Source organism: Antechinus flavipes, chromosome 3 (assembly GCF_016432865.1).
Source record: "Antechinus flavipes isolate AdamAnt ecotype Samford, QLD, Australia chromosome 3, AdamAnt_v2, whole genome shotgun sequence".
Taxonomy (NCBI): Eukaryota; Metazoa; Chordata; class Mammalia; order Dasyuromorphia; family Dasyuridae; genus Antechinus; species Antechinus flavipes.
Window position 1 is genome coordinate 494,639,185 of NC_067400.1, and position 270,569 is coordinate 494,909,753.

Consider the following 270,569-nt stretch of genomic DNA (forward strand, 5'->3'; position numbering starts at 1 on the left):
TATATGAGGAGCAGTAACAGGACCACATATTTTCATTAGAGATGAATCAGGGAAACAATTGGAGGGCCAGACTATAGTAAAAACAAAAACTTTGTTTTGTGGGCCTTTAAATAAAGAAACTTCATAGCTCTGGGGTGAGGGGGATAAACGTCCTCAGCTGCCGAATCTGGTCTGGTCTGCTGGCCATAGTTTGAGGACCCTTGCAAGTTAGAGAGGGTAAGTTTAAATTTAATTCCTTAAATATTAAATGGATTTCTCTAAGTTTTCCTGATTGCTCTCTAATGAAAATTCTTAAACTAATAGAATCTTAGAGTCAGTATGTAAGACGTAATTATATAAATATATTTCTATAAAACATATATATATATATATATATATATAGAGAGAGAGAGAGAGAGAGAGAGAGAGAGATTGAAAGAATAAAGATAGGGGGGCAAAGCCAAGATGGCAGAGAAAAAGAGGGACTCACCAAGCTTGTTCCCCAAGCCATTCCAAATTCCTTTAATGACTCTAAACAAATTTTAAAGCATAAGAACACAAAAAGGAGTGGAACAATTTCCCCACCAAGGACAACTTAGAAGGTCAGCAGGAAAGGTCTGTGGCAGCAGGATGGGAGTCCAGTGTGCAGTTCCTATCCTGAGAAGACCAAACCAATGCAGCCCCTGCCCCAGCCCCAGCTTTCAGCCCCAGTGTCAGCAAAGCAGGAACAGGTTTTGAGGCCTCTGAGTCAGCAGCAGTACTGGCAGTTTCTTAATCTCTCAGTTCAGAGACTCCAAATACAACTTGGAAGACGAACAGGAAAGGCCTATCCGTTGAGTGAGAGGACCTCAGAAGACCAGCAAGCCAAGAATGGGCATGGGTGGCAGTGGTGGCAGTGACTACATATTCCAGAGACTTCAGCTCCCAGGAGTTCTCTTTACTAGCACTGAGAAAGGGCTCTGTAGCTTTAGCACATTAGAACTTATAGCCACAGTGGGTCAGGGATACTCTTCACAATTTGTGGTGAGGTCTCTAGAAGGATTTCTAAAAACAGCTTGGGTCAGTGCATCTTCCATCCTGGAAAATGAGTCTTACTTCAACAGAGTTAAAAGTGAAGTAATAGGTTGGGAAAATGGGCAAATAGCAGAAAAAAAAATCTCACCATAGAAAGTTACTATGATAGATCAAACCACATGCTCTGATAACAAAGTCAAAGAAATTGGTCTCTGGCCATGGAAGAGCTCAAAAGAGATTTTGAAAATCAAGTAAGAAAGATAGAGAAAAAATTCGGAAGAGAATTGAGAGCGGTACAAAAGGAAATAGAAAAAGCTAATGAAGAGAATAGTGCTGTAAAAAGCAAAAGTGACCAAATGGGAATGTTTCAATACTTAGCCCTTTTAAGTCACCTTGTCTAAAAGTTAAATGACTTCCTTATAAATAAATATTTCTCTGTCTTGAAAAAATTTCATTATCGTATCATATGACTGTAATAGAGTAGTAAGGATATAAAGAATTCAGAGAAATATGAGATTTGCATGAACTAACATAGCATAAAATAAGAATAACCAAGGAAACAATATACAAAATTACTGCAATAGAACAAGTGACAAGATCATCAAAACAAAGTTAAAATCTTATAAATAAAGATATGATAAAGAAATATATTTCATCATCTTGGTAGAGGTAAGAAACTAATTAGACTATTTTTATATTTATATGTGTGTGTATCTCTTTATAAGATCATATATATATTCACTCTATCATCTTTTTGTCACAATGGAGGGTTCTTTATAGATGGGGAGGGAAGTGACTTATTTTTTAAAAAACATATAAATAAAATGTATTTTTAAAAAGCATCATCTGTCCCTGAAATGTTGAGAACCACTTGTCAGGACTGTTTCAAGTAATAAGCAGGAGTAAATGATGATCTAAAGAGAAACTTTGTAATTGAAACTATCCCAAATCACCATCAATTTTGACTATGCTAAGATATATCTATATCTTTCTATCTACATACACATATGGAGTTCATCACTGAGTTCATTACTCAAAGCTCTTATAACTTTGTATCACTTGTTAAAGTATATATTCCAGTGACATAATCTTTGAGTAGTCAAAGTATTCTCTATATCACAATGAGAAATCAAGAGTCAATTTTCACATATCTTTATTCTTTTAAAAATATACTTAATCTTTTTATTTTTCCCAATTAAATAATTTTCTAATTTGTTTTTAAAGCTTTAAGTTTCAAATTTTCTTCCTTCCTCCCAGCCTTGTTTTAGAACACATTTGTGAAGTTATGCAAAACATTTTCTTAAAAATCATATTATAAAAGAAAACATATTCCTCCTCTAATGCCCCCCCAAGAAAAGCCTTCAAGAAAAAAAAAATTTTATAAAAAAGTATGCTTCAATCTATATTCAGCCACAATTAATTCTTTCTCTGGGTACAGATAGCATTTTTTATCATAAATCCTTCAGAGTAGTTGTGAACTCTACAATATTCAGTTAGGGTCTTACATTTAGGTTGACATTGATCCATGAATTATTAGTTATCATGTACTGTTCTTCTCTAAAACAGGGGGCTTCTGGAAGCAGCCATAGTTTCAGTTCAGTGTTATAATCACCTCAAATGCAGCCAGGAGTTAAAGTCCAAATCCTTTATTGTTTCCTTTTAAGTACTGTCTCCTTCCTTTGGGCCTGGTTAGTTTTCTTAGAGGCCTATCTCTCTCTTTGGTTTCTGCTGCTAGTTCTTTTCCTCTGCCAGCTTCAGCCCCTAGCTCCCTCTGAATCTCCAGCTATCACAAAGGTGGAAGATGGAATAAATCTGTCTCCGCCTCCAAGTGTGGGCTTGTGTGTCTGTCCCTGAGAGCTTCTTGCTTATATGCTTTACACTGAGTACATACCAATCATTATATCACTGGGAAACCATTATTTGTTGTAGGATTAAATCAATGCTAAACTAGATTTAACCATTGTCTCCTCAATTCCACTTGTTTCAAGTTCTGGCCCATAACATCTTGTAGGATCAGATCAATTGTACCGAACCATGCTAAATTAGATAATTATTGTCTCTATCAATTCCACTGTCTTATTACCTTGTAAGAATCTTAACATTGTCAGGTCCAAATTCACTTTATTGGTTCAACCATACTGCCCAAATTTTCTATTTTGTGCACAATTATAACATTCTCAGTTCTGCTAAATATTTTGTAGCTATCTAAATATACATCACACACATATGTTTATATCACACTCCTGAACTATCTAGTTGATAAACTGTGAAAAAATAGATCAATTTTGCTTGATTTATCCTTAATGAACTCATAGCAGTCATAGACTTCATAATTGTAACCAATCAATCTCCAAATTTTTATTAAGCACCTATTATAGACCAGGTTACTAAATGCTTATATATTATCAATATTAATTCATTCAAGAAAATTTTGTTGCATAAAAATGAACTATTAGGTAATGAGTAAGCTATAATGATAAATAAAACATGTTTCTTTCCCTTAAGAAACATACACTATAGAATAGGGAAATGTTTCACTAATTATAAAATGAGGATGGTTGGACTAAATAGCCTGTGAGATTTCTTACAGCTTTGGATCTAGGATCTTATAATTCTATGACATGCACACACAAAAATATACTATACATTTGAATATAAGTAATATAATAGGAATATAATATACTATGAGGAAGACTTCCTCATGGAAATTCAAAGAAAGTGTCACAGAGGAGAAAGAAAAGGCATTGGAGATGGTCCTATAACGATGAGAATATTGATTGCATTCAAATATCTTAATGCATAGTATTGTACCAGTCATTGTAAATTATTTCCTTTTGTACTAACTATTCTACCTTCTTAGATAAGTGATGTTGAAATTCCATAGCAAGAACTGTATTGATAACCAGTGACCATACAAGATGTTGTGATGCACAATCTGAAATTAAGTAGCACATCACTATGTAACTCATTAACATTTCAACATAAAAGATCTCTATTTTTTTTTATTTTTTCAATTGAGAATCAATGAGATCAACAATGTTGAAATCAAGGAGCTATGTCCCATTCTTAGTTCTATAATATTCAGAGAGTGACCTTTGCCTTGGAGGTCTGAGATTTATTTTAAAAATTATTGTTAACAAACACTTATTAGGCTTCTAACTGTACCTGATGCCACATAAAGAGAATTATGTTAGATATTGTCCTTGACCTCAGGAGCTTAGAACCTTAAAAGAAAACTTTGATTTGGGCAAAAATGTTCAGGGTCTATATACACAATAGGTAAAAATACAAAAATAATACAATGAGAGGCTGTTGAAGGGTCTGTAACATATATAGTAAAAAAATAATAATAATAAGGAAGTGCATTTTGGATATGGAGAAGGTAGGATATCTAAGTATTTCTTTTTAATGTGGGAGAGAGATGAATAGCCACTGGAGTTTTTATCTAGATGTGAAGGATGAGTTTCTTGACTTCTCTGCTCTCTCCTCATACCTTCTTTTCTCAGGCCATTATTCCCCTTTCCCTTCCACCTGAAATTTGGACTTTATTCCTATTTCCTTCAACTCTCATAGATAAGAATTCATTACATCTTGCCAAGGTTTAGATTTCCATGCCTTTTCCAAGTTTTCTCCTTTTGCTTTCTAGCTATCTTTTTCATCTTTTGATTGTGTCTTCCTTCCTTAGCTTCTTCTGGCTCTCAGATTCGAGCTTTAGCCTTATTTTTCCAAAGTCTTGACCTTCATACCACTTCTTGTTAAATAGCTTTATATGGAGGACTCTCCTGGTTGTCTTTTTATTATTAGCCCGTAGATAGTGCATGGCATACAGTAAGCAAGAGAGAGACAGAGACAGATATCAGTCAAGGGAAATATTAGTTTTAAATATAAATTTTTATAGTAAAAACTTTATGGGAATGAATACTGCCTCGGATACATATTAGTCACGTAACCTAGCAAAGTCTAATAGCTTTGATTTGCCTCAGTTTTCTCATCTGTAAAGGGAGGTGATAGCAGTTACCTTACAGTTACCTATCCCAGGTCTAAAAGTGTCATGTGACATTATCACATGATATAATTAATATATGTGAACTTTAAAGTGCTACAAAGAGGTCTTATTACTTTTGTAGATCCATTTCATTGATTTGGATTGGAGACTTGCCTTCAGATTCTGCCTCTGATGCTTACTGGATATGTAACTTTAATATCTTGTTGAGGACAGGGGCTCTTTCCTTTTTGTCTTTTCCCCAAGGCCTAGCACAGTGCTTCACACATAGTAAGTGCTTTAAAACGTATACTGGATGGATAAACATTATTGTTCTTTAAAATTGTAATAAATATACATTATCCAATATAGTCCAAAATATAATCCAAAATAAGCCACTAATGCTGCTGTTTTGGTTTTTAGAACAGAAAAGGGAGAAGAAAAAGATGGGATTCTGAAATTATTTTTAAAAATTTTATGTTAGAAATCAAACAAAGCTATAGAATTAAAATAAGATACTTGGAAAATTGATAATCATTAAATGAAATGAAAATATTCTACAATTAAACAGTTCACTGATTTTAAGATTAAATTATCAAATTGAAATAGACTATTAGATAGGAAGCACCAAAATTCTGAGATACATTTTTATAAACCTATTTCAAGAAACCAATCTGACTCTATTCTCAGTTTTTGTTTTCTCCCTTTATTTTTCTATTCTGAATAAAATAAAATTTCATTTTATTCTTTATCATTTTTCTCTTAATTCTGGTTTTTGAATTTACAGAAAGTTCATACTGCTCTTCTAGACTCATCCCAAGGGGCTGTCAGTAATCAGTTCCTCCCCCAATTCCTGGAGTAAGTAGTTTTAGGTTCCTCAGCAGATGGGGAATGAAAAATGGAGCTTCTCTTTTGATTTCTACACTCCTGCCTCTGTAGTCTCAAGGGCTATAAAAGGTAATTTTCCATCCAGGGAGAATGATTTGCTTCAGATAAGCCTCTAGATAGAAGCCAAATGCAGCCATTGCATCATAAGATTATAGATTTAGAACCAGGAGGGACTTTAGAGGTTGGTTAAACCAAGTTTCTCATTTTCCACATGAAGAAGTTGGGATCCCCAAGATGTCAATTGACAAGGTCTCATAGGTAATAAATAGATTTATAGTCAGAACTACTAACTCCAAATCCAGAGCTCTTGTCACCATGATCCCAGACAAACAAATAGTTTTAATCCCTGGATAACAGTCATATTTATTTGGCTGTGAAGCTCAAAGCAAGTCAGACTCTATCTTACTTTCCTCTGGAATAAGACTATTGTAATATTTCAGACACATAATTTACAGAATTTTGGGAGCCAGATAATTCAAAGGAAAAAGGATATGATATCTAAAGAAGTTAAAAACATTCATACCTGGAAGCAACCTCAGAGACCATAAGGATTGGGCCACTGCCCAATCTCCCATTTAATTTTATTTTTTGCTGAGCAAATTGGGGTTAAGTGACTTGCCCAGGGTCACACAGCTAGGAAGTATTAAGTGTCTGAGGTCCTCCTGATGTCCACTGCATCATCTAGTTATCTCTTCCCCCCATTTTATAAAGACAAAACTGAGCCAGGAGTCAGGCTGGTATTAGTATTAGAGGCAAGATTTGAATACAGGTTCTCTGATTCCTTAGGCATGGTTCTTTCAAGTTATAATGTTATCCATAATGCTATAAGTCATTTTGAAGCATGTAAGTTGTACTTTTGCTGGGTGAATGGATGGGATTGGGAAGGGGACCAGTAAGGAAAAAAGCAATTTACTATGAAGTAATTCTCTATTCACTGGATGCTAGAACATGAATTGTCATTCTATGCAAAGCTCTTGACATCCAAACCAAGCCCACACTCTAATGCAGAGTTTTAATAGCATCAACTCCACAGGGCTCTGATAATATTGTTGACTCACTGTGCACACCTATAATCACTTTGTGATTTACTAGATTGCTGGGAAAATCTACTGGCATATTGCTAGCAATATGCCACATCTGTTTCGTTTATTGGCAAATTGTTTTCTTCAGTTTCTTGTAAACAGTATTTGGAGGTTTAGGGATGCTAGAATGGTTCAAATTAGTAGCAAATGTTATTGGTTGCTGAAGTCACATTCTGTTCTGTTCCTGTATTTTGCCATCTAGAAACTGACAGACTAGAAGCCCGAAAAAATGTGTGAGGCAGAAATACTGGAGAGGTGTAAACGGTTTCAAAATGTGAAAGGTCCCCACTGTTGTGAAGGAAATTCATCATTTCTTATCTTTTTCATGTTCTCTATCATAAAATAGCCAGGACAGATTTCAAACCCATAATTCCTTTCAATGAATTGATTTAGTTGTAAGTGCTAATTATAAAGGAACCAGACCCTCAAAAAGGGTGAGATTTTGAGTCTTTTTTCTTTGTTTCCTTATTTAAACAATCCCTGGTTTAATAATACCCACTGTGAAGAATCCTTGCAAGTGTTTATAATGAGCAAAACGATCTTCCCCTGAAAAAGTGCCATATTGTTTTATATATTATCTAGGAATGTCATTTTGTAATTTAAAGAAAAAAAAGTACTAGATTGGGTTTTCTGGGTTTAAATCCTAGGTCATTGAATTACTAATTTTATAATGCTGATGTTAGTTGACTAACTTCTCCAGGCTTGTTTTCCTATATATAAAATGAAAGGTTTGGAAAATATGATTCTTAAAGTCCCTTCAAGATCTCAATGTCAAGTCCAGTCTTGAAATAATTATAGCTCTTATATGTAGAGTATGGTTTCCAGAATGTTTTCCTTACAATAACCTTGAAATCTTTTCCTTTCTTTAAACTCAGGTGTCATTCCTCAATAAAGTCTTCCCTGGCCCATTCAGTGAAAAGTTTTTTTTCCCCAAAAAATTTTTTAAAAATGTTTTTATTTTCTTCTTTTTACATCACCATAGAATCCCATTTATTCCTCCCTTCCTCCTAATAGAGAGCCATCTCATATGACAAATAGATATTTTTAAAGAGAAAAAGAACTACTAATCACTAAACTGAAAAGTATGAAAACATGTAATTTTGTAACACTTTCATAAAGAGGAAGGTTGGAGGTATTTTGAATCCCAACATTTAACATGCAAACAATTATATACAAACACAATATATCTAGGATAAGTGGAGCTAATCTCAGATAGAATACACTTGCAAATAAGTGGATCAAAAACAGCTTCTTAGGGACAGGTTGGTGGTGCAGCAGATAGAGCACCGAAGTCAGGAGGACCTGAATTCAAATCTAGTCTCAGACACTTATAATCCTGAGCAAGTCACTTAACCTTGCTCTCAGCAATTGTCTGAGCACAATTGATTTGTTCTCAGCACAACAGACAAACAAACAACAAAAACAACAACAATAACAACAACAACAACAACAACAACAAAACTCAGCTTCTTAAAAAGGTGAAATTTTAATTAAGACTTAAAAGAATCTATGGAAGCTTGGAGGAACAGACAAAGAAAGAAAGAATTTCAGGCATAGAGAATGATGACAAAAATTCAAAACTCCTGGCACAGCAAGAGGGCCAGAGTCACTAAATCATGGAGTATGCTGAGGGAATTAAAGTGTAACAAATTGGAATGTGAGGAAGGGACTACATTATGAAGGCCTTTAAAAACCAACCAAAGATTTTATATTTGATTATGGAGTTTTTAATAGGAAACCAATGTATTTTATTAAGTGGTTTCTATGATCAGGTACAAAGATTAAAAGAAAACAGTTTTTGTTTTGAAAGATCTTCCTTATCTTGGGAGAAAACAGCATGTACTTTGAAAAGTAAATACAAAACAAAGCAATTTCAAAGGGAGAGCAATAACACTGGAGGGGCTTCAGAACTGATTCCTGTTGAAGGTGAGTCCCTAAGGAAGCCAGAGAAGGATTCTAAGAGCAATTAAGGAAGATTCTAGGCATGGGAAAATGGACAGTTTTAAAATCTCAAAGAAGTCAGATGGAATGACATGCATAGAGAATAGTATTTAAGTTAGTTTGGTTGAGATATAGAGGATGTGAAAGAGAATAATACATGATAGGTTTGAAAGGTAGACTTGAAACAAAAAAGGGCTTTTGAATTCACACTCAAAAGTTTATATGTGGAAGTAAGATAGCTCCACCTTACTTTTTCTTCTGAATCTATCTTATATTTGTGTGCTTATTTTTCTGTATATGTCATGATATGGCCCATTTGCACTCTTGGAATATATATATACCTTACTGGTACACTGCCTGACACATATTAGAGGCTTAATAAAGGCTTTAATGAATGAATAATGAATCTGCAGATAATTGGACCAATGGAAGCTGATGAGGTCACTAAGAGTGAAAATATAGAGATAAATAAGAAGAGGGTCAAGGATTTATTCACAGACCCTGGGACATAAATAATGAGGCAGCATTCTAAATGAGCATGAATAATGAATCAGGAATCTGGTGAGTAGTGAAGAAGATCCAGGAAGACATAAGTGTCCAGAGGAGTATAAGATCAACGATGTCAAGAGAAGTCAGGAAGGATGAAGACAGATTTCAAGGAACTGAAAAGAGAATGAGGTGAAGAAGTAGCGACAATTGAGTATAGTTTCCTTTTTGTGGTAATCCTGTAAAAGGAAGAGCGATATGGGACAATAGCTTAAGAAGATGATATGATCTAGTGAAGTATTTTTTGAAGGACAGAAATACCTAGGCATATCTATAATAGGTAGGATCCTGATGAATATGGATACTGATTGAAGAGACAAGGTCCAAAAGGAGTGGAGGGAAGGGATTATTGTAGGAACATCTTCCAGATGGGATGGGAATGAATGAGATAAAAAGGTAGAGAGGTTGACCTTGACAGAAAGCAAGTTCACCTCTTCTTCTGAGAGTGAAGAGAATGAAGAGAGTGGACGTAGTGATATTGAGATTAGTTGAAATGCAGAATTTTGGGGAAGAAAGATCTTGGAACAAATAACCTTGATTTTTCTCAGTAAAGTGTATTTTGAGATCCTCAGAGAAGTCAGATGCAAGAAGGATGGTATAAAAGAGAAAGTTCTGAGTACAAGCAATAGGGAGTAGGACAGAGAGTCAATCTGGAAAGAGTAGGATGTAGTAATATTGGCTTGGATATTACATTACATAAATTTAGAGGGCATATAGTCAAAACAGTTGTTTGAGCTTTCTCCATGGTGATTCAGCAACATAAGTATGAGTGGAGAATGTGAATGATAAGAATGATCCAGAAGTTTGGGGGAAAAATAACTGTTGAAATTTCAAAGGGAAGAAAGTGAAACTATGAAAAGAATGATGGTTGGAAAAGGCAACAGCTAAAGTAACTAAAGGTTACAATGGGGATGAAGAATAAGTCTATAAAGGCACAGGAAGAGATGGTCAGAGGAATTTCTGAATTATGAATTGCAGTGGTAGAACAAAGATATGGTCAATCACTATATGTGACGATTAAAGAGAAGATTATAAGAGTTGTAAAATTAGAAGTTGAAATGTAAATTGAAGTTCCAAAATATATGAACAAAAATTGACAGATTTCTACGGACCAGATACTGAATTGCTTAAGTAAGGAACATTCTCTAGTGATCTTCCTGTCTTTGTTTGAAAATCACATTAGAGTCTGCCAAATTCTATTTGTTGTTGTTGTTGTTTTCTTCCAACAATATTCCATAACCTAGAAATAAGAGCAAAGAAGAGAGATGGCAGGGATTACCTACAGTTTAGGATTGGCAGGTCAGGAATAATGGAAGTATAAATAAATGAATATCAAAGTATTTAAGAATAAAGTTTAATGACTATTAAAATGATTAACTATGGTTTGTCAAGCCTCTGATAGGAAAAAAATGAAGCCAGAATAATATTTATGAATTGAGAAGATGAGAGGGAAAGACAGAGACAGAGACACAGAGACATAGAGAGATAAAGACAATGACACAGACAGACACATAGGGAAAAAAAAAAGAAAAATACAGAGAGACAGACAGAAGTTTTTAATGAGGATTAAGGTGCTGAAGAAAGAACAGAGCTGAAAATCTTCTTGAAATAGAAAAACTGAGAGACCATCATTTTTGCAAGATCATTGATACTAAAATTATAGTCTCAAAGGATTATGGAAAAGTTTGGAATGGACAGGTTACAATTAAGTTATTCATTAAGACAATAATAAGTATCTAGAAAAGGTGATATAATTAGATGATGTTAACTTTAAAGAAAAAAAAAGGTCATTGATTGTCAAATCTAAAGTTATGAAAGTAGCAGTGGAAAAGACCTTTATATCTATGAATTGATTACAAGAAGGAGCACCCAGAATTGGATGTGCAAGAATTAGATGGCAAGAGGATTTGGATGGCAAGAATTAGAAAGCATGAGAAATATGGTAGCACTGCGTACTCTATTCAGTATGTCTCTAGCAATCATGGATTTGAAGGCAGCACTCAGCAGTGCAGAATACAGAATTTCAAGAGCTTAACTTAGAATGAACAGATCTGAGTTCAAATACTGAATTCAAATTTTGTTGTTTTTTTAATTCTTTAGGAATTTTAAATTTTTTGTACTTAATAGTATTTTATTTTCCCCAATTACAACCTTTCCCCAGCTTTAGCATTCATTTGTGTAAGATGTTGAATTACAAATTTTCTCTCTCCCTTCCTATCCTCTACCTGCTCAAGATAGCAAGCAACCTATTATAGGTTAAACATGTTAAACATATTTCCATATATGTCATGTTGTGAAAGAAGGATCAGAACAAAAGAGAAAAATCACTGAAACAAACAAAAATGAAAAATAAATTTAAAAAGTGAAAATAGTATGGTTTGATCTGCATTCAGAATCCATAGTTCTTTCTCTGGATATGGATGGCATTTTCTATCACAAGTCTTTTGGAATTGTCTTGGATCACCATATTGCTAAGAAGAGTTCAGTTTATCATAGTTGATCATCATACAATTTTGCTGTTACTGTATATGATGTTCTGCTCACTTCACTCAACATCAGTTTATATAACTTGTCTTAGATTTTTCTGAAATCTACTTGCTCATCATTTGTTATGGAAAAATAGTATTTCATTACATTCATATACTATAACTTGTTTAATCATTGATCAATTGATAAGTATCCTTTCAATTTCCAGGTCTTTGCTACCACAAAAGAGTTGTTATAAAAATTTTTGTCCCTCTGGGTCCTTTTCCCTTTTTTATGATCTTTTTGGTCTACAAATTTAGTTATGTTACTGTTGCATCAAAGGGTATGCACTGTTTTATAGCTCTTTGGGCATAGTTCCAAATTCTTCTCCAGAATGATTGGATCAGTTCAGAATTCCACCAACAATCTGGCTGTGCTGTTTACTAAGTGAATTTGGACAAGTCAATTAATCTTTCTTGGCCTTCATTTCCTTATTTGCAAAATGAGGAGTTTGGACCAGATTAACCCTGAACTCTGAATCATGTTCTTATGATTAATTGAAACTAGGAAATGGCAGGTGCATAAAAGAAAGAATTCATTTAGCAAACAATTACTATGTGCAAATGTAATGAAATAGTGGGTAACCACCTTGATGTGACTACAACCACAGTGTCATACTATATGTATGCATCATCTCTCCCATGGTTCTCTCATTGTCTTTTCTCATTTTCTGGATTGGATCCTGCTCTCTTACCCACCTTTAAATAGCAGGGCTTGATTCCCTAAGATAGATACTAGTGCATGGTTCCAGTCAAACTCTCTCTGGGTCCTAGGAGTAAACATATTGAGGGGAAAGATAATTCTCCCCCTCATTACTCCAGTCCTTGAATTGTCCCCACATTCCAATCTGATGCATTTTCTAACTATAAAACCAGCTACTCCTAAAGTAATGTACCCATATATTATACGATATTTATTCAAACACCTACTCACAATAATAACATTTCAAAATATTAAACAGAGCCATTTACTTAACAAAAGGCATAAGAAATAGCATATAAACTCATATTAAAGTTAAGTGATAACAATAAATACATCATTTATAATCCTGGATCATTTCCTCCCCACAGATGCCTTCAGTGAAGGCATAGATCTGCCAGGAAAGCATATAAGTATGAAAAATCAATGTTTTTAGGATAATTCACAACTCAGGACTGTAGACTTTGATACTATTAGTCTATTCAGAAACATTGTACCACATTAAACTGCTTCAGTTCATTACTTGACTTTTTGTCCTCTTTACTTAGCTGGGCAAATCTTTTCCTGTAATCAAATATTGCATATATATATTTCAATTTGGAATCTTACTTCTTTCTTTAAGCCAAAGAACTCTGCTCATCAAGCCTATATCTAAACAAGTTCAGCCAGTTTATTCACTCATTCAGGTTCGGTATCCTTCTGAGTAGACATCATATTTAAATCTTTAAGCCAAATCAAGTTCACTAGGTTACAAAAAACACTCTGTCTTTTCCTTCTTATGCCAAAGGTAGAATCAAAGAGCAACAGGACATTACCAGGAGATTAGTTGAAGCTGATGGGTAACTTGTGATTGAAATTCTTGCTGATGAAATTAATTCTTTCTCTCTCTCTCTCTCTCTCTCTCTCTCTCTCTCTCTCTCTCTCTCTCTCTCTCTCTCTCTCTCTATCACACACACACACACACACACACACAAATAGCTTAATCCTTTTTTTTTTTTAATAACTTTTTATTGACAGAACTCATGCCAGGGTAATTTTTACAACATTATCCCTTGCACTCACTTCTGTTCTGATTTTTCCCCTCCCTCCCTCCATCCCTTCCCCCAAATGGCAAGCAATCCTATACATGTTAAATAGGTTACAGTATATCCTAGATACAATATATGTGTGCAGAACCGAACAGTTCTCTTGTTGCACAGGGAGAATTGGATTCAGAAGGTATAAATAACCCGGGAAGAAAAACAAAAATGCAAGCACTTTATATTCATTTCTCAGTGTCCTTTCTTTGGGTATAGCTGCTTCTGTCCATCCTTGATCAATTGAAACTGAGTTAGATCTCTTTGTTGAAGAAATCCACTTCCATCAGAATACATCCTTATACAGTATCATTGTTGAGGTTTAAAATGATTTCCTGATTCTGCTCATTTCACTTAGCATCAGTTCATGTAAGTCTCTCCAAGCCTCTCTGTATTCATCCTGCTGGTCATTCCTTACAGAACAATAATTTTCCATAACATTCATATACCACAATTTACTCAACCATTTTCCAATTGATGGGCATCCATTCATTTTCCAGTTTCTAGCCACTACAAACAGGGCTGCCACAAACATTTTGGCACATACAGGTCCCTTTCCCTTCTTTAGTATCTCTTTGGGATATAAGCCCAGTAAATAGCTTAATCTTGAAGTCAACTGACTGCTGTTAATTGTTACAAATTTCCCTCCCTTCTTTCACTCTTTCATTGGATCCTCCTTACCTCATTTTTCTGCACTTCAATTATTTAAATGAGTCTCCTGAATCTCAGTGAGACCTCTTTCTAATAAAATAGTCAGGACTCTTCAAACTTCCTCTATGAAACTAATTATTCTTATAAAATTTTATAGGATTCTCCACGTTTAAAAATTTTTCTAATTAAAAAAATACTCTTGTTAGTCATAAGATATTAATATTCAAATGAGCTGAGCTACCATAATACCTTGAAGTTGTAAGCTATTAATCTACCAGTTGCTTTGGTGCCCTGGAAACTTCTTTACATTTGTATTTCTCCAGTTTTCAATAAATAAAATATCCTTCTTCACTTTTAATAACAAAAAATCATTTCCATACAAATTAGACATTATTCTCCATTGTACTCAAGAATATTTCCACCTATATTACTTACAAGATTTTTAAAACCATAGGTAATTTTCTGTCCCAAAATGCTTGAATTCCATTTTAAGGCCATGTTTCTTAATACACACACACACACACACACACACACACACACACACACACACACATATATATATATATATATATATATATATATATATATATATATATATATATATATTTTAAATAACTTTTTATTGACAGAACCCATGCCAGGGTAATTTTTTACAACATTATCCCTTGCACTCACTTCTGTTCCGATTTTTCTCCTCCCTCCCTCCACCCCCTCCCCCAAATGGCAAGCAGTCCTATACATGTTAAATAGGTTACAGTATATCCTAGATACAATATATGTGTGCAGAACCAAACAGTTCTCTTGTTGCACAGGGAGAATTGGATTCAGAAGGTATAAATAACCCGGGAAGAAAAACAAAAATGCAAGCAGTTTACATTCATTTCCCCGTGTTCTTTCTTTGGGTGTAGCTGCTTCTGTCCATCCTTGATTAATTGAAACTGAGTTAGATCTCTTTATTGAAGAAACCCACTTCCATCAGAATACATCCTCATACAGTATCGTTGTTGAGGTATATAATGATCTCCTGGTTCTGCTCATTTCACTTAGCATCAGTTCATGTAAATCTCACCAGTCCTCTCTGTATTCATCCTGCTGGTCATTCCTTACAGAACAATAATATTCCATAACATTCATATACCACAATTTACTCACCCATTCTCCAATTGATGGACATCCTTTTATTTTCCAGTTTCTAGCCACTACAAACAGGGTACCACAAACATTTTGGCACATACAGGTCCCTTTCCCTTCTTTAGTATCTCTTTGGGGTATAAGCCCAGTAGAAACACTTCTGGATCAAAGGGTATGCCCAGTTTGATAATTTTTTGAGCATAGTTCCAAATTGCTCTCCAGAATGGCTGGATGTGTTCACAATTCTACCAACAATGTATCAGTGTCCCTGTTTTCTCACATCCCATCCAACATTCTGCATTATCTTTCCCGGTCATTCTAGCCAATCTGACAGGTATGTAGTGGTATCTCAGAGTTATCTTAATTTGCATTTTTCTGATTAATAATGATTTGGCGCATATTTTCATATGGCTAGAAATAGTTTTAATTTCTTCATCTGAGAATTGTCTGTTCATATCCTTTGACCATTTATCAATTGGAGAATGGCTTGATTTCTTATAAATTAGAGTCAATTCTCTATATATTTTGGAAACGAGGCCTTTAATCAGAACCTTTAACTGTGAAAATGTTTTTCCAGTTTATTGTTTCCCTTCTAATCTTTTCTGCATTAGTTTTGTTTGTACAAAAACTTTTCAATTTGATATAATCAAAATTTTCTATTTTGTAATCAATAGTGATCTCTAGTTCTTCTTTGGTCATAAATTCCTTCCTCTTCCACAGGTCTGAGAGGTAAACTATCCTATTTTCTTCCAATTTATTTATAATCTCATTCTTTATGCCTAGGTCATGAACCCATTTTGACCTTATCTTGGTCATGGTGTTAAGTGTAGGTCAATGCCTAGTTTCTGCCATACTAATTTCTAACTTACCCAGCAATTTTTGTCAAATACTGCATTCTTATCCCCAAAACTGGGGTCTTTGGGTTTGTCAAACACTAAATTATTAAGGTTATTGGCTGTTTTGTTCTTTGAACCTAACCTATTCTATTGATCATCTAGTCTATTTCTTAGCCAATACCAGATGGTTTTAGTAACCTCTTCTTTATAATATAATTTTAGATTTGGTACAGCTAGGCCACCTTCATTTGATTTTTTTTTCAATAATTCCCTTGAAATTCTTGACCTTTTGTTTTTCCATATGAACTTTGTAATTATTTTTTCTAGGTCATCAAAATATTTTGGGGGGAGTCTGATTGGTATAGTGCTAAATAAATAGATTAGTTTAGGTAGTATTGTCATTTTTATTATATTTGCTCGCCCAATCCAAGAGCATTTAATATTTTTCCAGTTGGTTAGATCAGACTTAATTTGTGTGGAAAGTGTTTTGTAGTATTGCTCATAAAGTTTTTGATTTTCCCTTGGCAGATAGATTCCTAAATATTTTATACAACCAATAGTTACTTTACATGGAATTTCTCTTCATAACTCTAACTGTTGGGTTTTGTTAGTGCTATATAAGAATGCTGATGACTTATATGGGTTTATTTTGTATCCTGCAACTTTGCTAAAGGTGTGGATTGTTTCTAATAACTTTTTAGTAGAATCTCTGGGGTTCTCTGAGTATACCATCATATCATCAGCAAAGAGTGATAATTTGGTTTTCCTCATTGCCTAATATACATATATTGGTGATTTTTATCAAAGAAAAGTTTTTTTTCACTTTATTTTAGGTATCAAATTTTTTAACTTCAGCAATATCTTACACACTTCAAATTTTATGAGAGCAAAGAATCAGAAACAAAGTAAATGCCCATTGATTGGGAAATGGCTAAACAAATTGTGATATATGAATATAATAGAATATTATTATGATGTAAAATACAGGTAATATGGGATGAATACAGAGATGCTTGGAAAGGTCAACATGAACTGATGTAAAGTGAAGTAAGCAAAGAAAACAGCATGCACAGTAGCTATAACAATGTAAATGGGAAGAATAAGCAAGCATCAAAAAATTAAAAGTAAATGTAACAAGTTTATAAAGATTAATTGGGATTCAAGTGAAACAATATGAATAGATACCTCAAATTTTTGTATAAATGGGTGCTCTAAATATTAAACTTGTTTTCAGATCATCTCAATATATATAAATAAGTTGTGTTGAATTTTTTCTGCTCTGAATAATATGTTTTGTTATATGGGATGGCTCCTTGTGAGGGAGAAGAAGATATGCTATGGTGGTGTGAGAAATAGAAAACTTCAGTAAAAGTTATTTTTTTTAATATTTTTAAATCCAAGTTATTTTTTAAAAGATATATTCAGGATCATGGAACAAGATTCATTAATATCACACGGATTTTTATTTATTTATTTGTTTGTTTGTTTATTTATTTATTTATTTATTTTTGCTGAGATAACCCCTCAGGGTCACCCAGCCAGGAAGTGTTAAGTATCTGAGACCGAATTTGAATTCAGTTTCTCCTGACTTCAGGGCTGGTGCCCTATCCACTGCACCATCTCACTGCCCCATATGGATTTTCTTTAAGAGGGCCATCTTTTGTATTTGACTGGTTCAGAAAATTATGGTTTGGCCCATTTGTATGTTTTCTTCTTCTGAAGAGTCTGGCCAGTAGGAATTTGGTGTTACTGAAACTTAACAGAATTCCCACTGTACCAGTGGACATCTTTCTGACTCAGTGTTGTTTCTGCAAGATTGTATTCAATCTCCATCCTAAACTTGACTGGCCTAGAACACTTGGCAATTATTTATTTCTCAAATGTCCTTTTTTCCCCTACTCCCATCATAATAGCACTAATTCAGTTCCTCATTCCTTCTCACTCAGCTTAATATCTTAAAGGACATTCTTACTTTCTCTCCAAATTTGTTTCTTCCCCTGCCCCAATTACTATTACCACCAAGTCCGTTCTTTAAACTACTAGCCCAGCAGTATTCCTAATACATTACTATGAATCATGTGACTCAAAAAAATCTTCAGTGTCTTCCATGTTGCTTCAGTTGCTTATTTACTGAATTGTTTAAAATTTTTATTCTGAAATTGAAGACTCTTCAGAAATAGAATTTTTTTTTCTGGCGAGGTAATTTCCCAGAGTCATGTAACTGGTAAGTATTAAGTATTTGAGCCTGAGTATGAACTCCAGGGCTAGTGCTCTGTCCATGGAGCCATTTACCTGCTCCAACTCAAATCTTTGCTGAACATATTTGAATTGAATTGGACTTGAAAAATGTTTTTGAAATTATTTTGCTATATAAATTTATCTAATAGGAAATTAGAACTGGACGGAATCTCTAACATCATCCAAATGACTCATCTCATAAATGAAGAAATAGATGATGTATCCTCATCTGTAGGAGGAGGTAATGATATACTACAGCCTGTTGGGAGGAAAGTGCTATGTCAGTGAAGTTCACCTGTAAGTCACTTGACAAAATCACATAAGTAACATAAGAACTCAGTTCTCATTTAGTTCTCCTGGGTGTTCGTGTCAGTAATGAAGACAAGGACAAGCAACAGGAATCCAAGTAGATTTACATTTTCAGCTTGAGTGAGAAGGACAATAAGGATGTAAATGAAAGAAATAAATCAGAAAAGGCAATTTTGTGGAAAACAAGCTGTTTGTTAATGTGTTGGCTTTAAGATATAGATAATCCAGGTGGAACTATCTGGTAGAATGTTGGAAATATGGTTGCATAGTTCTTTTCCAAGCATATCACTTTGGGCCATTTATACTGGTTTTCTTTTAGAAACTCTCAGTCCCCGCTAAGTTGGAAAGGAAAGGTGTGAAAAATCTGTTCAGTTCCCTCTCTACTATTAGTACTTACGTGAATCTATGGAAATCTTCTATAGCTTGTCATTTAAAAATCAGATTTTTTTACTTGTTAAAAATCTATTTTTCTAGTCAGAGTGTAAGAGGCTGCTTTCTTCCTACATTAGTTCAATGCAAATCCTCTGTCAGATTTTTAAATTTAAACAGAAGTTGGACTCTGAATACCCAGGAAATGATACACATTTGCCAAATTGATTTTCTGCTTAATTTTCTTAGATGTGGAGTAAACTTTTAAAGTTAAATCAATTTCAGTTATTATTCTTTTATTGGTACTATTGTTCCTGATAATAGCTAATATTTTTATAGTGCTTTAATAATTTCACAATATACAAATACTATTACATTTGATTCCCACATCAATCCTAGGAAATATGTGCTATTGCTATCCTTATTTTGCAGATGAGGATAGTGAACCATGGCAAAGTTAAATGACTTATCCTGCATCACTGGATCAGTATCTGAAGATGATTTTAACTCAGATGTTCCTGGTTCTATCCACTCTACCATCTAGCTGCTTAATTATTATTTAATATTATTGAAAATAGTTACTGAAAATTCTCCTAGAAAAGCTTGAGTAATCAAGGAAAGAAATCATTAGATCATCTTAAGATGGAGTGTAAAATAGAAGTCACTTCCTTAACTTTAGGGTAAAGGAAATTGCTGGAAAGGAAACATTTTGAAACTAGAGCTAAAATAATCAGAGGAAGTGGTATTAAATAGATTTTTTCCCCTAAAGTTAATAAGTGAGCCTTAACCATTTGTGTAATTAGGTACATAGAGTGGAAAATTTCTACCTTTCTAAGAATGATTCTAAGAATTATGATACAACAAAGAAAAAAAAATGTTACCAAAGTCAACAGTCACTTGATACAGTTAGACAATTCCATTTCAGTTTCAGCGTTTGGCTAAAGGAAACCTTTAGGAAAGGTTTCATTGAGGAGGTGATACCAGATCTTAAAATATGAAGTGGAATAAGAGTGAGAGAATTCACTCCAAACTTGGGGAAACACCTGTGGCTAAACTGGTGAAGAGCCTTATGAACTTAGCCAGGTTGGGTCTCAGACATGAAGTCTACCACTAGGTCTGTTGTCAAAACCTTGCAGGAACTTCCAGAGATTGTGTAACACTGACATGATCTTTAAGAATCCAGAGTGGCCTCCTTCCCATGACACAGGATTGGATAAGAACTTTGGCAGAGGCTCCTGTTAAATTTCATTAAAAAAGAAATGTTACACTTTTTTACTATGAAATATTGAGTATGGAGTGGAAGAACCAGAAATGTATCATCAGCATAGGGAAACATCCTCCACTAATGCAAACGAGCAACTGTTCTGTGATTTATGATCTTAGGAAGGTTCCTAACAGCTGTGACGTATTACTTGCCTTGCTCATAGTCATATAGTATTTGTCAGAGATTAAGATTTAATCCAAGTCTTTCTGACTGCAAAGCCATCTCTCCACTGACATACTATATGGCTTTTCTCCATGAAATTTAGAGAGCTCTTAATGATTATAATTGTGCATTATAGAGTTGTTAATTGCTGAAGTCTAGATATATGATGACTCAATCATCTAAAGCTTAGGAAAAATAAATTATTCAGATTCACCATGTGACTTTAAGCTCTAAAGAGGTGGAATAACTTGTTCCCACTATGTCTGTAAATTAGTGATCTTATTTTTTCATCCATATATTTCATAGCACAATGGTCAAGATTAAAAATAACAAAGAGATCTTATGATGTACAATTTAATTTTTCAAACTGAAATCTATAATTACTGCCTTGGAAGTTAACTTTTCAGGTTTATTCACTACCATTTTATCCAAAAGGAAAAAATTATCTAAAATCAAGGCAGTATAATAAGATGAATAGGAGATAAATACATGATAAAGAAGCATTTGATGAAAATTCTTTTAGTACTCTTAATTTCTTCAGGTGTACACAAGTCTAGTTTTATTAATAACCATCTATGTAGTATAACATGAGTGTGTAAGGAAAGTACATCTGGAAAATTTCTCATCTGTGTCTACTTGTCTGCCTGAAATAAGCAGAGTTTTGATCAACCCCATGGTATGGGGAATGAGAGAGGGTTAATTTTAAATGTCCTGGAAGACAGCATGCTGTCAGACTCTTTGAAGATGCATCAGGCACGACAAGGCTGAAGCGCTCAGGGCTGCTCTTGACTAGACTCAGCTTCCATGCCAGCATGCAGGTAGGAGGAGTTCTCTGATGAATATGATTTGACCACAGTTATTAGAAAACTGTTTGCTCTAATCTTCTGCTCCTAAAGAAGCAGCAGTGGGATACCACGAGATAACAGGAGGGAAAATATCATGTCTAAAAGCCATGAACATGATATTTTTACTCTTCCCACAGGATTCTCCAGAACCTTAAGGGGGATTAGGCTCTCTGTTAATGACTCCAGTCCCCACTGATTGTGTTCCCTTAATTGTAGGGAGTTATTCCCTGAACTCTAGTCCTATTTAGCTGCCATTAGAATAGCTATTACACAGAAATAGTTACTTCAGAAAGTACACTCTCAGACATATGAATTTACTCTCCTTCCAACATGTAGAAGACCTACATATCTCCTACTCTCTTATACCACAGTTCGTGGGGAGAAGAATGGAATTGTATTGATAGCTTAGATCAGAAAAGTCCCAATTCCAAGAATAAAAACTCCATTGTGCTTGAGTACCTATGCTGGGCTGGCTGCACTCAATCCTGGCTTTAAATGTCATCATGGCTCAAACTTCCTGGTGCATGGGTATTGCTCCTTGCACCTAAAACCAAGGATAGACAACACAGAACAGAAACAAATATCCCCAGGTCCATTTCTTGATGTCAGAGTAAAAGAAGGAAAGCAAGAGAAGTCCAATCCTTCTCTCAACAGTTCAGTTCCCGACATCCATGCTGAGCACAGTAGGAATCCTACCCCCCCAAAGAAGAAAGCCAAAAAGATGGAAGAAAAAAAAATGGTTCAATCGCATCACTTTCAAAGATGTAGGCAGTCAATCAAAGTAAACTATTCCCAAACACATTGTGGGGGATGCATCGAGCTCCATGTTAGAAAAACAAAAGCCTGCTCAAAAGGCAGACACTGTGTTGGAGCTGTGCATGCCCAAAAGAAGCCTGAGGTTACATTCATAGAGAAAAAAAGAGAATAGAGTAAATTACAGACCTACCAATTTAACGTGGTACCTTTTTAATTTTAATATAAATCACAGGCCCTGCAGGTAAAAATGTAGGTCTAAATAATAAATAAAATCATATCTGCCCTTCTACCTCCCAGAATGCTTTTTTTGTAATTTTTGTAGCTGTTTTATTTTGTTTGTAGTTTGTTGATTTGTTTTTACCAGATTTGTGATTAGTTCTTTAGTACAGAAAGCTTCAGCTAGCAGTGTATATCAGCAGACACCTGCTCTGCAGCACATCGTCTTAGAAAGTTGTCTGGGACGCTGAGAGGAGGAGTGACTCATCCTATGTCACATAGCCCATCTGTATCAGATATGGGACCTGAATCAAGGTTTTCCAATCTCTTGCACAAAGTGGAAGCTCAAAGAACCTTTGTTGAGTTGAACAGAATTATATACATTCTCTTTCAGCTGACATGACCAAAAATACTAAAGACATCTTCCTTTAGTCATATATAACTGGCAAGCATAGCCAGGAATTTCTATGGAATTCCTAATGCACAGTATTGTTCACCTTAAAAGTGAGAAGGGAAACAATCTTCAAAAACCCTTTCTACCTCCCAGTTGCCTTTGCATAGTGGTTGGCAAACTACAGAAGGAGAGCCAAATGCTGCTGTCTGGTTTAAGATGGTCATAATCTAAGAATAGTTTTCGCATTTTTAAAACAAAATTTTATTTTAAAATGTAAGAAAATATTCATGGGCAATACGAAATTGTTTTGCTGATGCCTCACCTATGGAATAAAATGAAAACTCCTGTTAAGGACTTCCATGATTTGGCGCCAAACTACTTTTTAGTTTTCATACAGTTCTTCTCCAAACATTTACTCATTTATCCACACTGGACCACAAGTAAGAATTATTGTTTCTTATGAACTTTGAATCTCTCCCTGGGTCTAGCACAGGATTTTATAGAACCAAAGGAAAGTACAATGGAAAAACCCTTTCCTTTAGAGTAGAGGATCTTATGTGATCTCTAGGCCTTTCAAGTCCTACTTATTTGATACTGGGCAAGTAATGTCACTTTTTAAAGATTCAGTTTCCTCATCTGTGAATGAGGGCTTTTCACTTCTGTGATCTCTTTCAGATCTATAACTATGATGACGTGAATGTTTAATTCCCTCCCGGATTTTAATACATTTTAATAGTAAACTACAGGAAAATGCTCATTCTGAACACAAGGTATTTAATTTCCAATGACAGAATTTTAAGTATTAATCATCAGGGTTGGGGTGGGAATTCCTTGTGCCCCATAAAACCATACTACATAAATTATCTTGGTACAAAACCAATTCTTAGATTTGTTCTTTCCTCCTTCCTTCTCTTCTTCATCTTCTTATTTTCCCATATATTCACTTCAAGGAAGAATGTTACAGGATTTGGCATTGATTTTTTGTAATTTACTGAAGATTATATAAATCCACATCTATATAGAGATAATTACAGGTATAATAGTCAGCATTATAGCGTTCCTATTTATACCTGTAAAAGCAGACCTTAAAAAAAGCTTCAGATTTGTTTTTTCATCCAAGATAAACCAGGCAGATGTTGTACTGTCCCAGGCCTACTAGAATTTATGTACCATTTTATCATTGTGATCTTTAGAGGGCAAAACATAAAAATCAGTGTCAAGGTGTTCTGCTTCAATTCCAAAAACAGTCATAAATAATATGTAATCTTAATCTAGCTTCTAGAAAAAAAAACACCACAGATAGGTGACATTCTTATTGCTCAAATGCATTAATCTCTATAAAGTTTAATCATAGTAAAAAAAAAAAAAAGCCTCATTTATTTAAGGTTTACTGCACAGTATTTTCTCATTTCAATGACATATTCGTATGTGATTATGGAAAGTGAATATTTTTTCAAAATAATGAGAGTAGATCATTCAGAGTTAACTTAGAAAGAATATACTCTTCTTCTTCCATGGAATCACATGCATTCTTAATAGAGAGACAAGATCTATAGGAGCAGATCTCATTATCCAAAGTCGTCTTTTTTAATTTTTGAAGTATTATTGTACATGGGCCTCTCTCTTCACTAAAATTATATTTGGAAAAATACAGAAATGATTTTCATTATAGTAAAAAAATAAAAGTTCATATACTTCTCCTTTTCTGATAAGGAATATGTTTCTCCTCCATACCACAAGAGAGAGTTTTGTGGTAGGAAGTCAAGGAGCATTTCTTATTGGAAATTTACCAAATTCTGAATGTATAAATTATAGTGATATAAGAGACTGACATTTATGATATTTATAAATAATCAGAGGAGATAATTTTTTCTCTTCATTTATAAAATGCATATAGCTATAAAAACACATATACAATATCCACCCAAAAATCAAGAGCAAAAAACCACAGAGGTCATTATTTCAGAGGTTTCTAGCAGGCCTCCAGTACAAGGATGAATGAATCAAGTCGAATCTCCCCTTCCAGATGGATGTTATTATTTTGGAAAATTGCTGTCAGGATCTCAGATTACTAAAACATTCTGTTGTTTTTGGTTTTGAAAATTATTTGAGGGGTGGAGCCAAAATGTTAGAAATCAGATAGTTCTTCCTGGCTTGCCTCAGATCTGCAGCAGATGAAGCTTCTAAATAGGTTTTGGAGTGGATCAGCATCCTATCAATGAGACACCCAACACAATTATAAAAGGTCAATTGTGAACTCAAATGCATAAATCTCTTTAAAGTTTAATCATAGTTAAACAAACAAACAAAAAAAACTCAAAATAACATGGAACTTGGCCACACCTACCCAGCACAAGAAGAAAGCCAGCACCACCAGCTCCAGGACAGCATGAAATCACTGTTACCTATAGAGGACTCTTGAGACGATCTTCCCCTTTGCCCTAAGAGCAGACCTCAACCTTTAAAAATGAGCAAAAAAGCAAAAAGAACTCTGTTCACAGCTAGCTATGATGAATACAGGGAAGAACAGACCTCAAACCCTGAGGAGACTAAAGGTAAAACTTTTCCAGATGAAACCCCAAAGGATTATGAGTTGTTCTCCATTTCACAAGGCTCCCTTGAAAGAATTCAAAAGGATCTTAAAAGAGAGTTGGAGGAAAAATGAGGAAAGGAAAGGAAAATTTTGTAGAAGAGTTTGGAAAAGTAAACACAGAAATTGTTTGAAGAAAACTCCTTAAAAATAGATTTTGTGAAATGAAAAAAGAAAACAAATATCTGAAAAACAGATTTTGTGAAATGGAAAAAAAAATCCAATGAACAAAAAATTTCATTAGTTCAATTGGCCTAATGTAAAAGGAGATTTAAAAAAAGCTAACTGAAGAAAATAATTCATTAAAAATTAGAATTGAACAAATGTAAGTGAATGACTGAATGATACAAATGTAAGTGAATGAGGATGAATCAAGTAAACACAAATAGAAAAACAAAAAATAATAGAAGAAAAAGTAAAATATCTGATCAGAAAAACAACATACCTGGAAAATAGATCCAGGAGAGATAATCTAAGAATTATTGGGCTATCTGAAAATCATGGTAAAAAAAAAAAAAGTACCTACACAACATCTTTCAAGAAATTATCAAAGAAAACCACTCTGATGTACTAAAACCAGAGGGTAAAATACCCATTGAAAGAATTCATCAATCACCTCCTAAAAAAAAACCCAAAATGAAAGCTCCAAGGAATAGTATAGTTAAATTTCAGAATTTTCAAATCAAAGAGAAAATATTGCAAGAAGCCAGAAAGAAGCAATTCAAATATTAAGGAGCCACAATTAGTATTACCCAGGACATAGAAGCTTCCATTTTAAAGGATTGAAGAACCTGGAATATGATATCCCTAAAGGCAAAGTAGCTTGGACTGCAGCCAAGAATTAACTATCCAGCAAAATTAAGCATTAATTGAGAGGAAATATAGACAATCAGTGAAATAGATGAATTTCATTTATTTTTGATGAAAAGACCAGAGCTGAACAGAAAATTTGATCTTCAGATACAGGATTCAAGAGAAACATAAAAAGGCAAAAAAGAAAAAAAAACTTTTTAAAAGTGAAAAAGTTTACATTTTTATGTGGGAAGATTTTATGTTTAACTCTTAAGAATTTTATCTTTGTTAGGGGTATACTTGGAGGATGCAGGTAAAATTTTACCTTAGTGTAATGAAATAAAAAAGAAACTGGGGTGGAAAAGAGGGGATGTTAATGGAAGAAGAGGAAGGGGAGCGCAAAATGGGATAAATTACATCACATAAAAAGGCAAAAAAGACCTATTACAATTGAGGGAAAGAAGGGAAGAGGATGAGCATTGTGTGAATCTTGATCTCATTGAATTTGGCTCAAAGAGAGAATATCAGACATATTTAATTTGATAGAGAAACTTGCCTCAACACATAAGGAAGTAGGAGGGAAAAGGAGAAAGGAAAAGGGAAGGCTAATAGAGGGAAGGGCAGAAGTAGAAGGGAAAAGGGACAAGAAAGAGGGAAGGAGTTATAAAAGAGGAGGGATGTTTGTGAGAGGTGGTGGTTAGAAACAAAAGACTGGGGAAGAAAGAAAGGGGGGGAAGGAAACAAAAAAAAAGTATAACTTTGAGAAAATAAGATGGTGGGAAACACAGAATTAATAATTTTAACTGAATGTGAATGGGATAAACTCTCCCATAAAATGGAAGCAAATAGCAGAGTGGATTAAAAGCTAGAGTCCTACAATGTGATGACCACATTATCACCCTGGATACCTTAGAATCAGCCAGAGTCAGGATAAACAAAAGTCCTTGGTCTTTATTCTTGGTCTTTAGAGGTAGGAGTGAATTGGATGGACTCAAAATCTCCACAATCATCCTTCTTCATCTCTCGCCCAGAAATGACTCTGGCTAGTCTTAATCCATCCCTTAGTCCCTCCTACAATTCTCTGTATATACCAATTATCGAGCCAGCACAGGATAGTGGGAAGGGCCATTTTCCAAGCATATGCTAATAGAGTATTGTCCAATCGGTAGTTAGCCTTTAGTGCTCGGTTGTCCAACCTCAGTGCATTAACTCAAGAGTTTCAGCCCTTTACACTACAATATGACAAGAAACACTTTTGAAGCATATACATATACAAAGTAAAGCTAAAGGGCTGTAACAGAATCTATTATGCTTCAGCTGAAGTAAAAAAGAAAAGCAGGAGTAATGATTTTGATCTCAACATCTCTCTATCAGAACTAGATAAATCAACCACAAAAGAAATAAGAAAGAACTTAAGGAAGTAAATAGAATTTTAGAAAAGTTAGGTATGATAAACCTTTGAAGAAAATTAAATGGGCCCCAAAAGGAATATTTTTTCCTGAGGTACATGTAACCTACACAAAAAGTGACCATGTATTAGGATATAAAAATTTCAAAATCAAATGCAGAAAGACACAAATAGTAAATACATCTTTTTCATATCATGATGCAATAAAAATTACAAGTAATAAAGGGCAAGGAGAAAATAGCCTCAAAATTAATTGGAAACTAAATTATCTAATCCTAAAGAATGAGTGGGTAAAACAACAAATCATAGACACAATTTATAATTTCATCCAAATAGAATGACAATAATGAGACAACATACCAAAATATATGGGATGGAAACAAACTGTTCTTAGGGGAAATTTTATATCTCTAGATATTTATTTCCATAAAGTAGAAAAAGAGAAGATCAATGAATTGGGCATGCAACTGAAAAACCTAGAAAAAGAATAATTTTTTTTAATTCAATTAAATACAAAATTTGAAATTCTGAATATAAAAGATTAATAAAATTGAAAGTAACTATTTGTAATGGGCTGAGGCTTGAGTTGATGCACTGAGGTCCCAAGCACATTAGGCTAAATAGTAATTGGACCATACTCTATTAATATATAAGCTTGGAGAAAGAATGGCCCCCGCCCACTCTTTGTGCAAGTCCTGATGTGTTGTATAGGAAATGACGATTTTGGTGGGTGCAGGCAGGGGAGTGGAAAAGGAAGGGGAGGGAGAGACTGCTTGTTTTTGCCATTGTGATGACCCTTCAGCTCAGATCTCCTCTGTTAGCTGGCTTCCTGTTGCAGCTGCCCATATTGCTATCGCAATCTTTCTTGCCCATATTGCTATTGCAATTCTTATTCACCTCTTCACTTCAATAAAGGTTGAAGATTCTTCCCTTAACCTGAATTCCTGACTCTGGCTGATTTTAAATACGCAGTCATTACAACTATTGAACTAATAAACAAAGTTTATGAAAAAAACAACAAAATAAATAAAACTTTAGTTAATTTGATTAGAAAAAGGAAAGAAGAAAATCATATTACTAGTATCAAAAATAAAAATGGCAAATGTTCCACCAATGAAGAGAAACTTAGAGCAATAATTAGGAATTATTTTGCCCAACTGTGTGCAAAGAAATCTGATAATCTAAATGAAATGGATGAATAGTCCCATTTTAGAAAAAAAAAAATCGAACAATTAATGAACTGTATAAGAAAAAAATTTCCAGGGCAGATGGATTTACAAGTGAATTCTACCTAACATTTAAAGAAAAATTAATTGCAGTACTATGCAAACTATTTGGAGAAATATGGAAAGGAGTCCTACCAAATTCCTTTTATGACAGATATGGTGCTGATACCTAAACCACATAGGGTCAAAACAAGAGAAAGAAAATTATAAATCAATTTCCCTAATGAATATTAATTTACTAATTAATCTTAAATAAAATAATCTTATCTTAAATCTTATTTAAATATTTTTAAAAAATAATAACAAAAGAGATTATAGACAGTCATCCCCAGGATAATACACCATGACCAAGTAGGATTTGTACCAGGAATGCAGGGCTGTTCAATATTAGGAAAACTATTAGTATAATTGACTATATTAATAACCAAACTAAGAAAAATCATGATTATTTCAATAAATCTGAAAAAAGCATTTGATGAAATGCAGTACCCATTCCTATTAAAAACACTAGAGAGTATAGCAATGAGTAGTTATCCTTAAAATGATCAACAGCATCTATTTAAAACCATCAACAAGCATCATAGGTCATGGGTATAAACTATAATTATTCCCAGTAAGATCAGGAGTGAAACAAGGCTCCCCACTGTCACCATCACTATTCAGTATTGTATTAGAAACGTTAGCTTTGGCAAAAGAAAAAGAGATCAAAGAAATTAAGAGTAGATAATGAGGAAACCAAATTATCACTCTTTGTAAATGATAATCAACTGAAAAACTACTAGAAACAATTCATAAGTTTATCAAAGTTGCAGGATACAAAATGAATCCACAGAAATTATCAGCAATATGTTACCAACAAAGTCCAGCAGCAAAAGATTCAAAGAGAAATTCCATTTAAAATAACTGTAGATAATATAAAATATTTGGGAGTCTAACTTCCAGGCAAAGTCAGGAACTACATCAACACAACTACAAAATGCTTTCCACCCAAATAAAGTCAGATTTAATTTCTTGGGAAAATAGCAAATGCTTGTGAGTAGGCCAAGCTAATATAATAAAAATGACAATTCTACACAAATTAATCTACTTATTCAGTACTATGCCAATCAAACTGCCAAGAAATTGTTTTACAGAGATAGAAAAAATAATAACAAAGTTCATCTGGAAGAACAAAAGGTCAAGAATTTCAAAGGAATTAATGAACAAAAATGCAAATGAAGGTGGCCTAGCTGTACCATATTAAAACTATATTATAAAGCAATGGCCATCAAAACCATTTCATAATGACTAAAAAATAAAATATAGTTGATCAGTGGAAGAGATTAGGTTCAAAAGACACAGTAGTCAATGACTACAGTAATCTAATGTTTGATAAACTGAAGACCCCAGCTTCTGGGATAAGAACTCACTATCTGTCAAAAATTATTGGGAAAATTGGTAATTAGTATGGGAGAAACTAGGCATTGACCCACACCTAACACTATATTCTAAGATAAGGTCAAAATGGGTTCATGATTTAGACATAGTAATACTATAAGCACAGGAGAACAAAGGATAATTTACCACTCAGCTGTGGAGAAGGAAGAAATTTGTGGCCAAAGAAGTAACTAGAGTACATTATGGAATGCAAAATGGGTAATTTTGATTATAGTAAGTTGAAAAGTTTTGTATAAACAAAATCAATGCAGACAAAATAAGATAAGCTTCTGGGGAAGTAATTTGGAGAAACTGGGGGAAATTTTACATTCAAGGGTTCTAATAAAGCCCTCATTTCTAATATTATAGAGAATTGACTCAAATTTATAAAAATTCAAGACATTCTCCAATTGATATATGGTCAAAGGATATGAACTATTTTCAGATGAAGAAATTAAAATCTATTCCAGTCATATGAAAAATCTCTAAATCATTATTGATCCAAGAAACTCAATTCAAGACAACTCCCAATTACTACTACACACCTGTCAGATGGACTAAGAGGACAGTAAAAGATAATAAATACTAGAAAGGATATGGGAAAATGGCACACTAATATATTATTGGTGGAGTTATGACCTGATTCAATCATTCTGGAGAGCAATTTGGAGCTATGTCCAAAGGACTGTCAAACTATGCATACCCTTTGATCCAGCAGAGTTTCTTCTGAGCTTATATCCCAAAGAGATCATAAAAAAGGAAAAAGTATACACTTGTGCAAGAATGTTTGCAGTGGGAAGGAACTGGAAACAGCTATCAGTTGGGAAATGGCTCAATGTTATGGTATATCAATGTAATGGAATATTATTGTTCTATAAAAAAAAAATCAGCAGGAACATTTCAGAGAGCCCTGGAGAGACTTACACAAACTGATAAGTGAAATGAGTAAAACCAAAAGAACATTGTACACAGCAATGAGATGACATAATGGACTTGGACCCTTTTAACAATGAGATGATTTAGGGCAATTTCAATGGTCTTGTGATGGAGAGAGCCATCTGCACCTAGAGAGCAGACTGTGGGGACTGAGTGTGGATCACAACATAGTATTTTCACTTTTTTGTTATTTGCTTGTTTTTTTCTTTCTCATTTTTTTCCTTTTTGATTCAATTTTTCTTGTGCAGCATGATAGTTGTGGAAATATGAAAGAATTGCCTGTTTTAACATAAAAAAATGATTTGAGATTCTACGTATTTGAGCTGAGTAGTTAGGGGTCTTTTCCTTTCTACCAGTACAAAGATCTGAAGAAAAGGGTAGGTGTGAATTTTGAAAACAAGTTTTTATTGTTTTTTTTTCTGTTTTGTGCCTTTTCCCATGAACTCCTAAACATTTGAGGGATTAGACTTAATTCTGTCATTTTTAATTTGGGTCAAAACTGAAATTTCTGGCAGAACATATATGGCAAGCATTAAAGGAAATCTATCTTTTAGAAGATTTCAGTCTGGGAAGTGGGCAGTTCAGTGACACAGTGGATAGAGTACTGGGCCTAAAATTAGTAAAAACATCTTTGTGTGTTTAAATCTGTTCTCAAACACTTAATATATGTTTGCCTCATTTCCTCCTCTGTAAAATGAACTGGACAAGAGAATGGCGAATCATTCAGGTATCTTTGGTAAAAAAAAAGTCCAAATGAAGCCATGAAGAGTTGGATACAGCTAAAACAAATGAACAACAGCAACAACAAAAGGCTAGGAGCATGATCTTGACTATTTCTGGTAAATTCAGATTTGATGAAATTTCATTTACATAGAGCAAATTAAAGTTTCATAAAAACTTTATGTCAATCTGATAGAATGAATGCTGGCAAATTGGAACTATTAAAAAAAATGTAATTTGGAATATATTTCAAGACACAAATAAGGGATAGGTTCCCACATGCTTAAAGCATTTTATTGCAGCTTTTCTTTCACTACTGATTGTCAAAAATGCCACATAAGGGTAAAAATAGCACAAGATTTTGCTTTGAAATTATTATATTGATTTAAAAAATCAAAAAGTAAACATTTAACACTTCAAAAAATGTTATTTTATTAATTGAACTTGTCCCCCCTTCAACAGAAATCACAGATTTTATATAATTTATTATATTGTTCACTGAAGTTTCTGGGTTTGGAAAAAGTCTCACCTTGTGGACCATTTAATGATGGGCTCTTTCTTCTACCTACCTGGTCTTTTTTTTTCTCTTAAATACATTTTTAAATAACTTTTTATTGATAGAACACATGCCAGGGTAACTACCTGGTCTTTATTCAGCAGCCCATTACCATGTCTACTCTAGATGTTTCTATCGCTTGATAGAACTTGTGTTCTGCTGGCATACTCTTCAAAAACTCTAGATCACCTTAACATTATTCTCCAATTTTATGATAAAGACTGTTTTGTAATTATAATTATATAAAACTTGCATATGTCTTGTAACTTCCAGATAATTAGTGCACAGTAGTATGTAATGTGGTTATGGGGTGGGGGATGATTTCTCTTGTTTCTTTCTTCCTGATTTCTTTTAGCATAGAAAAGAAATGTTGGCTATTTTGGATTTATTCTGTAACCTGATACTTTACTGATGCTATTTTTTCAATTAATTCCCTGTGTTTCTGGATAGCTTTTTCTGCAGTTCTGAGGTAGAAGAAATTACTTTGAATTTCTTGATCATTAGTCAATCTGGTGTAAATTTCAGGTCTTTGCAGGAATAGTTATATTAAGAGTCACATAGTTAATCTTTGTTTAGAAAGCCATCATGCCTGAAAGTCTTTATCTCATAATTTCACAAATTATGCCTTAGACCTTAATGTTTCTTATATGTGATAACTTTTTATATCTTCCTTTTTCATCTGTTCCTCTACATTCTCTCTTTTTATTGAGATATGTTTATCCATTCATATTTAGAGCTATATTAATTTTGTATTTTTCTCAATATTTTTACATATGCAATTCATATAATGCCTTCTTGATCTTTGAGAATAATTTTTATTCTTAAGTGATTATATGTTAGTAAATTCTATCCAATATTTAACTCACTATTATTTGATAGAATTCACTTATAAGTCCAAGACCTATGTGCCTACACACATATACAGTCTATGTATATGTATATACATATATATACAGACAGACAGAAGGAAACACCATAAATATATTCTTTGTTTAAGTCAATATTTTGCCTCTGGTTAATTTTGTTTATGCTCATCTGATCTCAATACTCACTCCGATTATCTCTTCCTTCTAATCAACCATTTTAAATCATCTTCATTTTCTTTTCTGTTTTAGAACCTAGATACCATATTAAATCTGGCTATAAAAATTGTATATGCATATGCCTGTATGCACATCCATTATTCAGACTAAATGGATTCATGAAGCAAATGTTTTATAAGTGAATTTTCCAGAGAATTGAAGCTTACTTCAATCACTACCTACATATCTTTATAAGAACCATTCCTGTTCTATCACACACACATATATCATATGCTTCTTTACCTTCTTAAACAGAGTAAATGGAAAATACTTTTATAAAAAGTGAGGATCTTCATCCCATTGTCATGAACATCAATACTATAATGAACATTAATTATTGTAGACTGTTATCATACATTGTTTTTATAATCTATTTCACCATACATTAAATGTCACCAAGCTGCTATTTGTTTAACTCTGATCTTTGTGAGTATTGTCCATGAAACCACATAATTAGACCTGCTAGAATTATTTTGTGATAACTTGTTTGCTTAGCCTAGTACATTAAACATAGTAAGCATGTGATAAATGTCTCCTTGTCTGTCTGCCTACCTTTGTTTTGTCTTTCTGTCTCTCTGTCTCCATTTCTGTTTCTCTGCTTTTTTGTCTCTTGTCTTTTTGTCGCACACAAACACACACACCTACACCCACACACTCATCCTATCATCCCTACCTATAAGACTCATAGGTCATGCTTTTTTATGGATCTCTTCTTATTATGCAATTATAAATTGTGCTTTATTTTTGAGACTTTTTTTCAGTGAAAACATAAGTTTGTGTGTTTTGGTCAATAAAAACACTATACATATAGAGAACATTCTAAATGAAATACAAATTGTGAACTATAATGGCTCTCATTTGTTTAAAATAATAAAATACTGACAAATTCTCAACTGAACCTTCTAAGTGAAATTTTTTAGCCTTGACATTCATTTCTTGAGAGGAAAAGTCCTATATAAATTTGAATTATGTTTTTTAATAGTATTTTTTCACAATAACATGTGACAACTTTTACATTTATTTTTTTTTACAAAATTTTGAGTTCCAAATTTTTATCTCTTCCCTTCCCTCTTCCTAAAATGATAAGCAATTTGATATGGGTTATACATATGCTATCAAGTAAAACATATTTCTATATTAGTCACAGATTAAGAGGTGAAAAGCATGAAAAAGAATAAAGTACATGCAAAAGGTATTCTTTGGTCTGCATTCACAGTTCATCAATTTGTACAAATATTTCCAGATGTTTCTAAGTTATACCAGCACATCATTTCTTATTGCACAATAGTATTCCATTATATTTATATATCACAGCTTATTTAGCCATTCCCCAATTGATGAGCATTCCTTCAATTTCTAATAGTTTGCTGGGACAAAAAGGACTGCTACATTTTTATACATGTAAATCCTTTCTCTTTTATGATTTCTTTGGGATACACACTTAGAAGTGGTATTGCTGGAACAAAAGCAGGTAAGCATAGTTTGGTTGTCCTTTGGCAATAATTCCAAAGTGCTCTTCAGAATTGTTGAATTAGTTTACAATTTCATCAACAGTGCATTAGTGTCCCAATTTTTTCATATCCTCTCCAATTTTATTTATAATTTTCTTTTGCTGTCATATTAGTCTATTGGGTGTGAAGCGGCACCTCAGAGTTGTTTTCATTTGCATTTCTTTAATGAAATGTTAGAGCACTTTTTTTTCATCTGAAAACTGTCTGTTCCTATCCTTTGACCATTTATCAATTGGGAAATGGTTTGTATTCTTAAAATTTTGATTTTATATTTACATTTTTAAGAAATGAGGCCTTTATCGGAGATACTTGCTGTAAAGATGTTACTCAGCTTTCTGCTTTCCTTCTAATCTTGGTTGCATTGTTTCTGTTTGTGCAAAGATTTTTAGTTTAATCAAAATTATTTTACATTTCATAATGTTTTTCTCTCTCTTGTTTGGTCATGAACCTATAACTCATTTAACTTCTTTAAGAAGTTGGATGCTATACCTACTTGGTGTATGTATTGATATTACTTCATTGTCTGCAATTATCTTAGCAAAATATCATTTCTTTCCTTATGTCTTTTAATTAAGTCTATTTCTGCTTATTCTTTGTCTGAGATAAGTATTTCTCTCCCTACTTATTTTTACTTTACCTAAAGTATATAACAGATTCTACTCCAGCCCCTTACCTTGTCTCTCTCTGTTTCTAGTGTTACTTGTAAACAAACTATTGTAGGATTCTGGTTTTGGATCCATTCTGAGGTCTACTTCCATTTTATGAGAGACTTCATTCTATTCACATTCCCAGCTATGATTACTGTGTATTTCCCTCCATCCTTTTTTCTTCCTGTTTGTCCTCTTTCCTCTTTCACATTTTCCTTCCTCAACAGTGTTTTGTTCTATCACCTCCTCTAATATGCTCTCCCTTCTGTCAGTTTATCCCCCCATTCCCCATCTTAATTTCCTTCTCTCCTCCCTCCATGTCAGGTAATATAACAATAATAAAATTAATTATGTATATTATTCCCTCTTTGAGCCAATCTTAATAAGTTTCAAGTGATTCCTATTGTCCACTCTTCCATCTTGTCCTCCATTGTAATAAGCTTTTTGAAGTTCTTCATGGGAAATACTTTACCACATTCTACCTCTTCCTTCCTTCTGAAACATTGTACTCCTCTTTCTCACCCCTTAAGGTTTTTTAATTATCGTTTTTCAAACTCATCTTTTATTCATATTGTCTACGTATATTCTGGTCAACATTCTGGTTATTCCTCTATGCTTTGTAGCATCTCAAAATTTGATTATCGTGCTATAAACAGTATCATCTAAATAGTGTTATCAAAGTTAAATAGGACACCTGAGGGCCACAAATTTAGAAAACCCATATATGTTTATATATTCCCTTTTTATCAATATATAAACATATAAAATCAGTTAGGAACTACATTTTAATCTGGTTTGGGCCACACTTAACTTTTCTTAGGCTATTTTAAAGAAGAGACCCACTTGAGGGATGAAAGAGACCTAGATACAGGATATGTGTGATGTCTAGTGACATATTTGCAACATGAATATAAATATCGGAAGTATTCAAGGAGAGACTAGAGGATGACTTGAGGAAAGAAACTTAAAGTAACAGAAAGAACATAAGACTTGGGAATCAGGAGAGATATCATTCTAGTTCTGATACAATTTGTGTGATGCTGAACAGTTCATTTACTTTCTCTGGGGCTCATATTCTTCATCTGTGAAATGGATATAATAATACCTGTACTATCTTATAGGATTATTTTCAAGAAAGCACTTTGAAGCCTTAAAGTGCCTTAAAAATTTGAGTTGCCATTAGTGTTGAAAGGTATGGAACCATAACAGCAGAATGAAAGGGAATTAACATTTCAGATAAGAATCCCCGGTTTTAGTCCTTACTCAATAGATAGGACTTATGAAAAGTTACTGTGTGTAATTTTTAAGCCTCAGGAAAAAATGGCATAATACTACTACTAGAGGATAATAACCCTTTAGTAGTTTAAATGAGATGACATATCTTGTGTAAGGATGAAATTTAAGGATTTGGGTCTCCCATTGGCATCCTGGTTCTAGCATTTTGCCTGTGATAGTAGTAGCAGCTGTGAGCAATGACTGTTTTAGGAACCAAGAACAAACTGGAAATACCGAGGAAAGGTAGCTTCTTGACTCTACAAGGAACTTTATAAGGAAGTTACACCATGCCTAAAAGTAACTGCATGAACATACAAAGAAGAATAATAAAGGATTTCCAATAGCCACAAGTGAGTTAACAACCTGTTGTCATGCATCATCTCCAAACTTGAGCCCATTTTCTCCTCAGCTATGTACAGGATGTGTGCATGTCAAATTTTTGTTTAATTTAGGAAAAAATTATTTACAAAAGTAAAATGATTCAGAGGACACTGAAACCATAGATAACTGTAGAATTTACCAATTATTTCTGCTATATGACCTTAGTGATACCATTTTCAAAAAGCTTATTAAGTTTGACAGAGTAATGGACATTTTTCTCATATTTATCTCTTTTCAAATATTTATTGTTTTGTGTGCCAATGCTATTCAATAAATGTTGACTAACTGACTATAAAGTATCGCTGCATTTCAATTGGAATTAGAGACTAATTCTATACGGCCTCTGGAATTTCACACACATACACACACACACACACACACACACACACACACACATCTTGATGACTACTTTCCCGGTGAGCAGATTGTTTAGACCATTGGTACAATTTGATAGTTAATATGACTCCAAGTACCAAACTGATCTTTTGTGGTACTGTTGTCAATTGATGCATATAGCCAAAAAGTATGTTGTTTTTTTTTCTTCTCAGTTCTGGCTTTTTACTGCATGGATACTACTAAATCTCCTCTGGCTGAGAATGGCAAGGACACTCTGAACTTTTCACAGATACTACCAAACCCTCATAGGTCAGCTGTTCACTAGCAGGAAATTCAAGGTTTGGGGGATAACAAGAATGTAAGAGGCTATTCCTAAGCTCTGTTTCCACTCTGGTACAAAACAGACAGTGCCCACAACTAAAGTCCCAAAGTTGCTTGATGCTGCCAAGTGAGTGGAAAGCTGGGATCAATGCCATTTTAAACTCCTGCATGTTTTATACAGGCTGGCATTGTCAAAACACAAACCTTTCAAATGAGTCTCCAGCTTCCTCTTCAACTACCACTAGATCAAGACTGAGTAGCATCAGATTAATTGTTCCAATTTATCATTTTCCAACCTTCAACTGGGGCTCATCAAACACTGCACTTATAGTGGCATAGAGAGTTATATCACTGTTCCAATTCATTCAGCAGTGTTGGGACTTGGATTATATCCATATACCATCTCTTAGTACCACTAACATTTCCAAGCTGTTTTCTAAATAAATCTTTCTTGTTTACATAACCTGAAGTCATAGACATTTTTCCAGATTATCTTCCACTTTTATGGTCTCCTGGGTTGAGATTTACATTCTTGTCTGTTGATCATAATCACCAAGAATTCAGAGAGCCCCCATGATGTGTATAATATTTGACGAAATCCTTCCCCCCATATCCCTGGACAGCCTAAAGTAATTCAGAGGATTTGGAGTCAGTCTTTACAATTTCATTCCAGAATTAGGAGACACGTTCAGGTGAAAGAGTATATTACATTCCTAGGTAAAAAAAGGAGCCTATAGCAAAGGATTTTAGTGAGAGGCTGATATTCATAGTAAGGAATAACCATTGGAGAGAAGCATGTCATAGAAGGGTAAATGGTTTTCTGACACTTTTGAGCCTCCTTTCTGCCCTGAAGTTTTATCATAGTTCCATAGATTACATGTTTGGTTTAGAGACAAAGGCTTCAGGAGGAAGTAAACTAAACAAAACACAGAGAGAGAGAGAGAGAGAGAGAGAGAGAGAGAGAGAGAGAGAGAGAGAGAGAGAGAAAGAGAGAGAGAGAGAGAGAGAGAGAGAGAGAGAAAGAGAAAGAAAGAGAGAGGAGAGAGAGAGATAGTCAAGACTTGGAATGTATATGGAATTGCTGCCCCACTGTGGAATAGTTAGTTTTTGCATGCCATTTTCTTAGAATGTAGATTTGAACCAAGTTGTTTCAGACATTTGAGATTAATGTGTAAATAGAGAGCATGAGTTGAGTCTACCTTGTTGTTACCCACTCAGAGAGTTCAAAATCTGGCATTTGTGAATTTGGGGTTTCCTTTGCCAGTTCTGGGCAGGAAGAAGGAGACAGAGGTAGTGGTAATTGATGGACTTTTGTATATCTTATCTTTGGGTGAGGATATGAAAAGTTTCTATTCTTCAAGTCTCACTTTCTTTTCTTTTTAATATAATTTAATGTAAGTAGTTTTAGCCAGATAAAACTGAATTTATTTCAAAGAAAATTTGAATTGCTCTCTTGTTGGAGTTTTTAAGATGTTTGGGGTTAGGATGCCTTTCTACTTTAGAAATATGTTATTAGAAAAAGTACTAGAAATGGTTGAACAAATTGTGTTGTATAAATATTCTGGGGTATTGTGTTGTGAGAAATATAAATATGAAAAATTTAGGGTAACATAGGAAGACTTGTATGAGCTATTGCAGCATAAAGTATAGAGGACCAAAAAATGATTATCAAAATGTAAATTAAAATAGTAGTAAAAGGCAATTAATTTCTAATTAATTACAACAAACAATTTTGGTCCCAAAGAACAGATGATAAAACACACACCCACCTCAGTTAGAAATATGGGAGACTATGAATGTTGAATTTTAAATATACTGTCAGAGACTTGTCAGTTTTATTAAATTGTTTTATCTGTAATAAGAGGGTATTCAATGGTAAGGATATTGGGAAATTACCATTACCATCTACCATGGTAGCTCTTACCTCATACAAAGGAACTTCAACATACATATTAATATTCCCTCAAATATCCTAGCTTCCCATTTCCAAAAATACTCATTTATAATTACTCATCTCATATACACCCAGAAATGGTCAAACCTTTAATCTCGCCATCACTGTGCTGTGAATACAGCTTCCATGTTCATGACTTCTGAAATCTCCTTCTCTGGTCATAAGCTGTTGTCATTTTAGCTCTTCCTCTGCCTTATAAAGCCAAACCCTGATCCTTGTCTTCACCTCCAGTCCCTCAATTCATTAATTCTTTCCTGAGCCATTATACTTGCACTGGCTATATTTTCCTTCCTTCCCTATTTTGACTTTGTGGTGAATGAGTTCAACACTACACCATCTTCTCCCTTAAATTTTTTGTCCTCTTTTCTTATTTTTAATCTTGCCCTATAAGCCATAGTCCTGTCTGCTTCTGCTCATGATCTACTGAGCAAAGATGGAAAAAAAATAATGAAATTTTGCCCACTGGGTCCACTACAAATTTGTATATATAACATCAATTGAGTTCTCAATGAGGTAAGACAATCCTTTTATGTTTCTCTTTTTATCCCTGATTGCTCTTCATTTGATGTATTTATATTCTCAATGAATTATCTTCATTTTGGATTTTTTGATGAAAACTTGCTACTGTGGATTTGGATTTAAGTTATTGTAATAATTATTTCTGCCATGCAGACCATAAACTCTGCTTTTATAATTTTTATTTCTCTTTTAAACAATTCAGGAACATACTACTATGGTTTCATACTTTTGTAGGAATCCTCATCAGATACTGAATACTTGAACTCTTATTCTATCTGAAGGGTATATTATCTTCTACAATTATTATCTTCCCACTTGGTTTATCTCTTGTGTGTGATCAAGGTCTTTAACTGAGTTTCTTTCTCCTGAGATCTTGGGTAATTTTAGTCTTTTCCCCTTTTTGCTCACTTTCTGACTCTTTCTTTTGATGGCAGTTTCCCTGGAGTGTGAACTTAAGATTCTCAATTTCTTCCCAGTCTGAGCAATCTGAGATCTACACCAAGCTTATCCTGATCTCGGCCACAAGTGACTTCTGGGTGGAGGTCAGAACTGCTTCCAATTTAATATTGGACATTTGGGGCAGTTCAGAATTGGCCCTAGTTTAATATTGGACACTTTTAATTGGTGAGGTTGTAATTTGGTACTGAAATAGGGGGTAAGGGAGGTTAGAATGTTATAATTCTGTTATAAACCTATGGCTTTGCTTGTATAGTATTATGTCTGGTAGTGGTTGCTGATGGGGAATAAGTATTGAGCAAGCTTATTATTAAAGGTAATGGATTAGCCATGTACTTATACTTCATCAAATTTTTACTTCACTTTGGCTCTTTGGTGTACTATGTTATGGACAGAGCTGAAATTGTTTTATCTCTGGCACATAATTTGTTTTTGTTTTTGTTTTGTTTTTGTTTTATTTATTTATTTTAATTTTTATTTAATAAATACTTTATATTGACACTCGTTTCTGTTCCGATTTTTTTTCCTCCCTCCACCCCCTCCCCTAGATGGCAAGCAGTCCTTTATATGTTGGATATGTTGCAGTATATCCTAGATACAATATATGTTTGCAAAACCGAACAGTTCTCTTGTTGCATAGGGAGAATTGGATTCAGAAGGTATAAATAACCCGGGAAGAAAAACAAAAATGCAGATAGTTCACATTCGTTTCCCAGTGTAATTTCTTTGGGTGTAGCTGCTTTTGTCCGTCATTTATCAATTGAAACTCAGGTCTCTTTGTCAAAGAAATCCACTTCCATCAAAATATGTCCTCATACAATATCGTTGTCGAAGTGTATAATGATCTCCTGGTTCTGCTCATTTCACTTAGCATCAGTTCATGTAAGTCTCGCCAGTCCTCTCTGTATTCATCCTGCTGGTCATTTCTTACAGAACAATAATATTCCATAACATTCATATACCACAATTTACCCAGCCATTCTCCAATTGATGGGCATCCATTCATTTCCAGTTTCTAGCCACTACAAAGAGGGCTTCCACAAACATTTTGGCACATACAGGTCCCTTTCCCTTCTTTAGTATTTCTTTGGGATATAAGCCCAATAGAAACACTGCTGGATCAAAGGGTATGCACATTTTGATAATTTTTTGGGCATAATTCCAGATTGGCACATAATTTGTATCTTGGAAAAGTTTTATGAAATCTTAAGGACTGGAGAAGATTTCTTATCCTCCATCTTGTTGGTCATGTGATTCAGAAGTCTATTCCTCCCAATTTGACTTACTGTCTATTCAGAACTTTTCTATTCTCCTTTGAATCATCCTTGATTCCCTTTCCCCATACCCTCTCAACTGAGAACCTCCTTTTATATTTCACTTAAAAATTAAGACCATAAGAAACTGGAAACTGAGTGTGCCCATCAGTTGGAGAATGGCTGAATAAATTATGGTATATGAATATTATGGAATATTATTGTTCTATATATTGTTACATAATTATTGTTATATTGTTCAATATTATTGTTCTATTGATAATCAGGATGATATTTCAGAGAGGCCTGGAGAGACTTACATGAACTAATGCTAAGTGAAGTGAGCAGAACCAAGAGATCATTGTACACAGCAATAGCAAGATTATGTGATGATCAATTCTGATGGATGTGGCTCTTTTCAACAATGAGATGATTCAGTCCAGTTTCATTGGTCTTGTGATGAAGAGAGCCATCTATCTCCAGAGAGAGGACTGTTGGAACTGAGTGTATATCACAATATATCACTCTTTTTGTTGTTTCCATTTTGTTTTCTCTCTCAATTTTTTCCTTTTTGATCTGACTTTTCTTATGCAGCATGATAATTATAGAACTATGTATAGAGGAATTGCACATGTTTAACATATATTGGATTACTTGTTGTCTATGGGAGAAGATGGTGGAAAGGGAGGGAAAAATTTGGAACACAAAGTTTTGCAAGAATAAATGCTGAAAATTATCTATGTATTGTTTTGAAAATAAAAAGTTTTAATAAAAAAATTAAGTTAATCAGCATAAAAAAAATTAAGGCAATTAACTGAGTACTTCCTATTCTGTACTCTTTCTTATCTAACATTGGGAAAATCATCTAAAAGCATAAATGGTTCCATTCTATCCCATATTCTTCAACAGATTACTTTCTATCATTCTCATTCTCTCACATCTTCAATCTCTCCCTGTCTACTACTTTACTCTGTACTGCCTACAAACATATCTATTATCTCTATCATATTAAAAAATCACTCTCTTCAACCATCCATTAGAGCTAGTTATTATCCTATATATTTCTGCTTTTTGTTGATAAACTTCTTGGTGCTATCTACATTTGATGCTTTCACTTTTTTATCTCTCATTCTTTTAACTGTCTTTAAGCTACTTTCCATTTTCATCATTTAATTTTTCTCTCCAAAATTATCAATTAATTTAATGAACTTTTATGAGTTCTCATTTTTCTTGTCTTTCTGCACCACTGATACTGTCAATCTCTCAATTATTCTTGAAAAGTTCTTCTTTCTAGGTTTTTTGGTGACAAAAATTTGGTTCTCCATCAACATGGCTGACTAGGAACAGGAATGACAACACTGAACACCTTTCCTGCAATAGCACTAATTATTATTGCTATTTTCCAGAAAACATGTAGGAACAGGGTGTCGGTGAACAGTTATGTAATTGCAGAGAATAGAATAAAACCCAAAGCTGTTTTTAATAGCATTCATTTATATAAGACAAATGTATATAACAGCATAAAAACTTCTTTTTTCTTCTTTTTCCTTTTAAAATTTTTTATTATAGCTTTTTATTGACAGAACAAATGCATAGGTAATTTTTCAACATTGACCCTTGCAATCACTTCTGTTCCAACTTTTCCCTTCCTTCCCTCTCCAGCCCTTCCCCTAGATGGCAGGCAGAAAGGCCTACTTCTTATTTCAAAATTAAAATGATGAATTTTATCTTACAAGTTTATAGCATGAAAAAGAAAATCTAGTTTTTCCAAGTGTGGTTTTAGTTAGATGGGAAAATAGATGCATGACTTATAGATGTCACAAATGACTAAATAGCAGTACTCAAAATATCAAGAATGAACTGTTCTTTCTGTTCTCAACAATCAGTCTAGACATGGAAAGCCCATTAAGGAATTTCTTTCAGGTTTTCCTCTGATGCCTTCATACTCACTGCAAATTGAATGTAGATTTGTTTCCTATAGGATAAATTCCAGGATTAACTCTTTATTTTTTAAATGCTATTAGGTCATGAAACTTACTAAATATATTGAGGGTGACTATTAGTAACTTCGTAAAATGAGTAGATTTTATCTTTATTATTTTATCCCCAAGTTTCATTTGAAAATTGCCATTTTGCATATTACTCTCTATTAAAATTGTAACATAATTTGGCAATATCTAGCCTTTTTTTCCAGAAAAAGAAGTAGGGATAGGAAAACAGAAGTAGCCAGAATGAATGAAGATGACATAGTATAGCCCTTAGTGCCAAAGAGTTTCTACAAAACCCTTCATTTATCTTTTATTACTTATGATTAGTCTACTCTAAAGCTGACTGAGATCTGCTTCTTCTAAACTGGTTCATTTGTAAAAGAATCCATTTTCATTTTCTTTTTTCCCCTTTTTTATGAATAAATTTTGGTTTCTTATCATCCACATTTCCCTACATATGCCTGCTCACTTACTTCTGAGAAAGGCATCTCTTAATGACAAGAGAAAAAAGGATTTAGAAAACTAATCAATACATCAACCAAATTTGACATTTTATGCAGAATACTGCATTCATAGCCTTCCCTCCCCCTCCCCTAACACCTTTGAAATAATGAAAGATGTGCATTCTCATATTTTTTAGGAGGACATTGGACATTATAATATCACATCATTTGGCTATAATCATTTGGTTGTTGTCATTCCATTTTTTATTGTAGTTACTTGGTATCTGTTATTTTCCTGGTTCTTCATTTCGTATTAGTTCATATAAATCCCCTCATTATCCTATGCATTAACAGTGATTGTTGTTTTCTATAGTAATTGCTAATACACAAATCAATGAATCAATCAATAAATATTTAAGTGCTTAATACCTTCAAGGTTTTATTTAATACAGCCAATTGACTTATTTTATATAATTCTAACTTCTGAGTAGTGTTAATTTGAATGGACACAATCACATTTAAGATTCATTATTTAAAATTATTGGAATCTAGTTGTATTCTAGACACAATATGTCTATAAATAAACATATTCACATCTCGCAAGTTATCAATTCCCTAGTTTACTGTCTTCATTCTATGTTATTGCAAAAGGTAATATGCTACATATTTTGATGTATATGGAATCCGATTCCATTTTCCTTCCTGAATTTAATTCTTTTGAGTTACTAGGTTCTAATAATTTAGTTCTACCAAAGTTATGTTGCTTCATTCATCTCTCAGATACCAGGGCAGATTGAGATTTGGAGGAGTAGGAAAATAGAATAGAAAATGTGTTCTTTAAAATGTCTTCTTTTTTTGTGCTACACCAGGAATGCTTTCAATAACTCAACTCAGCCACAAGGGAATACATGAAAGTATGTTTCTGTTCCTTGAGATCACATATTGGGTTAATTTATCTGGTTTTAAGCATGAAATCTTATCTTATTCACCTAGAATGTGGTAGATTGGAAACTGTGAATTCCTTTAAGAGTCTTGGGACTAAGGTGGGCTAGGACAATAAGAATACTGATTTAGCATTTGAGAGATCCTATGGTCTATTCCTCTAATTTTACAAATTATGAACCTGAAACCCAGAGAGGTTAATTGCTCTGCCCAAGACCACACTAGTAGAAGAGTTATATAAATGAATGTCATTCTCTGATTTTGAATCCAGTTCTTTTTCTATTGTATAAGGTAGAATCAGACATGGAGAAGTCTACTTTCAGCATAATTTAACAGAGCTGGTGGGAATTACACAACTTTATAAAACTAATAGTATCTTCCTCTAAGAGGCACTAACAAAAAGCCTATTTAGAGTTCATAAAGGTGAGTAAAATGTCCAAACCCTTCATCTTGTGATCCCAAAGTGATTCAAACATGCAAATAAACAGAGCATGATGATGAATAATGAAAAAAACAATTTTATCTCATCTCCCTGAGTTCAGAAGTGGAATAGACTTCCTTGGCCAGGAGGAACAAACCCCATGCAAAGTGGGAAAACATGGCATGTGTCTAGGACAGTTGCTAAGTTACAACTCGGATCAATGTCTGAAGTCTCTTTCTAAAAGCAAATATCTTGCTCAGTCTGATGTCTTCCATCAAACAATGGAACTAAAATTGAGATTTTATATGATTTTTGGGACTATGGGAGCTCATCAATTTGTCTACTTCCTGGAAAAGGACAGGCACAATCACTTTTGCTCATCTGATAGGATTTAAGTCCAGTTAATGCTATAAATCCTCTGAATTAATTAAACTCTTTGCTGCACTCATAGTACTTTCACTTGATTCATTAGTTAAGGTGAGAGATTTGGAATACTCTTTGCTTTCCATTTGCTACTTTCAAATTTACCATCTACCACCATTACTGAGGAACTTCTCTTTTAAGGTTAACAAAATTCAAATCTGTCATCTCAATACTGCTGATTCTCAAGTCTCTTACTCCATATATAAAATCTCTTTGCTGACTTCCCTTATCATATATCTAAACATATATTCTAAACATATATTTGCTGACTTCCCTTATCATATATCTAAACATATATAGATTTTGAACTGAAACTACCATAGATCTATTAAGTTCAATATGTCCAAAATTCAATTCATTAACTTTTCTCTACTATCTTTGAAACTTCCCAGTTATTACCATTTTCCTAGTCATATAGGCTCATAACATGAACATCATTCTTAATTACCATTTTCTCTCACCTCCCCATATCCAATTTATTGCCAACTTCTGTTGATTTGCCCTTTCTAACATTAATCATATACACCTTATTCTTTCCTTTAACATATCCATCAGCCTTGTTCAAGCACTCATCTCACCTGGAGTATTGCTAAAGCCTGATAGTTAAGTCTCTTTCCCAAGTCTCTCATCTCTCAGTTGTCAAAGTGATCTTCCTAAAGCAGAAATCTGTATTACCTATCCCTCCCCATTGAATTCTAGAGATTCTCTGTCACTTTCATGATCAAACATGAAATCCGCTTGTCTTTTAAATCATTTTATAAACTTAATCCTTTTTTTTTCAGTCTTCATATAATTTATTATCCCCCTATGTGTTCTATGCTCTAGTGATCACTGTCCTTCAAATAAGACACTCATTCTTCTGACTCAAGGGATTTTTATTGGCCCTTCCCCATGCCTTTAATCCTCTCTCTAGCTTCCTTCAAGTCCCAGCTAAAATTCTACTCTCTACAAAAACACTTTTTTGATCTTTCTAAATATTGCAAATGTTTTCCTTTTATTCTTCCTCTTCAAATTATCTTTCTATATATTTTGCTTGTACATGGTCCTTTATAGCTTGTCTTCTCATTAGACATGGACTTCTTGAGAGTAGGTTTTGTCTTTCACTTTGTTTATGTACTCAGCATATACCACAATACCTGGACATAGTATATGCTTAATAAAAATGCTTGTTGATTGAGATTTCTTTGATGATCTTTTTTTTTTAACACTTTTGATATATGATTCTCTGTTAATAAGATGCTACAATCTTTATTTATGTCCCAGTTGTCTTTCATATAAACTAAAGCTGTAGTTTTTTTTTTCTAAGATGTCAGGTGTATATCAGTATTGGAAAAACACTTGTTAAAAGTTAATGTTCAAATGTTCAAAATGGACTTTGACTTTAGACCTATTTTGAAAGGTTAATTGTAGATTTACCCCAATTTATCAATGGCACTTTAGGATGTCATTAATGGGAGAAAGCCCCAACTATGCATATTAAATTAAATATTTCTTTGATGACTTCTTTATATAGAAAACACAAACTATTAAATTGGGGAATAAGGATAACCCTTGATGCCAATTTGTACATCTTTATTGGTTTTTGTGTTGGAAAGATTTGTAGACATATTGAAATTTTGAGAAGTCCAGAGAATGATTTATGCCCTGATTGCTGCATCCAATGGGGTGGTTGCAAACTACACACTTGCAAGTTTAGTGTGAGGAAGAATATAGTTAATAATTGAAGAATATATATTCAAATAGTTTGAAACCTCTTGGAATGATTATACATTACAAAATCACAGAATTTCAGAGTTCAAATAGTCCTGCAAGAACACTTAGCCTGACCTTCACATGAGAAAGACACAACTCTTAAAACAAACTGTGTCTTTGATTGCTGGCATACAGTGAAGGAGTTGAGAATTGTTCTACCATCACCTGAGGCTGCAGCCCATTCAATTTGGATAGGTCTAATTGCCAAGAGATTTTCCTTACATTAAGCTTAAATTTTCCAGGTTATAACTTCTGCCAATAGTTACATCTAGTTTAAATAAAATAAACTTAATCATTTTTTTGCACAAGACAACCAACCCAATACTTGAAAATAGCTGTCTCCCCATAAACATCTTTTTATTTTAGGATAAACATTCCCATTCCTTCAAATGATCCCAAGACCTGTCATCATTTTCATTCACTTTATCAATGTCCATTCTAAAATGCAACACCCGGATTTGGACACAGTACTCTAGATGTGAACTAATTGGGTTCTTAGCAAGATTACAGGTGTTTTCAGAAGAATTAGAAGAATTTCCATCTAGCCATATTCTCCATCTTTATAGTTATTAAAATTGATATTTTGAACCTAATTATAATACTTTAAATGATTAGACATATGGTGTGTAGGTGAGGACTTTAGAGTTATGTAAAATACTTCCTATAATGCTATGTAAAATATTAGCTGTTGTTATCAGTATAGGTATTTCTTACTATCTTCATGTGATGCTAATTTAATCCTACTGCCTTATCTTGGATTAGATACTTCTGATTTTAGCAAAGTGACTTTTTTTTTTAAGACCAGATTAGTACTATAAATTTTTTATTGATATGATAAGCATGTTGATAAAACAGAAATCTACAGACAAGAGACATTGACTTCTGGAATAATAATGAATGACATACTAAAGCTATAATCATCCATCTGTGTGTCCCTTATCTGACGAAGGAATCAGTTCTAGGTGTCTAGGCCAGTTTGATAGATTAAAAAAAGTATATTATTAAAGTAATACCAAATCAGTCTGGACAAAGTGAGTTGAGGCTAGGTCATGAAGGACTTTAAATTCCAAACAGAAAGGTTTCTATTTTATCTTAAGAGGAAATTGCCTCTTGAGTTTATTGAACAAGGAAAAGGACATGATCAGAAATATTAATTTGGAAGCTCTCTAATATAAAAAGAGATGAGACTTTGGACAGGGAGACTAATCAGGAAGTTATTATAATGCTTTAGATGAGAGGTAATGAGTTTGTATAGCAATATGACTTGGCCTCTAAGTTAAGAAAACAAGATTAGCATATGGGAAAAGGGATGTTTTTAAATAGATGTTAAATAATGACTTGCCCAGCTAAACACTGTTTACATATTATGAGTAGGCCTGTCCTAAATATCACTGAATCACTGCTTTGGGAGAAATCTATGCCTTTGATGTCAAAAGAAAGATTATGTTGATTTTACAATTTCTAGGAGATACCTAATTTGAATTCTATTAGGAATCCTCCCAAATGTTCCCCTTAGATAGGAGTTTACTTCAGTGCTTTTTAATTTGATTTAGACAGCTAATAAGGCATCTGGGTAAGACCTCTGAATAACTTTTTCCTGAACTTTTCCTTTTTCCAGCAGTGCTTCTATATCTGGGCCTATAGATAAGTCATAGTTTGGTATGAAATGTGGAGAAGAATTTTTTGACATCTAATATGAAGAATGTATATTTGTAGGATCCTTACTAAGAAGACTGGAGTTGAACATGGAATGTTGGCAAACATCGGTCAGTTAGTCAGTTGGCAAAAGATTCTGGCTGTCTTGCTCAGCTGATTCCTTCATGGCAGTCTTAACCTGGCTAAATTAAGTGTTGTGTGCAGAGCAAGCTATGTAAAGAAAAATAGACAATTGAAAGGCTATTAGGACTGGTGGGAATGTACTTTCTCACATCTAATGGGACAAGACTAGGACTACTCTGTTCATATACTATAGGTAGATCACTATATATAAAGTGAGGAAAAATCCTGACTTAGGAGAAGCAGAACAAGAAGCAGTGGGATGGGATACCCTGAGGAAAGGAAAGAATCATCTAAGATATTGGAGCTAAGGATCTGATAAAGTGTATTAACACAAGAGGATGAGACCCATGGTACCAAACTACCTATGTCTGCCTCCTAGAGTTTCCCCATTTACCACAGAATGACAACATGAATCCAATGTTTCTCTACGTCCTTGGGAATCTGGAAGAAGCTTAGTTATTTGACTTAGTTATGTCTATCTCTGGATGTGCTTAAGAGGGCATATTTTTTCCATTTTAAGTGCTGAGATGAACAGCCACCATAAATGTGCACTGTTCAAGGGGACAATTGTCACAGTAGCATGATGACTTTGGGTATAGTAACTATGAAAGCCAAAGATTAGTGAGTCCCCATCTAATATGGAGAGGGGAGGAAGTTTGGGAATTAAATATTAACATTGCTTATTGCTGTCTCTTCTACAGTTAAAATTCATATAATTTATTGTTGATGTCTTTGGGTTGGACCACCTGGGCATTTCAAAAAGGTTTCTTTTTTCTTTTAAATATAAAACAATTCTGACATTAGCATTTGGACTCCCTTAGAAAAAGCTCATAGTTTTATGCAGAAACTATCAGAGATTATTATAGATAGTTAAGCTTTTAAGTTGGTGGTTCAATACTAATTAAAATGTGTAGTTTTGTATATATGAGCCAGCAAGGATGGAGCTATAATTTTTTTAGTTCCCAAAGGTAACTGAAGTCAGTACTTCTATGTATTACTTTTAATTTCCCAAGTATTGATCATGTATTCACTCAATAGGACAGAAAAATTATAAAACAAAATAATACTTTAATTGAATGACAACATGGCATATGACATTATGGCTGTTGAACTCAGAGGAAAGAAAACTTAAGCTCTACCTCTTACATAGAATTGGAACAAGAAAGGACTTCAGTGGCAATCTAATTTAAACTCCCATCTCCTCAAAACATACACACACACACACACACAACACACACACAGAGAGAGAGAGAGAGAGAGAGAGAGAGAGAGAGAGAGAGAGAGAGAGAGAATGAATCTGAGGTTAATTATATGATCTGTATAATATCACTAACGCACTTGCCTTTAGAAAAAAAAAATCAAAACTATATTTTCTTGTCTCCAGATCCAGTGCTTTTTCTACTGTACCCAGAAACATAAATAATTGTATTAACTTGGTAAGTCATTTAAATTTTCACTGTCCCAAACAACTATAGGATACTTTACATTGTAGAACATTTGCCCATCCATATTAGTAGAGAGTTTCCTCACTAGGAATTGCCCATACTAACAAAAATTACAGGTCTGGACAAAGGAGAAAAACCCTCATTTCCATTTGAAATTGTAAGAAATCACAGATAAATCTAGCCATGTGTTCTGACAATCATTCTCATCTCCCTGACTTTTCTGTCAACTTTCTAACAAAGATATCTAATCACATCAATGGAAGAAGTGAATGTGAGAAGCAGTGAGTAAGCTCTCATTTACCAAAAATATTTAGTGGCTGAATGATTATCCATCAGGGATACTGTAGAAAAGAGTCCTCAGAAATAAATTACTAAAAATAGTCCTATTTTTAAAAAAAAGAAATTGAAGAAATCATTAATTAACTCTCTAAGAAAAAATCTCCAGAGTTAGATGGATTTATGAGTGGAATCTACCAAATATTTAAAGTACAATTAATTCCAATATTATATAAATACCATTTGGAAAAATAGGGAAAGAAGGAAGTCTACCAAATTCCTTTTACGAAACAGATACGGTGCTAATACCTAAACCAAGAAGGACCAAAAAAGAGAAAGGAAATTATAGACCAATTTCTCTAATGAATATTGTTGCAAAAATCTTAAAAGAAAATATTATCAAAAAGATGACAATAGTTTATCACTACACTACAACTAAGTAGGATTTATACCAGGAGTGTGGGGCTGGTTCAATATCAGGAAAACTATCAATATAGTCAATCATAGTGATAAACAAACAAATAGAAATCATATTATTGCATCAATAGATGCAAAAAAGCATTTGACAAGATACAGTATCCATTCCTATTAACACTAGAGAATATAATAAAAAATGGAATTTTCCTTAAATGATAACATCTATTAGATAGATAGCATCTATCTAAAACCATCAGCAAGCATTATATGTAATGGGATAAACTAGAAAGATCAGGGTGAAACAAGGTTACCCATTATTACTACTAATTTTCAATATTGTACTAGAAATAATAGTTGTAGCAATAAGAAAAGAAAAAATTGAAGTAATTAGACTAGGTAATGAGAAAACAAAACTATCACTCTTTACAGATGACATGATGGTATGCTTAGTGAATCCTAGAGAAGCAATTAAACTACTAGAAACAACTTTAGCAAAGTTGTTTTAGATGAAATAAATCCACACAGGTTATTGGTATTTCTATATGTTATCAATATACTTTAGCAGCAAGAGACAGAAAAAGAAATCCCATTTAAAATAACTGTAGATACTATAAAGTATTTTGGAATCTTATCTGTAAGGAAAAAAACCAGGAACTATATGAACACAATTACAAAACACTTTTCACACAAAGTTAGATCTCAAACAATTGGAAGAATATTAAATGATTATGGGTAGACTTCACTAATACAATAAAAATGACAATTCTATCTAAATCAGTATAATTAGTCAGTGCTATCTGTACTGATCAAACTGCCAAGAAATTATAGAGCTAGAAAAAAATAGTAAAATTCATCTGAAAAAATAATCAAGAATTTCAAGGGAATTAATGAGAAAAAAAAAAAAAAAACATGAAAGGAAGGTGGCCTAGCTAGCTGTACTGGACCTAATTGCAGTGTTCAGCAAAACTATTTGGTACTGGTTAAGAAAAAGAGTAGTGGATCAGCAGAATAGGTTTGGTGTACAAGACACAATAATGATTATGGTAACCTATTATTTGATAAATCCAAAAAGACTCCAGTTTCTGGGATAAGAACTATATGACAAAAATTTCTGGGAAAACTAGAAAATAATATGGCAGAAACTAGACACTGACAAATATCTTGACATATTAGATAAGGTCCAAATGGGTTCTTGATTTGGACAAAAAGAGTGAAAACTATAAGCAAACTAGGAGAACAAAGGATAATCTGCCTCTCTAAGTAGTAGAGAAGAGAGTAATTTATGGCCAAAGAAGAACTAGAAAAGACAATGAAATGCAAAATGGATAGTTTTGATTATATTAAATTTAAAAGATTTTGCACAAACTGTATCAGTGCAGCCAAGATTAGAAGGGAAGTAGAAATCTGGAGAAACTATTTTATATTCAGTGTTTCTGATAAAGACCTCATTTCTAAAATATTATAGAGAATTGACTCAAATTTATAAGAATACAAGCCAGTCCTCCACTGACAAATGGTCAAAGATCTAACATTCAATTTTCAGATGAAGAAATTAACTTCATTTCTAGTCATAAGAAAAATGCTCTAAATCACTATTAGATTAGATTAATTAGATTAGAGAAATGCAAATGAAGACAGCTCTGAGATACCACTGCACACCTCTCAGATTGGCTAGAATGACAGGAAAAGAATGATGAATGTCGAGATGTGGGAAAACTGGTGGAGTTGAGAACTGCTGATTGGACCATTCTGGAGAGCCATTTTGACCTATGCCTAAAGGAATATCAAACTGTGCATACTCTTTGATCTAGCAGTGTCTCTTGTGTGTCTTCTATCCCAAAGAAATCCTAAAAGAAGGAAAAGGACCCATATGTGCAAAAATGATTATAGTAGCCCATTTTGTATTGGCAAGGAACTGGACACTGAGTAGTTGGAGAGTGATTGAATAAGTTATGTTATATGAATATTATGGAATACTGTTTTGTAAGAAATATTATTAAAGGAAATACTCCTATGTAAGAAAATAACATAGGCCCCTTGTAATTTAAAAAATCTATAATTTTGAAGATTTCCTAACTTTAAATTCCATTAACCTATTTCTTCATAGACTTATTCCACAAAATAAAATTGAAAGTCTTCAAATTATTGTTCGTTGTGTTTTTATATATTACATTTCTTTAACTTTTCATGACATGAGAAGTACATGAGTTACCCTTTTAAAAGGATGACAGACATCTTTTGCTTTGTCGAGTTTTCAATTTACAAAACCATAGAAATATTCCATTAAACTTCTGAAATCCAGGAAAAGCACAGAAAAGATCTTCAAGCCCTAGACATTTGGTGACTTGTTTCCCATCATATTTTAAATTATTGCCATAGCCTGTAAAGTTTGATTGGTCTTCCAATCTATTCTCAGCTCAGTTCTCAGATTAATCTTAAGTGCTAATTTGATTATGCCATGTATCTATTCAGTAAATTCCAGTGGTTTCCTATCACTCCCAAAATCAAATATCAAATCCTTGTTTGGCATTTAAAGCCCTTCACAACTCTTTGTTTTGTCTATACCTACCTAGTAATCTGCAGTACAGTAATACTCTCAATATCTAGAATTCTAACCCATTTTCACTGGCTGTTCCCCATGCCTAAAATGATCTCCTCTTTATCTCTGTCATCTAGCGTCTCTTGTTTTTTTTTTTTTCCCTAAACCCAGGTTTATAAACTCTGCTTCCTCTTAATGCTAGTGTGTGTTATTCATTATCTAAGTTGTTTTATATATATATATATATATATATATATATATATATATATATATACATATATATATATATATATATATATATATATATATATATATATATAATATATCTTGTTTGCATGTTATTTACATCTGGCACTGTGCCTAGCATATAGAACTTAATAAGTGATTATTGACTGACTGACCGATAGATGGGTGTACTAGGAATGCCATTACAAGATCCACTGTGTTAAAGCCTTAGCACCTTCCAGTGGTTGTTGCATACCTGAAACTGCATGCAATTTAGCCCCACTACTGAAATCGTGAATTTCATCCCATATGCAAGCCGTGGCTTCCTGGTGTTCACAATAGCATTTATTCCTCAGGCAGCCTTCACTGTCCCCTTTTTGCAGGTCTCATTATGACCATGATAATCAAAGTTTGCAAATGGCCTCATAAAGTCATTCTATTTGGCATCACTAACCTGACTTATGTTGCTGTACTCTGTATTACTTGGCAAACTTCCCAGAGAAAGATGAATCACAGACTGTTCCTCTGACTGCAATTTACTCAAGTCTAGGGACTGCAGTGCCATCCCAGCATTGCACACTCATTCCGGGTCACAGAGATGCCTCAGGGAAATGGGAGACAAAAACAAGTGTGGCTTGCATTCCAGCTAATTTGTCACAAAGATACATGCAACAGTGTAGTTTCTTCAGAGGATAATGGAAAGGATTGCCAGTGAACCGGACTGAAGTAGGAGTTAATAGTATGATACAGTTGCCAAATAAGCTAATGCAATCTCAGGCAGCATAAAAGCAACACAAAACCACAATTCATAGGAATAAGGTCAATGGTTATCTCCCCAGCCAGGGAACCTGGGGCTACATTTTGGGAAGGCCTCTCATAAAATGGAGAGATTCTAGAAGGGGACAAGTAGGAAGATGAAGGTCCTCAAGAGGGATTTGAAGGTTTGCCTTGTGAAAGATAGATATGTTTTCTCTGTTCCCAAAAGGCAGACTTAGGAGAAATGTATGGAAGGTACAAAGAGGAGAATTTAGGCTTGACACTCAGAAAACTTTATACCAACTAAAGCTTTATAAAAGGGCTACCCTATAAGGAAGTGGACTGATTACTTGATGTCCTTAAATAAAAGCTAGATGTTGGGGATAATGCGTGAAGAGATTCTTCCTGAGAGGTCACAATGGCACAATGACCATTTAGTAGGTGTGTGGTGAAGGACATTATTTTTGGAAAAGGTTCAATCAATTAATCAAGGAGCATTTATTAAATGCCTACTTTGTTAGGTCTCGTGTTGGACCTGGGATATAAAGACAAAAGTAAAACAATTCCCTGTCCTCAATGACTGTTTTCAGGAAAGATAAATATCTAAGTATATACATGAAGAGAGAAAAATAAAAATGAGTCCCAATGTACAATATAATTAAGGTGTGAAAGGGGTAATTTATTGCTAGGAACAAGAAAGAATTGCAAAGCATGATAAATCATAACATGAATTAACTGAGCAATTATAAAGGAATTCAGTACCTTAACTTATAATGCTGAATTTCCTGGTAGCTGCTAATTAAGAGCTGCTGCGCATAAAATAAGTTTTTGATGACTGCTAGTTATACATTTTTTATTTATACATCTCTTTGGCCTTATTCAATCAAATGGCCAAAAGCTTGATGTTTCTAGTGGTTTCTTTCTCTGATACTTATGTTATGCTTGCTACCTGCCCATTCTTGTTTATTATGTTGCAATTTCAATCACTCCAGCAGACATTCTTACTGTTCACAGATCCCTAGATCTTTTAAATCCACAAAGTCACCTACTAAAGGAAAAGAAACCCAAAAAGAGAAGCAAAATAATTCAAGAACCCTGCTAAAGGCTCAGTTGGATATAGATATGACCCCCTGAGGGTAGGTTTCAGTTAATCAGGAAAAGCAAAATACCAACATAGGGAGAACTCTGTTCTCCTTATTCTATAACATAATCACATTTTATATTTGGAGTACTTACTCCATTACATTTCTGTGGTAAATTAAAAGAAAATGTCAGTTGCTCATGAATAGTCTGAGCCAGTATACAAAAACAGTTCCTCTTAAACTAATTTACTTATTCAGTTAAATACTAATCAAACTACTAAAAACTATCTGATAGAGCTAGAAAAATAACAAAAAAGTTCATCTGGAAGAACAAAAGATCAAGAATGTCAAAGGAGTTAGTGGGGAAAATGACCTAGCAATACCAGATCTCAAATTATATTATAAAGCGGTAATCATAAAAATTATCAGGCTAAGAAATCATAGTGGATCAGTGGAGTAGAAGTGTCTTTGATGACAAAAGTAACCTATTGTTTAATAAACCCAAATAACCTAGCTTTTGAGATAAAAACTCACTATTTGACAAAAACTACTTGGATAATTAGAAAACTATAGGACATAAATTAGTTATAGATAAACATCTCATACCATAAATAAAGATAAGTTCAAAGTGGTATATGATTTTAGATAAAAAGGGTGATATCATAAACACATTAAAAGAATAGTCTATCTCTCAGACCTATAGGAAGGAGAAAAGTTCATGATCAATCAAGACATTACAAAAATGCAAAAAATAGATAATTTTGATTATATTTAAAAGTTTTTCTACAAACAAAATTTATATAATGAAGATTAGAAAGCAAAAGGCAGGAAAAAAAATCTTTACCACAAGAGTCTCAGATAAAGGTTCATTTCTCAAATATGGAGCAAAATGAATCAAATTTAAGACAATATAAGTCATTCCCCAGTGATAAATGGTCAAAGGATATGAAATAGGTAGTTTTCAGATGAAAAAATCAAAACTTATCTGTAGACATATAAAGAAATGTTCTAAATCACTTTTGATCAGAAAAATGCAAATTAAAACAGTCCTTAAAGATAACCATCTCACACCTATCAGATTAGCCAATATAATAGAAAAGGAAAGAGATAAATTTTGGAGAGCATGTGGGAAAATCAGGGCACTGATACCCTATTGGTGGAGTTGTGAACTGATTTAGACTTACTGAAGAATCTAATATTCCAGAATTACTGGGAGCAATTCCAAGATTCAATAATATCAGAACCCTCCCTTCTCTGTTACTCTTCTATTTTCTTTTCTTTTTTTAGGCCAAGTTTGCCAGTCTAATAGGTATGAGAGAGAACATCAGAATTACTGTACTTGACATTTCTCTAATTAACAATGATTGGGAGATTTAAAAAAATATGACTACTAATAAGTTTGGATTTCTTCCTTCCTTTGATCTTTTATCAACTAAAGAATGGCTTGTTCTTATAATTGCTTCAGAGTTTGTCTTGGATCATTGTTATTTGATGAAAATTGCTATTACTTTGTTGTATATAATTCATTTCACTTTGCTTGAGTTCATAGATGAGTTTCCAGATTGTTGTTGTTTTTGAGCATCCTGCTCATCATTTCCCAAAATACATTAATATTTCATCACAAACACATACCACAATTTATTGAGCAATTCCCCAATTAATGGACATCTCCTAAATTTCCTTTTTTTAAACCAATAATTGCTATGAATATTTTTGTACATATAGGTCATTTTCTTTGTTTTAATTTCTTTTAGTACTCATGTCTAGTGGTGGTATTATTAAGTAAAAGGTTATGCATGAATTTATAGTCCTTTGGACACAGATCATATTTTTTGATCATTTATAATTTGGGGCATGGTTTTATATTTTATAAATTTTATTCAGTTCCCTCTATATCTGAAAAATAAGACCTTATCAGAGAAACTTGATTCAAAATTCTTTTTACTATTACTATTACCAATAGTACCAACTTTATTTTCCCCCTTTATTTTCTCTCTCCCTTTCACCTTGTCCCTCAAAAGTGCTTTGGTACTGATCACTCCCTACCCCAATATGGTTCCTCTTTTATCACCTTCCCTCCTTTCCCTTATCTTATTCCCCTCCTATTTTTCTTCAGACTAAGATAGATTTCTATACCCATATTGAGTATGTAAGTTATTCTGTCTTTGAGCCAATTCTAATGAGAGTAAGGTTCACTCACTTATCCTTTTTCCCCTTCCCTTTTACTATAAAAACTTTTACTTCCCTCTTTTTTATGGCATATAGCTTATATAATTCCACTTCTCCCTGTCCCTTGTCCCAGTACATTCTTCTTTCAGTCCTTAATTTCATAATTTAAAAAAATGTATTATCCCTCCATATTCAACTCACACCTGTGCCCTCTGTGTAAATATATATTCCTTCTAACTACCATATTAATGAGAAAGTTCTAATGAGTTGTCATTCTCCCATGCAGGAATGGAAACAGAAAAACCTTATTAAGTTCCTTGTGATGATACTTTTCCAATTACCTCATTATGCTTCTCCAGCATTCTGTATTTGAAAATCAAATTTTCTGTTCAGCTCTGGTCTTTTAATACAAATGCTTAAAAATCCTCTATTTTAATTGAATGACCACCTTTTATTTTGAAGAATTATACTCAGTTTTACTGAGTAGGTGATTCTTGGTTGTAATGCTAGCTCCATTGCTCTCCAGAATATTGTATTCCAAACCTTCCAGTGCTTTAATGTAGAAACTGCTAAATTTTGTATTAGTCTAACTGTGGCTGCACTGTGATTGAATTGTTTCTTTTTGGCTGCTTGCAATGTTTTCTTCTTGGCCTGGAAATTCTGTAATTGGGTTGTAATATCCCTTGAAAGTTTTCATTTTGGAATCTTTTGGGAGGTGATTGGTGGATTCTTTCAATTTCTATCTGGCTCTAGACTCTGTTTTCCCATATAATTTCTTGAAAGATGAACTGCCCCACTGTAGTTGTGCTAAAGCAACAGAATCTACTGTGGTAAAGCAAGGGAATCTGTTTTGTTGATTCATGGGTTGGGGCTGGGGCCTGGGCTGCTCAGGCACAATTTTTGATGGGAGAGCAGATTTTTTCTAATGGGTATATAGAGATAGTTCTGAAACATATGAAAACTGTTCTTATTGTTTGATTATTTGTCAATTAGGGAATGCTCTGATTTTTATAAAATTGACTGTTTTCTGTTTGAGAAATGAGGCCTTTATCAGAAAAACTTTATTTCCTTCCACAATTATTCTTGCTAAACTGTTTTCCCCTATTTTTTCTATTATTTCTCTCCTTTCATACTGATCTTCCTCGAAAGTGTTTTTCTGACTCCCCTCCCATAATTTGCCCTCCTTTTTATTTTACTCTCCCTCTCCCTTTCTCCTTCCCCTTCAACTAATTTTAAGGTAAAACAGATTATTATAATCAATTGAGTATGTATGTTCTCTCTTTGAGTAAATTCTGATGAAAATAAGATTCACTAACTCCCTCTTATGGAAGCTCCCTCTTCCCCTCCACTGTAAAAGCTTTTATTTTGCTCTTTTATGTGTGATATTTTACCCATTATATACCTTTCCCTTTCCCCCTTTCCCCTGCACATTCCTTTCTCAGCCCTTAATTTTATTTTTTAGATATCATCCTTTCACATTCAACTAATATCTTTGTTCTCTGTTTTTATTCTTTTTCTACCTTCTCTAATAATAAGAAAGTTCTTTTGCATTACAAGTATCATCTTCCTAAGTAGGAATGGAAATAGTTTTACTTTATTAAGATCCTTATAATTTCCCTTTCTTGTTTACCTTTCTATGCTTCTCTAAAACCTAGTATTTGAAAGTCAAATTTTCTACTCAGCTCTGATCTTTCATTAAGAATGCTTGAAAATTCTTTATTTCATTAAATATCTATTTTTCTCTCTGAAGGATTAAACTCAGTTTTACTGGATAGGTGATTCTTGCTTACAATCCCAGTTCCTTTGCTCTCCAGAATATCATATTTCAGGTTAGGTTCAAAGACAAAACAGCCAATAACTTTAATAATCTAGTGTTTGACAAACCCAAAGACCCCAGTTTTTGGGATAAGAATGCATTATTTGACAAAAATTGCTGGGAAAATTGGAAATTAGTGTGGCAGAACCTAGGTATTGACCCACACTTAACACCATACACCAAGATAAGGTCAAAATGGGTTCATGACCTAGGCATAAAGAATGAGATTATAAATAAATTGGAAGAGCATAGGATAGTTTACCTCTCAGGCCTGTGGAAGAGGAAGGAATTTATGACCAAAGAAGAACTAGAGATCACTATTGATTACAAAATAGAAAATTTTGATTATATCAAATTGAAAAGTTTTTGTACAAACAAAACTCTTATGCAGACAAGATTAGAAGGGAAACAATAAACTGGGAAAACATTTTCACAGTCAAAGGTTCTGATAAAGGCCTCATTTCCAAAATATATAGAGAATTGGCTCCAATTTATAAGAAATCAAGCCATTCTCCAATTGACAAATGGTCAAAGGATATGAACAGACAATTCTCAGATGAAGAAATTAAAACTATTTCTAGTCATATGAAAATATGCTCCAAATCATTATTAATCAGAGAAATGCAAATTAAGACAACTCTGAGATACCACTACACACCTGTCAGATTGGCTAAAATGACAGGGAAAGATAATGCAGAATGTTGGAGGGGATGTGGGAAAACAGGGACACTGATACATTATTGGTGGAATTGTGAACACATCCAGCCATTCTGGAGAGCAATTTGGAACTATGCTCAGAAAATTATCAAACTGTGTATACCCTTTGATCCAGCAGTGTTTCTACTGGGCTTATACTCCAAAGAGATATTGAAGAAGGGAAAGGGACCTGTATGTGCCAAAATGTTTGTGGCAGCCCTGTTTGTAGAGGCTAGAAGCTGGAAAATGAATGGATGCCCATCAATTGGAGAATGGCTGAGTAAATTGTGATATATGAACATTATGAAATATTATTGTTCTGTAAGAAATGACCAGCAGGATGAATACAGAGATAACTGGCAAGACTTACATGAACTGATACTGAGTGAAATGAGCAGAACCAGGAGATCATTATATACCTCAACAACGATACTATTTGAGGATGTATTCTGATGGAAGTGGATCTCTTCGATAAAGAGATCTAATTCAGTTTCAATTGATCAAGGATGGACAGAAGCAGCTGCACCCAAAGAAAGAACACTGAAAATGAATATAAACTGCTTGCATTTTTGTTTTTCTTCCCAGGTTATTTATACCTTCTGAATCCAATTCTCCCTGTGCAACAAGAGAACTGTTTGGTTTCTAGGATATACTGTAACCTATTCAACATGTAAAGGACTGCTTGCCATCTGGGGGAGGGGATGGAGGGAGGGAGGGGAAAAATCGGAACAGAAGTGAATGCAAGGAATAATGTTGTAAAAAATTACCCTGCATGGGTTCTGTCAATAAAAAGTTATTTAAAAAAAACCAGAATATCATATTCCAAACTCTCTGATTCTTTGTGTAAAAACTGCTAAATCTTGTGTTATTATGACTATGGTTTCTCTACACTGGAATTGCTTCTTTTTGGCTGCTTTGCATTATTTTCTCCTTAACTTGAGAGCTCTAAAACTTGGCTATAAAGTTCCTGGGAGTTTTCATTTGGGGATCTCTTTCAGGAATCGATCACTGAATTATTTCAATTTCTGTTTTACCCTCTAATTCTAGAATATTGGCTTTTTATTTTTCAATTTCTTGAAAGATATCTAGGCTCTTTTTTTCACATGGCTTTGAAGTAGTGCAATAATCTTTTATTTTCCTGCATCTATTTTTTAGGTCAGTTGTTTTTCTAACAACATATTTAACATTGTCCTATTTTTGCCTTCTTTTGGTTTTGTTTTATTACTTATTGATTTCTCAAAGTCATTAGCTTGCATTTGTCCAATTCCAATTTTTAAGGAATCATTTTCTTCAGCTGAACTTTTGTACCTCTTTTTCCATTTATCCAATTCTACTTGTAAAGGAGTTTTTGGGGTTTTTTTTTTTTTTTTTTGGTGTTTCCCCCCCCCCCCACATGTGTCCAGTTCTCCTTTTTAAGGCATTCTTCTCCTCACTAGCTTTTTATACTTCTTTTAACCTTGGCCCAATCTGTGATTAGTGGATTCTTTTAATTTCTATTTTCTAGAATATCAAGATAGTTTTCCTTGATACTTTTTCCCAAAATTTATTTTAAGAAAGAAAATAAGAAAAAAAAAACAGAAAAGGAATCAAAACAAAGTGAAACAAAAGAGAACATTGGCATGTGCCCAGAAGAACATCAGGAAGAATTCAAAATATATAACAACAAACACTAGTTCAAAAAAAGTATATATATATATATATTATATATATATATATATGTAGAAGAAATTATATTCATGAGTATCCATCTTTTCTTTACTTCCTTGTAAATTGTTCTTTTGTTCTCTGCTGCTTACCTTTTTTACTTTATTCTTTTTTCACCTTTTCATCCCCACCACCACCTCCAAGCAGGCTATAGTTAAGAAAGGATATATTTATATATACATATGTAGATACATACATACAACATACACACACACACACACACACACACACACACACACACACACACACACATCTTTTTCTGATTCCTGCTGACCCTTTGCTTTAATTCTGCTGCTAATTCACCTTGCTATTACTTAATCTCTCCCACCCATATATCCCTGCCTTCTCTTCTTTCTTCACCCTTTGCTACTCTGTCCACCCATCCCTCCCTCCTTATTTATGGATTTTGGAGGATGCAATACCCATCATAGTTTATATTTAAAGTTATCTATTTAATGCATTCCTGATGTGAGTAGTTTTCAGAACTATGAGTCCTCTACCTTCTTCTAATGTCTGTGTCTTATTCTTCCTCTGCACCTCATTTGTATGACATAATTACTATTTTTATCTTAACTCTGCCCCCTGTTATATTGTTGATGTAAGTCTTAAACATATTCTATAAATTTCCTATGAAAAAAAATTAAAAATTTATATTGAATTCCTTGATATTGATCTTTGATATTGGCTCTTATATGTTTAATTTTCTCTTTAAGTTTGGGTTTGGATGATAAAAAGCCCTGAAAATCTGCAAGTTCATTGAATGTCCATTTTTTCTAGTTCAATATTAATGATCATTTTGCTGGATATATCTTTGGCCACAAGTCTAGTTCTTTTTATTGTTGGTAGATATCCTAGGATGTCTGGTCTTTTATTGGGACTGCTAAGTCCTGTACAATTCTAATTGTAGCTCCTGTGTATTTGATTTGTTTTTTTCTTGTTTCTTGTGAAATGTTCTTTTTGATCTGGGGATTTGAAATTTGGCAATAATATTCCTATGAATATTCCACAAAGGATCTTGTTGAGGTGGTGGTAAGTGGATTTTTTTCTATTTCTACTTTCCCCTCATTCTACTTCCCCCTCTACTTTCTCCTCTATCTATCATTTCAGGACAATTTTTTTGGCCTCTTCCTTGAATTATTGTGCCAAGATTCTTTTTATTGGACCTTTGAGGCAGTGCAATTATTTTTATATTTTCTTTTTTTGATCTGTTCTCCAGATCTTTCATTTTTTAAATGTTTCACATTCTGTTCTAATTTTTCATTCTTTAGAATCTGTTCTGTTATTTCTTGATCTCTCATAGCTTCACTGGCTTCCTGTTGTCCAATTTTAATTTTCAAAGAATTATTTTCATCTTTGAGACTCTTTTTTCTCCTTTTCTACTTGGTTAAGTTTTTCATAATTTCCTTGTTTTTCTTGGGTGGTTTTTATTTTTAGTTCTAGTTTTTCTTCAAAGTCTTTCATTTGATTTTTAAATTCTTTTTTGAGTTCTATAAATTCTCTCTGTTACTGTTTAAGGTAGAAGCTTTTCTGTTTACTTTAATGTCCTTCTCTGAAGATGAATCATGGTCTTCCCTGTTCCCATAGTATATTTCTATGTTCTTATTTACTGATTCTTTTTTTTTTTAATAAGAGATGTTAGTGTAAGCACTTCTATTCCTGGGATGGGCTGAAAATTACCATGACCCTAAAATAGGCCCTCATTACTTCACTCTCAGAAATATCTTAAACTTATTGGTCACTCTGCCTGAAGTGTCACCCTATTCTAGTTTATCCCCCACCTAACTGTTAAATTGATCTTCCTAAAATAATAATCTGCCCATACAAATTATAAATATCCCCAATATCTGCTATTCACTATACTTAAATAGCTCCTGAGGACATTCTAAACCAAATGTGAAATCTTCTAATTCTTGTACCTCTAGAACTTTACTCTTTCCTACCTCTTCAGTCTTCTTTCATCTTATGCCTCATTACAGAATTTGAAATTTCATGAGACTGAATTTTGCTTCTCACATAAGAGCTCCCTGAATTTTCACTAGTTGTCCCCCCTGTAAATATCCTATATGTTTTACTCCTAATTGTTTTATTGATTATCTGTTAATACCAAATCACTTTATAATAACTGTTTTGTAAAGTATTTTGAGATCTGGTATTGTTAGTTATCCTCCTTTTGTCATTTTTCCCCCTTGAGATTCTTGATCTTTCATTTCAACCTATATTTTATAATGAATTATTGTCTAATTATTTAGATGTCTTAATTTTTATAATGTGTGTTTTGTAACTGTGTTCATACAGTTTCTGGAGAGGAGGGTGGGAAGACTATCAAATAGTTTATAAATGTTGTAGTTATTTTAAAATGAATTTCTTTATCACTTCATGGTGGATTTTGTTGGAAATATAAAGAAATGCTGAAGATTAATGTGGATTTATTTCATAATTTAAAATATTGACTAAATCATTATTTTACTTGATTTTTATTAGTGACTTCAAGATTCTCTAAGAAAATTTTATATCTTCTGAAACAAAGTTATAATTTTGTTTCCTCTATATTTCTTCTTTCAATTTCTTTTTCTTTTCTTATTACTATATCCAGGATTTCTAGCATTTTCTAAACATTTGTGATGACAACAGACAGCTGTGCTTTATTTCTGGTCTTAATAGAAAAGTACTTTATGTCCATTTTATGTACATTATTTAAAATGTTAGCTCTTGGTTTTAGATAGAAACATTTTAAGGAAAGATCCATTCTTAATAGCAATGATGATGTTGGTGATAATAATAACAGATTATTGTATATTGTTTTAGCTCTTTCAGATATATAAACCCAATAATAGCATAATTGGGTCTAAAACTATGTCTAGTGTAGTGGATGTAGGAGCATAGTTCCAAATTGCTTTCCAAAATCACTCTGTCCTCTTGTTTTTATTAGGTTGTCATAAATATTTCTAAAGATTGCTATTCTTTTCAAAGGACCAACTTTTAATTTTATGAGTTCTAGAGTTTTTTTGGTTTCCAATTTATCTCTTTTAATATTTAATATTTTTTCTTTTGTTTTGATTTTGAATTTGCCTCCTTTTGGACTATAAGGTTCATCAAAATAGGATATATTTTATATCCAGCTTTGTATCCATAGTACATACCATCCATTACATAGGGTAACTACATAATAAATGCATGTTGACTGTTTTGAAGTTAATTAATACACAAGCAAATTTTAACTCAATTCAATTGAATACCAAAAATATTTATTAATGACATTCTATGTTCGTCTTTTTGATAAATATTAAGTAATATAAAAATGAGTATTTGATTAAAGTGTTTGATAATGTAGAAAATATAAATTTCTTAGGAAAAATCAAAAAATGCTAGAAAAACTGGAAAGCAATTTTAGTAGAATTTAGACTTAGGTCAATATCTAGGGCAATATTTTCCAGTATATATGTATTCTAAATGGATACCTGATTTTAGTATTAAAAATCATACTTTAAAATTTTAGAAGAAAACAGATCATATATCTTTTATTTCTATGGGCATAGATGTGCTCTTAAATAAACAAGAGATAAAGGTGATTCCACAAGATAAAAATGAAAACTTTGGTTACATGAAACTAAAAAACTGCATCTAAGATAAGAAAGGAAGTGGTTGAATGAGGGAAAAAATGTCTTTATTTTATATTTTCCTGATAATGGTTTGTTATCCAAGATATATAAACAATGAATGATAACAATAACAACAATAAAATAGCTATTTCCCAATAGATATGTAATCAGAACATATAAACAATTCTCCAAAAAGAATTGCAAAATAATCACAACTAAATGAAATAATGCTCCAACTCACTAAGAAGAAATCAATTCAAAGCAACCCTGAAGTTTTACCTTCTACTCTGCAAATTATAAAAGTGACCAAAAAATATCAATAACTAACATTGGATGAGTTGTGGAATGGTAGACACACTTTGCTTTGTTGGTGGATCTGTGAATTAGTATTACCATTTTGGAAAGCAATTTGGAATTATGTAAATAAACTTAAGATTCCAATAATTTTTTAATCAAAGGCTCCATTACTGGGCTTATATTCCAAGAAAGCTATTAATAAGAAATTAATAGCAGCACTTTTTGTGATAAAGAATTGGAAAGAAAATACTCATTGATTGGAGAATGGCTAAACAAACTGTGATACATGAGTACTGTGTTGCAAGGAATATGAAAGGTGATAAAATCAGAATAAAACAAGCAAAACCAAAGAAAACTGTATTAGTGCTGTTGTCCTTTACATTTATCTTGTTGTTATTCTGTATAGTTTTCTTTATATATCTTATATGGCATAGTATGTGACTTGAAATATTAAGATAATGATCCCTTAAAGGCTGATTGAAACATGATCCTCAAAGAAAAATATTTCTTTTTTCTTTATTGAATGGAGAAGTACTTTTCTAGATCTGTGTATCCATACAATTCTCTGTAATTTCTGTGATTAATATACATCCAAAAAGTTTAATGTATATTTCTCCTATAATTCAGAGATCCATGATTTCACCTTACCCCATCTAACTTGTGAACACTTAGAGTCCTCTAAGAAAATGTATTTATTTGCTGAAATTGTTTTTGTTCTGAACATTTAGGATAAAGGAATTTAAAAGTTCATGGAGAAAAGAGAAAATGTATAAATAGAGGAAATAGTTTTAAAAGATAAAAAAGGCAGATTTAAAAAGTAAAACAAAAGATGTTGTGAGGGAAAGAATAGGACAAGATGAAGAGAAATGAAGGAAACAAAGACCGCATATCCATGATCATAACTTTCTGTGATTCCTTCTTTAAATCCGTTTTTTAAAAAAGAATTTTAAAATACTCAAAAATAATTTTAGGTGCCAATTTAATCAGAGTAGACTTTTCATCCATTTTTTCTAAAAATATAGCAGCAACAATATGACATTTTATTATTCAGTGAAAGAATATTATATCATGAAAACCTGACCTTTTCTAATTGTTTTAATGAATGACCCATTTTTTGAAAAGTAAAGTATAAATGTTCACTGGTTGAATCATAGAAATTTGAAAAGGTTAAGACAGAAACAGGACATCGCTTAATTTCTTTCACACAAGACATTACAACCAATATACTTTGTTCTGAGGGAAAAGGTTTTTGAGGTGAAATAAGAAATGCTTTGCGTTAACAATGTTTTGAGATGATGTCAAATGATGAAGTTCAAGGTACACTTACTGAATGTCACTATCAGTCTGTTCTAATGTACCCTGAACAAACCACTTTGTCATATTAGCATAATTTCCCAGAGGCTGCCCACTTCCATATGTGAATGCCTACTTTGGGTCCTATTTGTAAGTGATAAGAAATAGACTAAAAACTAATAATGCATATTAGAAAAGGACAATATTTTTTGGAAAAATAAAGAAAAGGAACAATCTTTGAATCTTACTAGAATTTAAGTGCTGCCTTTTGGAATCAGAAGATCTGAGTTGTTAGCATTCCACCTCTGCCCCTTACTGCCTGTGTGACCTTGACCAAGCGTCTTCAGCTCTCTTTGAACCCATATTTTCTGCCTTAAAATGAAGAATTGAGACTAGATGGTCTCTAAGGTCGCTTCCAGTTTTAGATTTATGAGGCTACCAATGAGATTGGCTTTCTTTTTTTTCCAAGAAGTAGGTGATCCTATATTGTGAATTGGAAATCTGAAAACCTCACCCTGAGCTTTAGGCACCTCTCTAAAAAGTCACAAGATAGCTGCCAGTTGAAACTGTATTGAGCCTGAAGGGAGTACTGGAAATGGGATCAGGTATGAATGTATGGTACAATGAAGTTTTTTTGAGATAAGACTACAGAATAATACTAGAGAAATATTGCTGTAAAAATGACTTTTGCAGGTTTTGTAAATGATTTTAGAACCCAAACTGATATTGCCTTTGCCTGGCTTATGATAGAATCACATAGAAATTCAGAATGGGTTAGTCCAATATATCTGAAAAAGAAACCTTCTTGACATCTTCAAAATTCATCAAGCCATTGCTTAAAGATCTTCAACAATGGGGAACTTAAACTATTTCCTAAGACAATTCATTCTGTTGGTTATAATTGTTAAGAAGAATTTTTAGGATATAAATCCTAAATTTGCTACTTTGTAACTTTTCAATCATTGCTCTTAAGTCTGCTTTCTGAAGTCAAAGAGAAAAAGTCTAAAATTCCTCTCCTATCTAACAGGCTTTTAAGTACTTGAATGAAGTTATCATGGTTCCCCTTGAGACTTCTTTTCTTCAAACTAAATATCTCGTCTGTCTTCTAACAATCTTCATACAGCATGAACTCGGAGTCCTTGTTATTCTCCTTTTGATCAGTGTCAGCTTATTAATGTAATTCCTTAAAAGTGGTGTCTAGAACACTGTTATGTATGATCTGACCAGGACATAGTAATGATTATTTTTTTTTAAACCAGACATGTGATTTCATCAGGTTAAGAAGTTTCTATTGAGGAGTTTCTGCTACCAAGGCGAATTAATACCTTACTACAATTTATAGTTTAGAAATTTGCCCAGGACACTAATAAGTTAATTGATTTGCCCTGGATCATATAGTCAGTATGTGTTAGAAGCAAGATTTGAACTAGATCTACCTAATTCCAAGGACTACTCTAATGCAGCTATTCTATACTGCCACTCACATTTGCATCATCACCTCCTTATTCTTGGAAGCTATATCTCTTAAAGGAGTCTAAAAAAATACTATATTACAATGTTGATTCACTCTGAGCTTGAAGGCCATTAAAATTCCTGTATCTTTTTCAGATACACTTCTGTCGAGCCATATTTCTCACATTTATGCTTGTGAAATTAATTTTATTTCTGTTCCATTGTCAATTTTACTTTACATTAGTAGAAATAAGTAAAGAAATAGTGTATTATTCTTTGGTCAGACCTCATGGCCCAATCTCCTATTCTTAAATTCTATGATTTATTTAGTGGAATTTTCCCTTGCCTAGAAAAAAGTAAAATTGGGCAATACAAGGAAGAAATAAAGAAAAAATATGCTGATTAAATGTCTGTAGTATAATTAATTAAATTTATGCTTATCAGGAAAAGTTTTGACAATCAGCTTTTTCAGGGTAAGGTATACAAGAAAGAGAATTTTGACGAGTTGACTTGTCCATATAGTATCATTGATAAGATACACTTAATCAATCAATAAGCATTTATTAAGTACTAACATTCTAGGCATTGTGCTATCTTATGAGAAAGGAATAAAATCACCCCTACATTCAGGAAACTAACATTCTATTGTGGAGACAAAATATCTAGACAAAAAGTTGCAGCATCCAAGATACAACATAGTAAATGAAAGGTTTTATTAGAGAATTGACATTGTGAGTAGAAGGAAAAAGATGCAGAAGAAAGATGTTATGAAGACAAAAATGATAAGATTCAGCAACTGGCAAAATTGTGAATATTTTGGCATATGTGGAGTGAATGAGCATAGAGTTAAATATGACACTAGGATTACAAATTTAGGGGCCTGGGAAAAGAGTGGAAATAAGAATCTTTGATAGTATTGATGAAGAGGGGAGGGTTTTGGTGGAAAGAGAATGTATCCTGTTTTAGACATGTTCATTTGTGAGATGTCTACAGGACAATTCAAAATGTCTCATAACTGGGGATGTGTGACTGGTGCTCAAAAAAAGAAACAAGGCTAGATAAATATTTAGGGTATCACATAAATTGACTATAAATTGAGCGTTCAATTAAGAGTTATCAAAAGTTTTTTGAAACAAATTTTTCCTGTGATAGTCTGGGCTTTATTAGCTAATTTTATACCAGTGCCTAATTAAACTGGATAATCTTAATTCTTGGGAACTCCATTAAAGTGGATTAAACTACAAAATCTGCTTTAAATGATACATAAATGGCTAGGGATAGTGATGAGGACTGGACTTGTGATTTCATTAACATGAGAAATTCCTAGTTGCACCTCTGTGAATTCTGGTCTTAGCAAGTTGCTTAGAGAATGAGAGAATATTGCTCAGATTTTGCCAAACTAATATATGTGTCAAAGGCAAAACCTGAACTCTGATCTTCCTACCTTCGAAGTTTGTTCTCTATATCCACTATGATGTGGAATCTGTGAACTTAAACTTTTTTTGACAAGTATATTTTAGTTTCCTTTGGCTTCCTTTACATTTTGTACATTTAGAAACATTTTAATATTAAATAATAATAGTATTTTTTAAATTGAGTATATGGCATTCACTTCAAAAAAGAAAGTCTGCTATTTACAGCTCTCAAAATACAAAATATACATTTGTGTTAGGATTTGATTATAGGGATTACCCTAAACATTTTGCTGAGCTTGCAGGGCTATGAGTGTTGGCCTGGGACTAAAGCATCCTGAGAAAGGACCCATAGGCTTTACTAGCCCACCAAATAAACCCATAACTTACTCCCTCCCCCCTAATAAAAAGGTTTAAAGATATATGCTCTACAACTCTTTTTGTAGTGGCAAAGAATTGGAAATTGTGTAGATGTCCCACAGTTGGAGAATGTCTTAGTAAGTCATGGTATAAGAAATGTAATGGAATATTAGTATTCTATAGGAACAATAATATATAAATATATATAATATATATATGTACACACACACACACACTCACACACACACACACACACACACACACACACACACATTTCAGAAAAACTTCAAAAGATTTACATGAATTGATGCTAAGTAAAGTAAATGGAACCAAAAGAACATTGTACACAATAACAAGAAGATTATGTGCTGATCAACTGTGATAGACTTGGCTCTTTTCAACAATAAGATGATTCAAGGTAATCCTAAGAGACTTGTAATAGAAAGTGCTATCTATATCTGGAGAGAGAATTATGGAGACTTAATGTGGATCAAAGTATAGTAGTTTCACTTTTTTGTTCTTATTGTTTGTTTTGAGGTTTTTTTTCCTTTTTTGCATTTTTTCCCTTTTGATCTGATTTTTTTGGGGGGTCAGCATGATGAATATGGGAATATGTTTAGAATTGTGCACATTTAACCTATATCGGATTGCTTGCTCTTTTGGGGAGGGAACAGGGGAGAAGAGAAAGAAATCTGGAACACAAAGTTTTGTGAATGTAAATGTTATAAACTATCTTTACATGTATTTTGGAAAATAAAATTTATTAAAAAAAGATTTACTCTTAATTTAACTGTATATAAATGATATTAAGGTTAATTTCTGCAACTTCCATGATATAGGCTCTCTATTCCAATGTGACATGGAGAAGTAGACCATTGGAAATTATCTGAGTAGTGTTAGAAACCTCATACTATCTTGAAATAATTGAAATGTCTGAGCGAAATATAAAAGAAATAGTATAGTAGTCACTTTTTTTCTTTTTCTTTTTTTGGTCTAAGGGGTAGAATAAACTCAAATTCAATTCTTCCATTGTTGTCTTTTTCTCACAATTTGCAGAAACTATTTCAAACCCTTTCTCACCTCAAATCTCTCACACCTCCACAGCCTACTTATTCAGCAATTACTTGAATAATCAATTATTGTGTATGTTATAATGAGTATTCTTTTTATATACATATTGTACTAGTGAGATCATTTCCAACTTTCAAATTATATGAACTTACCTCATACTTTTCTGGAAAAAAAAAGAGGCTCTTTGTCCTGAATTTCCTCTTTACTATTCATCAGACAAATCTCTTGACATAGTCCCCCTTTATCTTCTTTATTTTATTCTCTAAGCAAGAAGTGGTTCACTTTCTTTATAGATCTTATTTTTTACCTTGATTCTATCTCTTATCTCCTCTTATCAAAATTATCTATGAATCATAAATAAATGAAAGAATGAAATGAATTTTATTCATTACTTTCTATATGTTGGACAGTGTTTAAGAGTTGGAATTATACGACAATTAGGGGCAGTTTTCACCCTCAAAAAACCACATTGCTAAGGATAGGTATTTTGATTTGAAAATCACAGGAATGGTGAATGGAATTATACAATGACTTCCCTTTCCAGCAGTGGCAGTATCTATTTGATTATTTGCCCCTAAAATAAAGAAAGAAAAGTTGATGGTAAATATGTGAGGAAGTAATACATCCTCTATGTCAGGAAGTTCAACATGGTCTGAGTTTTAGTAGTATGGTGAACTCATCAATTAGAAGAACACTATTCCAAGTCAAGAACCCAAGGACCAGGTTGAAAGTGGAGGGTAGAGTGGGACAATTACATGACAGGAATGTGACCAATGAATCCCCAACTCTAACATTATTTCCTATCTACTGATTCTTTTCCTGTAAACATGCCCAGTTCTCCCTTATTCTCACAAAACAAGCAAGGAAACAAATTAAAAAAAAAAAAAACCTTAAGCAACCCACTATTCCCTCAAGTTATTGTTCTCTTTATTTTTCCTTCCTTTCACAATTGAAATTCCTACTGCTGGGAAAAAACTTTCAATGCACTAGTTATCCCCATTTAATCTCTTCTCATTGAGTCTTTGCAGTCTGATTTACAATCTGGAGTATTTTTCTGCTCCTAAGATTACATGATGTTTTTTTTTTCCTCTTGGTGATTTGATATTTGGTCACTCTATCAAACCTTTGCTAGATCATCATACATATTCTGTGCATGGTTTTGTATTGGGCCCTCTTCTCTTTCATCTCTGCTCTCTTTTTCTGGGATTTAATAATTTCTACATCATTTTTATATGTCATTTCTAGGTCTTCCAGACTTTAATGGTCCTCTTCCTCTCCTAAGAGTCAATATTATATTAGCATCCCTCTTTTTGTAAATGTCTAATTCACCAGATTCAAAGATTATATTTTCTTTTAAAGTGCCATTGACCCATTAAGTTTATAGGTTACTTAAATGTTTAACCTCAATTCTTTTTTGGGACAAATTGCTATCCAATAATGTTTTATAAATGTTACATTTATCTTATATTTCTGCTCTTGGGAATTTTAGGTTGAGTAATTAGAAGAATGCAAGGTCTAAAATAAATAAAGCCAGGGGTGTGCTGTCAGTATTTCAAAATCAACATGTCCCTCTAAGAGATCTTTCCCACAAAAACCATCTTTCTTTACTTTTTTTCTGTCAAGTCCATAACCATCTTTCTTTCTACCCAAGTTTACAATCTCATCATCCTCTACTTTTTACTCTCACTTTCCACATCCATTCTATTGCCAAATTCAGTCAATTCTCTCTCCACAACATCTCTTGCATCTATCCTTTTCTCCACCCAATGTCTACCACTTTTTATGTGAATCATGGCAATAGACTAATACTTATTTTCTTGCCCTCTTTTCTCTACACTCAGTTTCTATATAGGACATAGTGTCCATGGGGATTTTCCTAAAACACAGATTGTTCTCCTGCTCAACTCTAAAATTATTATATCTAAAGTAAAATAAAATTATAATTTCTTGGTTTGATATTTAAAATGCTTCACAATCTGTTCCATCCTATGTTTCTATATCAACTTTGATTTATCACCCTTTCCATATTTTATTGTCTAATCAAACTGACCTAGTTGCTGATCCTGATATGAAATTCCATTTTCCTTTATGCTTGTGCCTCCAAGCCTTACCTTAGAATCCCAAACTTTTTTCAAAGCTCAGTTCAAGTATAACCTCTTCATGTGACATTTCTTGATTTTCTGGCTGCAGGTGCTTCTCCAGATTATCTAATATTTACTTTGCATATATTTTGTACCTACATATATGTGTATCTATGTAATATATATATTTTTAACATACATATCTAGTCATATAACCAAACAAATAATAATTTTCTCAAATAGAATACAAGCTTCCTGATGGCTTGGATTGTTTCATTTTTATCTTTGTATTCTAAATGTGGGACCTAGTGCCTAGCATATAATAGGCACCAAATAAAATTTTGTTGATTATAATTTTAAGAGTTGCTTGGGGGACCCTGGGTGAGCAATCGAGTTGTTCATGGCCCCACAGCTGGGATATGTTAGAAGACTTTACTTCTGTTCTATGTAACTCTTAAGGCTAACTCCCCACCACTACCTTACAGAATGTTTCAATGTTTTATGCCATGCAAATGCAATACTAGATGTTAAACTGTATTCACTTTTTATCTGAATATTTTGACTTGGTGCCAAAATAGCTTTATGCTAAGAACCTGACTGAATAAACTAGTTTGGGTGAATATTACATAGTTATTACTAGAATAGTTATGATTTCCTATTTTGTTCAAAATTAGTTGCAAATATTCCAATAAGGCTTAAAATCTAGTCACTCAACAGTTTTGTCATGTGGGACTTGTCCATAAGAAGTCCAGCACAACTGAACAATAATGGAAGGAATATAATCAATAAATTCTACATGATGGTATAATCTGTAGCACTTTTAGCTGTTACAAAAGAAGTGACAGGATTGAAAAAATTGTTTTTGTACTGTAAATTCCTCACTCAACTTAAAATTGGCTGTTCATTGTCCTTACTATATGTCTATACTAGGCAACCATTCCATCTTGCCAAATGGAAACTTTCAGCTGTCTTGTCAGAATTCAGACTTGGTAGTTAAGACGGGTACAGTTGCTGAATTATACTGGCTAGACTGAGCTTTTGGATTGAATTCCATTGGCTATAAAAAAAATAACTTATCATTTACATAGCTCTCACTAGGAAAAAATCCCTTTGCTGTTATATTTCCTGCCATCAGTATAATTGGACCACTTAAACTTTTTACATGGATGGGGAAAAGAATAATGTGTTCTGAGAGGCAATGGAACTCCAAGATAGAGCCTGCAAATAATGAGCTTAATTATAAATGAAAGGGAAAAAAGATGGTTGTTCAATATATTCTTAGAACATAAACATTTTCTGAAACATACTTAGAAAATGCCTGAAGTTGGGGATGGAGTATTGTATGTAATGAACTGCAGGAAAGGCAGTATAACTACATTTAAGGGTATATTTTGGGAAAAGTAAGATTTAGAAAGACTAGAAAGATAGAGAATGTTAGAGGAAGACATTTTGCTAAGTTCTAAGTAGGAGATAGAAATAAATGATATGATTCCTACCTTCAAAAACAGTTCATTATTTCAGAAATCATCCCTTATTAGTTTTTAAAACATCCCTTAAAATATGTGCCTGATTCTAGTGGAATATAAACTTATTGAGGATCAGGACAATTTTCATTTTTGCCTGTGTAGCTTAAGGCTTACGATGATTTTGAAACATTGTAGGTGTTTTAAAAGCCTTGTTGAATAGTATCTTAGTGAGCTGTGTTATCTGGTTATATACCCCAGGAGCTAAATATGGTTCCTTTGAGAAATAGATCTTGACTTGTAGGCCATAATTCAAGCTTATAGCATGTGAAATTCACACAAGAATGAAAGACTCAATTTGAATTACATATAGTTCCCTCTCTCTATCATCTTAGCAAGTCTTTGGAAGACTCTATCTTTTTGTGCTGGATAAAGCTGAGGTATGTAGCTCTAGGCAAAATTATTTTCATTTTATTTTCTATAAGCTTGATGTTCATCCTTCCAAACCAAGAGCCATAGAAGCTGTGTTAATAATCATGCTCATGAATCTGATGCAGATAACAGCTTTTGATTACTTCTGCATATATGTTGACTTCTCTTAATGCATAAGCTATTTTGAAAGATTTTCACATTCTTCGTTGAGTTGATTTTTTCAAAATAATAATTTAGCTAGGTGAATCTATTTTATAAACATATTACTTACAATTTCTATCCCAATTTCAAGATCTTATTGTGGTGGGAAGACCACTATAAAAATATCTTGATTTCCATCAATGAGATTCTGGGTTATACAGAAAGGGTGATCTGAAATACAATTTTATTTATGAATTGGGTTGGTACCCATGGCAGAACACAGAATAGTCTGTAGTGTGACTGAAAGTGCCTCAATCCGAAACAGTGTTTTACAGAGTGAAATCTAGATTCTATTTTGAAAAACTCATGGCCATCGGCATTAATCCATTTTTTTCCTCCTCAACTATTTGTCACCATGGAAGAAAATAAAGACTGCAGCTGCAAAGATTGCAGCTGCAATTCATCCAACTGACCTTCCTGTTGCCCTGAGAAGCCAAACACATTAATCAACTTCTAAGTAGCCACTGGAATGAAGACAACAAAAGAATCCATTCCTGTAACACAACATAACAAATGTTTGCAGCATTATTAGCTTATTTAATTTCTTTTGAAATTGAACTTGCTATAATATGGAGCTTTTTGATAAGTAGCTCAAAAAATAACACATTTGAAAATTTGTCAGCATTTGAAAATAGGCCTTCTATACTGTAAACTTCTCGATGATAGTCACATATAAAATGCCATGAAATAAGAAATTTAGATTTACTTGAGCTAGCTGCATTGGGTTACTTCAGATTTATGCTGTCATAGAAGGGCTTAAACAGATTTTCATTGTTCATTTATCTTTTAAAGAAAAAACTAAAAAAAAATGCTTCAAAATCTGCTTCTTTGCTGTTGGTTTTTATTCATTTGTATCTAATTCTTTTGATCCCATTTGAGGTTTTCTTAATAAAGATACCAGAGTACCTTGCTTGCCATTTCCTTCTCTAGCTCATTTTACAGAAGAGGAAATAGAGGCAAACAGATAGTTTGTAAGTGTCTGAAGCGAGATTTGATTCCTTATTCCAGGTCTGGATCTTTATGCACTGTGCTACCTACTTGCCAATTTGGATATATATATTTTTTCTAGTTATAAACTCCAGAATAGTCCAATTCTGACAATATTTAATAATGTCTGACATATGGAGAAACCAAATATTCTGTTATCCTTCCTGTATAATTACCCATAAATAATAATACCTGTAAATAATTACCTGTCTATGTCGAGTCACAATAGCCTCTTTTTAAAGCAAGCATTGAGGTGTGGAAATTCTGATTTTATGTATTTTGATAGGAGGTTGGAAGAAAACTGACACTCCAAAATGAATATATGGCCATTCTCAAATCATTATTAGTGTGTTTTTGACATTCAGTTGCTCACGTTTAATGACCATCTTAAGAAGTGAATAATTTTATAGGACAATTTGATCAAATTCTCATTAAAAGTATTCACTTATTGTTTGGGTATTTGGTTATTCAACAGTTTGGAATGTTAACTTACCAGAAAACTTTAATTTACTATTATTGATTGTGTCACAAAAAACAATATCATTTCATCATTAATATTTGCTTAGCTGCAAAAAGAACAAAAGTAAATGTTTAAGACCAAATTAACTGCACTATAAGACTGAAGAGAAGTAGCAATTTTTCATCCTTGATTGGTGAGTGGGAAAATGTAAAGGTGACTAGGTCATTTCTGAAGCTTTGTCAATCATGCTATTTCATCTAAGTGGGTAGGCTCCCTGCAAAGACATGGCATTTGTACCAAATCAACTGCTGCAAGTCATATCTATGATGTAGCAAAAAAAAAATGCTTTAGAATTTACCAGGATAGGAAGGCCATTCTGTCCCTTACAATCCCTCTATTAGCAACAGAAAAAGCTATTGACATTGAATTACACTGCTGCTGCTGACATAATTATATCTATCTATCTATCTATCTATCTATATGTATATACAGATATATATATAGATATATCTAGATAATTTTAAAATAATTAAATTATCTTAATAGTGAGCACAATCTTCTACCTTTGGCCATCTTTATAGAATAGTACAATGAAGACTGCCATTGCAGATAACACAAAATATTAGGATTCCCTACAATATGATATGGTGGTCCAAGTTTTAATATAACTTTTTACTATTCAAGAAATGGAAGAAAGTTATTATTGTATCATTTTATTTGGTAAAGAATATGGCTTCAGGTGGACAATTTAATTTCATCATTTAAAAGCTGTTATCTATTGCTTTCTTCTTGATTTGGTTCAATTGATAATTTCTCCCCAAGTTTTCTAATAAGTTCTGCTAGATCTTCTGTATTCTGGGATTTTTCCTCAAGAAGTTCATAGCGGAGACTTGAGATGTCCTGTTTTATTTCCTTCAGTTCACCTATAAGAAATAACATTAGGAGGATTTTAAGGCCACTTATATAAACAATATCCACAATCAATTCCTATAAATAATGTGTTTTAACAGTTCAACACTATACCCTTTAAGAATAGTGTTAAACCATTCAAGTTTATGTGTTCAATGCTAAGGGGACTATTTTGATTCCTTTTCATAGGGTGGAGGTAAGTCCGCCTCCTAAAAGGCTATGAGTTGTTGAGTTGCTTTAGTCATGTCTTAACTCTTTATGACCCCATTTGAGGCTTTCTTAGGAAAGATACTGAACTATGCCATTTCTTTCTCCAGCTCATTTTACAAATGAACTGAAGCAAACAGGATTAAGCCCAGGGTCACACAGCTAAGTATATTAATAAATATTTTAGGCAGATTTAATCTCAGGTCTTCTTAACTCCAACCTGATACTCTTATCTACTGTATCACCTTGCTATCCATGAAAAGTCTATGAAAATAGAGCACAAATCCTGGGAGTTTCAAACAAAGTGAAAAAAAAAACTTTAATTAGGGATGATCTAAATGCCATCTAAGAATCAGCATAGCTGAATTCTAAGAAAATCATCACCATATTGAAAGATAAATTTTTCCATCCATAAGGTTGATCTTACAAGTTCCATCCAGGTTAGAGAGAGGTACCATTATCTTCCTTCAGAGACAGTTCTAACAATTGAAGTACTGACATTTGAATGTGTAAAAATTACTACAGAAAATATGAATAATTAAATAAACTGATGTTGTTCCCTATAATGATTGAAGGAGATATAGGCCAGATTCCTTTCAATATCAATTATAAGAATATGTGGTAGTTTCAGTGATTATTATGATTATTACTAATAATCATAATGATATGATACCAATGCTACTACAAATAATAGCATTTGTATAGTGCCTTTGAAAATATTTCATTTTATCTTCACAACAACCCTACAAAGTAGTTGGATATTATTACCCCCAGTGAAAAGTGAGGAAACTCAAAGAGTTTCTTTTAGTGAGAAAGGGATTTGCCCAGAGTGCCACAACTAAGATAAGTCAGGGTTTGAATTTTAGTTTTCCTGTCTTCATTCCCAGGTTTAGATAGCATACTTCCCTTCCCTCATCCCCATTCCATCCCCTTTGCCTAAACCCTCCCTTTTTTCCTCTGTTCAGTTCTAAAGCATATATTTGGTTGACTGTATCATGTTGATCCTCTCCCCTTAAAGCTTCACCCATTCTAAGCCCACTTCTCAGAAGCCTGTCTGCTGACAATCCTGTCCCTGACTTTATCTCTGCTAGCTCTGAGAAAGTGCTTTAGTATCACATTGAACTCACCTTCATTGACTTCATCACTTTCTTTATCTATTTGAGCTTTCAGAACATATCTTTTGATGAGCCGCTTCATTATTTTCTAGGTAAAGAAAAGAGAGTTCATGTCACTAAACTTTCTTCTTGATTTTTATAATTTTCAATTTGTCATCATTTATAAATTGACTCTTTTACACTTTTTGGCATTCACTCCCTATTGAAATTTATAATGGATTTATAGAATCAGAACTAGCACAAGATCAGTGAGGTTTTGGCCCAACGTGCTGATATTTAAGGTGAAAGTAGGGGGAATATGCTTCCTCCCCAGAAAGGCACTTTCCCTACTATAAAAGCAATACAACCTTCCCCAGGCTATCATCATCTAGGATCCTATTGATTTGGCATTTATCTTTTGGGACCCAGCTTTTTGTCCCTCCCCAACTTCTGCTGTTATGTCAGATAAACTCTGGGGAATTAGCGGCCTCCTCTCCTGATATTATTGTACCTGTATCCTTCCTGTCTTCTGTGTTTCTACTACTGCTACTGTCACAAAACTTTCTATCCCTGCCATAAGCATAAAAATCCTTAATTATGTCTCTTGAGGATTTAACAGGGAATTTCCAACCTCAAAAACTGATTTTGTGTTTCAAAAAGATTCTGGTTTATCTAGACCAATTTATTTAAAAGTTAATATTGAATTTAAAACCATTTCATTAAATTCATAGCCCACCTAGTGAATGTTATATTTATTTGGAAATAGACTGTAGATTCAAAGAGTAGGTAATACGTGTTTATTTTATTTTTAGAAAATTGAGTGATAAGGTTCATTTTGTTTTGTTTTGTTTTAAACACTCAAATGTTTCTTCCAACATGGTCTACACCTGTCTAGATCTGATTACTCACAATAATGAAAAGAGTTGTCATTCATATAGTGCTTTTAAGTGTTATAAAATGTTTTCTCTGTGTTTCTCATTTGAGACTCACCATAACTTTATAAGGAATTCATGGTATAATCATATTTTACTAATGAAGAAATTATGACCTTAAAACTTTTAAATTACTTTCTCATTGAAGTGGAGTTTGATTCTAGTTATTCTTGACTCCAAGGCCAATGTTGTATCCACAATGTTGAATAAGGCTCATTCCAGCACTACATGCCTGCAATAACTGACTAAATACTTTTCATGATGGTGACAATAAGCAGGAAGTGCACCTGACGGTCAGTCAAAGCATTAAGATTGTCATTTAAATATCTCCTACTTTGGAACTAAAGAGTTGTCTTTCTATGTTTCCCTGTTACTATGAAACAAAATATAAATAGTAACAATGACCACATTCATTCTTTCAGAGCTATTGGCCAGCAAACACTCATGTTTACCTGATATTGTCTGGGAGGATTATTAAAACTATTTAGGTGCAAATCTTCTGAGCTCCTTATGCTTGATTGCTTACTGTGACCAAGCTGTAATGAAAAAGTTGGAAAAAATTATAAGAGCTTTATCTTAAACTTTGAATTCTAAATAATGTCCCATGGCATATTCATAATGATTACACTGATTTTTTTAGAGGCAAAAAGTAAAATTTTAGACTAATCACCATACACTAGATAAAAGAAATATCAAGCATTAAACAAGATTTCAGAAATTATTTCAATCATAACATATAGAGATGCTGGACAAAACTTGACCAAATCACATGAGAGTTGTCATACACAAGAAAGTCTCCAAAGAGCTTCAATGACTGTTTTGTTCTGCTGGCTTTGTCAACAGGCTTTGTTCCAGGTGGGGACCACTGGTCAACAGAAGCTGAATAGCTATGGATAAGAATCATGAAAGATCAGGGAAAAGCAATGGAATCCCAAAGAAGTACCAGTAAGTTTTTGGCAGTGCTCATATTGAAGAGCATGTTTGAGTTGCAAGGACCAATGTTCCAGAATCACCCTTAAGGTGTCCTCGAGAGAGGGGTGAGCTAAGTTGGTATAGACAAGACATTATCTGAGTTTTCCCCAGATTTCCCCAGAATCAACATTAGATCAAGCCTCAGAAAAGATTTTGGAGTGACAGAACCCATAAACATTCAAGATCATTATTTTCCAGCTTAAGAAGGACTTCAGGAAAGGTTTGTCTCAATTGTGTCAGAAAGACCTGGCACAGGGAGGGCCCAAATGAGCAATCAACAGGAGTCTCTGAAACAAACTACAGCAGTATTGATTATTCTGTTGTGGTTCAGGAAATCAGTGGATCAGAAGACTAGCTGTGAAACTTCAAACACAGCTACAAAAAGCAAATTATGAGCTCCTGAACTCCAGCATAACAGGTGGATCTTGGCCAGGCTCATCCAGCACACTGGGAAAGCCTCAGCACCACCAGCCTCAGTGCAGTGAGAAGCCCCTGTCAACCTGCAATGGAAGCTCACAACAATCTCCCCTGTGCCCTAGGAGCAGGCCTTAACCTTTAAAAATGAGCAAAAGAGCAAAAACAGCTCTAAATGAAGTGAATGACTCATTGAGACTTAAGAATCAAACAATATTTTTAAACATGAGAAGAAAATGTAAATTAACTCATTGGAAAAATAAATAACCTGAAAATTAGATCCAAATGAGACTATCTAAGAATTAGTGGACTACCTGAAAATCATTATAAAAAAAAAAAAGAATCTGGACTACATCTTTCAAGAACTAAAGAAAGATTGTCTTGATATCCTAGAACCAAAGGATAAAATAGTCATTTAAAGAATCCACCAATTGCCTCCTGAAAGAGACCCCAAAATGAAAATTCCAAGTAACATAGTAGCTAAATTCTAGTATTATCAGATGGAAAACATAGTGCAAGCAGCCAGAAATAAATAATTTAAATAACGATGAGCCATAAGAAGGATTACCCAAAACCTAGAAGATTCCACATTAAAGGATAGAAGAGCCTGGAATATATTTCAGAAGGCAAAGGAACTTGAACTACAACCAAGTATCAACTACCTAGCAAAATTAAGCATATTTCAGGTAAAAAAGATAGATATTTAATGTAATGGAGGGGGGTTCAATTATTTCTGATGAAAATACCAGAACTGAAAAGAAGATCTGATTTTCAAAGACTTTAAAGCAAAGCATAAAAAGACAAATGAGAGAAAAAATATCTGGTTTTTTTTTTTTTAAGTTAAAATGTTTATATCCCTACATGGGAAGAATATGACATATAACTTTTGAAAACTGTATCTTTTTTCAAGGCAGTTATAAGAATTATATTTAGAATGTGTAGATATAAATTTGCTTTCAGTGACATATAAAGAAGAAATATAAAGAAGTGCAGAACAGATTGTCCTGAGCGAAGAGGAAAGGGGGGCTAAAATGAAGCTAAAATTACATCACACAAAGAGGCACAAAAGATCTATTACAATTGAGGAAAAGAAGGTTGGGGATGAACATTGTTTGAAGTTTAATCTTATTGTCTTTGAACCAAAGAGGGAATAATAAACATAATTTGTTATAGGAATTTGTATCATCCTATAGGGAAGTAGATAGGTAAAAGGAAAAGAAAAAGGGGAAGTTAATAGGAGTAAGGGCAGAAGTAGAAGGGGGAAAGATATAAGAAACAGGTGGCTAAAAAAGGGAGGACAGATTAACGGAGGCAGTGGTTAAAAGCAAAATACTAGTGAGGAGGGAAAGTCTAAAAGGAGAGAGAAAAGTATAACTTGGGGAAAATAAGTTAGTAATCTTAATTATGAATGTGAATGGGATGAACTTTTCCCTAAAAAAAAAAAAGTAGGTAGCAGACTGGATTAAAAGTCAGAATCCTAAAATATGTTGTTTACAAGAAACACATCTGAAGAGAGATGCATACACAGTAAAGTTAAAAGGCTGGAGCAGAATTTATTATGCTTCAGCTGAAGTTTAAAAAGGCAGGGATACTAATCCTGATCTCAGATCAAGAAAAAGCAAAAAATAGATCTAATTAAAAGAGACGTTTATCATTATCTTTTTCTGTCCTGTTAGACAATCTGAGAGGTTAGCAATGAAGTGTCCTAATTTGCATATCTCTAATCGATAATGATTTAGAGCATTTTTCATATGACTATAGATGGCTTTAATTTATCTGAAAATTGTTCATATCCTTTGATCATTTATCAATTGGGGAGTGACTTGGATTCTTATAAATTTAACTGTTTTTTATATATTTAGACTTATAGTCTTTATCAGAAACACTTAGCTATAAAAAATTTTGCTCAGCTTTCTGCTTCCTTTCAAATGTGGCTGCATTGATTTTGTTTGCGCAAAACCTTTTTAATTAAATGTAATCAAAGTTGTCCATTTTGCATTTCATTAGTTCTTCTTTGGCCATAGAATTATCAGACATTAGATTACTATGGTCATTGAATATTGCGTCATGTGTATCACATCCATTCAACTGACTAACCCCTCTATTTCTTAGCCAGTAGCATATGGTTTTGATGACTGCTGCTTTGTAATAGAGTTTTAGATCTATGACTACTATAGTCCAATTTTAGAAAAAGAAATTTAACAAGTCATTAGTGAGCTCCTTAAGAAAAAATCTGCAGAACCAGATGAATTTATAAGTCAATTATATCAAACATTAAAAGAACAATTTATTCTTAATATTTTATAAATTATTTGGAATAATAGGCAAAGAAAGAATCCTACCAAATTCCTTTTGTGACACAGATATGGTGCTGATATCTAAACCAAGAAAGATCAAAACAGAAAAAGAAAATTCTAGATCAATTTCCTTAATGAAATTTGATGCAAAAAGTCTTGAAGAAAATATTAACAAAGAGATCACATAAACTTATTGCCAGGAAAATACATTATAGCCAAATGGGATTTATACTAGGAATTCAGGGCTGTTTCAAAATCAGGAAAACTATTAGCACAGTTGACCATAACAATAGCCAGACTAAAAGAAATCATGTAAATATCTCAATAGATGCAGATAAATCATTTGACAAAATGCAACACCCTTTCCTATTAAAAATTATTAGAGATCATAGGAATAATGGATTTTCCTTAAAATGCTAAGTGACATCCATCTAAAACCAGCAGCAAGCATTAAATATAATGAGGATAAGCTAGAAGCATTCTCAGTAAGATTAGGGCTAAAACATGGTTGCCCATTATCACCACTATCATTCAGTGTTGTACTGGAAATGTTAGCTTCAGCAATTAGAGAAGAAAGAAAAAATTTAAAAATAGAGTAGCTAATGAAGAAACAAGATCACTATTCTTTGCAGATGATATAATAGCATACTTTAAAATCCTATAAAACAGCTAGAAAACTACTAAAAATAACTTTAGCAAAGTTGCAGAATGAGATAAAAACACACAATTCATTGGCATTTGTATATGTTACCAACAAGAAATAGAAAGGGAAATCCCATTTAAAATAACTGTAGGTAATACATAAACAAAAGAAGTGCAGCCAAGATTATGAGGAAGGCAGAAAGCTAAGGAAAATATTTTACCTTCAATGGATTCAGTCTGACTGAATTTAAATTGACTGAAATTTATAAGAACACAAGCCATTCCCTAATTGATAAATAGTCAAAGGATATAAAGAAACAATTTTCAGATAAAAGAAAATAAAGCTATTTCTAATTGTATGAAAAAAATGCTCTAAATCATTATTGATTAGAGAAATGAAAAGACAATTCTGAGATTCACATCTCTTTGATTGGCTAAGATGACAGGAAAAGATAATGACGAATTTTGAAGGGGATGTGGGAAAACTACGACACTAATGCATTGCTAGTGGGGTTGCAAAAGGATCCAAATGGAAAGCAATTTGGAGCTATGTCCAAAAGATTATAAAACTCTTTGATACAGCAGTGCCTCTTCGGAGTCTTCTTATCCAAAGAGATGGCAAAGGAGAGGAAATGACCCACTTTTGCAAAAAATGTTTGTAGCAGCCCTTTTTGTAGTGGCAAAGAAGTAGAAATTGTGTGGATGCTTCTCAATTAGGGAATGGCTGAATAAGTTATAGTATATGAATGTAATGGAATATTATTGTTCTGTAAGAAATAATGACCAGGTTGATTTCAGAAAGACCTGGAAAGACCTACATGAACTGATGCTGAATGAAGTCAGAAGAACCAAGAAACATTATACACAGCAACAAGATTATATGAAGATCAACTGTGATGAATTTAGCTCTTTTCAACAATGAAGTGAATTGACACAATTCCAATAGACTTGTGATGGAAAAGTGCCATCCATATCCAGAGATAAAATTATGGAAACAATGTGGATCAAAGCATAATACTTTCACATTCTTGTTGTTATTATTTGTTTGGTCAAATGTGTTTCCTTTTCCTTTCATGTTTTTTTTTCCCTTTTGATCTTTACTTTTGGTTCATCATGATGAATATGGAAAAATGTTTAGAAGGATTGCATATGTTTAACCCATATTGGATTGCTTGTTGTCTTGGGGATGGTGAATGGGGAGAAGGGGAGAAATTTGGAACAAAAGTTTTGCAAAGGTGAGTGTTGAAAACTATCCTTGCATGAATTTGGAAAAAGAAAATACTATTTTAAAAAAAGACAACCACAGCAAATGGTGATCCAACCCCTATTTGATGACCACCAAACATGGCAACCTCACTGCCTCTGAAGCACTTCACTCCATTTGTGGGTAACTATAATGATTAGAAAATTATTCCTTATATATTTACTTGTCCTTCAATTCTTCAGTCATGTCCTATTCTTAATAAGTTTATGGATCATGCATTGATAGTACTATCATGTAGTTTTCTTGGCAAAGATTGTGTAGTGGTTAATTAGACTGAGAATCAGGAACTTGGATTCTTTTTCTGACTCTTCCACTAACCATTTGAATTTGTGATCTTAAATAATTAAATTTTGGGAGGCTTTAATACTTTCATAAGTGTTTGGGTTCAATGGTCATTGAGGTCTCCATGTTTGAATTCCTTATCTTTAACTTCAGTAACTATTAAGATCTCAATCAAATAAATAAAAATTTAAGCCTATAATAGACATCTCTTGAAACAACAATCTTAGATTTTGGAAAGAGCCATGGCACCTTCATGTAATATCCACTATGAGCAGATAAAATTAAACCTAGGTTTAAAATTACAACTCTTATCTTTGCTGTATGTATATTAACAAATTAAATAATCTCTCTGAGCTTCAAATTATTAATTTATAAAATTTGGATATTTGCATTATTTATGTCACCTTTTAGGAATAATAGGTCAAGGTGCTGAAGAGCAGATTTAAGCTTAAGAGAAGTGGGTCACTATGAAAGATTTTCTCTCACTAGAGGTTTTCAAGAAACGGCTGGTTGTATTAATGAAGAGATAGTTGTTTAATTGCAAGGTAGATTAGATGGCTTCTGAGTTATGTTCTAATTCTGGTATTCCGGTATTTTATCCATTCATTCTACTTTAGTCCTCTGCAGCTATTTATATAAGGAATTCTTAACATTTTGAGAAGTCACTGATACCTCAAATAATCTGCTGAAACTTACAGACCTTTCTCAAAATGTCTTTTCAATGTATAAAGTCAAATATATAAGATTACAAAAGAAAGCAATTACACTAAAACAGTTTTCAAAATGTAAAAAAACGGACAAAATTCACTAACCACAGATTTAAGAATTTAATCCATATACCTTAACAGTCTAATACTTAAAGATAACAATATTTCATAAAAGTCATCTTTTCTCCAGGCTTGCCTTGGTTAGTTTAATTGAATCTCATATGTCATAATTTTTAGAACTCTCAGCCTCCTATTTGCCCTGCTTAAGGTGTTCTGCTATTGTCCCTTTAAAAACATCTTATCCAATCATAACCTAATTTCAAAACCCACAAGTTATAGAAAAACTATTTAAAAGCAACAAGAAAAATTTCAAATATGGCAGAGCCATAATTAAAATCACACAAGATCTAACAGCAACTACATTAAAAAAAAGTACAGATTCCGGAACTCCTTATATATTGAAAAGCAAAAGAACAGGGATTGCAACCAAAAATATCATACCCAGAAAAATTAATCATAATCCTAAATGAAAAGCAAAAGGATACTCAATAAATTACAAGACTTTCAGGATTCTGTTATCAAAAGACATGAACTTAATAGAAAATCTGACATACAAAGTCCAAGAGAAATATAAGGTAAAACATCAAAGACTATAAGGGACTCATTAAGGCAAACTACTTGTTTTATACCTGGAAAAGCAAACCATATATCTAATGTCATTAGTAATTAGGTAGTTCAAATGAAAGATTGAGGTAAAGCTTCGTATGATATTATTCTAAAAAGCAAACTGGGTGGGAAAAGGTAAAAAGTGTATCTTATACAAATGAGGTGCAAAAGGAAAAAACTGACACAGGAATTAAGGGGGAAAGAGAGTTGGTAGTTCTAGTATCCTACTCTCATCAGGTATAGGTTAAAGAGGGAACAATAGAAATGTCTCCAAAAGGGTATAAAAGTCTTATAAATTCATACAGAAACAAGATAGCAAAGAAAAAGGATGCAGGAAGAGAATAAAAGGATTCTTGGAGATTGGGGGTAGGTTAAGCAATAGGAAGGGAAGGTAATGGGTAAACAGACGAGTCAGGGGGGATAGGAAGTAAAATACAAACTAAAAAATCAAGAGTAGAATTTGAAAAAAAACAGGGATAGCAATCATGAGCTCAGACGTTAAATGGGGGGGGGGTTAATATATATATATGTCCTTCTTGGGAGATGGGGAGAGGAAAGAAAAAAAAGTAAAACTACACAGCAGAGAACAAAAGAAAAGCAGCAAGAAAGCAAAGATGGACAGTTCTCCACATACTATGTAGTATTTATTTTATAGATTTCTTGAAATGGAAATTTATTGCTTTATACTTTAAATCTTATCTTATGTTCTACTATGCACATGGCAATTTTTTTCTTTTCTTTGTATTTAATTTTAAAATGAAAATAATACCAAAAAATGTAATGCCAAAAAAAAAAAAAAAATCTTGTGCAGAACTGAACATAAGAATGTATTTAAATTAGTCTATAATGGTCAATTTTAGGTGGCTCATATTGTCTTAGATTTGAAATAACTACTTCTGCATATATAGTAGAAAAAGAACAAACTTGATAAATGTTCAAAGTCAAGGGGGAAAAAAAGATTCAATGGCTGCATAAAAACATTGTAGCCACCTGGGGGCAGAAAATTCAAAGACATACTCACTGAGAGATCAACATGCACATAAAAAAACCTAGTACTTTCATTGTAAATATCACATCTGCTTTTAATCTGCTCATTCTAAATGACTCAAATTTGATATGCTCATTACATTTAAGTCTTTAAATCTGGAGGCTTCAGATTTGGGCTTTTTGGTGTGTGATTTTGTGAGTCTTAATGATGAATATAACAAAATTCTGCTGAGTAAAACAGAAAGGGCTAAGGTAAAATATCTTTGAACTTGTAGCTGAGTGAAAAATTGTAGTCTTTTTCTTATTCTGCATGACATATTAAAAGAACCCTGTACTATTGGGAGTGAATAATATTTTATCCAAAGAGTCCATCAATGAGGTTATTAAGTAGTTTTCTATTTTAAGAGCTACATTTCAATATTTAGTAGAGAGAAGCTCCCCCTTTCCTCATTCTAATAATTAGTCTGAATACCTTTCTGGGTAATCCCTTCACCTTTGATGCTCTCTTAAGTGAGATACATTTAAGGATAGATAATATCCTGTTGTTTTAATAAGTATTTCTTAAAGATTCAATTTCCTTTGATTTTATACCCTAAATGATAACTACAAAATATATAGTGATAGGTATCAATTAGACACCTTGCCCCACTCAAATTCTTCATGGAGACACATTTTAGGACAATAACAAGTTTTAGAATTCAGTCTCTGTAAAAACAGAGTTAAATCTATAAACAGGATAAGAAATATCTGATTTTCTGTAGGGATTTAAGTCTGTCTCCCAGAAAAAAAAAGTTTTTAAAAATAGTGCAATATGATACACTCAACTAGAAAAAGGCAGTGAATATGATGGAATAAAGAGGTTAATTAGTAAGGTTGCTTTAAGAACCTGAGGGGGGAAAATAGTTTTCAAATATTCTATTTAGCCCTGTAGAAACTTAAACATCATATTGTATGGCAGTTTAAGATGGGAGTTTTAAAAGACATATAATTTCAAAATTGATTCACTTTGGTTTTTTTATCTCTGTAGGAAGCTATGTGGTACAATAGATAGGACATTATATTTGGAGTCAGGAAAACCTGAGTTCAAATCCATCCTCAGAACTTTGATAAGCTGTGTGACCATCATCACTTAATTTCTGTCTACCTTAGTTTCCTCAACTAAAAATTGGAGTCAACAACCTTTCATGGTTGTTATAATGACCAAATAGATAAATATCATATAAAGCACTTAGTATAGGGCCTATCTATGCTCTAAAAATACTGTTCCTCTCTCCATTTTTTCTCTATGTGTGTGTTTTTGTATACAAGGTAACAAAAAAAAATGAGCCTAACAAGTATGATTAGTCAACACTGGAATGAGTTGCTTCATGAGGTGGTGAATTTACTGTCTCAAGACATTCTCAAATGGAAGCTGAATAAGCATTTGATGGGATTTAGGCTTCCCATAAGATTGAGATGCCATCCATCTGGGGGGGGGGAGAAGGAGGGGAAATTTGGAACAAAAGGTTTTTCAATTGTCAATGCTAAAAAATTACCCATGCTTATATCTTGTAAATAAAAAGATATAGATAGATAGATAGATAGATAGATAGATAGATAGATAGATAGATAGATAGAGATACCACTTCCAATGTAATGTGATACAGGTTTTTATTCAAGAGTAACACAGGACAAGGAGCAGAGACAAGATGGCAGAAAGTAGAGAGGCATTGCCTGAGCTCTCCCCAACTTCCCTCAAATCGAAGCTAGATCAAGCCTCTGAACAGATTTTGGAGCAACACAACAAACAATCATTTAGAACATAATAATACTTTATACCCACTGCACCTCAGAACTTCCAAGGAAAATGATCCATCAGTCTCAATTACCTCAGTAACAGGATTTATAAGCATATACCACCATGCTTTGCTCTGTGTCCTTTTCTCCAGGGTAGACCCTTCCATTGATCTTCATACAGAATATCTTATGAACCCTACAATATCCAACATCCTGTTTACCCTCCAATTGATATGCTGTATTTTTGTCAATGTCATAACTAAACTATGAAATAAATAACTAAATACTATATTTAAAAAAAAAAAAGTTCTTGTCACCAAAATCTTTGCCATTGTTGAATAGTTTAAGATCAGAAAAGGATATAATCATATCAGTAAAAAATGAAATTAATTAATCTGCTTTGACAATGCATCCTAAGGACCATAGAACCTTTCCATCTGATTTGAAACTAACTTGCAAGTGTTATCTCCATAATTAGAATGTGAGTTTCTGAAGAGCAGAGCCTGGCTTATTTGTCTATTTTTAACCCCAATGCTTTGCACTTAATTGACTAAATACTTGTTATATTAATTCATTTTTTTTTCTGCAGGAGCTTTTTTTGATACTAATTTCCTTGTCTGAAGTGTCTTCCCTTCTTTATTTCTACTTATCCATTCCTTTCAAAGTCCATCTTATCATGATCTCCTCAGCTGGAAATAATTTCTCTTTTTTGCAATCCATACTACTATTTTGTGAGAAAGTGAAACATAGTGAATAAAAACAATAAATAGAAGTCAAGAAGATCTGGGTTCAAATTCTGTCCCTGACATTTGTTACCCTCTCTCTGCCTGAGTTTCCCTTTTTATAAAAAGGGATACTCTTAAATAGCTATTATCATTATTTTCTTTTTTATCATACTTGCTCATCCTGCTTTCTTTAATGTCATTTGTATACTTTTCTCCTAGCTGCAAGTCCCTTGTGAACAATGACTGTTTTTCATTCTTCATATCCTATGAAGTATTATATCCTATAGAGAGACACACAGCATAGGGTGCTCATCAAATATTGTGCCAAAGTGACAGGTGAATATGGAGAAATTTAAGGAATTGAAGTTTGACTATTGACTTCTTATTGGCCATATATTAAGTTCCACCTTATCAGGATGACAAGATTTTTATCTAGGATTTTAACGGATATGGAATAAATGCTTTCTTCACAGATATTTACCTCCTTGGGAATAATAATTCAATATTATTGATTTAAAATGAAATTTAATTTTGCTTATCATTCTTAGTTGTTTGTTCCTTCATTGAAGAAATTTTTATGCATTTCCTGCACTGTGGTAGGCACTAAAGTGATGTAAGAAGTAGAAGAGGCATCTACAACTTCAAAGTGCTTAGAATTTTGTCATGGAGAAAAAAGGATGGATATATTAAGTTTAGCAAAGTAATGCTAGGATTTCATATTCATGGTTGATGATTGTATTGGTTTACTTAAACTTTTCCAAGACAATATTATAGTCTTCCTCTAACCAGATGAATATGCAAACAAACTAGCAATTCTTTGTGAAGAAAAAAAAAGATTTTCATATTAAGAGAATCATCTAAAGAAATCATGAAATTTTACTTTAAAACTATTGATATTATCCAAAAGACATTTCTATGCCATGATGCTCAATGTCTTGTTCAACGTTTATCAGAGCAGCATGCTCTAGGAAGTTCTGGAATGCTGTGGGGGAATCTTACTTTCTACACTCCTCCACAACTATTTGCTCCAATTGTTTGTCTTCCACCAACCAGAGGATGGTTACTACTTACTTAATAATAATTGTTTTTTACATAGTATGGTCCACAGCTATTAGTGTAATAAAGCTTAAAACTGAACTAAGATTTGTAGGATACCCTGGATAACTTTAAAGTTTACAAAGTGCTTTATATGCCTTATCTTATTTGGGCTACACAACAATCCCATAAAGGTGTGTGTGTATGTGATATTTACTCCCATTTTAAAGATAAGAAAACTGAAACTTAGAGATTAATATCATACTAACCATCACACATATAATGAACATCTTGGACAGGAATGAAATCCTTATCTTCCTAATTCTGAGTCCCAGCCTTATCTATCTACTCTTTCCCACTGCCTCCAATGTGATTATTACTTGTATTCTCTAATACCTCCTTAAAACTGACACAAAAAAAAGTTTCAGACCATGAGAAACTATAGTTCTGCACCCAGTTACAAAGAAAATAAGTGCCCAGAAATATTAGAAAGCAGTGTCCCATGGATCACATTACCAAGTTAAATTGCATGGTTTAGCTCAGTTATAAACAGAAAGGTGTCAGGTAGTACCTCTCAATTCACACTTGGGAAAATCAGGCATCATTTCCTGAGGGGATAAACTTCAAAGAATGTTTCTATTTAACTCCAATCTTTTCAAAATTATTTTTATTTTATCAAATATTTCCTAATTACCTAAATAAAATTTAACAGTCTTTTAGACTTTTTAGAAAATTTTTGAATTCCAAATTCTCTCCTTTCTGCCTTTCCCCTCTCCTTGAGAAGGCAAGCACTTTGATTTCAATGATACATGTGAGATCATACCAAACACATTTCCACATTAGCCACATTGAAAATCAAAACCAAAACAAAATAATAAAAACAGCATTTAAAAAAGAAAGTTATAATATTTATTCAGAGTCCATCAGTTAGTTCATCCACTATCTCTGGAAGTTGATAGGACATTCATTATCATCCTGGATCATTGTCTTGATAAGAGTAGCAGTCTTTCACATTTTGTCATCCTTATAATATTTCTATAATTGAATACAGTTTTCTCCCGCTTCTGATCACTATATGAGTTCATACAAGTCTTCCCAAGTTTTTGTGAAACCATTCTCTTTGTCATTTCTTATAGCACTAAAGTATTACAGCACAATCATATACCACAATTTGCTCAGCCATTTCCCTATTGACAGATATTCCTCAATTCCAATTTCTTTGCCACCACAAAAAAAAAGAGCCACTTTTCTTTGATCTCTTGGTTGGATTAGTCCATAACTCTACCATAACTCAATTTGTCCATATCCCCTCCAGCATTTGTCATTTACATTTCTATCAGGTCACCAATCTGATAAATGTGAGGGGGCATCTCAGAGTTTTTTCGATTTACATTTCTCTAGTAGTGATTTAAAGTACTTTTCATGTGATTGTCATTAATTTTCATTTCTTCTGAAAATTTCCTGTTCAAATACTTTCATCATTTATCAGTTGGGGAATCACTTATATTTTTATACATTTGTCTCAATTCCATGTATATTTGAAAAATAAAGTCTTTATCAAAGAAATTTATTGCAAAAGATTTCACCAAGTTTATTGTGCAAAACCCTTTTAATTTCATGTAATCAAAACTATCTGTTACCAAAATCTCCTCCATCTGTTGTTTTTTCATAAACTCTTCTCTTTTTCATTGCTCTGGCAAGTACCTTTCTTCATGCTTCTCTAATTTACTTATGATATTAAACTTTAAATCTCAATAATTTAGCCATTTTGACCTTGATATTTTGTATCAGATTTTAGTTTGTGCTTGACTGTGGTCAAACTATTTTCAAATTTTCCCAGCAATTTTTGGTAAATGGTGAGCTCTTAGTGTAAAGGTTTTGATTTTTGAGTTCATCAAACACTAAATTACTATGGTCATTTATTTATATTTATTGTATACCCAATCTATTCACTAATCTAGCATCCTATTTTTTAGCCAGTATCAGATTGTTTTGAGGATTATCACTTTGTCATATACTTTGAAATTTTCAACTGCTAGACCACCTTCCTTATCATTTCCCCACACTGATTCCCTTGATATTTGACTTTTTGTTTTTTCAGAGTAATTATATTCTATGAAATAATTCTTTAGTAATTTGGCATGGCATTCAAGAAGTTAACTTAGGTAGAATCATCATTTTCGTATATTGGCTCAGCCTACCTGTGAAGAATTAATATTTCTCTCATTGCTTAGACCTGTCTTTCTTTGTGTGAAAAATGGTCCATGACTATATTTATATGATTCCTGGGTTTGTATTGGTAGATAGACTCCCAAATATTTTATTTTGACTGCAGTTATTTTAAATGGAATTTCTCTTCTTTCTTTTCCTGCTGTTTTGTTGGTAGTATATAAAAATGCTGATGATTTGTGTGATTTTATAGGCATAAAGCCTTGAGAATGAAATGTCAAATTACTCCAATATCTTTGCCAAGACAACCCTATGAATAGAATGATCCATAAGATCATGAAGAGTTAAATATAGATGAATGACTGAGCTCCTGTCCAAGAATAAAAATTTTATATTCTACAACTTTGCTAAATTTGATTGTTTCATCTTTTTTACAGTTGATTCTCGAGAGTTTTCTAAGCATATTAATATATCATCAGCAAAGAGTGATACTTTTTTTCTTCATTGCTTATTTTTATTTAATTTATTTATTTAATTGACCAATTTCCCTAATGAATATTGATGCAAAAATCTTAAATAAAATATTATCAAAGAGATTACAGAAAATCATGCCCAGGATAATAGACCAAGACCAAGTAGGATTTATACAAGAAATGCAGAGCTGGTTTAATATTAGGAAAACTATTAGCATAATTGCTATATCAATAACCAGATTAACAAAAATCATATGATTATCTCAATAGATGCAGAAAAAGCATTTGATAAAATCCAAAATCCATTCCTATTAAAAACAATTGAGAATATAGGAATAAATGGACTTATCCTTAAAATAGTCGGTAGTGTCCATTTAAAACCATCAGCAAGCATTATATATAATGGGGATAAACTAGAACTATTCCCAGTAAGATGAGGGTTGAAATAAGGTTGCCCACTATCACCATTACTATTCAATATTGTATTAGAAATGCTAGCTTTGGCAATGAGAAGAAAAAATAATTAAGGAATTAAAGTAGATAATGAGGAAACCAAATTATCACTCTTTGCAGATGATATGATGCTATACTTAGAGAATCCTAGAGGATCAATTAAAACATTATTAGAAGCAATCCAGAACTTTAGCAAAGTTGCAGGATACAAAATAAATCCACATAAATCATCAGCATTTTTATACATCATTAACAAAACCCAACAGCAACAGATATAAAGACAAATTCTATTTAAAATAATTGTCTTTAGGATAAAATATTTGGGGATCCATCTGCCAAGGGGGAATCAGGAATTACATGAGCAAAACTACAAAACAGTTTTCACACAAATAAAGTCAGATCTAAGCAATTGGAAAAATATCAAGTGCTCTTGGATAGGCCGAGCAAACATAATAAAGAAGGCAATACTACCTAAACTAATCTATTTAGTGCTATACCAATCAAACTCCGAAGATATTATTTTACTGTCCTAAAAAAAAATTCATCTGGAAGAACAAAAGGTCAAGAATTTCAAAGGAATTAACAAAAAGAAAAGCAAATGAAGGTGGCCTAGCTGTACCAGATCTAAAACTATATTACAAAGCAGGAGTCATCAAAATCACTTGGTACTGGCTAAGAAAAAGAGCCAGTTGATCAATGGAATAGGTTAAGTTCACAGTACAAAATAGTCAATGACTATAGCAATCTAGTATTTGACAAACCCAAAGACCCCAGCTTTGGGATAAGAATTCACTATTTGACAAAAACTTCTAGAAAAATTGGAAACTAGTATGGCAGAAACTAGACATTGATCCACACTTAACACCGTGTACCAAGATAAGGTCAAAATGGGTTCATGATCTGGACATAAAGGATGATATTGTAAACAAATTAAAAGAACATAGAATAGTTTACCTCTCAGATCTGTGGAGGAGGAAGGAATTTGCAATCAAAGAAGAACTAGGGATCATTATTGATCACAAAATAGATAATTTTGATTATATTAAGTTAAAAAGTTTTTGTACTAACAAAACTAATGTAGACCAGATTAGAAGGGAAGCAATAATCTGGGAAAATATTTTTACATCCAAAGGATCTTTTAAATGTTTCATTTCTAAAATAGAGAATTCACTCAAATTTATAATAGTTCAAGCCATTCTCCAATTGATAAATGGTCAAAGGATATGAATAGACAATTTTCAAATGAAGAAATTGAAACTATTTGTAGTCATATGAAAAGATGCTCTAAGTCATTATTTATCAGAGAAATGCAAATTAAGACAACTCTGAGATACCACTACCCACCTGTCAGATTGGCTAGAATGACAGGGAAAGATAATGCAGAATGTTGGAGGGGATGTGGGAAAACTGGGACACTGACACATTGTTGGTGGAACTGTGAATGGATCCAACCATTGTAGAGAGCAATCTGGAACTATGCTCAAAAAGTTATCAAACTGTGCATACCCTTTGATCCAGCAGTGTTTCTACTGGGATTATATCCCAAAGAAATCTTAAAGGAGGGAAAGAGACCCATATGTGCAAATATGTTTGCAGCAGCTTTTTTGTAGTGGCAAGAAACTGGAAACTGAGTGAATGCCCATCAACTGCAGAATGGCTGAATAAATTATGGTATATCAATGTTATGGAATATTATTGTTCTGTAAGAAATGACCAGCAGGGTGATTTCAGAGAGGACTGAAGAGACTTACATGAACTGATGTGAAGTGAAATGAGCAGAACCAGGAGATACATAGCAACACATACATCGACCAATTTTGATGGCCATGGCCCTCTTCAACAATGAGATGATTCAAACCAGTGCCACTTATTCAGTGATGAAGAGAGCCATCTATACCCAGAGGACTGTGGGAACTGAGTGTGGACCACACCATAGCATTCTCACTCTCTCTTTTGTTGTTTGCTTTCACTTTGTTTTCTTTCTCAGTTTTTTTCTTCCTTCTTAATCTGATTTTTCTTGTGCAGCAAGATAACTGTATAAATATGTATACATATATTGCATTTAACATATATTTTAACATATTTAATATGTATTGGACTACCTGCCAGCTAAGGGAAAAGATGGAGGGAAAGAGGGGACATTTTGGAACAAAAGGTTTTGCAAAAGTCAGTGTTAAATATTTACCCATGCAAATGTTTTGTAAATAAAAAGTTTTAATTAAAAAAAGATAATCAGTCAAACAAAACTTTAAAAAAAGAAAATGTAAAATGCCTCACTGACCTGCAAAATAGATCTAGGAGAGACAAAGAATTATTGGACTACCACAGAGCCCAGACAAGAAATCACCAAGGAAACCTGTCCTGCTATCCTAGAACCAAAGAGTAAAATAGCCATTAAAAGAATTCACTGTTCATCTTTTGAAAGAGATCCAAGGAATATTGTAGCTAAATTTCAGAATTATCAGTTCAAGGAGATAAAAGTGCAAGCAGCCAGAAAGAATTCAGATATCAAAGAGCCACAAGCAGGATTACCCAGGACCTCACAGCTTCCACTTTAAAGGACTGAAGGGCCTAGAATATAATATTCCTAATGCCAAAGGAGCTTGGACAGCAGCCAAAAAATCAACTACCCAGAAAATTTAAATATTATTTTACAGGGCGCAATGGATGTTTAATGAAATGAGGGATTTTCTCTTATTTTTGATGAAAAAGATCAGAGTTGAACATAAAATTTGATCTTCAAGTATAGAATTTAAAAGAAGCAAAAAAGGCAAAAGGGAGAAAAAAAAAGCTATGTTTCCTAAAGATTAAAATATTTGCATTCCTATATGGGAAGATATGTGTAACTCTTGAAAAGTGTATCTTTGTTAGGGTTTATACTTAAAGCATGTAGGTATAATTTGACTGTATTGTGAAGTTATTTTAAAAAAACAAATGGAAAAGGTATTATACAGGAAGAATGGAAAGGATAGGTAAAATGGACTAACTTACATCACATGAAGAGGCAAAAAAGACTTATTACCGTTGAGGTAAAGAAGGGAGAGGAATAAGCATTATTTGAACTTTAATCTCATTGGATTTGGCTCAAAGAGGGAATAACATATACATACATATATATATATATAGAAAATTTTCTCACCGAGACTTACATTTACATGGCTGAATAATTACTGATGCTGAGTAAAAATGAGCAGGACCAGGAGATCATTATATATTTCAACAACAATACTATATGATGATCAATTCTGATGGATGTGGCCATCTTCAACAGTGAGATGAACCAAATCACTTCCAATAGAGCAGTAATGAACTGAACCAGCTACACCCAGTAAAAGAACTCTGGGAGATGACTATGAACCACTACATAGAATTCCCAATCCCTCTATTTTTGTCCGCCTGCATTTTTGATTTCCTTCATAGGCTAACTGTACATTATTTCAAAGTCTGATTCTTTTTGTACATCAAAATAACTGTTTGGACATGTATACATATATTGTATTTAACTTATACTTCAACATATTTAACATGTATTGGTCAACCTGCCATCTGGGGGAAGAGGTGGGGGAAAGAAAGGGAAAAGTTGGAACAAAAGGTCTTGCAATTGTCAATGATGAAAAATTACCCATGTATATATCTTGTAAATAAAAAGCTATAATAAAAAAAAAGAAAATTTTGTCACTCTACAGAGAAGTTGGAGGAGAAAGGCTAATTGAGGAGAGGGCAGAAGTAGAAGAGGAAAGATATAAGAAAGGGAGCAGGGGCTGTAAAAGGGGAGGGCTATTTAAAAGAGGGGATGATCAGAAGCAAAACACTGATGAGGAGAGAAAGGGGGGAAAGAAAAAGAAAAGTATAACTTGGGAAAAAAAAGGATGGTGGGAAATAACAAAGTTAATAATTTTAATTGTGAATATAAATGGGTTGAACTCTCCTATAAAATGGAAGGGGATAGCAGACTGGATTAAAAACCAGAATCCTCTAATGTGTTGTTTACAAGAAACATGTGTGAAGAAGAGAAATACATGCAGAGTAAAGTTAAAAGGCTGGAACAGACTCTATTATGACAGCAGCTGAAGTAAAAAAAAAAAAAAAAAAAAAAAAAGCTGAGGTAGCAATCCTGATTTCAGATCAAGCAAAAGCAAAAACAAATCAATTAAAAGACACAAAGAAGGAAATTACATCTCTCTAAAGGGTACCAAAAATAATGAAACAATATCAATACTAAGCATATACTAAATGATATAGTATTCAAGTGCCTAGAGGATTACTTAAGAGAGTTGTAAGAAGAAATAAGACAAAATTATTCTAGTGGGGCATCTCAACTTCCCTCTATCAGAATTAGATAAATCAAATAACAAAATAAATAAGAAAGAAATTAAGGAAGTAGATAGGATTTTAGAAAAGTTAGGCATGATAGTTCTTTGGAGAAAACTAAATGGGGCCAGAGAGGAATATACTTTTTTCTTGCCAGCATATGGAACCTACACAAAAATTGAGCATGTATTAAGGCATAAAACTCTCAAAATCAAATGCAGAAAGGCGGAAATAATGTATCTTTTTCAGATCATGTTGCAATAAAAATTACCTGTAATAAAGGGCTGAGAAAAACATACCAAAAATTAATTGGAAACTAAATAATTTAATCCTACAGAATGAATAGGTGAAACAACAAACCATACAAACAATTGATAATTTCATCCAAGAGAATGACAAGAATGAGGTAATATACCAAAATTTATGGAATGCATCCACAGCAGGTTTTAAGGGAAATATATTTCTAGATGCATGTTTGAATAAAAAGAATATCAATAAATTGGGCATGCAAATACAAAAGTTAGAAACAAACATTAAAAACCCAATTAAATATCAAATTTGAAATTCTGATAATAAAAAAGATTAATAAAACTGAAAATAATAAAACTATTAAACTAATAAATAAAACTGAGTTGGTTTTATGAAAAAAATTAACAAAAAGACAAATTTTTAATTTAATTGGAAAAGGAAAGAAGAAAATCAAATTGTCAGTATCAAAAATGAAAAGGGTAAACCTACCACCGAGGAAATTAAAACAATAATTAGGAGATATTTTGCTCAACTGTATTTCAATAAATCTGGTAATCTAAGTGAAATGGATGAATACTTACAAAACTATAGATAGCCCCAATTCATAGAGGAGGAAATAAATTACTTAAATAGTTTCATCTGAGAAAAAGGAATTGAAGAAGCTATTAATGAACTCTCTAAGAAAAAGTCTCCAGGGACAAGTGAATTCTACTAAACATTTAAAGGAAAATTAATTTCAATACTGTGCAGACTATTTGGAAAAAGTGAAGTCCTACCAAATTCGTTTTATGACATATAGTGCTGATGCCTAAACCAGGTAAGGTCAAAATAGAACAAGAAAATTACAGATCAATTTCCCTAATGAATATTGATGGAAAAATCTTAAATAGAATATTAGCAAAGCGATTACAGCAAGTCATCCCCAGGATAATACACCACTATCAAGTAGGATTATACCATGAATGCAAGACTGGTTCAATATTAGGAAAACTGTGTAATTGACTATATCCAAAACACAAAACATATAGTTTAGATGCAGGAATATGCATGTAGATGCAGAAAAAGCACAAAAATCCAACACCCATTGCCATTAAAAAAACTAGAGAGCATAGAAATAAATGGACTTTTTTCTTAAAATGATGCATCTAAAACCCATCAGCAAGCATTATATGTAATAGGGGAAAAGATAGAAGCATTCTCAATAAGATCAGGGCTGAAATAAGGTTGCCTACCATTACTATTACTATTCAGTATTATATTAGAAATGCCAATTCTTGCAATAAAATAAGAAAAATAAGTTAAATGAATTAAAGTAATGAGGAAACAAAATTATTACTCTTTGCAGATATGATGGTATACTTGGAAAATCCTATAGAATCAACTAAAAATCTACTAGAAATGATAACAACTTTAGCAAAGTTTCAGGATATTGTTGGCCTTGTATATGTTACCAACAAAGTCCAGCAACAAGAGATAGAAAGAGAAATTCCATTTAAAATAACTATAGATAATATAAAATATTTGGGAGTCTATCTGTCAAGAAAAGGGCAATAACTATATAAGCACAATTAGAAAATACTTTTCACACAAAGTTAGAACTAAACAATTGGAGGAATATCAAATACTCATGGATAGGCTGAGCTAATATAATAACAATGACAATTTGGCCTAAATTGTTCTACTTATTTAGTGCCAAACTAGTCAAACTACCAAGAAATTACTTTATAGAAATAGAAAAAATAATAACAAAATTCATCTGGAAGAACAAAAGGTCAAGAATTTCAAAGGATTACTAGAAAAAAATTTAAGCGAAAGTGGTCTAGTTGTACCAGGCCAAAAACTATATTATAAAGCAATAGTCATCAAAAACATTTGGCTAAGAAATAGAGTAGCTGATCAATGGAATAGGTTAGGTTCATAAGACACAATAGTCATTAATTATAATAACCTCATACTTGATAAACCGCAAAACCCCAGCTTCTGAGATAAGAACTCTATTTGACAAAAATTGCTGGGAAAATTGAAAAACAGTGTGGCAGAACTAGGCATTGATCGACATCTAACACCCTATAACAAGATAAGCTCCAAATGAGTTCATAAAGAGGGATACTAGAAGTACATTAGAATTACAAAAGATAGTCTACCTCCCAGACCTATGAAGAAGGAAGGAATTTATGGCCAAAGAAGAATTAGAGTACATTATGAAATGAAAAATGGATGATTTTGATTCCACTAAATTAAAAAAGTTTTTATACATACAAAACCAATGCAGCCAAGATTAAAAAGGAAGCAGAAAACTGAAAAAAATTTTATATCCAAGGGTTCTGATAAAGACCTTATTTCTAATACATAGAGAGAAATTATTCTAATCTATAAGAATATAAGCCATTCTCCAATTGGCAAGTGGTAAAATGAGATAGACAGACAATTTTCAGAGGAATAAATTACAACCATTTCTTGTCATATGAAAAAATGCTCTAAAATCACTTTTAATTAGAGAAATGCAAATTAAGACAACTCTGAGGTATTACTACACACCTTTCAGGTTGACTAAGATGACAGGAAAAGATAATGGTGAATGTTGAAGGGGATGTGAGAAAACTGAAACACTAATACATTGCTGATGGAACTGTGAACAGATCCAACCATTCTGAAGAGCAATTACTCTGGGTACTGTGCCCAAAGGGCTATAAAATATGCATACCCTTTGATCCATCAGTGACTCCACTGTGTCTGTATCCCAAAGAGATTGTAAAAAAAAAAAAAAAAAAAAAAAAAAAAAAAAAAAGGAAAAAGCACCTGCATTTGCAAAAATGTTTGTAGCTGCTATTTTTGTAGTGATAAGAAACTGAAAAACAAATGGATGCCCATCAGTTAGGGAATGGCTGAATGATGTTATGGAATCTTATTATTTTTCAAGAAATGATCAGCAGGCTCATTAAAGAAAGGAGAAACTTACATGAGATGTTATGTGAAGTGCATAAAATCAAGAGAACATCATACAGATCAACAAGATCATGTGATGATCAGTTCTGCTGGATGTGGCTCTTTTCAACAATGAAGTGATGCAGGCTACTTCCAATGAATGGTTTTGTGATGGAAAAAGTCATCCAGAGAGAGAACTGTGGAAACTGAATGTGCAACACAACAGTTTTTTCACCATTTTTGTTGTTTGATTTTTTTTTCTTTCTCATTTTTTTCCTTTTTGATGTGATTTTTCTTGTGCATCATGGTTGTTGCAGCCATCTTGGGAGCTCAAAGCATATGAGCCCTTTGATTGTCATAGCCTAGCACATGATAAATGTGGAAATATGTATAGAAAAATTGTACACGTTTAACATAGATTGGATTACTTCTATTATGGTAAAGGGGTAGAAGGAAGGAGGGAGAAAACTTTGGAACACAAGGTTTTGCAAGGGTGAATGTTGAATACTATCTTTGCAAGTGTTTTGAAAATAAAGAGCTATTATTTTTAAAAGATTATTATCAAAGAGGGAACAGTCTAATTATATTTTGCCAGTCAGAATGATTGCTGATAAATAAGCAAAAGAAAAAATCTGGGTGTTTTGTTGGTTTTTTTAAAGTTAAAATTAGAGGAGAAAAGGAAGATTGAAGACAATGTAGGACCACTGCTTGATGACATAAAAAGAATGATCCACAGAAAGCAAAGCTACTGATGGCTTATTTCCTTGTGTTTTTTATTTCCCTCTAAAGAAAATAATTGAATGGAAAAATATCCAAAAAAATGGGTCAGCAAGAGACTGAATCTCAGGATAAGTAAGAAATCAATTACTTACATATAATCCCAGACTATTAGAAAAATTGCCTGATGGGATTAATGAGTGTCTTTTAATGATCTCTCAGAAAAAAAAAAAAAAAAAAAGGAAGCAATCCGGAAGAATTAGGAATTGTCAATGTCATAATGATTGTTTTAAAAGAGAATAGAGTTGACTATTTGAAGTATTGGCCAAATGAGTTAGACTTGAATTCCTGGCAAAAATCTAGAATATATGATTATAGGAATTGTTGGTATATACTTTAAAAGTAAATGCTAATCATTAAAAACTAAAATGGCTTGATCAAGAATAAGCCATGCAAATAACCCCATTTTCTTTCTTGATAGTTACTTGCTCATGTTAATGCTATGAAAATAGTATATCCATATTTCAGCTGAAACTTTTGAAAATCACTCAGGATACCTTTGTGACAAGATGGTGATATCAATGGAAAGACTATAGAGGCAGTTGATTTTTCTGCTGCAGTAGGTAGTAACATTATATAACTTAGTACTGTATGTCTTTAAGGGAACTAGATGACTATTTTGGTATATTCTTATAGAATTGATTCTTATCCAATAATGCATCAGAATAGATAATTTCTGGATCTCTTTTCTACTCTGAAGTTCTATGATCATGCTTTAATTCTTCTTCATTTACTTTGACCATGAGAAAATAAATTTGTATGGGTTCTGGTTTCTATTTTAGATAACATCCAGGTGATATAGGGGATAGGATGCTGTACTTGTATTTGATAAAACCTTAGTTCAAATTCTGCCTCAGACATTTATTCATTATATCTGTGTATGTGGGCAAGTCAATTAAATTCTGTTTCTTGCATTTTTCTAATCCTAATCTAATCTTTTGCATTTCCTAATAAAATAGGGGAAATAATAGCATTCACCTCCCAGAATTGTTGTAAGAATAAAATTCGATAATATTTGTAAAAGATTATGTAAATACTAGATATTATTACTGTGTGTAATATGGGGCAAATTTACCCAATAAACATCACAAGTTTAATGTTGTAAAGAATGTTATGGGGTTTTTTTGAATAGCCATTAATAGAGTATTTACATTTTTAATTTTAATTTTTCAATTAATTAACTTCATTTATCAGTATATTTTTTCCTTGCATGAAGAAGCCTATCTGTTTTTCACAAAGGAGATTATTCCAAATGTGTTATTACTGAGGAGAAAAATGGTCATTTAATTATTATTTTCACAACTCATTCAATGTCCAACATAATCTGTTCTTTGAAGAAATTTTTTTTGCATTTTTAACTTTCATCTGGAAGAATGAAATTTAGATTTCTTCCATGCACTAATTGATTTATTTTAAATTAACTTTTCCCCCAGATACCTTAATTGTATGTTAATTTGTCTCATTCCTTAATTTTCTGATTGCATTTCTATATTCCAATCTAATCCATTTAGAGTTGATTAGATTATTTTTCTCCTTTTCACTGATATTGTTAACACTATCCAGTTTTGCATGGCTATATTTGTTCTTCCAGCTCATTAATAAAAAGTCTAGCTAGGATTTTACTGGACATTTATTCACAGATGTTCAGAGTTTGTATGTTGCCTTCCCATAATTTCCTTTCTTCCCTCTCTTTCTATAAATTGCTCATAATATCCAAAACTTTTTGAAATATCTTCTATATTTATTAACTTTTAAGATTAAAGGAATTCAAGCCTCAAAAGCACATCTGTCTTATCCCTCTAAAAAGGCTTAATCTAATTCCTATTAAGCAATACTGCTGCAGAAGAGACTCATATCCATCCTTGAATGAAGCTGAATATACTTTTAAAAAAAGTTTTCAGGGATTGAGCTCATATACTCACTCTTTCAATAGCCTGTTCAATTCTTTATTGACATATAGCTACCTTAAATCTTTATTTCTAGGTTCCTACTACTAATCTTTCTATTTTTAATCAAAATGGAGGCCATTTGGAGACTATCCTCCACTTAACTCTTTTTTGATTGGGAGTGTGTGTGTGTGTGTGTGTGTGTATGTGTGTGTGTGTGTGTGTGTGTGTTCTATTTTAAAATATTTATTTAAAAAAATAAACAATAAAAAAACAGAAAAGGAATGCAAAACAAAACGAAACCAAAGAGAACATTGTCACATGCCAACTGAACATCAGGGAGGATTTAAAATATATAACAAATTACCAGATCAAGAAAGTTCCCCTCCCCCAAGCAAGCTATAGTTAAGAAAAATTAAAGGAAAATGTATTTACATATACATATGTACATCTATAAATACACACATGCACATATACACACATGTACCCCCCACATATATATCTTTCCTATCCATGTTGACTTTGCTTTAATTCTTCTTCACTTGTCTTGTTTTACTTAACCTCCCCCGCATCCAGAGAGCCTTCTTATATTTTCTTTCCCCACCCTTTGCTTCCCTTCTACCTATCCTCCCTGCCTTATTTCTTTATAGATTTTGAAAGGTACTAAATCAGGGATCTATGTAGTGTTGCCCATAGGAATTCAGAACTATCAGCCCTCCTCCCCCGGTAATGTCTTTGTGTCTATTCTTCTTCTGAACCTTATTTGCATAATTACTATTTTTACCTTAATTCTGCCAATCTTTGTTTTGAACTACCCTATTGTTAATATGAATTTTAAACATATAGAGTACATTTCCCAAGTTTAAAAAAACCATAAACCATTTGTCCATGTTGAATTCCTTGAAATTATTCTTTGATATTAATTCTTATACGTTAAATTTTCTATTAAGTTCAGGTTTGCTTTAATAGAAAGTCCTGAAAATCTGCAAGTTCATTGAATGTCCATTTTTCCTTGTTCAACATTATAAATATTTTTCCTGTATGTCATATTTTTGGTTGCACACCTAGTTCTTTTGATTGTTGGTAAATATAATTTCAGGACCTGTGGTCTTTTATTGTAGCTATGGATAACTCTTGTATTGCTATAATTGTAAATCCAGCATAAAATTGCTTTTTTTTGTTTGTTTCTTACAAATTTTTTTCTTTGATCTGGGGGTTTCAAAAATTTGGCAATAATATTCCTGCACGTTTTTCACAAAGTATCTAATTGAAGTAGCAAGTGGTGATTTTTTTCTATTTCTACTTTCCCCTCATGTTCTATCACTCCAGGTTAATTTTCTTAGATTATTTCCTGCATTATTTTGTCAAGGTTCTCTTTTTGGTCAAAACTTTCAGGCATTTTTATTATTCTTATCTTTTTTTCTTCTTGATCTGTTCTCAAGATGTGTCATTTTTCTTAAAAAATGTTTCACATTCTGCTCTGCTTTCTCATTCCTTATAATCTGTTTTGTTATTTCTTGGTCTTTCATAGCTTTTGCCTTACCCCTTACCCAATTTTAAATTGTTTTCATCTTTGAGACTCTATCACCTTTTGTAATTGATTACTTTTTTTTCATAATCTTCTTGTTTTTCTTAGATGGTTTTTATTTATCTATTTTAAGTTTTTCCTCAGTGTTTCTCATTTGATTTTTTAAAATTCTTCTTCGAGTTCTATAAATTCTCTCTGAACAGGGAGCCATTTCACATTACTCTTTGGAGTAGAAGCTTTTTTTTCCTTCTGATTCTTCCTCTAAAGATGAACCCTACTCTTCCTGTTTCCGTAGTAGATTTCTATGGTGTGGTTCTTTCTTCTTAGCCATTTCATTTTTTAAAAAACGAAGAGGTGTCAGTGTAAGCCCCTCTGATTGTGGGGTGGGGGGGAATGATGTCTCTAGCTTCCCTTCAGCTCTCCACTCTGACCAGGAACGCCACATCAAGAGCTCCACCCTCTTGCAAAGTGCCCACTGCCAGCAGGTCCTTGCTCTGTTGCTTTTATACTTATCAGATACTGGTTCCTTCTTGTCCAGAGCTGTGTTTCTGCAGCTGGGCCTAGCATTCCCAAACAGCTGATATTCACCTCAGTCGTCTTGGCCTCAGACCTGGACTCTACAAATAGTTTGGGAGGCCAAAAACTCTGTGGTTCTTGCTGAGACTCCAGACACACCCAACTTGCCTCAGAGCTCCCCACTTGGTGTTTCTGTGGAGCTATCCCAGAGGTGTTTGTACTTCATACAGGTTAATTGGGGCCTAGGATCTTTCTTCAGATTTTGTTGGGTATTACCTGGAAGACCCTTTGTTCTGCCCCAAATCATCTTGATTTTTCATTAGTCTGTTTGCCCTGAAGCACAAATGTGTTCTATTTGTGGGGGAAATCTGAAGAGCTTGAAATTTACCAACCTAATCTGCATCTTTCCAGAATACTCCCAATTAACTCTTTACCTCCTTCATTTATATGCTCTCGTTCATTTGTCCAAATAATAAGCATCTGTTTTGCCCATGTTCTTTATCTAAAATTTTGTAAAATTCTCAGGGAATATAAAAGAAATGGAAGTAACTTTAAAGCTTAGAATTAAAATAGAGAGATCAGGTTTATTTATCAAATCACTGAACACTTGTCATTCTGAAATTCTCTCTTCTAAGGAACTAAGACATGTTAAACAACTTTAATTTCATGAACCATGTAAAAAATGCTGTACTCTCTGTATTATAATGTTTTTGGTTTCTATCTTGAGAGATGTTGGGTTTTTTTTTCCGGTTCTCTAAATCTTTCATGATTAAGAAACTTCGAGTGAATTAAGTATGTAAGTGTTCTAATCGGTATCTTAGGTAGTAGAGTCTGTAGTTGGTAGTTTGGTCCAAGAAATCACATCCCATTACTGCTTTCCCACTGACAAAGTTTAGTCAATTGTTTGGAAAAAATTATTTCAGCCTAGTCTTTAAGCATATAACTAATGATTCATGATTCATTTATCACATCTTGCACATATATAACCCACAACAAATGTTTATTGAATTAATGACTGGGGATGAATTTGCCCCATTATTTTTTTCAGTTGTATAGCTTAAATAATTCATTTTATTTTATTTTTAATTTTCAAACACCTCTATATCTTTCTTATAAAAATTTAGGGACACTATTTTTCCTTTATATTGCGACAATGTCTTGTCTTCAGAATCCTGAATGCTATTATTTCAGGAGGTGTCATCTCAAACTTCACTCAACTGTTACCTCAACCAGGCCTTGGTTAAATTCTAAATTAGGTCTCAAGTACACATCTGTTCTTAGATTCTTCATTAAATTAGCTGAAAATATAAATGTTAGCAATATGCTGCCAATAGACTCTAAGCAACCTGAATATTTCTATCAAAACTAAGTCAGAATGGAGACAGCTAAGACCTAGAAATTAGACTAACCCTTCAGGGCAAAACATTAGGACAGAATAGCATTAGCCAAGTGTAGCAGAAAAGTAGCAGAATTAAGCCATAATAACCTCAAGATAAAAAGGAAGGAAGGAAAAGAAAACATTATATTCCAGACACTATGCTAAGTCCTTTATGATATATTTGATCCTTACTACAATAAATCTCATTTTGAGCATAATAATTTAAATTGATGAAACAAATCAAGCAAATAAAGGTTAATTGACTTCTTCAGAGTTACCCAACTAGTAAATTTCTGAGGCCAGATTTGAAATCAGATCTTACTGCTGTCAGGACCAGGACTAACCACTGTGTCCTTTGGTTCTGTGCCATGTTCTTAGCTCTGTTTGGCAAGCCTATGTCTATTAAAGCTAACCAGAAAGGCCAAGATGAAATGACCAAGCCAAGGAAATTGATGCCAGATTTATGACCAAAACCTCCAAGAATAACTGGACTACATACAAGTGAGAGAACCAAAGAAAGAACTTGAGCATGGTGATGAGAAGAAAAAAAGGAAAGAAAGGAGAATAAAAGGAAGACCCAGGTTTGTTTTCATAAATAACAAGAGAAGAGTCCAGGAACCAGGGCACAAGGTCATCACAAGCCCTGCAATGTGTGACTGAATGCTAAAGAACTCAGCTATAGAACTGGCTGCATACTTTGCTTGCCAAGGGGCTAGACTGGAAGCAGCAGCTGGGGGCTAACTGGGTCTGGCAATGAGAGCTGGACAATGTAGAAGCAGAATGCTGGCCACGTCTTAGAGGCTTCATCCAAAATGTATATGGTCCAGATGCCCGAGATGAACATTGTTCCTAATGTTCATGATTACAACCACCTTCACAGATGCTCTCTTTTTTGTTTGTTTATTCACCGCTAAACAATTTGAGCTAGGCAATAATAACATGTTCTGATGGGGCTTTTTGTGCAATTTAAAGTGCTTGCCTTGCTACATGTTTGTGGAGCAGGTAGTACAAGATTTTATTCTGGAGAGATGGCTTAATGAAGTGAAAATAGAGCTAGATCTAGAGGTAAGAAAAAGTTGGGCTCAAATACTGCTTCTGACACATCCTAGTCATGGAATCATCTGCCTCTCTAAGCCTCAGTAAAAAAGTAATAGAACTTTCCTCACAAGATTGTTGGAAGACAACAAACTCTTAAACATTACAGAAATGGTAATGACTATTATTTCCATTTTCTATATGAGGAAATTTAGACTTGTGCATGATCTCATAGCCAGTAAAAGTGATAGTTGGAACTTAAACATGGAGCTCAGCATTGGTTCTCCTATATAAGATTGCTTTTAAAGGCAAATCACATGAAAATTTCTTTAATTTTCAGTTTAATTTGTGACCTCATTTGCGTTTTTCTTGTTGTTTCTTGGTAAAGATACTGAAGTGATTTGCCATTTCCTTCTCTAGTTTATTTTAGGGATGAGGGAACTAAGGCAAGCAGGGTTAAGTGACTTGCCCAGGGTTACACAGCTAGTATCTGAAGCCAGATGTGATTTTAGGAACATGAGTCTTCTTGACTCTTAACCTGTCATCTATTCATTGTATCACCTAGTTGTCCTGGTAATTTCTAGATTTCTTTAATTTTAATATTGGATGCTGATCAATTCAACACATGTTTATCTCACTCTCTTATAACTACTTTCCCATAATATGCCTCCTGAAATGGTTTCATATCATAAGGAATTATCTTTAATTAGGAAGGTCTGCTGATTTGTATGTTTTCACATTGAAAACAAAAAGGCTCTTGCCTGGTTTTTGACAAGTGATGATTTTTTAAAGTCTTTCTAATTTGATGAATTAACTCGTTCATCTTTTAAAGATCAATTTTTGTATGAGTTCAATTTCTTGGCCATTTGCAATTATTATGAAATTAATTTACCTCTAGGCTTTCATGATGCATTTTAAAAGGATTTTTTATCTAATTCTCCAGCAAGTTATAATGAAGCTAGAACATTTCTATTGGGTTTTTCCTTTTGCATTGCCTTGACCACTTGATTCATTTTCTTTTTTTCAGAGTGAAACTAAAACTGAAATAGAAAACAGCAAGCTTCCATTATGTGAGGCGACAGCAGGTAACTTCATGCCATTTGGCTCATTAAGTTTTGTTAAGTGATAGATCTAGGAGAACTCTCAAAGGCAGTAAATACATGCTGTCCCAAAAGTCTTAAGCTTTGATAACATAAAACTGTGGTAAGACTTTGGAATAATTTGTACTAGCAAAATTATTGTCTTAAAGTAAATACAGAACTGTTTTGAAAGCTAAGAACACTTGGGTTTAAGCCCTACAACATACTATGTGACCTTGGACCCATTGTGGAAGCTCTCTTCATTCACTCTAGGCAACTATCTAAGACTGAGTTTCAGAGAAGGTGCCAACCAAAATTAGTAGAATTCACTTGGCAATTCCCTATATAAATGAAATCACAGGTCAATTTCCTAGCTCTTTTTAGTTTTCAACATGCTTTCATCACAATTTCATTTAAATCCCACTCTCAACATTTCTGTAAGGTAATATGTATACACACACACACACACACACACACACACACACACACACACACACATTTTCTAGATGAGAAACCTGAGGTATAAAGTTAGATATTTTGTCCAGTTACATAGTAAATGGCAGTGATGGGATTGTTACATACAGTCTGTTGCCAACCTCTCTTTTATTCACTCAACACATAGAGACGTAACCAAATTACAACCTAAAACAAAATTGTCTGTTTGATTGTCAGGGATTACAAAGAGATGAACCGCCTAGAAACGGGAAGATACAATTAAGCACCTTTTATTGTCAGGCCCTTTAAAAAGTATGGTAGCAGCATAGTTAAGAGAGGTTCTCTCTGTTAACCTTAAAACAGGAACAGAATATCATCACGTCCTAGGAAGGATATGTTTATTGTCTTTCTAATATCCATTTTATCTGATAAAAGGAACTGATCATCATGAAATAAATTTGATCCTGCAGCTATACTTTGTCCTCTTTTGCTCTATAACCTATTTTTCAGGAGAAAAAGGGAATCTTAGCCTTTGAGTTGGAAGGAATCTTAGAATTCATCTTAACTAAATACCCACTTGTAGTTGGAATATTTTCAACAATACTTCAATCAAAGATCAACCAGCCTTGCGTTGTCTTTTATGGTGATCTGAACACTATCCTTTCCTTACAATAATTTAAGAACATATTAGCCTTTTAATAGCCACATGAGATTTGTATTTGGCGTCATAGTTCTGGAACTGGAATGTGCAAAGAATTTATTTGGTCTAACCTTTTTGTTGCACTTGTGGCTGTTACTGCTGCTGTTGCTGTTTACACCTGAGGAGACTGAAACTAAGAAGGATTAAATGACTTACCCAGGAACAAAGTTATTTAGTGTATGAGACTAGAATTAAGACCACATTTTCCTGATTCTTAAGTCAGATGCTTTACACATAATGCAATGTCCCCTCTCAAGATTTCCTGTTTTGCCAATGTCACTGAAGTGGGATTTTATCTTAAATTCTCTGATTCCAGAGCAAGTGCTTTCTCCAAATCACTTTTCTAGCATATGGGCATTTAAAGCAGGGCTAGACTATTGGACTTAAAGGTAGAAAGACTGGGGACGAATTTTGATTCAGTCAATTACTAGCTATAAGATCTAACAGTAGCATACTTAAGGAGAGTTCTTTCACTTGCAAAATTAAAATGAAAAAGGGCTGAATGTGATGACCCTTCCAGACCTAAATTTGTCATACCATGAAAGCTTTCAGCTCATTTCCACACTTCTTACTGCCAAACCAGGCCTTTCACACTTAGGGTTTATGGCATTTTTTTAAACCTTTTATTATAAAAGCAAATCAACTAAGAGTCTTACTATATAGTAGAAGAGACTGCCTCCATGATATAGAAATGATACAGAAAGAGTGTCCTGTTTATCACAGTATAGTAATAATTGATCTTGTTACCTCTTTTACCTGATGAATATACAATGTAACATCTTACTTTTCTATGACTCCTTGACCATTTCTTTCTTTTAAACTAAAAATTTTGTCTATTTTTCTCAGTTTACGTATACTTCCCTTGACAAAACAACTACATATATTTGGAGTACAGACAATAAGTTGGTCATATAACAGTTCTTTTCATGGACAATAGTAATGAAAGCTAAATGCCTTTGAAGAATATAAAAATGTTCTTCAGTAGAATCAGTTTGAATTACCTTGTTCATCTCTGCATCTTCCTCAAACCCTTTTTTATGACCCCAAAACAGCTGAGAAATCCATTTTTTAAGTTTGAGTAAGAGATAGAACAGGGACTTTGGACTTGGTACCAGGTTGAAGGGAACAGGAAGTGTTCGTCCCTCTTCAAAGTAGGAAAACCAAAGTTTAGCCCTTGCAAACTTCCATTCCACATCAGCATCATCCTGTAAAACACAATGTAGTTTTGCAAGGGAATTTACTCACACAATCATTAAGATACTTCTACCAATAATTTACATATGGACTATCACTTGCAACCACTTGCAAAATAAACAAAATGGGAGAAGTCATTTCTTGCTTTCTTAAAATACATAAGAAAAATCATTTTATATTTCTAAAGCATTTGTATGATTACATATTAGTTTTTAGCCTTTCATTTTTGTAAACACAAAAAGAGCATTTTTTACTGGAACACATGAACAATATTGGAAAAATACTACGTCATCTTTAAGATGTTAAGTGTTAGAGGGAAGACCTTTAGTTTCTACCTGTTAATCATGGTATCTTACATAAAATATATGGCCTACCATCATGACATATCATTTTAAAAGAATTAAAGAATTCCAAAATTAGACTTCCAGTACAAAAATAAACACTATAATGTTTTGTGGTAACAAAATAGCTATGCAATCATAGGCAGTTACAGTATTTAAATAATATATCCTCCCTTTTTTTTGCCTCCATATTCAAACTTTTGCTAACTCCTGTACAGTCTGACTGTAATATTTCTTTCATCCATCATATCCTGAATAGACTATTGAAGTAACCTTTTCAGAAAATTTGGTTCCTTTACTCAAATATATCTAATATAGCACTGTCACGTTATTTTACTAAATACACATCTCTGATCATATTATTCCACTACTGAAAAACCTTAATGGCTCCATTATTCCTATTGAATAATGACTAAACTCATTATCTTAACATTCAAAGCCATCTACAATTTGCCTCCAAACTACCTTTGAAGCACTGCCTCCCATTATTTCCTTTCTCACATTCTCTAATTTTGCTAAATGGAACTCTTTGCTATTGCCTGAATTTCCCCATCTTTCATGACTCCCCTTTGTATGTGAGATGCAATAACCACCATCTACCTGTTGGGATACTAATTACTCTTTAAGACCCAATGAAACTGCCACCTTCATAATTTTTCTTCATTCTGCAACTCTTGATAATATTTTATTTTTATTTATATTATAAAAATTTGAGTTAATGTCTTCTCCCACTAGATTGTTAGTTCCTTGAGAACTGGAACTATTTGTCATACTTATCTTTGTATCGCTCTCCACAAGAAAACCCAGTGCTCTGCTGATAGGTGCTTATTAAATGTTTGTTGAACCAAATTTAATTAAACAACAGAAATGAGGCAAAGCATATCTATCTTCTTTAACTCTTCCTTCCCCACTCTCTTATTTTGCATAGCTGTTAATCAAATAGGGTTCATGGTTCTAATCAGTCAAAAGTATCAAATAATTAAATAAACCCAAAGGAGAAATTATATTATTTTTACCTTTTTTTGATTGATGATTCAGTAAAGATTTTTTTTAAATCAAAGTGATTAGTATATTTAAACACCAGTTTAATTAAAAGGAAATAGGGTCTTCTAGTGATGATTTTACCTCAATTTCCTGGAATGAGTTATTGATCATTGCTATGAGCATATTTAGCAAAACAATGACCATGGTCACATTATAGACTCCATAAAGAACATAACCAGTATTCTCAATGAATTTGTGGTTAGAGTTTATGACAACGGATTTCACTTCAGAGAGTCCAAATATAGCCCAGAACAATGTCTTAAAGCTTTCTTCAACTCTGAAAAAGAAGTAAAAATAAAAATCACTATAGACAATAATGACATTCAAGATATCAAATCATATAGACAATAATGACATTCAAGCTATCACAAGCAGTTACTAACAGTTGTCCATTGATAACAGTTGAATGATATGAGTGCATGCCTTTAATTCTATACAACAAACATTGAAGTCCTTTTTATTGCCAGACCCTATTATAGGTCTTGAGCAAATGCAATCTACTATGACATCAAGGAGCTTACATTCCACTGGAGAAATACAGCATGTACATGGAGAAATAAATATAAATTCTATTTGAAATAATGTCAAAGAGAGAGCACTCTCAACTGGGGATGGGAATTACGGGGAAAAAAAGACAACTTATTGTGGGAGGCAGTACCTGAGCTGTGCTTTGAACAATTTAGAAATTTGATTTGGCAGAGTTACAGAGTGAGTGCAATTCAGACATGGAGAAATCATCTATGCAAAGTTGGGACAGAATGAGATGTTAATAATCAATTCAATTGAAAAAGAGAGTGTATAAAACACAGAGTAATATGGAATAAGATTGGAAAAGTAAGTGGAAGCCATAATGTGGATGGCTTTAAATGCCAGTTTGAGGGTTTTGTATTTTGTATTGTAAACAGGAAGGCAGTGGAGATTCATTGGCTTTGTGGAACCATGTTTTCATCTTTGTACCCATTGGATAATTTTGTACATAGTGGGTACTTGAAAACATATTGTTGAAATAGTTATAATATCTGCACTTGAATCCTGGCTTCCTTAACTTATTAGCAGAGTGATCTTGGGCAAGTCACTTTCTGGGCTTTAAATTTTGCATAAATGATCTCCAAAGTCTCTTCAAATTTTAAATCCCAGGATCTCATCTTTTTCCAGAAATGCATTGCTCCTTGGCAGTGTCCTTAGGAGAGATTTAACTTAAAAAAAATTTGGTACTATTTCATAATCACAAATATTAACATTTTGATAATATCTGTTCAATAAAGTTATACTAGAATAAGAATTCTTAATTTTGTGTCTTCAATACACTTACCAATCTAGTGAAGCCTATGAACCTTTCTCAGTTATTGTTAAATTAACAAAGTAATACTAAATTTTAGTTAGAGATTTGTGAAAATAAAAGAATAATTTCTTTCCACAAGTTTATAGCTCCCCTGAAATCTACCCAAAGAACTCTTAGGGGTCCTATGAAATCCAAGTAAAGAATGCTGCACTGAACAATGACATTTCTAAAAGTTTGGGGTACTCACATACAATCACCTCAAGCAGAATTGATGATAAGAAAAATATCAGAGAAGATTAATGAAGTCCCTGAGCTGTGTTTGAGGATTGCAATGCTTTGGCTATAATTAATAATTAAAGTTAATTTTATCTATATTAATTCATCTAGTTACCATAGGAAATTTTTTCCTAACAACGAAATATTTAGTTTTTACTTTTTGGTTTTCATTGTTAAATCTGACATGAAATTTAAATAATTCATTAAAATAATTTATTTTAACCATTACTACAATTATTTTATTCTTTCATTAAAGTTTTTCCAATGTTTCATTATGGTATGAATGCTCTTAGAAGCAATGCCAAATGCCTACTAACCAGGAAGGATTTTGAATTTAAGTCTCCTGTTGGACTGTATGCCTCTCACCAAAAACCAGGTTTTCTATTCTGAATTGGGCTCAGATTTAAATTTATTTATTTGTTTTTGATATAACAACCATGAATATCATTTACTATAGCAAGGGAGGACTATTGCCCACATCAATAGAGAAGTCATCAACTATAATAGAATCATCAATATTTAAGTGTGTTACTTTTATGAGGTACAAATACTCTTTTACTCCCTACATACTAGTGGATTATCTCAGTGAGGAACAGAATTATTAACTCTACAAACTCCCAAATGAGAAGATCATTTGCTTTTATTCTATGTATCAATTTAAAATTAGAGTATGTGAGAGATGGAAGAGACTTCAAAGATTATCTTATCCAAACCTCTCTTTCCACAGCTGAAGAAACAGGAAAGTAGAGAAGTTGGTTTTGTCAATCTTTTTATCACTATATATTTCACTGGCTAATTGTACAAATAATTATTAAAATATATCTTTAAATTAGGATCACAGGATCAAAGACTTAAAGATTGAAAGAATCTTAGAAATCTTTAAGAACAAATCATTCATTTTAGAGATGAAGAAACTAATACCAGAGAATTGTGCAGGATCACATATAACTATTAAGTATCTGAGGTAGATCCTTCTAAGTTTAATTCTCTATTACACCATACAATGAAACAAACAGACCAAAAAAACAAAAAACAAGCAAAAAAATCCCACAGTCCTGTAGTACTTACGTTGTGAAAGCTTCATTTTGCTTTGCTCCATAGTAATAGGAGTAGAGGTTAAACATCCCTATCATGAAAGCCACAAATACCATGATGAATATAACCATGAATTTGAAGATGTCTTTTACGGTTCTTCCCAAGGATATTTGTAGAGGCCCAAAGCTTTCATTAGCTGGTAAGATGTAGGCAATTCTAGAGAAACTTAAAACTACAGCAATGGCATATAGGCCTTCAGATATGATTTGAGGATCAGATGGGTCCCATTTTATCCTGGCTAGGAAAAGAACAATAGATTTGATGAATGTATTGAAGTTGTTTAAATGAGCCTAGACCGTCTCTTTTCCTCTTTGAGATGTTGGGGGGGCGGGGAAGGGAGGGAGAAAGAGGGAGAAAGAGAGAGAGAGAAAGAGGGGGGAGAGGGAGGGAGGGAGGTTACAGACACATGTAGCAGAATCCTACCTCATTTTAATTTTGGATCAAGGTCCAACCTCCAAGGGAAGAAATGAGGGAGGAGTGATATCTAATGGTTCAAATGGATAATGTTTTACACAGTGAATTTATTGCCTCATGCTACCCAATTTCTTATCTCCTCTGCTGTGAATAATAATAATAGTATAATTTCTATATTGCTATATTCTTTGCAAAATATTTTCTTCACAATAAATTTGTGATTTAGGTAGTTCAAGTGTCATTATCATCATTTCACAGATGGGAAAACTTGGGCCACATGTGGTTAAGTGACTTGGTGAAGGCTACAGTTAGTAAATGTCAGAGCCAGTAATCCTAGAACTGGAAGTTACATTAAAATTCATTTAATTCAACTTCTATCAGAAACATGTACTCCCTCTACAATATCCCCAATGAGAAGTCATTCAGCATTCACTGGAAGACAAGCATCAAGGCATTCATCTGTATATGAAACAATTCATTCTATTATGTGTCAGCTCTAATTAGTAGGAAACTCTCTTCATTTGAGGCACAATTCTATTTCCTTTGACTTATGACCATTAATTCTAATTTTACATTCTGGGGCCAAATAGAATATAAATATTATTTTTTTCATATAACAATACTTCAAATACTTGAAGATCACAATCAAGTGTTCCTTTCATCAAAGTAAACATCCCTAGTTCCTTCAATATAATCTCATGTATTGTGATTTTTAGTTTCCTCTTTATTATCATTATCATCGTGAATGAAGAGGTTGTAATAGATGGCCCAATCACAGAGAGTCCAATTCCAGCTTTAAATCTATGAGCCTGTGTTCCCATCATTCTGGCCACCCTTCTTCACACCATTCATTTTTCATTGTTTTTCTCCAAAAAATTTGATGCTCTGAACTAAACATGTCATTCCCTATGGTCTGATTAGAGCAGATTATATAAGGGCCATGCACATGTGAGGCACCATACTTTTAATCAGGAAGACTAAGATCATATTAACTTTTTGATTGTCATCTCACATCTTTGCATCATATTAATGTTGCAGTCCATGAAAAGTGATAACTTTTTTGAAAAATTAATGGATATTTAGCCTTTTCTTTTTCTTTTACCTTGACAATATATTTTTGGGAGGAGTCAGTTTAGGACTTTACATGTGTTTCTATTAAACTTTATTTTATTAGTTTTACTCCATCATTCCAACCTTGTGAGATATTTGGATCTTGATTGTGTCATCTACTTTATTGACTTTTCTCATCTTTTTGTCAGCTTGATAAGCATTCTCGCAACATGTTTTTTTTTTTTGTTTGTTTTTTTTGTTTTTTTTTGTTTGTTTGTTTATTTTTTTAGCTAAGTAATGGATAAAAAGTCTCTGTAGCTTACTTTATAAATATGTCTGTCTAGGTTGACAATAATCTAGGTGTCTGGCCTTGTTAAGAGCAATACATCTTGCTACATTCTGTTTTAGTTCTTTTTGATTTCTCAGCATTTTCTTTTCAATCAAGAGCCCAATTCACTTCCTACTTAGTTCTTCCTGACTTAAAGCCTGTCTTGACTGTCTACACCCTATTGTGTCCAGATTTAATAATGACATGGAAAGGATGAACAATATGTTAGGACAACCTATCCTTGAATTCCAGAAAGGTTTTTCTTTATAGTACCTATAAAGCTATTCTATAACAATTAACACCTCTTTTAATAGGCACAATATAACTGTAATAATTATTGACTTTATATCACATACTAAACATAAGAATTCTAGATTTAGAGTTGAAAGAGACAAAAGTTTCTTCAATGGTATCCACTGTGATTAAAAATTATGTTCATCTGAATCCAAAAGACATCAACCTGATCTTTCAACTTAAGAAGATCAAGTAAGTCTGCCAAAAGACTTTTGCATTATCCTCAAAACAAAACCAAAAAGTCCTCAAAATTACTAAGTATGGCTCCTATTTCACAGAGAAAAATTTATCTAAAAATCCTGATTATAGCTCTTTTCTCATTATCTCTAGCATTACTCAGATTGCTTAAATGCTTGGACTTTGTTATATCAACTGAACATAACTTCACACTTTACTAGCAAAGACCTTCTTTGACCAAGTTTCTGTTCCTCTTTCTCCAAGGTATTAACAAGTCAAACCAGAGTATAATATCTGACCACTCTTTAAATTTAAGGCCAGAAAACCAATCTTGACAATTATGCCCTCTCTGTGGGGTCCCCAAAAACATCCCACTAAAAGCTCTATTGTTATAACCCTACCAGCACATACAAAAGATGGAAGTGGTTTCAGAAGGCAATAATTTTTTATGTCATTTTTTTTTCTGTATTTGAAAGCATCTTTCAATGCAAGAGCCCCATTTACTTCATTTTTGCCTCTACAGTTTGCCTATCCTGACTTCCCTTCTGTGTAAAACTTTTTGCTCTACCACTAGGAATGTGTGTGTGTGTGTGTGTGTGTGTGTGTGTGTGTGTGTGTGTATTATCACTTTCCTGTATGTGTGATAGGAAATCAGTGCTCCTACGAACTAGTGATCCCTCCATTTGATCTGAAGATATATTTTTTGCTTCCAACTTTTTGGAAAGGATAAGAGATAAGGGAATTGAAGAAACCACATAATGGAACTCTTCTGTACCTTTTATGACATTCTTATACACTCTTGGCTACCTAGACTTGTGTCATCTATCATATATTTCTTTTCTATTAGATTCAATGCCCTTCATCCTACTAGCTGCCAAATGATATCCTTCTTTTTAACAAGGGTATATAAAGCCTTAACACTCAATCCAGTCATTTCTCACTCTAACACTCACAGTAACAGTAAATAACAGACAAGTGGCCAAGAATGGAGAAGATTATAGGGAGTTGAAGCCTTAGAAAAAAATTTGGACAAGACATTTGATCAAGTAAGAGTAAGAGATGAGGGAAATATAACAAAAAGTTTTGCATGTGTGTGTGTGTATGTGTATGTTTTGTTTGCAAAGAAAAGCTTCCTAATCAATAGTATCTAAAAGGGGCATAGGTAGGCTAATTTGAGAGATCAGCTACTCTTCATCAGGAATCTTCACGCAAACTCTTGGTGACCATTTAGTCAAAAATGTTATAGAGAGAATTATTGATCAAGTTTGAATGAGGACAGCTGGGGACATAGTAGATAGAGTGATAGACCTGGAATCAAGAAGTCTTCTCTTCCTGAGTTCAAATCCAATCTTAGACGCTAACTGTGTGACATTGGTAAGTCACTTAACTCTGTTTATCTCAATTTTTTCATCTATAAAATGTACTGGAGAAGGAAATGGCAAACCACACAAGTATCTTTGTGAAGTAAACCCTGACCAAGGTCATGAAAAGTCAGACACAACTGAAAAATGACTGAACAACAAAACTAATTGTATTGGGTTGGCTTTTAGGTTCATTTGAACTCTGTCAACATGTGATTCTGTTTTGTAGGGTACTGGCCCTACTTAGGTGATACTTGGGCCAAAGAGACTGAAAACCCTTGATTTTAGAAGTGTTTCTAAATGTTACATAAAGTAAATAATTATAGGAACTAGCACAGAGTCAGGGCAGAAGGCAAGACCTTAATTAAAGTTCTTTTTTCTCATACATAATTGTTGTGTCCTTCTGGCTGTCCTTGGTGAGGCACCATATGTTGTGATACAGGAGTTACCTGTCAGTGACTGCTGGAGGTCTAACTCAGACTTATAGAATGGATCTCTTACTATAAGAGGATGATGATGACACAAGGAGACTGAGAAGTCAGAGAACAGCAACTGCCTCTCAGTCTCCTTGTATCATCATCATCATCCTCTCACATGAAGAGATCCATTCTACAGGTCTGAGTTAGACCTCCAGCAGCCATGGCAGGTGGCTCCCGTATCACAACACATAATAGATGTGTCTTCTTGAACAAATCACTTAACATCTCAGTACACTCAGAACTAACTAAAACTATTAATTTACAGAAGAATTGCCAGTCTTCTTTAGTGGAGAAAGTTTCCACACTGGAATTTTCTAACTGATAAAACCATCGGTACTCTAATCGTCACCCCTAAATCAAGAAGAAAAATAGTACTAGAATGAATGAATGGATTTAATGAATCGAATTTAATAATACTTAAAAGGAGCAAGCTACATCAATCAAATCAGTGGCTTTTCTTATCAATTTGGCAAAGAAAATAGAGAAAGCAGGATAAAAGTTTTTATTTCAAAGTAAAATTTATATCATTTGCATTTATTGATATGCTTAATGATTGAAAGTCTAATTAACAAATGTGCTATTACCAGCTAAACTTAAATATTTAACGCTACCAATTTGGAATATGTGTATATTAGAGAAGCCAAGCCCAATGAAATTCACAACAGAAAAAGATAGACAAACATTATGTGAATTCATTAGCATTTGAAAAGGCAAATTTTAGAGAAGAATATTTTACATTTATCTGGACTAATATTAATTTTGTATCATAAACTCACCCAAAGTGTAGTACTTCACATTGTCTCCCACAGAAGTCAGGTCTTTCAAAGTATCATTTGCATCTATGATGCTCTGGGCTTTGGAAGCATGCCAAAATGCCATGAACCTAGCAATGAATGATGCTGCAAAAATGGCTAACATACCAAAATCCAGCATGTTCCATAACTCAAACAAATATTCCTTAGGTCCTTGGGACCAAATTTCTTTACATTCAGCCCATATCATTCCTGTGAATGAAAAGAGAAAAAATCACGTTTACATTTTTAAAAAGTAAACACTGACTCTTTAATGCTGCTAGTAGGGTGAAGCTCTTTTGATTATCAGTAGAACACTTCAGTGAATATTTTATTTTCTCAAATCATCTTCTGAGGAAAGTAAAAAATTATTTTTGAACTTTAATTCATATAAGCTTGGAAGCAAAAATAAAATAAAAATTGTTTATTTTCTTCCAGTATAGACAGAAGAAGGAGGTAAAAGTTCAAGTGTTCAAGTCCAAGACTCTCCTTTTATATAGTTAAAAATAAATTCCTCAACTTAGAGAAATGGCTCTAAACCAGGATAGTCATAAAAAGAGACAGCTTTTGAAACTAGATCTCTGACGTCAGCTAGGTGAGGCAATGAATAGAGTTCCAAACCTGGAGCCATAAAGACTCATCTTCCTGAGCTCAAATCTGGTCTCAATCACTTACTTCTTGTGTGACCCTAGGCAAGTCACTTAACCCTGTTTACCTCAATTTCTTCTGCTATAAAATGAGCTGGAGTAGAAAATGGCAACGTACTCCAGTATCTTTACCAAGAAAATCCCAAATAGGGTCATAAAGAGTCATAAATGTCTGAAAATGACTGAATAACAACAATCTCCAACTACAAATCCAGTGCTTAGTAATACAACATTATATGTTCAGGACTTGAAGAATGGAAGGCAGAATCCCCAACTGATAGATCAAAAGAGTGCCAAACCAGAAGCCATAAAGACTCATCTTTCTGTGTTCAAATCTGGTCTCCATAACTTAATTGCTGTGTGACCCTAGGCAAGTCACTTAGTCCTGTTTATCCCAGTTTCTTCTGCTATAAAATGAGTTGGAGGAGAAAATGGCAAAGTACTCCAGTATCTTTGCCAAGAAAATCCCAAATAGGATCATAAAGAGTCAGAAATGTCTGAAAATGACTGAACAACAACCATCTCCAACTATAAATCCAGTGTTTGATAATACAATGTTTAGGACTTGAAGAATAGAATATCAAAAGATATGAGCTATCCCCAAAGGGCTATAAAATCATACATATCTTTTGAACTAACAATATAACTAGTAGGCATAAATCCCAAAAGAGATTTTTTAAAAATAGGAAAAGAACTGACACCTACAAAACTATTTAAAACATCTTTTTCCCCTTCAAGCCATAGAATTAGAAGTTGAGGGGATGCCTATCAATTGGAAAATGGCTGAATAAATGGTGGGAGATAATTATGATGGAATATTATTGTTCCATGGGAAATGATGGGCAGGATTCTCTCAGAAAAACATGAAAAAATTTCTATGAACTGAGAAAAGTGAAATGTGTACAAAGTAATAGCAATGTTGCGAATGACTTGGCTCTTTTCAGCAATACAATGATCCAAGACTACTCTGAAGGACTTATGATGAAAAATGCTACCCATATCCAAAGAAAAAACTTATGTGTCTTAATACAGATTGAAGCATAGTTTTTTTTTTATTTTTCTTGAGGGTTTTTTTGGTGGGGAGGGAAGATTGATGTTTCTTTCACAATATGACTTTTATGGAAATGTTTTGTATGACTTCACATGTCAGTAGGGAGAGAGAATCTAGAACTCAAAATTAAAAAAAAAAAACAAATGTAACTGTGGGAAATAAAAACTTTAAAAAATATTAAAGGAAAAATAAACAAATTAATCACAAGAAAGAAAAGAAAATATACTCACTTTCTGTTAAAAAAAAAAAAGACAGCTTTCCTTTACCTGGGTTTTGAAAGTTACCCTCAAAGGTGTGCTAGAGTGTATGTATGTGTGTATATGTTCTTGTGTGACCCTAGGCAAGTCACTTAACCCTGTTTACCTCAATTTCTTCTGCTATAAAATGAGCTGGAGTAGAAAATGGCAACGTACTCCAGTATCTTTACCAAGAAAATCCCAAATAGGGTCATAAAGAGTCATAAATGTCTGAAAATGACTGAACTCAAATTAATCACAAGAAAGAAAAGAAAATATACTCACTTTCTGTTAAAAAAAAAAAAAGACAGCTTTCCTTTACATGGGTTTTGAAAGTTACCCTCAAAGGTGTGCTAGAGTGTATGTACACACACACATACACACACACATATATATATATATATATATATATATTATATATATATATATATATTCTCTTTGCCAAAGAGAATCTTAGTTGTGAGGAACCCTACATATTATCTAGTCCAATCTCCCATCAAATACAGGAATGATTCACACAGTTCTCTGAAAATGTGTTCATTGTTCCGCAGTTTGAATCTTCTAGGGGTGGGGAGATTACTATTTCACATCACAATCTCCTTTACTGCTAGAACTTTATAACCCTATTTGCTTTAGAAAAAAATTCTCCTCTATATGACAGACTTTTGATTATTTTAAAACAGAGATCTAGATCTCTAAGTTTCTCTTCAGTCTAATATCCTCTTAATTTATGTTCTTTAGTTAAGCTTTTAAAGAGCAGTTCCCTATAATTGAACCAGCATTTTAAATATGTTTTGGCCTTTGCTAAGTTCAGAAGTATTGTTATTCATCTAGTTCTGGACATTGCTTTCTAATACAACTTAGTAATGTATTCATTTTATTAAAATTTACATCACGATGTTGGCTATTATGGAGCATGATTCATATTTTCAAAAACAATATTTCCCTCTTTATTTATAATATTGATTTCACATCATTGTTGGGCCTTCACATTTATATTTGTTAAAGTTTGTCTTCATAATTTTGGATATTTTAGTCTATTGAATTCCAGTTGAATTCTTCTATATCTTCTACATGGACAATAAATTCTCTTTTTTGACATTTTTACACACAGATTTAATTTATCTTCTATATTCAAATGTTCAATTCAAGTCAACAAAAAATTAATTCTGTCCCTAACATTTAAAATGTACTGTTGCACACACTATGGGTAAAAATTAGGTTATCAATCTGGCAAAGCATATAGATGATAAATGAATTCATGACAACTATTGAAATCACCATCTGAAAGAGCATACAGAGAAAATACCGTATCTATAACAGTGTCCAAGTAGAGAGCTCATAGTTAATGTGAATGTCATGGATTATGATCTTGTAAAAGAGATTGAAGAATTGTTCAGAATATAGGAAAAGAACCAGAATGAGACTCATGTCATTAAAAAAAATAGAAAGAGGATAGTATCAAATAGGAGAGGGTCATAAATATGTTAAAATGATGCACATAGGTCAAAAAAAGATAAGTATTAAGAAGTCATTGGATTTGGCCTTCAAGAATCATTGATAACTTTCTGTTAAGTGATTCCATTAGAAGTCAGGTTACAGAAGGTTTAGGTGTTTAGACAAAAAGTTTACCATTAGCTTCTTTTTTTTCCATGTAATTTTACTGGGAAAGGGAGAAGAGCTACAGGAGAGAAGTTAGCCAAGATGATGGGTTCTAGTGAGGGTGTTGTATTAGAAAAGGAATCAATAAATAGTTACTAAAGAGTAAAGAGAAAAAATTAAATTCTGTTATATTAAGATCTTAATACTGATGAAAACATATCTTTGTACTTGACTTGAGCACTAATTTTGACCAAGGGGAGAATACCTACAAGTCTATTTAGATTGGCTGAGGAACATGTTCACACTTTCTAGATCCCATATAAAACTAGTGAAGATTTTAAAGAGATAGCAGACAAAGTTCTTTTTGGACTCCTGAATGACTAATGTGAGCCCTCAAAGCTGTAGACATATAGACCAATCCCAATACTTTCTTTGACTTTCAGTGCTTACTACTCTGGAAACTGTTAATAGTGAATGCTCCATCCAAATCCTAATCCAATAGTGATACTGTTATCTTTTTTTGCTTGAGTGTAGGTGTTTGTTTATTTTATGCTCAAGCCAAAAAGTTCCTTTACTTTTATGGGTTCTTTGATCTGTTCTATTCTATAAAATTTCCTAGATTTCCAAGATTCTAGACTCTAGGTTTCTATTACTTTAAAAAAAAGAGATGAAATATCTATTTATGATAGTCTTTTGTGTTTGGAGAGAGAGAGCTAGAAATGACAAGTTAAGTGCTACCTTAACTTAAAGGTTATTAAGTAATACTCCCTAACTTAGGTAACTCCCCTAAACTTCCCCCTTGTGATAAAGAAATGAAGGCACAAACACCCTTTTATAGTTTTTTGTTCCCCACAAAGGTTAGAAATCCATAATATCTCTTGAAGAGGACAGATCCTTTATTATATATCCACCTATACCATGAGAAATCTAGCCATGGATATGTATGTTAAACAAGTTTAGATATTATCCACATTATCTACATTTATTTTCCCCCATATATCTTACATTGAGAGTTTTTTTACAGAAATATTTTTGTACAAATATTCTTAGTTATTTCTCTTGCAAGAAATTTTCTTTTGTTTTTCTATTTTCTTTTTAAAAACACACTAACAAATTAGAGATATGTTCAAGCTGACTTCCCTAACTTCTGCTTTGAGGGCTCCCAATAGCTATTTAAATGTCTATTCTTGCCTCTCTTAAACCCATTATTCCAATTTGCTTCGTGGTTTTATATAGTTCCCCAAAGGATACGATCAACTACTTCAACCAATCTGAAGAGACTTCTCATTATTAGTGAACAATATAAAGATATGTTCTTACATGATAAATAAATCAGAGCTAGTTGGGGTTGCGTGATTTTGAACTTACCCTTACAATTAAGACAATATGTTGAAGAAAATGGAAGGGGGTGGAATCAAAATGAAAGGTAGAAGATTGGAATTGATGTCAATAAAGGTGCACCTCTCCATCAGATCAATAGTAAGAAAGTAAATGAGAAATATGAGAAAATAAGTGCCTTTTTTTCTCTAAAATTTAGTAGAAATATTTGTAGGTTTATATCAGCCTGTTATCCATTGATCTTTATTGAAAGAAGCAATCTTTCACTATTCCTGCAGGGAGATATAACAGTATTTTTGCAAGAATAAACATTAATGAGTAAAACAAATATAGGTTTCAGCAATTGATCTTAGAGTTTTACTGAACTATGGTGGAAAAATATTAATAGTAAATACTTAGTTAACAGTACTTCCTATATACCATTATTTAAAATGATTTGAGAAAATTCTCACTGAAATCAAATACAAAGGTCAGTGAACTGATATTTTCCTAGTAAAATCTTTTTATTCCTCCACAAATAAAAAAGACTAAATAAATATTCATTGACCAGAAACATCCAGTGTAGCAAAATGCTACACAGTTCAAATTCCACTAACACATCTAATTTACGGAAAAGGTATTATTTATGATGGGATAGCTGTACAAGAGTGAAAAAAGACAAACCTATAGACAGTGTTTGAATTTTTGGTGAAGTAACTCTATGAAATATTAAAGAACCAGATAAGGTCATTTTCCTGATGGATATGACCTTGATGGAAGTTTTATTTTTTAAAAGCACATATGAAATATTTTTTTATTTTATAATTGTAAAAAAGATTTATTTTTAAAATGTGAGTTTATGGTGCAATGGAACATTACTGTGTTGTAGGAAACAAAAAACATGATGAATATACTACACAGAAATACAATATACACAAGGATATACAATGATATAAATAGAAATAACAAAAACAAAACAAAATAAAATTCTGCAAAATTAAAGTGACTAAGTTTCATCTCAAATAAAAGATATGAGAAGACAATTACCCCCTGTTACAGTGAAGAAATGGAGTGTGATGGAGGCAAGATACTGCATGTAGCATCAGACATTTTTTAACATAAACTTTATTTTCATGTAAGGTTTTTTTTTCATTTTTTCCCACATTTTATTGCAAGGAATGATTTTCTGAGGAGAGAGTTGAGAAAGAATACAAAATTTACTTTTAAAAATAAATGGGTGGCCAAGATAAAGTCAAAATGAGTACATGATTTAGACACAAACCAAATTAGTAAATTAGGCAAATTAGGAGAATAAAGGATAGTTAACCTGTTAGATCTTTGGGGAAAGGACACATTTATGACCAAAGAAGAAATAAAGAAAATTATAAAATGTAAAATGGATAATTTTGAATATATTAAATTAAAAAGGGTTTGCAAAAACAAAATCAATACAGCCAAGATTAAAAGGGAAGCAGAAAGCTGAGAAATAGCAAGTGCTTTTGATAAAGTTGTCATTACTAAAATATATGGAGAATTAAGTCAAATTTATGAGAATCCAAGTCATTTCTCAATTGATAAGTGGTCATAGGATATGAGCAGATAATTTTTAAATGAAGAAATCAAAATCATCTATAGACACATGAAAAAATGCTCTAAATCAGTATTATTAGTGAAATGCAAATTAACTCAACTCTGAGGTATCACCTCATACCTATCATATTGGCTAAGATGACAGGAAAAGATAAAAAGAATAATGATAAATTTTGGAGGGCATGTGGGGCACTAATGTATTGTTGGTAGAGTTGTGAACTTATCCAGTCATTCTGGAAAGCAATTTGGAATTATGCCTAAAGGGCTATAAAACGTTGCTCATCCGTTGATCCAATAGTGTCATTACTGGGTCTATATCTCAATGAGATCATAAAAAGAAGAAAAAGGACCCATATGTGCAAAAATGTTTATAGTAGCTCTTTTTGTGGTGGCAAGGAATTGGAAAGTGAATAGATGCCCATCAAACGTGAAATGACTGAATAACTTAAGACATTTGAATATAATGGAATACTATTGTTCTATATGAAATGATGAGCAGGATGATTCCGGAAAAGCCTAGAGAGACTTACATCAACTGATGCTAAGTTAAGCAAATATAATCAGGAAAACATTGTACATAGTAACAGCAAGATTGTATGATTTTTAATTTTGATGACTTAGCTCTTCTCAATAATACAGTGATCCAAGACTATTCCAGTAGTATAGAAAATGCTATCTACATCCAGAGAAAGAACTATGAACACTGAATGCAGATCAAAGCATACTATTTTCGTCTTTTTTTAATTGTTTGGTTTTGTTTTCCTTTTTATGTTTTTTTCCTTTTTGTTCTGATTTTTTCCCAACATGACTCATATTGAAATATATTTAAAATGATTGCACATAATATAATCTATATCAGATTGTTGTCTTGGGAAGAAGGAGGTAAAGGAAGTAGGAGAAAGAAAAATTGAAACTCAAAATCTTACAAAAATGTATGTTGAAAACCATCTTTACAAGTAATTGGAAAATTAATGTGTTATTAAAAATTTTTTAAAGTGGGTGAGGATCCCTCTGAAAACAATGGTTAGATTGTGAAGTACAGTAGTGAACAAAACATTCTTATACATAAAATAATTTATCTATTAAGTCACTGAAAACATTACTTCTTTTCTATCTACAAATCATATTTATTTCTATAGCTAATCTTAATGTTAGCCTTAAAAAAGACCTACTTTCTGTTTCTTTATCTATAAAATGAATGATTCTTAAGGTAGCTTCTAGCTCTGTGATGGAAGATCACAGGGATTAGATCAACTCTTCTCAGCTAATTGGTTACATTGTAAAGAACAACTTTAGGATTATAACTGCACATAATAAAAACAATGTGACTTGGGAAAAAGTATAAAGATTGAAGATAATTTGCCATAAAACATGTAGCTATAATATAACAAAAAAATTGTGAAAAGTCATGATAACTTCATGAAATCATCTAGATTATTCCCTGAATTACAGAAGTTTCCTGTTTAAAACCATCTAGTGTTTTCCATTGTTGTCCTATATAAGATCACCACATCCTTAAATTGGTCAAGAAAATTCAAGGTTTCTGATTCCTATAGCACATGTTAATGAGCCTATAGGAGATTTTAGGTTGCTCTGGGACTGAAGTCCTGACTCTTCTGAATGTTAATAGCAGCTTTGTGAAATTATGATCAGCAGGATTTGGCTCATAATTTCCTATTGAATTCCCTTTTTATACATTCTTTAAATATATGAAAAACATAACTCATGTGAGGAGAATATGAAGCTGGTAATGAACACAAAACAACAGATCCTTAAAGACACAAAAGAAATCATAGCATTTGGTGCATTTTTCCCCTTCATATGGCATACATTTGTATGCGTTTAGTCTGAAGGAATCAGTGTCATTCAGTCCAACTGCTAGGGCTGCAAAACTAAATTATAATGGAAAATTAGACTTTACCTATTACCCAGGATATAATGAGCATCTCCATCCATGAGAAGCAGGATGTTTTCATCCTGAACAGCTGTTTTGCATTATCTGTGCTAGTTTCATTAGGGAGGAGTTTGGTGCCTTCAAATCTGTCAGCTGCATTCATGACTAGAAGTCCCAGGAAAATGGTGAAAGAGGCAGCATGTGCTACAAACTTCATGAATGGTCCACGCATTATCCTCCCCATCTGTAGCATATCACAGAACACACACCAAGACAGAGTCAACTAAATTTTATATACTTAAGGGAAAAAAGTGAAGATGTTACACTTACATGCAATAGTGTTTACAAAATTCATCTGTATGGTGCTTAAATTAAACGCAGAAATATAAAGGATTATTTTTCTGGAACTTCTTTCTTTACTTACATATAATTTTCTGTGTTTGAAATATTGAGAATTTTTTTTGTTAAGGCAAATCTTGATACTATTACTATGTATTTCAAAAGCATTCTTTATATAGTAGCTTTATTTTAAAAATGAACACATATAATTGGATGCAGGCATGAAAATAAGCCCACAAATATTGATCTAGTTATATGAAAATGTATAATTGATTGATCATTATTTGATTTATTTGTACCATTTCATTTATTTAATTTTCATATATGGAATTCAGGCCACAGATGAAGAAGATATTTTGTTCATATTTCAATCATTTTTCCAAAAATAATTGTGATTGATACCATCCTATCTCTTTGGCAGAGCACCAAAACATATAAAAGCAAAATACTCTTGTTTGTGGCAAAACATTAATCTTATCTTGTCAGACAATTGATACAGAAGTGAGATGTTTTAATGATATGCATAGTTATTTTTCCTCCTCCATCTCATTTGGCAATAGAACTGACTACATCATAGTAAATTAGAGCTAGAAAAGGCAATTCAGTACAACTTCCTCTTTTGATAGGTGAAACAGATACAAATTCCCAGGCTTCTCTATATGCTATAAAATACTCAATTGAAAATAATGTCTACCATTTTTTATTCCATTTAACAATATCAATAGCATGAGAAATTTGCTGCCTGTTAGTTTAAGTAAAAGATATGGTGGGAGGAGAAACTGGCTGAAATGAAGTCTTTTGATATGTAGAAATACTATTAATTCACAAACATTTGCTCCTTATTACAAATAATCAGGAACTATGTATTTTAAAAGATATTCTTGCTTTTCTGACTTTCAGTGATCTTGGATAACATATTCTAGGTCTTTATTTGCATGTCTTTGGCCTCCTACTTCTGTCTATTATAGAGCATAAACATCATGATCAAGTAAATTAATATGGAGAGTTTATCTAATAAACTGGGGAAGATTTCTTTTTAAATATTACTCATGCCTATACATATGTATATAACACTCACTTATATGGAATATTTATAGCACAAAATGCTTATATTAAAATAATGCATTAAAAATGTGACCTAAAGCAAATATGTAGCCCACCATACTCGCTTCCTGAACCAGATTAAAATTTAATTGGGAAATTTTTAACAACACAAATTAAAACATGATAGAGTATAAATAATGTCAATATGTGAGTTTTTAAGTCAATATGCAGTCCATAGTGTTCCCTATTATGGATTAGTGACATTATTTCTATTTGAGCTTGACACTACTGTAAATACAACTATGGTATGATCATAAATATATTCATAAGTTTCAGGGAAGAATGATGGAGGAAATTCCTCACTGGGAATTTCTTACATCACTAAAAACACAGTTCATCCTCCACTCCCCAAACACACACACACACACACACACACACACACACACACACACACACAGCCAAAGTCTTACTCAAATGAAGATTGCCATTACAAGGCAAGATCTGGGAAAACCAAGTAAGCCAAAAAATTTTTAGGTAAGAGCCTATTAATGGATTAAATATGACCCAACAACCACCTGACTAAATTCAGAAAGATTTTAACAGCAAAAACTTTAGGTGCAAGTTAATGAATTTTTTTTAGCCATTGTAACTCTCTATGGCCTAATAATAAGGCACAGAGTAATTCTGATATATAAGTTCAAGGAATTTCTATATTAATGCAATCAAAGGTCATTAATGTACTCTAACATATAATGTAATGTGTATTATTTAATAAAATAATATTTTATTAGGTGCTCATTCATAAGTTAATCAGGATTTGTTAATACAGGTAATTCTTAGCACCAGACCTTTCACATGGATGGAATGGAAGGAAATCACTTTTTTCTAAAATAATTAGAGAACAAAAAGCAATAAATTTTGTTGGAGAGTGACAGATTGTTTTTATTAGGTATTCAGGGAAAAAAGAAAATAAAGAAACAAGATTGATTTTTAAAAGTTAAGAATAACACTTTGGAAGAAAATAAAGTGTTATTTAAATAAGAAAAGAGAAACTGTCAAGACGAACAGGGATATAGTTGACCTGACATAATTTTCATAGTTATTATGGTTAATGCTATAATTTATTAATAATTCATTTATTATAAAAATATGAAAATATTATTCTTCAATCTACATTCCATCTCCATAGTTCTCTCTCTGTAGGTTGATGGCATTTCCCATACCAAGTGTGTTGGAAATGTTTTGGATCAGCAATTTGCTGAGAAGAGCTAAGTCTATCATAGTTGGTCAACACATAATTGTACAGTGTTTTCTCTGAACTGAAATGTTTAAGTTTACCAACTTACCCTACTGCATGGAGCAAACCAGTAAATCAGTGCCAGGAAGGGCAAGCCAACTGCCACAGCAATGACCACTAGAAATTTGACAGCAATTGTCTGCTGCCTTAAACCTGAGAGATTCTCATACCAAATGGAGAGAAGCTGTTGCTGGCAGTTTGGATGGGCTACGAACTGGAACAGAGATAAAATGAAAGGAAATGATTAATAGAAAATGATTTTAGAAAATAATAATAGAAAATAAACATATCCTACATTTTTATTTAAATATATCATTTTGAACTCTCTAAGGAGAATTATACTATGTCATATACAAAATGTGAAAAGTGACCACATGAGAACTATCATATAATAGTGATTCAAAAAGTCACAGTTTTTCAGAGTTGAAAGGCTTAGGGTAGATTGAATGAATGAACCAATCAATCATTCCAATTCATTTAAAATAACTCCCTTAATCAGATGAGAATACCTAAATGCTGGGGATACAAATGAAAGAAAATGATCCCTGCTTTGTAGGAGCTCACACTATAATTATAAGAGATAACATATCCAGGAGAGTTAAGGTGCAATGCATATAAAAAGGCCCAGAAATCCTTAGGCTCTATTGAGTTTTTATAATGATACTGACAATGGGAAGAGGGAGAATGAGTTCTGAGGACATCTGTAAACTTCAAGGTTTACAGAGGCCTTTATAATCATAACTCATTTGATCATTACAACAATCCTGATGCTGGTACAAATATCCCTGTTTTCAGAGGAAGAAACTCATGATCAAATAATGTAAGTAACTTGTCTATGATTTTAAAGTTAATTAATGTCAAAAACAGGATTTCAATTCAGATCTCTCCTGACTCCAAGTCTAGCATTCTAACTACTATCATATGCTGTCTTTCACTGGCTTTCTCTGTTGATTAAATGCTGCCCATTTAATCATTGAGGTTAGAATTCTACCTGTTAAACATAGTTGCATGGAAGTGTGGGCTTTGACTTTTTTAGAGGGGATAATGTTTAAGCTATCAGTGCATCATCTCTAATCAGCATCAAAACAAACAAATAAACAAGCAAAGGAAACTGGGCTAAATGCCAGAGCTTACTTTTTTGACTTCATATTTAATAGCGAGTTTTAAACGACTAAGGCTTGGACGCCCATGATCACCATTATTAGGGCTCGCTTCAACATCTCCATTCAGAATGGCCTCCACTTCTTCTGTATTTCTGCAAAGATCAAGAAGTCCGACAACAAAATCTTTGCACTGCATTGACAATCTTTTGTAGTCATTCTAGGAAAAGGAAACATAATAACAGAGCTGATTTTACAACTTCAGACTCAAGGAGAAAATTTTCTTGGACCAGAAAATCAGTGAACAATTTCAAAGAAAAAAAAATTAATTCTTTTAATTGCTTTAATATTTCTTACTGAACTGCTACATTAGAATGGCAAAGCATAAAACTTTACTATTATTCTATAATAAAAAATGAATTTTTACCAGCATCTATGTAGAATTGGGGTATATTCTAGCAAAAGTAAACTTTATCAAAATCACAGGATGAGTCAATAACAGGAAAAAAAAGAATAATCTGTGTTCAGACTTTCTCTGGCATTATAAAAATGATTTTATATGAATTATCTCATTTCTTTTCAAATCTCTGTTAGAAAAGACACACATTTGATAAATTCTCACAATATCAACATTTCCAATCTACTACTATTATTAATATTACCACTACAATATCCACTCACTTTTTTTTAGTTTTCTAGTTACAAAGAACGTAATATTTTTTCATTAGCTTCTCACAATCAAACTGAAAGATAAACAATTCGAGTATTTTAATTATTACTCCCATTTGACAGATGAGAGTGCTAAAGCACAAAAAGGCTAAATAATTTAAAACTACATGGATAAAGCACAAAATAAATAAGAAAGAAATTAAGGGGGTAAATAGAATTCTAGACAAGTTAAGTATGATAAACCTTTGGAGAAAATTGAATGGAAACAGAACAGAATATACTTTTTTTTTCAGCAGTACATGGAACCTATACAAAAATTGACCATATATTAGGGCATAAAAACTGCAAAATAAAATGGAGAAATAGTAAATGCATTTTTTTCAGATCATGATGCAATAAAAATTACATGTAATAAAAGGCCAAGGGAAAATAGACCAAAAATTAATTGGAAACTAAATAATCTAATCCTAAAAAATGAGTGGGTGAAACAAAAAATCACAGACACAATCGGTAATTTCATCCAAGAGAATGACAATAATGAGACAACATGCCAAAATTTGTGGGATGCAGCCAAAGAAGTTATGAGGGAAAATTTTATATCTCCAGATGCTTACTTGCATAAACTAGAGAAAGAGCAGATCAATGAATTGAGCTTGCTATTTAAAAAGCAAGAAAAAGAACAAATTAAAAACCCTCAATTAAATACCAAATTTGAAATTCTGAAAATAAAAGGGGAAACTAATGAAATCAGTAATAAAACTATTGACTTAATAAACAAAACTAAGAGTTGGTTTTATGAAACAAATATTTAGTTAATTTGATTAGAAAATGGAAAGAAGAAAATCAAATTTTTAGTATCAAAAATGAAAAGGAAAAACTTTCCACTAATAAAGAAGAAATTGAAGCAATAATTAGGAGTTATTTTCCTTAACTATATGTAATAAATTTGATAATTTAAGTGAAATGAAGGAGTACTTACAAAAATATAGATTACCCAGATTAACAGAAGAGGAATAAATTACTTAAATAGTCCTATTTTAGAAAAAAGAAATAGAACAAGTTATTAATCATCTTCCTAAGAAAAAATTTCCAAGACCAGATGGATTTACATGTGAATTTTACCAAACATTTAAATAACAATTAATTCCAAAATTATGCAAACTATTTGAAAAAATAGGGAAAGGAGTGTGGAGTTCTTGTTTTTCTTTATAATATAATATAATATGATGGTTCTCTCTAGGAGAAAGCAGGTTTTTCAGGGGAGGTTTTCTGGAGGCAGCCTTAGTTGCAGTTGAAAGTAATAATCACCTCAAAATGCAGCCAGGTGATAAAGGTTCAGATCTTTTATTGCCTCCAATATAGCCCAGTTAGCTTAGAGACCTATCTCTCTGCTTGGTTCCAAGAGCTCCCTCTGAATGTCTTCAAATCCAAAGATTTGTCCTTCAGCCCAGCCAGCACAAAGGTGAATCTGTCTTGCCTCTGAGAGGGAGCTTCTGGCTCTTAATCTCCCAGAGTGCTCCTCTTCGATCCCAGTCAATGTTCCGAAGTAAAATTCCTCACTCAGAGAGAGCTTCTGGCTGAACTCACTTGACGTTCCCCTCTCAATCTAAATTCAGCTGAACTCTCTCTCTCTTTGGTTCCAAGAGCTCTTGAAGCTTTGTCCTTTGCTTCTGCCTCTGCCTCCAGCCAGCACCAAGGTAAAAGTTGTAATGAATCTTTCTTGCCTCTGAGAGAGAGTTTCTGACTCTTCCAGAGTGCTCTGTGTCTGGCCCAGAGTGCTCCTCTCCAATCTAATTCAGCTGAACTCTCTTGAGTGGGCTTATATATGACTCTTCTGAGAGAATGGGATTATGGGTTTTCTCCCAAAGTGCTCTCTGGCCCTAAGACCTTCAAGGGAGGTGTGAATTCACAAAGTTACAAAGTTTACTTTGTGAATCTCCCATACTTGTGAACTCCAATGAGTAAAGGTGTGAACACAAGTATTATATCAATTAGTTCTACTTAGTACCTTGTTTCAGGTTCTGGCCCCAAACATCTCCTTGTAAGATCACATACTGAATCATGCTAAATTAGATAATTATTGTCTCTATCAACTCTAATGACTTAACAGTTTGTAAAGATTCCAAAAAAGGAGTCCTACCAAATTCCTTTTACGACACAGATTTGGTGTATTAATAGCATTTTACTTTTCAAAATACATGTATTTCAATATTCATACTTGCAAAATCTTATGTCTCAAATTGTTCTCCCTCCCTCCGTCCTATAGGAAGCAAGTAATCCAATATAGGCTAAACAAGCAATTCTTTTAAACATATTTCCACATGTATCATTCTGCACAAGAAAAATCAGATTAAAGGGGGGAAATGAGAAAGAAAAAACAAGGAATCAAACAACAACAAAAAAGTGAAAATATTATATTGTGATTCACATTTCATCCCCACAGCCCTCTCTTTGGATACAGATGGCTCTCTCCATTACAAGTCTATTGGAATTGGCCTGAATCACCTCATTGTTGGAAAGGCCCAAATCCATCACAGATAATCATCACACAATCTCATTGCTGTGTACCATGTTCTCTTGGTTTTCTTCACTTAGCATCACTTCATGTAGGTCTCTCCAGCCCTCTCTGAAATCATCCTGCTGATCATTTCTTATAGAAAAACAATATTCCATAACCTTTATATACCATAATTTATTCAGCCATTCTCCAACTGATGAGCATCCACTCAGTTCCCAGTTCCTTGCCACTACAAAAAGGGCTGCCACAAACATTTTTGCACATGTGGGTCCTTTTCCCTTTTTTATGATCTTTTATCCTTTGTTTTCAAAGACAACCAAAATGACATCACTATATTAGAATTGAGTAACAGTATGTCTGACTGTGGTCGATCAGACCAGTGTGAGCTTAGAATGCTCTGCCACAGATCAAGAACAAATAATCCATATGAACATCTGAGATGGCTTTTCTAATTTAGTATATTTTGTGTTTCCTTTGAGATAATCCAATTCTGCTTTGCTCATAGCACATAGCACCTTCTCTGATGAGATTACACCATGTCAGTCAGTCCTGGTCAGTGTACTCCATGTCATATAATCAATTCTAAAGTTCTTCAGCGATACCTTGAACGTGTGTCCTTGTATCACTTTTTCCGACCACCTTGAGAGTGCTTGCCCTGTGTGAGTTCTCCATAAAAATAGTCTCTTTGGCAAGCATATATTTGACATTCAAACAATGTGGGCAGCCCAACAGAACTGCACTCTCTGCAGTAGAGTTTGAATGCTCTGCAGTTTATTTTGAGAATGGACCTCAGAATGTATTTATCTTATCATGCCAAGTGAACTTCAGCATCCTACTAAGACAATTCCAATGGAAAGGATTCAGTTTCCTGGCATGGTGCTGGTATATTGTCTAGGTTTCACAGATATTAAACAATAAAGTCAGCACAACAGCTTTGCAGATCTTCAGTTTGGTAGTCAGTCTAACGCTTCTCCTCTCCCACACTTTCCTTTGGAGTCTCCCAAACACTGAGGTACCTCTGGCAATGCATAAGCCAACTTCATTATCAATGTGTACATCCCTGGAAAGTATATTGCCAAATAGCAATTCAGAACTTCTCCACTTGCTGGCACTGATGATTCCACATATGAAAGACAGGATGCTAACTGACATCATATATCTGTTTTCTTAATGCTAATTGTCAGGCCAAAATTAGCACAAGCAGTAGAAAATCTTCATCAGATCTTGATCAGATCTTGGTCAGATCTACAGATGTTGTATACAGAATTCTGTTCTGCATTTCTCCTGGAGTTGCTGAGCAGTAAATACTATATAGACTCTTCCTTGGCCCTTCTGAAACCAAAATGGCTTTCAGGTAGATGACCTTCTTCCCACTGTATTAAGGAGGATTCTAGGAAAAAAATTTTGCCAGCAGTGGCTTTTGGAGAGCACCCAATCTATGATTGTCACAGGACAATCTTTTCCCTTTTCCTTTATAGAAATAGACAACAGAGGTATCGTTGAACTCCTGAAGTATAATCGCCTCTTGCCATATAATCTAGAAATTTTCAATCAATTTTGGAGCAATGAACCCTTCTTCTCTCCCCCACCAATCTTGTAAATTTCAGCTGGAATAGAATTAGTGCCAGGTGCTTTGCCACAGAAAAATAACCTAATGGCATTCAAATCCTTTTTTTTCCAGTTGGAATGTTTGTATAACATGAGACTCACTGACCCAGGATTACTCAGCATGGCGTGCTTTCATCATAGAAGGTGCTGTGTTCTATGAGCAAAGCAGAATTAATTTAACTCAGGAAAATAAAACAACAAAAAAAAGATGCACAAAGAGAATCAACCTTAAATGTTCATAAGGACTATTTATGTCTGATCTGTGGCAGAGTATTCTGAGCTTCTATTGGTCTGATCAAACACACTAACTTGACTTTAACACAATTAGGTCATTTTGGTCCTCTTGAAAAAGAAGGACAATAATCAACTAATCAAATGGTTGTCTTCTAGGGTTGTTCTGAGGATAAAATGAGATAATATTTCAAAAGTACTTCAGCCACTTTCTCCTTGGAGCATATGTGTACTTGGACTATGTGTGCATTATATACTCTATGTATAGTATGTACCCTTAGTAAATGCTTGTTCGTAAAAGCTAATTAAGTCACACTGCCTAGTTGCTACATAATTATGATAAATCTATTATCCAATGACTTGATAGTTAATGGGAGGGAGGAAAGAGAAGCACACTGGTAGGGATTTATGATGTAGTATTAGAACTTTACCCCTGTAGCACAGCTTCCTGGTCACACTTATTTCTATGAAATTATTACTTCCTTATACTTGAAAGCTATGTCTTACTTTTTTTAAAAAAAAAAATTTCCCCCAATTTCATTAAAACTATTTTTACATTTGTTTTTAATGTTTTGAGTTCCATACTCTTTCCCTTCCTTCCCATGCCCCCCCCCCATTGAGAAGGCCCATATAAAGTTGTGCAAAAATTTCTGTAAAAGTCATGTTGCAAAAGAAAACAGATTTCTCCCCAATAAAACCCTCAAGAAAAAAAGTTTAAAAAATACACTTCAGTCTATATTTAGACAATCAGTTCTTTTTCTGGGTATGGATACCATGCTTTTTAAATCATAAATCCTTCAAAGTAGTCTTAGATAATTGTATTGTTGAGAATAAATGAATCATTCACAGCTGATTATTCCACAACTTTTCTATTACCATATACACAATACATTTGACTTTGCTTGAGCTCATGGAAGATGTTCCAGATTCTTCTGATAGCATCCTGCTCATCATTTCTTATAGAACAATAATATTTCTTCATAATCCCATACTACAATTTATTCATTCAATCCCCAATTGATGGGCATCCCTTCAATTTCCATTTTTTTCCCTGAGAAAAGAATTCATGCTTCACTTTTGAAGAGATTACAGGCTAACTCAAAGTGCAACCACTGATGATTAGAAATTTTCTCTCAGGAGTAGGGAAACCTGGGGGAATTATTATCAACTACTAATTTGTTCATACAAGGATAGTCTACCTCTCAGATCTGTGGAAAAAAGAGGACATTATAGCCAAAGAAGAACTAGAGAACATTATAAAATGCAAAATGATTAATTTTGATTATGTCACACAAACAAAACCAATACAGTCAAGATTAAAAGGGAAGCAGAAAGCTAGGGAAAATGTTTATATCCAGTGTTTCTAATAAAGGCCTCATTTCTAAAATATAAAGAAAATTGACTCAAATTTATGAGAATGCAAGCCAATCTCCAATTGATAAATGGTCAAATGATATGAACAGACAATTTTCAGATGAAATTAAAGCCATTTCTACTCATATGAAAAAATGATCTAAATTACTATTGATCAGAGAATTGCAAATAAAGACAACTTCACACCTCTTAGATTGGTAAGATGATAGGAAAAAATAATGATAAATATTGGAGTGGATATGGGAAAACTGAGACACATACATTGTTGGTGGAATTGTGAAGTGATCCAACCATTCTGGAAAACAATTTGGAACTATGCTCAAAGTGCTATCAAACTGCATATCCTTTGATCCAATGGTCTCTTCTGGATCTGTATCCCAAAGAGATCATCAAAAAAGAAAAAAAGATCCACATGTGCAAAAATGTTTGTGGCAGCCCTTTTTATAGTGGCAAGGACCTGGAAACTGAGTGGATGCTCTCATTTGAGGAATGGCTAAATAAATTATGGTATATGAATGTTATGTGAATGTAATGGAATATTATTGTTCTATAGGAAATGATGAGCAGGGTGATTTCAGAAAAGCCTTGAAAAATTTACATGAACTAATGCTGAATGGAGTGAGTAGAAACAAGAGAACATTATACACAACCTCAAGATTGAGTGGTCAATTGTGATGGATTTAGCACTTTTCAACAATGAGGTGATTCAAATTACTTCCAATAGGCTTGTGATGGAAAGATGGAAATCTGCAGCCAGATAGAGAACTATGACTACTGACTATGGATCAAAACATAGTATCTAGCACCTTTTTTGGAGGTGGTGTTGTTTGTTTGCTTATTGTGTTTTCTCCTTTTCATGTTTTTTTCTCCCTTTTAACCTGATTTTTCTTGCACAACATGACGAATATGGAAGTATATTTAGAACTGCACATGTTTAATCTACAATATATTGTTTGCTTTTTAGGGTAGAGGGAAGGAAAGAAAGGAGGGAGAAAAAATTGGAACACAGGGTTTTGCAGAGGAGAATGTTGAAAACTCTGCCTGTGTTTGAAAAAATAAAAACTTAATAAAATTATTAAATTGTTATCTACATTGGTAAAGGGGGTTTCTTCAATTGGTAGCTCTTAACTTGATCAAAATAACTATAATAAAAAACCCTTGGTACAAAAGAAAAAGCAAACTCCACTTCATAAATCTTGACAGAAATAAAATGATTACTCTTGAGAATAGATTTTTTTTCCCCCAATTCATTTCCTGGGATCTGACCTTGTTCAACTCTGCAGTGTTACTGCCAGGACCTTTCTCTCATAGTTACAGAAGACATCAAGAAAATAATACTTGAGTGGATGAAAGGCCAATTTGTTATTCCCAAGGACATTGCTTTTAAAATAAATCACAGCTGGAATGTCTATGTGTTCTCATGATAGATAGAGGCTAAGTTATGACAGACTGCATGTAGAGATACAGACACAATGGGAGATCCACCTTTACCTCCACAGTGATGAATCTTTATGAGGGTGATTACTTTTGGACACAGGATAAAAATAATAGGTAAGATTTATATGATACTTTAAAGTTTGCAAAATATTTTATATGTTGAATTTACGATCATAAGTCTAGAGCTAAAAGTGATCTTAGATTCTTTTCCTTGTTAATATTCTTTCTTGTAAAACTGAAATAGGATATTATGGGCTTTGAGGACCAAGTGAGATGACATATCTTACCATTTTGCAAACCTTAAAATTCTGTTATTTTGAGAACCCAACTGCCTAATTTAATTTAACCATGCTGATCATCATATCCATATAGCAGAAGTCCCTAGCACCTCATGTGTCCTTCTTCAAAATGTTTCCTAGTTTACTGAAATAGGGAGAACACATTTTGATCTCCTAAATCAGTATCTACCTTCTGATCATTAACTCCTTTCTCTCTCCATTTCCCCCTATATTTTTCCTTCTCTGTGTTCTTTTTGCCTTCTTGACACTTTTAAAGCATTATAAAGACCTGGTCTTAAATGACTTTGGGTCAAAGTATTAATGAAGACAAGAGAAGGAGAAAGGAGAAACAATGCAGAAGAGAAGTAGAAGACAATTGGTACTACATTAAGTTGTCTGAAGAGAGTTTTAATTTAGGCCCTCAGACATAGATTTAATCCAAACTTTCACTTTATATTTAATGAGACGTGGCTATGTCCATTAAGAGCTTCCAACAGATTATCAGGGAAATGATATGTATATATATAAAACTCTCTCAGCCCCCTTTCCCAGAGAGCCATCTATATGTGATAACAAAATAGTTCAGCAAAATTAACCCAAATATCTATCAGGTTTGTCATTCAGATAGTGCTACAAATCTATTTCCCTATCTCTGCAAAGAAGAGAAAGTTTAGGTCATATGGTTTCAGGGAAACACAAATTTCATGGAAGTACAAGAAATCTCCAAGTCCTTTAAGTTTAATTCCATCAAATGGTCATGTGATCTTTGCTTAAAGATCTCTAGAAATTACAGGATAGTTGAGGTTTGTGGTCTTCAAGGTAGAAATTTCCTTACTGGTGATTTTAAATTGTAGGCCTAGTATTTAAATTCTCACTTCATAGACTAAATTTTTTTTCTTTTCTTCTTCCCTGTCAGTATCATTATGTCAGTCAAAGATTATTTAAATAGATTTTAGGATAGTTTTTTTAGTTCCATATCTTAACCCTAACTTTTTGACAGCATCAGCAGCCACCAGAACCACTAAACTAGAGGCACTAGACCCTTGAAATATAGATGGTGGGGAGAAACACAGAAAAACTCTTGGTCCCAAAATGTGCTTCTTATATCTACAGATCACAGAATAGTCTTTGTGGTTTTATTTTCTGTGAGGGGAAAGCTAGTCAAATACTAGCTAACTAGTTAGTTACTACTAGATCGCGTTCAATCATAGAATTTCAAAACTGGAAAGAAGGTTAGTGGTGATATAGCCTAATCTCTCTAAATTTATGCTATGTGGATTCCTGGTTTCTCAGAAAACTATACAAGAGATTCTGATAAATCAGACTGTGATGACAAACTCACAATAAATCCAGTTACTTTTCTGTCTGTAAATTAGGTTCATTGTGTATGTTCCCATGACATGGAGAACCAGAATCACATTATCACATAATTTGAGTTAGAAAACTTGGCAGCCACCTAGCTCAATCTGAAAATTAAGAAATCCAAGGAATCCACAGACTGATTGAAATATGACTTCTTATTTGTCCCGGAATCCATTACTGAATACATTATAATATATATTACACTTCTATTTGGTCTATCTCAATAGAGAGTATATAAAATAACCAGTGATTAATTATTTTTATAGGATTCTACATTTACAATGTGAAAGGTTTGGAGGTTTTCTGGTTCAACTCCTTCACTTTAAAGCTGAGGAAATTGAAGCCCAGAAAAAATACATGACTTGACCAATGGCATATAAGTATTAAGTAATAGAGCTAAGGAAATTCAGTCAGGTCCCATCTGTAGTTCCAAGTTCAGTATCATTTTCACTGTGCCAAGCTGCTTTAGGTGACTTATGCATAGCACACAACAAACACAAAAGAGTATTGAAACCAGTCTTCCTGATTTGCAAATCAACTTTTTATGCCACATTATTTCTCATTATGTCATTCTCATTCATAATGATTGAGCACTTCTCACAAAATTAATTATTGGTAACATTGCTAGATTTCAAACAGATTTAACAGATCTATTTTTAAATATTTTAAATTACTTTTTTGTTCTTTAGTATCACTTAGGAATTCCTCTAATTAATTAGCTATTACTATTGATTGTTGTTAGTGAGTTTGATTTTTGTTTTTTTCTACAAGGCTTCTAATGAAGTTTGGTTTAAATTGAAGGGTTCCACCACTGAGGGGAAAAGTTTGAGACCCATAGTTTTAGTTCAACTTCACCTTTTTACATATGGAGAAACCAAAACAAAGAAAGGTTTGTCCAACATTCATTTGCTAATTTTAAAAAATATTTGTAGCAAAAGATTTCATCTGAAACAATCAAGATGCAGATAGAAACCATTCGTGAAATTCAAGTATTTCTTATTAAACTTTTTGATTCATTTACAATCCATTAAAAATGTCATATTACAATTGCAGAATATTGAGAAAACAATTACAATAGGCAAATATTTATAGATTTAAAATTTTGTAATAAATGAATTAAAACAGATAGCTGTCTTTATATATATTTAGATATAAATTATATATATATATGTATGTATACATATACACATGATACATGTATTCCTACACATACATATGTATACTTATACATGTATGTATATCATGATCAAAATGCAAGTGAGAACCCTGGAATATCTGAATTTTCAATTTATTGGTTTTCCAGTTACGTGACTACATTTCAATTCAGCCCACTTATAGTGTGTCTTTGCTTGATAGGTACTACTTCACCAAAGGTTAGACAAAAATCTTTAGGTATGCTTAAAATTTATGTTCAGCTATTTCTTCCAGATGAAGATCTGTATTAGTAGTAAGGAAGGCTTCCCATGTGGCAAGGCATTATTCATAGTAATTGATATTTTTCTTAGACATATCTGTAAATACCAACTTGATATCATTTTGCATGTTTTGTTTCCATATTGCAGTCAGATTTCTGAGCATTATTAACACATTCCATCTTATCTTTTAGTTTTCAGATTTTTTTCTTTAAATAACTCCTTTTTAGCATTTTTGGAGGAAAATCTCCAACTGGAATCTAGTTCTGTTTGAATTTGGTCTCTTCATAACTTCCATTAATATTTTGCCATAAAAAATGCATTTATATATACCTGGAGGATCAAATATTCATCTTTCAATGGCCTTACAACTCTTGTCAATGCAGCTGACCATACCTTTAAAGTAAAACATTCTCTGAATGCTGATCTCCAGGTATAGATTGTTCTATATTCCTTTATTTCCTCAAAATATATCTTTTCTTGCTTGTAAATCCTTTGAGATAATTTGTCGATTAAGTTTTTTCCTGGCTAAATTTTCCTATATGATTATTCATTTCAGTGATTTTTCTCTGGGCAGTTTTTAAACTCCTCTTGCTAAGTATGCTATAGCTTTCTCTGTCTGCCCAATCCTGCTAAGCAATCCAGGACATTGTTTCTTATACAAAGAGAATTGTCAGGCTTGTGTAGTAAGAAAAACTTTGAGATCTTCATTAAAAGTCAAAGTTGGATGATCAGCAATTTGGTTTAAGAATTTATTCAGAAACTTTTTTTCAATTATCATCATTAAAATGTTCCACCATATCTTTCATTATGATTTTTTCTGGCAAAGGAAGAATAATGTGGCTGGGATATGCTTCTTCAAGTTTTTCCCTTTAACCAAAGGAAATATTGATGATATCTTCAAACTTCAAATTCATTAAAATCAAATTTATCCTGAGATATGTTAACTGTAACTCTGCAGGTAATGAAAGTTTCAGTTGTAATAATGCAGCTTTGGGGAACAACAACTGTAATAAAAAAGGTCCTTCAAGTCTGGATCACCTTTAAACTTGTATTGGTTTATCATGGATAAAGGAGACATTGGCATCAAAGGACTAAAGTGGTTCATATCCATCAGGGAGGAATCCTCGCTGATGGTCATTTTTGTCATATAGTTCCAGGTCATTCTTGTCTTCGTCTAAGTCCAGCACTTTGGGCTGCAACAGGACTGAAGCACAGCCACCATAAGGGATCTTACTACTGCTGCTGCTCCTGCCCCAGCAGGAATTTAGGGGAAAAGGTTGCATTACCCAGTTCTTACCATCCCTCCCACCTCTATGTGTAATAACATTTGTTTTTATGAGACGTAATAATAGATGCTTTTAATGTCTTTTTTCTCCATTAATTTTGAAATTTCCCAAGAGCAGGAAATTTACCTATTTGTCATTAATGACAAAATGGAATAATATAATTAGAATAGAGAATTGGTCTTAGCCAAGAAGACCTAGGGTCTGAGTAAATCATATAGTCTCTCAATGATTTGGTAACTAACACCAGCAAACAGGTTATATATCTGCAGAGGTGGAAGATGTTCCCATGACAACAAAAATCACAGGTCTATACAACAACAGTAACAAAATAGCAACAATATATCACACAAATTGCAATGCTATAATGATGTCAACAATACCAGAAATAACAATGATTCTTTACATTTTACAGTGATTTCCTTTATTACTCTTTCAAAGTAGACTTCTGATAAATGTTAGTGGACCCAAAAGCTACTTTGCCCAGGAGTAAAGCCTACAGAAATAAATTGGTAAATCAAAGTGTGGCCCAGCTTGCTGAGTGGAGTTCAATTATGCAGCTGCTAATCAGGCAGCTGCTCCAAAAGTGTAAACAGGGCCACCAAGAAACAGCCATGTCTGCATAACCCCATCTGTCTGTTTTTAACAATATGAGCAAAGTCAGCTAACTTTCAGGCATGTCACAACCTCAAGAGCCATCTGAGGCTAGTTTCCTAAAAGGAGATGCTGAAAGGTCCATTCCCTATGAGCAATTTCATGATATGCATACAAAATACTATGGAACTCTGAAGGGACTTAATGTATTTGGCTTCTCATGGAGAATGCCAATTGTTTGGTGGAGAATATAAATTCCAGAATGGAAGTCCTCAAATCTACTCTTTCTTAAAAAAAAGTAATACAGTTATAAGAGTGATCTCTGATATCTGGAATTTCACTACCAGAAATATAGGACCATACAAATTTACCTTATTCTTCAAGTTTAACATAATCCCAAAAGGGCATAAGAACATTTTTAGCAACTCTTTTTGTGGTAGCTCCAAAAGTAAAAACTAAGGGAATTCACCACCTAGGGAGAAGTGACGGAGCAAACTGTGGTTGTGAATGGAATGAAATATTACTATGATACGAAGAATGATGAAATGGAAGTTTCAAAAGAAATTTGGAGAGTGAAGAGAGTAGAACCAGGAGAACAATTTATACCATTAAAAAATGTCATGAGCTGAAGAACGGCATTAGAAACCTGAATAATGCAAGGATAAACAAATTAGGAGGACTGATTATGAAACATGGCATGAAGGGCAATGTACTTAAAATGCAAAATGAGAAATATATTTTTTGTATATGACTTATAATTTGTTTGACTGGATTATACATGTATGTTTTGAGGACTGTTTTTCATTAGTTGATTGGGGAGGAACAGTGGGAATGAGAGATGTTAAATGTTTGTTAAAATAAATAAGTCAATAAAGAAGGAAAAACTAAAATTAGAATTTTTTAAAAATGTCTAGGATAAACCTCTGGTCTTTATGAATAAAGAGGCTGTGTTTGTGAATGTAGATTATTTAGTGTTCAAAGTTATTCCAGACTAAATGATGAGAGCATCCTCCCAGAAGTAATCCATACTAAAAACAACACAAATTATTTCTTTTTTATCATATGCATACTTTTCCTATCTAGGAAATCAATGTGTATAGTTTTAAATCTTTCCCTCCCCCAAATTCACATGACAACATTTAGAAAACTCAACAATCTAGTAATTTGTGTACAGTATGGGATTTTGAGTCCTTTAAAAGGAAAAATGTAATTGATCAGATATAAGGATTTTTTTTTTTGCATAGGACCTTCATTTCTAATTTTTTAAGGAGATGCACTTTTTCAAGCAGTGATGTTTAGAATATATGTGAAACAGCACACAGATCACAGAACTAATTTTTTAATAATAGTTTTTTTATTTTTAAAATACATGTGAAAATAGTTTTCAACATTCACCCTTGCAGAACTTTGTGTCCCAAACTTTTTCCCTCCCTTTCCCCACCCCCCAGAGAGCAATTTGTGTTAAACATATACAATTCTTCAATACATATTTCCACATTTATCATGCTACACAAGAAAAATCAGATCAAAAATGGGGGAAATGAGAAAAACAAAAAGCAAGCAAACAACAACAAATAAGTGAAAAAACTATCTTTTGATCCACATTCAGTCCTGACAGTTCTCATTCTAGGTGTGGATTGGTTTGAGTCACCTCATTGTTGAAAAGAGCCATGTCTATAAGAATTGATCATCATACAATCTTGTAGTTTCTGTGTACAATGGTCTCTTAGTTCTACTCACTTCACTTAATTTCTGAAATCATCTTGCTAATCTTTTCTTATAGAAAAATAATATTCCATAATATTCATATATCATAACTTATTCAGCCATTACCCAAATAATGGGGATCCACTCTGTTTCCAGTTCCTTGTCACTACAAAAAGGGTTGCTATAAACGTTTTTGCATATGTGGGTCCCTTTGCCTTTTTTATGTTCTCTTTGGGACACAAACCTAATAGAGACACTGCTGGATCAAAGGGTATGAACAGTTTGATAGCCCTTTGGCAATAGAGAACTAATTTTTTAAAAAATTATCTCAATGAAGTTTTTTGTATAATATTATCTAGCATAATATTGTTCTTTTGCTTTTCATATATCATCTCACAACCACCTCACATATATCCTCATAACAAGCCTGTGAGTTAAGTATAGTTATTGCCTCAATCTAACAGATGAGAAAATGAAGTCTAAGAAAAGCCAAATGACTTGACTAGAGTCAAATAACTAAGTATCTAAAGAAGGATTTGAATTCGTGCCTTCCTTAATTCCAGCTTCAGCACTCTATCCGTTGAGAAATCTAGGAGTACTAATGTCCTTTTGAAATTTTAATTCTTACCAAGTATAAATAGTTAAGTACAATTATTATCAAGTTTGGCAGTCTTGCTACTTTGTTACCAATGTCAGGCTTTCTTCATATTCATTTGGCTTAAGTTTGGTGTTTTATGTGTAAAGATATGAGGAAGAGGAGAATTTTATCAGTATTATGAAGAAGTATATTCAAAAAATTGAAAAGAAAAAACAAGTCCTATCTGCTGAATATATCTTGTGACTTGGTGTATCATGTGAATTTGGTGCAAAATAAGTGCTTTAAATGCTCTGAACTAAAGAATAAGCAGGGAGATTGTTCAGTCATAGACTCCTTTCCCAGAAAAATAATTTTCATTATTATATGTATAATAATTTGTTTACAAATTATTATTCTCTCTACTAAAGTATAAACTCCCTAATGGCAGGGAACCTTTCCTATTCTTCTTTGTATCTCCCCTCATACATAAGACAGTGTCTTTCATAGTGTACTAAGTACAAAAAAAAAAGTGCTCAATTGAATTAAACATATTCTTCAAAAACATTTGACACTCTTGTCCTTTGTCATATTTTTTACCCTCATTAGTATTAACTTTAATCTAATATTCTTCTTCTTATCTGAAACCTCTGATGAAATTCACATCATAATGATGATGGTGATGATGATAAAGATGATGATGATGGTAGCTATTTATATAATGCCTACTATGTGCCATGTTACTATGCAAAGTGCTTTATAAATATTATTTCATTTTATCCTTGTAGCAACCCTGGAAGATAGATGTACTTAATATACTACAGAGGATAATTGGAAGTTGAGGAAATTGAGGTAAGCAAAGGTAAAGTCACTTGCCCAAACTATCACAGTTAATAAGTGTCAGATATGATATGATATGATATAATGTGATATAATAATAAAAGTCATTTGTGGACTCAGGGCCTCTGGACTCCGGGCAATCATTCTTATCCACAGCATCATCCAGAATCCTCATGCAAGTAACTTGTTACTTATTGCTGGTTCAGATTCTCCAGGGCACATCAGATATTTTGTGTTGTTATTCACATTTTAGTGATTTTCTGTTTTTACATGATAGTTATTTTCAAATTTATTCTCTCAATGCCTCTAAAAGAGAATTCCCTTGGAATAAAGGGAAGCAATTAAGCAAAACCAACTGACAGAGTGTACTAATCATTCTGTATCCATAGTGTGTCACCTTTCAGAAAAGGATAAATATTTATTTCCTCATCTTTTCTGTAGAGACAAAGATTGGAATTGGTCATTACAGATATGTGGTATCTGGCTTCCTTTTAATTGTGTATTGCATATATACAATACACGTATTGTGTCTAATTGTGTGTATATGTACTTATATGTATGTATATCATATATAAAAGCATATACATGATATAATGTAGAAAATATATACATTGTTTCTATAGATATATACATATAGTTATATGTCTATATGATACATTATAATACAAATGTATCATATGTATCATGTGTATATATATCATGCTGTACATGTAACAATTGTGCACATGTATATTACAAATCATCTATATGGCACATATACATGTGTGCATTTACATATGTATTTACATGCATATGCATACACAGGCAGCTAAGTGGCGCCATAATGCACAGAGTGCCAGGCCTGGAGTCAGGAAGACTCATCTTCCTAAATTCAAATCTGGCCTCAGACACTTACTGATTAGCTTTGTGACTCAGGATCAGTCACTTAACCCTGTTTCTCTGATTGCTCATCTGTAAAATGAATTGGAGAAGGAAATGACAAATCCCTCCAATGTCTTTGTCAAGAAAACTTCAAATGGGGACAAAAAGAAGTAGACTTAGCTATACAACAACAAATGCATACACATACATAAAATGCATGCATATATACAGGCATGCATATGCACATACAGAACCAGGAATACATGGCAGAAGATCAGGGGTGAAACAAGGACACCCATTATTACCACTATTATCCAACATTGTACTAGAAATGTTGGCTTTAGCAATAAGAAAAAGAAATTAAAAGAATTAGAATAGGTTATGAGAAAATAAAACTATCACTCTTTGCAAATGATATAATGATATACTCAGAGAATCCTAGAAAATCATCCAAAAACCTCCTGGAAACAATTCACAGCTTTAGGAAAGTTGCAGGGTATTAAATAAACTCATACAAATCATCAGCATTTCTATATATTACTGACAAAGCCCATCAATGAGATAGAAAGAGAAATTCCTTTTAAAATTACTGTAGATAAAGTAAAATACTTAGGAGTCTATCTGTCAAGACAAACCCAAGAACTATATGAACACATTTACAAAATATTTCTCACATAAATAAAGTCAGATCTAAACAACTGGAAAAGTATCAATTGTTCGTGGATAAGCCAAACTAATATAATAAAAATGACAATTCTGTCTAAATTGGTCAACTTGTTCAGTGCCATATCAAGAAAAATGTCAAAAAAATATTTTATAGAAATAGAAAAAATAATAACAAAATTCATCTGGAAGAACAAAAGATCAGGAATATCAAGGAAATTAATGAAAAAAAATACAAAGAATGGTAGGTTAGCAGTACCAAATCTAACACTATATTACAAAACAGCTATACTCAAAACTATTTGGTACTAACCAAGAAATAGAGTGGTAGATCAGTGAAATGGACTAGATGCATATGATACAATAATCAAGTACTATAACAATCTAGTATTTAATAAACCTCCAAACTCCAGCTTCTGGAATAAGAATTCCCTATTTGACAAAAATTGTTGGGAAAATGGAAAATAATATGTCAGAAACTCAGCATAGACCTACATCTTATACCCCATACCAAAATAAGGTCAAAACAGATACATGATTTGGGCATAAAGGAGGATACCATAAACAAATTAGGAGAACAAGACATGTTTTACCTATCAGAGGAAAGGAGGGAAAAAGACCCACATTTGCAAAAATGTTTGTATCAGCTCTTTTTGTGGTAGCAAAGAATTGGGAAATGACTGAACAAGTTGTGGTATATGAAGGTAAATGGAATATGACTGTTCTTTAAAAATTAATGAACAAGCTGATTATAGAAAGGCCCTGAAGGATTTACATGAACTAATGCTGAGCAAAACAAGCAGAACCAGGAATACATTGTACACAATAACAGCAAGACTATGTGATGATCAACTATGAAAGGCTTTGTTCTTCTCAGTAATTCAGTGATCCAAAGCAATCCCAACAGACTTTGGACAGAAAATACCATTTGCATCCAGGGAGGAAGGGGGACGAGGAGGGGGAACTAAGCAGACACAATGTAAATCAACACATGCTATGTTCACTTCTTTTTTCTGTTTTTTTTTTATCTCTCACATGATTTTTCCTTTGTACTCTAAACTTTTCTCTCATGAAATGATTCATAAAGCAATTTGTATTAAAAATAAAATTATTACAATAAGAATTTTAATAGGAAAAGAAAAAAGAAACATCTACTCTTTTAAAAATAACATTATTTTTAAACATGCATACCAGAATCTATCAGCCCTACATTTAACCCTATACTGAACCAAAATGTTGATACATTGAGAAAGAAAAATATAATAGAGCAGGGAAAAACATAAGAAAAACCCATATCTCAGTACAGAGAACTTGAAGGGATTTTCTGAAACTTTAAAGTAGGAAATGAAAGGAAGCACTTATTTATGCCAACAGCAATAAACATAAGACATTTTTAAGCTCATTATAAAATAAATAAATGGGTTCAAATAAGAATTTATAAGAATTTAGTTGTAATATATGTATAATCACATATAGAATATTAAGTAATAGCTTACTCAGATGCCTTATTGATATATCTAAGCAATTTTAAATTCTCAAAATGTTAGTAGACTATTTGGTTCCAGTAGATTCTCCTAAGATGTAAAGTTTCTTAAGCAAGAGTATCATACCTTCGTGAAAAAGTCATTTCTGTGATTTGAATATATTATTTTGGCAACTTGGATGGATGATGGATATGAATGGAGAAATAGAGCAACATGGATCCTTATTAGGAAGTTATTCTAATAGTTTAGGAGAAATTGTATGAAGAATTTAAATTGACTTGATAGCTATGTATGATATCCATAGTAGAAAGAAAGAAAGAAAGAAAGAAAGAAAGAAAGAAAGAAAGAAAGAAAGAAAGAAAGAAAGAAAGAAAGAAAGAAAGAAAGAAATGTAAGAGATATAGAGATCAAATTCATAAGACTTGGCAGCTGAAGGATATGGGAGCTAAAACAATAAAAAGAAGTAAAGGGCATGTTTCGTGATAAAGATAATGAGTTCTGTTTTGGACAAGTTGCATTTGAAATGTCAATGGGATATCCAGATGGAAATGTCTTGCAGATAGCTGCAGATATGTGACTTAAGCTCAGAGAAAAAATGAGGTTTAGAGTTATATATTTGAGAATTATTCGAAGATAGATGTTAGTTCAGACAGTATTTAGAGAGGAGAAAAGGTCCAGGATAGAAGCTTAAGATATGTTCACATGTAGATAATGATTTCACAAATTTAGCAGTCAAATAGATAGGAGAAGAATGCATAATGAATAATATCACAAAAATTGGGGGAAGAGAGAGACTAGAAGAGAGTAGCTAATGCTGTTAAGGACTATAGAGAGGTCAAGAAAGAGAAGGGCTGAATTCTTTGTTAAATGGGTTCAATAAAGTGGGGCAATTAGGTGGTGCAGAATTCTGGATCTGGAGTCAGAAAGACTCATTTTTGTGAATTCAGATCTAGTTTCAGATATTTACTACCTATATGACCCTGGGTATTCAATCCTGTTTGCTTCATTTTGCTTATCTGTAAAAATGATCTGGAGAAGGAAATGGCACACCACTCTAATATTTGCCAAGAAAAACCAAAATTAGACACAACTGAAAAGCAATTAAATAACAACAACAACAAAACACATAAGAAATCACAGATAACACCAATGAAAAAATGATACTTGAATTTGGAGGTGAGAGGTAGAATTATAAAGGATGAATAAATGAATTGGGGGGAAGAAGATGAGGCAATTTAAGCACACTACTTTTGCTAAGAGGTAAGCTGAAAAAAAAAGGAGAAATTACATAGGAAAACAGCTTGAAAATATGAAAAAATGAAGTTATGTTTGTTTGTGTTTGCCTCAAGTTGGAGGAGACCTATGCATGTTGACAGGCAAAATGAAAGAATCCATTATCTGAATGTCTGATAGAACTTTTTCCCTGTTAAAGGAATAACAGATCTGAAATTCTTGACTTTCTTATGATGATAATTTTATTCTTCAAATGGTAGAAGAGACAAGGTAACTATTATTCTGGATCTAGTTCTCCTGGATAAGGAGAAAGTACTTGAAGAAAAAGAAGTAGAAGTAATGGGATCTTCAGGAGGAAGTGACCACATCTTAAATTTCTTGAAAGATAAGAAAGGGGAGACCAATCATAATTTGATGCATAATGCTATATTTAGGAAGAGTGAATTTTTTAAAGTTTAGGTTATGTAGACAGTTCTGGTCAGGAATTTATAGGGGAATTTGACTATAGATAGTTGGTAAGTTCTCAAGAACAAATCTTTGATGGCTGTAACTACATTTTATTCTAATAAGAATAAAAATGGAGAAGGATGCCTAAAGAAACTCTTGTCAAAATACAGGCATCTCCATATAAGAAGCAGCATGATATAAAACACAGGACCTGAAAATCTGGGTTCAAATACCATTCCAGATATTTATTGGGAGACCCCGGGCTTTTAACCTCTTGGGGCATTAATTCCTGATTTATAAAATGAAAAGGTTATCTCTCTGACCTCTATTTTTTTTCCATCACTAAATCTATGATCCTATTAGCTCACCAATCACTTTGAATTGTTTTTAAAGATGTGTAAAGTAGGGGCAGCTAAATGGCACAGTGGATAGAGCATCAGTCCTGAAGTCAGGAGGGCCTGAGTTCAAATCCGACCTCAGACACTTAACACTTCCTAGCTGTGTGACCCTGGATAAGTCATTTAACCCCAACTGCCTCAGCAAAAAAAAAAAAAAAAATGTAAAGTAGCTAGTGGCAAAAGATAGTAACTGAAAATAAATAATAAATAAAAAAGTTCCATCTGCATTCAAATGAGGAAATTGTGGAGACTGAAAGTAGATCAAAGCATAGTACTTTCACCTTTTGTTGTTGTTGCTTGTTTAATTGGGTTTTTTCTTTCTCATCTTTTTTTTGTGCAGCATGATGAATATGGAAATATATTTAGAAGAATTACACATGTTTAATCTATATTGGATTGTTTGCTGTCTTGGGGAGGAGACAGAGAGGAAGAAAGGGAAAAGAATTTGAAATACAAGGTTTTGTAAAAGTGAATGTGGAAAACTATCTTTTCATGTATTTGAAAAAATAAAATACCATTAAAAATAATTATTTTTAAAATAATTATGCCAAGAACAATGCAGACTAGAAGGAAACAAGGCCATGATGAAATAAGAAAGCTTTTTTACTTGTTGCTAAAGGAAGATCAAAAATTCAAAATAACTTTTAATAGAGATAACATAGAATGACAAAAGAAAGGAGGGAGAAAGGAGAATGGATTTTAGACTTGGAAAAATAGAACAAAATTGATTACACGTGATTAAAAATCCAAGATAAGTGAAAAATTGGCAAGACAGAATGTTCCTTTTTGGAATTAGTTTAAGTCACCATGATTAGAAAAAAAATTACAGGACACCCAAAGAACTCATGAAAGTATTTGCAAAGCCATTCTTAGTGATTTCTGAAAGATACTAGAAAGGTGAGCCAATATAGTCCTGCTTTTCTCAAAAGGGAAAAAAAGGATGCTCTAGGTTGGTGACCTTGACTTTATATCTTGGCAAAATTATAGAAGGCATTAATAAATAGAAGAATTGAGACTTCTTAGAATAGAAATACTCTACTTTGTAAATATCCTTCCGGAAATGTAGGAAGTGGTAAACATTTTGAGCCAATAGAGATTCATCAAGAACAAATCATGCCAGACTAAATTAATTTCCTTTTTATTATAGGTTATTAAATCAGAAGATTATTATAGATTTAGTATAATATATTTTAACAAGGCATTTGATAATGGTAGCTATGATGGAGAAGTGTTGGAATCTTTACAAACTGCTAACTAATTAGAGTTGATCTGACCTTACAAGAAGATGTTTTGGGCCAGAACCTGAAACAAGGTACTAAGTAGAACTAATTAGTACAATGCTTGTGTTTACACCTTTACTCCTCGGAGTTCACAAGTTTGCCAGATTCACAAAGTAAACTTTGTAACTTTGTGAATTCACATCTTCCTTAAAGCTCTTAGGGCCAGAGAGTACTATGGGAGAAAACCCATAATCCCATAATCCCATTCTCTCAGAAGATATAAGGCCAATGAAGAGAGATCTATTCCAGAATATATTCCACTTGGCTGGCTGGTTGCAGAAGAGAGTTCAGCTGGATTGGAGAGGAGCACTCTGGTGCAGACAGAGCACTTTGGGAGATTGAGAGCCAGAAGCCCTCTTTCAGAGGCAAGGCAGATTCAACTTGGAACTGGATTGAAGGCTGAAGAAAGCAGAGGCAGAGGCTGAAGGACAAAACCCTTGGGTTTGGAGATATTCAGAGGCCTCTAAACTAACTGGGCTATATTAGAGTTAATAATCTGAACTTTTATCACCTGGCTACATTTGGGAAGAAGATCACCACAGAGAGGGATAAGCTAACAATGGTTATATTGTAGAAAAAATTCTTGTTTATGTTTAAATTTCACTAGATGGCCTTTAATGGTTATTCCATCCTTTCTCAATGAGAAGTCAAAAGAAGACAAAATGCAAAAAAAAAAAAAAAAGAACTTCCAGAAATGTTATGGCAACAATTTACATTTAGTATGATATTAATTAATATCATTTTTCCATTAATTAATTAATATTATATTTGAAGATAATTTTTAATGTAAAACATTTCCATATTAGAAAGAAAGTGGAAAAATAGCATGTTTAATCTGTATTCAAACAATATAATTTCTTTCTCTGAAGGCAGATAGTATTCTCTTAATTAATTCTTTGGGATTGTCTTTGATTATTGCATTGATGAAAATAACTAAATCATTCACAATTCTTCATTCGACAATGTTGCTGGTTCTATGTACAGCATTTTTCTGATTCTGTTCACTGCACTATGCATTGGTTCATGTAAATTTTTCCAGATTTTTTTTATCAATAATCCTGCTTATCATTTTTATTTTCCAATAATCACATACTACAACTTGTTTAGCCATTCTCCAATTGAGGGTCACCCTTTCCCTTTGATTTCCAATTCTTAGTCACCACAAAAGAGTTGCTATACAAAATAAATAATGTTTTAAATGTTAATTAACATGTTAATTGATTACTTGATCAATTATTGAAACTAAGATACAAAGTAAGGCACAGAAAAGATTATGGGAAAGGAAAAGAAAGATGTATTTCTTTGCTTTTAACTACTCTATAATTGCTAAATGAACAAGTAGAAGGTTATTTATCCTCTGTCTCAACAGAGCAGTAGGAAGTACATGTTTTAGAGGTACTTTAATGGATCATTTCCTATCTCTCTTCTTTTATTCCCCCAGGAATATGTGCCCAAAATATATGAACTTAGTAAATATCATCCTGAGATGAACTGTGCCCAATTAAGCTACTATTCTTATCTCTGACAGTCAAAATGAAGAGCACATGATAGGATAATATAATTGCTTTCCATGATGTCAAATTTATAAGGTTAGAAACACACTCTAAACAAATATACACATCATTATCAAGAAAATTATCTAAACACATCTTAAAGTAAGTTAATAAGCTCTATGTATTGACTGAAAATTATGTCTGTGTAATTTCCTGCCTTTATTCCTAGCTTCAAAGGATTCCCCCTCTAGCTTCATCTTCCTTGACTCTTGTGGCTTTGGCACTACTCCCTTCCTCAAGTCTTGAGATTTCAGTTTAAATAGTCTTTTTTAAAAAAGAGTTGTCTTCATAGTGAGGGGAGAGTAGAGTTAAGATGCCACAATGAAACAACTGCCAGACTTTACCCAAAACCTCTCCTACAAAATAAAACACAATACCAAACAGAATTCTAAGTAGAAAAGCTAAAAATAAAAAAAAGTCATACTGCATCTAATTTTTTGTAGCCCAGGAAAGCTTATAAGTACAAGAAGAAAAGTTTGTGGATACTGGAGTGGGTGCTAGCTGAGAATGCAGTGGTGGGAATAACACTGGATGGTAGCTATGTCCGAATGCCTGGTCAGAAAGAGACCCCAAGTTACCCCTATTCTTAATATTAAGCACAGGATCTAGTATCACTTGATAGTTCTTTTATCCATTACCAAGTTTTGGGACACAGTTCCAGTTCATAGATAAGGGGTCAAACTCACTAAGGAGTTAGTGGGCAAGGAAGTTCTATAGACCAGGCAGGCAGTAACAAGTCTCTCACTATAACACACTACTTTTGGAGACACCAAAAACCTACAGGTTTCCAAATTGAGTTGTGAAAGCAGAAAGACATAGACAAAAGCTCAGGCTAATCAATCCTTTACTGCTTCCTGCAAGGTGAACAGAGCTCAATTCTAATATATTTAAGTTTAAAGTAAAAAAGTAGGCTGCAAAAATGACCAAACAACAACGAAAACCAATTGTAAAAAATACTTTGGTGATAGGGAAATTAAAGACATAAACTAAGAAGAAGAAAAAGACTTGGAAAAAAATCTATAAGCAAAGTCTTAAAGACAAATGCAGAAGGGAGACAACTCCTGCCTCCCCCCCCCCTCCCCACCCTGGGCAAATTCTTAAGAGATAAGAAAGAAAAAGAGAAAGGAAAAAAGAAGAAAGAAAGAGGAAGGAAGGAAGGAAGGAAGGAAGGAAGGAAGGAAGGAAGGAAGGAAGGAAGGAAGGAAGGAAGGAAAAAGAAAGGAAGGAAGGAAGGAAGGAAGGAAGGAGGAAGGAAGGAAGGAAGGAAGGAAAGGAAGGAAGGAAGGAAGGAAGGAAGGAGGAAGGAAGGAAGGAAGGAAGGAAGTAAAGGAAGGAAGGAAGGAAGGAAGGAAGGAAGGAAGGAGGAAGGAAGGAAGGAAGGAAGGAAGGAAAGGAAGGAAGGAAGGAAGGAAGGAAGGAAGGAAGGAAGGAGGAAGGAAGGAAGGAAAGGAAGGAAGGAAAGGAAGGAAGGAAGGAAGGAAGGAAGGAAGGAAAGGAAGGAAGGAAAGGAAGGAAGAAGGAAGGAAGGAAGGAAGGAAGGAAGGAAGGAAGGAAGGAAGGAAGGAAGGAAGAAGGGAGGAAGGAAGGAAGGAGGAAGGAAGGAAGGAAGGAAGGAAGAAGGAAGAAGGAAGGAAGGAAAGGAAGGAAGGAAGGAAGGAAGGAAGAAGGAAGGAAGGAAAGGAAGGAGGAAGGAAGGAAGGAGGGAGGAAGGAAGGAAGGAAGGAAGGAAGGAAGGAAGGAAGGAAGGAAGGAAGGAAGGAAGGAAGGAAGGAAGAAGGAAGGAAGGAAGGAAGGAAGGAAGGAAAGGAAGGAAGGAAGGAAGGAAGGAAGGAAGGAAGGAAGGAAGGAAGGAGGAAGGAAGGAAGGAAGGAAGGAAGGAAGGAAGGAAGGAAGGAAGGAAGGAAGGAAGGAAGAAGGAAGGAAGGAAGGAAGGGAGGAAGGAAGGAAGGAAGGAAGGAAGGAAGGAAGGAAGGAAGGAAGGGAGGAAGGAAGGAAGGAAGAAAGGGAGGAAGGAAGGAAGGAAGGAAGGAAGGAAGAAGAAGGAAGGAAGGAAGGAGGAAGGAGGAAGGAAGGAAGGAAGGAGGAAGGAGGAAGGAAGGAAGGAAGGAAGGAAGGGAGGAAGGAAGGAAGGAAGAAAGGGAGGAAGGAAGGAAGGAAGAACAAATCAATGATAATAAAAATCAGAGTGGGGGTGGGGATTGGCCAAGAAAATGAGAGGTGAGTGGGAAAATTATGAAAAAGAGAATCAATATCTTGGTAAAAGAAGCACTAAAAAATATTCCTTAAATGTATTTTTACATTTAACATAACTTTTAAGATAACTCTTTAAAATTAAAAATTGACCAAAAGCTCACTAAAGAACCTCACTCCTTAAAAATTAGAATTGGTTAAATGGAAGCTAGTGACTCCTTTTAAAGTCAATTTTAATGTCAATGAAACAAAAGTAAGACAATGAAAAAAAGTTTAAAAGTGAACAACAGAAAAGATTGAAAAGGTAAGAAATTACCCATTATATGTATAAAGTCATGCAAAACATTTCCACATTAGTCTAAATCCAGGCAAGTTAAGTGACTTATTGAAGAACTCAAAGGGATTAAGTGGCAAAGGTTACATTAGTGTCTAGAACATTTTGCTGTCTTCTGTACACTTTGCCTCTCCTAAAGGCCACATAGGTAGTTAAGAGGCAGAAACAGAATTTGAACCTATGTTTTTTGACTCCCAATCTTTTATTCTTTCCACAATACCACACTAATGAGGACTTGTTCTATATAGTTTCAGAAAGTAGAACTACAAAAAATGAATATAGGTTTTCAGAGTGACAGATTTGGGCTCAAGGCAAAGAAATTATTTCTAACAATTAAACATCTAAAAATGCAATAGAATGATAAATGAGGTAAAGGCTTCTGTATTACTACTAGAGAAATTCATCATCACCAAAGGGTTTATAGAATGGATTCATTCATCAACTCCAAGAATTTGTGGGGTTTGAATTCTGCCTCAGTCCATGACCATTCAAGTCAAGTCTAGGCTGTTTTCTTCCTCACTGCATCCCCTTCCTTTTTCCCTAAATGAAGCCTATCTCAAAATTGAAGGTTGCTAATAGCATTAACATTGTTAATCTTCCAAGAGTTTATTCCTATCATCTCAGCGATTGGTGATTTTTTTTCATCTAGAAGTTGTTTCCTGTTAGCTACAAACCAGGATATTTTGTTATTTATTCCCTTTCCACTTTGTCATCTGCTATTCATGGGCCATCACCTTTCTCCATTTGCAGAAGTAATTGTTCTCTAGCACTAATAACACTGCTTGTCTAAAAAAAAAAAGAAATTAAAAACCCCCAGCCACATGACAACTTCCCATTGTAACTCAATTGTTATTTTTTAAAAGTTTTTCATATACAAACTTTTCAAGATTTTTTTTTAAGTTTGAGTGTATAAAGGCTATTTATACTAACTTAAATGCTTGTTGATCCTTTAAAAAATGTAATAATTTAGTGAGGAATAATTTTCCCATTTAGAACCAATGTGATCTTTACCTCAAGCAATAAGAAATCCTGGAGACAACTTAATACAACCATTTTACATATGCAAAAACTCAGGCTAAGAGACATAAATAGCTTCTCCAATATTTCTTAACTAATTAATTAAGTCTTAGAACATTGACATCGTAACTCCTACTGTAGAGTTTATTTGTTCCCCTCCATCATGCTATGCTTTCTGTTTGCTGATTCTGCTTTATTATTCTTGCCATACCTTTCCAGATAGAAGAGTGACACTCATCTGTCTATTGCCCTTAGAGTCATCTTCAGAGTTCTCCTTATAATTAGAATTACACTAGCATATAACCTTCTTGAAGCAGCCTAAGTTTATATGCTGGCATAGTAGAAGTCATATCTAGGGTAAGAGGAGGTATTGATCCCTTTTGTTCCTTGGAGAGACTGTGAAGAATAAACCTAAACTGGATTTTGCAGTGTGGAAGGAATACTTGCGTTATTAAAAAAGAGGACTAGCTTCAGAATTCTAGGGCTGGGGATCAAATGCTTCTTCTTAGGCTTAATATTCATGTGGCATGTTACCTAATCCCTGTGGGCTTCACTTGTAAAATAAGAGGTTGGATTTCATGGTTTTTAAATTCCCTTTTTACTCCAAATCCATGATCTTATAATTTTAGTTGGAGTGTTAGTCTATGACAGAATAACTTGAGAATAAGTCTAATCCATTTGACATCCAATTTGTTTGCTCATGAAGAAGCTATCAGAATGGGGCTTGGATTCAATGTCTAAGCTTACCATCAATGGTTACTTTGCAGACAAGCCCTTAATTTACAATCTGAAGCAGCTACTTGGAGATCTCATCACCACCATAAGTTTATCAAACTAGCAGAGTAGTCTGGGTAGATATGTAGTTTGAAACTAACAGATTCAAGTTATTCTCATGTATAGAAGTTAAGCTAACCTATTCCACAGGTTAGGATTTCTTCTCATCCTTTTTAACATGTATCCATATTAGTCCTCTTCTGATTTTTCAAAAGTATCACTGGCTCATATACAATCAAATTTCTTAAAGAAATTTTATATATATATATACATACACATATATATATGTATATAATTTATATGTAAATTTATATATAAAACAGCAGACACTCCCTCTCCCAATCATGTTCCTTTGTACAAAGTAGTTTACCAAGAACACTGTTCCTCTTGTTGCTAAGCCTATGTTTAGCCTCTAGCCTACATGGCTCTCCTTTTTTATATTTCACTTAGTTGAATACATGTTACTTCCCCTCCCAAACACTAGAATGAACAATGTAAAAGTCTTCACTTCAACAGACATATGATGAAATCATTCCTCCCTCCTTAATTTTATTATGTGATTATGATTTTTAGATTGAATTTTAGCTCCTGTCCACTTAACTTTTAAGTCCACTTAACCACTTAGTCTGTCCACTTAACCATTAACCATCATGTCACTCCCTTCCTCGATATTAATAAGGATTTATGAGAACACATACAAATTCCTCAATCTGAAATTCAAGGCCCATCATCATTAGAACCTACCTTAGCCATATAGTCTCATCTCCCATCAGTCCACAAAACCCATTCACACTGAACTCCTTTCTGGTCTCTATACCTACCATTTTCCTTTTTACTTTTGCTCATTGTTATTCCTTTGCTGAAATGTGTTCCCCTTTCTCATTACCAGTGCAACTTCTACTTACCATTAAGTCTAGATGAAGGTTTACCTTCTATTAAGCTTTTTCTAATTCCTTTAGATCATCCACATTCATCAACAGAAGGATAGAATTTAGAGCTAGAAATAACTTTAGACATCATTGAACTGATTGGATTCCCCATTTTAAAATTCAGAAATCCAGGCCTGAAGTGCTCACAACCACACAGATTGAAAGTAGGAGTGCTTGGATTTGAATCCAGGCCTCTTGATTTCAGGCTAGGGCTTTTGTCATTGTATTTTACTGATATTTCCATTCTGTAAACTCCCATAACATTTTTCACTTGCCCTATTCAACAATTGATCCCAGATTGATGGATTCTCTTTAATTTTTTTCAATAGTTTTGATCATCTACTATGTGTAATGAACTGAACAAGATATTATGAGGAATATAAACGAAAATATGATCCAGTCTGGCTTTCTTGGAATTTGTAGTCTAGTACTAACTGTTCTATGTGTATATACCTCTTATCTTTCCTGCTATAATGTAAGCTCTCTGAACTTAGGGACCATATCCTGTCCTCAGTTTTCTCACTTATAAAATGAGGGAGTTACATTTGTTAACCTCTAAAGTCCCTTCTAACTAAATCTATGATTCTATGATTCTTGGAGGCTTATTATTTTATCACAGAATAAAATGTGAACCATATATTGGGCCCAAATAATTTGACATCTATCTTATCCTCATAATGAATCTATAAGAAAGGAGTTAGGATAGGATATCTGCACTTGCCAAGAATGGCTATGTTGCATAGGAGTCTTGACAACTTATAGTAGTTTTTAATTCTTCCACAGTTACCAGCACAGGAATAAACACACAGAAGGACTCAGTAAGTACCTTTGACCTTGATTCTTTCAGAGCATATATCACCTATTGATGATGCACATACCTTAAATTCCTTTTCAATGTTTGCCAGCACTGCCAGCTCATTGCTGAGTTCTAGGGCTGTCATGACAGGATCTTCACTAGACAATGACAAATAAGCAGGGCTTGCCAGACCTCTGTAAGCATTAATTCTGGATCTTGAGTGACTGAAAGAGTCATGTTTCTGCTTCTGATTGCATTCACTACACTTGCAGAAATAATCATGAGGTCTTTCAATTCGGGCTCCTTTCCTCAAAAGAGTGTGCACAATTTCATACTCCTGGCAGTGAGCAGCCAGAATGATGGGGGTAACATCATGAGAGAACCGGGTTCCATCTTCATCATAGGCATAAAAGTCATCATGCTGGAGTTCTGACTGGCTAGGGCTTGTTGCCAGTCTCTTGCCCTCAGCAAAAGCAGGATGATTTAAGATTGCTTCGACAATCCGAACATAACCTTTGCTAATGGCCAAGAGCAAAGCATCCCCAACTCGGGACAAATTTTCTTTCTTAAGCAAAAGTTCAGTAATTTCCAGGTGCTCATTGGCCACAGCCAGCTGCAAAGCATTCTGGCCCATGTAATCCACACAGTTCACATTAAGTGAAAGGCATTCTTCTAGCATTTTTCGTACTACAGGAATGTTGCCATATTCTGCTGCATCTAAAAAGCGTTCCTCCTCAATGGATAGACTTGTTGAATGGTCATTGAACATATATGCTGGTCCTCGATTTGCTAACCTTCTCCCCTTCTCTCGGAGGATGGTTTGTCGACGATGGGCCAGTCTGTTGTCAGTGCCCCGACTGCATCAAAAGAAAAAAAAAATGCAAACAAATTAAATTATGTGTATTTCAGTGTACTGTGTGACCTGAAACTTATTTTGTAAAATCCTGAAGCATTTTAGACAGTGCTATTATCATATCTGGACTAACTCTATTATTAAATTAAAATGCAGTAATTTGTTAATGGGTTGATAGAGAATTTTCTTGAAGATTTGAAGTAGTTTGTTAATTTTAAAGAGCAAAATCGAAAATGCCATCAAAACCCACTACATATATATTTTTTTGATATTAGATGTTACATAATGACATATATTACATATCATATATCACATATCATTCCTGGCACTGCAACCACCAGTATATAAAATGTATTATTTATTTTAAAAATTATTGTTTTATTAGTATGAATTTTCTAAATAATTTTAAAATGAATATCATTCCCAATAAAAACACTATCCCAACTCACCTCTATAAATCATGAGGGCATTTATAAGAGGCCAAGATGGGTGTAAGAAGTTTGCAACAAATAACACATACAGACCTACAAAGAAGAACTGGAGTAAGAATGTTATCAAAGAAATGTATAATGGGAAAAAAAAGAGGACAGAACGACCTCATAGTGAAAGAAATGGATAGCCTATGTACTTCATTGGTATCTTGATAAGATCAAGAAAAAGAATGGCCTCTAGTATGTTGGATGAAGTAATTTTGGTAAACTTAGAAAATGTAGACAGGAGTCAGAATGCATATGTATTCTTGAGCCATTTAAATTCCACACATTTATGAAGAATGCTCAAAATAATGAGATACAAATTCACTTGAATATTTATTTATAAAAATCACATTTATATCATGATTTAAATTTTGCAAATAACTTTATATTATCTTTTATATTCTTTCAACTTCAGTAGATCAGGAAGAAGAATTAGTATAGAATTTTAAAAGTAGGCAACTTTGGCAGCTCCAGGTAATTCAAGGATTAACATTATAATAGTATCTAGGATGAGTAAGGAATTAATATAGAGAATTTCAATGTTACCAGGGTCTTCAATGGATATAATGTAACTCATACCTATAAAAGAATTCTTTCTAAAATATTATCTGACAAATGATGCTCTAATCTTTACTTGGAAACTTCCATTGATGGAAAAACCACTTCCTTTGATTGTTACCCAATTTACTACTGTATAGTTCTAATCACTGGAAAATGTTTTCCTTTTGTAAAACAACAATTAACTTCTGAAACATTCTTCCTAGTTCTGCCTTTTTAAGCAGACAGGGAAAAAAAAAAAACAAGTATACTTCCTCTTCCACATTCCTTCTATATTGCAAAACTGCACTGACTGGGTCCACTACAGATGTTACATAATCTCAAGTGGCACATTATTGTGTCAGGACAAATCTTTTGCCTAACTCATTCATTCTCTCACTCACCAGAGTAATTCTTTCAAATCTTTTCATATACCTCGAGTCTCCTATGGCTTTCCTGCCCCTTGTCCTCCCAGCTAACAATCATGGCTCATACATCACTAAAATATGGGGGCTATTCATTGTGAGTTCCCTATTTACTTCCCCTTATCATCTCATACCACTAATATGCTTTATTCACCTTTCTTCTCCTTCACTCTTGTTTTACAGAAAAAAAGGTGCCCTTCTACCCGAGGAAACCCTCTCCATGTATAAGTAATTCCATTCTGTGCCATTTTTATCACCGAATTGCCTCATTTATCAATCTAATCTCACTTAGCTTTAATTCTTTCCTATCAGCTGTTTCTCTGTTGCCTGAAAATATACCCATATCAATCTATCCTCAAAAAATCCTTACTTAATTCATTCATCCCTGATAGCTTTTGTCTATATTTCTTTTCCCTTTTTTTGTATTAGAGAGGACTGTCTACAATCTATGCCTTTCCTCTCACTTCTTAACTTTGTAGTCTGGATAATCAATCAACTGAAATAACTTTCTCCAAAGTTACCAAACATCGTTTAATTTTCTAATCTAATGGACTTTGCTTGATCTTTATAATTCTTTACTTCTCTGCAACCTTTGATGCTATCACTCACACTGTTCTCCTAGTTATGCTCTTCTCTCTAAATTTTCATGATGTGGCTTTCTTCTGGTTTATCTTTTCAACTGTCTCTAAGTCTCCTTTGCTGAATTTTCATCCAGCTCATGCTTGATAATTCTGGATGTCCCTCAAAGCTCTGACTCTTTTCTCTTCCCTCTCTACACTATTTCACTTAGTGATCTCATCAGTTTCCATGGCTTTAACTATTATATCTATGTAGATTGTTCTCAGATTTATTCGTTCAGCTACTTCTTTCTTGATCTCTAGCTTCACATTTCTGACTGACTATAGACAAACTAAATGTTTTGTAGATATCTTAAACTCAACATGCTTAAAACTGAGCTCATTATATTTTTTTCAAACTGTCCTCTCTTTCTGACTGCCCTATAAGTATGGAGAGTGCTAACTATCCAGGATGGCAAATTCAGTATTATCTTTGTCTTTTCATTCTCTCACCCTTTTATGTTAATCAGTTGCTCGTCCTGTTTTTTATCCCCTTCACAATATCTTATGTTCTTTTCTTTCCTCTGACACTGTCACCACCCTGGTGTAGGCTGTCATCAATTTACCATCTAGACTATTACAAAAATCTGTTATTGCTCTCTCTACTTCAAATCTCCCCTTATTATATAGTCCATTCTCCATTCAGCTATCAAAATTTTCTTCCCAAGATGCAAGCTTGTCCATGTCATCCTCCTCTTCAGTCTATTCCAGTGTTCTTCATTGCCTTCCAGGATCAAAAATGCAATTCTCTATTTTGGTTTTAAAGCCCTCCATAAACTTTCCCCCTTCTACTTCTCTAATCTTCTTACTTCTTATCTTTCATGCCTTCCCAAATATCCTGCAAGCCAATAATATCAGCCTCCTTATTGCTCCTCATTCTAAACAATTTATAACTCAGTTCCAGACGTTGTCATTTTGTATCCTCTATATCTGGAACTATCTCTCTCTCTCTCCTTATCACCATCCTCTAATATCCCTGGGTTCTTTTAAATCTCAGCTAAAATTGCATCTTCTGGAGGAAAAAAACATAAGAAAATTGATAAATCATTGGGTAATTTGATTTTTAAAAGAAAAAAGAAAACAAATTACCAATATCAAAAATGAAAAGAGTAAATGCATCATTAATGAAGAGAAAATTAAAGCAATTGTTTAGAGCTATTTTGCCTAGTTATATGACAACAAAATTTACAATCTTGCTGAAATGGTGAACGTTTATAAATATATAAATTTCCCCTACTAACAAAAGAGGAAATAGAATGTTTAAATAACTCTTATCTTAGAAAAAGAAATTGAAAAGCCTTCAATAAGTTCCCTAATTACACTCCCTCCTTCCCCCCCCAGGAGCAGATGAATTTGCAAATAAATTCTCTCAAACATTTAAAGAAAAGTTAATTACATTACCAATTATACTTTTTGAAAAAAAATAAGTAATCATACCAAATCCTTTCAATGAAACAAATACGATGTTGATACTTAAACCAGGAAGAACAAAATTATAAGCTAGTTTTCCTAATGAATGTTGATGAAAAATGTAAATGGGATACTAGCAAGGCGATTACAGCAATGTATCACAAAGATCACTATGACCAATTGAGATTTATACTAGAAATGCAGAGCTGATTCAATAGTTGGAAAACAACAAGCAGAAATCACCATATTGATAATAAAAACAAAAATATCATATGAACATATCAATCAACAAAAATTTTTTGACAAAATAGAATACTCATTCTTATTAAAAACACTGGAAAGCAGAGGAATAACAGGAGCTTTTCTTAAAATTATAAATAATATTTATCTAAACCCAAAAACAAGCATTATCTATAATAAGGATAAACAACAATTTCCCTATAACATCAGGGGTGAAGCAAAAATGTCCATTATCACCACTATTATTCAAAATTGTATTAGAAATGCTAGCTAAAGCAATAAAAAAAAAGGAAATTGAAAAAATAAGAATAGACAATGAGGAAATGAAATTATCACCTTTAGCAAATGATGATTTAGAGCCCCTTTGAAAATCAACTAAAAATTAGTTGAAACAATTAACAACTTTAGCAAAATTGGAGGATATAAAATAAACCTCCATAAATCATCAGTATCAATTCCAGTATCAGATCCAAAAACTGATGCAAGGAGTTTTCTCACAGTTGTATATATTAAGCAACCCATAGATTTATCTGAAAACTAGCTGCATACTGATCAATTAGTTATTGTTTCTGTGTTCCTTTTTTGTTTATAGACCCTGGGGGGGGGGGCGGGCATGAGACACCATTTTTTCTGAATTCAGAGAATTTCACCTGTTTGCCCCATCCCTCCCAACTTGGAAATCTCTAATCTTTCATCTAATTAAAATCAGATTGCCTAATGCTATATTTTTATTGTAATTAATTGGCCTTATTTAATTAATTGTTCTTAATGTATAAAAGTCAGTCTCCCCCTCCCTGTCTTGAGTATCCATACCTAAGCTGATGAAGGGAACTGATTCTTGTTTATTGGGTATTAGAACAAGCATCAAAATGAGAAGCCAAAGAAAAGAGACATTAGCTGTTATAAATGCCTGAAATGATTATTTGGTGCAGAAGATTGTTAGTTGATTATATTCTTTTCCTGCTTTTCTTCTTTCTAAGAAGGACATTGATTTCTAATAGAAATAGGTTTCTAAGAAATGTATTACAATAATTTCCATATGAAAATATCAAAATATATATTGAAATAAAATTGCATTCATTTCAGTGGTAGTCCAGAAATAATTTCATAGAAAATAACTTGCTCAGTCCCCATACATTATATCTGGGACAGTTGACAAAGCTAGGGAAAGAAAAGATGTATACTTTGGAAAAGAATTCTATCTGTTATTAAGAAGCAATTTCTAATCACTCTTTCCTCTAGTCAATCTGGGAAAACATTTTATATGACTGACATATATTTTAAAACATGTTGATATACCCATGTCTATTAGTATAGTTTTCAGGACATGGAAGACATTAAGAATTGTCCTGATGATCTCAGAAAATTCTGAGTTCTACTAAGAAAATAAACAGTAGATTTCACCTACCTCATTTTTCCAGTCCTTTTCATTCTGAAGAAATAGATCTGATAAATCTCTGTATACCAGGAAAGCAAAAGTGAAATAATCCATTTCTTTCTGAGAAGCCAACAAGGCAAATTAGTTTGAGACTGGGATGGACTAGATATGCTCTCTTACTTGAGTCCAGAGCACATGCTGTAATTTTATCTACTTCCTTTTGGAAGAAAAAAAAATGTACCTCTTTTAAATGTAATTGCTGGTGTACACATTAAGCTCACTGATTAAATACTCAGCCTAACTATTGAATTGTCACTGAGAAAAATATATGTAAATCCTCCACGTCAAACAAAGTTATATCAGGACATTATGGTGTGGAAATGGCTTTGATTATTGTAGTTGTAATAACTGTCTCAGATACCTTGAAGGAGGAAGGAAGGGTTAATGTCTTAAAATACATTTGAAACAGATATCGAGCTATTTGAGTCAATTTTTTATAGGCATGAAGGAATAAACAGAATTTCCTTTTTCTTTCCTCCTCTCACGGTTTTTCATATGTATATGGGGCAGAGGGGTTGGGGGATCAGGGGGGAGGGGAAATTTTGTGAGAGGGAAGGGTAAGTCTGGGTTACATGGCCCAGAACAAAGTCATATCTTGACAACAAGCATTCAATTAGCACCTACTATATGACTCATTTTGTTTTAAGGATTGGAATAGAGATTGAGTGATTTCCCTGTTGAGAAGACCCCCCCATAGAATAGGTACAGTACCTTCTCTGCGATTTACAAATCTTAAAAGCCTGCTTGTATCATTAAGAAATTACTTAACTTACCCTTGATCACATAATCACTATGTTTCAGCGATGAGACTTGATCACAGACTTTGCTGTTACTATAAGCCCTGCTCTCTATCCTTTAAGGCATGTGGATTCCCTAATATTTTATGTTAGAGGCAATGTTAACATTATCCTTATAAACTGGTTCATTCCAAATTTTCAAAGAATTCCCTTTAAAATTTATTTCTAATGTGTCTGTTTTGTGATAAAATTCAATGAATTAACTTTGGTTTGCCTCAAGAACTTTCCTTTTTGATCTTTTTCACAATGCAACTTCTGTAATAGGCAAATGACACTATCTCATAGAACTTGAGGGCCCTAGACTTGCCTTCTAGAGAATCTTTCAGCAATTATGCCTATGATGTTTCATCTGGAATATTTTTGCTTGACCTTGGCCATGCTTATTATTTTTGTTTTGTTCACTGCTATTTGATTTCATAATTCAAACAGCCACGTATTTTTGGAAAATGAGTACAGCTTTATAATTTTGAATTTCAAAACAAAATGAGAGCCTCTGAAAATGTTTTATAAATATAATTAACAGTAGCCTCTCTAAGATATGGTAATGTTTCAGTCAAATTTACATATTAGAGCATAGAAGAAAAATATAAAAATAATATTGAAAAATTCTCTAGATTTTTTTTTAATTACTAATGCCAATAATTGTTTAACAAAAATAAGTTCATGGAATAGAATGTGTAGATGATATGAAAATTGAGAAGGATTGTTATGAATGAAAGGGTAAGGATCCTAAAAAGTCTCAGGGGACTAGAATGATGGATCAAATCTAACAGGATTAGATCAATTAGTCAAAAGGAAAAGTTTACGACATAAATTTAAAAAAAACTAACTTCAGAGTTATAGATTAGTTGAGATAAGTAGTTATGAGAATGACCTTGGTTTTGGTGGCATAGTAGATGGAGTACTGAACTTAGAATTAGGAAGACTCAACGCCCTGAGTTCAAATTTGGCCCCAGACACTTACTAGCTGTGGGATCCTGAGCAAGCCACTTAGCATTTGTTTGCCTCAGTTTCCTCATCTGTAAAAAGAACTGAAGAAGGAAATGGCAAACCTCCTCAGTCTCTTTGCCACAATAAAACCCCAAATGGGCTCACAATGACCCATACATAATTAAAATGACTGATTTCAATATAAGCTGATTGTGATGTGGGTGCCCCCCAAAAAATAAATACTTCTACCTCATGGCATATTTGCTTTCTCATGGTTAATTGTAAGTTCCGCCAGAGAACTTGTTTTTTCCATTATTAATTGTTAAAACCACTTTCCTCTCCCAAATCTATTTCATATTTACCATTCTTGGTGTCTATTTTTGTCTCTTTTCATAAATAAATTCGCTTGGGGCAGCAAGGTGGCACAATGGATAGAGCACCAGCTCTGAAATCAAGAGGACCTGAATTCAAATCTAGTCTCAGATACTTAACATACCTAGCTGTGTGACCCTGGGCAAGTCATTTAACCCCAATTGCCTCAGCAAATAATAATAATAAATTTATCTTTTGCCAAAGAGAATGGCCATTGTGAATTCTTCATGTGATCAAACTCCAACATTTGGTGATTACATCAATTTTATCATTGGTGCTGAACCTCAAACACATTGTGTGTGTGTGTGTGTGTGTGTGTGTGTGTGTGTGTGTGTGTGTGTGTAAAATGATCTTTATACTACACTCTGTCCTGTCTTGGAGTGACATTTCTAGTTTAAGGTACATATTTGCAAACTTTAAAGAGAAGGAAGATTAGGATGTTGACAAGATGAAAACCATATCATATAAATACTGGTAGAAGGAAATAGGGTTTCTATACAAAAAAAAATTAGAATAGATGTTATCCAATATCTGATGTATCATCATGTGCACAAGGGACTAAATTTTATTTTGTGTAACTCTGAAGAGAACGAGGAGCTAGAAGGAACATTAGAAACTATCTCATCCAAATCCTTTGGTTTATAAATAAAGGACATAGGGGGATAATGAGCTATGACAGTTGGCCTAGACCATGGGGAGCGCAGGAGCAGTTTTCTATTTTGTAAATAAGTATAGATAGATAGATAGATAGATAGATAGATACTATATGTGATGAATTCAGTGAGCAGTGAATGTTCTTGGAGCACAGGACAAAACTCAAATTTGAACCACATAGGTGACATTCACAGAAAAATATCAACTTTCCTCAAATGATCTATGATAAGAATGATCAGAATTTATTCTGAAGACAAAGCTAAACACCTTATGGAAATAACAGGGAAAAACCAGAATAAGTCCATAGTGACTCCTCATGAAACTCAAAATCTTATAAAAATGAATGTGGAAAATTATTTTTATATGTAATAGGAAAAAATAAAATACTAGCTACAAAAAACAGAGATAAGTGTCTATTCTTTTTTATAATTTATTTAATATTTACCCCAGTTACATTTTAAACAATTTTTAAAATTTGTTTTTAAATTTTTTGAGTTCTAGATCCTCTCCCTTATTCCCATCCTCAGCACCCATTAAAAAAATCACATGTGAAGTTATACAAAACATTTCCATAAAAGTCATGTTGTGAAAGAAAAGATAGAGCTCCCACTTTAAAAAAAAAAAATAAGACAGAGAGAAAGAAAGAGAGACATGGGGAGAGGGAAAGAGAGAGAGAGGGAGGGAGGGAGAAAGAGAGGGAGAGAAGGAAAGAGAGAGAGATAGAGAGAGAATAAAAGAGAGAGAGAGAGAGAGAGAGAGAGAGAGAATATTTTAATCTGTATTTAGACACAATCAGTTCCTTCTTTAGGTATGGATAGAATTTTTCATCATAAGTCCTTCAGAGTAGTTGTGTATCATCGTATTGTTGAGAATAGCAGAGTCCCAGAACATTGACATTGCTATTATTTTGTACACAGTACAAAATACACAAATACTTTGCTTGAATTCATGGAGGATTATCCAGGTTTTTCTGAGAGCATCCTGCTCATCATTTCTTATAGAACAATAATATTCCATCATAATCACATACCACAATTTATTCAACCATTTCCCGATTTATGGGCAGCCCCTCACTTTCTAATTTTTTGCCCTGAAAAGACAACTGTTATAGATATTTTTGTATATACAGATCCTTTTCTTTTTTTAAAACTCTATTTTGGGAATTATGCCTAGGTATTGTTAGGTTAAAGGATGTACATGAATTTATAGTCTTTTGGACATAGAGGTATGGCTTTTATTTTATGTAAATTTGATTCAGTTCCCTATAGTTTTAGAATATCAAGATTTTTTTCTTTTTGATAATTTCTTGAAAGATGATGTCCAGGCTCTTTTTTTGATTATAACTTTCAGGTAGACCAATAATTTTTTTAAGTTCTCTCCTAGATCTAGTTTCTAGGGTAGTTGTTTTTCCAATGAGAGATTTCACATTTCTTCTGTTTTTTTTTTCTTTTTTTGGTTTATTATTTTTTTATAGTTTGATTTCTCATTAAGTCATTAACTTCCATTTGTTTAGTTCTAATTTTTAAGGAATTATTTTCCTCAATAAGTTTTTATACCTCCTTTCTCATTTGGCCAATTTTGCTTTTTAAGGAATTCTCATTAGTGTTTTTTTTTTAATTTCCTTTTGCACCACTCTCCATTCTCTTCCTAATTTTTCCTCTGTTACTCTTATTTGATTTTCAAAATTCCTTTTGAGTTCTTCCATAGCTTGAGACCAATTCTTTTTATCCTTGGAGGCTTTGGATGTGAGAACTTTGACTTTGTTATCTTCTTCTGAGTGTGTATATGTTTTGAGCTTTCTTGTCACCATAGTAACTCTCTATAGTCAGAAACTTTTTCTATTGTCTGCTCAGTTTCTCAGCTCATTACTTGGCTTTTAACTCTTTATTAAAGGAGATTCTATTTCCAGAATGGAGGGTATACTGTCCCAAACTTCTTTATTAAAGGAAATTCTATTTCCAGAATGGAGGGTGTACTGTCCCAAACTTCGGGGGTTTTATGCAGCTGTTTCCAGAGATCCTTTTAGAGACCTGACCACAAGTCATTTTTTCTTTCCTGAAATTGTTAAAGAGTGTGGCTGCTCTTTTGTGGCTAAGATCTAGTGTGCTAAAGCAACAGAGTCCTTCTTCAATGCTAGTAAAGAGATTTTCTGTGAGCTGAGGCCTCTGTAAGCTGCCACTATCAATGCTGCCCTCACCTACTACTGGTATGCTGGTTTCCCAGGTCCTCTCACCTGATGATAAAACATTCCTTCCAATCTTGCACATAGTGTTTAATGTCTCTTGGCTGAGAGGTCAAGAAGCCAGTAGTACTGCAGCTGATTCAAAGGTTCCTAGACCCATTACTACTTTGCTAGTATGGGGCTAGAGAGGGGGCTGGCCTGCATTGAGACTGCACTCTGGATTCCTACTCTGGTGTCACAGAAATTTCCTATTGACTTTCTAAGTTGTCTTCATCTGAAAAATGTCTTTTTGAGTGTTCTGATGCTCTAAAATTTGTTTAGAGTCACTATATAAAGGAATTTAGAGCAGTTGGGGAGGGGGGAGAAGAAAAGGTCAACAAAGTTCCTGTCTTTACTTCTGCCCTCTTAGCTCTGCTGATATAAATGTCCATTTTTAAAGCTCTTTCATGAACCTCCAAAAGCTTCTTAAAGAAGACTGATTAGACTTTATGTGATATAAATAAAATAAATCTCAATTATTTCACCAAAGCTATACACAAAAATTTTAATTGCTCTTTAACAAGAGCTGCCATCATTCTGTGGATTGCACAAATTAGTTTCCTTTTCATTCTCCAAGCTATTTCTTGAAAACAGATACACTTTACTTTCATTTGTTTTTTCTAAAAATCACCTGATAAAATAAAGGACACACCCATAAAATGGCCAATTATTTGATTTCTCACTCTGAATTTACACATTATTAGCTTTTAATCTGATTTTGAGGGGTTTTTCTTTTTTATATATAAATAGTATCATATTGTGAAAGACATTCACATTTATTCTTATACAATCAGCTATTTTAATATCTATGTAAAATCTATCAATCTGCATTAAAAGTTAATACTCATATTCATCTTATGTCAAACAATTATAGATATGCTAAAAAATTTTCAAGGAAGGCATACTTATGTCATGGAAACATTTGACATGATTACAGGTTCAGCAAGAAAGTGCCAGCTGAAGCTAGAGGAGCCAAATGTGATCATACCTCCCAGGTTTCCCCCTCCTCTAATCTCTTAACTGAGAACCCTGCCCCATATTTCAGTGAAAAGTACTTGGGGCCATTCAGTGAGAACTCCTTTTTTTCCCCCTCCTCTTTATCTCTCTTCACTCAAATGTCCTTCCCAGTATATCCTCTTTACTCCTGTCTCACATAAAGAGTAGTCTTTTCTCCTTGACAAAGCAAACTCTTCTGCATGAATAAATGATCCCATTCCATCACATTTTCTCCAGCAGATTGCCCCCGCTCTCATCACTACTCCCACTAAACTTCATTTTCTTCATATCTACTATTTCTTTCTCTGCTGCCTACAAATAGGCTCATGTCTCTATGATCCTTGAAAAAAATCCTATTTTTGATCCATCCATCCCTGATAGTTATCATCCTGTAGCTGTGTCTCCTCCCTTTTTTGGTTAACTTTTTTAGAAAGGCATCTATAAGCAGTTGTTTCACATAATTTCCTTTCCTCTCACTCTCTTCCAAGCCCCATTCTGGTTTCCAACTTCATCATTTTACTGCAATAGTTTTGTCTAAAGCTACCAAAGATCTCTTAATTGCTAAGTCTAATGGCCTTTTAAAATTTGCATCCTTTCTCAGTTCACATTCTTCTTGACCTTTTTTGCATACTTGGACACTAGTGATCCTTCTCTTCTCCATAATATTCTCCCTTCTAGGTTTTCACAACACTGCTCCTTCCTACATCTCCCCTTAGCTCTCTGACTATTCCTTCTCATTCTCCTTCGTTAGATTTTCACCCATGTCATGCCCACTCACTCTTGGATATCTCCCAAGACTCTCTCCTATGATTTCTCCTCTTCTACTACTATACTTTTTGCCTTGATGGTTACATCAATGCCCATGGATTCAACTATCATCTCTATGTAGATGATTCTTTGATTTATATATTTAGCCCTAACCTCTTGAACTGCCTTTTGGATATCTCATATTCCATAAGCATTCCACTCAAGACATGTCCAAAACCAGAATTCTTTCCCTAAAAACCCACCCTTTTACCCAGTCTTCCTATCCCTTTCAAGAGCACCGCCATCCATCCAAGCACCCAGATGTTCAGCTTCAGCATCATCTTTGACTCCTCACTGAGACTCTCCTCCCCATACCTATTCTGTTATCAAATATTACATTAACTCTCATAGCTTATTGCTATTAACACAGCTGTCATCCTTATGCAAAACCACATTGCCTCTCTCTTGGATTATTGAAATAAACTTCTAATTATTCTCCTTGACTCAAGTCTTCCTACTTCAGTCTATTTTCTACTTAGTTACTGAAGTAATTTTCCTAAAGTTCAGATCAGATCATGTTACCTTCCTGCTTGATAAACTCCAGTGACTTCCTCCAATTAGCTTTCTCCATATTTTTCAAATAGATCTGCTCCTTCAAAGGAGTAAAACTCAAATTGAGGATCATCATACATTGCATAGAATATAGAACGCAGAGAGTGAGATATTTCCTTTATGTTCAGAGACAACAGAAAAGTAGACTACAGACTCTCAAAAGAAAATAAATACATGGTCCTGAGAATATTTGAAGAATTGGGTAATATAGTATAAGGAGGCAATAAAATCTCCTTTCTCTTCAAAGCTTTCTCTTCTTCTGATTAGGCATAAAGCTGTATTGCCTTATTTTTCCTTCCATGTCTTTTCCCCCAATCCTCACCATCCTATCCCTGTTCCTAGTTTGGAACTGGCATACTATGTGACTTCATATCAAATAAGTCCAATGCTATCCTAAGAGAGAGATCATTATCTAATCTATTTTCACTCACTTTACAAGAATGTTTGTCGAAACATAGCATTTCCACTCTTTCTGTTATTGTTTACTTGAATTTTTGTTTTCCTTCTTGAGTTTTTTCTTTCTTTCTAGATCTGATTTTTCTTGTGCAGCAAGATAACAAGATAACTATAAGCAAGGAAGGATAGGATAGGAAGGAAAGATATAGCAAGATAACTATAAATATGTATACATATGTTGGATTTAACATATACTTTAACATATTTAATATGTATTGAGCTACCTGCCATCTAGGGGAGAGGGGAAGGGGAAGGAGGAGAAAAGTTGGAACAGAATGTTTTGCAAGGGTCAGTGTTAAAAAATTACTCATGCATATGTTTTGTAAATAAAAAGCTATAATAATAAAAAAAAAAGAATGTTAGTGGGTCTGAAATTTTGGAGTTATTGCTAAAATTACATTATCATTAAATGACAAAAATTTTTGAAAGTTTTGCATGTTTGTATTGAGTTAGAAATTTCACTGGAAGCTTCTTTCCTTTAAGTTTCCCTTCTTTCTTTAAAGAAAATTGTTTCTATTTTATTGAGTAAGATTTGGCCTATTTGTTGAATACCCTAAAAGTCGGTGGGCTAAAAGGATAACCAACTGGGCCTCCAAATATATTCTCAGAGTAGTGTTTCTTAAAAAAGAACTGATGGAAAATTTGGGTACAATTTTCATAATAGATTGATGGAAAATACAGGCACAATATTTTAAATAACTGACAGACATAGGAAACAAAATAGTACTTAGGCAGAAGAATTAATTGGAATAAGTCTAGTATGGGTTTCTATATAGTTTACAGATATAGTATGTTGTACATGTTATCTTTGTCATCAGAGAGTTAAACTTTGAGTATGAAGTACATTCCTGTGTTTATCGAGGGAGCTTAGCTTTTTATAATGACAATTGCATTACTCAGGCGTCAAGACAGCAATGAAGACAGACTGTACTGTAAATTAAGCCATATTTATTTCACTTTGCTGATAAATGACAGTCAATTCATTTATAACTTCTTCTACCAGAAGAATGTAATCTAATCAATATTATAGCCATCCTTTGTTAATGGACAATTAAATAATTCTAGATCTCAAGGCAAAATGATCATGAAGTCTAGTAGATGAGTCCCAGAAAATGTTGCTGCTCTCAAAGAGCTCCAGCACCAAGTAATAAACTGCATTTGAGCAGTGGAAAAGAACTTTCAGATGTAATAAGTGGATTACTATTAGTGAGTTTATAGAAATTTTTGGAAACAAGAGGTAGACGAATGTGATTCTAATTTTCATAAAGTGGGAGTGAAGTAGATTGTTCATACTTTGACTGATGCCTAAAAAAAATTCTAGAATCTTGTTTAAAGATATTGTTTGTTAGCACTGAGAGAGAGAGAAGTGATGGTTATTCTAGGAGTTAAAATCCCTTCATAAAGAAGAAATAATGTCAGACTAATTTTCTCTCATTTGGGTAGTTATTAGGCTTATCAATCACAAGATTGACATCACCTGATATACCTGGGCAGTTAGGTGGCAAAGTGATTAGATTGCTGGAATTAGAATCAGGAAGAACTTAGTTCAAATTTAGCCATATATTTACTAGCTGTGTGACTCTGGCCAAATCCTTTAACCCTGTTTGTTTCAATTTCCTCATCTATAAAATGAGCTGGAGCAGGAAATGGCCAACCATTCCAGTATCTTTGCCAAAAAAAAAAAACCCAAATAGGGTTACAAAGACTTGGATATGACTTAAAACCAACTGAAAAACAGCAAGAAAAACAACATACATGTATATTGCAAGAATAGCAAAATGTTTGATTAGGTCTAATCCTAATCCTTGTGGACAAGGTGAAGAAAGATGTTCAGAGAATAGTGCAGGTAGGAAATCTCATTACTGATTGACTGGCTTCATCCAAATAGTAGCGTTAAGTTCTTGAATATATTCCTTTTCATTTCTACATCTTTAAATCTCTGGTTCCCTTCAAAACACAGCTGGAGTGCCCCCCCCACATGAAGCCCTTCTCAATGTTCCCAATTTGCAGTGTCCTCTACTTCTTGAAATAATTATGTGTATAATTGTACATACTTCCTCTAGTTTCATAAATGGATGAATTGTGGCACAATTCATGGAATACATGAAGTTGATTTGAGTATCTGGTTATTTCTAATAACACATGTATTAGCCTTGAAGGACTTTTACTTTGGGATAATGCATTGAACTTCCACAGGTTTCCATGAATTTAAGTTGTGGAATGATGAAACAATCCTCTTATTAGTCTCTTAGTCCCAGATGGCAGTTAGATGGAGGAGATTGCCTCAGAAATTTGCCATTGAAGAGGAAATGCTGCTCACTTACTACTCTTTTTTAAAAGGGAGAAAGTGATAGAAAGTATGGATACTTAGTAACAGTATGTAAATATATTACATGTATAAATTTACATATATATACATATATATAAAAGAGAGATATTCATATAAAGAGAAATATATAAATAGAAACATTTTAGAATTGCTAATGTTCAGCAATTCACCTAATAATTACTTTAAGGGAAATAAAAACTACTTTTAAGCTTTCTTCTTAGTATGGGCCAGTGACATTCAACCTGACTAGATAACTTTGGAACCTGATGTATTGTTAGTAAATTTCTCTCTCTCTTAATTAAAGATTCCATCTACAAAGTGGGCTAAAAAGTTAGAAAGATTAATAGATGAAATAAACAAACACACAAGACCACAAGTAGAAAAAATAACAACAAAGTAATTTTGTTATTTTAGTGGACCTGTGATCTCATTGTATAAAGTGATAATGGATTCTTTTGAAATTATAACTTTAACACAATGAAAAAATGTGCATTTATATCATACATTGATGGGAATGAGATAGAGTTCTTCATATCCTATGCCTATATAATATTACTAATGATTTTAAATACATGAAGTATATTGTGGATATTATAAAAAGATATATGAATAAAATATATTAGAAAATATATTCATTGGTACATTTTTGAGAATATAGTTTATATTCTGTAACATTCCATAATGTAATACTCTGTCTTCATATGTGGCTACATCCTAAGTGGGCTTTACACATTATTACTTTAGATATAAGAAATTTGGTATTAACTTTGAATTTTATAAATAAAACAAGAGAGATTAAGAAGATGATAAGGGGAAGAAGAAAAAGCCAAGTAGCAAAACAACATTAGTTAAACATTTCTAACTCTGATTCTATTTTCACAGTAAGATAAAACTATGGAAAAATCACAAGATATGTTGTTGGAAGGAAAAAAGACTGCCATATTCTGCTAAATTATATAATTTACCACAATCGTGTAAGATATGTTGTTTTCTTGTTTTAACTCTCACCATATCCCTCATGAGAGAGGAGATTCATGCTCTCCAACACTTCTTTATTTTTCCCTATCTTATTCAATGCTAGCATTCATAAACTCTCTTCATAGATCCCACTCGATAGCATTTTAAAATAAGGAACTAAGAAATATTCATGTTAGTTTCTGGAATGGCTTACATTTAGTAGAGCCTGCCTCTCAACACAGATACTTGTTCAAAATTCACATTCATTCTAGACTTATAACCAAAGTGTCATTCATTCATCGGCCTTCACCACACATATCCAATCTGTTGACAATTCTTTTCCTTTCTGTCTTTACATCTCTCCTCTAGCTCTCCTTTCTATTGACATAACCACCACCCTAGGTAGATCCTAATTCCTACATACTTGAACTGCTAATTCTGGTTAATATCTCTGTCTAAAGTCTCCATCCTTCACTCAACTGCCAGTGATGTGATAGTCTTTTGTTCTTAGATTCTGAAATAAAATATAGGATTAAAATGACATAACATTTTTGCAAAAGATCATGTGATAGTCTTTTCTTCTTAGGTTTTTAAATAAAATATAGGATTAAAATATGAACACTAACAATATGACTAACATAGAGATATATTTTATATGATTGCTTATGTATAACCTATATCAGATTGCTTGCAATCTTGGGGAGTGGGAGGAAAAAAAAGGAAGAAAAATTTGGAACTCAAAATCGTATAAAAATGACCATTGAAAATTTTCTGTAAAATTAGGCATGGACCCACACTTAACACCATATACCAAGATAAGATCAAAATGGGTCCATGACCTAGGCATAAAGAATGAGACTATAAATAAATTAGAGGAACACAGGATAGTTTATCTCTCAGACTTGTGGAGGAGAAAGAAATCTGTGACCAAAGATGAACTAGAGACCATTACTGATCACAAAATAGAAAATTTTGATTATATCAAATTAAAAAGCCTTTGTACAAACAAAACTAATGTAAACAAGATTAGAAGGGAAGCAACAAACTGGGAAAACATCTTCACAGTTAAAGGTTCTGATAAAGGCCTCATTTCCAAAATATATAGAGAACTGACTCAAATTTATAAGAAATCAAGCCATTCTCCAATTGATAAATGGTCAAAGGATATGAACAGACAATTTTCAGAGGATGAAATTGAAACTATTACCACTCATATGAAAGAGTGTTCCAAATCATTATTGATCAGAGAAATGCAAATTAAGACAACTCTGAGATACCACTACACACCTGTCAGATTGGCTAAGATGACAGGAAAAAATAATGATGAATGTTGGAGGGGATGCTGTAAAAAGTTACCCTGGCATGGGTTCTGTCAATAAAAAGTTATTTTAAAAAATAGATAGATAGATAGATAAATAGATAGATAGATGGGGATGTGGGAAAACTGGGACACTACATTGTTGGTAGAGTTGTAAACTTATCCAACCACTTTGGAGAATAATTTGAAACTATGCCCAAAGGGCTATCAAACTGTACATAACTTTTGATCCAGCAGTGTTTCTACTGGGTTTATAACCCAAGAGATCATAAAGAGGGGAAAGAACCCATATGTGCTAAAATGTTTATGGCAGCTCTTTTTGTAGTGGCTAGAAACTGGAAATTAATGGATGCCCATCAATTGGAGAATGGCTGAGTAAATTATGGTAATATGAATTATTGTTCTGTAAGAAATGCTTTGCAGGAGGATATCAGAGAAGTCTGGAGAATTAATGCTAATAGAAGTGAGTTGAAGAATAGCTGGGATCAAATGAGATATTTATAAAGTGCTTATCACAGTGTCTGGCACATGGCAGACACTGTATAAATAATGATTATTATTATTATTTAGTGGAAAATAATTCCCATGGTACTTTTTTGCATTCTAATGCATAGAAATTATTAAAGAGCAATAAGATAACCAAAGATCCTTGAAAAAAAAGGATTTTAGATCAACAACTCAACATGAATATTGACAGAATGATAAGGCAATCAAAAAAGCTAATACATTGTTAGAATCCTTACAAAGTGTTAATTCATTAGAGTTGATAGAAACAATGCTTATGTAATTGGTTCGCACCTTTGGAGTTCACAAGACAGGATTCAGTATGATATTCACAATGTATTCACAAGTTTACACCTCCCACAATACCACTCTCTCAGAGGAGGAGTTCATCTTTGGGTTCACACCTTTAAGAGATCATACATAAGAAGCTCTTAGAGCTTCAGTCAGGGAAGAGTCATTTGAGGAGATTGAGAAGCTAGAGACTGCAGTCGGGCAGAATTGGGGATTCAGAAGAGGAGAGACTGAAGCTGGCAGAAGCAGAGGCAAAGGACTAGCAACAAGAGCTGTTGGAACCAAGAAAAGCTTACAGGGCTATTTTGGAAGAGACAATAAAGAACTACTTTAACAGCTGGCTGCATTTGAGGTGATTAGTGATTTGAACTGAAATGAAGGGTGTCTCCAGAAGCCCCCCAAGAAACCTGCTCCCAGAGAATGCTCATATATTTTACAAAAGAAGAGAACACCACAATACATTATCAGGGTGAATTAAGAAAGGTAAAGTTTAGGATTAAGGACTAATGGCTTCCAGAAAATTTGGATGAAAAATTTAAAGTTTACTTGATGACTAGCCAGTAGTACTAAGTTTTGTCAATAGAAGAAAATACCGAGAATTTCAGATTATAAACAACCACATGAAAGAATGTGTCAATCACTAATAATAAGAGAAATGAGAATAAGAAAATGAAAAAAGAGAAGAGAAATCAAAATTATCTCTGAGATTCTACTTCACACATAGAAAACTGGCAAAGGTAATAAAAGATGAGCATAGTCAGTATTGGAGAGATTGTGGAAGATGAGCACACTGGTGCATTATTAGTGCACCTGTTAATATAGCCATTTTAAAAAAGCAATTTGGAATTATGGAAACAAAATGTGGATAACATCCATATCTTCTGACTCAGAGAGCCAATTATAGGGCTTATACTTAACACTTAAGGAGGCGATGGATAAAAAGAAATCCCCATATATGTCAATTTTCTTATAGCAGTACTTTTTATGATAGCAAAGGATTGGAAAGAAAGTAGATGCTCATAGATTGGGAAATGGCTGCAGAGATTATGACCATGAATGTAATGGACAAGTACTATGTTTTAAAAATATAATAATATTCTTGGAATAAGAAATAATAAATTTGATCAGTGCAGACAAGCATAGAAAGACATAAATGAACTGATGGAGAGTAAAGTAAACAGCCAACAAAACAATATGCATGACTACAACATAAACAGCATAAAGAGGAAGCATGAAAAAATAAAAAATGAATTTTGCAAATTACAAATAAGAAAAACTCTAGAGAAATTTTATGAGAAGATAATCCCATCCCACTCTCCTATTAAAGTCAGACATCTTTAGATATGTTACATTGTATATATTTTCAGACTTTTTTAATGCATTGGTTCAATTTTGCTAATTTTTAATTTTCTTTTTTTCTTTAAACTTTTATTTGTTTTATGGGATGACTTCTTAGATATGGTGCAGTATACATGCTGAAAGAATTTTAGTAATATAAAAAAATCAATGAAATTTATTTAAAAAAAAGAAATGTGGATTTTCAACTTGAATAAAAAAAGAAACACTATCTAATGCAATGGTTTTTGTACTAGGATTCTCACTTTTACATTTTCTTTTATCTTGAATTTGGTGTATTTATTTTTGGTTAGTTACTACTACAAAGAAGTGGCCATTTCCACTGAGGTTAATATTTTTCATAGTAAATAGTTATTCAGTGGAACGAAGAAATGTCATAAGGATTAGGATGATATGTTGTTGGTTAGGAGTTGAATGACAATGGTGACTGTGGTTGGTAACTATAAAAATTTGACTGACTTAATAGAAGTTTGAGAAATGATGGTTTTTGAAAGTTATTTGGGGAACTGAGATAATTTAAAGTAATGGGAAGAAAAACTATAAAATGTTACAGAGGAATTCTTATCTAAAACCACAACAATAATTCCTTTCCTTTCAGCCCTTTATAATTTAGTATCAAATTAGTAATGGATTGTTCAGACATATTAGCAGGAAGGGAGCAAGTGCTGTGTTCCCCACTTACCTGATAAGGAAATGACCACAAGTTACACATGAAGGATGATAGCAGGCTTTTCAGACAAGCACTAAGCCGCTCACTCAGTTCCTGTGTGTTTTCAGACAGCTCAATGATCTCAGCTGGATTTGTCTCAGCCTGAGACACAAGATTTCCAAAATTAAATAAGGGAGTTTAGAAAAAGCATTAGAACTTCACTAAGGGAATAGGAGGGCCATATATTGGTGGAAGATTAAGTTCATAGCCTGGCTAAAGGGTAATTAGGCTAGGAACATGATAATGCACACATATATTCATAACTAAGAGAAAGACAATGAAATGAAGGAAGTTGAAACCTAGACTTAATTCCAAGAAAACTTCCGGTCTATAAAAAATATTGCATTTTGGAATTATCTCTCAATGAAAACAGGGCCAATTCTTCTCACTGAAGGTACCTTGACAAAATACATGAGATCACATGATTATATCTCTCCTTCCTATGAACAAATAATTATAATTATGGCTTTCTCATCTAACAAATGTTTTTATACCATGGCTATCAAGTAATATGAGTTATTAGTTGTTACTATTTTACATATGAGAAAACTGAGGCTTGGAATTTATTGCCTGTGCCACTCAAACCATGCTTACTTTTTATTACCATTAATCCCTTTTCCTCTTGACCCATCTGTCCTGTCTGTCATCTAGGCTGTGCTCAGAAGCCACAATTTTATTGCTTTCAATAATATCCTTTCCTTGAATTTCATTGTGACTTTCATTGAGACTTAAGTTCCAGGCTGGATCAAAAATAATAAGAGACTGATCAGTCCTTAGGAACCTACATACTTCTTCGGCTAATACAATTCCTCACCTGGAAGAGACTGGGAAGTCTGATTCCAGGAAAGCTGTGATGATAAAAGCAATTTGGAGAGACTTGGAACACATGTTGATATCCTGTATCTAGCTCTGGCCAGCTAACTACATAATAAATAATAGATGGCTCTTTGGCTGGCTGCAATGGCATTCAAAGGGCCACTCTTCCCTCTCTCTTAGTTGGATTGCTTTATATCCAGGCCTCCTTAGCTCATTGCCTCATTTTGAGTTAGTTCTTTTGTTTTAGGAAAGGAAGTTAGAGGTTACAATCTTATGAGTTTTAAAAGGTCACTAGAATGAGCTATCTAAGAGTCTAGGAATCTAAGAATGTGAGAAGAATAAGAAATAACTTTCGGGACCTAACATAGCAATAGTTAAAGAAAGAAATTATCTAGCAGATACCCCATTTGGACATGAACTTGGTGAGATCAAAACTATGTGGAAACTGTGCTAAGTCTGAATTTACTCTCTCTAAACACTGATGTTTTAAGGAATATGTCCTTAAAGTACTGGGAGAAGATATTTGCACTTCTGCTAAATCTTCTAAATAAATATTGCTTTACAAAAGCTAATTGATTTTAATTGGTTAATTGGACCGATCACTATAGCAGTAATCATAACTACCTAATAGTAGGGAGAATAGGCATATGGGGGGTCTAAGTGATTAGCATTATAAAAAGACTCCAAAGAGTCAAGGAGTACTTCTGAGTGAAAGATGTAGCCACCTTGTACTGGAAGAGATACTTTCTACAACATAATTTTTGACTTGGAGCTTCACGACATGATCATTCCAACTGTGAATATCTCCAGTTAAGACACAGGTAGTTTTGATGACTTCCTCAGGATCACTCAGCTTTGATAGCTACAGAGCTGAGATTAGAGTACAAATCTCTTTTCTGGGCAGTGAAGTCTTAAAACAGCTCCTGCTGCTGAAACCCAGAGTGCTGGTAAATGTTTATAACCCATTCTCTGAAAACAGAGAGAGAGAGAGAGAGAGAGAGGAGAGAGAGAGAGAGAGAGAGAGAGAGAGAGAGAGAGAAAGAGAGAGAGAGAGAGAGAGAGTTCTTTTGCCTCTTCAAAAATAAAAAAAAAATACAATAATAAGTATTATATACATACACATAACATACTTTAGGGTTTGATCTGCAATGTAAAATTTTCTCTATCATCTTCTTAAGTGTAAACAACCAACAAAATAATAGATTATGGCCTTGATTTGGAGTCACCCATTTCCAAGATGGAAATGCTCACAATGAAAATTTGGCCCTCAGTGGTTCAAATTGGCTCTAGCACATGCTTTCTCAGTTCACAGCCATTCTGTCTGGGGATATTTGGGGTAATGTTAGCAGGACCAGAAGAAGGTTAGTGAGTCAGAACAACAGAATAACAACTAAATGTTTATCATTGCATATATTGTAGAAATTAGGCAGATTTATTTTTCTTTTACTGTTTTTATCTAATTACCCAATGTTAGCATTTCATTCACCAGCCAGGAATTGTACATATTTCCTTTTGCTTCTGCTTTTCTTGCTCTATACTGATTCATAAAAGTCTTCCCATATTTCTCTGAAATCTTTATTTTTTTTAATTTCTAATGGCACAATAATATTTTTCACCTTAATATTCACAGGAAGAATTACTTTCACATATATTTTGAATGGAATGTAAAATTATATTACTTCCAACATTCAAATTCTGTGAGTATTTTCTGTTTACTCATGTTTTCAACATCTGTAATTTTCAATGTAGATAGGAGTTTGAGTACTAACAATAGCTAATATTGATATAGAGCTTTTTAATATGCTGTTCATATTTACCACAGTAGTTTCAATCATTTTTAATCATCACAATTTATTTACAATTGCTGATACTGTGAAAAGTTATTATTTATTGTTCAGTTATAAAGTTATGTTTAACTTTTCATGATCTCACAGACCATAGCATGCTAAGTCTTTCTGTACTCTACTACCTCCCAAAGTCTGTTCAAGTTTGTGTTTGTTATTTCCATGACACTATCTATTTATCTTGTCTTCTGTTATCCCTTACTCCTTTTGCCTTCAATCTTTCCTAACATCAGGGTCTTTTCCCATGAATTTCGTCTTCTCATTATGTGGCCAAAATATTTAAGCTTCAATTTCAGTATTGACCTTCCAGTGAATATTCTGAATTCGTTTCTTTAAATTCTGACTGATTTGATCTCCTAGATATACAAAGGACTCTGAAAAATCTTCAGCACTATAATACAAGAGTATTGATTCTGGGGTGTTTAACTTTCCTAATAATCTAACTCTCACAGCCATACATACTGAGAAAAAATATATAGCTTTGCCTATATGAACCCATATCAATAAGATGATATCTCTGCTTTTTAATATGCTGTTCAGATTTACCAAAGATTTTCTTCTAAGGACCAAGTATCTTTTAATTTTATAGCTGCAGCCATTATCTTCAATGATCTTTGAGTTCAAGAATATAATATCTGACATTTCTTTTCTTTCTTCTCTCCTGATTATCTAGAAAGTGCTGGGAACAGTTGCTAAGATCTTAGGAGTTTTTAATTGTAGTTTTTAATGTTAAGTTTCAAGCCAGATATTACATGGTCCTTCTTCAACCTTAGGAGGCTTCTTAATTCTTCACTTTCTGCCATCAAAATGGTATTATCTGCACAACTGAGATTGAAGATATTTCTCTTGGATCTTTTCAGTCATCCAAATTGGATTTTTACGTGATGAAATCTGAATATAAGCACAATAAATAAGGTGACAATATACAGCTTTTTCATACTCTTTTCTCAATCTTAAGTTATTCAGTTGTTGTATGTTTGGTTCTAACTGTTGCTTCTTGGCCTGCATACAGATTCCTCAGGAAACAAGTAAGGTGATTTGGTATTCCCTTCTCTAGAAATTTGCCACATTTTGTTGTGATGCACACAGTCAGTGTAGTCAAGGAAGCAGAAGTACATGTTTTTCTGAAACTCCCTTGCTTTCTCCATAATCTAGCAAAGTTGGGCAATTTGGATTCTAGTTCTTTTGCCTCTTCAAAAATTAGCCTGCTCTTGGGCTAATTCTTGATTCAGATATTGTTGAAGCATAACTTAGAGAATGTTAAGCATCACCTTGCTGGCAAGTGAAATGAGTGCAATTGTTCAGCAATTTGAACATTTTTTGGCGTTGCCCTTCTTTAGGTTTGGGACATAAACTGATCTTTTCCAGGCTAGTGGCCACTGGTGAATTCTAAGTTTACTGGCATATTGTATGTAGCATATTAACAGTATCATCTTTTAGGATTTTAAATAGTTTCACTGGGATTGTGTCATCTCCATCTAGCCATATTGTTAGTAAGGCTTTCTAAGGGCTCATTTGACTTCTTTCTCCAAGATGTCTGGCTCTAGATCAATAACTATATCATTGTGGCTATTAGTAATCTTTCTTGTATAATTCTTCTGTATATTCTTGCCATATCTTCGTAATTTCTTCTCCTTATGTTAAATCCCTAGCATTTTGTCTTTTATCATTCCCTTTTTAGCATAAACCATTGCTTTGTTATGACTAATATTCTTTTTTTTAATTTAAATTTTATTTTATTTAATAATAACTTTGTATTGACAGAATCCATGCCAGGGTAATTTTTTACAACATTATCCCTTGCACTCGCTTATGTTTTGTTTTTTTTCCCCTCCCTCCCTCCACCCCCCCCAAGATGGCAAGCAGTCCTATATATGTTAAATATGTTGCAGTATATCCTAGATACAATACATATTTGCAGAACCGAACAGTTCTCCTGTTGCACAGGGAGAATTGGATTCAGAAGGTAAAAATAACTCGGGAAGAAAATCAAAAATGCAAATAGTTCACATTCGTTTCCCAGTGTTCCTTCTCTGGGTGTAGCTGTCTCTGTCCATCATTTATCCATTGAAACTCAGTTAGGTCTCTTTGTCATAGAAATCCACTTCCATCAGAATACATCCTCATACAATATCGTTGTCGAAGTGTATAATGATCTCCTGGTTCTGCTCATCTCACTTAGCATCAGTCCATGTAGGTCTCTCCAAGCCTCTCTGTATTCATCCTGCTGGTCATTCCTTACAGAACAATAATATTCCATAACATTCATATACCACAATTTACCAAGCCATTCTCCAATTGATGGGCATCCATTCATTTTCCAGTTTCTAGCCACTACAAACAGGGCTGCTACAAACATTTTGGCACACACAGGTCCCTTTCCCTTCTTTAGCATTTCTTTGGGATATAAGCCCAATAGAAACACTGCTGGATCAAAGGGTATGCACAGTTTGATAACTTTTTGGGCATAATTCCAGATTGCTCTCCAGAATGGTTGGATTCGTTCACAATTCCACCAACAATGCATCAGTGTCTCCGTTTTCCCACATCCCTTCCAACACTCATCATTATTTTTTCCTGTCATCTTAGCCAATCTGACAAGTGTGTAGTGATATCTCAGAGTTGTCTTAATTTGCATTTCTCTGATCAATAATGATTTGGAACACTCTTTCATGTGAGTGGTAATAGTTTCAATTTCATCATCTGAAAATTGTCTGTTCATATCCTTTGACCATTTATCAATTGGAGAATGGCTTGATTTTTTATAAATTTGAGTCAGTTCTCTATATATTTTGGAAATGAGGCCTTTATCAGAACCTTTAATTGTAAAGATGTTTTCCCAGTTTGTTGCTTCCCTACTAATCTTGTTTGCATTCGTTCTGTTTGTACAAAGGCTTTTTAATTTGATATAATCAAAATTTTCAATTTTGTGATCAGTAATGGTCTCTAGTTCATCTTTGGTCACAAATTTCTTTCTCCTCCACAAGTCTGAGAGATAAACTATCCTATGTTCCTCTAATTTATTTATAATCTCGTTCTTTATGCCTAGGTCATGGACCCATTTTGATCTTATCTTGGTATATGGTGTTAAGTGTGGGTCCTTGCCTAATTTCTGCCATACTAATTTCCAGTTATCCCAGCAGTTTTTATCAAATAATGAAATCTTATCCCAAAAGTTAGAATCTTTGGGTTTATGACTAATATTCTTGAAGAGATCACTTGTCTTTTCCATTCTATTGCTTTCTTCCATTTCTTTACATTGTTCCTTTAAGAAAACATTCTTTTTTCTCCTTGTTATTATTCTCTATGATTCTGCATTCATTTGGACATCACTTTTCTTTTCCCCTTTCCCTTTCCCTTTCCTTCTTTATTCAGCTACTTGTAAAGCTTCATTGGACAGACATTTTTCCATCTCTTTCTTCAAAATGTTTTTTTTTTGTTGCTGCTTCCTGTACAGTATTACAAAACTCTGTGCATAGTTCTTCAGGCATTCTATTAAGTCTAATCCCTTAAATCTATTTCTCACTTCCACTTTATATTCATAAGGGATGTTATTTAGCTCATATAATATATATATATATATATATATGTGTGTGTGTGTGTGTGTGTGTGTGTGTGTGTATGTATATATATATATATGTGTGTGTGTGTGTATATATGATGGTTTTCTCTACTTTCTTCAACTTAATTCTGAAATTAGCTCATATTATATATCTGATAGTTTTCTCTACTTTCTTCAACTTAATTCTGAATTTTGTAATATGACATTCATGATCCAGGTCTTGTTTGAATTGACTCTAAAGAGTTTCTCCACAAAACATATAATCAAACTGATTTTGATATTGACCATCTGGTGATGTCCATGTATAGAGTCACCTTTTAAAAATTGTTGTTGAAAAAGAATGACCAACAAGTTATCTTGTCAAAACTCTATTAGTCTCTGTTCTGCTTTATTTTGCCCAAAATTCTTTTGATTCCTATTTTAACATTCCTATCCCCTATGAGAATGTAATATCTTTTTTAGTATAATTTCTAAAAAATGTTGTAGGTTTTCATAAAACTGATAAATTTTGGCCTCTTTGGCCTTAGTGGTTGGGCCATAGACTTGTAGTACTGTAATGTTAAATGGTTTGTCTTGGATTGAAATAGATCTCATTCTATCATTTTTGAAATCTTACCACAATATGGCTTTTCTCATCCTTTTTTTTTTTAACCATGAAGACAACTCCATTTCTTCTAAAGGATTCTTGCCCACAGAATAACCTCAATTAAATTCACCCATTTCCATTTATTGACAATATCAATGTTTGAATTTCCCTTATCTTATTTTTACCAAATCCAGCTTACCCTTGGTTCTTAGGTCTTACATTTCATATTCTTATATAATATTGATCTTTACAACATCAGATTTTCCTTTCATTATCAGACACAATCTTAGCTGAGCTTCCTTTCAGTTTTGGACCAGCCCCCTCTTTAGGATTGAAGATATTGTAATTCTCTACTATTTGCCAATGTTATGTTGGACACTTTCTGATCTGAGGAACACATCTTTCAGTGTCATATCTTTTATCATTTTAATACTAGAATCTTCTTGGCAAAGATATTGGAGTGCTTAATCATTTCCTTCCCCAACCTTCAAAGTAGACAACATATTAATACTATCTCCCATTTGAGACAAAGATACAAAGAAGTCCCATCTGTCCCTAAAACCCTTTGTCAGGAATCCTTTTCAGAGCCTAAAGCTCTCAACACACTTTCCTTTTCAGAGTCTTATCCTTCTCATATGTAAAATGAGGAAAATGATCTTTGAGATCCTACTCAGCTACCAATGTAGGTATGATCCTACATTACAGGTGTGATACACCTATGGTACAGTACAGGGGCTTTTATATTCCTTTGTCAATCAACAAACATTTATTAAGAATTTAATATGTGCCAGGCACAATATCACTAGAATGCCACAAGTATAAAGGAAAAGTCAAAAACAGTCCAGAAGCTCACATTCAAATTGGAGGAGATATGTACATCATTAGGAATGTATAGAAATATATATGAATATATATATGTGTAGAATATATATGTATATAGAGAAACATATATATAGAATACATTCATATGGAATGCATGTATAGAATTCTATGTCTAGAAATCTATATGTATAGAATATATGTATAGAAAAACATATATATAGAATACATTCATATAGAATGCATATATAGAATTCTATGTATAGAAATGTACATGTATAGAATATATATATGTATACAGAAAATGTATATGTATAGAATACATTCAAATTGGAGGAGATAAGTACATTATTAGGAATGTATAGAATATAAACAATAGATAAAAGGCAAATGTAGAGGTGATGTCACTAGGACCTAGTAGCAAATGGTCAGCATTGTAGAGAAAAATGGGGGATTTCAATATCTCCTAATTTCCTAGAGGCTAATGTTCTTAATAGAATATTCAAGGTTTTCTCATTCCCCTTGTACAAACATCTCATCCCTCATCATTTTTATTAATCATAATACTCATATTCCTTCAAGGCTCAGCTCAAATGCTACTTCCTTACAGTCTTCTCTGATCTCCACAAGTTATCAATGCTTTCTGTCCAAATTAGCTTGAATTTTTTGTTCAAATTATGTATTCCTAAGTAGGATAAGTTATTTAAGGCAGAGACAATCTTGTTTTGTTTTTGTATCCCCAAAAGATATTTAATAAATGTTTTATCAAATTGAATTGAAGTTAATTATAACAGTTCTAGACTCAAGATAATTGTATCATGACTCTTTTCTTCTGTCCCAACTTTTTTTTTAAAGGCAGGTGAAAATGCAAATCAAGAGAGGTGTTTAAAAAGCTTAAATCTCACAAAAGGAAAACTTTTTAGCCCAAGTATAGAGTGAGGGGAGAGATGGAAAAAGTAGGGTAGCAGTGTAGATACATAAGCTTTAGGTGTCTTTTTAGCACAAAAGAAGTAAGTACACTTTAGTTCCTGTCCTGAGTTACCCGACTACCTGGCAATAGCAAAAGGATTTTCCAATTCTTCTCCCTCTTTCCCATAAAAAAAAAAGATAGTTAGAAAAGAAAGAAAGAAAAAAAATAAGGAACACAACCTGAGTCAGTCATACTGATTTACCTTTGCCTCATCTCCTAATGGTATTTGTAACCAAGCAAAACTTGATTGCAGTCCCATTTTCAATATGTGATGGAAGAAGAGGGGTCCAAAAATGTGGAACTTTGTATATGATTCAATATTATATTAAAAATGTCAGCAAGAGAAGAAAAAGAAATTGGAATGGGCAATGGGATTATAAAACTATCTCTTTTGCAGATGATATGATGATATACTTGGAAAAACCTAGATATTTAACAAAAAAAGCTAGTTGAAATAATTATTTTAGCAGCATAGCAAGATGGAAAATAGATCCATGTAAATAAATCATCAGCATTTCTATATATAACTAAGAAAGTCATGCAAGAAGAAATAGTAAGAGAACCCTATGTAAAATAATTATAGATAGTATAAAATATCTGGAATTATACTTCACAAGACAAAGTCAAAAACTACATTAACATAATTATAAAATGCTTTTTATACAAATAAAGTCAGATTTAAATAATTGGAAAAATATTGTTCATGGGAAGGCAGAGCCAATATAATAAAAATGAAAATTCTACCTAAATTAATCTATTTATTCAATGCTATACCAAATCAAGTCATCTGGAAGAACAAAAGATCAAGAATATTTAAAAAATTGAAAAAATATAAAGGAAGGAGGTTAAAGAGTACCAGATCTTAAACTATATTATGAAGCATTAATTATCAAAAATATCCAGTCCTGGTTGATAAATAGAAAATGCATAGTAGTAAATGATTTTAGTAAACTTGTGTTTGACAAATGTAAATATTTCAGTTTGGGGGAATAAGAATTCACTGCATTCTAACAATTATTGGGGAAAATGGAAAGCAGTATGGCAGATATTAAGTACAGATAAAAATCTCATGGCATATATCAGGGTAAATGGATACATGACCTAGATACAAAAGAAGATGTCATAAGTAAATTAGAAGTACATGGTACACATTACTTATCAGGTTTATGGGCAGGAGAATATGAATAAACAAGCGATAGAGAGCATTGTAAGGTACAACATGAATAATTTTAATTACATTAAATTGGAAAGATTTGGTATAAATAAAACCGATGTAACCAAGATTAGAAAAAGGCAAAAAATGGGGAGGGATTATAGTTTCTCAGATAAAAGTCATATCTAAAATATAGAAAGAATTCTGTCAATTTTATGAGAATATTCCAATCGAGAAATCATCAAAGGATAAGAATTGGAAGTTTTGGGATGAAATCAAAGTTATATAGTCATATGAAAACATGCTTTTAGTCATTATTGATTAAAGAAGTACAAATTAAATCAACTTTGAGATATCTCACTCCTATCAGAATGGCTAAAATGATAGAAGGAAAATCTTAGATCTGTTCAAAGGTGTAATGGACTGCCTTAGAAGATGGTGGGTTTCCTTCCATTGGAGTTCTTCTAAGAGAGGGTGGATAACCATTTGTTAGATACAATATAGTGAGAATTACTTCACAGATAGTTTAAATGAGATCTATAATTATGCCCCTTTTAATTCTCAAATTTTGTGATAATTTTTTTAATAGCTTTTTATTTACAAGTTTTATCTGTGATAATTTTTCATTCATTCACTCATTTTTTTCAATCTGGTAACATTCTTTTTCTGAGATTATCCTTATGGGGAGTTATTTTTCATCCCTTCCAATTACTGGTAATGTTTTACTTTATTTAATGCTTTTCTTATTTTAAGATGAGGAAGAGGTGGGGTTAATACTTTGTCAAATCTGACTAGGAAGTTTTTGGTAAAATAATTTTATAATTTATAAGAAATTTGATACAAGAATTTCCCTCAAATATTTGTTAAAATCCAGAAAATTACCCTATGTTATAAATATAAATTATATAAAATATCCCTTCTATCTTCTAAACTACAGTTTGCTTATTTTAAATTGGGAGCAATCAGACTATCTGTGAAGAAAATGCTTTATGTAGCCTAATGAGAGCTATTAATATTTATTGGATGAAGTCTAAGTTGGACATAAGGTCAGATTTCAATGAGGCTCCAGTAATTAATTGTTGAAGTGCACTATACTAAAGCAAACAAGTTAATAGATATATTTCAATGCTGAGAAAGCAATAGAAATCCAGTTCGTTAAGCAATACCACTGGCAAGAGACCCGCAAATCAACATATTTCTAATCTAGTTAAAGGAAAGCTTTAAAAAAATCACTCATGGCAATTTGGAACTATGCCCAAAGGCATATCAAACTGTGTGTGCTGTTTGAGCCAGTAGTGTCTTTACTAGTTCTGTATCCCAAAGATATCACAAAAGAGGGAAAAGAATCCACATGTGCAAAAAAAAATATTTGTAGCAGCCCTTTTCATAGTGGCAAGGACTACAAATTGAGTGGATGCCCATCAGTTGCAGAATGGCTGAATAAGTTGTGGTATATGAATGTAATGGAATATTATTGTTCTATAAGAAACAATGAGCAGACTGATTTCAGAAAAGTCTAGAAAGACTTATATGAACTGATGCTAAGTGAATTGAACAGAACCAATAGAACATTGCAAGTACCAAGAAGATTATGTGATGATCAGTTGTAATGGATTTGGTTTTGTTCAGTAATGAAGTAATTCAAAACAATTCCAATAAACTTGTAATAGAAAGTACCATCCACATCCAGAAAGAGAATTCTAGGACCTGAATATGGAACAAAACATAGTATTTGCATCTTTTGTGTTGTTTATTTGCCTGGTTTTTTTTTTTTCCTTTCTCATTTTTTCTACTTTTGGTCTGATTTTTCTTACACAGCATGAAGAATATGGAAATATGTTTAGAAAAAAGTGCATATGTTTAACCTATTTCAAATTATTTGATGTCTTGGAGAGAGAAGAATGGAGAAGAGAGGGAGAAATTTTTGGAACACAAGATTTTGCAAAGGTAAATGTTTAAAACAATCTTTATGTATTTGTAAAAATGAAATACTATTTAAAAAAGAGAGATCACTCATGTTTATTGAAAAGTATCAATTCATTTGGAGACACACATTTTACATCTACCTCTTTTTGTGCAGCAGTCTGATTTTCTAAGTCTATCTCTTTATATCTAAGTATAGTTTTAATCCAACACAAGCTTTCTGAAATTAAAGAGGATGACTTGGTAAGCTATACCTGATAGTAGGATCCTTGGAAATTCTATCAAGCAAAGCTAAATGTATATAAGAAAATGAGCATACATATAAATGAGTTAGGGAATCAAGGCAATTCAAAAGTATATTTTCACATTAAAAATGAATATTATAATTTGTGTGTGTATATGCATGTATGTGTGCATGTTCATTGTTTGAATACACTGATCAGATAACTCCAAGAAGTTATATAAATGACTATTTTAGAATGAAGCTGTTACTCCAGTCTCTTTTGAAACATTCAATTTGTGTTTCTCATTTCTCTAGTTTATCTGGTGATAGTGTGTGCCTCACTGTTTCCTTCCTCATTTTAATCTGTTGTTTGACTCTATCTAGCTCTTTCCCTATGGCAACAATTTGCTCAAAATACAGCTATTAATTAACAGCCCATTCATTTGGATTTGCAACTACTAAATTTTACAATCACCAGAAAGAATTAGGACCCAAGAACAGATTATAGAAATAAGATGTGAAAAATGATTTGCCCTTAATATTTTTGGTATTTTGGGGGTACTCAATATTTTGTTGGTGTCAAAACAACTGCAATGAAACTCCTGCCAGAAAGTAGGCATAGACCCACACCTAACACCTTATACCAAAATAAGGTCGAAATGAGTTCATGATCTAGACATAAAGAATGAGATTATAAATAAATTAGAGGAACATAGGATAGTTTACCTCTCAGATTTGTGGAGGAAGGAATTTGTGACCAAAGAAGAACTAGAGATCATTATTGATCATAAAATAGATAATTTTGATTATATTAAATTAAAAAGTTAAAAATTTAAACAAAATTAATGCAGAAAAGATTAGAAGGGAAGCAATAAACTGGGAAAACATTTTTACATCCAAAGGATCAGATAAAGCCCTCATTTGTAAAATATATAGAGAATTGACTCAAATTTCTAATAGTTCAAGCCATTCTCCAACTGATAAATGGTCAAAGGATATGAACAATTTTCAGGTGAAGAAATTGAAACTATTTGTAGCCACATGAAAAGATGCTCCAAATCACTATTGATCAGAGAAATGCAAATTAATACACCTCTGAGATACCATTACACACCTGTTAGACTGGCTAAAATAATAGGAAAAGATAATAATGAATATTGGAGGGGATGTGGGAAAGCTGGGACACTGAACCGTGAATGGATCCAATCATTCTAGAAAGCAATCTAGAACTACGCTCAAAAAGTTATCAGATTGTGCATACCCTTTGATCCAGCAGTGTTTCTACTGGGATTATATCCCAAAGAGATCTTAAAGGAGGGAAAGAGGCCGGTATGTGCAAAAATGTTTGTGGCAGCCTTGTTTGTAGTGGCTAGAAACTGGAAACTGAGTGGATGTCCACCACTTGGGGAATGACTGAATAAATTGTGGTATATGAATGCTATAGAATATTATTGTTCTGTAAGAAAAGACCAGAAGGATGATTTCAGAGAGGCTTAGAGAGACTTACACGAACTGATGCTGAGTGAAATGAGCAGAACTAGGAGATCATTATACACGGCAACAATAAGACTATATAACAATCAATTCTGATGGACATGGCTCTCTTCAACAATGAGATGATTCAAACCAGTTCCACTTGTTCAGTGACGAAGAGGGCCATTTACACCCAAAAAGAGGACCCTGGGAGCTGGGTGTGGACCACAACATAGCATTCTCATTCTTTTGTTATTTGCTTGTATTATGTTTTCTTTCTCAGTTTTTTTCTTCCTTCTTGATCTGATTTTTCTTGTGCAATAAGATAACTGTATAAATATGTGTACATATATTGGATCTAACATGTATTGGACTACCTGCCAGTTAAGGGAGGGGGTGAGGGGAAAGAGGGGAAAATTTTGAACAAAAGGTTTTGCAAAGGTCAGTGTTGGAAAAATTACCCATGCATATGCTTTGTAAATAAAAGCTTTAATAAAAAAAAAAAGAAAGAAAAAAAATTCCTGCCAACACAAAACTTGCCTATAATTTCTAGTTTTCATAGGTGGCACTTTTGATTAAGGAGAGGAAAGAACCAAAAGATCCACATTTAGATCTCAGCTGCACTAGCTGCAAGTTGTATGATTGTAAGTAACTCATTTATAAGCTTTCTGCATTCTATTTTTTCCCAGTAGGAAAATGAAGATAATAATGCTTACATACTTGCCAAAAAGACTATTTTATGGAGAACTTATACAGGCCAAGCATTTACAAGGTGGTCAGAAAAAGTGATATAAGGACACTCTCAAGGTCTCTCTTGGGAACTTTAGAATTGATTGTATGACACAAGAGATCCTGGCACAGGACTTTCCAGCATGGTATGACCTCATCAGAGAAGGATGCCCTATGAGCAAAAAAGAATAGAATTATCTCAGAAGAAATACAAGATGCACAAAGTTAGAGAGTCCACCCCAAATGTTCATAGGGACTCTTTGTGTCCGACCTGTGGCAAAGCATTCCAAGCTTGTATTGGTCTGAGCAGCTGTTGGAATCCTTACTAACTGCTAACTGATTAGAGTTGATCTAATCTTACAAGAAGATGTTTTGGGCAGAACCTGAAACAAGGTACTAAGTAGAACTAATTAATACAAGGCTTGTGTTCACACCTTTACTCATTGGAGTTCAATGAGTTCACACCTCCCTTGAAGCTTTGGGCCAGAGAGAAACCCATAATCCCTCTCTCTGGAAGGAGCATAAATAGGCCAATGGGCCAGTTGAAGAAGTTCTTCAGAGGAAGATGCTACAAGTCGAGATTTCACCGGAATGACATGAAGACTGGAGCTGGCTGGAGGCTGAAGAAAGCAGATGCAGAGGCTGAAGGACCAGACCTTTGGATTTAAAGACATTTGGAGAGAGCTCTTGGAACCAAGCAGAGAGATAGGCCTCTAAGCTAACCGGGCTATAATAAAAGATCTGAACTTTTATCACCAAGCAGCCACAATCAGACATACTAACTTGATTACATAGTGATGTCATTTGGTTTTTTCCGAGAATGAAGGGCAGCAGCTAACCATTTCAGAGGATAATGGATTGCCAGGGCTTTTTGTAACTTATTGTTGTTGAGAAGCAGGAGAGGTGATGTGCCAGGAAGGCACATCATGAGAAAAGGCACAGAGACTTGTATACTTTAGATACATTGGTAAGAAAGAGGAGGAGGGATAACAATGATACCTTAGTTAACTGTAAGAGAAGAATTTATGTAAAGAATTGAGAGAAATGTTTGTAGGTATAAGATGGATAAAGTATAAAGATATCTTTAAAAAACATATATACTCAATTCTACTTTTTTTTTAAAAGAATTCACAAATTCAGACATGAGCACTTGGAGATGGTATGTTTCCAAAAGGTATCAAGCTGGAGAATAAAGGCAAGTCTAAATCAGCATCTACTGGGAACACAGTTGGGGTTGAAAGTGAGGAAGAAGCAAATATAATTTCCAGAAGGAATTTTAATCCCTATAATTTTGTATACCCAGAGTGAAGATTTCAGGAAAGTCAGAAAGCAATCTTGGGCACACCAAGCCTGACTTATCCATATTTGCCTTATTAAGTTGCTCAAGGTTTTGGAGTCAAGGAATATGGATGAATATACTAACAGGCCTCACAGGCACAAGTAGTTATTTTTTGCTTCATATGTATCTATGAAGCTGATTCTTTTCCTTCCAGAAATGTTCACAGTGGAGATTCAAGCTTCTGTCTTTTTTATTTATTTTTTTTCAGTGATGACTTCATCCAACAAATAGAAGCAGCTATGTGGCTCAGTGGATCGAGTTCTAGACTTGAAGTCAGGGAGACATTAATTCAAATGCCATATTCAGGAACTCAGTAGCTATGTCATTTAATGTCTGCTTGTGTTTCTACTAAGTATAAGCAGATAGAGTGTTGGGCCTGAAATTGAGAAGATCTGATTTCAAATATGGTCTCAGATACTCAATATGTGTGAACTTGAGCAAGTGATTTAATCTCTGTTTGTCTTAATTCACTGGAGAAAGAAATGCCAAACCATGGCAGTACCTTTGCCAAGAAAACTCCAAGGACACTATGGTCCATGGGGTCATAAAAAATCAGACACGACTGACCTACTGAACAACAACATTCAAAGTACTGTATGAAATACTGCAAGAATACAAAAATGAAGACACATAATTAGTATCTTTGAGTTTACAGAGTCAAAGAAATCTGTTTATTTACATCAGTGGTGTCAGCCTCCAATAGAAATGGATTCCTTGTAGGCTGCATATTGACTTAGGAAAGCACAAGTTAATATTATCTAAATTTTATTATATTTTTGTTTATTTTATTAAATATTTCCCTGTTACATTTTAATTTGGTTTAGTGCACTTGTAAGTTTTGCATATCATATATCTAAAAACTCCCTATTGCACACACAGAGATTAGATAAATATGATGGGGATGTGAAACTGTGTTCCCTTTTGATCTGTAAAATTAGCATTGTGAAATTTTGTCCCCTTTGATTCCTGACCCCCCAGACTCCAGAGAGTCTATTAGAGCATATTCTCCTGGCTGGGCCTTTTCTAAAGCAAATCACCCCATTGATACAGACCCTTTTCAGGAAATTCCAAATTACAGAAGTCTTCAAAAAAAAAAGTGATTTCCATTCAGTTGGAGATGTAGGCCCGGGGACTTTGGCTTTCTTTTCAACCTGAAACCTGAGCCTCGGATTTTCCTATTAAAGGATATTTCTAAACTCCTGATCCTTGCAAAAGTCTAGAATAGGCCATAGCTGCCTGCCAGCACTCCTGTCCACTGAGAAAACATTCTCTTCTTAGTGCCAGCCTCCATATCCTTAACAGGAATTTGTCACTGAAGAGGTTAGTTTTTGTAGCAAAGTTGACTTCTCATTCAACAATAAACTTCCATTTTTGCCATTTAAAACTATTTGGGTTCGTGAATTCTTTCATGAAGGACCTGTGCCAACCAAAAGGGGATCTCTACAACTCTCTGACTGCCACTAGAATCCTATCAGATAGATATACATATACATATATGTGTATATTTACATATATATATTCAAGTATATAAAATATATTCTCACACACATATAATAAATATGTTCAAGTATGTATACATAATATATATTCAAGTATATATATATTTGTGTGTGTATATACATACATACACACACACACTCACATATATTTAATTATTTCAAGGACTTGTGATTTTTATCAGTGTGAGTTCTCTCCACTGATACAGATTTCTATGACTTAATCAAATTTGGAAGTTTCTATTAAATAACTTTCTCATAATCTGTCATAAATTATAGATTTGAAATGGGAAAACATCTTAAACTTAAAGATATGTCAAAATGAAGTAAGAAAATTTGTGAGTCATATATGGAGATAAGAAAATTGTTCATAAGTATTCTGGATCTTATTGCTGAGCAATAGATGTGGGTGAAACTTCCTTGTTAGAGATGCTGAAATTTCACTAAAAAGAGGAAGAGGAAGCAGTTTCAAAGGTTCAAAGCTGCCCTCAAAAATGACCACAGCAGTTCTTATCAAATTGTTGTCTATGAAGAATACATTACATTCAATTTGAAGAATTAAACAAAGTGAACTTTTTGAGAGAAGGTAATACACACACACACACACACACACACACACACACACACATATATATATATGTTTCCCCAAAATTAGTCATATTGCTCAGCACATAATAGATGCTTAATAAATGCTGACATGAAACAAATGACTGACATGAAACAAAAACAGACATATGCTTATGTGTATATGGGACATATTTTTAAGGAATAATTTGAAAAGGACTAGGGGACCTTCATGCTCAGAACACAGGAATATTCTTTTGTTTTTTTTATTTAATTTTTCATTTGTGAATAAAACAAGCATTTCTATAGCATAGTATAATAAAAAATGATGATTGCACATGAAACTGCAAATCTATTATGAGTATCTTGGTATTCCTTCTAAATAATGAAGTTATCCTGTATTTTTCTTTTTTTTTCCTTCCCCCCCTTATCCTTCGCCCTAAAGATGGTTAGCATTGGATATTAATAGGTATACATATATATTTGTATTGTATTGTATTGACTTGAATATTATTCAATACATATTTCTCTTTATCAGGTTTTTGTTTCCTTTGAATACAGATAGCATCACTTCATATGTCATTTATCGTTAATTTGGGTAGCTATAATAGTAGGAATAACTTATTCACTGGATATTGGTTTCAAAATACACAAGGACCCACTGGGTATCTTGGAGAGAAGATTATATTTTGGAAATGAGAATGATATAAAAAAATTATCAATAAAGATAGAGATTAAATCTGTGATTTCATTGAAATAAGGAACTACCTGATAAGCCAATCAATGCAAATTAGCATCCCTAGAGCACTGAAAGTTTACATGACTTGCCCAGGGTCCTATACCCATTTTTTGTCAGAAGCAGGTCTTGACTTGCCTCTGAGGGCAACATTATATCCACCATACAGCATTGCCTCTCAAAAGGTACAAAGAACTAAAAAAAATTCATTAAAATTTAATTCATTAAAATACAAAAATGCCACACTAGTTTCTCACCATAAAACTAAGAACAACAAATAAACAAAACTTCAATTTTAAAGATCTGTCCATATCTTGTTGAATGGAAGGTGGCTTGTGAAATTCATACATGCTATAGATGAAGTTCTGATACTCTTTCTAATTCCTATGTGGTAATTTAACCTGATTTATACTTATACTATATGATAGAAATATGAGATAATTATCTAAATGGGGGAAGGGGGGGAGCAGCTGAGTGGCGCAGTGGATAGAGCACCAGCCCTGAAATAAGGACAACCTAAATTCAAATTTGGCCTCAGACACATAACACTTCCTAGCTATGTGACCCTGGGCAAATCATTTAACCCTAACTGCCTCAGCAAAAGAAAAAAGTGGGGAGGGGATTGGGAAAGGTTTCTATAAAAGATTGGATTTTAGTTGGGACCATGAGCAAGTCACATAAACTCTCAACGATAAAGGTAGCTTTATCCATCAGTCAAAAGATTTTTCTTTTCTGAGAATTCTTTATGCCAATAAAATCACAGCTTCCCATTCATTTTTTACTGATATATACCACTTTATCCACTGGGAATCTGAGTTCAAATCTAGCTTCAGACATTTATTAACTATAAGACTCTGGACAAGTCACAATATGTTTGCCTCAGTTTACTCATCTCTAGGATGGGGATCTGCCTTCCAGGGTTTGGTTGTTGTGATAATTAAATCAGAGAATACTTGTAAAATCCTTATTCTGGCATATAGTGTTATATAAATATTTATCATAATCATTATTAGCATTCCCTAGATACTTCCCAAGCCTGTCTTTATTTTCTTTAGTCTTGAAAGTCCATTCTTCAACACCATCTTCTTAATTAGTTTTTTACTTTTTATATTCTCTTTTATTGCCTATGGCCCCTACATAAATAATGAGAACACAAAGAGGTTTTTAGTAATGTTGGTGAAAAGGAGAATATATATATATACACCTTAGGCTTTTCACAGAATATTAACACTAGAGGGGATCTTAGCAATTATTTAGTCAAAGTCCTTGATCATAGAGTTAAGGAAAGCAGAGCTATAGCAATTTTACACATGGAATAAGTGTCCCAAAAATGAGCTCTCTTTTAATTTGGGGAAATGATAGTGGTAAGGACTCTATCACATAATTAGGTCATTTCTGGGAAGGTTTATCTGATGCAGCAGTACAAGACAAGGTTGCTCTAAGCCAAAGAAGAAATCATCTGAGTTGCAATTGATGGGAGTGGGAAAAAGGGAACAGTGGGAAACACTCATTGCACAGATTATTAATTTAATTAATTGTTCTTTCTAAATGGATACTAAACATCAGTTGTTTCTAGCTAATGAAAGGGCTTTTAATATTTTGGACAAAGTCCCTAGCCCCCAGGACCAGACAAAATTTTGAAGAAAACCAAGCTTTCTCAAGTTCTTATAATGTATTAATGGCAGCTCTGAGAATTGAACTCAGATCTACTGAAGTCTAGTCTAAACTATAGCATGCTTTTTATTATCTGATCCATAAAACAATCAGGGATTCATTTTCGTTTAAATGAAGCTGGATGGGAGTGGGAAGCAGGAGGATTATTTTAATATAAATGTAAGGCTGATCCAAAGGGATTTGGGGAACAAAAGAAGGAAATGCCTTCTTCTAAAGTTTCAATTACCTTTCAAGATCATAAGTGATAATTTTAGGGACAAAAATAAATAAATAATGTAAAAAATAGTGGTCCGGCCATAATGCTGTTTTCAGAAATTTGTTCAAAATAGCAATATTATTTCTGTGTATTTGGTAACAGATCCAAGAGTTATCTAGTCTATTCTGATACTTTCAAGAAAGATTCTTAAAACTCTCCCAAATAGAAGTCACATTAAAAAAAAAAAAAACTCTTCCAGGGAATAAAATTTCACTGCCTCTCTGAATAATTTATTCTACAACTTTTTGGTACTTTCATTCTTAGGAAATATTTTTTTTCACTTCCTTTAAAAAAAAATCTTTAAATTAACTATGATTTTCAAATGTGAAATGCCTCTATTTACCTCCCCCACTTTCCACATGTTTAGCATCATAGGGCCTCTTCATTTTTGAGGTTATAGTGAGTCAATCAATTAACATTTCTTAATCTTCTACTGTGTGACAGGTACTGTGCTATGTATTGGGGATAAAAAGAAAGGCAAAAGGCAATACCTATTCTCATGGAGCTCACAATCCAAAGAGGAAAGATACCATAAAAAGAAGCTAAAAGAGGGGGGGAAGGAGAAGAATAGACAGCAGAGATTAAGGAGTAGTCAGCAAGAAGAAAGTAGAATTACAAGACGTCTGCCTTGTTACTCTCCTTACATGGATGTTCAAGGATGAACTCTCCATTGTCTGTCTGCTACCTTTTCCAACTTTTAGTAAAAAGCCAAAATGATTCAAATATTCAGTTTAATTTCCAATTAACATAAAAGCCATTAAGAACTAGCAATCTATATATAAATACATTAATTTAATCATAAAAGCAAGAATGAATTCCTGTAGTTTTCTAATGCCTTTCAATTTCCAGATATTAAGTGACACTATATGGTGGGGCAGCAGAAAGCATGCACAGGAAGGAAGGAAGACACAAAGATAAACTAAAATACCCCAGTTCTTGCTCTCGATGAGTTAAAAATTTTAAACAGAGATATAATATATAGTATAGAATAATATGAGATAAATGCATTAAAGATAAAACAAAATGCAATGTGAAATCTGAGGGGGAAAAGGTAATCAATTTCTGAATCAATAAGGCTTCACAAAATGAAGGAAGCAAGAATTTATTAAGTACCTGGTATGTGTTGGACATTCTGTCAAATACAGAAACATTGTCCCGTTTAATCTTCACAGTAACCTGGTAAAGTAGGTGCTATTATTAACCCCATTTTGCAAATGAGGAAACTGAGGTAGGAGTTAAGTGATTTTTCCAGGATCACACAGTAAATGTTGAGTAAGTCTTGAGCTAAATCCAGATAATACTGACTTCAGGCCCCATTCTCTAAGCACTATATCCAGTAGCTGCCTCTAGGTGGAAGAAGAATGTGACTGGGTGTTAAAAGATATATAGGAATTCAGTAACATCATGGAGAAGACAGAAGACATTCCAATTATGCCTAGGAATGCTACAAAAAGAACCCTTTCTCCCTGATATGTCTTCTTGGCAAGGTATAAATTTCCCTTGCTCTATATCTTCAATTTCTTGACTCTAGCAACACATAGCTCTTTCCTCTTGCAACTTTGAGAGAAGGGAACCTTAATAGTATTATTATAAGTTGGAAGAACTATTTAGATTCCCCAAGAAAGATAGAGCGAAGGGCTGGAGAGAAAAAATGAATTTGCCTTGACTGTTTATTGGCTCAGTTTTGAATCCATAACATTTTTTGTCAGGGATAAAGTCTGTTTTATAGCCAACATGTTGTCAACCTGAGTACTTACACAGGAACTGAAGATCCTTATTTGGAAAGACCTAGCCATGAACTAGATTCTAATGTTCTCATCAGAAAGTTTGAATAGAGTAATAATTATCAAAAAGTTTCCAAGATTTAACCCAATATAAGAAGGTCTAGAGTAGACAGGTATAGAAAAAAACATGAGAAAGGTACAAGACAGAAAATTATAATTTTAGTTTTGGTACAGTTTTTAAAACTATAAATAGCTGTTTCAGAGAACACTGAAAATAGCATTATTTGACTTGAGAAATAAAACACATGGAAAGCAGTAGTATGAGACAAGGCTAGAAAAGAAGGATTACATGATCATATATAGAGAACTAGATAGAAGTGACCTGAGAGATCATTTAATCCAACCCCCTTACTTTACAGATGAGGAAATGATTGGGTCTGAGAAGTTAAGGTTTTTGATGGTGGGAATAAAACCCAGATCTTCTAACTTCAAATGCAGTCAACTTTCAAATCAATGATGCTTCCTTAAAATGAATGTATACATACAGAGCATAAAATTACAAGCAAAAGAATTTGAACTTTAGTCTATACAAAATAAATAGAGAGAAAATAGAAGGTTTTTGAGCAGAAGGTTGACATGAAAAATCAAAGCATGAGGAAAATTAGTACAGAGAAGATATTAAGAACTTATTATGAGGAGAAATGAACAGAGAAAAGAAGACTCATTGCAATCATTAAGGCAGGCAGTAGTCTGGAGCTCCATTTATAATAGTAAGAAATGATTTTGAGAGATATTAAGAGAGCTAAAATCTACAAGAATTGGTAATTAATTGAGATGAAACGAGATAGAGAAAAATCTCAAAGATAACAACAAGGCTTTGAACATAATATTGAATGAACACTGAATATATTGAAAATATAGACAGAAAAATCAGGAGGAGCAGGTATGTAGAAAAAGACAATGAATTCATTTTATGATACATTGAAACTGAGATGCTAGTGAAGTTCTAGGTGGAGATATCCCTTAGACAGTTGGAGAAACAAGTCTGGAGTTTGAAAGAAAAGATAGGGCTAGAGATATCACAAGCTTGACTCTTCAGATACACTTCTTGCAAAATCATAACGAAAAGGATTGCAAAAGGGAAAAAAATTAGTGAATGACAAAAGTCTTTCAGTCACAGTTTCCTTCATGATAATCCCAAAATGTGGAAGCACCATGAATGATAAAAGAAGCATAAGTAATGCTGACCTATAGCTCCCAAAGTAAAGATTTTTAAATTTTGTTTATCTTTATGTATTTATTTAATACAATATACATACAAATACAAACAATACATACAAATATTTAATATAATATGCATGCAAATTAAATAAAAAGAAAAGAAAGAAAAAACACATTGTCATGTATACAACAGAACATAAGAGGATTCAAAATATGTAACAATAAATTCCTATTTCAAGAAAACATATTCTCTTTTCTTCCTTGTAGGTTTTCTTTTGCTCTCTGCTAAATCCAAAGTAAAGTTTTTACTATAACTATTCAGTACAATTCTTCTTGGAAAAAAAAGCTCATAAAAAGCCATAGTATGAGATAAGATAAAGAATGCTGCTTCTCCTTAATATTCCATGTTGATTTCAGTTGTCATATATAATTATTTAAAAAAAAAAAACCTGACTGCTACTTAGATAATATTTGAATTTCAATGTACTTTTGTTAGACCATTTAGTTAGATATAAGAACTCTGAATTTTATTAAATTCTAATATTGAGAGTAAAGACTGATACATATGATTTGTGGTAGTGGCAGGGGCACATAATAAAAGCATAAATGTTTTTAAGTACTGAGAATCCTAAGGGAAAAAAAAGGAGGAAAGGGGGGAAACCATATGATAATGATAGTTTTTTCAGTACATGATGTACTGAATAAGAAAGTGAGATGTATTTATAAAATTAGGGGGTTGGACTAGATTACATCTAAGGTAACTTCCTGCTCTAAATTTATAATTCTAAAAGAAAAATATGGGTTGGGGGAAAAGAACCTGGAAATACAATCCTACATAAACCAAAGTGTAGATATCGTCTCAAATATAAGATACTGTAGACAAACAAATAACTACTGCTTAGGATATCAACTGTTAAAGTGTATGCTTTCTAGTTTACAGAGGTTCTGTCCTTTAGTAATCAGAGAAAAGTTTCTCCATAAAAAGCACATATTTTCCAAGCCTGCTCTTCTACTATAAATAAACTGTTTAAATTCAAACACACTAGAAAGGGATATTTAAAATTTTATCAGTATACCCAACCATCTAATCTCACAAATAAATTGAATGGCAATCTGTACTGTATACTCATACATATGAATATGTTCTTTGTAGTGTAAAGTTGTGAACTTTATGACTGACTAAAATTTGTAATAACTAAATATTTTAAAACAGCCCTAAACCAATAATAGAGCCATGATAAAGTATTTATTTACTGTATGTTGACCTGATTTTTTTTATTGCAATGATATAAACCTCCAGATAATTTTCTTTAAGTGAATCTAAGAAATCATATTTTTAAAAATTATTCAGAATAACTTTTCAGTCTCAAGCTTTTTTAGTCTCCTTTTTATTTCTTTTTATCATCACAACTATATATGTAGCTATGTTCTCAAATTTAACAAAATGCCACTATTTTGCTCCAATGAACTGTCATCGGAGTCAAAAGAGATGATTCCAAAACCCAACCTAATATTTACCTGTATGATATTAGCCAAATCACTTACTCTCTCTGGTCCTTAGTCTCTCCAGTAAAATGAAGGAATTGGACTAGATGGCTTTTAAAGTCTTGTCCAGTTCTAGATTTATGATCCTATATTATTAGTCAATTAATGCAAGCGAGAATATGAACCTTCACAGGCTTATTTTGCACAATTCACTAAAAATAAAACATGTTTTGCTATCTGTTCTAAAAAGACACTCCTTTGAGGAATTTACAAGATCACATGACTTTATGTTCCTCTCTCATTAGGCAAAGTCAGAGTTTTCAATAAACATTTCCCATCAGACAGCAAGCCACCTCTCTTTGGGAAGCTGTAAAGAAAAGAAAGGGTAATTACATAGCACAGTGGATAGAGCACTGGGCTTATAATCAGAAACACTCATTTTCATGAATTCAAATCTTTATTAACTGTTTGACCCTGGACAAATCACTTAATCCCATTTGCCTCAGTTTCCTCAATTGTTAAATGAACTGGAGAAGAAAATGGCAAACCAGATCTTTGCCAAGTTGAACTAGACTAAAGTGATTGAATGATAACAAAGAAATAGACTATGAAGAAAAATTAGCACTAGATACTATGACCCATATTTGAAAAATACTAGCAACAAAAACAACTATTTCCAAGAATACTACTTTATTTGATTCTCTCTATTCATATGTCATCTATCCATTTCTATCTTACACATCCACATGTCAAGCACAAGAATGGCCTGTTAGAGTAGGAAGGCCTGTTAGAAATGGTACCAAATGCCATCAATCCAACCACTCCATTTTGGCTATTTCCTTACAGAACTGAGAATAAAATATTGAGCCAGAAACTCCTCATCTTTCATAAAACCAAATGCATATGTTTTAAGAAAATACTCTAAATACACCTGGATTCAAATCCCACTTCTTACATTAGCTATTCATTTTTAAACAAATCCATTTAACCTCTTAGGGTCTCATTTTCTTCATTTGTATATTAAGATGTTTAGACTTAATGCCCATTAATACCCCTTCCCCCTCAAATCTATGATCCTATTGTTTTACTATTCTTCCCTACAGTGCTGGTAGGAAATGACCAGTTTAAATAAATCTATTATATATGAATGAAATAACTATTGCAACTCAGGAACAGCAATAAGAATTTCATTTCCCTTCCAATTAATTTAAATTTGACAAATATTCAATAAACACAGTAATATACAAATCATTTTCCTAGATTAGTAGAGAGATAAAAAATAAAATGATGCTCCCACTCATCTTGGCACTCCTCAAAAAATTGTCCTGTCTAGCTTATCCTATGGATAATGACAATGTCCATATGAGAAGCCAGGCCAAAGATTCTTTATTACTCCCCACAACCCATCCATCCTATTTCCCCACCATATCAAATATAATCTAGACCTGTCTTTCTTTCCTACCTTCAATTCAAAAGTTAAACTACCCCTAAACTCATTCCAAGCCTAAAAGCCATACTTAAAGCTCCTTTCTCCCCAATCAAACCTGACCTTGACCCATTTTAGCTTAATAACTTAACCTCCACACAAATTCAACCTGCTCTCTTTTTCTACAACTCTCCCCCATCTCCTATTCTCATTCTTCCTTCACTTTCTAAACAAATATTGTAAGACAAAAGAAATTAAACAAATTACTGATAGAACATGGAACTCCATGGTTTCCTAAGAGAACATAGAACCGCAACAGGAAATTCCAGTCATTCAAAAGAGAGAGGTTAGATGAAAACAAATGGCCCACATAACTGAAATACTTAGCATAATAGAAAAAGAACCCTGAATTCACAGTAAAAGTATCTAAAAAGGAAAAGGAAAGGAAAAAAGCAAAAGAGCATATTGAACGGTTTGGAAATATAAATATACTAACATGAAAGCCAATCTAGAAAAAAGAGAAAAGGAAGTAATATTAGAAGAGCTCCCATTCACCATATAAACAAAAGTCATTTATCTCCAAGTCAGGAAACATAGTAACAATTTAAGGAAATGATTTCTCATAAAATATGACAAATACAAAAAAAAAGAATGTCATAATGCAGAAAATACTACAAGAAAAATGCTCAGAGCTTCAAAATGCAAAACAAACAAACAAACAAACAAACAAACAACAAAAACAATATGAAGAATTCAGGTGATATATGATAAGAAAAAAGAAAAGAAAAAAACCATGTGCTTCAAACTCTAAGACACATAGGGATTAAATTGAACAGTTCCAATGAAAAGCTATTAATCTGGAAGACGGTCATATATAAAGGAAAGGAAATCCAAGTAGCATAAGAATATGTTGTCCCAGGAGAAAATGAGATAATTCCAAAAAGGAGAATCCAAACGACATGCCCTAAACACCTGAACCTATTTAACAAGTAACAAATATCGTTCAATAAAATAAAGGAATTTGAAACATTCCTACAAAAAAATTAGTTGTCAGCAGACTATTTAATTAGCAAATATTTCAATTAACAGAAATATAAGAAAAAATAAATACAGCTATGAAAGAAACAAAAATTAATGAAATTACACCTGCTAAATTGCAGAGTATTAAAGAAATTTTTAAAAAGAGAAAAAAATTAACAGCAAACAGCATGAATAACAGAGGTTACTAAGAGATTTCCATTTAAAAGTTCACAAGATGATAAAAATGAAAGTGAAATTTAAAGACTGATTTCTTTGAACAGTAGGCATGTAACACCATGAACTAAACCCCGCAAGATGAATCAAATATTCTGTGGGATGAAATGGCCAAATGGAAGGGCACATAAAAGGGAAGGGAAAAGGTGGAGGATGGCAGGGAAAGAGTAATAGCTATCCTAATAAAGACCATAAGAAAAAACAAAAGACAGAAAACTCAGTCTCTCAGCAAGAGGATCTATTGGAAAATTGGAATAGGAGTAGGGAGAATTGTTCAGAGAGGTGGTGTAGCAAAGAAAAGAATGGGTATGACTGAAGATTATTCCAGTGGGAGAGAAAACATTCTATAATGAGCGAAAGGGAACACACAATAGGTATATTTTACAGAGATATAATCCATAGGATAAATGCATCAAAATGTTGTGCCTCTATGAAAGAAAAATCACACTTCAAGGGAAAGAAAACCAGAGCCAATAATGGTACCTGGCATCCACAAAAAGTGGGGAAAAATAGATTCATAGAGATTTCGAGAATAAATGTGAAAGATAGAGATTATTGGAAAGGCAGGAAACAGAATTCAAGCAAATGATTGGGAATACAGGTGTAGAAATAGAATGAATAATGAGTTTTCTGATCACCTTGATTTTCTTGAGTTCCTTTATTATTTAGGAAAGGCCGAAATAACTTAGAAATCAAAGTCAGCTAATCTGGAGGCAAAATGATTGTTGCTCAAGTTTGATATTCCAGTGATCCTTTGGAGTGTCCACTAGGTGAATATAGAACACCTTTGCTATACCAGGAACCATAGGACCAGTTCACATTGCTTCACAATAGTTGCAAACAGATAGGTGGCCGAAATGACTTGGTTCTAATTATTCTGAACTACTCCTATTCTCTACCCATTTCCCGGAGCTCTCATCCCTAGAATATCTCTCAAAACCTCCCCCATCCTGCCTCCCTTTGTTGTAAAATCAAACCATTCCCTAAACCCCCAACCTTTAGAGCAGCAGACTGGGTTCCATTGTTCTTAGCATGTGCATTTGCTATACTTGCCCAATAAAGCTTCTGGCTTTGCACTTGAATTTCATTCCTTCTTTCCCTTTATTCAGGTGGCTATTATGCCTCAATTAATAAAATTGCCAACTAATCATAAGGAAATTTCTCCATGATCTTCATTACTTTTCTTACAAATGGATACTTTTAAGAGTGATGCACTACTGGAAAAAAAGGGTGAATAAGACAAAATTTACAAAGATATTAACAGAGAAAAGAACTAGTAGAGGATGCTCAAACAATATTTCAAAGTAGGAATTCCACAACAAACACACAAAATCTACAAAGAAGCAATAAATAAATATACAGACTAAATCAAGGAACAAAGTTTCAGAATAGACAGATAGGAAAGAGAATTTAAAAAGAGAACAAGACAAAAAATTATTTTAAAAGGAAACATAAAATAACTAACAAAAAATTAATGAAGAGAATTGAGAGTTGAATTAAGCACTTTAACTGGGAGAGAAGGATAAAGGGGAAAAAAGAGGAGAAGAATGGGGGGAAAAGAAAAAAAGAAAAAGAAATCAGTAATTTAAGTAAATCTCCAAAATTAGCAAAAGGGTTGATAAACTAGAAGGAGGAAGAATTTGGAGGCAAAAGAAGATAGTGTGGGAATTGGGAGTTGGGTGATATTAAAAAGGTTAAGGAGTGGTCTTCTAGGTCACATGTACTACAAGACAGTAAATTCAAACACAATAAAGCAATCCAAAATAGTATTATAAAGCAGAGATAAAAACCTGTCTCCATAGTCTAGAAGACCAAGAATCCAAAATATGTAAAAACTAAGTGAACTAACAATAGAGAAGGCCAATATACTTTAATCTCTAATGAGAGTTCAACCAACATGTTTCTGATTGTAGGACTGCACAAACTGACTCACAGACTTATAAAAGAACTCACCTTTACACTTTAACTCCTCTTCTTCCTCCTAGTGCCAAGGAGATTAATTCAAAAATTTGCTCAGGCTCAGGCTTCCATAGAAGCCATCTCTTTCATGGGGCCACTGGGCCAGATAAGTTAGGAACAGGGATAAGTCACTTGTACTTGAAGGTATGTGGCACTCTACTAAACCTAAGGGAAAAATCCCAGCATCTACATAGGCTAGTTGTGTCCCTCCTTCTGGAAGTCACTTGGGGCAGAGACCAAGGCTGGTATACTTGGAGTTGCCCTGTGTAGAAGGAAATTGAGAGGCTTTGAGATGTAGCAGACCTCAAGGAAACAACTATGATAAGGAAAGCAGTCAAAAGCAATAAGGGAATATATATATATAGTTGTTTAAATCCTAAGATTACCAAAGATCTTAAGAGGAAGAAAACTTAAGTACCTCATGTATCAACAAATAAACTGAGAGAGAAGACATTAATAGCAAAAGGATTTATGACCTTCAGACCAAGTAAAATACAGGACTCCATGAATAAGTATTATAAATTGTTGTTTGTCCTTCATTTTCCTAGGGGACCATGATATCAGAGAGGTAATATAATGACATGCAAATGAATTTAATTTAAGTGAGCTAGGGCTGTGCAAGATCACCTACCTCACTGTCCCCTCCAGAGTTATCTGGATCCAGTGGCCAGATATATACGAGGATGATAAGAGATGGCTCTGGATGCAATGGGAGACTTTGGCCTTTTTAAGCTAAAGTCTTCAACAGGTCTCAGTCTGACTGAGCTGTACCCATTCAGTGATTAAGGTTAGGGAGCCATTGAGGCAAAGAATCTCCTCTTTCATGCAGTAAAACAAACAAACAAACAAATCAATCAATTAATCAGTCTTGGAGGGCACCAGCTCTTTGATGTCATGGTCCTCTTCTAGAATTAAGGACAAACAACAACCTTAGTGAGTAGAGCTGGTCCACAAACTGGAACTAGTCAGTTGGAAAACTTCCTTCCTTCCTTCCTTCCTTTCCTTCCTTCCTTCCTTCCTTCCTTCCTTCCTTCCTTCCTTCCTTTCTTTTTTTCTTCCTTCCTTCTTTCCTTCCTTCCTTCCTTCCTCCCCTTCCTTCCTTCATTCTCTTCCTTCCTTCTCTCCCTCCCTCCTTTCCTTCCTTCTCTCCCTCCCTCCTTTCCTTCCTTCCTTCCTTTCTCCCCTTCCTTCCTTTCTTTCCTTACTCCTTTGCTTCCTCTCTCCCTTCCTCTTTCTCTCCCTCCCTTTCCCTTCTTCTCTCTCTCCTCCCTCCCTTCCTCCCTCCCTTCCTCCCTCCCTTCCTCCCTCCCTTCCTTCCTTTCCTTCCTTCCTTCCTTCCTTCCTTCCTTCCTTCCTTCCTTCCTTCCTTCCTTCTTTCCTTCCTGCCTTCCTTGTTTCCTTTCTTCCTTCCTTTCCTTCCTTTCTTCTGTCCACATAGGGCATCACTTATAGATACTCTTAAAACTTTTTTTTCTTCTTTTGCATCTCTGAACCCCACCAAGATATCTTGGGGTTTACTGATTAGATTTTTTTTTTCTTAAGGACCCTGTCTTCAACCAAAATCACTCTGGTCTCATTGACTGGCCACCAACAATCCTGGCCCCAGACCAAGCCTTACTTGGTCACTGTTTAGGTCCTGATTGACTCAGATTGAATTTAAATAACAATCATTTCCGCTTTGGCCAGACAGTATTATAAGAAAAAGGAAAATGATTCAATACATGATGAGGCAGAAAAATCTGTGGATTATATAGAAAATATGGAACACAATATATTGTTCCTTAAAGATTTATAAGAAAAATAAGAATTATAAAAGCTGAATTGTAAAAGCTGTCTCATAGCAAAAATTATTGGAAGAATATAAAAATTTTCATCTCCAGTGGCAAGTATCAACAAAGAAACAAAAGAACAACTACTGATTATGAATGTAAATTCGCAGATATAAAGATACAATGTAATAAGAGAAGCAAAAGGCAATAAAATTAAAACAAAGCATGATCTCCATGCAAGTGAAACATATTGATCTCAAATATAATATACATTGAGACAATTTGAAGATTAAGTCACCAAGAAAAAATCTGTTCATTCTTTTCAGTTGTGTATGACATTTTTTGACTTTAGTTGAAGATTTCTTGACAAATATACTGAAGAGGTTTGCCATTTCCTTCTCCAGCTCATTTTACAGATGAGGAAACAGAGGCAGAGGTGAGTTATTTGTTCAAGGTCATACATCTATTTAGTCTCTAAATAGGTCTAAGGACACAAGTTTTGAGTTCAAGTTTTCCTAACTCCAGAACCAGTGATCTATCTAGTATGTCAACTAAATACCATAAAGCAAAAAGAAGAAGAAGAAAGAAGAAGGAAGAAGAAGGAAGAAGAAGAAGAAGAAGAAGGAAGAAGAAGAAGGAAGAAGAAGGAAGAAGAAGAAGAAGAAGAAGAAGAAGAAGAAGAAGGAAGAAGAAGAAGGAAGAAGAAGAAGAAGAAGAAGAAGAAGGAAGAAGAAGAAGAAGAAGGAAGAAGAAGAAGAAGAAGAAGAAGAAGGAAGAAGAAGAAGAAGAAGAAGAAGAAGAAGAAGAAGAAGAAGAAGAAGAAGAAGAAGAAGAAGGAAGAAGAAGAAGGAAGAAGAAGAAGAAGAAGAAGAAGAAGAAGAGGAAGAAGAAGAAGAAGGAAGAAGAAGAAGAAGGAAGAAGAAGAAGGAAGAGGAGGAGGAGGAGGAGGAGGAGGAGGAGGAGGAGGAGGAGGAGGAGGAGGAGGAGGAGGAGGAGGAGGAGGAGAAGAAGAAGGAAGAAGAAGAAGAACATATAAGAAAATGTCCAGAACTTCTGAACACAGAAATTAAAGTGTCAATCTTAAAAATCCACATTACCTCCAAAAAAATCCCAACCCTTCCAGACTTCAAACAAGATATATAATGGATAAATTTAACAATTTCATTGAAAATAACAACTTCTGCAAATGGTTAAAAGGAAAAACTTAAAATATAAAAGTTTTTTTTTAAAGCCATAAGATTATTCTACACACAAAAGAAAAGACCAGAGAGAATGGAATATGTGTTCCAAAGAGCAAAGGAGCTCAATGTGCAGCACCTATCCTGCTAATCTGAGTCTAACCATAAATGAAGGAAGGAAATTAATATATATATATATGGAGATAATAATAAAGCAGTGTTGAAAAGATTCCTAGAAAGGAAACTAATCCCTCCAAAATTATTTGCATCTCAAATAACTCAGCCAGAAGAATCATATGGATAAACAACTACTCATTTCTCCCTATTTCTGACCTAACTAAAATACTCTAGTACTTCTGTGACTTTTCCTGCTTTTCTACTTCCTTTTGTGTGATGTTTTTCCCCATTGGACTATAAGATTCTTAAGGCCGGTACTCCCTTTTCCCCTCCCTCCCTCCTTCCTTCTTTTCTTCCTTCCTTCCTTCCTTCCTTCCTTTTTCCTTCCTTTCTCCCTTTTTTCATTTCTTCCTTGCTTGCTTGTTTTTTTCTTTCTTTCTTTTCTATTTGTGTCCCTAGTGCTTAAAACAGTGCTTAGAATCTAGTAGATGTTTTACAAATACTTATTGACTGACCAATTGAAATACAACAACCAAGGACAACAACAACAAAAATTAACAAAAAAGGGCAATTAGCAGATTTCTTTCTAAATGTAAATTTATTTTCTTTGTTTCAGTTAAGATTTCTATCTGGTCTGATAGTTTAGACATTTTATATTTTTGAAGGTTTTCCTCTATTTCTTTTGTGTCACCAGTTTTGTTAGCATATAATTTTGCATATCTTCTAATAAATTTTTTCTGGTTTTGCTGTAAGTCCATCTTGTTCATTTGATATTTTATTAATTTGATTTTCTGCTCTTTTTAATTAGATTAATTAAAAAGTTTATTAACTGCATTGGTCTTTTCAAAGAACCACCTTTTAGTTTTATCATTTCTACAAAGTTTTTAAATTTCCAATTTATCTTTTTTCCCCCTCTACTTTTTTATATCTCCTCTCTTCTATTCAATTGAGGTTTATTTTTTGGCTTTCTAATTTTAAATGCATAGTCAGTTCCTTAATCCTCTTTTTTTCTACTTTGTTATTATATATTTGTAGAAATATGATTTTTCCCCCTGAAGGCTTTAGTTGTATCCCAGAAATTTTGGTATGTTTTTTCATTGATATTGTTTTTTACATAATTATTAATTCTTTCTATGACTTGTTCTTTCATTAAAATGAATTGTTTAATCCATTAACATATAAAGTTATGTGTTAAATTTATCTTTTCCTCCATCTTTAATATTGAGATTTTTAACTTATGATTTTATTCCCTCATTTACTGTAAACATACCATGAGATTCTTTCAGTTATTATATTCTTTTTTAAAGGTTTGTTTCTCCTAATTCTCTTCTTCTCATACTTGATCACAGCCTTTTGTTTGTTACCCCTTTCTATTTAGAATTTTACTTATAAGTTTCCTTTTCTCTTCTGCTTTTAGCTGGATATATAATTCTTTTCTCTTTTAATCAAAAAGATTCCTCCTTTCTCTCTTCCCCTTCATCTCCTCCTGTTCATTGTTTTTTTTTTTTAATTTCATTCTGTGCCCCTTCCAAAAAGGATATATCACACTTTTTTCATTATCCATTCTCTCTTTCTGTCTACTCCAGACTCTAATTATCTGATTTACGATCCCTATAACTATTTGGTCTCTCTCTTTCTCTATATTCCTTATGAAATCAAAATTTTCAAGGAATCCAATCTAGTCTCTTCCCCACATGGTTTCTGCCTCTCCCTTGTAGAGCTTGCCTCATGAAACCCCCTTTTCCATTCACTCTCATACCAATGTCAATTATTGCAGATGTCAGAGAGTAGAATGTTACATAGTAGGGCACTTTTGCCACCAGGTCCCTCATCATGCAGCCCACCACTAATCTACACCTTCCTCTGACTAACTGCTCTCCCACATTTATCTCAAAATCTCTCTGTGTTCATGTTATCTTGCTCCCTCAGGTGCTAGTTGCCCTCGGGAGTTCTAATTCTCCTCCCAAGGTAAGACAAACAGGCATTTCAAACACCAAATCCCTCAGGCCACACACCTAGTGCAAAGTCTCCAAGGCCCTTCACAAACCATATTTCATCACCTATTGTCATATTAGTCATTGGACCTTCCTCCTACCACTAAAACAAGGCTGCTTCCTTTCTCCCTTTTTCAACCCTCCCCCACTCCTCACCCACTTTCTTGCAGATTTTCCGTTTCTGAGATCACAAGAGTTACCTTCCCCACATTGCTAGCCTAGATTTGACTCCAGCACACCTCATATTTCTCTATGAAATTTCTCTATATCCCCTTGCTATCCTCCTTTCATATATCATTCCATATTGAAATATGTTGCTATTATTCTTCAGTCATTTCAGCATGTCTAATTCTTCATGACTCCATTTGGGAGTTTCTTGGCAAAAATGCTAGAGTAATTTACCATTTCCTTTTTCAGCTTATTTTTAGAGACTAGGAAACTGAGGCACAGAGTTAAGTGACTGGACCAGAGTCACACAATTCAGCAAGAATTCAGAAAGATGAGTCTTCTGACTCTAAGCTCTACCCAAGAAAACACTGATTCTCCTGTAGAAAGGTTATCATCAGATTCTTTACATAATGTTCCAGACTTATTGCCTCACTGCTACTTCCAGCAGACGTCCACCTTCACCTCTGTCTCCTTATATACATTTAGAAAGTAGTCTCTTATTAGTCTTTCTGTTGTTTCTCTCTTGTTGTTGCCATCCTTGGATTACTCTTCTTACAGTTCTGTTGTTTGGGATGTTTGAGAAGCAAATAATCCCTTCAAGTCTAGTTGTCTTTCTGAAAAAAAAATGTTTCAAACACTTCTTTATTCTTAAAAATTCATCCTTTTTTCACTTTTGTTTAAACTCAGATTTGCAGGATTGCATATTGGGCTCCACTGTTTTTCAGAACACATTATTCGATTCTCTCCTTCATTTTCAGATGGTTGCAAAATAGTCTTTTCTTATTTAAATTTATTTTCTTTTATATTTGAAGCTTTTTCTCCTGATTGCTTACAGATCTTGTTATTTCTGAAATGAATTGTTTAATTTAACCACTATATATCTTGGAATTCATAACCATGGGTTTTTTTTAAGAGGTGACCTGTGAATTCTTCAGTTGATATTACATTTTTTATGCTCAGAAATTATATTATCTCATGTATTATAATGTTAAGATTTTTTTTGTCCTCTCATGTTCTTCTTGGAGACCTATGATTCTTAAGTTTTCTTTACCCATCCTGTCTTTGAGATCAATATATTTTGCTTGCACAATGGGCATATTTTATTTTAATATTATTGCTTTTTGTTTCTTCTAGATTGTTTTCCACTTTTATATATTTGCATTCCCATTCTATTTTCTCTCTTTTGTTTTTTAAGATTTGTTTTTGCTGATTCCACTTTTTCTATTCTACCCATTACTTTTGATTTACAGGACAAAAATTTTTTGTTCATTATTATCACTTCTCTTTTTAACCACTCAGTAACAGTGTTGTGGTTCCATGCTCTCTTTACAATCTACAGGGTCCACTGTCTCGTCGCACGTTGGATTATTTTTCTTTGTTTTACTGTATTTATTTACAGATGCCGGAGGTGGTTTACTAGATCTAGAAGTCATATTGCCTTTTTCTTGTTTTCCTTATTGATTTATCTGCTATGAATTCTCTTCCTTTGAAGATCTTTAGGAATTTCAGACTTCCCCCATCCCCATTTTTCATCTATTCCCATTTGACATCATCGCTTCTGACAATGGTTTCCTTGGAGAATGAATGTCAAAGAATCTTTGTTGCCTACATTGGTCCCCTCATGGTTCATCAGCCTAGGTCTTTGCTCCAGATACTTTTGAGAAGACATAAATGGATCCAGTTGGATGCTATGCTCTTTCTCTCAAGCTTGGTGGAGGCCTACATAGCCTCCTTTTCTTCCTACCCATCTTCCCCCCATTTCTATATACATGGTGTCCCATCTTGATATCCTTTCTTGTTCCCTTTGTTCCTTACTGCATAGTTCTCTGGTTCAACATCATCAACAATTCAGATACCTGCCAAGTTTGTGCTATAATCTTTTTTATTCTGACACAGGCAGTTTAGAGTTCCCCAGTGCTGATGATCTTGAATTGTGGTCCTGGCAGGCTTTTACTCTGAAGGACTATAGTCATGGTACCTGTGTGTTAAAGCCTGGACAAACATCCATAGTCTGAAATTAGAATCTCTACAGTACTAGAAAGAGGAAGGGGAAAGCAGGGTAGGTTTGTTGTAATCCTATATCTGGTCCTTGAATCTGCTAGTGTATCCTTTCCATTGGTAATGTGGAAGACAGGGGAGAGGTGCTAAATAAGGTGAACATCAATTCATGGTTTTTTAAATCTTTTTTTTTATCTTTACCTAGGTAGTTTGCATAATGGAGACAGCTGAAGTTTCTTTATCTTTCCAATAATTTCAATTAATCAATATTCAAAATTAGTCAATTCAAAAGTCAATAGAAATTGACTAATTTCTATTTTGGAGAAGCCTGAGAGGTTTTGTGGATCAGAGAAAATATCTAGTCCTCCATTTTGCTGTTCAAGGATCTGGAAATCCAATATATTCTTTTTTTTTGGAGATGAGGAAATTACTATTTTAAGTTACTAATTAGTGTTGAACATATAAGCCATTAAAACCACTATTGATCATATTTGTTGCATTATTTTGTTGCATATTATATGCTAAACATTGTCCTAAACCTTCAAGATGCTGGTGTAAAAAGGGTGCCCCAGTGAGAATTCAGATAAAGCTGAACGTTTTTAGGCACTAAAACAGAAATGTTCTGATGTTAAGGGAGAAGTCTAAAGATGTAAGATTGACATCCCCCACCCTAGAAAGGATAAAAAGCTTAATTACCTTGATTGTACATGATGAGGGTAGTAAGACAATGAAATTGTTTCTAGGGCACAAACTGTAGTCATTCCTTTGTCCTCAGCCACTTATATGTTTAAGATTCTCAAATAAGCATTAGAGAACACAATAAGTTCATTGAAAATAATCAATTTAAGATAACATGAGGTCACTTATTGGCTTTTAAGTTGAGAAGAATTTATTGATTAGAGGGGCAAATTGGTCTTCTAACATTTCTTGCAACCTCTGAGGAAATCAAGGGGGAAAGTTTTTAACTATCCCAAGATAAGGGCTATTGTCGTGGATGAAAAAGCTCTGTAGCAGTGAGGAGCTCACAGTACCATCCAGCCACATTAGTGGCTGATGAGAGAAAAACCGGCAATCTACCCATCAAAGAGCCAGCCTGGAACCACACTGGACCAATCTATACAAACAGAAAGCCATGTTGCAAGAAGACTCCATTGGCTGAGAAACATGCCTGGCAGCCTTTGTCCAAACAGTAGTACAGTCTGTTTGGTATTGTCAGGCAGCAGATTCTCAGCAGCAGAGACCTCCAGACCAGCAGCATCAAAGCCTGGTAAGAAGCCAATACAATCACCAAGTGACCTGATTGAACCAATCCAGCAGTAGATTAGCCTGGTGAGCTGAGACACTGTACCATTTAAAGGACCAGCCCAGATGAATAATAATGCAACTTACCCATCACTGAAACCATATCTTGCAGTGAAGGGTCCTTCAGGAAGAGAAAAAACGTCAAATTTCTGCTACCAAAATGGTCTGTTATCTCATGGACAAATGATCCACCCTCATTCTCTTAAACTCCTTTCCTCTTCTCTCCTCTACATTAAGACAAATGGCTTTGGGAACAACTGATTTCCCCAGGGAAACAGAGTAAAAATGTGCAAGCACAGTCCTTATTACCTGCTTTAGGGTGTAATAGTCAATTAATATGAGCAGTTTTTGGAATGTAGATTCCTGTACTGAAATAATGTAGATAAAATCCAGACAATCAGAGTTCTCTGCCTATGGCAGTTCTACTTGTATTATGTATGTTACACATATTCTATTTCATTATTTTTCCTTTATGTTCATATTCCTTCTTATCAATTAGACTATTGACTCCTCTAGGGCAGGGATCTTAGTTGTATCCTCATCACTGTATCCTCAAAACATAATACAGTAGGCCAGGATAATTATACTTCAAATTTTGCATGAAATACAAATTTGGTCAATGAACAATCATTATAAACATTTTTGAGATGCTTATGTTCCTGCACTATACAAACACACACACACACACACACACACACACACACACACACACACACACTATCCCAACCAAAAGTTTTAGTGAAACTTAAAGCTGCTTAAAACTTCACTAAGGGGGGCAGCTAGGTGGCACAGTAAATAGAGCACCAGCCCTGAAGTCAGGACAACCTGAGTTCAAATTTGATCTCAGACACTTAACACTTCATAGCTGTGTGACCCTGGGTAAGTCACTTAACCCCAATTGCCTCGGGGGAAAAAAGCTTCACTAAGACTTTTAGGATACCCTGTTTATGGGTGTGAGTGGGTGTGTATAGGTGGAGACGTATGTACTCATATTCACACATGATATTTTTTTCCATTAGAGAGAGCTACTTTAAAGGGATATATAAAGCAAATAATTTTTTATAAAGTATAAGACCTCTTATATCTACTTAAAATGAGGTACAAACCTTATTTTAATAATGTCTTTGTTCATACTTATGATTTCTATTCAGCTCAAAAATTGGTAATCACAAATAGCAATTTTCACTGATAAGCTCCAACAATACTTAGCATTTTTATGAAAGAGTTAATGAAAATAATGAAACCATAAAGTTTTTCTGATTCTGTTAAAAAAAAAAAAAGGATATGTGTGAAAGATGATGTGTCATATGGCATCATTCCAACCCAGAAATGAGTTTTAACTACCTGGAAAAACAAGATTTATGAAATCACTATATGCCATTCAGAATCAGTATGCATTTATTAAGCACCTGATGTGGACCAGGCATTAGATGTGCAAAAGCAAACTGTGAAGTAATTCTTGCACTCAAGGACCTTGCATTCTAAGGGAAAGGGAAGAACAGAACAATTTAGACATAGCAGAAGGCTGGATTTGATATCAGTAGTAGATTTAAATTTTCCTTACTACCTGTTTGTCAATGAGAAGATCACTTAAGCTTTCTGGCTTTCAGATTCCTTATCTTTAAAAGAGACTATACTAAAGGACCTTTAAGTTATTCTCCAGTTCTGTTTCTACCCAAAAGTCTAAATCTGCAAAGAACTCATTTATATAAGGGAATAAGGGTACTATTATCTGGGGAAAGCAAGTAATGTTGCCTCATGCAGCAAGTGGCATTTGAGTTTAATCTTGAAAGTAACAAAGGATTCCAAAATCTGAAGCCAAAGGAATGTATATGAGTTGCAGAGGTGGGATGTCATGTCATGTACTAGACCCATTTGCTTGAAACAAAGACATGTGTGAGGGGGAGTACTATGAAATCATCTTAGAAAGATGGGCTATAGACAGATTGTGAAGGATTTCAAAAGACAAAGAAAAGAGCATATATTTTAACAAGGGAACAACAGAAAGCCATCAAAACTTCTTGAGCAGAGGAGTAGCATGGTTATATCCATTTTTTAGGATTATTAATTTGGCATTTAAATTGGAGGAAAGATTGGAGAGAGGAGAGATTGGGAAATTAGAAAACTATTCCGATTGTCTGGGCAAGAAATAATAAGGACCCTGCCTGCTTTTTTTTTTTTAATTTCCTCCACAGGCTAATTGTACAATATTTCAGAGTCCAATTCTTTTTGTAGAGCAAAATAACAGTTTGGACATGTAAACTTATTTTGTATTTAATGTATACTTTAATATATTTAACACGTACTGGTCATCCTACCATCTAGGGGAGTGGGTAGGAGGAAGGAGGGGAAAAATTGGAACAAAAGGTTTGGCATTTGTCAATGCTATAAAATTACCCATGCATATAACTTGTAAATAAAAAATCTATAATAAAAAAAAAGAAATTATAAGGACCCAAAGTAGGTTGGTTACATATGAATAAAAAACATGAGCTATTTTGCAGATATTGATAAAATTTAAGGACTGATTAGATATAATAATTTAGGATGGTGAGAAATTGAGGAATACTTCAAAATTATGAATCTAAGGGACTAGAAAAATGGTAGTGTCTTTAATAGAAATAGAGAAATCAGGAAGAGAAGTAGGTTTAGAGAAAAGGATAGTTAATTCTAGTTTGGATGTATCAAGGCACCTAAAAATATTTAAACAAAGATGTACTACAGACAATTAGTGATGTGGCACTGGAGTTTAGGCAAGAAGAGAGGTCTGGGTGTGCAGATTTAAGAACCATATTCATAGAAATAATTCTTGAACCCATGGGAAGAAGAAAAAGGGAGCTGAGCTCACTAAGATTCCATTAACAGAAGAAAAAAAAGATATTTGAGAGGAGAACTTTTGGGGATGGGAATGGCTGGGATATGAGGCATAGATGATGAGCTAGCAATACACAGCGAGGAATGAGCTGATAGGAAAAGAATACCAACATTAGGAAAACTTAAGGTATTTGTCAGAAAAAAAAATTAAACATCACCAAAAAAGTCAAAGATACAAACTAATATAACAATTTTTATGTCAAATTAACAGACAAAAAAAATAGTGGATAAGCTAATAACTTTTTTTTAGAAAGCAGAAACAGAAAAAGTAATTTTCATTATAGGGATTTACAAATGTTCAAATTTCTTTCCATATAATATGCATACATGCTCAATGATATCAACTTACTAAGTAATTTATGTTGTTTCTGCTGTTCAATTCAACCTATTAGCCATATTATAGCAATATATGAAATGTCTTTTCCTTTCTTTCCTTTAGAACTGATGTACCCTGAAAGAACTCAGAACCACATTACCTGCTCTGTTTCTCCTTTAATGTTAATAAAGAAGGGAGGAATAGAGAAGGGAAGAATAGAAAGACTTGCAATGGTGAAATAAAGAAAGAGGGAGAAACAGAGAGACAGAAAGCAATTGACTCCCAAAAATTCCTTCAGTCTGTACCAGTGACATGTTATTCGAAACCTAGAGCAAACAAAAGAGACTCGTGTCATACTTGAGAAAGCTGCATATACTATGGAACCATGAAGATCTTCAGAAAGTTGAAATGAGAAAAAGTAACACAGCTTCCCCCAGTCCCTGATTCAACCCTCTTTAGAAAGCAGAGACCTGGGTCCAGATAGGACTTGTAGGCCAGGGACTTTTCAGAGAAACCTTTGTAACCTGAATAGAAAATGAATACAGAAGGATAATTTGGGAAGCTAATTAAGTATTTACTTTATTTCTCTCCATTTAATAAAACCTTATGTCATGATTTTGTGAACTGTGTAACTTCAAGCAGGTGATTAACTAATTGCAGGGGTTGTTAGGAATGGGAAGCCTCCATGCACAGGCCATCTCAGGTTTTCCAAGTTAAGAATATTGGCCAAAGAGTATAACTGGATTCTTTTAGTGGTGAGAAAGTCTCTGACATTAATATGTGGTGCTTTTGGATTTGTGAATTAAACTTAGAATGTTTAGTAAGCAGAATGAAGTTAATTAAGATAGAATCGGATGAACTAGTTAGGCTACCATATGCAACTGTAGGAAACAAAAGAAAAAACATACATTTGTGGTTAAGGAAATTGCCTAATATCTTTGAATCACTTCCTCTCAAATTACCCCCTTGAAATTTCTTGCAAATATTTACTCTAGCTATCCATTTCTCAACAAAATTATTTTTTCCATAAGCACAGGAAAATTTCACCAAGCACAGGAATAATCAGAGTGGGCAAGATGATAATAAATAACTGGAAAAGATTTTATTTAATGTTAAGTCTAATTAAAAGAAAATAACATTCTTTTTGTTTCATATTTTAGTTATGAAAAAATATTGGATTTGGGATCAGAACAACTTGGTTTCAATTCTAGTCTATGCAATTTACCAGTTATTTGACTATGAACAAGTCATTTAACCTGAGCCTCATTTTCTCTACCTGCAAAATGAGCATAACAGTTGTTGCATTTCCTATTACAATGGGATGTTGTAAAAAAAAAAAAGTGTACTTTGTAAACTTTAAAGCATTATATAAATGTGGGTAGCTATTATTTGCTATCAATTGATTTAACTATTGGATTGTAAGCTCCTTGAAATCAAAGATTGCTTTTGACTCATCTTTATATGTTCTCCCAAACTTGGCTGAATATCTTACCTGTAGACAATGTTCAATGAATAATTATTGAACTAATGTATATCCCCCCAAAAAAGTTCATGTACTTATACCTCAAAGAATGGCCTAAAGAGTCAACATGGAGATAAAATGACTTGTAAGGAACAAGGTTGGGGTGTGTGTGTGTGTGTGCATGTGTGTGTGTGTGTGTGTGTGTTTCTATATGTGTATGTATAAGATGTAAAAAGATTAGAAAAGTAAACTGAATATTGAGGGGGAGAGAGGGAAACAGGATGGCTTATGAAGGCTTGGATTGCCAAACAGAGGTTATATTTTAACCTTGGGATACAGAGAATCCTGAAGTTTGAGTATAGAAGTGACATAGTCAAACAATGCTTTAGGAAAATCATTTTGGCAGTTGCATGGAAGAAGGTTGGAGTAGAGGGAGACTTGTGGCAAACACTGTCTTAAGCTCTGAGGAAAAGGGAAAAAAAAAACAGTGTACAATCTTTAAGGGGACAATAGTATGTAAATAAATAAGTATATAGAAGGTAGAAGATACATACATGGTAAAGGAAAGGTAACCTTAGAGAAGATATACATTTGCTGGCTTCACAATATAGATAGGTAACTTTTAAAAATCAAAATCATCAACTAGCAATGAAAATTACATTAAGTTCCATAAGGTATGAATAAGTACATTAGAAAGAAAACTTCTCTTTGACATCCTATATCTTCAGGCAACATTTCCAGATCAGTAACTAAAAGCTATCCCAGGAATAGTTTTAGATGTTCTAGCTCACTCTGGATTTTAGAGAGCAGTTTCTTTAGAAAACAGAAAAGAAGGATGAACTTTCATCATAAATAAAAGTACTGTATTCCAGTACTTTCCCTAATTGGAGACCTACTTTATCATTCTCTGCATTGTATAAACAGCCTTTCCAGAGAGCCACAGTCAATTTAGGTGCCTTCACATTGACTACCAAGGACCTGTAAGAAACCCTAAGGCAGGACATCATCCCACTGTTCTATTAGCAAATTACTGTGTAAAGGGTCAGTAAAGATTATCAACAAAAGAGTGGGGGGGGGGAGATGCTTTAAGATTAAGGAAAAAAAACAGTCTTTAGGGGATAGACATAGTTATGCTAGAGTTGGGAAGGTGAGGAAGAGGAAGACTTTTCTAGTCTTTCTCCCAAAGGCAAATCTGTAAATAACTTCTACCCCCTAGATTAAGGGTACCATCCTCCCAGTCTTCTTGACCTCATCTTGGCACGAATCCCAAAGACTCTTTTTCCATGCCTAATGAAATCTTTTGCCCAGCTTCTGTAAAAGATTTTACTTCACTGTATTAACCCTCCAACTACTATGAGAGCTTTCTGTCTATCACGATGTCCCACAGCTGGAGAAGAGAGATTTGTAGTTTCGTGGAATGTTTCCAAAACTAACAAACATTTTTTTTTGTTTACGATCTAAAAAGATGCTGTAAGTATGACTTTCACTTCCCAGGGAATATGGTGGGAAGGATATTTGAGAGTATCAGGGATGTGATTCAATGCCTTAGCCCACAAACATACATCAATGCTTAAGATTCTTGGGGATGCTCAGCCTGGTCAGCTCTAACAGAACAGCTGGAGGATAAGAAACCAAACTGGAAGTGATAAGGAACGGAAAGATATAGGAGAAAAGGGATAACAGGAGAAGATGAATGCAAGGAATACAAGGAAAGTGAGAAGTCAGCTAGCAGTGTTCAAGTTCCTCAGTGGGGCTACAGGAGAAACTCTTCACCTCAACACTTCCACTGTTCCCAAACCAACCTGGAAAGCAAAGGAAAATTCGAAAAGAATGTAGTATCTGGCCCCTTTGTTTCTCAGCAGAACGCATTTTTAGGTGACAAATCAGAGTTGGAAAAAAGTTAGCACTTTCAAATACACATGAATACATGCATATAAACCCGCAGCCACAAACATCCAAAACAGGTACACACATTCGCCAATTGACTTGCAATTACAGTTTCAACACAGTCTTTATCTGCGTGTATATTCTCTGCCTGTCTCTGTTTCACACTATATCTCAGCATCTGTCTCTGTCTCTGGGTCTATATATCCAATCTCTAGTTCTGAATCTGTCTTATTTTGTCTACACACACACACACACACACACACACACACACACACACCATTCGAACTATTCCCGCCCCTGGGCAGTACCCAGCACTCACATGCAGGGATAGTACCCATAGGGAGGCAGACCCGAGGGCTGCTGTAGGGAGTTGTCCTCACAAAGCTCCGAGTCGATGAGCAGGTAGTCCTGACTCTCATTTCTCCGAGTCCCGGTTCCAGGAGCGCAGACCCTCCGAGGGCCATAGGGAGAGTTCTGACTCATGGCTAGCGTTTATCCGGGACAGCCACGGGCACCCTGAGACAGCTTCAGCTGTAGCCCAGAGTCCCCAGGCTAGAACACGAGATGCAGTGGGTTCAACTGGAGTCTCAGCCTCTTGTGTGCTGGAGCGAGGGCTGGTCCCGAGGCACGGCTGGACACCGGGCTGACAGCACTGATGAGCGGAAAGGCGCACGATGCCCAGATTCCTGCCCAGCAAGGCACTTTGAAGAGCAGACAGGAAGGGGGCCTAAGCTTCTCTTGTCCCAATAGAATGGACCTTCGGAGCCCCAAGGAAAGCAAGCATGCGCTCCCTACTCCCTGAAGCAAGACAGGGCACAGGCAGGCAGGCGGGCCCGCAGGCTGGGTCACTGAGAGAGCGGAGCGCTTTCACTAGCTCACCAGAGAGAAAACCAGAGGGAACGGGAGTGATGAAGAGTTACTATGTCAACCAAGACCGTCCGCCCCCCACTTCCCCGCCTTCTTCCCCCGCAGGCAGCGTCATGCTCCCGTTGTCTGTCCCACCTTCAAATGGAGCCAAACGGGACCCTGGAACTACTAGGGTGAAGTTGGCCCTTCTCCCCTCTGGTTCCGGCTTCTCCGGACTGGGCGAATTCGAAAGGATCAAAGCAAGGACTTGTTTCTAAGTCCCAGACTCCGCCGGCACTCAGGGATTTCGATTACACCGTCGAGCTGGGCTCTCTACAGGGTGGTTTATCTTCCGTGCGCAACTCTAAGAAAAAGGAAGTCCATAGGCTTTAAAGGTTCGGGGTGTTCTGCCTCAATATAGGCAACTTCGTCTTTCCCTTATACTCTTTTACCAGTTTCCTTGTCGCCCCTCTCCCCCCACTCCAGCCCCGCAAGTGGCACGATCCTCCTCTAAAATATATAGCACTTACAGCTATAAGTCCCCCGCCTCTGGAAAGAAGGATGGCAAATAAAAATAATTTTTGAAAAGAAAATAAAACAAAATGCACAGCATCCCAATAGTAATGCCTTTTCAAATGATAATTCTTCGCATTTTACAGAATTCGAGGGCTTGCATCTATATTCCATCCCTCTTAAGGCCTACATCTATTTTTTTTCTTTTAAGTTTTCACCGGGACCTAGTGCGGTGAAAGGAGAGCAGATAAGAAAATTAGGAAATTAGACAGTTTAAATGGCCAGCTCAAAGTTACAGGGCTAGTTCTGAAAAAAGTCCAGATTTGAAGCCAAGCTATCAGCAGCCTCAGACACCTTCCACTCTGGTGGAATACAAGAGAAATAATTACCTGTTGTGTGCAAATGCACTGGAATAAGGGCTATGTTATCTTATTTATTGGGTATTATTATTTCGATTTTACAGATGAGGAGATAAAAGGCCAAAAATCACACAGAAAATGAAAAAAAGAATGAGGGTTTTATTGCAATAGTCTTGCTGCTGTGTCACATCAGCCTAAATAAGGACAAGGAAGTCATTCATTTGTCTATGAACTCCAACTTCAGAATATAAACTCCTTGAGGGATTGTACCCTTTCCTTTTTTTAGTCTCTGTAGCCCCCAAAACTGTGTCTAGTATATAGTAGGTGTTTACAAATTTTTCTTTTAAAATTCAATTCTCAAATTGCATCTGAAATATCTTTGGAACAGAAATTCTTCTATTTAACATTTATTAAATATTGTGTGATGAGCAATGTGCTAGGTGCTAGAAATACCAGATCCTCAAAAGACTACAACATATAAATTAATGACTATAGTCAGTCAATCATGTATTAAATATCTACTATGTACTAGTCATCATACTAAACACTTTATAGTTCTTTAGGGTTTATAAAATAATTTCTTTTCAACCCAATAAAATAAATATGAATGCCTATATTCCATATTTTCCCAGTGTTTTCCATATTTTATTTGTAGAAGTTTGTTTTAAAATCTTCCTTGAGCAGTCTACATACAAGTAGCAATTATTTCCAGTAAAGCAAGGCAGATAACATTAGTAATGATCTAAAAAGGAAGACTATACAATAAACAGTATCAAATACCATCATACTGAATGTCATCCTAGATTGCGTCTTAGGTCTGTACCATTGAAATGTTTGTTCAATTCAATCCAATCTGACTTTTCTTAAATATATATTATATGCCAAGAATTGTGCCAGGTTCTAGAGACACAAAGACAAAATCAGAAAACTGTCTCTTCTTTGAGATCACTTACACTCTGAAAGGGAGAGGAGAATTACAAGATGTCACATAGATAAGCAAAAACAAAGAAGAGATTAATTACTAATCTCCCCACCAACACAATGCACCTTTCTAAATCTGTAATCAAAACAAAAGTGAAAAGAGAATCAGGGATAAATTTCATACTCTGACTAGGTCTATACACCAAAAAAAGAACCAAAATTTTGTCAATTTGGAAAACAAATTAAGACCCACTTGTCAGAAACCTTTCTGCCCAAAACATTTTATGATTGCATTATCTGGATGATTATCTTCATTCCCCACTTTCCGGGTTTTTTGTGAGTATCCTTTAGCATCATTCTTTTTGGACAAATACTGACCATAGCATATCTACCTGGAAGGCAATTTCTTGAACAGTAGATGCATTTCTCAGGCTTGCTGTTTGGGCAAGACATCTTGAGGAGACATAACACTGAAAACTATTTTTCAGTTAAAACTAAGTGGTAAAATTTCTAGTAATGATCAATGGCTATAACCAAACAGCCATAAGGTACATGGTAATTGAAGTATCTATCGCAATCAAATAACAGAAGGCTGTTTTTATGTTTCTCCATCCTAAAGCATCTGGAGTCATTTTTAGGCATGTTTGTTACCATTTAATAATTAATAGGGAAGACAGTGTAGCATAATAATAACAGCTAGCATTTTTATCGTCCTTTAAGGTTTGCAAAGTGCTTTGCAAATACTATCTCAATTTATCTTCACAACAACTCTGGCAGGTGCTATAGTTATTCCCATTTTACAAGTGAGGAAACTGAAACAGATGGAGGTGAAAGGACTTATTAAGGGTACAAGACCAAATCTGACCCCAAGACTTCCTGATTCCAGGTCTGGCACACTATCCACAATGCCACTTTGTTGTGGAAAGTCAACTTTGGAGTCAAGAAGAGTTGGGTTCCAGTATTGCCACTGACACCGACTAGTTGTGTAAGATGGGTAATATGGTACAGTGGAAAGATAACTGGGATTAGATTCTCATGGACCTGAATTCAAATGTGAGCTGTTCTAATTATTACCTAAATGACTCTGGGCAAGTCAGGTTGCTCACTTTGGGCCTCAATTTTCTTATCTGTGAAGTGAAGCTGAGGACTAAATGATCTTTAAAGTTCCTTCCAACTCTACATCTATGATCATGTTACTTAACTTCTCAATCTTCTCCAGTAAGTCTAAAACCAAGTTAAGGAGAAGTTGATCTCCATGTGGGGAAGATAGGAGTTAATGAATATTTATATAGTCCCTAGCATGTATCAGGCACTATGCTCAGTTCTTTACAAATATCTCATTTGATCCTCACAACAATTCTGCAATTATCATAATTTTTCACTTGAGTAAACCGAGGTTAAGTGATTTGACCAAGATCACTTGGCTTGTAAGTGCCTTAGCACAGTGCTTGACACATAGGAGGCACTTAATAAATGTTTATTGTATTATAATAAATGTCTGATTCTGGATTTGAACTCAGATCTTTCTAACTCTAGATAGGGTGCCCTATCTACTGTAGCATCAGTTACCTCTAATATAGAAATTGTTGTCTTCATGGGTGGAAAAAGTTTTTCCACGCTGTTGATTTTCAATTTCAACTAAAATGTAATTGACTATTAAAATAACTAATGACTGAAAAGCAATTAGTTGCAAAATGAGCTACCAATTTCTTTATTACAGCTATTACATTTAAAACCACAATGTATGCAATTTTTGAAATGACAACAAAATAAATACTTCATTACAACAATAACAAGCTAATTTGTTTGCTGGCATCAAACAGAGAAAAAAATTGTGTCAGAGAAACAAAATTTAGTTTATTTTTTGCTCACATTGTGACACATTATGCATTAGAAAAAAAAGTTAGCAAACATCAGTGGTGCCACTTAGATTTAGCTTCAAAGAGAAAAGTGAATATTGTTTACTGTTACAGATTTAGCTGTTGGTGAATCTCATCATAACACTGTATTTCATTCTCATGTAACATCCTTGGCACTGGAAAAACTAATTCCTTTAAACATATAGTTTAAAAGTAATTTATTATTTCACAAGACAAGACCTATCATCCTTTAATGTTACATTTGAAGAGTAGTTAGTGATGGAAAAGTAAAGCTAACAAATTTATATCAAGTGCTTATCACAAAAGCACAGAATCAAATTTGCTGGAAAAGACTTTAAAGACTTTATTCCAATTCCCTCATCCCTTCAGTGAAGAAACCAAGGACCAGAAAGGTAATGTCAAGTCGAAAAGCATTCATTAAATATCTGCTATGAACCAGATACTATGAAAAGTGCTAGGGATACACAGGAAAGCAAGCTAGTCCTTATAAGGCACTCACAGTATAATGGAGGAAACAACCTATAAATGGTTATCTAGAAACAAGATATATACTCAGAATATCCTATGTGATGGAACAGCAAGGAGTTCAGAGTCATTTGATTACATAGGACACAAAAGGAAGACAGAGGTAAAAAAAAAAACTGGAAAGGTAAAAGGATACCAAGTTATAAAGACTTTTAAAAGTCACATAAGGAGTTTTATATTTGATTTTAAGGATCAGAGGGAATTGTAAGTAATAGGAACCTTTCTCCCCCAAAATTTATTTTTTTTCAATTTGCAAAAATCTACTTTCTCTCCTTCCCATCTTAATTGCTTACCACACCAATGAGAATGAAAGAGAAGCCAAATCCTGATTATAAACATATATAGTCAAGCAAAAGAAAATTCAACATTGGATATGTCTCAAAAATATGTATCATTCTGTACCTTGAGCTCTTCTCCTCTCTATCAAATGATATGTGGAGTAAATGAGGTATTCAAGGAAGAATGGCACCTCTGCTCATATACATTTGGTGTCCAATCTGTCGCTCAGTTCTCTTCTGGTGCTCCAAGAAGGTTTAGCATGCACATTGACCATACTAGTAAAACTATTTCACCAGATGGGCCAAACCAAGTTGAAAGTAACCAAAAGGCTTCAAACCCATCAATGAGTTAGGGGATGCCTTCCCTAAGCATGTGAAAACCTCCCCCAGAGGATAAGTGATTGAGAAAATTTGCTCCGAAGACTATGAAGGCAGGTGAAACAGGTGGAACACTCAAAGGTTGGTCAGATATCAATCAAAGAAGCCAAGTCATTCTGACTTTTATCTTGTCACTGGCCTTTGATGCCTCTGGAAGAGAGGATGAGGCTGATGAATTTGTGCAACTCTGCCCCCCTTCAACTCACAGTCAAGACATTGTCCTGTGATGTCACTGGTCCTCAAAAAAGGAGGAGGAAGAAGAGAAGGAGAAGCAGAAAGAGGAGGAGGAGGAAGAGGAGGAGGAGGAGGAGGAAGAAAAGAAGAAGAAGAAGAAGAAGAAGAAGAAGAAGAAGAAAATAGAAGAAGAAGAAGATGTGGAGGAGGAGAAGGAAGAGAAGAAAGAAGAAGAAGAAGAAGAAGAAAAGGAGGAGAAAGAAGAGGATGTGGAGGAGGAGAAAGAAGAAAGAAGAGAAGGAGGAGAAGGAGGAGGAAGAAAAAGAGGAGGAGGAGGAGGAGGAGGAGGAGGAGGAGAAAGAGTGTAAAAGGCTGAAACTCTGAATAGGTGCACTGGAATCAGACAACTGAGCACTTAAGGCTAATTATCTATTGGACAATATTCTATTAGCATATGCTTGGAAAAAATGGCCCTTCTCACTATTCTGTGCTGACTCCATCTTTTGGTGTATACAGGGTGGGATAAAATAAGCCAGAGTCACTTCAGAGGAGACAAGGAGAAGGGAGGTTGGTCTGTAGAGAACATGTAGCAGTTTTGTTGATCCCCTTCATTTCTCCCCCTAAAGACCAAGGATTTTTGCTTCTCCAAACTCTGGCTGATTCTGAGGCCTATAGGGAGCTAATTTGCACTTCACAGACAAGGAGGAGGAAGAAGGAGGAGAAGGAGGAGGAAGAGGAAGAGGAGAAGAAAGAAGAAGAAGAGGAGAAAGAAAAGGAGAAGAAGGAAGAAAAAGAGGAGAAGGAGGCAAAGGAGCAGGAAGAGAAGGAGAAGAAGGAGCAGGAAAAGGAGAAAAAGGAGAAGGAGGAAGGGAAGGAGAAGAAAAAGGAGGAGGAGGAGGAGGAGGAGGAAATTTATACAGCATGTTGTATCATAAATCCTCTAGAATTGTGTTTGGTCATTAGGCTGATCTGAATTCCCATTTCCTTCAAAGGTGTTTGACTTTACCATATTGTTCCCAAACTAAAAATCATTTTGGTTCTGTGAACTTTGCTTTGCATCAGTTCATATAAGTCATAAAGTTTTTTTTTTCAAATCATTCCCTTCGTGGGAGATCTATGTTTTCTTTCACAATTTGTATAATTTCACATGTGATTTCTTAATTGTGGGTAGGGATAAAGGAGAGAACCTAGAATTCAAAAAATTTTTTTAAAAAGTGTAAAAAATTATTTTGAATGTAACTAGGGAAAATATTAAGTAAATTTTTTTAAATCATTCCCTTCATTATATCTAAAGCACAAATATTATACAGTTGTTTTTCAGTTGGTTGGCTTCTCATAATTATTCATTTGTGTTTACCTTTTTAATCTTTTTCTTAATTCCTGTGTCTAAATTTAAAAATTTCTATGAATCTGTGATTTTTTCATTGGCAATGTTTGTCATCTACTTTATCAAAATTCAATTTTTTCCCTTGTAAGATTGTATTCAGTTTTTCTGGATAAAGTTATTCTTGATTATTATTCTCTATCCTTTGCCTTCTGGAATTTTGTATCCTAAGATCTCCAGTGCTTTAAAGTAAATTGTATGTGATCCTGCTGTGCCTTCATGATACTTGAATGTCCAGTAATTTTTAATTTTTTCTCCTTGATTTGTTTCCCAAGTCAGTTGTTTTTGCTATGAGGTGCCTCATATTATCTTCATTTTTTCAGTCTTTTGATTTTATTTTGATACTTCTTATTGTCTCATGGAGTAATTGTCTTCTATTTGGTCTATTCTAAATTTCAGAGTTTGTTGCTTGAGTAAAGATATGTATTTCTTGTGCCAACCTGCTAATTCCCTATTTCCTTCATCCATAGCTCATATTTCTTTTCCTTTTTTAAACCTCTGGAATTCTCATTTCATTTGTAAATACATTCTTAAAATTATCTTTAAACTTTTGCTTCATCTTTTTCAGGTATTTTAGTCAAATTTGGGTAGAAACTGTGCTTTTCTCTGAGGGTCCTGTCATCATAATATTTTCTTATAATGAGATTCTTTTGTAGTTTGTTCATTTTTCCACCCTACTTCCAGGCTTTGGATTTGATATTAAAGTCAGACTCTGTGCACTTCTGAAGGAAATGTTATGGCTGGTTCTGTTGTTCCTTTCTTAGAATATTTTGTATTGTGCAATTTCAAGATCTCAGGACAGTTCGAGCTGAGGGTCTGTAAATTTTCAGTGTTCCCAAAATGATCTGATCCAATGCAAATGGTTTCCACCCCAGTTTTAATCTCTGCAAGTTCCTGACCTAGATTTAGGTCTGAGCAATAAGAAACTGAGGGCTGCTGGACTCAAGCTCTATCAGTTAACTGGAAAGGTCTGTTGGTTCAGAATAAGAACTGTATGCTTCCCTTCTGCCTAGATTATTCTTATGTATGCTTCAAATTGTGCTGGAGGCTAGAACTGAGGGTCTGAATTGCACCAAAGCTATTATTGCTGGCTTATGAACTTGCTCCTTACTTTGTGCACAGGATAAGGCCTAAGACAACCCTTTACCAGGATTTCATCATTGGCACAAATCCCTTCTTCTTTCTACTCTGGATCTAGGACTCAGACAACCTCAACTTTTCACACATTCTTCCCATGACCTCCTTATTCAATCACTTGTTAAACTTTCTCATTTCTTCATAATAGGATTCATATGTATATTCTGCCACTACCACTACCCTGGTGCAATCCCTCTTCAGATTATTGTGAAGATCAAAAACCATAATATTTATAAAGCATTTAGCATACTGCAAGGTACATAATAGGTACTTGCTAAATGCTTATTCTCTCTCTTCACTAATTTAGATATAAACTATTATAACAGCTTGTTGATTGGTATCTCTACCTCAAATCTCTTCCTACTTCAGTATATCCTCCACTTAGATATCAGAATGATCTTCTAAAGCAAAGGCCTAATCATATGATCCCAGCCCAGTCCTTTCAATAAACTCAGTCATTTCCTATTATCTCCAAGATGAAATCCAAAATCATCTACTTAGCTGTTAAAGTCTTTAAGAACCTAGCTCCTCTCTTTCTTCTCAATCTCTAATACTTTACTATACACCATATACTCTGTAATCCAATGAGATTGTTCATTTTGTTGTCCCTGACACATGCCATGCCATCTTCTGACTGAGCATTTTCTTTGGCTCTCTTTCATAGAGGTTTTTAACCTGTCCAGAAATTTATTTTTTGAATTGTTAACTATTTTTCAATACTACTCAATTTCCTTTGTATTACTTTGTTTACATTTAAAAACAATATAACAATCACAACAACAAAAAAGGTTAAGAAACCTTTCTGTAGATCATATAATTCTAACTAATTCATTAAGTTAACTAACTTAAATACAATTAAACAGTGCAGGAAGTAAGAACATTGGACTTGCTGTCAGAAAGCCCTAGATTCAAATCCTACTTCATATTTTTAGCAGACTGGGCAAGTTACTTAATCTTTCTCTCAGTCTCAGTTTCTTCATCTGTAAAATGGAGATAATATTAGTACCTACTTCACAAGGGTAAGAACTAAATTATATAATATACATAGTACTTTGCAAGCCTTAAAACACAACACAAATATTAGATATTATTATTGTTGTTGTTGTCTTTTAATGCCTCTATAAAGGATTATGGGAAGAAAGGTTAGCACAATAGTTTACTATTTACAAGCAGAGTTAATGGAAAGAAAAAAAAATTCAGCGCCATTCATAGCCATATGTAGAAAATTTTATTTTCCATATTTTATCTCTCTCTTCTTTCATCCACTAGAGTGATTATAGTTGAAACTTTCAATAAAGTATTTGATTATCAACAGTAGCATCTCATTTATCTAGTCCAGATGATAGTTATCTATCTGAAACTTACCTTTTTGGGTACCAAAACTGGTATCAGTATTAAACCTCTAAGATGAAAATCTTTTTAAACTGGATTGTAGAGTTTTCAATCTTCTTACATGGAACTTGTGCATATTGAAGCCTTTTCTTGATGAATCAGCATCATGGTTGTGAACATTGTAGGATTTGGAGCCAAAAGGAACTAGAAATATAATCAAGTAGAATCCCTTCATTTTACAGAGGAAGAAACTGAGGTCCAAAAAAGTTGAGGAACATAATTAAAATCACTTAGTTAAATGACTAGTCTGCAATTAATAAGTAGTAGAGCCGAGATTGTATCCCTATGCTGCACACCCAGTGCAATGGCCCTTAGATTCCACTGAGTATAGTCAACTGTTCCAACTCACTTTATCTAAGACTGTTATATTTTCTGTGTTCTTGTATTCATTTTGTGTGGTTTTTCTGTCTCCTCGGTGTAGTTAATGTCTCTTTTCCCCACTTATCGTTCCACAACCACTTTTTTTATGGACTTGTAGCCTACTATGGATAGACATCCATATATGTTTGAGCTGTATATAAAAATAGTATCATCAGGTTCAGAATGAAGCTTATAAACCTTATGTTTTGGATGCTATGCCAACTATTTTTCCTCAATTGTTTTGTATGCTTACTTTCTGCTACTTGGTTGTATTCCATCCTTAAGCTTTTTCTTTAATTCCTTCCACTTCCTCAGTGAAAACAGACTTTCCTCTGAAGCTATCTCTAGCAGGCACCACTACTGCCAGTTCTCCCAATAGTGAGTCAAGGAAGGGAGTCATACTATTTCTTGTTAATCCCAATGTGATCTGCCAGAATTAATCAGGAAAAGGTGGGACATTAACAGGCAGGAGCACTGAGCAAGGTGAGGGGGAGGATTTTTCTAGGAGAGGTAGGCTGAGCCCAAAGTCAGGGAGATTCAAGTTCAAATCCAGTTTCAGACAAGAGTTGTGTGACCCTAGGCAAATCACTTAATCTCTGTTTACTTCAGCTTCCTCAATTATAAAAATACCTCCACAGATGAAGTGTTGTATGAGAGAAATAGCAAGAAGGTCAGTGTTGCTAGATGATAGACTGTGTTGAGAGCAATAACATGGAAGAAAATTGGAAAGATAGGGAAGAACAAGTTGAGAAGGACTTTCAAAGCCAAAATAGATGATTTTATATTTGATCCTGAGGGAACTGAGGATCCATTACAGTTTATTAAATGGGAGGGGGTATGGTTAGATTTGTCTTATAGGAGGATCAATTTGGCAGCTAATTGGAAAATGGTCTGGAATGGAGCTAGATTTAAGTCAGGGAGAACAAACAGGAGGCTATTACAACAGCTGAGGTGTGAGATAATGAAGACCTGCACCACAGCCTGAATGAGTGGAGAAAGGGGAATATATACAAGAGATGTTGTGAAGGTAGATATGACAAGGCCTGGCAACAGATTAGATACTTCCAGTGAGTGCGGGTGATAGAAAAGATAAAGGAAGTACATGACTCCTAGAATTTTGGCCTGGGAGAACAGTGCCAAAAATTTAAGACTAGAAATAGGGTAAGTCAGAAAATAAGCCTGTTTTTATTGGAGGAGGGTGGGAGAAGAGGAAGGAATAAGTATGTCTGTAGCACCTACTATGTGCCCGGCACTGTACTAAGCATTTTATAAGATTTATGTTCACTAAAAACTCATAACCCTATGTCAAAGCCAATGATGAGTCTCTTCATATTTAGCCTGATTGATTTTAATTCATATTCAGTCCCTTCATCTCTAAGTCTTTCTGGATTGATAACATCTGACAAAGTCTTCCTTTTGCTATCATTTGTTGTCTCATTTTCATTCATATCTAATTCTTTATAATCCCATTTGGAGTTTTCTTGGCAAAGACACTATATTGCTTTGTCATTTCCTTATTTGGATCATTTTACAGATGAGGAAATCATATAGTTAGTGTAAGAGATTAGATTTGAACTCAGGAAGATGAATCTTCCTTACTTGAGGTCCAGCTTTCTATCCACTCTGCCACCTAATTACTGTCTTCACCTTCAAGAATCCAGCCTCAACCACCATAAAGCATCACAGTAGGACTTTAGTAAAGAAATGGACACTTGGGAAAATAAGCTTTTAAAAAATATTTATTTTTCTTCCCTAAAACCATGAGTGGAACAACATAAAATTAACCCAGATATTTTCATCTTATGAACATTAGACTGGAAGAGAGCCAAAACAATTATTTGTGCCTTACTCTCAATTAATTATGATATCTACAAGTCCATGTAAGATAAATGGGTCCACTAGGCCAAATATAGCCATGCAGCTAGTGGATTGCATGGACAGATACCTTTAGAAGCTGGACTGCCTATCTCTAAAATAGACTTTGTTTTCTATTTTAAGAGAAACAGGAAAAGTACTGTCATTTAACATTTGCTCTTTCCCTCACATATTTCCAAAAGGGTTATGATACTAGAGTTTTAGAAGTCTCTCTTCTCAAATATTACTTGGCTATGGTTACAAGTCTGGTTGAGAACAAAAGTTATTTCCCTGGTTATTTGTGAGGATGTAAAACTATATGGAAGAGCCAAGATGGTGAAATAATGATGCACCTCTTCCATCGAATTTTATAAAAAGCAAGGAAACTTTTCCAAATATATGTAGAAAATATATTGACTGACTATTGATTGGGAAACCCAAAGGGAAAAAAATCACAATTAGTCATTTTTCCAGCCCAAACAAGCATAGAGAAACAGTCAGAAACCTGTATAGGAAAAAAGAGTGCAGGAATCCCAGACCACATAGAAGCATCTAATTCTGTCACTTAGAATTAGCAGAGCTATCTAGCTGGTTATTGTAGCTAAGTCTAGCAGTAGTCAGTTTTCTGTTGCTCAAACCCAGGTTGGAAATTTGCAGCATTCAGACCAGGGAAGGGAATGAATTAGAGCACCTTGGACCAGTGAAAAGTTTCGAACCCTGAGAAGTCTCCAAGAAAACTCCAAGAATTTTTCCAAGTTCTGGAAAAACAAAACACTCGAACTCCATGAAAGCAGCAACAGAACCAACCGCAACTTTCCTTCCAGAAGTGCAAAAAGGCTGGTCTTAATATAAAGGCCAAAATCAGAATGTAAACTGGAAGATAAGTAAATAAAAAAGCAATCACACACAAAAACCTATCATAGTCACAGGAATACTCAAGATCCAAACCAAAAAGAATTAAATGACTCCAAAATATCTGCAAGTGCCAAGCATCAAAAACAAAACAAAAGAAAACGACAACAAAATAACAACAAAAATACTGTGGAAACAAATTAAAGTAGAATTCTTGAAAGAGATGAGGCCAGAGGTTGTTTTGTTTGTTTGTTAGGAATGTTCTCATAAGTGAAATGTGAGTGTTAAAGTAAAATATTAGAAAAGAATTCAAAAGTATGAAAGAAAAAATTAAAAATAAAATTAAGAGATTGGTATGAAGCATAAAAAACTGCACAATCAACAAATCCCCTGAAAATTGGAATGAATCAAATGGAATGACTCCATGAGACAAAAAAAAGAGTATTAAAGAAAAAACAAAACCTAAAAAATTTGAAGAAAATGTAAGTTCTTTCATTGCAAAAACAACTGATTTGGAAAACAGATAAAGGTAAAAAATATTAAGAATGATTGGGCTATCTGAAAGCCACAACAACAACAAAAAAAGTTACTTCACAACATTTCAGGATGACTTAAAAGAAAACTCCCCAGATATCTTATAAATAGAGGACAAAGTAAAAATGGAAAAAATCCACAAATTGCCACCTGAAACAAAATCCAAAATGAAAATTCTCAGGAACATTATAGCTAAAACCCAAGGCTTTCAAATTAATCAAAAAATACTGAAAGCATGAAAAAAGAAAAAAATCAAGTATCAAAGAGCCACAATCAAGATCAGATACAATTTATTATGAAAGAGTAGACATATTAGAATACACCATTTTAGGAGGCAAAGGTTTGCTATCAAATAACTTAGCCAACAAGACTGAGTATAATTTTACACAGAAAGAGGGAAGAGGGAGAGAGGAATTGGACCTATAAGGAAACACAGGGGTTCCAAGCATTCCTAATGAAAAAAATGAAATGGCCAGAGCACCATAAAAACTTTGAAGTTCAAAAACAGAAAATAAGAGAAACATAAAAAGGTAAATATGAGCAACTATAAAGGACTAAACAAGGATAAACTACTCATACTCTAATATAGAAATAGGATACACGTGCTACCTAAAATGTCATATCATCATCAGGATTCATAGAAGGAATACAATTAGACAGAATACTGGAAATGTTTCCATTATGTCTTAATGATCTTAAAAAAAAAAAAAAAGGAACAGAAAGAGTAAGATTACTCTAAGTGGAGGAAGAAAGGGAAATGGAAATCAGGGGAAATTAGCTCACAAAATAAGAATGTACAAGTGAATTTATATATATATACAAACATGGAGGAAGAGATGGGAGCAGTGGTTGACATTTGAATGTCGTTCTCATCTGAACTAGTAAGGAGAGAAGAATACACATACCCTCATAAAGGTAATAAGAAGGAAAAAGAAGGAAGAAATAGAAGAAGAATAGATTAGTTCTAAGTAAATAACTCTTAACTAAAGATATGCAATTTTATTTATAGGGTTTTTTTAAGTACAAAAATTAAAATCTGTCCATAAATTGAAGAATGGCTGAACAAATATGCTATAGTATATGAAATGTTGCTATGAAATTGTCATTTAAGAATTGATGAAGGCAATGTTCTTAGAAACCTGGAAAAACTCTTTAAGACATACTGATCGAAGTAAAACGAACTCAGAGAGCAATTTATTCAATTACAACAAACTTTGAAAGACTCTGATCAGCTTAATCAATACCAATGATGATTGCAATAGGCTATTGAAACATGCTGCCTACTTCCTGATAGAGAAGTGATGAACTTGGAATACAAATTGAGACTTATTGATTTTTGCATATGGGCTATGGAGAATTTTTTTTGTTTTATATGTATATATGTAACAGGGGTATTGTTTTTCTTTTGTTCTTATTTGGAGGGAATGGGGAAGGGATAGGAAGAAAAGTTGAATTTTTGCTGTTTTTGCTGACTCAAAAAAAAATAAATTTTAAAAGGGGGTGTAATACCATAACATAAGCAATCAACTAAGCATATTGAGTGTATGACAAGTACTGTGGTAAATACTGTGAGATATACAGAATAATACAAAGCATGGCCCTGCTCTCACCAGTCTTATAGTCTAGTTCCAAAGAAACAAAGCCTAAAAGAAACATGAAAGAAATAATTATTGTTATAATGGACTGACTCTAAGTGAAAGGGAAGTTCTCAGTTTAGCCTGGAGAAATCAAGGAAAGCTGCAGGGAAGGGACTTGAAGTACAGAAAGCATTAAATGCAAGTGGGGGAAAGGGTATTTTATATAGAGAAACTAATGATAAAAAGCAGAGAGCCAATGTACAGTGTGTGGTATGTGGTGTTTATGTATGTGTGTGTAGGGGAAATGACATGAAGAGAACAGCCTGAATGGAATGAAAGATAGAATTGTGAATTATGATTATCTCATTGTAATAAGCATACTCAGCACAAAAACTTGCCTGAAAATCTAAAACTAAAAGAAAGTCAGAGGCATCCAGCAAAAACAGCTCTCTTTTAAGCCTGTCTCTAATTTTTAGATTCCAGGAGTGGACTTGTTGATCAGGTTGAATATATGCAGAAGATGAGAAAAGTGTGATTATAGCTATATTAAAAATATAAACACTAATGTACATATATACATGTCCTAATACAATATGAAATATAAATGTATTAAAATGTGATTTAAGGAAAATAATTGACACTAAATAAAATCATTCAGTGAGGGGGGATTAATTTAATGGAATAATGAAAATAATGCATATAATAATAGAGACTGTGCCTGAGATTTCATTGATATAGGGAACTTGGGAATGAGGAAACCCCCTTTACATTCTCTACAACTTGCCTAGAATACTTAAGTGACTTACTTATTCAAGGTCATATAGTAAGTATATATTAGAAATGGGACCTGAATAAACATCTTCCTGGCTTCAAATCAGATCTCTGTCCATTATAGCATGTTACCTTTCTTAGGTATATGTTATATGTACAGTTATAGTCATTATATGTATAGGTATATTCATTATATTATTATTAATTATACTTGGTATGCTATTTACAAAGTCCTTTATATGTGTTGTAACTAGAAAGAAGTCCTGGATGTTCATGAATGTTCTTATGATAACTTACCAAAATGATTAGAAGTAAATTTAAAATTTTTTAAAGAATGTTTTTATGTACTGGGAAGGAACAGCATAGATTCACTGTGGTTTAAAATTTAGTGTAAAAACCTAACCCAGACCAACTTAGCCTGAGATAATTTTAGGCTGTGCCTCTGCCCAGTTTGCCTCCTGGGAATTAGAGAAAAATACAGGATAGAGAAGGTTTGTGTTTTTTTTTTTTTTTTTTCCCAAGCTGAATGATAATGAGTCAGTCCTGAAAGGTATTTAATGAGGTTTCAAGTTCTAAAGATAACTCAGTTTTTGTTAGTCACAGAGAGACGATAAAGGGCCTAGCAGGTAGAAAGTTAGCTACCTTATGCTAGAATGCCTGGGCCCCAGCCAGGGCTGATTAGCTACATTGGGAGATGCTGGTACTCACCATAAAGTCCTCAAAGGCCAAAATGTCCTGAAATAAAACATTAACTAAATAATGCTCTGATTCATTTCCCACATGTAGCTTTAGAGCAGCTGGTCAGCTGCTGGTTCCCTTCCTTTACTGCAACCACCTGAAGATTTGTTCCTTCTTGTAGCTACAACCCTCCAAATAGCATCATCTCTTCTCTGCTGTAACCCCTTTTACAATAAATCACCATAATGGCACTCAGTTCTCAGGCCAGCTTTCTTCCATATATAACAATTATCTTTGGTCAGTGAGATTAGGTGGAGGAGATAGACAGAGTACCATATTCTGCTTTGAATTGTATTCTTACTTCTCTTGGTCTAGATATTTTTGTACATTTTGCTGAGTCCAGTTTGTTCTTTATCCATAGATCTTTTACCCAGGAAAGTCTGTATTCCACATTCTTCTTTCTTAACTTTTTATAACTGGGAAGACAGACATGCTTATACATTGCTGGCAGAGCTGTGATAGGTCCAACCATTTTGGAAAGTGATCTACTTTCCAATTTTCTTTTATATTTAAAAACTCTCTTTCCCTCTCCCTCTCTCCTCTCGTCTTCTCTCTGTCTCTCTATTTCTCTCTGTCTCTCTGTCTCTCTGTCTCTCTGTCTCTCTCTCTCTCTCTCTCTCTCTCTCTCTCTCTTCTCTCTCTCTCTCTCTCTCTCTCTCTCTGCCTCTTTCTCTCTCTCTCTCTGTCTCTCTGTCTCTCTCTCTCTCTCTCTCTCCTTCTGTTTCTCTGCGTCTCTATCTCTGTCTTGTTCTCTCTCACACATACACATTCCTTCTCATTTTCTCTAAACTAGTTGTCTCATTCTTAAATGATTTTATTCTCTAGGCACAAGATCCCCTAATGAGGGATAAAAAGAGCTCCTCATTTTTATACACTTGTTTGCTGTGTGAGCCTGCGCTCTTATCAGTGCAGGCATTCCCTCCATCTGTTATGGGCCAGAACTCTTATACTTGAAACAAGGATTCTTACAACAAAGTATTAACTCAGTGGATTGATAAGACAGTGGTTATCTAGTTTAGCATGGTGATTAATAGTTCTCTAGTTCAGTACATGCACTTGGTACTTAATGTAGCTCTATAAGATTCACACCTATGATAATGTAATTAAAATAGAGCATAGAGGCTGGGAAAGACTCAGAGACAGATACATTCACTCCATCTGACACCACATGGTGACTGGCCTTCTGCACTTTCCCCACTGAGACCAAGGTGGGTCTGAAAGGCTCTCTAGAAAGCTAGCTGGTCCCCAGGCAAAGAAACTAGATTGTGAAGGAGATAATAAAGGATTTGAACTTTAACACCTGGCTATTCTTGTGATGATTACTGAACAGAAAGGAAGGCTGCTCCAAGACCTCCAGAAAACCAAACAGGAACATTACATCCATCCATGCAGTTAGACAAGCCATGCGTGCTTTCTCACCCTGTGCAATTCCTGTACACTTTCTCCCATAGGTATTTTGTCTATTTCCAGTAAATATTTCCTAAAACATAGAAAATTTCCACAATCACAATGATTTTAAATGCTGTAGGGATAGCTAGATGGTACAGTGGATGGAATACTGACCCTGAACTCAGGAGGACCTGAGTTAAAATCCAGTCTAAGCACTCAACACTTAATAGCTGTGTGCCCCTAGACAAGTCACTTAATCCCAATTGTCTTGCTAATAATAATAATAATAAAATGCTACAGAAATAAGCTACAAAATATCTAAAACTACAAAGCCTTCATCTATTTATTCAAAATTCATCATCCTACAAAAATAACAGTTCAGTAGATTAAAAGATAATAAAAACAATATCTATTGTCATAACAAAAAAGCAAATGAGAAAACCTGCTCTTTCTCCTATTACTAGAGTTCAAAAATGATAATGCTAGCAATAAGAAAAGAGGAGAAAATTAAAGGTATAAAAAAGGGAAAGAGGATATATAACTATCTTTATTTGTAAATGACATGATGTTTTGCTTAGCAAATCCTAGGGAATCAACAAAAATACTGATTAAGACAATTAATAGACTCAAAATAAAACCACAAAAATCAACAGTGTATCACAACAAAACCCAAGAGGCAATAACAGAAAGGGAAATTCCAACCCAAATAAAATTCAGGAGCTGCTTCTGAAAGTGTTGGGACCTGGAAAATGCTCCAAATTAGAATAAAAAACAACTATATAAATGTTCAAGACAAAACAGGATTATTCAGAAGTTTCAGATTTAAATATTTCAAACATAGAGATAGCAGAGAGGAAAAATAGATCTTCCTGAAACATGGTGTTAGGAAATTATCTGTGCTTTTTATGGGTATGGGTGAAAAGTTCAGTGATTTGCTGAAAAAAGTTTCTTTACAGGCATTGCTACAGACAACATTAGTTATTCCTTTGCAGTAATATTCCCTTTCCCCCCTCCTATTTTTAAAATAAATGTATAACATTTATTTTTTAATATTATTTTCTTAAATTGTGAGTTCCAAATTCTTTTTCTTTCTCTCCCACCCTTCCCTCACCCACTGAGAAGGCAAGCAAAATGATATTAATTATACATGTGAAATCATGCAAAACTGTGGGAAAATATTTCTAAATTAGCCATATTACAAAAAAAGAGAAAGAAATGAAGAAATTTATACTTGAATATTCACTTAAAATTCATCAATTGTCTCTGGAAGTGTATAGCATATGTATACATTTGTATATATGTGTATATACACACATCAGTGACAGATATATATATGTATCCAAATAACTACAAAGTATGTATGATCCACCAAAGCACATAAAATATTGCATAGATTTAATTTTTTGAAAAGATCCTTTAAGAAATGGCTTCAATAGCTAGAGGAAAATTCAGGGAGTTAAACAGCTGGAGGAATATTCAGTGCTCAAGACTAGATCATGACACTATCTTAAGTGTATTTCTTCTATATATATACATATGTATGTATATATATATATATGAAATATTTCATAATAAAAGTACACTATATAGAGAGAGTGTAATTTTATAATGAAATATTATTACATTTGTTTCAGCCATTAAAACCTAAGTTCCAATTCATATATTTTTGACAGTAATATATATTTAATTTATTTAATATTTTCCCCCAGTTACATTCAAAACAAAAAAAAACCTTTTCTTTGCATTTTAAACTCTTATTTCTCTAGTACTTTTAAGTTTTTAAAAACACTTTTACAACTATTATCTCTTAGCTTTGCAGCAAGTCTGAGGGATAGAAGCTATAATCAGCCCCATTTACAAAATAGAAAACAAAGGTAACTGGTAGTTAAGTGACGTGTGTGTGTGTGTGTGTGTGTGTGTGTGTGTGTGTGTGTGTGTGTGAGAGAGAGAGAGAGAGAGAGAGAGAGAGAGAGAGAGAGAGAGAGAGAGAGAGAGAGAGAGAGAGAGAGAGAGAGAGAGAGAGAGAGAGAGAGAAAGAGAAGAGAGAGAGAGAGAGTAGTTAAGTAACTGTCACTTGCAGTATCTGAGGCAAGACTTGAGCTCAAGCCTCTCTAGCTATATTTATAGTGCATAAACCAGTCCGTCTCTCTTTTTGTATCTGTGTATATAAACACATATTTGAACATATATATGTGTGTGTGTGTGTGTGTGTGTTATATATATGTATGCATGTATGTATACAGGGAGATGTCTGTATATGTTTCTATGTATGTATGTGTATGTGTGTATATATATGTATACATATAAACATATATATATACCCATTATTTCTTTCTCTTTTTTTTTTTTGCAATATGGCTAATAATGTGCCTATAAAGGAACTTTTTTCAGCGAATCACTGAACTTTTCACCCACGCCTGTAAAAAGCACAGATAATTTCCTAGCACCATGTTTCAGGAAAATCTATTTTTCCTCTCTGCTATCTCTATGTTTGAAATATTTAAATCTGAAACTACTGAATAATCCTGTTTTGTTTTGAACATTGATATAGTTGTTTTTTTATTCTAATTTGGAGCATTTTACTAGTTCCCAACACTTTTAGAAGCAGCTCCTGAATTTTGTTATTTACAGAGTCAAATATTTTCTCAACTACTATTTTCAATATAGTAAGGTCTTAATTTTCATATGATGAAATTTAAACTATTTCCACTCACATGAAAGTGTTCCAAGTCACTATTGATTAGAGAAATGCAAATTAAGACAAATCTGAGATACCACTACAGACCTATCAGATTGGCTAAGATAATAGGAAAAAATAATGATGAATGTTGGAGGAGATGTGGGAAAACTGGGACACTGATGCATTGTTGGTGGAGTTGTGAACGAATCCAACCATTCTGGAGAGCAATCTGGAATTATGCCCCAAAAGTTATTGAACTGTGCATACCCTTTGATCCAGCGGTGTTACTCCTGGGCTTTATCCCAAAGATACTAAAGAAGGGAAAGGGACCTGTATGTGCCAAAATGTTTGTGGCAGCCCTGTTTGTAGTGGCTAGAAGCTGGAAAATGAATGGATGCCCATCAGTTGGAGAATGGTTGAGTAAATTGTGGTATTTGAACGTTATGGTATATTATTGTTCTGTAAGAAATGAACCAGCAGGATGAACAGAGAGAGGCTTGGAGAGTCCTACATGAAATGATGCTGATGAAATGAGCAGAACCAGGAGATCATTATATACCTCAACAACAATACGAGGATGTATTCTGATGGAAGTGGATTTCTTTGACCAAGAAAAGATCTAACTCAGTTCCAGTTGATCAATGATGGACAGAAGCAGCTACACCCAAAGAAAGAACATTGGGAAATTAATGTGGACTACTTGCATTTTTGTTTTTCTTCCCAGGTTATCTTTATCTTCTGAATCCAATTCTTCCTGTGCAACAAGAGAACTGTTCGGTTTTGCACACATATATTGTATCTAGGATATACTATAACATATTTGACATGTATAAGACTACTTGCCATCTAGGGGAGGGAGTGGAGGGAGGGAAGGGAAAAGTTGGAACAGAAGTGAGTACAAGGGATAATGTTGTAAAAAAAAAAAAAAATTACCCACGCATATGTTCTGTCAATAGTTACAATTTTTTAAAAATTAAAAAAAAAATCAAAATCTTAAGACACCCCCAAGATCACCCTGCTATTCCCCCTACATTTGCTATCTAGTATAACTGTCTCTTCCTTATTCTTTAACTTCTTTAATAAAGAAAATAAACAGAGTCTTCTATGGCAACAAGTTTTGGTAACTTATAACCAGAATTTTTAAAACAAAACCATCCTTTTGTTGTTTAGTACATTGTGCATTGATTTGTTATTAGTGAAAGTTTATGTCATTGTTTAACATCCTCTGAATGCTAGTTCTTCATATACTTGCAGACCATTATTAAACTGCACTTGAGTACACTGAGCATTTTATCTAGAAACTGATGAAGAAAATACCTACCATTGTGTGAAATTTCCTAATATTTCATTAGACACAAATATACATATATATATATCCATAAATTGTTCTATACAATACAGACTTTTATTTATCTATTCTTTCTCTGTGTATAGATAGCATCTTCCTCCATATATTCTTTGTGGTTAATTTGGGTATTTATAATAATCAAATGACTTAGCTGCTCAAAGTTGTTTTTAAAACAATATTGTTATTCCTATAAACAATGTTTTCTTGGTTCTGCATACTTTATTCTTCATTCACTTGTTCTAGCTTGAAGAGTGTCCCCCAAAATAGTATAAAAGCTATTATGAAGAAAATATATGCTCAGAACAGTTGATGTATCAGGTGGGGAAATTAGGAGAAGTTAGCTCAATTTATCATGGAAAAGGTAACATTTTAACTGAACCTTAAAGTAAAGGTTTCTGATAGTCTGAATTGCCTTGAAATGGGCCGTGGGAGGAGGCTGTGAGGTTTTTTAGGAACAAGTAACACCTAAATATTTAGTCTGGCTAAAATACAGAATCCATTAAGGAGAATGGAACAAAATAAGACAGGAATCATAAATTGATGTCAGATGGTGAAGTATTTTTGATGTTGGTCTAAAAAAATCCTTATTTTATTCCTGCAGCAAGATTTGTTAACAGGAGTATGATATGACCTTTGGATTTTGGCAACTCTTTTAAGGATAGAGTGAACACCAGGGGGAAATCAGAGGTAAGGAAACCAATTAGACAAAAGTCTATGACAAGTAGAAGCTAGAGATCTGAACTCCAAGATACAAGTTCATGTCCTGTCTCTGACAAATACTGCGCAAATATATATATATATATATATATATCAACATTTTCATTCAACCACTCTCCTAGACTTAATCATCTCCAGAAACTCATCATTTTGTTAGATGAAATCAACTCTGAAACTTATACCTCTTAAGCACCCCTATTTCTGCAGCTCCTTCCTCCTTGATTGAAGAGTGGATGGTAGAAATTGGGGGCTCCTATTAGATCACCCACCATTAAGGAGGGCATAGTAGGAATTCCCCCTTATCATTTCTCATCTGCCTACTCTCTTGGCCTTCATGATCTCCAGAAATTCATGATTCAGTGAGATTAATTCAATTTAATAATTTGTATCCTCCATAGATAATTTCCCGCCCTGACTAGGGAATTTAGCACAGTGCCTGGCCATACTAGGTGATTATTAAATGTTTATTGACTCTGATTTTGTGTGACCCTGGGCAAGCCACTCGATTCCTTAATGCTTTAGCCAACTCTTTAAGACTAAATTGTAGATAAGGTGCTGACCTGTACTGATAAAATTCTCTCATTCAGGCGTTCTCAATAAAATCCCAGAGGCAATTCTCCTTCTTGCCTTACCTATCCTTAGCTCAAGAGAGGTGATAAAAGCCTGATTTATTAGTCAGTGGAGAGAAGGGGACAGATAGAAGAAGTGTTGTGGAAAAATAAACAATTAAGACTCAGGAATTTTTGAATATGGAGATAAGGGAAAAAGAAGAGTTGAGGATGTCTTCAAGGTTATGACTCTGGGGCACTAGAGGGAAATATATAACATAAATGTAGGAATTTGCAGAAAAAAAGCATAAATTGAGCAGGAAAAATGACACATTATATTTTGGACATGGGATCCATGGGAAATAGAGACATGGGGCATAGGACAGAATCATATATTAAAACTTAGAAAAGGTTATCCAATCCAGTGCTGTCAAACAAAGTTTTTAAATGTTTTCTGTTTTATCTTATTTTTATTTATTTTGTTAAATATTTTCTATGAGAAATAGATGGGAATGCATTTGATTTCCACAGTTAGGAAAATTAAATTGGAGAAATGAAACTTAAATTAGAAAATTGAAACCTACAAGGACATCAAAGAATAATCAAGGGTGGAGGTTTCTCCCCAAAAAAATGTAAGAATAGATGCTCCTTAGGGGCAGGGACTGGGTTTTATAATCAGGGCTGGTGGCCTGAGATTTGAAAAGAATCTTGTTCTTTGCCCCTAGCTTTCCATTACTATCTTCCCTTTCTAGAATGGAAGCTCCTTGGGAGCAGGGACTGGATTAAGTGGAAAACACTCTGTCCTTTTAGGCATTTGATAGCATCAGGATTTCTTGCCTTACATTTTTAGAAACAGTGTTTTAGAAATCCCAGCCAATGGGGAAAGGAGCCAGAATATTAAGGAAGGGAGCTCATATTAGGGAATAAAAAGGGACTGCCCCTTGCCTGTGTGTGTGTGTGTGTGTCTCTCAAACTAAGCTTTGTATATCAGAGAATATGCATCCTTTCTCATGAAAAAGAAAATTTTTTTTGCCTTTCCTAAGAAAAGTCTGATTGATTAATTTTAAGGGGGTGGGGTAGGGTGGGGATTGTGATTCTTACCACACATTTCCTAATTACATTTTAATCTGAATTCTGCTGTATTTGGAAGCATTGTGTGTGGTTCAGCCTGTCTATTTGACAATAGAAACTGAGGTTCAGAAAGATTGTCTTATTTAAGATAATACAGCTATTTAAGAGAAAAACTGATTCAAATTTCATTTCTCTGACTATAAACCCAACTTACTCTGCATTACAAATGAGCACAAATGCCATTTGAGATAATAATGGGCAATGGTGATATGAAATTTCTTTAATCCCATTTTGCCTGTAACTGAAAACTTATGGGAAGTACTAATATTGCTATGTAATTGTGAACAATCATTACTTCTTCAGAGGGGGATGAAACTGAGGAAGGGAGAAGTGGTAAAGTTAAACTCAGGTGTAAGGGCTCAAATTAGTACTGACCTTTTCATCTGTTTGTCTCTATAGGTGGCTCAGAATAGGTTGCTCTGCCAATTGATATTCTTTCTAATCCCCAACTCTCACCTCACTCATAATTCCATTGACTTTGGTAAATAAAACTTGAATGATTGATCATAAATTGAGCTTTTTGCAAAAAATAGAATTATGGATTTTTGGTGAATATTATAAACAATTTCAATTCCTAGAGTAAAACATTTGTATTTTTACAAAAATTTTTAATTGAGTTTCCTTAGATATTGGTAAGATTGATTACAAAGTTTCTGTCCCTATGAATTCTACCTTTTTATCTCTCTAATATCCTTCTTTATGAACATTTTTTTCCTTCCACCTACATTCACCATTGATTAAATTTTTTTCTGTAAGAAAAATGCAAATTACAATCAAATCTCAAAGACTGTGGGAACTCAATGACAACTTGAAATAGTGGACTAATGGAAAGAGGCCAAGTAGATCAGGAATCAAGGGAATGGTTGTCTCATATTGTATTATTTAGGGTTTATCACATAATCTGAATTTCCATTTTAAGGAAAGTACCCATGTGAGACATGCCTTCCCTCATTCCTTTTCAGGTCCCACTCCTGACTCTTCAGACTTTTTTCATCATACCATAGCAGGCAGGCCCTTCATTTTTTACTTTGATTTATTGATTTCCTTCACTTTAAGGAAAGTATCCAAGCAAACCATCTTTTCATTCCTCTTTAGCCTCTATTCCTGGTTCTCCAAACTTTCCACTATGCCCTACTGCCCTACTTTTCAGCTTCTGGTTTTGTATATCACCTCCCACCTATACTATAAACTTCTTGAAAACAGAGATTGTCTTTTTCTTCAATTTATATTTGTATTCCAGCATTTAATGTCTCTGATACATGGTAGGTACTTGGAAATATTTGTCAACTTGGCTTGTAGACTTAGTTATAGTTATATAAATACAAATAAACTATGTATAAACACCTTTTAGCTAAACTATGAAATACCTGTCCAAAATTTTATTATATACATCAGACCAAATCTATACAATTAAAATGCATTAGAAAAAACAAAGAATTATTTATTTAAATCAAGTAAAATAAGACTTTTCCATTTGCTTAATGTTTCAGGTAAACAATTTTTGGGGGGAGGAAGTCTATATTAGCCAAATGATTCTCACATTTTCCTAATTTGCTAGTGTTGAGTAGGTCTTACAGAAATTTTTGATTCAGTTCTCATCTTCATTTAATTTGACTCAGTTTTCTTCTCAACTGAAATAGATATTTTCTTTATTGATTCCAGTTTTAGATAAATATGAGTCAGCTTCAACAACTAATATTAGTTCTGATCCTGGATTCGGCTCACTAATTTTTTCATTACTTGTCTTTAGAACTTTAGAAAAGACTGAAAAGATGTTATATGGCCACCAGAGGGCATTCTACAGATAGCTCATGCTGAAGATACTTATTAATCAGGTGCCAATTTGGTGTATAAACCTTATCAGTTCCCTAACTTCTCCCCTTGCTTCACTGTATCTCATTTGAACTTGAAAACAACTGCTTTTTAAAAATGTAACAGGCTAAGTTCCTTTTCTGAACTTCACTCTAGTGCATGTAGCGCATGAACATGGGCTAGGCTTTTTCTAGACATCTTCAAAACAAGACTAATAGAATAGCGTTCCCTTGGTGATCAAAAACTACCCTGACCCTTAAGATGTTTGGTCCTTAGCCCCAAATGTCCCTCCAGTGTCCTCCAGGGACTTACTCTTTAGAATGGGCAGCTTTCCTAGGTCTAACTTTTCCATCCCTTGGGACCGCTAATGTATCTATTATATAGAAAATCCCTGAGTGTTTAGTCAAATAACAAAAGAACTGACTGATGGCTTCCATCCAATTAGCAATTAAAATTCAATTTCCAAAAATTTATTTTATTCAAAAATTTTCAAGAACATTTATTATATTCCACAAAGGTAAAAGGTGTGTGTGTGTGTGTGTGTGTGTGTGTGTGTGTATGTCTGTGTGTGTCTGTGTATGTCTGTGTGTGTCTGTGTCTGTACATGTGAATTGAAATGCCCATGGTTGTTGTGCTATTCTGGATCTTAAAATACCTCACAAAAATTAAAATTGATTGAAACTTTAGAAGTCCAGAAGCTGGATAAAAGGAGCAACCACCATTCCAATTTTTAAAATTTTTAAATGTATTCAGGGATGCCATCTATTTTTTTTATCCTTGGGCAGTGGATAAGACAAGGGAATGTGACATTTATTCTTTTGTTTTCTTTATATCAGAATTTAAAGATTATCTTGTAGATTATTTGTACTTTCTTCCCTATCTCCAGTCCCTCTCCGTTAGCTAATTCCCTTCTCTCCTAGTTCCCTTAGCATGTCTCAATCTGCAATTTGGTACTGGTTGAGAGCTTCAGATTGTGTTCTTCTTTACTTTGTTTTCATGGTTTGGTTTGGTTTGCTTTTCTCAATAGGCTTGATAACCACTATTATTGAAAGAGAAAACTAAAGTACACCCTAAAAGTGAAATCTAACATTCTTCCTGAAAAAAGTCAGCATCTTTATTTCATAATGTTAGAAGGAATGTATACAATATCTCTTCCTTTCCTTCCCTTCCCACCAACCCATTTCCAAAATACAATGGCAAATTATCTATGAATAGGTGATTTCTTATGGTGGTTCCACTTTTTCATTGGTGAGCAGAAAATAAAAAGTATTCTATGGTGAATGTCCTACTTTTTCCTTCTATTCTTCATTCTTCTTATTTTGATAATACCTAGAATTTACATAGCATTGTTAAGGTTTGTTAAACTTCTGTAATCTTGTTTGGTCCTCATAACAATTCTGTGAGGTAAGTTTACAGTGTCAAAAGTGTCAAAGACAGGATGTGAATTCAGATCTTTCTAATTGCAAGTATAGAATTTCACTCATTATGCAGTCTAGCTGCTTCCTTTTTCTCATCTCTCTTCCTGTTTTCTTCACTAAAATCCAAAGTGAATAAGTTGGCATAGTAGGGGAGAAATGGAGATTTAAGATACATAATGATTATGGCACAGTAGAAAGATAATTGATCGTCATCAGAGGATATGACTTCAAATTCCACTTATGAAACTATCTGCATATACTAGGACATGGTTCCCCTGAAGGGAAGTGCTATTGGGAAAGACTATAAGGATGGTTCTATAAATAGCTGTCAAAGGACTAAATGAATCAGAATAGTACCAGAATGCTGAAAACTTTGATTTCCACCTATTCCTGGTTGTGTGACCATGGGCAAGTCACTTAACCCCAACTGCCTCAGCAAAAAGCAAAAAGAAGAAGGGGAGGAGATGGCTCAGTGGATAGAGCACCAGCCTTGAAGTCAAGAAGACCTGAGTTCAAATCCAACCTCAGACACTTAACAAACAGAAAAAGTTGTCGAAAGCAGCAAAAGCAAAAAGAAGAAGAGAAACAAATCAGCTAACAGAGAGAGATGTGAGCTGAGCCAACCGTGGCAATGGCAATCCCAAAAGTCTCTCCTCTCGGTCCTTTTCCACTCCCCTGCCTCCACCCACCAAAATCGTCATTTCCTATACAACACATCAGGACTTGCACAAAGAGTGGGTGGGGGCCATTCTTTCTCCAAGCTTATATATTAATAGAGTATGGTCCAATTACTATTTAGCCTCATGTGCTTGGGACCTCAGTGCATCAACTCAAGCCTCAGCCCATTACAATAAGGATGGTTCTATAAATAGCTGTCAAAGGACTAAATGAATCAGAATAGTACCAGAATGCTGAAAACTTTGATTTCTACCTTATCAAGAAAATTGTACTCTATCTTATAAACACTGGGAGACAAAGAAGGTTTGAGAGTAAAAGATTGATATAATAAAAATAATCTTTCAAGAATATTAGTCTTATGGATTTCTGACTAGAGGCCATTCAGTTTACCAAATACTGGCATGTAAGGCTTCTATGTGCCAAACATATATGCATAAAGATAGATGTTCATATCCTCATATATTTCAAACCTTCAAAGAGTTTGAAATCCAGTAGGAAATATAAGATAAATAAACAGATAAATGTAATAAAGTTGTGATATCATAAATACATAGAAAAGGTTTTACAAGATAGTATAGAGATTGCAGAAGAGGGACATACTTATGGTTATAGTATCAGGAAAAGATTCATTAAATATCACTTGAGTTAGTCCTTGAGAGAAGGGGAAAATTTTAACAGTATGGGACAGGAGGCTAGGGAAATAGAGAGAAAATAATCCATGCAGTTAGAAGACTTTATATAGTCCAGGCATGAGTAACAATAAGAATGATGGAAGTTTGCATTTCTATGCTTCTTTATAATATGTAAAATAATTTACATATAATGTCTCATTTGATTCTTAAAAGAACCTTATAGTAGCTAATAAAGTACTTTTTATTATTATTTACTGGAAAAAGATTCTTAAGTCTGATGGAGGCGAGGGGTTGTGAATCTCTTTGGAAACCTAATGAAGGATATGAATCCCTTTTTAAAAAGAATGTGTTGAAGGGAAAGAATCCATATGTGCAAAAATGTTTGCAGCAATTCTTTTTTGTGGTATCAAAGAAATGGAAAATTAGCGATGCCCATCAATTGGAGAATGACTGAATATATTATGGTATATGAAAGTAATGGAATGTTACTGTTCTATAAGAAATGATAAACAGATTGATTTCAGAAAAACCTGGAAAGACTTACATGAACTGATGCTGAGTGAAATGAGTAGAACTAGAAAAACATTGTACACAGCAACAGCAAGATTGTGTGATGATCAACTCTGATAGACTTAAAGTCTTCTCAGCAATTTAGTGATCCAAAGCAATTTGATCCAAAGCAATTCCAAAAAACTTTGGATGGAAAATGCCATCCACATCCAGAGAGAGAACTCTGGAGATTAAATATGAATCAAAGCATATTGTTTTCACTTTTTTTTTCTTTTATTCCTTTTCTTTCTTGTGTTTTTTCCCTATTGTTTTGATTTTTCTCTCTCAATATAACTCATATGAAAATATATAAAAATTTAATGTACATGTATAATATAACAAATAAAACACACTAAAAACTAAAAAGGAGGAGAATATATTTAAATGTATGAACAAATTATAAACAAATTATATTGAAAGTTATCAAAATATTTTTTTAAATAACCAAGTTCCTGGATCCTAGGTTAAAAATCCCTCTTTAGATTTAAATTATATGACGAAATTCTTCTCAGCCCTGTCACATTGCTCTATTCATAGTAGGTATTTTAAAATGTTTGCTGAATCACATTTTTCATTTAGAAAAACAAAATCAGAATGAAACAATTTGCTCATGGACACACAACTTGTAAAGAATAGAGGCAAGATAAAATTTCTGAACCCATCTTGTAAAAAATAATGCTAATTGTCTTCATATATAATTGAGGAAAAATTAAAATCTTGTTAAAAAAAATAAAAATAAAATCCTGAACCCTTGACTTCAAATCCAGCATTCTTTCTACTCAGGTTACTTCCCTTAATTAAAGTGGAGAAAGTCAATGTCATCACTCCATTGCTAACTCTGATATACAACAGCATTTGAAGAAGTTCTTTTGTTTCTTGGTTCCTTCATCTGTATTTTGTGATAGACATGCTTATCTTTTACAGAAGGGTATTATGAAAATTCATTAAGTACTTATGAGTTTTGCAATTCTTTTATGAAAAATGCTATAGAAGTGCAGAGTGGTTTCATAACAAGAAGCATGCAAATAATACTTTAAATAAAAATTACAATTTAAATCTAGTTCTGAAGATCCAATGTAGCTTTAAGTATTCTTTATGCATTATTCTTTGATTCAGCAATACCCCTACTTCTAGATCTGTGTCCCAAAGAGATCACAAAAATGGGAAAAGCACCTATATATGCAAAAACATTTATAGTAGCCCTTTTGGTGGTGGCAAAATATTGGAAATTGATGGAATAGCTATAAATTGAGAAATGATAGAATAAGTTATGATATATGAATGTAATGGAACAATAATTTGTGCTATAAAAATGATTAACAGTAAAATTTCAGAAAAAAATCTGGAAAGACTTGTATAAACTGATACAAAGTGAAATGAGCAGAGCCAGGAGAACATTGTATACAGTATCAGCAATATTGTGTAATGACTAGTGATGAATAATTCAACTCTTCTAAGCAACACAATAATCCAATATAAAAGGCTTTCAAAGGAAAATGCTAACCACAGCCAGATAAAGAACTGATGGACTCTGAATGTAGATTGAAGCATTTCCCTCTTCCCCCACTTCCTTTATTCTTTTTCATGTTTTTTTTTCTTTAATCTGTTTTTTTCTTTAATCAATTTGTCTAATCTGGAAATATGTTTTACATCCCAGCACATGTACAACCTTTATCAACTTGTCTATTATTTTAGGTGAAGGGGAGGAGAGGGGAAGAGGGAGAAAAATTTGTAACTCAAAATCTTGTAGAAAGAAATGCTAAAAATTGAATTGACATGTAATTGGGAAAATACTATTAAAATATTCTTTATGCATGGCTAACTCATTCTTTTCTCTTAAAATATATATCTTCCCTTGTGTTCATAAATTATCCCAAAGGAAAAGAAAAATCCATACATCAAATAAAAATAGTGCCTAGATCAGTAGTTTAGATTTGTATAAGCACACAAAAGTTTAAGTAGCTTTATTGGTCAAACTATATTAATATTCTGAAAGCACTTAGGTCCCTGCAGAATTTGCTATTAAGTTCTATTTGAGTAGCACCTAGTAATCATCATCATCTTCTTCTTCTTCATCATTATTATCATAATTAACAATTATATAACACCCACTAGATACTAGGAACTGTGTTAAGAGCTTTATAATTATTCTCATTTGATCCTTACAACAATCCTGAAATATTGGTGCTATTATTATCCCTATTTTATAGATGAAAAAACTGAGGCAAACATATTATCACTTACCAGAGTCATGTAGCTAATAAGTGCCTGAGACTTGATATGAATTCAAGTCTTTGTAACTCCAGTATCCATGCTCTATACACTATTGCTTCACCTAGCTTCCTATTATATACTTATATATTACTTATTCTATACATTATAATATACCTGATTGAGGGAGGAAGCAACTGAGGGCAGAATAGGTAGAGAACCGATCCCCAAATCAAGAAGACCTAGGTCTAAGTCCCTTTGCTAACATGTTCTTGCTGTGTAACTCAGGGCATCATTCAATGTCTCAATGCTTTAAGGGGTTTTCTAAGGCTTGTGTTGGTAACAGCAGTTTATTCACCTAAGTTCCTTACACCATTGAAATCACAGACCTACTCCCTATTCCTATTTCTGAGAGAGGGAATATAGTAGGAGAGACCAATCAGAACTTTCCCCCAGAACCAACCTATTATAGTAGCCAATTGCCTAAGAGATGACCAATGTCTTTTTTCACCTAGTTTATTGCCACAATGTACAAAATGTTTGTGGCAGCCCTTTTTGTAGTGGCAAGAAATTGGAAACTGAGTGGATGTCCATCAGTTGGAGAATAACTGAATAAGTTATGGTATATAAGTGCTATGGAATATTATTGTTCTATAAGAAACAACTAGCAGGATGATTTTAGAGAGTCCTGGAGAGATTACATGAACTGATGCTAAGTGAAATGAGCAGAACTAGGAGATCATTATACACAGCAACAACAAAACTATATGACAATCAATTCGGATGGATGTGGCTTTCTTCAACAATGAGAGGATTCAAACCAGTTCCACTTGTTCAGTGATGAAGAGAGCCCTCTACACCCAGAGAGAGAACCGGGGAAACAGAGTGTGGAACACAACATAGCATTCTCACTCTCTATTGTTATTTGCTTGCATTGTTTTCTTTCTTGGTTTTTCTTTGTCTTCCTTCTTGATCTGATTTTTCTTGTGCAGCAAGATAACTCTATAAATATGTATACATATATTGCATTTAACATATATTTCAACATATTTAGCATGTATTGGACTACCTGCCAGCTAGGAGAGGGGATGGGAGGAAGGAGAGGAAAATTTGGAACAAAAGGTTTTGCAAGGATCTGTGCTGGAAAAAAATTACCCATGTATATACCTTGCAAATAAATAAATACTTTTAAAAGAGCCTTATCAAATAATATTATCAATAAATTGATAATCAGATAATTATCAAATAATATAAACATTTTCTTTCCATTTGAGTTCTCCCTTCCCATCCTAGGTACATTAATCTTGTCTGCGAAGAAGCCTTTCAGTATCACATAATCAAAGGTGCCTATTTTTATCTCTTTTATTTGCCTCCATCCCCTGTTTGGATAAGATTATTCTTCGACTCATAGTTATGAGAAATATTTGGTCTGCTCCTTTATTACTTTTTTATAGTGGTGATATTCATAGGTCATGTTGCCTAACCTCCTACTTTTAAGAATGTCCAACCCTTTCATTTGAGAAAATTGAGACCTCTAGAGAAGGAATTATCTTCCTCAACGATGCATAGACATAGATTTAAAATTGAAAGAGGTTAGAGATTATCAAGGCTAAAATCAGTTTTACAGATGAGGAAACTGAGATCTAAGAAAGTTAAATGACTTACTAAAGATAACACAGGTAATAAGTGGTAGAGATGACTTTGAACACAATTCTCCTGATTTCAAATTTAGTACCCTTCCCTACACATTATGCTGTCATAATTTCATTCAAGAAGATAAATTGCGGAAACTTAGGCTCCTCCTATACTTTTAAAGATAGAAAAGGACCTTAAAGACCTTTGCATTAATTTTTCAGATAAGGGAATTAAAACCTAGAGAAGTTGTGGCTTGCCTAAGGTCATAAATTAGGAAAATACATTTAAAAAATTGAATACTTCCAAATGTTATTAAAAATGTTATTAAAAAAGTCAAGTGCTGGCTTGTGGAAATACTAAAATTCTAGAATCTCTAAGTATCATAATCTTGTTTTGCAGTCATTTTTCAGTCATGTCCAATTCTTCATGGCTCCATTTAGGATTTTCTTGGCAAAGATATAGGAGTGGTTTTTCTTTCTTTCCCCAGCTCATTTTGCAGATGAGGAAACTAAAGCAGAGTTAGTGGAGTTGCCCAGAGTCATACAGTTAGTACATGTTTGAAGCACAAAAAACTCAGGTTTTTCTGACTCCAGATCTGGCACTGTGCCACCTAACATCTCCCATATCTTATCATTTCAGGATTTCTTTTTTGTTAGAGAAACTTTTCTGTGTTCTGCCTCTGCCACACTCAAAAAAGTAGCACCTTTCTCTCTAGGAAGCTTCTTCACACCATGCTCAGCCACATTATTATCTGGGTTTCAACCTCTCTTTGCTGACTCAGTCCACAATAATGTAATTGCCTTCTGACTGCCCACATGTTTTAGTGAAAAATGGTTTTCTTATACTAACTCTCTTGCCAGTGTGGTGTAAACCAATCTATTGTGGTCAGCTCAGTTTGATTCAGCTCAACAAGTATTCATTATGTGGTTCTTGAATCACAGTTTATATGGTCATCAGGTTTTTTTGGGAGGGGGAGGGGTGGAGAAAAGTGTAGCTAGCAGAATTAAATTTCTATGCACAGATTGACAGGTACTTTCTCCACCCATACCATTTAAAATTATTAAAAATAAGAAAAACTGCTAAAATATAGTTTATGATTCCCTTCAAATTATGCTGCAATTATTGAAGAAATATACTGTTCTTTCCATCAGAGAGCACTATTTCTGAAAAACACGATCCTCTGCAAATGATGGCTTTATAAGTGGCATTTAAATTTCATCTGCTCCAAGTGCTTTGAAAATAATTTTTAGCATCATGCAGTACTATGGTAACCATATCTTCATCATTGTAGTGATATTGTAATGATGCATTTTAAAAATTGGTTCATACCCTGATCATGCCCCATTTTGTAAAGCAATTTGGAACTATGCCCAATAGACTATAAAACTATGCACACCCCTTGATCTAGCAATACCACTAGTAGATATATATTCCAAAAGATTTTTTTTTTATTTGCTGAGGCAATTGGGGTTAAGTTGCCCAGGGTCACATAGCTAGGAAGTATTAAGTGACTGAGGTCAGATTTGAATTCAGGTTCTCCTGACTTCAAGTGGATAGAGCATCAGCCCTGAAGTCCCAGAATTTTTGTTTTTTGTTTTAAAGAGAAAGGACCTATATGTGGAAAAATATTTATAGTAACTCTTTTCCTGGGGACAAAAAAAAAATGGAAGCTGAGAGGATGTTCATCACTTGGGGAATGACTGAACAAATTGTAGTATATATGATTATGTTGGAATACTATTGTGCTATAAGAAATGATGAGCAGAATGCTATCAGGAAAAATCTGAAAAGACTTCCATCAGTTTATGCAAAATGAAATGTATTATATACCAAGTAACAGTTATATTCTAAGATAATCAGTTGTAAATAACTTGGCTACTTTCAGCAATACAGTGCTCTAAAACAACTCTGAAGGACTTATGATGAAAAAATATTCCCCATACCTAGAGAAAGAACTGGTTGCATCTGACTACAGATTGAAGCATATTTTTTGAAGTATATTTTTCTTGAAATTTCTTTTGTTGTTTTTTGGTTTTTTGGTGAGGGGGGAAACCATGTTTTGCTTCTTCACAATATGACTTTTCTGGAAATGCTTTGCATGATTTCATATGTGACTTTTCAATGAGGAGTGTGGAGAGGGAAAAGGAGAGAGAACCTGAAATTCAAAGTTTTGAAAACAAATGTTAAAAATTGCTTTATATGTAAGTAGGGAAAAATAAAAGACTAAATAATAAAAAAAAAATTTTCTTCATCCTGCCAAATAAATGATATTCTTCCTTATGAGTGGTGTGTGTACCCATTGCTGTTGAAAAAAAAAATGTTTTGCTGTCCTTATTAATGTGAAAATTGGGAATCCTTTACAAGATGGAATAGAACTCTAAATTTACTCATGTGCATTGTAATGCTCATTTATGTAATTGTAGCAAAGAGAAAATTCAAATAACATTTACAAAATTTTGTCTTCATTATTGGCTTAATATGACTCATTACACAATAGTATCATTATTATGTATGGTCTGTAGTGCTTTATAGCTCACACTATGCTGCAGATTAGTAAAATGTCATTATTCTATAAGTAGAATTGATCTACCATTCATAGCATCCATGATTCCTGAAGGCTCCCACACTGAGATGCAGAGGTTAAGGAAGAGCAGTTATAAAGGAGGAAAGGAGCAAGACACAAGAAGAAGAAGGAATATTAGTTGAGAGGTTTTTTGTGTTTTTTTTTTTTTAAGTTTATAGGTTTTCAGAAGATGTAAATGCCAAGAAGAAATTCCCTAGCCTTAATGCCAACTTCTGTAAACTTTTCTGGGTATTTTGTTCATAACCTTGCAAGGATAATTTTTCTTATTTGAAACAAAAGCTGCTATTCTCTCCTTCAGGATTGAATGACTTTTTTTCATTCTGAAATACACTGAACTGATTTTGAGCTAAAATGCACCCATAACATTAAAACTTTTTTTTATCATTCCCTCAAAATCCCAGGTCAGCCCTTCTTCCTGCTTAGAAGATTTGGAGGCTTGAATTTTGATGCTTGACCTAAAAATGCTAGTTTTGATTAGTGGTCTCTCCTCTCTACCTTTTTAATTAGTTTTCTAGTGAGTTATACAAAATATTCAGAAAAAAAACATTTTCACACTAATAAAAATGTGTCATTATCTGTTCCCTATCCACTAGACAGTTGTTATAAAACAGTGGCAAAATATTAAGGCATTATTCTTTTGACTTCTTAGCAGTCTATAATTCTTGTTTCAATGCTTCAACTTCAAAATATTGATCATCCTGTGAGACTCCTATCCATATTCTTCTATTAATTTCCCAAAGTGGGGATGGGTTTGCCCAATATGTTCGTGGATTTCCTCCAGATCCCTAATGTAATTAATGTGGGTACCAATGGAACACATGGTCTGCCAATCTATTATTCTTTACTATCACTTCATAACTGGTCCCCTTTTCCAATCATGTCATTCTTCTTGATATCTTTCTCTGTGCACTTTTCTTTATTCTCTATGTAATTTATCATTAGTGATGTACTACAGCCCATTTACGCTTGCTACATATCTTTTGATGCCCTTTCCCCTGGTATAACGTAGTTTCTAACACCACCCTCTTCTTCCTTTGGGTTTGGAAATCCAGAAACATCATATGTTATAGGTATGTATGACTTTGTATGAAATCAAATCAAGCCACCACTTTATTTTTGTATGAATGTGACTAAAAAGACCACTCTTTCTACTGCTATGTCATAACAACTGAATTTGCTTCAAATGCAAAAATTTCTATACAGAAATTTTCTGACAAAAACAAAAAACATTGTTTTCAAAAGTCTATTTGTTATCTTCTCAAACCCTAATCAAGGATAATTTCAATACATGTGTATTATCAAAAAATTTGGAAAAGTAGAACATGGATTAATAATTATTGATTTCTTCTTGGTTGCCTTTTCTGAATTAGTAATATATTTGTTGTTTTGTTGTTGTTGTTTGCTAATTGTTTGGTATTTTCTGTTGGAATCCTTACTAACTGCTAAGTAATTAGAGTTGATCTAATCTTACAAGAAGTTGTTTTGGCCAGAACCTGAAATAAGGTACTAAGTAGAACTAATCAAGACAAGGCTTGTGTTCCCACCTTTACTCATTGGACTCCACAAGTATGCTAGCTTCACAAAGTACACTTTCTAACTTCAAGAGAGTTCACACCTCCCTTAAAGTCATTGGGCCAGAGAGCACTATGGGAGAAAACCCATAATCCCATTCTCTCAGAAGAGGCAGATAAAAAGCCAGCGATGAAGGATCTATGGCAGAGTACATATTTTCCTCTTGGCTGGCTGATCGCGCTAGACTCGAGAGAAACGACTCTGCTGCAGAGAACACTTTTGACGGACTTCAGTGGAGCTACGCCAGAAGCTCTCTCTCCGCGGCAAGTGTGGCTGGGCTCCCCAGAAGGAGATAAGAGAGATCTTCCATCTCTGTTGGAGGCAGAAGAAGGCAGAGGCAGAGGCTGAAGGACAGAACCTTTGGCTTTGGAGACATCCGAAGGGCTCTAAGCCTCTAAACCGGCTGTCCTCTGAGAACAAACTCCAACATTTTGAACTCTTAACATTTGGCGCCCAAGCGTGGGAACCAAGGACCCTACTTTCACAAGAAGTCTCCAGTGACCAGGAACTGAGTGAGTACAACCTTTTTTGGCTGAAATGGGACAGATCCTAGGTAAAGATTCTCCATCCCCCACCCCAACCCCCCCAACCCCAGACCCACCCAGGAGTGGTGCTATAGAAAGCCTGCTTAAGCTGATAGAAGATCAAGGGCTACTTGTAACTTGGGGACAGGCAGCTAGACTTCTGGCTACATTAAAACGCACCTCCCCTTGGCTCTTAGAGGAAGAGAAAATCTCTCTAAAAAACTGGGCATTGGTTGGTCAACAGCTCTCCGCATATTACAATGAAAACGGTCCTCGTTCAGTTTCCATTGAAGTATTTTTTTTATATAATACGATACAGATAGCCTTAAAATACCGTACTTGTTCTAGGAAAAAAGGAAAAAACTCTAGGAATAGCCAAAGGGGGAAGCCTGAGATAAAGGAGGAAGACAAAGAACAGATTAATGGCCATATCCCCACAGGGCAGGGAGACTTAAGTGAGGCTCAAGGGTGGGGTGAATCTGAGGCAGCCTCAGCCCCACCTGAGGAGCAGGTAATTGACTTTCCTTCATCAACTCCACCCTCCTGGATGGAGGGAGGAGGGGTAGTGGGGGGGGCAGTGACAGCAACAGCACCTCCCCCCCAGTATCCAGCACCTCCCCCCCAGTATCCAGCACCTCCTCCCCAGCATCCAGCACCTCCCCCCGGCATCCAGCACCTCCCCCCCAGCATCCAGCTGCTCCTTTGACTAGATTGCAAAAGGGACTAATTAAGGCCAGAGAAGAAGGGAAAAATGTAGCAGAATTTCAACACCACATTTTTCCTGTAATTCAACAGTTTAATTCTTCAGGTCAAGAAAGTAGAAGATACTCACCTTTTGATATAGAAATCCTCAAAGACCTGAAAAAAGCTTGCACTCTTTATGGGGCTACATCAGCTTATGTTAAGATGCTATTGCAAAATTTGTCTTTTGAAATCTTGACCCCTAATGACTGGAAATCGATAGCAAAAATATGCCTAGAACCTGGACAGAACTACTTGTGGCTTTCTGAATATAGTGAACTCTGTAGGATACAAGCCCAACAAAATATTCAAAGTGGAGTTCATACTGCAATCACCTGTGACCTACTAACAGGTACAGGTCCTTATGCAGATGTCACAGCACAAATTAGTTATTCTGTAGCAGCATATCAGCAAATTGCTGATAATGCTATCAAAGCGTGGGCTTCCCTCCACAATAAAGACGACAAAGGGGGGGCCTTCACAAAAATAACACAAGGGCCAAATGAACCCTTTGCTGACTTTGTGGGACGCTTACAGACAGCTATCATAAGAACAAATGGAGAAAATGCAATAACAGACATTTTGATAAGGCAACTTGCTAAGGAAAATGCTAATGAGGTTTGCAGAAGAATTATACTAGGACTGCGCAAGGATGCTCCTTTAGAGGAACTCATAAGACGCTGTGCCACAGTGGGCACAGGTGCCTTTTATAGCCAGGCTATGATGCAGACTTCCCAAAATCCAAACATGAGAAGACAGAGTCCCTCTTGGCAAGGGACTTCCAGAGAGACTCGTAGATGCTTTCAGTGTGGAAAAGTAGGACATCTGAAAGCTCAATGTTGGTATAGAGATAGAATGGGAAGACAAGGTGGGAGAACAAGACCCCAAACCCCATGTCCAAAATGCAACAGAGGCTTCCATTGGGCCTCAGAATGCAGACAGATTCAGGGAAACGGGATGAGGGGCCCAGCCCCAGGGCCCAAGGCAAAAAACACTTGGGGCATGATGGCAGCCAATGGTGCACCCAGAGAGTGCCTAGAAGTCCAGTACCCAGACATGACCAATCAACCAGAAAGCCATATGATGGGAGAAGGGGATTACACAGTCAACCAGCCAGGAAGCAACCTGATGGCAGAAGGGAATTACAATTGGGGAGAATAGAGCTGTATGCAGCTGGGACAACTGAGATACCCCCTGGAGAGGTGA

General features: G+C 33.7%; 1 protein-coding gene and 1 pseudogene across 1 annotated transcript; both read right to left on the minus strand.

The window, feature by feature from the left end:
* Positions 1 to 78,961: 78,961 nt before the first annotated feature.
* TRPC6 (transient receptor potential cation channel subfamily C member 6) lies at positions 78,962 to 231,288 on the minus strand. Its single transcript, XM_051986853.1, has 12 exons — positions 231,041 to 231,288; positions 165,262 to 166,036; positions 135,365 to 135,550; positions 134,280 to 134,444; positions 131,578 to 131,794; positions 123,199 to 123,426; positions 118,293 to 118,557; positions 115,748 to 115,943; positions 114,089 to 114,292; positions 81,859 to 81,942; positions 80,508 to 80,583; positions 78,962 to 79,187 (listed from the first exon to the last, which is right to left on the minus strand). The coding sequence occupies exons 1-12, from the start codon at positions 231,202 to 231,204 to the stop codon at positions 79,036 to 79,038; spliced, it is 2,712 nt and encodes a 903-aa protein (XP_051842813.1). The 5' UTR covers positions 231,205 to 231,288; the 3' UTR covers positions 78,962 to 79,035.
* Positions 146,206 to 147,505, minus strand: LOC127553441 (sorting nexin-7-like; annotated as a pseudogene).
* Positions 231,289 to 270,569: the final 39,281 nt, after the last annotated feature.

Excerpts from the sequence above, each read along its gene's own strand:
- TRPC6 (XM_051986853.1), bottom strand. The coding sequence starts at position 231,204 with ATGAGTCAGAACTCTCCCTATGGCCCTCGGAGGGTCTGCGCTCCTGGA. Across the intron at positions 131,795-134,279 it reads GGTTTGCTCCATGCAGTAGG|ATGGGGAGGATAATGCGTGG; the intron begins GTAAGTTGGTAA and ends GATATGCTACAG. Across the intron at positions 115,944-118,292 it reads CAAAATGAAGCTTTCACAAC|AGTTGAAGAAAGCTTTAAGA; the intron begins GTAAGTACTACA and ends CTTCTTTTTCAG.